Below are 248755 nucleotides of genomic sequence, written 5' to 3'. Positions count from 1 at the left end.
GCTGCTCTTCCAGAGGACCCAGGTTCAATTCCCAGAACTCACATGGCAGCTCACAACTGTTTGTAGCTCCAGCTCCAGGGGATCTGACACCTTACATAGACATACATGCAGGCCAAACACCCAATACACACAAAATAAAAGTTAAAATAAATTATTTTAAAATTTTAAAAATGAAAAAAAGATATAACAAATAATATGTGTAAGAGAGAGAGAAAGGCAGAGAGCACCTTTAATCCCAGCACTCAGGAGGCAGAGCCAGTCAGATCTCTGTGAATTCAAGGCCAGCCTGGTCTACAGAGCGAGTTCCAGAAAAGGCACAAAGCTACACAGAGCTTGTCTTGAAAACAAAAAGAAAAAGAAGAAAGGCAGAGATACAGAGAGGGTTTCTTATATCCCAGGCTGGCCTCAAATTGCTTGCTATGTAGAATGGCTCTAAACTTTTTTTTTTTTTTTTTTTTTTTGAGAGCCAGAATCTCTCATCAAAGGATGAGATGGCATTGAACTCTCTCTGTAGTTGACCTTGAACTTCTGAACTTTCCGACTCCACCTCCAGATACAGGCTTGTACAAACACCCTGTTTCATGTGGTGCTAGGAATGAATATGGGGCTTTCCCCTGGTAGGCAAGCACTCTCCAGATGAAGCCATGTTCTCAGCCCAAGAAAAAAACTTTGTTTTGTTTTGTTTTTCTGAGACAGGGTCTCTCTACAAGGTCCTGGCTGTCTTGGAACCCCAGAATTTTTTTTTTTAAATAAAAAATGAATAACTGGGCTGGAGAGGTGACTCAGTGGTTAAGAGCACTGGCTGCTCTTCCAAAGGACCCAGGTTCAATTCCCAGCACCCACAAGGCAGCTCACAACCATCTATAACTCCAGTTCCAGGGGATCTGACACCCATGGTAAAACTTCAAAATGCACATAAAATAAAAATAAATTTTAAGGGCTGGAGAGATGGCTCAGAGGTTAAGAGCATTGACTGCTCTTCCAGAGGTCCTGAGTTCAATTCCCAGCAACTACATGGTGGCTCACAACCATCTGTAATGAGATCTGGCGCCCTCTTCTGTATACATAATAAATAAAATCTTTAAAAAAAATGTTTAAAAATAAATAAATAAGTAAATTTTTAAAAATTAATTATTTTTTTAAAGTATTAGGAAAAGATTTATTTTAGAATGTATCAAATACAGCACTATTGTGACTTGGAGTTGCCAGGTTTAATTCAGAAGGTTGAGTTGGAGGTTCACCAGTTCCGGGCCAGTCTGTGATACATAGCAAAACATTGCTTCAGAGCCAGACAAAACAAAACAGGACAATAAGAGTAACAAAAACAATTCAGCAATGAAAGTGCTTTTCCATATATTATTCAAATGAACTATTAAAGTGTTAGCATAAATCCATATAAGCATATTCTTTTTTAATTCTGATCTTACGTGAAGGAGGGGCTGTTCAGCAGAAATCTTGACAAACTCCAAACCCTATGAAGTTTCTCAATTTGGAAATAATCTCACTTTCATTTCTAGGATGTAGGACGAGCAGATAATATGAAAGAAGCCATGGTCAGTGCTCATTGTGAATCTAGAATGCAGAGTCACATCTTGAAAAAAAAAAATAATTATTAAGACCTAGAACTGAGGCTGGTCATGGTGTCACACACCTTTAATCCCTGCCCTCTGGAGGCAGAGGCAAGTGTATCTCTGGGTGTTTGAGGCCAGCCTGGTCTACAGAGTCCCAGGACATCCAGGATTACACAGAAAAAATCTGTCTCAGGAATACATACACACACACACACACACACACACACACACACACACACACACACGACCTAGAACTAAGGTTTTGTTTTGTGTTCGGAGGTGTTTTGTTTTCCCTGGCTGGTCTGGAACTCACTACATAGAACAGGGTGGCCACAAACTCAAAAAGATCCACCACCTGCCTCTGCCTCCCCAGTGGATTAAAACCAGGTACCACCAGTCTGGCAAATAATGCTGACTTAAATTAATTTGAAATTTTCCAGGCATGGTGGTGCATACCTTGGTTCCAGAACTCTAGAGGCAGAGACAGGAAGATCTCTATGACTTTGAGTCTACCCTGGTCTCGAAACCCCCTCCCACAAAAAAAAAAGCTGTATCACAGTAGGCAGAGGCAGGTGGGCCTCTGTGAACTTGTGATCACCTGATCTACAGGCAGTTTCAGAGCAACCAGGCATATATAGTGATATTGGCTCAAAAAAAATTTTTTTCTCTTTTAATTGGAGAGGTGTCTCAATAGGTAGAAGTGCCCGCTGTCAAGCCGATGACCCAAGTTCAATCTCCAGGCCCCACCTGTGGAAGCTAAAAACTAATTCCCACAAATTGTCCTCTGACCTCCACACATGAGCCATGATGTGTCTACATGACCAAACAAAATAAATAAAATATAGAAAAAAATTTAAATTCAAAAAACCCTGCTAAGGAAGCTGGAGAGATGGCTCCATGGTTAAGAGCACTGGCTGCTCTTCCAGAGGACCTGGGTTTGGTTCCCAGCACCCACATGGCAGCTCACAATCACCTATAATTCTAGTTCTAGGAGACTGGACACTCCTTATCGCCTCTGTGGGCACCCACGTGGTGCACATACACACAGGCAGGCAAAACACTCATGTACATAAAAGTTTTTAAAAAGCCCAATTAGCGGCTGGCAAGATGACTCAGCAAGTGAGGGTGTTTGTCACTAGTGACGTCCACAGAACAAAATGGAGTCCTCGAAGCTGTCCCCTGACCTCCACAAGCATGCTGTGAGAAGGGCATGGCCACACACATACATACAAAAATAGCCCAGGGTGCTGGCACTGCCTTTAATCACAACACTCGGAGGGCAGAGGCAGGGGGATCTCTGAGTTTGAGCCAGTGTGGTCTACAGAGCGAGCTCCAGGACAGCCAGAGCTATGCAGAGAAACCCTGTTTTGAAAAAAAAAATCAAAAAATAAAAATGTCCTATTAAGCATGGTAGATCTTTTCTGTAATTCTAAAATTTGTGAGGCAGAGAAAGAAGTTTTGGAAGTTCTGAGCCAGCCTGAGACACACCAAGACTATAAACTAATGAAATAAATAGAAGAAACCATAGCCCTAGCAGAGGACAGACCATCTAAACGTCATGTATTTTTTATTATTATTCTGTGGGTATGTGTGTGCATGATGTACATGTGTAGGGGGACAACTTTGTGGCATCTAGGGCATAGAGTGAAACTGGGGCCAGTTTGGGCAACTTAATTAGACCCTCACTCAAAACTAAAAGAAGTCTAAGTATCCATTTCAGTTGTCACACACCTGCCTTGGCAGATGTAAGACCCTAGGTTCAATCCCTACTACTGAAAAAAAAAAAAGACAAATATTATGTATTTTCTTTCACATTTGGAATCTATATAAAAAATATCTAGTCAGGCGGTGGTGGCGCAAGCCTTTAATCCCAGCACTCAGAGGCAGAGCCAGGCGGATCTCTGTGAGTTCGAGGCCAGCCTGGTCTACAGAGTGAGATCCAGAACAGGCACCAAAACTACACAGAGAAACCCTGTCTCGGGAAAAAAAAAAAAAATCTATGTATACACGTAAAGGGGAAACATGGATTCTAAAGGGAGGAGCAAAGAGGTAATAGATGAAACAATGTGGCATTTTTTTTTTCTCATAGAATCTAGATTCAACATCTAGATATAAAATAAAGAACAATCAGACCGTAACCCATAGAACCATGGAGGCTATATATATAGCATGGAGGTCCCTAGGACGACTGTGGCTTATAATAAATTTCGGTTTTACTCAATTATTGAAAAAAAATAGCCAAACGAATGGAAAAACATGAACTATGAACCAAAGGCTGAGGGGCCCCCAGCTGGATCAGGCCCTCTGAATAGGTGAGACAGTTGATTGGCTTGATCAGTTTGGGAGGCAACTAGGCAGTGGGACCAAGTCCTGTGCTCATTGCATGAGTTGGCTGTTTGAAACCTGGAGCTTATGCAGGGACACTTGGCTCAGTCTGGGAGGAAGGGACTGGACCTCCCTGGACTGAGTCTACCAGGTTGATCGCAGTCCTCGGGGGAGGATTTGCCCTGGAGGAGGTGGGAATGGGGGGTGGGCTGGGGTAAGGGGAGGAGGTGGGAGGGGGGAGAATAGGGGAACCCGTGGCTGATATGTAGAACTGAATGGTATTGTAAAATAAAATAAAATAAAAAGAATCTAGATTCAACAGTATATATACATATAATTGACATGAAAGCAAAAGAGAGATTCTTTGAGGAGAGCAGTGTCAGAGCAGGGGAGAAATGAGAGAAGGCAGTGGGCAGACATATTATGAGCTAGGTACAAAGACATATGTATTTGATATTCTGATTAAAGCAAAAGGAAAACTCCATGACAGGCTTGAGAACTTCCGGAAAGCTGAATATGGGAAGGTTCCCGGATGGTGGCCCACCTGGACAGGGCAAGGGTGCCCCAACCCTGTACTCCAATTCCTCACCCTAGACATTTCTTCATCTGTATCCTTTGTAGTAACACTCTTAACAATAAACTGTAAACATATTTGCTAATTCTGTGGGCTGTCCTAGCAAATTTATTGGACCCAAGGAGAGGCTGTGGGAACCTGATTTCTAACCAGTTGGTCAGAAACATTGCTAAAACAACCAGGGACTTGACTTTGGCCCCTGAAGTGAGAAACAGGCAAATTGTGGGGACTGAGCCCACAACCTGTGGGGTCTGCGCCCTCTCTAGGCAGACGACGTAAAAGGATGGAGTTAAAGGACTTCCCCCTTAGTATTAGCTTTACTCAGTCTTGTGTGCATATAGGTCTATGTTTGTGTATTCATGGACTTTCGGTACGGAGTGGGTATGGAGGCCAGAGTCAATGCCAAAGGTCTTCTCCATCAATTTCCACTTGTCTTTTTTTTCCTTTTTTTTTTTTTTTTTAAGTTTTCTTACATTTATTTCTTGGGAGCAGGCATACCATTGTTCAACTATCAGGGTCCTGGAGATCCAACTTAGACCTTCAGACTGAGTCATCTCATCAGTATCTCTACCTTTTTTTGTTATTGATTTGGGGGTTGTCTGGGGGTGGGGTTGTTTGTTTCTCGAGACAGGGTTTCTCTGTGTAGCCCTGGCTGTCCTGGAGCTTGCTCTGTAGACCAGGCTGGTCTGGAACTCACAGAGATCTGCAAGTGCTGGGATTAAAGCTGTATGCCACCACTGCCCCTTGGGCATGTTGTTGTTTCTATGTTACAGAATCTGCTATATCTCAGGCTGGCTTGAAACTTGGAGCCTCCTGCCTCAGGACCTAGGACTTCAGGTATGCATCATCATGTTCTTTGAAGTTTGAAGCAGGGCCTCATATAGCCCAACACTACATAATCAAAGCTGGCCTTGAATGCCTGAGATTCTTTTTTTTTTTTTGTGGGGGGGGGGTTTCGAGACGGGGTTTCTCTGTGTAGTTTTGGTTCCTGTCCTGGATCCCACTCTGTAGACCAGGCTGGCCTCGAACTCACAGAGATCCGCCTGGCTCTGCCTCCCCAGTGCTGGGATTAGAGGTGAGCGACACTGTTGCCCAGCAACGCCTGAGATTCTTACTTTCATCTCCCCAGTGCTGTGGTTATAGATGTGCCCCTGGGTCGGCCTTGGTTTGGAGGTTTTGTTTTGTCTCAAATTATCTTACGCATGTGAATGTTTTGCCTGCATATACCTATGTGCAGCACATGTATGTCTGGTGCCCTTCGGAGGTCAGGATCACCTGGAATCATTTAGGTACTGGTAACCAAACCTTGGTCTTCTGCAAGAGCAATAAGCGTTCTTAACAAGCTGAACCTCTCTCTAGGCCCTTGGTTTTGGTTTAGTAAGACAAAGTTGCATCTGTAGCTCAGACTCACCTAGAACTTGCTGTGGAGACCAGGTTGGCCTCTAACTCATGGCAATCCTCCTACCTCATCTTTCTGAGTTCTGGAATTGCAGGTATGAGCCACCATGTCTGACTTGAGGTTGGTTGTGGGATTTCTATTGTTTAAATGATTTTTAATTTATACATTTAACTTCATGCATATTTTGCCTGAACATATGTATATGCACCATCTGTGTGCCTTGTGCCCAGGTAGACGAGAAATAAATGGAGGATCCCCAGGAACTGGAGCTATAGATGCCTGTAAAGGCCCATGTGGGTCCTGGGAACTAAAACCTGATCCTCCAGAAAAACATAAACTATGTTTAGCTGCTAAGCCATCTTCTGCTCCCTTTAGATTGCTCTTTGTTGCTGTTGTTGTTCTCATTTTATTGGGGTACTGGAAATCAAACCCAGATCTTCCCAAAGCTAGGCAGGTGCTCTACCTAGCCCCAGCTAGATTTCCACCCCCCACCCCCCACCCCAAGAGACAGGGTTTCTCTGTGTAGCTTTGCGGCTTTCCTGGAACTCACTCTGTAGCCCCGGCTAGTCTTGAACTCACAGAAATCCGCTTGGCTCTGCCTCCCAAGTGCTGGGATTAAAAGTGTGTGCCACCACCACCCGGCAATTTTTTTTTTTTTGGTTTTTCGAGACAGGGTTTCTCTGTGTAGCTTTGCGCCTTTCCTGGAGCTCACTTGGTAGCCCAGGATTTTTTTTTTTTTTTAAACCCAGAGCTTTGCACATTTTAAGCAAGTACTCCAGCACTGAACTACAGCTATAGCCCATTTAAAAAAAATTTTATTTGTTTGTTTGTTGTTGTTTTTTAATACAGTGTTTCTCTTGTGTATCCCTGGCTGTTCTGGAACTTGCTCTGTAGAACAGGCTGGCCTCCAACTCAGAGATCTATAGTTGGAGTTTCTTTGCACCGCCAGCTCCCAAATAATGACATGGAGACTTTTTATTAATTATAAAAGCTTGGTCTTAATTTAGGCTTGTACCCAACTAGCTCTTTTTTTTTTTTAAATGTAATTTTGCTTTAAAAAAAAAAAAAGAAGAAGAAGAAGAGGGCTGGAGAGATGCCTCAATGATTAAGAACATTGGATGCTCTTCCTGAGTTCAATTCCCAGCAACCACATGGTGGCTCACAACCATCTGTAATGTGATGTGATGCCCTCTGGTGACATGTAGGCATACATGCAGATAGAGCACTCATACCTTAAATAAATAAATTAATTAATAAATTAATTAATTTAATTAAAAGAAAAGAAAAGATTTATCTAGGTCAGGCAGCAGTGTCACACGCCTTTAATCCCAGCACTCAGCACCCAGCCAGGTGGATCTCTGTGAGTTCGAGGCCAGCCTGGTCTACAGAGTGAGATCCAGAACTGGCATCAAAACTACACAGAGAAACCATGTCTCCAGAAAACAAAAATAATTAATTAATTTATTTAAAAAGATTTATCTATTATGTATACAGTGTTCTGCCTGCATGTATGCCTGCAGGCCAGAAGAGGGCACCAGATCTCATTACAGATGGTTGTGAGCCACCATGTGGTTGCTGGGAATTGAACTCGGGACTACTGAAACAGCAGGCGGTGTTCTTCACCTCCGAGCCATCTCTCCAGCCCCCCAACTAGCTCTTAAAACTTAAATTAACTCATTTATATTAATCTACATTCTGCCATGTGGCTTGTTACTGTTGTCGAATATTAATTTAAGATGTGTTACATCTGTTTATGCTGTGGGACATTTGTTTAATGATGCAAAGATGTGCTACATTCTATATGTTGCATTTGTTTAACTCTGTGAACCTGTGTTACTGTGTCTGTCTAAAACACCTGACTGGTCTAATAAAGAGCTGAACGGCCAATACCAAGGCAGGAAAAAGGATAGGTGGGCCTGGCAGGCAGAGAGAATAGATAAGAGGAGAAATCTGGGGAGAGAGATCTAGGAGTGAAAGAAAGAGGAGGACTCCAGGGGCCAGCCACCCAGCTACACAGCCAGCCATGGAGAAAAAAGTAAAAAAAGGCATATAGGCCAGGAAAGGCACAAAGCTACACAGAGAAACCCTGTCTCGAAAAACAAAAAACAACAACAACAACAAAAAAAAAGGCATATAGGCTAAAGATAAAAGCCCAGAGGCAGAAGGTAGACAGGATAATTTAAGAAAAGCTGGCTAGAAGTAAGCCAAGCTAAGGCCAGGCATTTATAAGTAAGAATAAGCCTCCCTGTGATTTATTTGGGAGCTAGGTGGCAGGACCCCCCCCCAAAAAAAAAAGAGTAAAAAAAAAACTAACACTTTACCTCTGACTTCCCCCTAGTCTAGCTGGCAAATCTAGAGTGCCTCAGATTCTTCCCAGAGTTCCTTTCTCTATCTGGAAGTCCTGCCCATCCTCCCCTGCCTACCTATTGGCCATTCAGCCCTTTATTAAACCAATCCATAGATACCTTAAGCAGATGGGGTAAAAAAGGGCACATCTTCACACAGTGTGATCAAATATCCTGCAGTGGGGGATCCGCCTGCCCGGGCCTCCCGAATGCTGGGAACAGAGGTCTGTGGTGGCTCCGCCACGTCTTTTCCCTTTCCTCCCTGCCCCCCCCCCTTGGTTTTTCAAGATAGGGTTTCTCCGTGTAACCTGTTGAGGCAGGATCTTCCCAAATCTTGAAGAATTCTCAAATCTTCTGCCTCAGCCTTCTGAGTATCTGGGATTATAGACCTGCATTATCAGGCTCAATTCCAGATGAGTTTTTTTTTTTTTTAAATTTATTTTTAAACTTATTTATTATGTGTATGGGCGTTTTGCTTGTATGTCTGTGCGCCATGTATAGTCAGTGCCCATGGACTACTAGAGTGAGCCATGGCACCCTTATGCCCCTATACACAAATAAATAAATTAATGTAAAAGATAAAATAAATGGGCGTGGTTATCCCAGCACTCTAGTAGTACAGGCTGAGGATCAGAGATTCAAGGTCATTCTTGGCTACAGAGGGAGTTGGAGGCCAGCCTGGGCTAGAGACTATCTCAAAACAACAAAACAAAAAAATGACACACTTTTAATCACAGCACTCTCGAGGTAGAGGCAGTGAATCTCCGTAAGTTCTAGGCCAGTCTGGTGGTCTGCACAGTGAGTTCCAGGCCAGCCAGAGCTACATAGTGTAGACCCTGTCTAAAAAGAAGAAAAGCCCAGCAGTGATGGTGCACACCTTGAATCCCAGCACTCAGGAGGCACAGGCAGGATCTCTATGAGTTTGAAGCCACCATGGTCAACAGAGGGAGTTCCAGGACAGCCAGGGATACACACAGAGAGAACCTGTCTGGAAAAAATAAAAACAAACAAGCAAACAAAAACATGAGAGATAGCTGGGCGCTGGTGGCGCATGCCTGTAATCCCAGCACTCGGGAGGCAAAGGCAGGTGGATCTCTGTGAGTTCAAAGCCAGCCTGGGCTACAGAGCAAGATCCAGGACAGGCACCAAAACAACACACAGAAACCCTGTCTCGGAGGGGAAAAAAAAAAAAACCATGAGAAAAAAATAGCCTGTTTCCTTTATTGTTCCCTGAGTTTTAAAGATTTGCTTTGGTTTTGTTTAATTTTACTTTAGTGTCAAACTAGTAATAAAAAGATTTTTTTAAATTTGATTTTTGATGAGACAGATCTCACTTTTCTAGGTGGGCCCTGAAGGAATTTTCCTGTTTCAGCCTCCCTAGTACCATGCCGTCATACCTACCCAGCTGAGGTTGATTAGTTAAGGTGAGGCAATTGCTTCCTCCCAGTGCCCCTTGAAATGCTGACAGCAACAGGCAGTCTGTAGTCTACCGTACATCGGTCCTAAAAGAACTTTGAGTTCCAAAGATGATTGACAGGCTTGATATGCCATTCCTATACCTCTTGTTCTTCTTTTTTTTTTTTAATGTATGTGCACTAGTGTTTGGCCTGCATGTATGTCTGTGTGAGGGTGTTGGGTCCCCTGGAACTGGAGTTACAGACAGTTGTGAGCTGCCATGTGGGTGCTGGGAATTGAACCCCGGTCCTCTGGAGAGCAGCCAGTGCTTTTAACCGCTGATCTACCTCTCTAGCCCCTTGTTCTCTTTTTAAAATCACAGGCAAGAGGTAAGGCTAGGGTCTCCTGAGTCCTTGGGGCCTGAGTGCTCCTGGCTCTCTGGCTCTCCCACCCCATCAGAGCAGTATTCTCCACCTGAAAACAAAAGAAGGGGTTCGGAGTGGCTGCGCCCCGTCCTTTCATCAATTCCTCTGCCCAACACCACACCAGGGAAGCCACGTATTTTATTTGTCATTCTCAACAAGACTGGTCCCGTGCTTCCACTCTTCCTGCGCCCCAGGAGGCCTTTGGGGTAGTGTTTGTCTGGGTCCCGGTCTGTGAATACAGTCTTAGGGAAACCTGCTATGGTGATCCCAAAGAGTCGGCAGGAGAGAGAACTCCCCGGGGCCGACGTCAGCATCCTGCCATCTCCTTCATTGCCTCTTCTTCAAATCGAAAGGAGCGCCAGCCTTCTGCCTCAGTCAGATCTTGAGCTCCCAGAGACTTGTACAAGTCCATGGCCTTCTTGTTCCAGTCCAGAACTGCCAGGCGGACCTGGGAGCACCCCTCCTGCAGGGCAACCTGTGGGAGAAGACACTGCTGACTGCCCTGGGCTCCAAAAAGAAGAATGGACGGGTGGTGGTGGTGGCCGTGGCGGCGGCGGCGGCGGCGGCGGCGGTGGCGGTGGTGTACACCTTTAATCTCAGCACATGGGAGGCAGAGGCAGGCAGATCTGTGAGTTCAAGGACAGCCTGGTCTAAGAGCAAGTTCCAGGACAGCAGGGCCACACAGAGAATCCTGTCTCGAAACACCAAAAGAAAAAGAAGAAGAAAAAGAAAGAAAGAAAGAAAGAAAGAAAGAAAGAAAGAAAGAAAGAAAGAAAGAAAGAAAGAAAGAAAGAAAGAAAGAAAGAAAGAGAAAGAGAAGAAGAAGAAGAAGAAGAAGAAGAAGAAGAAGCAGAAGCAGAAGCAGAAGAAGAAGAAGAAGAAGAAGAAGAAGAAGAAGAAGAAGAAGAAGAAGAAGAAGAAGAATCTTTCTCATCTCCTCATTCAACCTCAGCAACCCCAAACATTCTGGGGGGGGATCTGTTTGTCTGGCCAATTGGCTGGTTTTGGTTTTTGTTTTCTGGGGCGCGCGCGCACGGGGGGTGGGGTAGGGTGGGGGACGGGGACGGGACAGGGACGGGGGGGGGGACTAGTTTCTAACCCCCACCCCTTTGCTCACCTCAGCCACCTTTTTGATTATTTTGGTACCAATCCCTTGACCTGTAGTGGAAAAAGGGGGAGTTGAAGGGGTATCATAGGAAACCATAGACTGATATTAGGGGGCAGGGAAGGGGGTGGGTCTGAGGATTGCCCAGTGGGCCTGTGGGTACTTCGTGGCCACCCTTAGCCTCTGCCAGCAGTACCCCGATATTGCGGCATCACATAGATGTCTTCCAGATAAATGTTTCGTCCCTTCCATGTGCTGTAGCTGAAGTAGTACAGCCCGTAGCCCACCACGCGGGGCCCTGAAAATGAGAGGGAAGGTTAAGGCCTCTGGGAGGAAAAACTGAGGGTGCCTGGAGGGTCCCTTACCTTGGAGCTCCCCAGACGCTGGAACAACCTCTGCCACCAAACAGCGAAAGAAAGGGTTCTCTCCAAAGCCATCTGCTCTCAGGGCTGTAGAGATTGGGGGCGTGACGAGGGCAGAGACAGCGGGAGGAGGGGGAGGGACGGAGGGGGGCCGGATTAATGTCCAGTCCGGTAGTTACTGTCTTTTCTCCCCTCACCCCCGACTCTCAGGACCCAGCTGCAAAGTCCCACCTTCTTCGCTGATCTTCACCTGATGGGACAGTTGCTCAAACTCAGCCAGTTCCTACAACAGGAGAACCAAGAACGACATCGTTAGGGTAGGAAGGCCCTGCCACTCGGGGAGCAGGGTCCAAAGGTACACCCCCCTGTCTACCGCCCCCGCTCCGACCACGCCGCTCCCAGCCCCACGGCACTCGGTGTTCCAGCCCGCAGGCTTCACCCGTATCATCCTCAGAATGTCTGCACAATCTCCCTCCCTGGCCTCTCGGATCCGCGTGGAAGCCATCCAGATCGTCAATGTCAAAAATCAAAGATCCAAGAGTCTCCACTTCCGTTCTTCGGGACCACAGAAAGAGCCTACAGCTCAGGTCTCAAAGAGCTGGAAATGAGGGGCAGAAGAAATGCGAGGAGCTCCCAGACAGGGTTCGGGCACCAGCGGATCTCAGCCAGGAGTGTGGATCGGCTCGATGGTCTCTTCTGCCAGGAGCGGCCTTAAAGTCTGCACCCCGCCCTCCAGCCAATCAGCTTCTGGTTAAGACCATTTTCCTCACCCCACCCCCGGCCCCGCCTCGCCCCGCGGGTCCCGTGGCAAGGCTAGGAGCAAGTGGTAAAGCTTGCACTTTCTGTCGTGTATACCCTAGGCTTCAAAGTCCTCTTCTGCGCTGCTTTAATTAAAGTATGCTCCGGTTAGCGGCTTTAGTTGTCACTCTTGGTCGTCTAGCCCCGGGGGTATCCCAGACTCAGCGCGAGACCCTCAGCGGTCTCCTGGAGCTGTCTTTGATAGTGGAAGCCCTGTGCTCTGCCTCTTCCAGCTTTCCTTCCCTCTCTCCCTGCATCCTTCACTCCCCCCTCCCCCCTCCCTTCCTCTTCCCTTTGGTTCTGGGCATTAAACCCAGGACCTGTGGACACGCTGAGCAAACCCTATCCTTGCTTCCTATGACTGTTGGGTGGCTCATAGGGTTTTTACTTTTCTACATTAGGTCCTATAATAAATCCCTGTAATTAAGAGTAATAGCAGGTTCCTTATTCTTTTTTTTTCTCCTTTACTTCTGATAGGGTCTTCAGGGAGTGGGAGTTTTTCCTGGGTATGTAGCGCAGGCTAGCCTCAGATTCACTGTGTAGCCAAGAATGACCTAGAACTTCTGATTTTCCTGCCTCTACCTCCCAGGTGATGGGATTACATGTCACTATATCTGATTTTGCCTCAAACCCTTGATGCTTTGGGCTCAGTATCCCTTGTTCCCCAGTAGCAGCTGGGACTACAGTCTTCGGCCCCCATCTCCACCTTTATGTTCCATTTTGACACCGTCTCACTCTGACACACTCAGGCTGGCCTGAGACTTGTTAGCAGCCCTCTTGCCTCAACCTCCCGAGTGTTTGGATTCTAGGTGTGAGCCAGCACATGCAGCTTAGCCTTGAACTTTTTATTTTCTATCTGGTGAGTGTGCTATATGTGCACATGTGCAGGCGTGTGAGTGTGCAGAGCGAGGAGTCAATGTTTTGTCTTCTTCAACTGCTCTTCACCTTAATTTTGAGACGGGGTCCTTTCAGTGAACCGGGAGCTTCTGCTAGACTGGCTGGCCAGTGAGCTCCAGGGAGCCACCTCTTTGCAACTCTGCCATCTCATCTGCCCCGGCCCTGGGGTCACAGGTGTGTACCTCTTTGTCCAGGTATCGTGTGAGCGGAGGGCAGTCCAAGCTCCCGTCTCCGTGTGTGTTCACAAAGCACTGGACCTCTTGAATCCTTTCCCCAGCCCAGTGTTAAACTTTGGATCTCAGCCAGAGTTTCCGATTTTCTCCTCGCTGCATCTGTTTTTTGTTTTGTTTGTGTTTATGCGTGTGAGTATTGAGTGTTTCCCCTGCCTGTGCATATGCCTCTGGTGCCCTCAGAAGTTAGAGGAAGATGTTGGACTCCCTAGAATCACAGTTGTGGATGGCTGTGAGCTGCCTTGTGGGTGCTGGGAATCGAACCCAGGTCCTCTGCAAGAGCCTCAGTGCTCTTAACTGCTGAGCCATCTCTCCAACTGCCTTTTTAAAAGTGATTTCAGTTATTTGTTTCTTATTGTATATGCATGGGTGTTTTGCTTGTATGCATGTCTCTGTGAAGGTGTTAGATCCTCGGAAGTGGAGTCAGTTGTGAGCTGCCATGTGGGTGCTGAGAACTCAGTGTGAGTCCTCTGGAAGAGCAGCCAGCACTCTTAACTGCTGAGCCATCTCTCCAGCCCCATGTTCTTTTTTTAAAAAATGTGTTTCTTTTCTGGGCTGGAGAGATGGCTCAGCAGTTAAGAGAGAGCAAACTCACAGAGATCCACCTGTGTAGCTGGAGTTTTCTCCAGTCCTGCCTGGCCCACAATCAGGACAAATCTCTCTCACTCGCCAGTCCCACAGCCACTCAGATCCAACCAAGTAAACACACAGTGACTTACATTACTTAACAACTATATGGCCGTGGCAGGCTTCTTGCTAACTGTCCTTATATCTTAAATTAACCCATTTCTATTAATCTATAAGTTGCCATGTGGCTCATGGCTTACCGGTATCTTAACATCTGCTTCTCACTGGGGTTGCTGGCAGCATCTCTCTGTCTCAGCCTTCCTCCTCCCAGAATTCTCCTCTCTCTTTGTCCCGCCTATACTTCCTGCCTGGCTACTGGCCAATCAGCACTTTATTTATTGACCAATCAGAGCAACACATCCACAGCATAGAGAACATCCCACAACACTTCCCCTTTTCTCTTCTTTTTTAAAAAAGATTTTATTTATTTATTATGTACAGTGTTCTGTCTGCATGTATACCTGCATGCCAGAAGAGGGCACCAGATCTCATTTACATGTAGTTGTGAGCCACTATGTGGTTGCTGGGAATTGAACTCAGGACCTCTGGAAGAGCAGCCAGTGCTCTTAACCTTTGAGCCATCTCTCCAGCATACCCTTTTCTTTTCTTTTTTTTTTTTTCCAAAAGGAAGGGTTGAACTTTCACATAGTAAAATTACATATAACAAAACAATTATCAAGCAAGAATTACAGTTACGAGCTGGGTGTTAGTGGGGCACGCCTTTAATCCCAGCACTCGGGAGGCAGAGCCAGGCGGATCTCTGTGAGTTCAAGGCCAGCCTGGGCTACCAAGTGAGCTCCAGGAAAGGCACAAAGCTACACAGAGAAACCCTGTCTCAAAAAACCGAAAAAAAAAAAAATTACAGTTACAATATTTAGTCTATTTATGATATCTAGTCTATTTGTATTTGGCAAAATTAAAGAAGATATCCTATCTACCTTATATTTGTGAGTCTAATGTTTCATATCTAACTTATCTTTTATCGTAACTAAAGAAAATTATAACTATCTAGTCTTCAAATACTTCAAAGACCTACAGAATATGGCATTTAAAATGTTTTAAAAAATTTAGACTTTTCTGGACAATGAGACATGTCTGCTCCTGGCAGCACCGATTTACCTCAGAGAGGAGGATGGGCATCAAAGACACTCTATATGGAGTTTATCTTCTTCTTGACAAAAATAGCCATTTGGGCAAGAAACTGTTCTTGCCTGGACTGTTTGATCGACTGGACATGCAGGACCCATAGGAAGGTGACCACTGAACTTTGCTTGGCAAAATGGACCTTCAGGTTCCTGCTTCTCAGAGGAAACTGCCAGACATTCTACAGGACACAGAGAAAAATGACTGAGAGACTCTAGGCCTGTGGACTGAAGACAGATGTCCAACTTTACAGAGGAACTTTGGATGACTGTCCAGGCTGCCAGCTGTCTCTGTCTACTCTTGCAAGACTCCCAAAAGCTGCTTGAGTGCATCTCCCTTTTCTCAGGTAATAGTATATTTTTCCTTCTGGGGTCTTTGATGTACTTGAAGACTAGATAGTTATAATTTTCTTTGTTATGATAAAAGATAAGTTAGATATGAAACCTTAGACTCACAAATATAAAAGAGATAGAATATCTTCTTTAATTTTGCCAAATACAAATAGACTAGATATTATAAATAGACTGAATATTGTAACTGTAGTTCTTGCTTGATAATTGTTTTGTTATATGTAATTTTACTATGTGAAAGTTAAAAACCTTCTTTTTTGAAAAAAAGAAAAGAAAATGGGAAGTGTTGTGGGATGTTCTCTATGCTGTGGATGTGTTGCTCTGATTGGTCAATAAATAAAGTGCTGATTGGCCAGTAGCCAGGCAGGAAGTATAGGCGGGACAAAGAGAGAGGAGAATTCTGGGAGGAGGAAGGCTGAGACAGAGAGATGCTGCCAGCAGCCCCAGTGAGAAGCAGATGTAAGATACCGGTAAGCCATGAGCCACATTGCAACTTATAGATTAATAGAAATGGGTTAATTTAAGAGATAAGAACAGTTAGCAAGAAGCCTGCCACGGCCATACAGTTGTTAAGTAATGTAAGTCTCTGTGTGTTTACTTGGTTGAGACTGAGTGGCTCTGGGATTGGCAGGTGAGAGAGATTTGTCCTGACTGTGGGCCAGGCAGGACCAGGAAAACTCCAGCTACACCCCTGTCTCTGCCTCCAGGGTGCTGGGATTAAAGGCGTGCGCCACCATGCCCAGCATAACTTTCTTTTTAATCTATAGTTGTTAATTTTTAAATTTATTTTATGTGTATGGGTATTTACCTGCATGGATATCTGTGAATCACCTACATGCCTGGTACCTACAGAGGCCAAAAGAATGTGTTGGATCCCTGGGTCCTAGAGTTACAGATGGTTGTGAGCGACCATATGAGTGATGGGAATGGAAACCAGGGCCTCTGGAAAAGCAGCCAATGCTCTCAACCACTGAGTCATCTCTCTACTGCTGCCCACACCCCCCACTTTTTTCTTTTCTTTTTTTCTTTTTTGAGACAGTACTATGTAGCCTTGGCTGGCCTAGAACTTGCAATGTAGAGCAGGCTGACTTCAAACTCACAGAGATCCACCTGCCTCTGCCTGCCAAGTGATGAGATTAAATGAATGTCCAACTATGTCCAGCTACAAATATTTATTGCTTTTTTTCACTATTTTCCTCCTTCCTTCTTTCAAACATTTGGTGTGTGTGTGTGTGTATGTGTGTGTGTGTGTGTGTGTGTGTGTGTATAACAAGTGCCTGTGCACACGTGTGCATATGTGCGTATGTGGAGGCCAGAAGACAACTTTCGGGAGTCAGTTTTCTCCTTCCATCCTGTGGGTCCTGTGGCATAAACTCAAGTCCTCAGGCTGGCAGCAGATGCTCTTACCCACTGAGCCGTCTGTACCCCCACTGTTGAGAAGAGTCTTTCTGTGTAGCCCAGACTAGCTTTGAACTCCTGATCCTGCTGTCTCAGTCTCGCCCGTGCTCAGGTTATTGGCGGATTTCTTCTTAGTAGCCATTAAAACACAGAGAGAGACAATACCTCCTTGTGAGAGCAGCATCGTAAGATGTGGGAAAGCTAAGGGAGGCGTTCATATCAGTCACTGGGCATTCTGCCTGTGCCGTCCCAGTCTCCATGCCCAGCAGCTCCATGAAAGAAGCGTTATGTTCCCCCTTTGACAGACAAAGTCACTGGAGCACAAAGGTGAAGTGTGTCTCCCAAGGTCAGTCAGCAAGATATCTGGATTCCACACCTCAGCTTTAGCCCTGGTAGAAGATGCTGCTTGAGCGAGCAAGGAGAACTGTTTCCAGAGCTCAGGTTGGCCTAGGCAGCCTCCCCCTTTGGGAGGAATGCTTGGAGGAGCCACACTGGCCGACAGGGGAGGAGGAGAGGTGAGATGCTCTCTCACAGATTTGGGGGGGGGTAGTCATGTTGCGTAGGGACTCTGTCCTCCACCTCATTTGACTTCAGAGGGGCCGCACGGTCAGCGGCCCCATCTCCTGCCCCCCTTCTTCCCCCGGAGCAACCTTTAACCCTCCGCCACCCCGGGCAAGGCTGCCTACCCCCACCCGTTCTCCTCAGATCGTCTGAGCCACGGAGTGTTCAGCTGCCGACTATGGAGAACCGAGACTCTGTGGCCTGCCTGCACCGATGGCTCCTTCAGCTGCTGCTGCTGCTGTCCCCACCTCACACCCGCCAGGGACAGGCCCTGGGACTCATTGTCCTCGCCGAGGTACGGAACGGGAACGGGACGGGGTTCTCACCCCTGTGTGTTGAAATGAGCTGCATTTCGGTTGTCTTTCCCCCTTCTCTCCTCCTCCGACCGTGTAGCTGTGCCTGTCTCTGAAATGTCTTGGGTCAGCTTATTTTCTTTTTCTGACAGAGTGCCCAGGACCCTCCAGCTAGGTACCTCAGCAATGGCCCAGGACAGGAGCCCGTCTCTGTGATGACCATTGACCTCACCAAAATCAGCAAGTATGAGTCACTTGGCCTCTTTTTTTAAAACTTATTTCTATTTTTGTGTGCATTGATGTTTGGCCTGCATGTATATCTGTGGAAGGGAGTCAGGTCCCCTGGAACTGGAGTTACAGACAGTTGTGAGCTGCCATGTGGGTGCTAGGAATTGAACCCTGGTCCTCTGGAAGAGCAGCCAGTGCTCTTAACTGCTGAGCCATCTCTCCAGGCCCTGAACTTGGCCTCTTGACCCAGCCTTCTGACCTCCTCTTCCCTGCTGTGTTATCTCCCTAAGTTCCTTTCCCCCTCCACCCCTCAACCCCCACACCCCATATACAGTCTCCCCTGTGTCCTTCCAGACCCCATTCCTCCTTTGAGTTCCGAACCTTGGATCCAGAGGGAGTGATTTTTTGTGGGGACACCAACACCGAAGATGATTGGTTCATGCTGGGACTTCGAGATGGCCAGCTTGAAATCCAGCTGTACAACCTCTGGGCTCGGCTCACAGTAGGCTTTGGCCCTCAGCTGAATGATGGGAGATGGCACCAGGTAAGAGGACTCTGCCTCTGTGGGGAGAGGTCACCTTGATCTGATGAGGAAGGAGAACAGGAGCATCCCTTCGCCATGGTCCTCACTTCTTAGCAAGACACAGTCCCGGTGACGGAGCTATTCTTGTCTCTGTTTCATCAGATGGAAATCCCAAGGCTGAGTCAGTATGTAAGTGGCACAGTCTGAGTGAGCCAAGGATGTGCCTACAAGGGCATCTTCTTTCAGCTGGACTCTGAAGAAAGCGGAGGCGGCAGGCTCAGGGCCCTCTGCTTCAGCTTTCTTCTGCTTCTGACCATCTCCTGCAGGTGGAGCTGAAGATGAATGGGGATTCACTGCTGCTGTGGGTGGATGGGAAGGACATCTTGTGCCTGAGACAGGTCTCTAGATCCCTGGCTGACAGTTCCCGGACCACCATGAGGATCGCTCTAGGGGGACTCCTCCTCCCTGCCTCCAGTCTTCGGCTCCCGGTAGGTAACGACATCCTAGGGCCAAGCTATGGAAACCTACATTCAGATTCTAGGGAGCGGGAGGTGGAGTAGCGCTACATGGAGAAAGCTAAGCCTTCACGTTTCTGAGGGAATGTGCTTGGGGTCAGGATTCAGATACCCTGGTTCCACCGTCCCAACGTTTCCCTCCGCTCCACTCCCACTCACTTCAGCTGGCACCTGCCCTGGATGGCTGTATACGTCGAGATACTTGGCTGGGCCACCAGGCCCAGCTCTCACCCTCTGCCCCTACTAGCCTCGGAAACTGTGATGTTGTGGACTTGCAACCTGGACTGTTTTTCCCTGCAGGGACCCATGCAGAATTCAGTCTCCAAGGTAGACTTTTGAAAATCTCTTTCCCCTCCATGTCCAGTTCTGCCTCTCTTTGTCTCTCTTTAACACTGTACCCATCTCTCCATAAAATCTAAGGCCTCAGGAGACTCATTTCTCCCCCTAGACATTCCCCAGCCTCACACAGACCCCTGGAGCTTTTCCCTGGAGCTGGGATTAAAGCTGGCGGAAGGCTCAGGATGCCTCCTTGCTCTTGGGACAGGAACAAATTCTTCTTGGCTTACCCTTCACCTCCAAGATCAAGTAAAGGAAGAGGGTGGGATGCTGGCTATAGTTAGTGGATTCTGGGACAAATGAGGCAAAGGGGGCTTTTAATAGTAGAAAGGCTTAAATGGTGGAGAGTCAGAGACATCACAGAACGCAAACAGCTTTTACCTAGACTGCTTGTTTATTTGGGGCTGGGGCTGGTTTCATAGAAAATCAAAGCGTGAAATCGCATGGACGTATAGCGCAGAGGCTGAATTAAAACAGATAAGAGAGCAACAGAGTGTAGCTGGGCCTCCTTCTTTGCTCTCTCAATGCCTGTCTCTGCCCCGTCCACTGCAGAAGGTGGTGCTGTCTTCTGGAGTGGAGCCAAACTTAGCTTTACCCTTGGACATGGGGCTCCCTCTTCAGCTGAAGCTGGATGTTTTCAAAGTGGTCCTGAGCCAAGGGCCAACGATGGAGGTCCTTGCTGTGTCCCTGTCGGGACTGGACTCCCTCCGGAGACTCTGGTCCCACCCTCAGGGCCATCTCTCTCTTGGGGCTTTACCAGGTAAGAGGATGCTGTTTAAGTATATTAGCTCCAGGGCGAGCAAACATATTCTGAGGGAAGGAGACCTCAGCGAGAGAAGAAAGGGGTGACTGGGGGGCGTTGCTCAGGCATGGAGTGCAAACCTAACATGCACCCGGGCCCTGGTTTTATAACTAGAAAGTAAAACTGGAATAAAAATGGGGAGTTAGGCACGGGATAGATATATGTACAGTCAACACTGGGGAGGGTCAGGCAGGAAGAGCGCACGTTCTAAGAAGCCTGGGCTTCATAGCAAGACTTGGTCCTAAAAAAAAAAAAAAGTCTTTAAAAAGGGAGAGGAAATGGTTGTGGAAATTCAGGTAGTGGAGCAAGAGCTACTCGGTCTGAGCCACCCTGATGCTCTGATGCCACCTCTCTGCCCCCTTCCTCCAGGAGACAATTCTTCTGCTTTCTTTTGCTTGAGTGGTCTTTGGATACAAGGACAGAGACTAGACATAGACCGGGCCCTGAACAGAAGCCAGAACATCTGGACTCACAGCTGCCCTCGGAGCCCAAGCAATGTCACTCACACTTCCCACTAAACCCCCTTTGTGAAGGAGGCATGGTGGTACATGCCTGTAAACCCAGGACAGGTGGAGTTGGGAGAATCAGGACCTCCATGTCATCCCTGGCTACATAACATGTTTGAGACCAGCCTGGGCTATGGGCAACCCTGTTGTTAAAAATAAAGAGGAACTTTGAATGCAACTCACTCATTTATTCAGCAAATATTTACTGTGCTCTGGCAGTGGACCAGGCAGTGTGGCAAGCGAGCATTGAGATGTATTGAAGGACAAAAACAACCATGCTTCCTTTCGATGCTCATGGGCCCTTAGGAGAGGCGGGTCTGCTTTGAATGTCAGCAAACAGAAGGACAGTTGGAAATTCTGTGTCCTGCAGGAGTGCACATAGAGAGTGCAGAGACTGAGGCTTTAACATAGTCTGAAAGGCAGAAAGAGAGCGCTTTCCCAAGGATGTGGTGACTTAGGCTGAGCCCCAGCAACAGGAACCATGGACACACACACACACACACACACACACACACACACACACACACACACACACACACACACACACACACACACACACACACACACACACCACTTTCTGGAAGCCCGGAGCCTGACCTCTTTCCCAACATCCACATTCTGAGACTCCAGCTTCCCTTCGTCTCTCATGTCAGCCTGGGTCATCCTGATCTTTGGCATGGCCACTGCTGTTCAGGGAAGGGGCAGCAGGGGGCGCAGGAGTGCTGCAGAGAGAAGGGGCAGACGTTCTGGGAAAGCCAGGGAAGAGCTTGGAGAGGAAAGCTTTCCTTGCCCCGGGAGGCCCTGGGTTCTGTCCCCAACACTGTGGAAAAAGGAGAGGAAAAGAAGAGGCCGAGGGGCCAAGCACCCACTCTCCCAGCCTGGTCTTTGCTGCTGCCCCAGAGCAGTCAGTCTGTTGCCATTAAACAAAGACTAGTTTGTCCTGGTTCCAACTGGAAAGAGAAGGCAGATTCAGGAAAATTTCTGACATCAAAGCATTTAGCGAGGGACAGGGATGCCATTCCCTTGGTGGAATGCTTGCCTGGCACGCAGGAACCCCGGGGTGGGATGTGCAGCCTTGTGCACAGTGGTGGTGCCTGTGATCCCACCGCTCAGGAGGCGGGCAGGACCTCCAGAGGTTCCCGTTACTTCTCTATCTGATGAGGTGGAGGCCAGCCTGGACTAGGAGACCTGCCAGGTCTGTTTGATTTTGTGGTGCTAGGGATGGAATCAGGGTCTGTGCATGCTAGGCAAACACTCTACCGCTAAAATACATCTCCAGTCTGAGAGCCTGTCTAGAAATAAAAACAGTATATTTATGGAGCCTCTGGAGAACACTGGTGACCCTCACTCTCTGTGGGGACCCTTCATGCCCAAGCCGCCAGATCCATGTTTCAACTCTTTTCAAAATCCTTGCATCCTAGCTGTCAAGGAGTCCTCAGGAGGCTCCAGCCCTCAGGTCTGTCTGTCAGTCTCACTGTGCAGCCCTGGCTGGCCTGGAACTTACTGTGTAGACCATGCTGACTTCACTCAAACTCACAGAGATTCTTCTGACTCAGACACTCTGTTGTGTGTGTACCACCATGTCCTGCTTTACTCAAGAATTTTTTAAAGATTTATTTATTTATGTATATGAGTGCTCTATCTGCATGTATGACTTTTGTTTGTTTGTTTTTTGTTTTGTTTTGTTTTTCGAGACAGAGTTTCTCTGTGTAGCTTTGCACCTTTCCTGGATCTCGCTCTGTAGACCAGGCTGGCCTGGAACTCACAGAGATCCACCTGCCTCTGCCTCCCGAGTGCTGGGATTAAAGGCGTGCGCCGCCAGCACTGCCCGGCTGCATGTATGACTTCACGCCAGAAGAGGGCATCAGATTCTACTACAGATGGTTGTGAGCCAACATGTGGTTGCTGGGAATTGAACTCAGGATGTCTGGAAGAGCAGCCAGTGCTCTTAACCTCTGAGCCACTCAAGAACTTTTTTTTTTTTTTTTTTTGGTTTTTCGAGACAGGGTTTCTTTGTGTAGTTCTGGAGCCTGTAAACCAGGCTGGCCTTGAACTCACAGAGATCCTCCTGCCTCTGCCTCCTGAGTGCTGGGATTAAAGGCGAGCACCGCCACCTGGCCCACCCAAGAACTTTGAAACCATCCCTAGTGAGAATCCCAAGTTTCCAGTCTCCCAACTTATTTCTTCTCTTCTCTTTTTTAATAAGGAGAAAAGAAATAGTTATTTACTTATTTATTTTTGTTTTTTGAAACAGGGTCTCATTAAGTAGGTAGCTCTGGATGGTCTGGAACTCAACTACGTAGAGTGAGCTGGCCTCAGACTCACAGAGATCCTCCTGTCTCTGCTTCCCAAGTGTTGGGACTAATAACGTGTGCCACATGTCCAGCTTAGAGACAGTCTACTGAAAAAAGAGAAGAAAGTCTCCCAGGAGTGAGAGTGGGCTAGGGAATGAGTTCGGTAGGACTGATACTCAAAAGCCTCTTTTTTTTCCCCTTAAAAATATATATATTTTTTAAGGGCAAGTGTGGTGGCACACGCCTTTAGGTACTTAGGAAGCAGAGGCAGGGGAATCTCTGTGAGTTTGAGGCTAGCCTGGTCTACATAGTGAATTCCAGGATAGCCAGGGCTATGTAGAACAATCCTGTCGCAAAAAAAAAAAAAAAAAAAAAAAAATTGAAATGTTATGTGTATGTGTGTGTGCTTAAGTGTGTGTATGTACACCGCATGCATGCAGGTGCCTGAGGAAGCCAGAAGAGAGAGAGGGTGTGATATTCTCTGCAGCTACAAGTACTACAAGAATAGACAGTTGAGAGACAGCTGGCAAGGGTGCTGAGACCCAAACCCGGGTGCTCCTCAAGGGCAGCCAGTGCTCTCTCTCACTGAGCCATCTCTCCAGACCCTGTTTTTGCTTCCCTCTTTCTTTCTTTCTCTCCCTTCCTTCCTTTTTTTTTTTTTTTTTTTTTTTTTTTTTAGGAAGGATCTCGAGTATTCCAGACTGGCTTCAAACTTGATATGTAGTCAAGGAAGACCTCGAACTCTGCTCCTCCTGTCTCTACCTCTTGAGTGCTGTAACTGAAACAAGTGTGGGTTACTAGGCTAGTTTTATGGGGTACTGGAGAGGAATCCAGGGTTTCATGCATAGTAGAGAAACACTCGACCAATCACAGGCTATGTCCTCAGCCCCAGCCACCCAGTAACCCAAGCAGTAGGATCTCACTCCTGGACCTCCTTGATGACTCCAGAGCAAGGGGTCTCAGGGAAGCCTCTGCGGTGGAAGGCACAAACCACAAATCCAGCCTTGTATCCTTCCCATTCTGTTCCTGTAGATTGTCTTCCATCCAGCCAGCAGTGTTTACAGAAGAATCTTCCGCATGCCAGGGAGTCCAAATTCAATTCTGATCCCTGGTGTATGTTCAAGGTCAACTTTGACCCCCTGGGCATGTTCATTCAACTATTATACACTGTGTGTCTACCTCTGTTCTGGACTCTGAGGCAACGTCGGTGGAAAGGACACACTCAGTCCCTGCTGCTGTGGATGTCACAGCGTGGTGGGAGGGGAACAGTTAACCCATTACGCGAACAAATAATGTCAGGCAACAGTGAGTGGCTCATCCCTGTGATCTCAGTACTTGGGAGGTTCAGGTAAGAGGATTAAGGTAAGGACAGACAGCCTGGGCTACAGAGACCCTACCTAAAAACTCAAAACAAAAGACAGGTCGGCAGCTCAATCTGTGATCCCAGTACTTGGGGGTGGGTGGGAACAGAAGGAAAAAGGACTTCACGGGTCATCCTTAGTTATACAGACCGAAGGCTAACCTGGTTTATCTGAAACCCTATCTCAAAAGAAGTTAAGAGTATTTGCTGTTCTTCCAGAGGATTGGGATCCATTTAACACCCACATGATGGCTCACAACTGTCTGTAACTCCAGTTCCAAAGGATCCAACACCCTCTTCTGGCCTCTTTGGGCACTGCACACACTTGGTGCACAGACAGGTGCAGGCAAAACACCCATATACAAATAAAAAAAAAAAAAAAAATCAGGCCCAGTGTGCTGCGCTCGCCTTTAACCCCAGCACTCGGGAGGCAGAGGCAAGAGGCTCTCTGTGAGTTCAAGGACAGCCTGGGCTTCATAGTGAGTTCCAAGCTAGCCTGGGCTTCATAAGTGAGACCCTGTCTCAAACAAAACAAAAACTAATAAAATAGCTCTCCAGACAGCGTCATTTGAATGGTAGCTATAAAGGGAGTAAAGACCAAGACAGAGCAGGGGAAGAAGAAAGGACGTTGTGGCGTGGGTCGTCAGGTGGTCAGGAAAGGCCTCTGGGGCAATGTCACTGGAATAAAGAGAAGTCACCCAGTGGAGGCCTCAGGTGTGAGCCGGCAGGGAGTTGATTGAAGAGTCTGTGTACATGTGGGCATCCATCAAGGAGGGCTGTGTTCTGGGTGGTAACTTCCTGACTTTATGTGCTCAGAATGTCTCAGGGGCTAGTTTTTCTCCTCTGCCTCCACCCTGTCCTCTCCAGGACACTATGCCCCCAACCTTTCTTCTCCAGCCTGCCCTAGATTCCAGGATTCCTGATCGCCGTCCAAAGCTGTCTACACTCTTTCATTAAGACTGACTTTGCTTTGACACAGACTTTGCCAAGCCCCCACCAAGGGCATCTACTGTGCCTGCTCACCATCCCTTGCCTTCTCCAACACCCACCCCACTCCAGAAAAAAGGAACTTTCCAGATTTGGCAGCACACCCTGAAGCCTCAAGGCCTGGCCTACCCCACTCACCACCCTGTCCCCTGCTTCTCTTTCCTTTCCTCCCTCCCTCCCTCCCTCCCTCCCTCCCCCCCCTTGCCTGCCCCTGTCCTCTCTCTCTCTTTCTTCCACCTAACATTTACTGGCTGATGACAGGATGCCAAGCACTGGGTTAGGTCATGGACAGGAATTCTAAGGATGGAGAAGGCTTGATAATGTCCCCGGAACCCTGGGTGTTGAGAGGTACATATGTAAAATGTTACTGAAAACAAACAAAACTACAACTTATTTTTGAGACTGTGTTTCTCATCGCCCAAGCTGCCTTCAAACTCTGTAGCTGATCTATGTAGCTGATCCGCAGATGTTCTACACTCTTCATGGACTGTGCAGCAGCACCAAGCCACTGAAGTCTAACAAACGCTAGATGGCCACCCGAAGGCTACTGGCTCACCACCCTGCCCATGTTCTTTTCCTTTCTCAACCTCCCTCCTTACCCTTACACTTGCCATGCCCGCTGTCCTCTCTCATTTCTGTTCTTTCACTACTTTATGCTCATACCTTGCCACACTGGGTAGTCTCGCTTCTGGGAGATGATAATTCCCAGTTTATGTTGCTACCTACCATGAGACTGCATCGAATCTTCATCTTGCTATGTGATGTCTTGAGTGCTCGGATGCCGGCACAACCAATTCACCTTCGGCACAGCATACTCTACCAACTGAATTACATTGCCAGGCTGTCATATGCTTCATTTATGTTTTTACTTTTTTCCCTTCCAGGGAGGGTTTCGCCATGTAGTTCTGTCTGGCCTGGACTCACCATATAGACCACCATACCCCACTTTTATCTGGGACAATGGATATGCTGAGAGAATATTCTAACATTGAGCTACATTCCCAGCTCCTAGTAGGGATATCTAAAAGGAAAAAACAAACAAACAAACCAAGCACCAGGTATGATGGGCAGCCAGGTCTACAGATCGAGTTCCAGGACTGCCAGGGCTACACCTAGAAACCCTGTCTGGAAAAACCCAAATAAATAAATAAATAAATAAATAAATAAATAAATAAATAAATAAATAAATAAATGGAGAAAAACAAAATCCCAAAATCGTTGTCAGCTATGAGGTACCAGGGAATCTAGATATTAATTTCATCAGGGAATATCAAAGGGATGATCTATTAGATGTATGAAGTTGAATAAATGATATTAACTCTTAGTCCTCACCAATATTTTTTTAGACGAGATTTGACTCTGTAACTCTGGCTGGCCTAGAACTCACTAGGTAGACCCGGCCGATCTCTAACTCACAGAAGTCTGCTTCACTCTGTCTCTAGGAGTGCTCCAAAGATTTGATAGAATCATGTAGGTAAAAATATCTACTACAGTGCTTGGCATATGAAAAGTGCTCAAAATGTGTGTTATATATATATATATATATATATATATATATATATATATATATTTTTTTTTTTTTTTTTGTTGTTGTTGTTGTTGTTAACGTCACATTTAGTTTTTTGGTGAGTAAATCTGAGGCTGCTGAATCTAGAGAACCGGGAAGGGCATGTTGCGCGGTTGAGCCTTGGGCAGGAAAGAAGGTAGGTTGTGGAGGCTCCTTGGGTCATGTGATGAAAGGCCCAGTGTGTCCTGCTGAGAGTCTGGGCTCCATCTGGTCAGTGCAGGAACATTTGTGTTTTATCTTACTGTTTTGTTTTGTTTTAACTGTGATAAAATACAAGCAACATAAAAATCACCACCCTAACCATTGTCAAGGTTCATTTCAGTAGCATAAAGGACATTTACATGCTGCACAAACATCACCACTATCCATCCACAGAATTTTTTTTTTTTTTTTTTTTTTTTTTTTTTTTTTTTTTGAGTTTTAAGGACAGATCTTAGTACCTCACGTGTGCAAGGTAAGTGCTCTCTACCACGGGCTGTACTGGAGGATTGCTTTCAGCTTGCAAAAACTGAGCTTTCCCAGTCTCGGTCTTTGCAAAGAGTCACCTTGTTTAACTCATTCATCTAAGTCCTGGAATTAGGGCTGGATGGCTCAGCGGGTACCAAGCATGACTACTGAGTTTCATTCTTAGAGCTTACATAAAAAATGGGTGGAGAGAACTGACTCCCACAAGTTGTACTCTGGCTTCTACACACACACAGACAGACACACACACACACACACACACACACACCACACACACACACACACACACACACACACACACACACGCAGACACACACACACACACACCACACACACACACACACGCAGACACACACACACACACACCACACACACACACACACACGCAGACACACACACACACAGACACACACGTAAATAATAGGAAAAAAGGTTAGCTCCTGACTTACGCGCATATGAAGGGGTCTAGGCCTTTGTGGACTGGCTCTGGCTCTGGGCCAGTGAGGAGCAGCCGCCGCCCAGGCCCCTAACCCCGCCTTCCTTTCTGGAGATCCTGGATGGAAGCAGGTTCCAGAAGAGGACCTTTCCCTCCTCTGGTTCCTCCTTCGCTTGGGCTCGAACCCAGGGCTCTGTACATAGAGGCAAGCGCAGCACCACTGAGCTATAGGCCCAGTCTTAAGGTTAAAGGGTTGCTAATGTCCCCCAGGTCCACCCCGGACTTTTCTGGATCTTCCCTTTCTCAGCTTGTCTCCCTTTGTGTACCGTCAGGTATTTGGTACAGACCTCGCCCCTCCCCCATCTACCCACGCCTTACCTCCAGAAGACTAAGAAAGGGAGGACAGGCATCTCACTCAGACCTATCTCTAGTGCCCAGAAGGCATTCACTCTTTCTTTTCTAAGAAAGTGAGCCTGGTGCTCAGGGTCGAGACTCAGTCGAGGAGCTGGAGGCCACCACACGCTGTATTTGCCATGTTGTGTGTGTGTGTGTCCCTGTCCGATTTAATGCTTTCTCCTAGTGGCGAGGAGAACAAGCTGCTGTCCTGGGTTTCTTGCAGAAGAAGCCATTGCATATTTAAGCTGAATTCAGCAGCCAGCATTATCTTGCTAAGACAAAGGCCTACTCTCAAAAAGTGTAGAGTCCAGGGTTGGGGAGCTGGTTAGCTCAGTGGTAGAGTATTTGCCTACTCTGTTTGGGGCCAGGGTTTCAATCCTCAGCACTGGGGTGGGGGGAGGGGACGTTTACAATGTAGTTGCATAGACAGAGCACACAAGCAAGTTCATGATCGTTTGCTCAGGAGGGAGTTTCGGGTGCCGCCCGGGCTCCTTGCCTTCTCCCCACTGTGTGCTCTTCCTCTCTCTCTGTCTGTCTGTCCGTCTGTCTGTCTCTCTCTCTCTCTCTCTCTCTCTCTCTCTCTCTCTCTCTCTCGTTTCCGTCTTCCTTGAGAGCCTTGTTCAAGTCAGTCACCACTCTCCCCTGGAATACTATGCTGTCTTCTAGCTGGCCTTGCACACACACATACACACACACACACACACACACACACACACACGCACAATTGTGGATGCGAGGGTAATATATATAATAGAATATTTTATTTATTCTTTGAGAACTTTTCCACATATACTATGTATTTTAATAACAGCTACTCACACCTTCTCCTCCAGCTCTCCCAGGATGACCCCCCCACACACACATACACATTGACTGTGTTTTTGAGACAAGGTTTCTCTCTGCAGCCCAGGTTGGCCTCAGACGTTATCTTTGTGCCTTGGGTTTGGATTACCAGGATGGACTAGCATAGTTGGCTCTTTTTTCTGAGTTAGGGTCTAGTTGTGTTGTCCCAACTGACCTTGAGCTCCTGGCCCCAATCAATCCGTTTACCCCAGTTTCCCAATAGCTGAATCCAGGTTGTCACCATGCCTGATAGGTTTATTGAATTTAGTCATGTCATTCCACAGTTTAAAATGCTAGAATTACTTCCATGATACTTGGATTAAACTTGAAATTACAGTCCGACACAGTCACACACACACCTGTAATTTCAGCATGCAGAAGGCAGAGAAAGGAGGATCAGGAGTTCAAGGCTAACCTGAGCTGGATATGATCGTGTACACCTGCAATCCCAGTATTCAGGAGGCGAAGCAAGAGGCGAGGAAGGAGTTCAAATTTATCTTGGCTATTCCAGACCAGCCTGGGGAAAACGAGACTCTGTCTCAAGATCAAAACAAAACCAAAACCATCACCACCAACAGCACTAACAAATCATAGTGACTTTTTCTTTGTTTGTTTGTTTGGTTTTTGAGACAGGGTTTCTCTGTGTAGTCCTGGAACTCACTTTGTAGACCAGGCTGGCTTCGAACTCAGAGATTCACCTGCCTCTACCTCCTGAGTGCTGGGATTAAAGGCTTGCATCACCACCACCGCCGTCTTGGCAGGGCCTATTTTTATAAATTTGGGGAGGCACAGGCAGGAGGATCTCTTCAAGACCAGCCCAATGTACAGAGCCAGTTGAAGAAAAGAATCAACCCTGCAAGTTATCCTCTGACCTCCGCGAGTGGGCTGTGGCATTCCTGCCACAGAAAGAAGTGCAGATAATGGAATTTAAGTATAAGCTGCAACTTCAGTCTAAGTGACTTGACTTGTTCGGCTTCCGTAATGATTTGCCCAAATAGGCAAATGTGGAGGGGAGATCAGACCAGGGTGGGATGCTGGGGGGACTAATAGCTGCAGAGCTAAGTCGTAGGGTAGTTCTGGAGGCTCAGGACAGGGTGAGGCTCAGGCTCAGAGCATGCTGTGGTGGCTTCTATCCCTCCCCGTGTGTTCTAGTTTCTCGGCCCTTCCTTGGTGTCTGGCGCTCTTCTTTATTCCTCTCACATTCTGTCCTCTGTTCCGGAGGCTTTCGAAGTAACTCTATCTTAGTCTCCTTTAAAATTCCCTGCCCGGTGCCCCCACTTTTGAGTACGTATCAGCTTGTCTTTCTGTTTGAGCCTCTGAGTGTGATCTTTTCCTCTATTCCACCCAGACACCCCCTCTGTCCTCTTGTCCCACCTTGTTTCGGGACAGTCCCTGGGGTCAGGGGTAAGAAAGACCCCTCTGGGACCAAAAGACGCCTCAGGGGGCGGGTCCAATCCCTCTCTTATTTACATATGTATGAGGTCTCCCGGGCGAGCATCGAAGAGGCGGGGTTCCTGGGGAGTGGGTGGGAAGGGGGCGGACACCCTCAGAGTCACAGAGTATAAAGACCGTGCGCAGGGACCGCGCTCCCCGCACTGCTGAGGAGCGGAGCCTCCGCCTGGGGCTCCTCGTTTTTTGCCTGTTTCCCCGCAACTACCCGTCCCCACCCCAGCTCCCATTGGCTGGGCCAACTGTGGTGTGGCTGTCGCCGTTCGTCGGAGGAGCCTTAATCGGCCACCTGCCGCGTTCCACAGCTTCCTTGCATCTCGGATTTCGGGGCGGCATCTTTTCCCTCCCCCATCTTTCCCTGCTTCTTTGCACCCCGCTTTTTCTGCGTTCCGCCAGGGTTTTGTAGCTGTCTGTGTTTTTGCACCCCTTTTTTTTTTTGCTTTGCTTCTAGGCGGTGTGTAGGGTGAAGCTGTCTTGGCATCCCTTTCCCCTGGTTATCTTTCCCTGTTTAGATAGCCCCCCTTTCTATCGCAGTCGGGGGGGCCTAGCCGCGGCGCACCTCCGCTACGCTGCCAGCAGACCACAGCGAGTGGCTGTGCACCCCGGAATTTGCAGCAGCTGCAATATCTGAGCGGAGTCTCCCTCGCCTCGCTCCCCGCGCATTTGGGTGCGTGGAGGGCTTCAGCGTGCGACGCCCCCGCTTCTCCGCAGCCCCCCGCAGCGCGCCGGGACTCGCCCCGTGCCGCCAAGATGGTCATCCAGAAAGAGAAGAAGAGCTGCGGGCAGGTGGTTGAGGAGTGGAAGGAGTTCGTGTGGAACCCGCGGACGCACCAGTTCATGGGGCGCACCGGGACCAGCTGGGGTACGCGGGGCTGGCGCGGGAAAGGTGGTGGCTGACGGCCCGGCGACGCCTTTGGGGCGCAGGGTCCCGCGGGCGTCGCCCCAGCTCCCCTGCCGGGTCCCTGGCGTCCAGCCCCCACGGCCGGGCTTTGGACCGGGAGGGGCCCGAGTCAGCGGTCTAATCTCTCTGGCTGGCCGCTGCGGAGGCGGAGAAAGTAGGTCACTGCCGCCTGCCCGCCCCCCGCGGAGCCCCCTCGGGCGGGGGGTCGCGGGTTCTGCGCGCGTGTCCGCGCTGCGGCGCTCCCGCTCCGGCTCAGGCCCTGCCGGTTGCACACGGTCTTCGGCCCCCCTCCCCGAAGAGTGCCCTAACTCTCTCCCTCTGGCTTTCACTAGCTAGCCAACCGCGTCTATTTTTAGCTCTCACCCACCCCCTTGGACCCTGGGAACATTCATGAGGGGGCGGATCTGGCAGGAGGGTCTGGGGAGGGGGGGGCGTTCTTAACAGCGGAAGTTGTTTGTCTATATTCCACCATTGGGCGTTTGGAGCCTTCCGTGGCTGCTTTGTGGGTCGGGGGCTGCCAGGAGGGATGACACTCTTTCTGGCTAGATGTTTTCAGATGTCAGAGGCGGAAGGAGAAATGGTCAACGGTGCAGAGATGGATCCATCCTCAGACTGGGTGTTTCCATGGGACTCTGATGCCTTGGGGGAGCTGTCTACCCTTACCTTAGGGGTGTGCAAGGACTTTTATGTAGCTAGGGTCTGCTGATGGGCACGGGTGAGGTGAGGGTGATGCTCTTGCCAAAGACAGTGCCGAGCTGGATAATTAAAGCACAAGGGATCCTGTGTGACATAATGTACAATAGATCCACATTGATTGGACACAATTTCATCAGACCACCCACCTAGGACTTAGGGGGCTGTGAAAGGAGATCAATGCAGCCCTTTTCCGCAAGGAACCAGAGACCCTCTGGGATGTCAAGGATCAATGAATCAATGCTTGGGACAATCAGAAGACTCCACAGAGGAACTGTGTCTTCTGAGGTGGAAAGACTGATAGCTCAGGGTGCTTGGAACAGCATGTCCTTCTCACACGAGGCCTAGGAGAGGAGTCATTGAGATAAGATGTCCAGGGAAGGCTTCTAGTCTTCTCCTTCCAGGGAAGGAGTCTGTCTTCTCCTTGACTCTGACCAGGATGAGTCTTTGTAGCTGGGCCAGTGTTAGCCCCATTTCAGGAGCTGCTTCCACAGGGTGTGTGTGTGTGTGTGTGTGTGTGATCTTGCTATTTGAGTCCTAGGAGCCTGGTCTGAGGTGGTAAGAACTTGGCTGAGAACAGTGGCCTCACCAGCTCCCAGTACTAACATAGCTCTAAGCATGAGTCCCAGGTTCCCGCAGGAACAGCTGTGCCTTTCCAGGACCGTGAGCAGGTTGAGAAGTTGGGAATGTAATTAGGGGCAGAACGACAGTGGCCTATTCTTGGAATTGTCACAACAGCTACAGTTTAGGTCTCTTGTGGCCTCCAAAAGGTCGGACTTGACTGCGCCCCAGGAGGAGGCTGGGAGTCAGGGCTGGAACTGGGCTCTGCCTGTTTGCTGCTTGTTTCCTTTGGCTCCCAGGGGAAGGCCCTAAGATAGCCTGTCGCTCCTTGGCTATCCCAGGCACAGCTTGAGAGGAAAGAAGGATGGGTGGGGGTGGTGGGCTAGGTGAGGTCCTAAAGGGGGCGTGGGACCTGCTGACTCTCGTTCCTCCATCCTAGCCTTCATCCTCCTCTTCTACCTCGTCTTCTATGGCTTCCTCACGGCCATGTTCACCCTCACCATGTGGGTGATGCTGCAGACTGTCTCTGAACACACTCCCAAGTACCAGGATCGACTGGCCACACCAGGTGAGCGGAGAGGTTCCCCTACCGGCCACGCGAACGACTGTGTCTTCGAGCCCTCCTGAGGGAACATAGTTCTTCCCAGGAGTTTGACGGGAAGTTCTTGAACCCGGCCTTCCTTCCCATGCTCTGCCCCCGGGGGCAGTTGTGTGACCTGGAGGACTGGCAAATGCCACAGGAGATTGCCCTCCCAGGAAGGCAGTCTCACATCCTTACCCCATGCCTCACCCTGGTGTTCTTCACGTCGGTTTTCTTTCCTTGATGTGTTCCTCGTATATGAACCCCCCCACCTTTGTTCATGCTGACTCCAGGCTTGATGATTCGCCCCAAGACTGAGAACCTCGACGTCATTGTCAACATCAGTGATGCCGAGAGCTGGGAGCAGCATGTCCAGAAGCTCAACAAGTTCTTAGAGCGTGAGTGTGGGGGCTAGTCTAGGACCTAGAGGAGGGGCTGGGGACCCTAAAAGTGGAACATCAGGCCCCTGACTCTCTCTTTCTCCCTCCCACCTCCTAGCTTACAACGACTCCATCCAAGCTCAAAAGAACGACGTCTGCCGCCCTGGTCGATATTATGAGCAGCCAGATAATGGGGTTCTCAACTATCCAAAGCGTGCCTGCCAGTTCAACCGGACTCAGCTGGGCAATTGCTCTGGCATTGGGGACCCTACCCACTATGGTTACAGCACTGGACAGCCCTGTGTCTTCATCAAAATGAACCGGGTACCCATGACCTTGGCCGCTAGGGAGAATGAACGAGGGAGCTGGGGCCACCATCTGTTAACTAATGTGTCCTTTCACTGGGGTTAATGGGCATTAAAGAGATTTTTGGTTGTTCGTCCAGAGTAAGAGGTGGGGCTGCTGGAAGCTGAGTTCAGGCGCTGGAAGGCTGGGGACCGAGATAGGGCAACGTCTAACCCCACCCTCCTTCCTTTCTTCAGGTCATCAACTTTTATGCAGGGGCAAATCAGAGTATGAACGTGACCTGTGTTGGGAAGGTGAGTGTGTGGGCCTCCCGGCCTGCTGACCTGTTTGTGCTTCATGGTTTCTGAGTGCCTCACCCAGACCTCACCATCTGTTTTGCTTTCAGAGACCCCAACACTATAGGGACAAGGGGGTAAGAGCGGGCTTACGCAGCTGTAGTTCTAAGGGACTCTTAGCCCTGTTGCTTCTCTCTAGGATACAGAAGCCTGCTCTCCTGGAGACAGACCCACCCCCCTCCTGCACCAAAGCCCTGGCCTCTGGCTCCTTCCCTATCTACCTTCTCTTTTATCTCAGCCGTCTGTGTTCCTGCCATCTTGCCTTGTTTCCCAGTTCCCCTTAGATGTCTGGTAGCTGCTGATCACTTAGCATCATTTGCTACAGCTAAGTTGTCCTTGGAACCCTGTACCCGTTCCTGTCCTCTCTAGAAATTTGCTGCCCCCCCCCCCCTTCTTCCTACTGAGTCCTTACTGTTTATCTGTTCTTTCTTGGCTCTGCTCCAGAGACCGATTCCCAAGGATGGGGTAAGAACTCGGGGTTGACAGCGGAGTTGAAGCCTCCACTGTGTTAGCGCCCTTAGGCAATCCCGTCTGATCGGAGACAGGCCGCCCCTTCCTGTAGACACGCAGATAAGAACATGGGTGCACAAACACACCACACACACACACACACACACACACACACACACACACACACACACCTGCAGAGCAGATGCACAGCTCAAGGAAAACAAATTTGAGAGGAATAATTTGGGGTGAAGGAGGTGCAAGGGAAGTCTTGTGAGCTCTTCCAGGTGCCTGCTGATCCTGACATCCTCTCTCCTTAACCTTCCTGCACCCCCACAGAGAGATGAAGATGCCGAGAATCTTGGCCACTTCGTCATGTTCCCCGCCAATGGCAACATTGACCTCATGTACTTTCCCTACTATGGCAAAAAATTCCATGTAAGTCCCAGGGATGGCGGCTCCTGAAGGGAAAAACGGGGGTCTTGGGAAAGAGGCCACGGCACCAGAGGCTTAAGTCCTCGTCTTCTTCTGACCTAGGTGAACTATACACAGCCCTTGGTGGCTGTGAAGTTCCTGAATGTGACCCCCAACGTGGAGGTGAACGTAGAATGCCGCATTAACGCTGCCAACATCGCCACAGATGATGAGAGAGACAAGTTCGCTGGCCGCGTGGCCTTCAAACTTCGAATCAACAAAACCTGAGGCTCCCCCTCCCCCCACTTTCCTGTGGATGCTTCTGGAATGTCCTTGACCCTGCCTGATCCCTCCCTCACCCACCCCAAAGGTATTTTTTATAACAGAGCTATGACTTGTCTGCGCCTCACATCCCTGTAAAGCTTCAACTTCTCAACCCAGCCTGATGTCCACACCATTTCCAACATCTTCCAACCTTAGCTTAGCCAGAGACAGATAGATGGGCTATCAGGATGGCCGCAGAGGACTGAGGAGTTTTCTAGTCGGGAGCTGGAGCTGTTACTCAGTGATAGAGGACGTGCCTGGCATGCCCAAGGGCCTCAGCTCTGCTGGACTCTTTCTAGTTTGAGTTTATGAGTGAGATGTCCCCAGCTCCTGCCTCAGTTTCTACTCCCATCCCCTGAGAGCTATAGAAAATGGCCATGAATCCACCCACCTATATTCTCACCCCTTCCCCTCCCCTCCACATACCTCTCCCCCTCCCCTCCACAGACCCCTCTCCCTCACCTCCACAGGCCCCCCCTACCCTCCACATACCCCTCTCCCTCACCTCCACAGAGCCCTCTCCCTCACCTCCACAGGCCCCCCCTCCCCTCACAGGCCCCTCCTCCTCACCTCCACAGACCCCTCTCCCTCACCTCCACAGGCCCCCCCTCCCCTCCACATACCCCTCTCCCTCACCTCACAGGCCCCTCCTCCTCCCCTCCACAGACCCCTCTCCCTCACCTCACAGACCCCTCCCCTGGCCACGGTCAGCCCTTTGCTTCCCAGAGATGAATGTTCTTCCACCGTTACTGGGCTCCTCTCTTCCTTTTATCTCTTCACACTTCTGTCACTGTAGCCAGTATCTTGGTGGCTTTGACCTCTGCTTCCTCCAGCAGGTCTCTCTCCTCTCCCCTCCCCGTCCCCTCTGAGAAGAGCCATTTGTAACTGAGTACTGAGTAGGTTCTGTGGCCTTTTCTTTCCTTCCTGGTACACCCTACTTCTCCCCCAATTAGGAGTCCATGTTCTGGGGAAGGGGGACTGGAAGAGAAGGCTCTAATTCTTCTAGAAAATTCTCTAGTAGGCCTGGACTTGAACTTCATCCTGGTCCCTCCTGTCATCCAAACAGCTCCTACACAGTCGGGCTTGACCTGGGCTGACTATCCACTTTGTTTTTAACTGTTGACTCCCTTCCCCCACTGGCCTTCCCAGAATATCTTTCAAGTTCTACTTCCCAGGGAGCTCTGGGGGAGGGGCTGCTGTCTTGGCTCTATCCCCAGTGGCCACCTTGGAAACGTCAGCTGCCTGGGGGGACTCCCTGAGCCCAGATCTACCCACCCCCATGCTCTCTCTGGCTTCTCCTCGCAAGTTAGTAACCGATCACTCACTCGCTTCTCCCTTTCTGCTTTCTGCACGCCAGCCTGAAAGCCTCGGACACCCCCCTCTGGCCCAGCTCCGAGTTTCTGGGCTCCATCTCCTTCAGACTCTTTTGCCTTTAAAAAACAAACAAACAAACAACTCCCATAACTCCCCTAGAATGTTAAGTAAGAGTCTCCTGCTCTGAGTTTTCTTCCGTTGGAGAGGCATTTTCCTCCGGTTCCTCTGCTTGTCTTTATCCTTCCTAACCTCGCCTTCTTCGTTAACACTGCGGCCCCTGCATCCCACCCTCAAATGGATCCTTTCCTCTTCCCTCCCACTGGATCTGTGTCTTCCTCCCTCGTGTGCCCGGGTTCTCCCGCCCCTTCATCTTCCCAGTGGTCCCCCCGCAGTTATTTAATGCCTGTGTCAGATCTACTGTAAAAAGGATGAAGTACAATAAAATGAGAGTGATTATATATATAAATATATATCATACACAGAGCCCCGTGTGCTTGTCCTTTCCTGAGAATTTGGGATGATCCTGAGAAACGACTGGAGGATGGATTTAGGAGATGCTGGGGTTGCCAGGCCTTGAGCACGGACTCCCATTTTGACCTTTGCCTTCCGGCGGCGAAGCATCAGGTCCCTTCTCTTATGTCCTCACGTTCACGCACACTGGGTTAGCTCTCTGAAGCCTCTGTGTGGACGTTAGGCACCTTGAGTAGAGTACACACTTATGCCGAGGGCAGCGCCCTTGGCCCCGGTTTAATAGACACATAAGAAGCACATGAGAAACTGTCGTACAAGACAGACTGGTGCTTCCGGGAAGGAGAGTGGTCTGTTGTCGGGCTCCACAGGCAAGTTCTCTTAGAGACAAGAGCATTCATAAACGATTTGAGACAGATTAGTTGACAAGGGAACTAGGAACTGTAGGATTCCAATTTTTTTCTTTTTTCTTTGAAATTTATGGCAATTTTCCGGCTTTAGCCTTCCAAGTGCTGGTCTGCATGACCATATTGACCTAGGATCTCAATTTTGTGTGAAAATATACAGAAACATACGAAAAAAGGATAGGTGTATATATACATTCATTGTGGTATATAGGGAAGGAAATGTATTGATAACTAATCATTTTCTTCTTAGGTTGTGGATTTTGTTTTGGCTTTTTTGGGACAGGGTTTCTCTGTGTAGCTTTTGGAGCCTGTCCTGGAACTCACTCTGTAGACCAGGCTGGCCTCGAACTCACAGAGATCTGCCTGGCTCTGCCTCCCGAGTGCTGGGATTAAAGGCGTGTGCCACCACCGCTTGCTAGGTTTCGGATTTTACCTTTTGTTTTGGCATTCATAATGCTGTGCATGCACATGTACAAGTTATTTTTCTATGCAAATATTAAGCCCAATTTAATGTGAAGACAGGTTGGCCTTGAACTCCTGATAGGCTCACCTGTACTTCCAGAATACTGCGATTGCAAGTGTGTGCTAGCTCCTAACTTTAATTTTTATTTAAAAAATTTTAATTATGTATTTGCATGTGTGTCTGAGTATGGGTCTGTGCACATGGGTGCGATGCCTTGATAGTAATGCTATACTGTACAGCTACGTGCCCAGTCCTCACTCTTTGTTTTAAAGCACTATTGGCTATGCCTATAAATTTGTGATAATTTCGGTTGGAAGTGCAGCTGGGTGGTAGAGAACATAGCCTGAGAACCGATGCCTGCTGCTTCTCCCATCCCCAAAGTAGAAGCCTGGCATACACGAGGCCCCCTAGTTTAATTTCCACTGAGTAAGACTGGTAGTATTCGTGAGCACACCTTTTAATCTAGCACACAGGAGGCAGGTGAATCTCTGTGAGTTCAAGGCCAGCCTGGTCTACAGAACGAGTTCCAGGATAGCCAAGGCTATACAGAGAAACCCTGTCTCAAAAAACCAAAACCAAAAAAGCAGAAAACAACAAACCTGGTAGTACTCAGAGACGGAGGCCAGCGGCTAAAAGGTTCCAGGTCATCACCCCTTCCACGGGAACTTGAAATCAGCCTGAGCTACAGACTGGTCTAAAAATATAAAAGCCTCCCACCCCCGCTTTCTGAAATGAGGGTGCATGTAGCCAAGGCTAGCCTCCAATTTGCTTCAGTCTTCCTGTACTACCCCCCCCCCCCAGGCACTGGGATGGCAGGCATGGGCTTTTCTTTGAGAGAGAATCAATCTCAATTTCAGTCTAAGATTTATTTTTTCATGTGTATGAATGTTTCACATGTACATCTGTGCATCACATTCGTGCCTGGTGCCCAAGGAGGCCAGAAGAGGGCATCGGATGGCCTGGAACTGGAGTTACAGATGGTTAGGAGCCGCCATGTGGTGCTAGGAATCGAACCCCAGTCCCCTGAAAGAGCAGCCAGGCCTCTTAAGGGCTGTGTCATCGCTCTGGCCTCTTTTTGGCCTTCTCCAGTGCATTAAAACCAAAGTTAGCGGACAGCCCTGTACAGCTCTCACTCCAGCTGAAAATGGTCTTAACCCTTACCTATTTGTAGGATTGATCTGTTGGCCATACAGCTCAGTAGCTTGTATAGTCTGTGCAAGGCCCTCAGTTCAACTTTGAGTATTTAAAAAAAACAAAAAAACAAAAACAAAAAAAACTCATGGGTATTCTATTACCAGTCTATTCTGTTTTAATTAAAAAAGTATCTTTTAAGGCATGGCAGTTGCAATGTAATCAAATATGTTTCAGCACCTGTTGATATGATCATATAATTTTTCCTTTATTTTGTTACAATTATGAATTGTTGACAGATTCTATGCTAAAATGAACCCTGACTCTGGACTAAACTGGTTAGAGCATAATATTTTTCAAATTCAGCGATGTATTCTGATAATATTTGGGTCAGGGATACCTGACTTGTTTGGCGATGAGTATTAAACCCAGAGCTTCATGCGTATTAGGCAAATGCTCCACCAACCGAGTGACATCCGCGCTGTCTTTCTTTCTTTCTTTCTTTCACTCTGGATGGAGAGAAGGGTCTCTAGCATGGTAGGCACACACTCCGCAGAGCTACAGTCTTAACCCTTAGTGTAATGTTGTTGTTGTTGTTGTTATTATTTGAGACAAGGTCTCACTATATAGCCCTAGCGGGCCTGGAGCTTGCTATGATCAGGCTGGCCTCGAACTCACATAGATCCACCTGCCTCTGCCTCCTGAGTGAGTGCTGCGACTGAAGGTGTGTGACAGTATGTCAGACCCGTAGCATAATTTTGAACAGATTCAGAGACGTTGACTCTTTTCCTATGTCCCAGAATAAACAGTGGGCCATTTGATTTTATATTTTTCCTTCCAGACTAGCTCAATTTTGTTTGTTTTGAGAAAGGATCTCCTGATGTTGGCCAAGCTACCTGGCATTCTTGCGCTCCTGCCTCAGCTTTCCTCAGAGGAGGTTTTTGTTTGCTTGTTTACTTACCTGTTTGAGACACAGTCTCGCTATGAAGCACTGGCTGGCCTAGAATGGCTTTGTAGACTAGCCTGGCCTTGAACTCACGGAGACCTTCCCGCCTCTGCTTCCCTCTGCCACCACACTCAGATACTTGACTTTTTTTTTTTTTTTTTTTTTGGTTTTTCGAGACAGGGTTTCTCTTGTGTAGCTTTGCGCCTCTCCTGGAACTCACTTGGTAGACCAGGCTGGCCTCGAACTCACAGAGATCCGCCTGCCTCTGCCTCCCGAGTGCTGGGATTAAAGGCGTGCGCCACCACCGCCCGGCGATACTTGACTTTTTGATGTGGGGAATCAAAGCTAAGGTCTTCAGGATGGGCACGTGCTCTAACATGGAGTTACACCTCCAGCCCCTCGGTGTCCTCCCTCTCCTCTTCCTTCTTTCAAGGTAGTGTCTTACTGTCTTGCCTAAACTGACCTCCAATCTCTGAGCCCAAATGATCCTTCCCCAGGTCTTCCTTTTCCTTCCCTTTCCTCGTCCCTCCCCTTTCCCCTTCCCCCGCCTCCCTTTCTCTTTTGGTGACAGCACTGGGGATGGACCCAGGGCTTTGCACATCTTGAGTCTCTGCCAAGCTATGGCTGCAGCCTTTTAACTTTTCATTGTAAACATACATTTTAAAGTTCCTGCTTCGGATTTATCCTTTCAATCAGATGTCAGTAATTTATAGCTTCAATTTTAGGATGAGTACTAGGTCCCTTTCTTTTCTTTAAGACTTAGTCACTTGTTTTATTTGTGCATGTGTGTGTGTGTGAGTGTGTGTATGTGTACCATGTGTGTGCAGGTACCTTTGGAGAAGAAGTTGAATCTCCTAGAGATTTGTGAACCCCCTGACGGGTGCTGGGAAGAGAACCCTGGTCCTCCGGAAGAGCAGGATGTGTTTCCAGACATGGAGCCTCTCCTCCAACCCCCAAGTTCCTTCATTTTTCTCTCTTAAATAATGAAAGCACTCAGGGCTATGTATTTCCCAGAATACCTGGAACTCACTATGTGGACCAGGTTGTCCTGGAATTCACTAGGTAGATAAACCAGGCTGGCCTCGAACTCAGAGATCTGCCTGGCTTTGCCTCCCGAGTGCTGGGACTAAAGGCGTGCGCCGCCGCCGCCTGGCCCTATGTTTTTTTGTTTGTTTGTTTGTTTATTCAAGACGTTTCTCTGTGTAGTCCTGGCTATCTTGGAACTTTCAGTGTACACCAGGCTGGTCTCAAATCCAGAGATCCAATATGTTTCCTAAATTTCTAAACACACACACACACACACACACACACACACACACAATGGGAGGGGTGACATGTTTATAATCACAGCATTCTGGAGGTAGAGGCAAGAGTCCAGTGCATTCTATATTACACAGCAGCCTGGAAGCGAGCTGTGTTACATGAGACCCTACCACCTCAAAAACTAACAAAACAAAACAAAACAGCAACAACAATAACAAAACCCCTGAAACCAAACAAAATCAAGCCAGGATAGGGGTTGGGGGTTTGGCTCATGGTATAATTCATGCTTAGCATGTCTAAATCCCAGGTCCAGTACCTCACCATTTCTTCAAAAAACAAAAAAATATATTGACCTAAAATGTTGTAAAGTAGGTTAGAGTTACAAGGAGATTGGATTTTAGACCTCAGTGGAATAAGTTCTGAGGTATTTACCTCCTGGCAGGGGTCAAATGCCACAGGGTCCCTGTGAATATCAACTAATAGATGATGGATGCAATCAAAGAAAATAGCCAGTGAGTGGAGCCAGAGAGGTTAGTAATTCACGCCAGGTTACACAGCTCACAGAAGAGCTGGCCAGAAACCGGAAACCTCAGTATTCTCCATCAACTGATACCAGCTCCTCAAAAAGGGGATTAGAGGACCAATATGGATCTTTCTGAAGACCTGGGGGAGCAGGACAGAATTAAAGACAAAATATAGGGAAATGTGAGCGTGAGGGAGTGTTAGGTTCTGGTCTGGCTGAGTGTGATGATCCATGGCTCTAATCCTTGCACTTGGAAGTAAAGAGATCAGTGTTGAGGCCAGCCTGGGCTACTTAGTTAGCAAGATATTGTCTGAAAATAAAAAATGAAGGAATGGGAGCTGAGTGGTAATGGCACACACCTTTAGTCCCAGCACTCGGGAGGCAGAGCCTGGTGGATCTTTGAGTCCGAGGCCAGCCTGGTCTACGGAGTGAGATCCAGGACAGGCACCAAAACTACACAGAGAAACCCTGTCTCGAAAAACCAAAACAAACAAACAAACAAACCAAAACCAAAACCAAAACCAAACCAAAAAAACCAAAACCAAACCAAACAAAGGAATGGGGTGGTAGTGCTGCATTTTTTCTGTTTAGTAGAATTCTGCCAGAAGAGTCTATCGTAACTGTTACCTGCCCCCCACACAAACGGTAACTGTAAAGAAAACGCCTAATTTGGCTATCATCTACTTTTTTTTTTTTTTTTTTTAAGATAAGGGGCTCATGTTTGTGACCCTTGAACACAGTTCTTTGGATTTATTCATATCTCAGTAAAGCTATGGAACAAAAAGAGGGGATAAGGGGGAGTGGGTGGGAAGCCCTTTTCTGTGTCCTGTGTATAAGAGGGAGAAGGACTGAGTTAAAAGAAAGAACTCCAGGGGCTGGAGAGATGGCTCAGAGGTTAAGAGCACTGGCTGCTCTTCCAGAGGTCCCGAGTTCAATTCCCAGCAACCACATGGTGGCTCACAACCATCTGTAATGAGATCTGGTGCCCTCTTCTGGTCTGAAGGGATATGTGCAAGCAGAAGCAGAACATTGTATACATAATAAATAAATCTTTTTAAAAAAAGAAAAAGAGAAAAGAACTCCAGCTTGCTTGGTAGCTGGAGCCAATGGCCACATGAAAGGTCTGTGGATAAAGACAGTAACTAGCATGTAAGACAGTTTTGGGAGCCGGGTGGTGGCGGCACAGGCCTTTAATCCCAGCACTTGGGAGGCAGAGGCAGGTGGATCTTTGAGTTCAAGGCCAGCCTGGTTTACAGAGCAAGTTCCAAGGCAGCCAAGGATGCACAGAGAAACCATGTCTCAAGAAAAAACTAAAAGCAAATTAACCCCCCCCCCCAAAAAAAAGTAATAAACCAACCCCCACATCAAAAAAGTTTTGGGTTTGATTGGTATCACACACACATAGAACTAAAAGTGAAAAGTGGGTCCTAGTTTGCTGTGAGAACATCTGGTAGCCACTTGAGGTAGGAGGCTGGTCCCTTCAAGCTGTACAGGACCCTTAGGCAGGCAAAGGACACCACTGGCACTTCAAGCCTGGTTGACAGGCAGAGGACGGTGGCCCTAAAGTCCCTCTGGACCTCAGTACCAGTACCCCTTTCTCCATTACCAAGAGACAAGGCCAAGCCACGTGCTCACCGACTGGCTCTCCCCGTTGGCACTGGCTCAGGCCACAGCAGGCGATGGGGGGAGCTTGGCCTAGCCCCCCTCCCTGGGAGCCAGCAGCACTGAGAAGGGTGGGTGGGAGGGTGTCGGGCTGCCCAGCTCTGACTCTCCTCCCTATCCCAAGAAGCCCTTTCAAAGGATTTCCTGGCAAAGTGCAAGGCTTCAATTCATTCAATTGCCTGGCCCGGGGCCCAGGATGTGGGGATGCTGGGAAGGCCCCACACCTCACCTTAACTGCCCCCGGTTTCCTGGGACCCCAGCTGGCAGGCCTCCCACTGGCCTCTCCACCCAGCAGCAGCCACCCCGTTCCCTGTGGACCCAGGCACCCCGAATCCTTTCCTGTGGAGCAGATGGCCGCTCCAGAGGCTCAGGCTTGCTAAATCAGACATTTAAATCCCGTAATCCTCGGTGAGAGGCTGCCCAGAGGACAGCAGCAGCCGCCTGAGCCTAGAAGTAGGGGTGGGTGAGGACTGTGTGCCAGCCCTGGCAGGGGGGAGGAGGGACAGTCGGTTCCCCGGTTATGAATGGAGCGACCGCTCTCCCTTGTTGTCATGCAGCCCACAGACTGACCCAGTCCCTAGCTTTGTTCCTCTTCTGGAACCCCAGAACTCCACCCCTGACTCCAACACTGTCTGGACTCAGGAGGCTGCCCCTCAAATTCATCCCCGTAACCTGGGGGTCCAGGCAGCCTAGGCTGCTATCAACCCCTCAAAAACCATACCAGTGATAACAAAATTTTATTGTAAAATGAGAGATTGATATATAAAAGAGGGTATAAAAAGGGAGGGGGTGGTGAAGGCAGAAAGGGTAGGCAGAGCTCGAAGACACTGATCCTGAGCAGAGCGGGGAATGAAAATGGGTCTTGGTGGACATGGGACCCTGAGAGCCCAAGATAGAATCTTACAGGGCGTAGGGTGGGGTGAAATTTCATTTTAGGTGCCAGGGTCCAACAAGTGGCTGGATAGGATTTCGCTGGGCCAGCAGAGACCTGGCAACTACCAACCCATCCCCCAACAGGGGCCAGGAACCAGCGCTCACAGAGGGGGCCGCGTCCTAGCCGCAAGGTATAAAAGCCTCACCACTGCATAGAGCCAATTGGAAACTTCCACCCCACCTACAGGAATTTTCTTCCTCTCTTCAGGACTCTCCTCAGGGTCAGAATCCTAAAAGCTGCGTTGGTGCATCCCACCACCCAAGTCACAACGGCGGAAAGGACAGGGGACTGGAGGTTGCTGACTGGGGCAGAGGATGTCAGTCTGAATCAGGCCCCTCTCTCTTGATCATTAGTTTTTTATGACGGGAGGTAGACTGTTCCTTCTTGGACTTCAGGTAGCTGGAGGAAGACAGGAGAGATGGTGTGATAGGAGGTAGCAGTTTGGGCTTTTCTCCTTGATCAAGTCTGGAAGGCTCTAGGTTGGAGGCTGGAAAAACTGGACCTTTTTTTTTTTTTGGGTTTTTTTTTTTTTTTTTTTAAAGGATTTATTTACTTATTTTGTATAGAGCATATACACCTGCAGGCCAGAAGAGGGCACCAGATCTCATTACAGATGGTTGTGAGCCACCATATGGTTGCTGGGAATTGAACTCAGGACCTCTGGAAGAGCAGCCAGTGCTCTTAACCTCTGAGCCATCTCTCCAGCCCCCCCCCCCCTTTTTTTTTTTGGTTTTTCAAGACAGGGTTTCTCTGTGTTGTTTTGGTGCTTGTTCTAGATCTCGCTCTATAGCCCAGGCTGGCCTTGAACTCACAGAGATCCGCCTGGTTCTGCCTCCCGAGTGCTGGGATTAAAAGTGCCGCTCGGTGGAAAAAGGTGGGGATTTAAGAATTTAAAATGGTCTCGCAGAAAAGGTTGAAGCACTTGTGGGAATCAGTTTATCTCTCCTTTCACACCAGCACCAGCAAACCCCCCCCTCCCCCCGGGTCTTGCTATGTAGCCCTAGCTGGCCTGGAACTTGATACACACACACATTTATGAAGACTGCAAACTTCCAATAATGGCCTGACCTCTGCCTCCCTTACTGCTGAGGTTACAGGATCTCACGTGACACCATCCCTTCTCCCTCATTCCACGTTATGAGGAAACTGAGCCTGAGATGGGGGGGTGGTAAGCAGGCCTTCCAGGGCCCATTAGCACTTGGCAGGGTAGAATAACCCCAGACCCCCAAAGAACCACCCCACCCAGCAGAATGAGTCTGCTGTCTTTTACCAGAAAGTGTAAGGTCGGGTGGGGTCACCGCAGCTGGGAGCCGCCTCGCCTCTCTCACCTGGAGTGGGCCCTGCTGTCTCCCGACCCCTTTGCAGTGTGAGCATCCTTGAACTCCAAGGCCTCATTCAGCTTCCGGAACATCTCGAAGCGTTCCCGACCATGGATCTGCGACAAGGGAGGAGGGGATGGGTGTCGGGCAAAGCCACGGAACCGCTTCCATGCCTCTGACAACTTCCTTTCTGAAAGTTGGTCCCCAACTTAAGATGGTATGACTTACAGTTTTGGGGGGTACTTTATGATGGTGTGAAAGCAACGGGCATTCAGGAGAAAGTGTGCATCAAATTTGGGCCCTTTCCAGTGAACGATAACATAGCGGGATGCCCTGTTGATGCTGGCGGCAGACAGACAGACAGACAGACAGACAGCCCCAGCTCTCAACAGCACGATCACAGGGGGAAATTCAATCTGGGAAATGCGCTGTGCTGCTGGTCTGTGGAGTCCTGGAGGTTAGGTGGATCAAATGCACCGTGTGCCACCAGGAATCTAGGGCCTGGTGCATGCTAGGTAAGTATCCTGAAACTGAGCTGTGTCCTTAAACCCAAATGTCCTTTTTTGATTATCTTTTTTTTTTTTGCAAGCTTCAGATTTGCAGCCACTGTCCCCAGTTCTGAGATTACAGGTACGTGTCAACCATGCCTGGCTCTAAATGCATTTTTTACAGATGGCATTTTCCTCTGACGATGAGTTTGCCAGGACACGTTCCTATCTTAAGCAGAGGAGCACCTGTATTATGGTCTAAGTCGGTGTTCTCAAGTTAGGTACAAAGGAGAGCCGCAGTCTCGGAGGCATCACTGCCCACTGAGCATGCGCTCTGAGGCTAATGCCGCCGTAGCTAGAGACAAAGCAGCTGAAAGAGAAATAGTATTTCGTGTACTAGACTCAGAACTTGAACCTGGCAGTAATTCTAGCTTGATACCTGCGAGAGGCATCGACAAAGGCAGTAACAGACACATCTTGGCATGCGACCCCCCCAGTCTTGGTACCTTAAGGGTGAAATATTCTCCGTCGAGTGTCTTTTTCTTTGGCTGGGGAGAGGAGCTGGTGCTGGTGGGCAGCGCTGTGAAAAAGGAAAGCGGAGACAAGAGGATGAGTTTGGGGTGACGCTGAACCCCGTCCTCCACCTTCTCGGCCCTGCCCGCCTACCTCGTTTAGCACTCCCTGGGGGCAGTTCTGGGCAAGGTTCTCCCTTTTTCCGGAAATTTTCTTCCTCCGTGCGACGGTCTCTCCCAGGACAGGCACAAATACGAACCTCAAAGCTGTTCCGTCCCAGCAGGTTCCCACTGCCCGGGGTGAGAAGAGGGGAAACTCAAGACTGTAAGAAAGCTGGTCCTATTCTGAGTATCAGTAAACAACCGGCCCCCCAGCCCAAGGGACACCCAGAAGCCACAGATAGGTGAAGTCCCCGAGCCAGAGAGGGAACGGAGGAGGAGACTTCATTATACAAACAGGGCAAGAGCTAAAGAGGGCTAGCTAGGCATGTGGTAGCCGGTGGGAGCCACGGCACAGGGACAGGCTGGGGAGGAGCTCGGCGTAGCGTGCGGCTGCCTACCTGGGGTCTTCCAGTGTGATGATGGTGAGGATGGGCCGGCGGTTCATGCCGCCCATGCAGGAGCTATTACACATGTAGTTGTAGTGGATAGTGGTACAGTCAGAGCCAACCTGGGGGAGGACACAGCATAGCACACACACAGGACCCAGGCCAGGTCACTCCCCATCCCACCACAGGGAACCTGCAGCAACCAGGCCTACAGCCTCTAGAAAGCCTCAGTTTCAGTTGCTGAGCGGGGCCATCCTACCCACTCTGCACAGCTCCTGGGGAAGAGGGTGCGAGATGAGAAGCCAGCGGGCTGGAGGTGGATACAACACTTGTTTAGCGTGTGTGAGGCTGGGGTGTATCCCAAGCACGGTGATGGTGAGGGGGCAGGACTCAGCCTCTCTGTCTCCCACCTGAGTGGCTACCCACAACCCCTTCCAGCTCTCTTCTCCCAGAGACCCTCTTGTTAGAGTAAACCTCAGGCTGGGCGTGGCAGTTCACACCTACAAGCCTACCACTCGGGAGTCTGCGGCGGGAGGGTTCCCAGAAGGTCAACATCAATCAGTCTGGGCTAGAGCAAATCAAACCCCATCTTCAAACCAAACCAAAAGAACAAACCTCAGGCGGCTCGTACGGCACCACCACACTGTGCCGAAAAGTCTGCCTGTCATCCAGATACTCGGCACGCAAGTTTCCTTCCACCCGGATAAGATGCTGAGGAGGAGCCAAGCCTAAGAGCAATCAAGAACGTCAGAGGCTGGGAGACCCCAGGCAACCAGTTCGAACCCCGCCACCAGCCCGGGGAGCTCACCGTCGCCATCGGAGCAGCGCTCGTGGTGGGGGCAGCGTCTCACAACTTCTGTCATGTGCTGTGACTTCTTGTAGATGGCCATGGCACGGACACGGGTCCCAGGCGGCGGGGTGGAGCTGACCCACAGCTGCACAGGGCACGTCTTTGCCAGCTGGCAGAACAGCTTATTGAGGGGAGGGGAGTACTGTAAGAGAGGAGAAAGAATCGAAGGTCAGGGGACAAGCCAGCTTAGGGACAAGGTTGGAACGGGGATCTGAGGAACAACACTGCCCAGCAGCTACCGGATGCGGGGTATCGCGGTGGAGGGCAGCCGGCAACGACGGGATTGGTACACACCAGCAGCTCTCATTTCCTTCTCTCTCTGTCTTGGGGTTTTCGAGACAGGGTTTCTCTGTGTAGCCCTGGCTGTCCTGGGACTCACTCTGTAGCCCAGGCTGGCCTCGAACTCACAGAGATCCGCCTGACTCTGCCTCCTGAGTGCTGGGATTAAATGTCTGCGCTGGCCTCTCTCTCTTTTTTCCTGAGAAGGGAACCTTACTATGTAGCCAAGGATGGCCCTGAACTTTTGTTCCCCCTCTCTTAGTCTCCCCAGTGCTGAGGTTATAGGTGTGTGTCACCCCGCTGGGACCTGTTTTTGTAAGAAGGAGTCTTGCTATACTGCTCAGGCTGGCCTTCAGCAATCCTGCCTCAACCTCCCAAACTGCTGGGGCTCCACTGTATGCCACCGTGCTGGCTTCAGAAGAGCATTTTCAAAAGCCAAGAAAGGAATTCAAGGAAAGAAAGTTCCATGGCCCCCTGGAGAGATGCAGAGAACCGGAGAAGAAGGATAAAAGGCCAAGGTCCAGGGGGAAATTAAACCCCGAGACATACATCAAAGTCCACCCCCAAAACCTAGACAGAAAAAAACAGGCATGGAAAGGTCACATGAAAGTCACCGCCCGAGGGCCACTGACCGTGCACGTGACAGATTTGGCCGTCCCTGAGTGCAGGAAGCCCAGACGGAAACCATATTTGCCCTGGTAGGTTTTCTGGGATGGGACAGAAGACGAAAGGGGCCAAGGAGTGGCTGGTGCCGGGGCCACCGGCAGGGGAGCCTCTGGTACAGGGTCCTCGGCGGCAGAGGTCGCTGCTGACACTTGGAGGGTCTCATCTGGGCCTTCTAACCAGTTTGCAACATCCTGGGACAGGAACAGATCCTCCATGGAATTAGAGGACAGCGAGGTGGACTGTGGATGGGCCAAAGGAGAACTTCAGTTCTGTGCTCTCAGTCCACCACCCGCCCAGCCCACCCAGCCCTCCAGTCCCGTTCTGCCCTGATCCTTACCAGAACGTTGTTTTGAGGAAGTCTGTAAGACAAGAGCAGAGAGTTAGCACTTCTGACCGCCTTTTTTTTGTAGACAGAATCTCACTTATCCCAGGCTGGCCTTGAACTTGCTGTGTAGTTGAGGATGACCTCAAACTTTGGATCCCCCTGCCTCCACCTCCCAAACGCAGGGATTACAGGCACCCAAGCCCATATCATGTTTCAGCACTGTTTTTGTTTATCATAGGCCTCTGCTGGCAGACAGGGTGCTTGGGGTGGGGGAGGGATGGTGTACCTTAGGGGCCCCATGAGATCTACTCACAGTTTCCATAAGTCTGAAAATGTCTCCTGACTGAGAGGGGGCTCAACGCTGAGGTCTGACTGTGGCTCCTCCATGGCAGTATCCAACAAGTCAGCCAGGCTTCTGTGAGAAGAAAGGGAAGGGCCGGGTCTGAGACAGTCTGTGAGGGGACACCACTTCCCGAGCAGCAGGGAGTGGGCAGCTCTTCTGTCTCTTCCCAGGTTGCCCTAGCCTTGGCCTGGCCTCTGACCAGATTCGCATTAGGCACTTCCCACCTCAGGAGCTCTCCTCCACCCACAGCCTACAACTCTCCTCCTCCTTCCCTTTGGGGAAGCACACCCCCCCCCCCGACCCCCGTTATCACTCATCTCTCTCTCTCTCTCTCTCTCTCACACACACACACACACACACACACACACACACACACACACACACACGATCCCACTGCTCACACCCTCTTTAGGGCAAATCTCCAAGAATGACCACCAGTGAGTGTCGTCCTTCCTGTCCCCTTGGGACGGCTCCCCAACCCCTTACAAATCCCTGAAGAATCAGCAATGTCCCTACATTCCAATGTCCCTCTCTTTGGGCCCTAGCCAGCTTCCCCGGCTCAGTGGGTGGTGATTCCTTCTACAAGAGCAAGGTTCCTGTTGCTCTTCTCCCTGTGGCTATGAGGTAGGCTCTTCCTTATCTTGTATGCCATAGCTCCTCAGGAATGCTCAATCGCAGCCAGCCAAGCTCCATCAGGCCACACCATTATATTCTTCACAGCACTTAAGCTGTATGGTACTTTCTCTTGCTCGTTATTATTATTAGCCATGTGGCTATGATCTCACTTTCTCCCAGGCTGGCTTTCAAGCGGCCGCACTAGGCTATCCTTAAAACAAGAATTACTTCCTTATTTAAACATTTACTTATTTGTTGTAAGTGTACTTGTGTGTGTGCCAAGTCGAGTGTGGAGATCGGACTGCAGGATTTGGTCCCCCCCCCCTTCTACAAGGTGGGTTCTGGGGACTAAATTCAGGTGTCAGGATTAACTACCAGGGCCCTGTGGCCAGCGCCCCGGGACATCACACATTTCCTTTCTCTCTAACAATACCGACAAACATTCCAGGGCGATTGCTGCTAATGCTGATTATAATCTTAACGTCTACTTCCACTTTTCTGTAGCTTGAGCCCGGTTCATTGACTTAGGAGTTGGAGAAATCTCTTCACATGGGCTACCCTATCTGTCTGACAGTCACACCTGCCACCTGACCTGCAGAGGACACACAGAAGGCAAAGGAACGAGCGTTTGTTAAAGATGGCCTCCCAACGATCCTGTCCACCACAGGCTCTTGTCAAGGCAGGTCTTAGCTGATGAAAACAAACGGAAGGACACTGTAGCCCTTCACTCTGGGTACTGAGGAGGCTCTGGAAAGGGGTGGGGGAGGCCCAGAGCCTCTTCAGATTAATAATTAAAACCACAGACATTTATGAGAGGACGTTCAGAAGCCAAAGGTCCCCAGTCAGACATTTCACTCTTACATTTACCGTAAAATCCTGCCTATCTGAAAGGGCTACCTTTTGGCCTTTTCATTTCCTTGAGATCTGACCTTGGGGGAGCTCGGTGGTGGACTAGTTCCTTAGCTTGTGAAGCCCCAGGTTCAGCGCCCCTCACCCTTCACACACACACACACACACACACACACACACACGTAAACGGAGACAAGTGCCTGGCGTATTAAGGGCTCAGCAATGTTAATGTGATGGCCTCGTTTGCTCTATGCGCTAGTGGGGCCCCTGTGGTACCAACTGCTCCCCATTAATCCAGTTCACCTCGTCAGGGAACTGTGCTGTGTGTGCTGGGACGGCTGTCCAATGTCTCCGTCTTCCTTCGAGGGTGCCTCATAAGACACAGGAGGTCTCCTTGCTCTATCACCAGGTCGTTAGGAGTAATTATGTTTTCAGGGTTTCCTTACAAAGAGCAGTTGCCAATATAGACCCCTTTGATTCGGAACTTATCAGGAGGCTGCGATATTAGGATTTTATCAAGCCAATGGTCATGAAGGCTGGATGTTTAAGAAAAGTGCCAGGTGGGAAGGTAATAAAGCCGGAAGAGGCCCGCTACTTTCAGGGACTCGCTCATTTGATCCCGAGAAAGCTAAGCAGGAGCTATTAACAGACGGAGGAGAGCTAAGGGAATGAAATCATGTATCCAGGATCTTCAAGCTGAGGCAGGATGGCTGGAAGCGTTCAAGGCTTGTCTATGGCAACCTTCCAACCCGCCAAACCAAAGCAAACAAACGCCATTGGCATGGCCGCCGCCACCACCACTGCCACCAAAGGAAGGGAACCCGGAAGCCACACCCTACTCCGAACAAAATTATTCTCCTAATGTTTCAGAGTTTAGTATAAAAATCTTCTGGAGCTGGCTGTGTAGCTTGGTGGCAGAGTTCTTGCCTATGATGTCCAAGGCCCTGGGTTCAACTCCCAGCGCTGGAAAAAAAAAAGTCAGGGACACACTGCTGGTTCTAAAAAGTAACAAGGCAGTGTCTGGGGCGGCTGAAAGCAGGCTTCTCCCTACTCAGCAAAACCACTTCTCAGGTACACTTCCTAGAAAAGCTGACATGACCAGCAGGAGGCTGGCACCAAAAAGCGCTCCTCTCAGCGCTCCTCTGGATGCGGAGCTAGAGAAATCACACCTGAAAAATGCTTCGGAAACCTATTGGGTGAAAAATATAATCTGCAGGAAAACTCAAAATAGTTAATGAAAATCAGAAAATATATGGGTTCGTGACTGGAAAAGGTACTGGCTACCAAGCCTGCTTACCCCAAAACTCATGTGTACACACACACACACACACATCCCAGCTAAATAAATAAAAGCAGACCATTATTTTTTATGTACTTTTATTTTCTATTTTGAGTCTCTGTAGACTGGCTACACGGCAATTCTCCTGTCGCAGTTTCCTAAGTGTTGAGACTACAGGTGTGAGCCACTGCATCTAGTTTAGAACTCTTTTCTTTCCTTCTTTTTGGTTTTTCAAGACAAGAGTTTCTCTGTACAGCCCTGGCTGTCTTAGAACTCGCTCTGTAGACCAGGCTGGCCTCGAACTCACAGAGATCCACCTGGCTCTGCCTTCCAAGTGCTGGGATTAAAGGTGTGCGCCACCACTGTCCAACAAGACTACTTATTTTTATAAACATGTATGAAAATGTGTGGAAGTCAGGGCGAGCAAAAATTCACAAACCTGTGAAAACCTGTGAAAGTCTCAGGAAGAGAGTTCATGGGACCCTGGCTGACCACCAGAGAAGGCTTTAGTTTTATTAAACAAGAGGGTAGAGGGAGAGGGAGAGGGAGAGGGAGAGGGAGAGGGAGAGAGGGAGAGAGAGAGAGAGGGAGAGAGGGAGAGAGGGAGAGAGAGAGAGAGAGAGAGAGAGAGAGCAAGAGAGAGCAGGCGCATACACTGTTTATGTAACTAAAATGTGGAAACAAGAGAAAATATTCAATGTTTGCTTGGTAAATTTTCAAATAGCCTCGTAACCAACCCTCTCCTACACCAAGACAAAGACACTTGGCCCATTCCATCAGCTAAAGACAGAAAAATAAGCAACAAACCAAACCAAACCCAACAAGATGTTACTTTCCCCTAAAAGTTTACCAGTTTTATGTGTAGGTCTTGAATCCCACCAAGTTAACACTAAGGAGTCAAAGTTACTTTTGTCCCTTCCAAGGTGAGTTTCTCTAATGAGTCAACACTTGAGCACCTTGGATACATCACTTTTGGAATTTATTCCGTGCCCGTGCCCCTGTCCCTTTCTTGAGACAGCCTCACAGTGCAGGCCGGCCTTGTTCGTTCCTGGACTGCCTTAACAACTGCGGTAGCGCTGGATTCTAGGCACTCAGATTGTTCCACATCACAAATGTAACGGAAATAAAGGGATGGAAAAGGCCGAGGTCCAGTCAACCGCCATTTCTCTCTTGTTGAAGCATTCACAGGACTTTCGTGTGAATTACAGAGATTTGTTTGATACACAGCAATCCATGGTCAAATCACATTTGGTCAAGATGGATTGACTCATCCTTTGTTTTCGTGGTTCTGGGGTTTAAACCCAGGCTTCAGGCATGCTAGGTGAAATACTCTACCACGTATATCTCCCAACTGTTTGGTTTTTCTGAGACAAGGTTTTGCCATGCAGCCCAGGATGGTTTCCAACTCAAGGCAAATTCTCTTGTCTCAGCATCCTCGGAGTCCTGGCACTGCAGACTCGCACACTGACCCTTCCTTCCAGTAGAAACAAACGCCTCCTAGGCTTGATTTGCTAACACATGTTAATTTTTGTACTTCTTTTTTTTAAAAAAAATTAACTCATTCATTTTAGGTGCACTGGTGTTTTGCCTGCATGCATGTCTGTGTGAGGGTGTTGGGCCCCCTGGAACTGTGAGCTGCCACGTGGGTGCTGGGAATTGAACCCGGGTCCTCTGGAAGAGCAGCCAGTGCTCTTAACTGCTGAGCCATCTCTCTGGCCCCTGAACTTCTTTTTGAGACACTGTCTAATTCATCCCAAGTTGGTCTAGAACTACAGAGCCATGGATGACCTTGAACTTCAGTTCCTTCTGTGTCTACTTCTGTGTGTGTGTGTGTGTGTGTGTGTGTGTGTGTGTGTGTGTGTTTAAAGACAGGGTCTCACTGTATTGCTCAGGCTGATCTTGAACTCCCTGTATGTATCAGACGCTGGTTTGGAACTTGAGACCCTCCTACTTCTGGCTTTCTAAGGCTGCTAAAGCACCACTGTGTAATGCAGGCCCACGTCTGCGCTGAACATTAACACATTCAGCTTTTTGAGATAGTGTCTCACTGCATAGCCGGACTGTCTGGAACTCTCTCTATTGAGACCAGGCTGGCCCCAAACTCACAAGATACCTGCCTCTGCCTCCCTAGCGCTGGGATTAAAGGTTAGCAGCACCCTGTCTAGCCTGGCTCCAACACTATAACATTATTTGAATAGCATTTACATTACATGGTCTTAAGTAAGCTACAGATGATTTAAGCATAGATTACAGGCGTATACTACCCATCCTGGATCTCAACTCCCCTGCACTAAAACTGAAGACCTTTGTAAATAAAGGCTAGCTCTCGAAGTTGTTGTTGCAAAAAAAAGTAAACAAAATTTACATATTTCTACATTTGTAAACCGGGGAGGGGCTCAGGGGCACTCCCTTTTTAGCTTTGGATTGGAGTCTTTTCACATTCAGAGTCCAGTCAAGGGATCACAAGAGCTGGGAGGCTATCTGCATAACAAAATAGCGACCCCCCCCCACCCCCCGGGATGGTCTGGTCTAACCTTCACTAACTCGGTTCCCTTCCCGGCTAAAACTTCAAGGGTAGTCATTTGTATACTTCTCTATAAATTTGAATTTCTAGTCTGCCACTGAGTTTTATGCCTGCAGCCACGAAAAAACATTTTTTTTTTCCGGTCTATCCATCGTTCACTTATTTTGTCCCTTCAGAGGGACTAAAAGAAATTTATTCCCCTTCACAAGTGCTGTGTGGAGATACTACTTAAGAATAAGAAAAAAGGCGCACAATGTCTAGTGCGCGGCAAGAAATTCTAATAAAATGACCTGCTCTATAGATGGACGATGCAGGGCCAGGGGATAGTCTATCCTGGAAGAGTCCTGCACAGGGCGACTGCACTTAGGATCTCAGGGCGCCCGTGGCCTAGGCACGCCCCTTCCGCTTTCAGGACGTGTGGAATGCGTTCAGCAAGGGAATGGCTCACCCCAAAACCGGATACTAAGTAATTTGTTTTTCCGGCACCAAAAAACGACCTATCCTCGCACTCTTTTAAATAAACACCTCCTCCTTTGCAAAAGCAAGCAAGTAGTCCAGGAAAACGCGATGATCGAGGATAGCAGTTTTCCTCAAGCAACCGCACCAGTCTAGAATACATGTCCCCCCCTTTTTGCTCCCCTCTCGTCGAGTGAGCAGTGAGCTGCTCCGGAAAAAAAAAAAAAAAGGTTAAGAAAAGAAACCGGAAATGCTCCCGCAAGCGGCAGAAATGCAGATGTGGAGCCAAACAATAACAGGGTCGGCGGGCCTTTCAGACCAAGAGATCTCGGTCGGTCCCGAGGACAAACACTTCTTATTGTCAAGACTAACAGTTTTTTCTTTTGGATTTTCTTCGACTAGCAGGGTTGGGGTGCGGCTGGAAAAAAAAAAAAAATCACTCTAGGGACAAAGGTCCGGAAGTTGCGGGACCGTAGCAGCTAGGGCTTCCCGAGTCACCCAGATTTAATTAAGGAATGGAGCCCGAGGTTCCAGTAGGATGCTGTGGGCTGTAAAGTCTTAAGCTGTGGACCTCGAATCACGGTGCTTTGTGCATGTTATTTCCGGGGCTTCCACCGCCCAGCAGCGACTAGATAGGTGTGCATCTGGGGTGGCAGAGAGAAAAGCCCTTAGTTCGTCTCAGCTGCCCCCAAGCCCCCTATCTACTTTTCAGGTGTTCGGCTGGTTGGTCCTAGGAGCCCCATCATCTACATCATCTCCAACATTGCATTCCTGTTCATCCCGCCAGCCAAACTCTCATTGCCCCCACCTCGCCCAAGCCGGCGGAGTCCCCCCCACTTCCCCACCCCCAAACCCCACGATTCTCTCTAGCCTCAGATGATGCGAACCGAGAGCCGGTGACTCAGAGAGCACTCATCAGGCTCAGTCGGTAACTTACCGGGTCTCCAGGGGAGCGTGTCACGCTGCTGGAAAGGAGGTTCCGGACCCGGATGCCGGGTGCTCACAGACCCCGGTGCTACCTGCAGCCAGCTGCAGCCAGGCCGGTGGCACTGGACTCAAGCACAAAACTTTTAGTATGAGCACATGGGAGGGGAAAGTCCCTATCCCAGCAAACCCCGCGAGACTGCTGGCAAAAAGCTGGATAGTCGCCATGACAAGTAAGGGCAAGTCATTCTGTGGGTGGAGGGTAAGAAACGGAAGGGGGGCAGCGGCGGAGTCAGGATTCTCCCTGCGTTGTTGCTGTCCATAGGAACGCGTTGTGAAAAGTACGCTAAGACAGAGTTGCGAGGACAAAATCGGTGGAAACCGTTTCGGAAGAGCGCGGAACACTGCTCTTTCCTATCTAGCTGGGTAGATCGTAATCGTCTTCGTTTTGGCTTTTTGAAATAGGTTCTTTGTAGCCAGAGCTGGCCACGAACTCGCGGCAATCCAACTGCTTTAGCCTTCCAAGTACAGGGATGAGCCAACGCCGGCAGCTAAGTTGTTGTTGTTGTTTTCTTTCAGCTAAAATGTCACTTTTAGAAAGGCTTTTCTTAATATCTCAATCGAATGTGTTCTCCAAGAACTTCATATCACACCATCTTGTTTAATTTCCTGTACAGTCCTTATCAGTATCAGTAAAGATTGTTTTCACAGCCTTCAATTGCACAGCCACGAAAATTTTAGGGGGATAGAGAACTTGCAAACTAAGAAGGGAGGGAAGGTGAAGGGAGGTAGAGGGGATGGAGAGAAAGGGAGAATGAAGGGAGGGAGATGGGGAGAAGAGGGAGAAAGGAAACCTTATTTTGAGGTTGCCTGACTCAAAACAAGAGTCAAGGGGGCCAAAAACTGTAGACATTAAGCTCCCTCTGCAGGTCCGGGAGGGTAGGTACCTTAAGAATGACCCCAGCGGACGGTAGGGGGCGCGCGTGTACTTTTCGCCACGGCCGAAAGTGAAGACTACAACTCCCAGAAGCCTCTAGGAATTCTCTAGTACTTGAGGGCTGGGCCAACTCGTTCCTTCCCGCCACACCGCTCAGAACTTAACCGGGATGCAAAGAGCCAATGGGAAGGTGGCCCGACTCCCGCGAGAGCAAGGAGCACCAGCGGCGCGTAGCGACCCCGGGGGCTTTGCTTTCAGCATTGGTTTCCCGGTGATTGCCCACGGTTGCGGGGCTCGGCTTACTCTTCCCGGAAGAGGAAGGCAGGCGCGGTGGGTCTGTGCGGGTCTGCGCCCGGATCCCTGGGAGTTTTAATGCAGCCTGGCCTCAGCAGCTGGTAGCCGGTGCAACGAGGCTTGCCCGGCCCCTGTCCGTCCTGCTTGCTCTACAGAATGAAGACGTCGGAGGAGCGACTCTTAGCTCCGGACAGCCTCCCTTCTGATCAGGCCCCAGCTCCAGTGCCCCAAGGTTCCCCTGTGGATAAAAATACAGACTCTGAACTGGTGCCACCGCCATGCGGTGGAGATGACCAATCCCAGATAGCCACAGATTCTGTGGCCGGCTCGGTTCCGTCCCAGGAGCCGCAACAAGGGGACCCAGTTCCTCTCTCCGCTCCCCCGGAGGAAGAGTTTAATACTCCCGGTGAGTTGAGCCCTCGAATCGAGGAGCAAGAACTTTCCGAAAGTGCGAGCCTTACGGTAGAAGAAACGAATCAGCCTGAATTGGAGTCAGGAGAAGCCGTGGAAGGTGTGTCTGATGAACCCGGTCCTGTGGACGAGGGAGACACGTAAGTGACTCTGGCATCTGAGGAGCCCGGACGTGTGACCACCACGACAGCCACCTCTCCTCAGCCCCGTTCCAGGCCTGTTTTGCTCTGACGACCCGTTTATTGTTTCTCCATCTCCCTTCCAGCTTTTGGAACTACAGCTTCTCGCAGGTACCCCGATACCTCAGTGGTTCCTGGTCCGAGTTCAGCACTCGCTCCGAGAACTTCCTGAAAGGTTGTAAGTGGTGAGTACGGCGGGCAGGGAGATGGCCACCTCCAGGATTTCATCTGAACACTCACCTATAGCTGGCCCGTCGTGGTGGGACAGTCCTGTAATCTCAACATCTGGGAAACAGAGGGAGGACTGTGAGTTCGAGTCTCGCCTTGTCCAAAGAGCGAGACCCTGTCTTAAAGTAAAAACAAAAACTAGGCTGGACGGTGGTGGCGCACCGCTTTTAATCCCAGCACTTGGGAGGCAGAGGCAGGAGGGTCTCTTGAGTTCAGTGGGCAGCCTGGTCTACAGAGTAAGATCCAGGACAGCCAGGGCTACACGGAGAAACACTATCTCAAGGTAAAACAACAACAAAAACCCAGCCCCCAAAAGCCCAGACAAAAAAAGTCCCAAACTTACCTGGAGGTGGTTAAGGAGTAATAGAACACTGGTGAGTGTTTTCCTTCCTTTTGCTCTCTCGATTTTTCCTTCCATTTCTAGTACTGTGGATATAGCCTCGGGTGGCCAGCATGCTAGCCTGGACCTCACCACTGAGCTACATCCTAGCTTTTTTTTTTTTTTTTTTGAGATAGGGCCTTGCCAAGTGGAACTTGAGATCCTCTGCCTCAGCCTCTCAAGTAGCCGGGGTTGTGGATGTGTGCCACCACTGTCTGCATGAGCTCAAGGTTTACCTAGGACTGGTTGGTGTCTTCTCAAGGGCATATGTTCTAGATAGCCCTAGCCCTACACTTGGAAATGACAGGTCTGTCCAGTTTTCTAATTTTCCTATATTTTTAGGGCCCCTGACGGTTCCTGTATCTTGACCAATAGTGCTGATAACGTCCTACGGATTTACAACCTGCCCCCAGAACTGTACAGTGAAGGAGAGCCGGTGGAATATGCAGAAATGGTAAGGGAAGGCCTGACTCCATCCCTTTGCCAGCCCTATACATTAGGAGGGCCCTTCCTGCAAATGAAGACAGTGTGTTCATGGGTTACCTGTTTATAGACACGACATTCCTTCACCATGGATGTCCACATGTATCGTTTTCTGCCTTGAATTCTGAAGTCATTTAAAGAGAAGTCCGTCCCTTTTTTAGACAGGAGCCTGTTTTCTGTGGTCAAGTAATGGACTTCTGTGACAGTGTGTGTGTCTAGGTGTTTATTAGATGGTTTTTAACATGGGCTGGGGAGGCGGCTCAGTTGATACACGCTTGCCTAGCATCGCGCACAGAGCCCATGTTCAAGCTCCCACACTTCATAAACTGGGTGTGTTGGCTTACCCTCGTAATCTCAGCACTCTGGAGGTGGGGGCAGGAGGATAAGTTCGAGGTCCTCTCAACTGCATAGAAAGTTCTAGGCCACTGTGTTTGGTCTGGGCTCTTAAAGAAGTGAAAGATTGAAGAGTTGGTTGTGTTTTTTGTGTAGTGTGCAAATGGGTATCAGTGAACAAGATCATTGCACATTAAAACAAGTGCTCTAAAAGCCCTGTGCAGGAGATGACTACAGCCTGGGAGCCTCAGTGCAGCCTGGGCAGCATCGTGAGACTCCATATCTGCTTGTTTGCTTTCTCATTCTTTCTCTCCTTTTAAGATTTATTTTAATTTTTGTTTCTGTTTCTTTTCTTTAAAAATAATTTATTTTATGTGCATTGATGTGAAGGTATCAGATACCCTGGAACTGGAGTCACAGACAGTTGTGAGCTGCCATGTGGGTGCTGCGAATTGAACCTGGGTCCTCTGGAAGAGCAGCCAGTGCTCTTAGCCATCTCTCCAGCCCGTTTCTTGAGACAGGATTTCCTGTGTAGTTCTGGAACTTGATTTGTATCCAGGCTAGCCTCGAACTCACAGAAATCCACCTGCCTCTGCCTCCTGAGTGCTGAGATTAAAGGTGTGTGCCACCACTCCTCAGCCTTATTTTTAATTTCTGTGTGTGTGTGTGTGTGTGTGTGTGTGTGTGTGTGTGTGTGTGCGTGTGCGCTGGTGCCTTCGGAGCTGAGGAGTGGGGAAAGAAGGTGAATCTTGAAGAAGTGAGAATGGAAGGTTCAGATTGACATCCATCAGCTTGGATCAGGATGTCGGGGAGTCTGATCTCAGGCAGTATTCCCAACAAATTTAAACACAGTATGACTTGGGACAAGTTTCCTGGTGTAATACAATCCCTGGGGCACAAGTCAGCATAATTCGAACTTGACTCAGGGTACATGTCATTTCTTCCTAGAAGGTGACTTCTTGAGATAGGCTACCTGTACTAGCTTGAGGGCCTAAGCATGGGTCTGGCCTTATCTTGATCGTACAGAGAGCACAGAGGTCATTTGGGCTGTTAGCCATCTCTGGTCCTTGTAGAAGCTTGGGGCAGCCCCTGGCTATACAGTTAATGAATGTAAGGGTCATTTAAACTGTCAGGTATCTCTGGTTCTTGTGGGAGGTTAGGGAGCCCCTGGCTGTTAGGGGTCAGTTAGACTATTAGGTATCTCCAGTTCTGGTTGTAGGAACTTGATATGGCCTGGCCCAACAGATACACAGATGGCAGATCACTGGACGACTAATCGCCTCCATCTCTGGCTTTCTGGATAGAGGAACATCCTGTGTGCTTAACATCCCTGGCTTCTCTGGAGATGTGTGGGAGCAAGGACCTTCGTGCTCCCTACACGGAGCCAAGCTGGAGTTACAGGTGGATGTGAGCCAGCTGACATTGGTGCTGGGAACCGAACCTAGGTCCTCTCGACCTCTGAGCCATCTTTCCAGCTACCTCTCTGTGTTCTGAGACAGGTCTCATTCTGGTTTCTAACTCATTCGTAGCTGAGGCTAGCCTTGAACTCCTGGACTTCCTCCCTCCTCTTAACCTTTCTATTGTTGGAACTGCAGGCGCGTCTTGTCAAACACAGGGGAAACTTTTTTTTTTTTTTTTTTTTTTTGAGATTCAAAAATTTTATTTAATGTGTGTGAGTGTTTTGCCTGAATGTATTTCTGTGTTTCATATGCATGCAGTGCCTGCGGAAGCCAGAAGAGGGCGTTAGATCCCCTGGGACTAGAGTTACAGACAGTTGTTAGTTGTCATGTGGGTTCTGGGAATTGAACCCCAGCTCCTCTGAAAGAGCAGCCAGTGCTCGTAACTGCTGAGCGGCTCCACCTCCCACCCCACCCCCTTTGAGACAAGATCTTATGTAGAGAAGGCTGGCCTCAAACTCAAAGTCGCTATATAGCCAAGGATGGCCCCGAATCCCTCATCTGCTGCTCTGCCTGTAAGTGCTGGGGTTGCAGGAATATATCACCATGTTTTGCCCGAGGCCTGTCTCTTTAAGAAATAGGAAAATAAATAAGTGGTTTGAAGGTGAAAAACAGGAAAAGGAGAGAGTAACCAGGAGATAGTGCTTCCGGCTGGGGGTATACCTCTGCTCTCTTGTGTTTACCTAGAATTCGAGGGGCCCTTGGTTCACTTCCCAACACTGCAGAAAACAACAAAACCCTACAGCAGAGTCTGAAGAGTCTCTTGTGAGTGTGAGGCCAGCCTGATCTACAAAGCGTGTTCCAGGCTAGCCAGAGCCACCTAGTAAGACCCTGTCTCAAAACACAAACCCACACAACCTTGCAGAAGCTAGCACTTTAGAAGTATAAGTCAGGGAGGGGTGGATAGAAAAGGAGCAGTTTTTTGTGAGACCTGGAGAGTGATAATGCTAAATGATGTGAACAGACTTCCAGGAAGGGCGACAGAAGCACAGAGACCCCGAGCTGGGGAAGCTTTGTGTTCTCAGGAATAGAGGAAATGAGGTGTGGGGTGATGGGAAGGCGATGGGCAGCCGTATGATGCGGGGTCCTGTGGGAAGGCCTCTTGGGGTCTCTTTGAGAGTTTCAAAACAGTGATGAGTGGACTCTGGGTGAGCGAAAGTGCAAGGGTGACACTGACGGGGTGTGCGTGTGCGTGTGCGTGTGTGTGTGTGTGTGTGTGTGTGTGTGTGTGTGTGTGTGTGTATTTGGAGGCAGGATCTTTTCTTAAAGATTTATTTTAGATTTGTATGTGTATGTGTGTCTATAACGTGTGTTGACTACCCTTGGAGGTTAGAAGGGGGAGCTGGAGTCACGGTCAGCTCAAACTTCTGTCCTCTGGTGGCACACACCTTTAATCCCAGTCCTCAGGAGTTTGAGGCCAGCCTGGTCTACATAGTGAGTCCTAGGACAGCTAGGGCTACAAAGTGAGACCCTGTCTCTAAAAACAAATCCAACAACAACCACCGCCCACCTCCCCCCAAAAAAAGGGTCCTCTGGAAGAGCAGTACCTACCTGCTCCTTTTGTTTTGGTTTGGTTTGAGACAGGCTTTCTCTGTGTAGCTCTGGCTACCCTGGGAATCGCTCTGTAGCCCAGGCTGGTCTCGAACTCACAGAGATCCGTCTGGCTCTGCCTTCCGAGTGCTGGAATTAAAGGCCGAGCCAGCACCGCCCGGCCACCTACCTGCTCTTCACTGCTGAGACTTCTCTCCAGCCCCCGAGAGAGGCGGCACCAGTACACAGAAGGAAGAGTCCTGACTAATGGTGCTGAGAGATGGAGCTAGGTGGCTTAGGGGGTGACCACAAAGAACACGAGTGACCCAGACAAAAGTGCCTTCGGAGGAGAGGTGGGGGCAGAAGTTGGGTAAAACGTGTAAAGGAAAAAGAATGGGCAGTTCTTTGGACTTGTGCTGTGAAAAGGGAGCCAAGAAATGGACCAGTGATAAGAGGGAATGTGGGCCAAGGAGGGACTTGTTAGGTAGTGGTGTGTCGGGTGACCCAGCAGAGAGGGAGGGATAACGGAGACTGTGTCATTCATAAGGACAGGATTTAGCCTGACATGCTGGTCCATGGTTTGTGATCCCAGCACCCGGGAGCCTGCCTAGTCTAGTCACATAGTGAGTTCTGGGATGTCTTCCGTTAATAACTAACACCCTGCCCCCCACAACTGACAGGAGAAGATTTCTTTCTGGGCATTGTGTGCACCTGCAATCCCAACACTTGGGAGGCTGAGGGAGGAGATTGGGAGTTCAGGGAGACAGGTTATATGCCAAGACCCTGTCTCAAACCAAGGGCTCTGTGGTCTAGCTTGCCAGCCTGAGTGCTGGCCTGTGCACACAGGCCCTGGGTTTGACTCCCAGCACTGTCAGGCAGACAGTGCCTTCTCTTCTCACAGTTTCAGAGGCCGGGAAGTCTAAGATGAGGCATCACGTAGCAGGACTGTGGAAACAGTCTCTCCCACCACCATGCCCCTGTCGAACCCTACCACTAAGCTAAACTGCCAGCCTCTTCCTTGTACTGTATATAGCCACAGTCTTATCAGGGGACCCCAAACTCATGACCTTATTTAATCCTATTTCTTTCTTTCTTTTTTTTTTTTTTTTTTGAGACGGGGTCTTACTATGTGGCCTTTGCTGACGTGAAACTCTATGTAGACCATGTAATGTGTATGGATGTTTTGCCTGTATGTGTCTATATACCATGTGTGCCTGGTGCCTGTGTGCACCAGAAGAGGGCATTGGAACTGGTTACAGATGGTTGTGATCTGCCATGTGGGTACTGGAAATCCAACCTAGGCCCTCTAGAAGAGCAGACAGTGCTCTTGATCAACAAGCCATCTCTGTAGCTCCTTTTTATGTTTTTGAGATAGGGTCTTACTATGGAACCCTGGCTGGAACTCACTATGTAGACCAAACTGGCCTCGGACTCACAGAGATGGTCCTGTGTCTGCTACCGATTGTCACCTTCCCCCGCCTCATCCCCCACGTAAGGTCATATCCCTAGACTGTCCTTGAACTTCATAAATAGCTGAGGATGACCTTGAACTCCTGATCCTGATTGTAAATGTGGGTTTAAAAAACAAAATGAAACCAAACCAAAAAAAAAAAAAACATTTGTGGGAGCTGGAGAGATGGCTCATCAGTTAAGAGCACTGGCTGCTCTTCCAGAGAACCCGGGTGTAGCATGAATCTTAAGGAGTCTTATTAATAAAATCAAACCTGAAGCCAGGTTTTGGGGTGAATGCTGGAAGATCAGAGAAGCAGAACAAGCCACAGCCACCTCACCTTGCCAATTCCTCAGCTGAACTGCTGTTAAAAACCTAAAAGCTTAACCAGCCTAGTTCCTGGTTTTCATGCCTTACATACCTTTCTGCTTTCTGCCATCACTTCCTGGGATTAAAGGAATGAGTCACCATGCCTGACTGTTTCCAGTGTGGCTTTGAACTCATAGAGATCCGGATGGATCTCTGCCTCCAGAAGGCTAGGATTAAAGGCGTGTGTGCCACCATTTTCTGGCCTCTATGTCTGTCTAGTGGCTGTTCTGTTCTCTGACCCCAGATAAATTTATTAGGGTGCACGATATGTTGGGGAACACAATATCACCACACCTGGGTTCAGTTCCCAGCACCCACATGGCAGCTCACAACTGTTAACTCTAGTTCCAGGGGATATGGCATCCTCACACAGACATACATGCAAGCAAAACACCAATGCACATTAAAAAAAAAAAGAAAAACCTTTGTGTGTATATATGGTGTGTGTGGGTGTGAGAGAGAGAGAGATGTGTGTATGTGTGCATTTTGGGGCATGCAGAGGTCAGAAAACAACCCAGGCATTGGTCTTTGCTTTCTACGTGTTTGAGGCGTGGTCCCCTGTTCACTGTTCCATGTAGCCTGCAGGCTTCTGGGGATTGTCTTGTTTCTACTTTGTATCCTGTCCTAGTACTTCTGAGATTTCAGGCAGGAGCTACTGCATCTGACGTAAGTGGGTTTTGGGAGTTTGATCTAAGGTCTTTACCCTTATGCAGCAAGACCTTTGCCCCCAGACCATCTCCCTACCCTATAAACATGTTCTTGATGAAACCGAGTAATGGGAGAAATGGGATAAGCGAACTTGGTGGTTAGCGATGGTGATGCCAGTTTGGAGATGACACAGTCCACCCTTGGCCGTGGGAGTGAGTGGCAGATGTAAACTGAGGACATAAGCATGGCATGGACGGCCCCATGGGGGGTGAATCCATCGCTTCTTTTCAGCCTGTTTGTCCAGTGCTTTTGGTTCCTCAGGTTTGTTTGTCTGGAATGTGTCAGGTGGGCACTTAACTCTAGAGCTGAAGCCCTGGTCCTCGTCTTCATGGCTTTTGTTGTGGTTGTTGTTTTTGTTTTTCAGTTTTAGAGACATTGGAATTACATCACGTTAGCCCCGTGGTGGGGAGAGGCGCTTCAGAGAGCGACAGGGCTCAGGGGACCTTTCACAAGAAGGGTCTGGTCAGTATCTGAAGACAGCGAGGAAGAAAAGGGGAGTCACATCGTTGTGAGTCCTGACTCAGGCTGGACAGGGCCTGTGATGGCTCACGGAGGTCTGGGCTGGGCTTCTCTCCTGTGGTCTCACTACATTGCTCAGGCTGGCCTCAAAACTGGACTCAGAGCAGGGGCGCTGGCAAATGCCTTTAATCCCAGCACAGAAGGCAGAGGCAGGTGGAGCTCTGTGAGTTCAAGGCCAGCCTGGGCTACACCGTGAGGCTCTGGTTTTTTTTTTTTTTTTTTTTTTTTTAAAAAAAAGGGCAGTAAAAAGAATAAAAAGAGTATTTGAGCGAGACCTCGCTGTGAGGTGGCTCTGAAGCAGACCTGAAAGAATACAGGCATGAGCAGCAGTGACACCTGGAAGAAGACAGAGGACAGTGAATTGATTCATAGTTCCTGTGGAAATGGAAGTTCAGGAGTGAGCGTAGGGAGGGCTGGAGAGATGGCTCAGCAGTTAAGAGCCCTGGCTGCTCTTCCAGAGGCCCCGGGCCCAATTCCCCAAACTCAAACGGCAGCTCATACTAGTCTATACACTCCAGTTTGAGGGGATTGGATGCCCTTTTCTGGCCTTCCTTTGTGGGTACCAGGCACACATGTACACAAAGATATACATGTAGCCAAAAAGCTCATGTACTTTTTTTCTTGGATTTTTGAGACAGGGTTGCTCTGTGTAGCCCCGGCTGTCCTGGAACTCTGTAGACCAGGCTGGCCTTGAACTCACAGAGATCCACCTGGCTCTGCCTCCTGAGTGCTGGGATTAAAGGCATGCACCACCACTCTCTGACCCTTTTTCTTTTTTTGAATTAAAAATAACATCTTGGGGCTGGAGAGATGGCTCAGTGGTTAAGAGCACTGACTGCTCTTCTAGAAGACCTGAGTTCAAGTCCCAGCAAGCACATGGCGGCTCACAACTGTCTGTAACTCAGATCTGGCGCCCCTTTCTGGCCTGCAGGCATGCAGGCAGAACACTGTATACATAATAAATAAATAAATCTTTAAAAAAAAAAAAAACAGTAATAATGAAGATAACGGAAGGATCTGTAGGAAGCAAGATGGAGAACCAGGCGGGTAAAGTTTCAGGGAATAAGAAAGAGAAAAGGAAGCCAGACATGGTGGCATGCACCTTTAATCCCAGCACTTGGGAGGCAGAAGCAGGTGAGTTTAAAGCCAGCCTGGTCTATATATAGCAAGTTCCAGGTCAGCCAGGGCTGCACAGTGAGACTCGCCTCCAAAATGTCGGGGAGAAGGAGTAGCTAGATTGATATCAAGAGTTGCAGGGTACGAAGAGGGCCGGGATTTATCCAGTCGGTGGTGTTTACCTGGCACACAAAGCCCTGGGTTTGATCCCTAGTATTTCTTTATATATATATATATATATATATATATATATATATATATATATATATATATATTTATTTACTTATTTTTTAACGATTTATTTATTATGTATACAGTGTTCTGTTTGCATGTGTCCCTGCAGGCCAGAAGAGGGCACCAGATCTCATTACAGATGGTTGTGAGCCACCATGTGGTTGCTGGGAATTGAACTCAGCACCTCTGGATGAACAGCCAGTGTTCTTAACCTCTGAGCCATCTCTCCAGCCCGATCCCTAGTATTTCATAAAATGGATGTGGTGGGCCATACCTGGAACCCAGCATTAGGGAGATGGAGGCAGGGCGATAAGAAGTTCAAGTTCACCCTTGTCTAAGTAGTGAGTTTGAGGCCAACCTCTGGTTCAAAAATAAAAATTCCAGGAAGGCTGAGTATGTGACGAAAAGGGGCACGTAAGGACTCCTGGGGCCCAGAGAAGTCAAAGACAAGGTGACATCACCCTGCACACATTGGCCTTGAAGTATATACGGAGGAGGGGAGTGTGAGCCGGAAATCCATCTTGGCTCGAGGGCACAGGAAGCCAGGACTAGGCAAGTTCTGGAGGGTGAAGGGGTTCCAAGAAGATAAGAGTAGGGGTGACTTTAGATCCTAGAGTATAAATATTGGGAGGCCTGGGGCTGGAGAGATGGCTCAGAGGTTGGGAGCGTTGGCTGCTCTTCCCGAGGTCCTGAGTTCAATTCCCAGCAACCATGTGGTGACTCACAGCTGTCTATAATTTGATCTGGTGCCCTCTTCTGGCCTGCAGGCAGAACACTATATACATAATAAATAAATTTTAAAAAATCGGAAGTCCTTAGCTAAGTAAGGATTTGGGGGAGCTGACAGGCCTTAATGTAAGGCAGATTGGGGTATGTGGAATAGTGTGTGTGTGTGTTGAGGTAATGCTAGGTAAGCCAGAAGGCTGAGGCTTCTCTGGTGCCTGAGGCCAATGGATATGTTTGTGCTTGTTACTGTGTTGTTGTTTTTGTTACTGTTTTGTTGTTGTTGTTGTTTTGTATGTTTGTTTTTCAAGACAGGGTTTCTCTGTGTAGCCATCCATGGCTGTCCTGGATCTCGCTCTGTAGCCCAGGCTGGCCTTGAACTCACAGAGATCCACCTGGCTCTGCCTCCCAAGTGCTGGGATTAAAGGTTTACACCACCACACATGGCTTATTTATTTATTTATTAATTTATTTTTTTGTTGACATTATGTGTATCTCTGCCTCTGTCTGCGCATGTGAGTGCAGGTGCCCACAGAGGCCAGGAGAGGGTGTTGGATCCCTGGGGGCTGGACTTACAGGGAGTTGTGAGCTGCCTGACAGGGGAACAGGACCGGAGCTCAGGTCTTCTGCAAGAGAGCAGTACATGCTCTTAACTACTCAACCATCCACCTGCCCCGTGGGGTTTTTGTTTGTTTGTTCTGAGGGCAGTCTCTGTATCTCTGGCTGGCCTGGAACTTACTATGTACCAGACCAGGCAGAGGTGTCAGTCAGGTGGTGATCCTGTTTGGCCTCATGTGTGCTGAGATTGCAATGCATGCGGCATCTTGACAGGCTAATGTCTCTGTGAGTCTTGATGGATTCCAGAAAGAAGGGTGGCCTGGTGCTCAGAGGCTGCAGATCTGTGAGTTCTGGAAGACGGTAAAAAGCCCTGGTTCCCAGACAGACACTGAGGTGTCTCAAGACCAGGGGCTACGGTGTATTAGAGAGGTTGCCTGTGGTGGGGATGGTTAGAAGACACTGGGACTGTAGGGGCTCCGTTATGGAGAAACAAGGAAGGATGCTGAGGTGTGGTTATTTTTTTCATTGCTGTGACAGTGTCTTACAGAGCATCTGAAGGAAGAGTTACTTTTGGTCCCAGTTTGAGGGTACAGCCCATCATTGCAGGGAGGTCATGGTCGTAGTTCCCTGTCCTCAGTCAGGAAGTAGAGCGGTGTAGAAAGCTGGTCCTCCCTCCACTTTTGTCCTTTTTATTCAGCCCAGGAGGACCCAAGCCCATAGAGTGGGGCCTCTCACATTTAGGGTGGGTCCTGCCACATCAGGTAATCCAGTCCAGAAGTTCCCTCACAGATGTGACAGGTTTATCTCATAGGTTGTTCTAGGTCTTGGTAGGTTATAATGATCAGCATTCACCATCACAGTAGAGACCCGTGATGTGCCGGCCTGGTGACCTGAGTTGGACCCCTAGAATTCACATAAAGATGGAAGGAGCGAACCAGCCCCATAAATTTGTCCCCTGACTGCCATGTGTGCATGTGACATGTGCCTGCACTCTCACACACGATAATAAATTGAAAAATATTAGCCGTCACAACTCACTGGGAACGTAGCTCCACGGCAGAGTGCTTGTCTAGCATGCTTGAGACCTTACGTACACACATACAGAGACGGGAAGGAGGGAGAATATGAGAGAAGAAGATCCTAGTGTGGTAGCTCAGATCTCAGTACTTGGGAGGCTGGGGTAGAAGGATCAGTGTGAGTTCGAGGCCAGCCTGGGCTATGTAGTTAGCTTTAGGCCATTCTGAGCTGTACAACCAGACCTTGCCTCAAAACAAACAAAGAGAAAACCATCATTGCCTGCCACTAGACAAAAATCAGCACCTGAAACTTTCTTCCATTGTTTCTGAAAGCCGTGTTCAAGTGTGGGAGTTGTTTATGTGTTTGTAACCCTGAAGTCCATGGTTTTGTTTCCTGCTTTCTCCTTTTCAGCAATTATATGCTAAATGTTTTTCACAGTGGTCCAGGCTTCCTAGTTCCTGTGTCTAATGGTGCGTGTTGAGTGCTTTTGATAGGTTTTGTTTAAAAAAACAAAACAAAAATCTTTTCTTCCCGTTGGACATTTGCGTTTCTAGGATTTTAGTAGCATGTATTATTCTTCTGATAGCCAGTTGGGTGTGGTGGCCGATGCCTGTGCAGTCTAAGCATTCAGGAAGGCTGAGGCAGGAGGATTGAGAGGTCAGAGTGCCCTGGCCTGCACAGCAGCTATTTCCAAATAAACAGTTGAGTGGACATCTGCACATGCTTTAAGTAAGTGGGTCTTTTCCCTTCCATTTCAGGAAAGCCCCCCTGCTTTCCTCCTCTCTTCCCCGTCTCTGTTTGTTTTCTGTGGGTGTTTGTTTTGTTTTTGAGACAGGATCTCACTTTGTAACACTGGCTGGCCTAGAACTCAAAGACGGGCCTGCCTCTACCTGCTTAGAGTTGGGATTGGAGACAAGATCTGTCACACCCAGCCGAGAAGCAGAGTCGGGTTTTTACAGGAAATTGTATGCGTAAGAAATACCTCAGCTCCAACAGTCTGTGCGTGCGGACTTACGTCTCTATAGATATTTCTCTATATATTAATGGTTTGTGATACAGGGAATTGTTTTCAAAAATTTCTTATGCCATTTTTTTTTCTTGCTTTTAGCCGTAGGTGGGTGAACATGTTCTATCGCAACCACACTCCTTAAGTATTCTCTCTGGCTTCTTCCCCCACTCCGGTTTTGGGGTTCACACCCCTGGTTTCACATGTGTGTTAGGGCAGAGCTATATCTTCACCTCTTCCCCCCTTTTTTTCAGACTGAGTCTTAGTATCCCAAACTGACCTTGAACTTGTGACCTTCCTGCCTCAGCCTCCCAAGTGTGGAGTTACAGATGTGTGCCGTTAGTTCTAGCTAAGTGTTCTCACTTTTCCTGTCTGAGAGCTCAGTGTTTGAAAACGGATGAAATCCATGGAACTAGGATGTAGCATGCTTGCCTAGTGTATGAAGACAGTTGTGGATGTAGTCGGTCTTCTGTCCATGCTTCTGGCATCTGTACAACTGCAGGTCCAAAATATTTGATAAAAACAGAGAGTCCGGCCAGCCTGGTCTACAGAGGGAGATCCAGGACAGGCACCAAAACTATACGGAGAAACCCTGTCTCAAAAAAACCACCACCATCACCACTAACAACAAAAAACCAGGGAGTCTGGTTGGGGTTTGGGGGAGTCAGCGGCCAGGATGTAAAATAAATAGATGAGTTAAAAACCAAACAAACAAACCAACCAACCAGGGAGTCTGTACTGGCGTGTTTGGGGTTTTTCTTCCCTTGTTATTACATTTCCTGGACCATACAGTATAGCAACTCTCATGTGACATTTACATTAATTAGTAATTAAAAGTAACCTAGAGATTGAAGCATCTGAGAGGGTATATATAAGTCCTCTGCAGATACCACAGCCCCTTATATAATCTGTGAGACTGACCATCAACAGATGTTGGTATGTTGTGGGAGAGAGTCCTGGAATCGAGGCTTCTTGAGAACTGAGAGATGACTGCATTCCTCCTCCCTATGTGGTCTCCCTCTTACCTTCTCCACCTCTTCAGAACTTTCTAGAACTGGCTCCCCAGCCTGTTTCCTGACCTGTGTCCCTGTTGTCATACTGTGTGGTTCTTGGTACCACTCTGGCCCTCTCTGGGGACTTTGCATCTTTCACACCCTTCTCGGATTGGGGGTGGGGGTGTCCTCACCCCCAGTGCCAGAGCTAGGCTATTGCTCCTTTATCCTCGCAGTCTTTTTTGATGACTTCTGTGGAGGTTGACGCCTCATAGCCTGGCTGTGTCTCCTCAGTCCTCCTCATCTTTGTGGCCTCAGCTCTCCAAGCCAGAAGCCTGGGTCTCATCCTGTGACCTTCCTGACTCCCCACATCACTGAAAACAGCCCTCATGAAGCCTGTCTGACCTCTAGTCACCCACTTTACACCTTTGACTTTAACTCCGGGTCTGATTATTTTGGGGTCTGCAACAGTGTGCTGTCTGGAGAGGTTGCCAGGCGCTTAAGAGCACTTGTTGATCTGGCAGAGGACCTAGGTTCGGGACTCAGCACCCACACAGTGGCTCCTAACCCCTGTAACTCCAGTCCCAGGGGATCTGACACCCTCTCCTTACCTCTGAGGGCACTAGGCACACATGTGCACACACATACACGCAGGCAAAACACTCATACATGTAAAATGACGGGAAACAGACGAGTAAATCCTTTGCCTGTGATCTTGCCCTGGATGTTGAGAGGTCAGAGGTGAGCAGGGAGACCCACTCTGCCGCTGTTAGAAACAGTGAGGCTGGGCAGTGGTGGCGCATGCCTTTAATCCCAGCACTCAGGAGGCAGAGGCAGGCGGATCTCTGTGAGTTCGAGGCCAGCCTGGTCTACAAAGCGAGTCCCAGGAAAGACGCAAAGCTACACAGAGAAACCCTGTCTCGAAAAACCAAAAAAAAAAAAAAAAGAGAGAGAGAGAGAGAGAGAAAAAGAAACAGTGAGGAGCATCTACGGCTTGGGGACGTGGAGGGTGCAGGGGTAAAGACAGCTTCTCAGAGGAGGGAGCACCTGGGACCTGGGGTGATATAGGTTCTGCCGGGGCCGGGGGTACAGGGGAGAGGAAGAGATAATATTCCAAACAGAGACTAGTTCTGGAAAGCCTATGGCTGAGAATGTATGGAGTTGCTATGGGGCCTGAGAATCCAAGTGGTGGACATTGTGATTTTTAAGGAAGTGGGTAGAGGTGAGCCTTGAAGGTTGAGTTGCAGGTAAGGACAGTTAATGGAAATCTTCATAAGGAAAAAGGCTACATGGAGCCTCTAAAATATTTTAGCAGGAGAATGAGACTGTAGAATCCCAGCTTGCTAAGGTCTGGGGTCCAGGGTGGAGCATGGGTGGGTGGGTGTGAGCAGTGGAGTGGGGAGGTCTGGAGGGCACTCGGGATGTCGCAGAGGTGCTGGCAAGGAGGCAGTGTCTTGTGATGCACTGCCAGGAGGAGGGGGAGTGGAGGAGACAGATTCCAGGGTTGGGCCGGACCAGGAGTAGAAAGGATGACGGCTGAGGATGGGGTTTTGGCCTGGTTTGCTTTTCTGCTGCTGATTAGAGGCCGAAGAGCAACACTGCCTACGTCCTGGCTGTTCCCAGGCTCGTGGTCAGCCATCTTGTACAGTCTAGGCTCACCTGCCGAGGGATGGCGCCACCGCCAGTCGGCTGGACCCTCCCACATCACCCAGCATCCGGAGAATGCCCCCCTGACAGTCTGACTCATGTAATCCCTCGACTGAGGGTCCTCTCCCTCGGGACCTCCAGATTTCTGTCAGGTGGACAGCTGGAGCTCCCGTGACTCACTCCTGCACAGACTAGACTTCCAAACCGGCGTGGGGCCCGGGGGCAGCAAGCAGGCGCTGGTCCCGTGCGGATCAGAGTCTGAGGTGCCTGTGGGATCTCAATGAGCTACCCCCCAGTAGTCAGCTGTGGGATTCAGGCTGATGGGGTAGAAAATGAAGTCAGGGTTGGGTGGTGTCAACACATAGCTTACAAAGGGTTGGTGTCCAAACTGTTTAAATGTTCTACACATTGTGAAGAAGAGGACAACTCAGTAGGAAAAAAAGGCAGAATTTAGGAAACGATGTGCCTACATACAGAGAGACTTAAGCCACATGTGGTGGTGCGTGTCTGTAAATCCAGACTTTGGGAAAGAGAGACACAGTAGTTCAGGGCCAACCTTGAGAGCTGCGGGGTGAGTCTGAGGCCAGCCTGGACTAAATGAAACCCTGTGTCAAGTAAAAACTCAAAAACAACAGAGCAGACGGTCTTACCTTCACTTCACAACTCGACAGTGTGGTTGGAAATACCGAGTTAGGCCATAACAAGCCCCATTTCACAGCCAGCAAACAGAAACATTTCGGGCAGGCCCGGGTGATACCTGCCTGTGATCCCACCACTTCAGAGGCTGAGGCGAACGACGCCCAGCCTCCAGCTTGCCAGACGTCAGTGTTTTCCACGCACTCAGCCCTGCTTACTCTTGGCAGCAGCATCCGAAAGTGCCTGGCGTTCTTTTACCTTCCTGGCATGGACCGTTTTCTTTTTGTTTTCGGAGTGGTGAGGATCCAAGCCAGGGCTTTGAGCCACACTCCAGCACGCTGTCAGAATTACTTTGTTTTTTATTGCTGTTGTTTCATTAGCTTGGCGTGAGCGTAGGTGTGGGTGCAGGTGGCTATGACCTCTCGGAAATCAGGTGACAGATCTGTGTTCTCCTCTTCCGTCTTTACCTGGGGTCCAGAGATCCAACCACGGTTCCCAGGTTCACACAGCACACACCTGACCATTCAACCCCTCACCCTGTTTCCTTTGTTTCTTTGCTTGCTTTTGGGAGACAGGTTTTCGAGTAGCCCTGGCGGGCCTTGAACTCCTCATCCTCCTGGTCTGTGCCTCTGCAGTGCTGACATTCCAGGATCCCAGCCCAGGGTTTTGTGAGTGCTCGGCAAACCCTACCAGTCAGCCATGACCCTTTTGTGTTTCAGTTTAAGTATTGCAGGTTGGCCTTGAACTCACAGCCACTCCTGTCTCAGTTCAAGTGCTGGGATTACAGGCAAGAGACACCACACTCGACTTTATTTTCTTCAACTGGATAGAAAGTCTGTAGGCGTTTGCTTGTTTGTGTTAGTAAAGATTGAACCCGGGGCTCACGCCTGCCAGGCTAGTGTTCTCCCACTGACGTACGTCCACAGCCCTTATTCCGCTGTTTAAGTGTGTGTACGTTTGGCTGGGAATGCACTTGCAGAGAGCACTTGTATCTCATGCATTCAGCCCTGGGTTCCTTCCCCAGCAGGACATGAGCAGGGTGTGATGGCCTCCCCCCCTGGAGGTGGGAACAGGAAGATCAGAAGTTCAAGGCCAATCTGGGATCTATGAAACTGTCTGGGGGGCAAACACCTGAGGTGACTGTGCTGGTAGAGATCTGAGTTAGATTTCTAGGACCCCGGTGTGGGAAAGAGAGAACCTGTTCACTTCCCGTTGTCCTCTGACTCACACGTGTGCAGTGTGATAGGTGAGCATACACAGAGACAGTGTTTTAAGAAGTCTCTGCAGATTGGGACTTTGTTTTTGCATTGCTGGGGATCAGACTCAGGGCCTTGCAGATGGTAGGCAATCAACGTTGCCACTGAGCTCAGTCCCTAAGGCCTGGCAATCTTTTTAAAGGGTAGAGGAGCATAGAACCAGGTTGGTTCTTTGTCTCGAGATTAGGGTATTACTTGTGTCTTCTGTAAGTGTTTAAAAAAATTTATGGCCCGGAGGTGGTGGCGCACGCCTCTAATCCTAGCAAGCACTTGGGAGGCAGGTAGGTAGATCTCTGAGTTCGAGGCCAGCCTGGTCTACAGGGAGAGTTCTAGGACAGCCAGGGCTACACAAAAAAAGTCTTGTCTTGAAAAACAAAGATTATGAATCTCCACTGCATTCGGTGGCCCGAGTCTGACATCGGAGCCGGGGTGAAATGCTTGAACAGTAAAGACTGTTCTTTATGCCCGTCTGCTTCCTTCTCTCTGGTTAGTGTCCCAACACCCGCTGGGGGGAAGGGGGGGCACATGTTTTTTTTTTGTTTTTTTTTTTTTTTGCCTGTTTTCCCCTGCCAGTAACCCCAGCATTCCCACATCTGTGTCCAGGTTCCTGTCCTTCGAATGGTGGAGGGTGACACCATCTATGATTACTGCTGGTATTCCCTGATGTCCTCCAGCCAGCCAGACACCTCCTAGTAAGTGATAAGTGACGACCTTCGCCGTGCCCTTCAGCACGTGTTCCCCATCATCTCCTCCCCCAGCCCACACACCCAGTTTCAAGGAGGCCGCTTCTTAGCCTGCCAGGGCTCCTGGGAGGGTGTGAGAGGGTGCTCAGTGTGCCCCTCTGATGGAAGCGGGGAGGGCCGGGCACTTGGCTTCATCCCCTTCCTCTGGCAGTTAGTTAGTGCCAGGCCTCAGCCTCTCCGTGTTTCTCTCAGTGTGGCCAGCAGCAGCCGGGAGAACCCAATTCACATCTGGGATGCATTCACTGGAGAACTCCGGGCTTCCTTTCGCGCGTACAACCACCTGGTACTGACTTCCCAGTCCGGCCCCTGTGCTCACTGGGGCCTGGCCCTCCCCTTTGGAAGACAGACGAAGCTTTGCAGGCCTGTCTCCAGCCCTCTCCTGCCCCTAGGACGAGCTGACAGCCGCCCACTCGCTCTGCTTCTCCCCGGATGGTTCCCAGCTCTTCTGTGGCTTCAACCGGACCGTGCGTGTCTTCTCCACATCCAGGCCTGGTAGAGACTGCGAGGTGCGAACCACATTTGGTAAGCCTCCAAGGGGCGGGAGATGAAAGCGTAGCACCCATGGACGGGGCCGTGAGTGAGCTGGGGCCACCTCTGGGCTCTCTCCCCAGGTCAAGCAGTCGATGAGAAAGCTGGGTTAACTCCTGACCCGTTCATGCTGGTCAGATGTACTTTGTGGTCTATCAAAACCTTTCAGTGCCTGGGACTGAACCCAGGGTCTTGTGTTAGCAAGCCCTGTACCACCGAACTTACAAAATGGAAGGTGAAGGGGAATTCGTTTCCTGTAGGGCTGTACCTCTCCGTCCCTTCCAGGAAAAACTGGGCTATGATTGGGAGAGGGAGACTAGGTTCTTTAGGGGAACTGAATGAGCTGGGAAGCATCAGAGAACTTCAAATTGCTTGAGATAAACAGGGTGGGGACTGAGTCCCTGCATGTCAGTCCTGGGCAGGGTACAGAGGTCCGAGGCTGGTTACTGTGCTAATTGTCCTCTTGTTTCCTCTCCAGCAAAAAAGCAGGGCCAGAGTGGCATTATCTCCTGTATAGCCTTTAGTCCGGCCCAGGCCCTTTACGCCTGTGGCTCCTATGGCCGTACCCTAGGCCTGTATGCCTGGGATGACGGTTCTCCTCTCGCCTTGCTGGGAGGCCACCAAGGGGGTGTCACCCACCTTTGCTTTCATCCCGATGGCAACCTCTTCTTCTCAGGAGCCCGAAAGGTACCGGTCGGAGCCTAAAGCTTGTGTGTAGGCAGGGGTGGGGGTGTCCTTTGTAATGTGTTGAGACCAGGTTTGAGGGGGCTGAGGTGGAGGCAGGCAGGGGAGAGGGAGGGAGAAGGAGGGGGGGTGGGGACACTTCAGACCCCCGTTCTTGTCTTCAGGATGCTGAGCTTCTGTGCTGGGATCTCCGGCAGCCTGGCCACCTCCTGTGGTCTTTGAGTCGGGAAGTGACCACCAATCAGCGCATCTACTTTGATCTGGACCCGTAAGTGGCTGCGGCCCCTTCCAGGTTGCAGACCTCAGAGTCTGGCTGCATCCTAGGCCCCTGGGTAGGAATGGCCTCTACCCCCAGAGTGACGCTGCCGGTCTGCCCACAAGTTTCCCTTCATTGCCAGGAGCGGGCAGTTCCTGGTGAGTGGCAACACCAATGGAGTCGTCTCCGTGTGGGACATCCGTGGAGCTTTCACCGACAGCACGCTGGAACCTGTGGTGACGTTTCTGCCCCAGAAAGACTGCACCAATGGAGTGAGGTCACTAAAGGAAGGGGCTTGGAGCTGGGCTTGGGGAGGAAGGTGGACCTCCCACATACCGTCCTGACCCGGGTGCTGACGGACTGCCCTCTCCTCCAGCCTCCACCCTAGCTTGCCTCTACTGGCTACGGCTTCCGGCCAGCGTGTGTTTCCAGAGCCCACCAATAGTGGGGATGAAGGCGAGCCGGAGCTGGATCTTCCCCTGCTCTCCCTGTGCCACGCCCATCCCGAATGGCGGCTTCAGCTCTGGTGGTGTGGAGGGGGACCGGACCCCAGTAGCCCTGATGACCACCAAGATGAGAAGGGACAAGGAAGGACAGAGGGCTGTGGGGATGAGTGAATATAAAGATTTTGTATGATGCTGGAGTCATCGTGTGTGTCTGGGGTGGCAGGTGGCTGGTGGGAGTGTGGTGGGGGCGTTCGTGGGTTCCTTTGTCCAGCATCTGTGGGGTCTGGCGTATTGTTCCCAAAACCAGGGGTTGAGAGGTGGGACCAGGCAGGAGCCAATGAAGTGCTGAGCATGGTGTGAAGTCAAGCAGGTGGGGGTGGGGCCTCTTGCCATTGACTAGATGGTTGCTAGGCAACTTGGTAAACTGAGGAGCAAACCTGTTTGAAATCTCACTCCTGAGGTGGCTGCATCAGGGGTCAGGGGGAGCTGACCTGAGCCTGGGTGGCAGGAGCTCGGTGGCAGACTGTTGAGTGTGACTGTGTGAGACTAAGCAGACAGTGACAGACAAGCCCGCGCCATGGCTGCACAGCGCTCTGTTTACCATCATCCAGCTGTGGAGGGGAAGGGTGCAAGAACACGGTGCCCACTGCACCCAGGCAGGCAGAGTCAAGGACACACCGGAAGGAGGAAATGGAGAAACAGTTGCTTCACATGAGTCTCTAGAATGCAGCGCCAGGGCAAGGGGCTGGCTCCTTCAGCAGGCGCGCGAGTCCTGCTTCTCCATCTGTCCACGCTCCCCCTCCTCACACACCTTGTCAGACACCCAGAATGGGAGTCTTTGAAGAGCTGCTGTCAACGGGGCCGGGGCCGCGGTGGGGACCTCAGTCAAAGGGAAGGGAGCAGCCTGTCGGAGGATTGGGCAGGAAGGAGAGGAATGCGGCCCCTGCCGGGAGGTGCTGAAAGCCTCGCTTCTTACACCCAAGAAGGCAGCGCCTCCCTTCCCCCAGGATAATTGGAAACAGCCCTTCCTGTGGAGTGCAGCTTTGGGGGGTTTATAGGTACCCCCTTTCCTTTCCCAGCCCCACTTCTCTCCACGATCATCTAAGGAGGGTCAAAATTCACTCCCTGGTCTCCACCTAATCCACAGAAAACAGCCAAGGGTCGGGAAGCTCTGACAAAGGGAACCCCAGGAAAAGGGAGCTGGGCAGCCTAGGTTGTATTTTCATTTCTTCCTGAACTCCCCGTGTGACCTTGGGCAAGTCACGGGGTCCTCTCGCAGCCCGGGGTAGCTCTGTCCCCTCCCGCGTCACACAGGTAGACCCTCAACTTGGCCATCCTCGGTGAAAGTGCCCGGCCTCCAAGGTTATCATTACCCTGGCCAGGCCGCCCGGAAGCAGCCGCGGTGTTGTTTGGGGGTGGAAGGGGAGCCGGCTGCGGGAGCCGAGGGGGAAGGTTTTTCGGGGCGGATAGGGCAGGAGCCTTGCTAGATGCTAGCGAGGAAGGTTCCAACCGCTCGGGCGATCGGAGGGCAGGAAGGAAGGAAGAAAGGCAAGCAGAAACTCAGCCAGAGACGGACACTGCGAGGGACAAAGGGGGCGTGAGAGACCGCGCCGGGCAGCGAGGCGGGGTGGCGGACGGGAGGTGCGCGAGGTGAGGGAGGTGTGGGGGGCGTGGGCCGCGGGATGCGACGCCCGCTCCGACTGAGCTCCAGCTCCGGTTTTTCCCTCCACCATGCTCTCCCCCTCCCCGCCTCTCCTTTAACTCCCCCCTCCTGGGCTCGGGACTGGTTTCCTCCCTTAGCCTGCTGCCTTCAATCCCGGCGAGGCTGGGGCTCCGGCTCGGTGTCCCCTTCCTCGCTGCCTTGTCCGGCACCCCATGCCGCCGCCCCCGCCCGGTCCTCGGCTCCCCATGCCCCCCACGTAGCCGGGCGCACAAATCCCGAGGTGCTGGCGCGTGGGCCGGGGGCGCGTAGGGCGCCTGCAGACGGCCCCTGCAAGGGTTCTTGTGGAGCTGAGCGCTCTGGAGCCGGGGCGCAGGCACAGCAGAAAAGAGGGTCCTTGTGGGAGCTGGGGGTGATTAGCCACCCACCAGGGTGACTGGGGCTCCACAGCGTGGTAGCCACCCCTGGGGGGTGAGAGACTTTGGGGGAGTTGGTGCCCCGCCCCCAGGCCTTGGTAGGGTCATGGGGGCCCCCCATTTTGGGCCAGGGGGTGTGCAAGTCGGGGCCCTACTGCTGCTGGGTTTTGCGGGGCTGGTGTCTGGACTCAGCCTGGAGCCTGTCTACTGGAACTCGGCGAATAAGAGGTGAGTAGCCTGGGACTGGGGAGAGTGGCCTGGGACTGGGGAGACTCCAGTCCCGTGGGTAAGGGATATGGAAGCTTGGAGACTTCAGGGTTTGGGTTGCCAGCTGGGAGGAGGCTGGCGAAAGGGTGCTGTAGCACTGAGGTGAGGTGACAGGTTCCAAGACAGCAATGATCTTAGGACCCAGACTCTGAGTCTCACAGAGCTGGATGTGGGTGGTGATGCCATGTGTCAGGAGTTTGGAGACATTAAAGGGGCAAAGATAAAAAGTTCACGGGCGGCGAGAGGGCAGTGGAGCGACTATCTGGATCTGTAGGAGACCTGTGTCGTCTGGGTTGAAGGGAGCCTGGTTAATGTCAGCTCTCAGGAGAGAGGTGCTGACCAGGTTGGCTGAGGCACCCCGGGATGCCTGGCTCCCAGGAGGCACTCGGTGTTGAGATGAGAGCAAGTGGGTTGGTTCAGTGTGGGGCTTAGGAACAGCTCACCATCCCAACTTGTGTTCCCAGACCCAGGACTAGGGAACCTGTGGCCGCACAACTTGTCAGCTAGAATATCTTCCCGTCTCCCTGGCTTGGCGGCTTCTTTCTAGCGTGAGCCCCAAGCCCCTCCAGCCTCTCCCTTCTTCTTCTTGCCTCTGGAGTCCTGCGGATACCATTGCCCTCTTCTCCTCTCTTGGCCGCAAACTCTCCCATCAGGGACTCTTCCCTGGCATGCTGGCTTTGGGCTGAAAAGAAGCCAAGGGTCAGTCACACAGGGCAGATGGCACCTATGGGAGGTCATCTAAGTGATTCGCCTCCATGGCATTTTCTGTTACCACCAGCCCAAGAGTTCTGTGTTTCAGAGACTTGCTACTTCCCTGGGGAGGCTGTGAGAGGTTGTGGGAGGCAGGGGACCCCAGTTCACCAGGTACTCGGTCTTAATGCTAGCTCTGCCGTGTGTCGCTGTGTAGCCTTAGGCACGTCACTTAACCTCTCTGAGTTTGTGTCTTCAGTCCTGACAGCTGTTATGAGGATTGGAGGCAAGGTATTTGGACGTATTGTATGCTCATGAAGGGAGAGGTAGGATTGTTTTTGTTTTTTGCTTTCTGGCCTCCCTGTCCTGTCCCAGTCCTGGTACCCTCTCTCTCCAGTCTCTCTGTAGGGATAATCTCAGGCTCCCCCACCTGCCAGCAACTCCTGGCTGCAGGTTTGAGTAGCAGGTGTAGCTTGAGGCTATACATTGGGCTATCCTGATAGGGTTGAGAAAAGGCATTAGGGTGTTCTGAGACTCTTTCGGATGTTGGGTGGGAGCTGGTCATTTGGAGTCTGGAAAGATGCTGAGCAACAGTCCCCTGAGGCTCAGTTCCTCCTATGGATGCATGCACGGGCAGGGCTTGCAGTAGCAGGCAAGTTGCGGCTGTGCTGGGCCCATGGGTCCCCTGGCTTCCTGGCCAAGGATGCATCCTGGGCTCTGTCATCTGTGGCTGCAGAAGTCAACTACTTCAACTCAAAGCAGGAGAGCACTTTCCTCAGAAAGTTTAAGCCCCAAGGCGGGACGCAGGAAGGAGAGTGATCTGGGTGGTCTGGTCGGCCCCTGTGCATTGGTTCGCATCAGCACCCCCCACCCCCCGTTTTGATCAGAACCAAACTAGCACTTTATGTCTCATTAACTGGCTAACCTGGGAAACTGGTCCAGATCCCCTCCCAACCCCACAACCTCTACCTCGCCCCCCCCCGGCCCCCCATTGCCCTGAAATTCAGTGGTGGCCTGGAGGAGGGGGAGGTTCTACCCCCATGGTTGACTGCCATGGAATAGTGAAATCACCTGGGAGGGGTGGGCTGTGTGGTTCCAGAGAGGCCAGCTCCTTGGTAACTGGCATCCCGTTGCCATGGCAACGGCACCAGTGATGGAGCGGGAGATGGCAGTGTGCATGTGGTGAGGGCGGGCTGAAGAGTGCATTTGGGCACACCAAGGGGCAGGAGACCTCTGAGCCTGGCCTCCTGCTGCTTCTGATGTGGGCTAGTGCAGCCCTTGGTGCCCGCGCTTCCTGAACGCGGGACTCAGACAAAGGCAATGGGTGGGGGCTGAGAATTGCTGTCCTGGAGGGTTGGGAGCGAGCGAGTGAGGGGAAGCTCTGGGCACCACACCCCTGACATTTCTCCCTCGTCTACTTTGTCTTCCCTGTAGGTTCCAGGCAGAGGGTGGTTACGTTCTTTACCCTCAGATCGGGGACCGGCTAGATCTACTCTGCCCCCGGGCCCGGCCTCCTGGCCCCCACTCCTCTCCCAGTTATGAATTCTACAAGCTGTACCTGGTAGGAGGTGCCCAGGGTCGGCGCTGTGAGGCACCCCCTGCTCCAAACCTGCTTCTCACATGCGACCGGCCAGACCTGGACCTCCGCTTCACCATCAAGTTCCAAGAATACAGCCCTAACCTCTGGGGCCACGAGTTCCGGTCCCACCACGACTACTACATAATTGGTACTGCCAGGCAGGGGGCAGGGGCAGGGGAGAGTCCCTGGGATGGAGGAGGGCGAGGAAGGGGGGACCATTGGACTCCACCTCTGTGCCTTCAGTAGTGTTCCCCCAGGGCACGGGGACAGGAAGGGCTAGACCTGGAGTGCTGACTTGTTCCGCGTCCTTGTTTCCAGCCACGTCCGATGGCACCCGGGAAGGCCTGGAGAGCTTGCAGGGAGGCGTGTGCTTAACCAGAGGCATGAGGGTGCTTCTACGAGTGGGCCAAAGTGAGTGGGGCCGGGGGACTCCTGCTAGGAGCTGAGGGAGATTGAGGTCGTACCTGCAGGCCAGGGGCCGTGGTCTCAGCCCCTCTCTTTTGTGTCTCCCCTGCCTTCAGGTCCCCGAGGAGGAGCTGTACCCCGAAAACCTGTGTCTGAAATGCCCATGGAGAGAGACCGAGGGGCAGCTCACAGCCTGGAGCCGGGGAAGGACAGCCTACCAGGTAGGGACCAGGGGCCTCCTGCCTCCTCTCCTCTCAGACCCCAGCTGCCCCGCTGTCACCCCCCTTCCGCCCTCCCTCTCCCGTTTTGGGGGCGGCGATACAGGAAAGAGGAGAGAGGATGGGAGGGTGGGAGGGAAGTGGAAGCCAAATGAGGAAAAGACTCAATTAGAACTAATTAGCCAAGTCAGTGCTTCAATCAGCGCTGTCAGAGAAGTGGGGGGGGGGACTATATGGCAGCAGCGAGCTGTAGGCTGGACACCTGGATCTTGATCTGGGCCCTGGGGGGGGAGGGTATGTGGGATACGCTAAAGGGCTTGGGCACCGCTGGGGAAGCCCATCGTGGGGGACGCCCCCAGGGCTGGGTGCATCCAAATATCCAGATGGTTCCTTCAGCCCCTCCCCCTCTTTCCTCCCTCACCCCTTCCCTGCCAGGTGACCCCAACAGCAATGCAACCTCCCGGGGTGCTGAAGGCCCCCTGCCCCCTCCCAGCATGCCCGCGGTGGCTGGGGCAGCAGGGGGGCTGGCGCTGCTCTTGCTGGGCGTGGCAGGGGCTGGGGGCGCCATGTGTTGGCGGAGACGGCGGGCCAAGCCTTCGGAGAGTCGCCACCCTGGTCCTGGCTCCTTTGGGCGGGGAGGAGGGTCTCTGGGCCTGGGTGGTGGAGGGGGGATGGGGCCTCGGGAGGCTGAGCCTGGGGAGCTAGGGATAGCCCTGCGGGGTGGTGGGGCCGCAGATCCCCCCTTCTGCCCCCACTATGAGAAGGTGAGCGGTGACTATGGGCACCCTGTGTACATTGTGCAGGACGGCCCTCCTCAGAGCCCTCCCAACATCTACTACAAGGTATGAGGGCTCCCCGCTCCTGGCTCTCCTCGATCCAGCCCTCCGTGGGGTGCTCCTCCAGTTTAATTCACGGGATGAGGGGCACCTGCGCCATGACCTTGGCCCCCTTTGCCCCACCAGCTCCTTGGCTCCTGGCTATAGCCCTCGTCTGCAGTTTTAGGATCCCTTAAGACTTGACTCCACCTCTTCCTGCCCCCTCCCCCCCCCTTGTATGGCTGTGGGCACCCCTCTGATCTCTGCCTCTTGGGGAAGGGGGCTCAGGCTCAGCCTCCTTTAACCACGACACAGGTGTCCTGTTCCCTCGCCCACCCAGAGTAGGGGTGGGGACAGTCTGTCTTTTGGTTGGCACCTCTTTCTGCCTCTCACAGTTTTTCTCTTTCTCTATCTCTCATTCTCTCTCTCCTGTCTCTAGGTCTGTTCTCTCCCTCTTCCCTACATCCTCCTCCTTACATCTCCATCTCCTTTACCCCTCTTGGCTTCTTGTCCTGTGCTTCTCACACGTGGTGTCCTGGGTTGGGGCATCAAAGCGTCTCTCCCCTCGGCTCTTGGCCCTTCCCAACTTTTCATATATCAACTGCTCCCCTCGGTCCGCCCAAAACGGGGGCTTTTGGGGGAAGATTCTGGCTCCGGGCACAGGGCCTCGTTCCCTACCCTCCTGTGTACTTACTCCAGCCATTTGGGGTGGTTGGGTGACAACCACTACCATGAGAAGAAGTGTCCCTGTTGTGTCCAGTGGCTGATAGCAAGATGCGAACCAGTGGGGACTTGATGGACTTGATCTGACGCCCGGTGGGCATCAGATGGGAAGTGACTCGCTCCAGACAAGAAGTGACCAGGCCTGGACAGAAATGGCCTGGAAGGTGGCAGAGGAGTGCAGCAGGAACTGGAAGTGCCTTCGTCCAGGACAGGAAGTCGCACTCCTGAAATAGGAAGTGGTCTGGCTGGAATTCCAAGTGGCTTAGTCTGGGGAGGTTGTGGGGGTGGGCGTGGGGGCATGGGAAGTGGATGGTTCTTACCCTGTGGAGAAAAGGGCAGGAGGAACTTCCTGTTTCGGGAGGAAGCTGGAACTTACCACTGTGAGAGGACAGATGTGGACTGAGGATTTTCTGAGTATTCAGTGGCGCTTCCCAGGACCTGCCCTCCCTTGTGCTCTGTGCGGTTTTTAGGACAGCTAAGATGACTGCCACCGGCCGTGGCAGGCCCAGTTTGTCGTGTTCTCCCCTTCCTGTATCCCAGTATAATCTCTGTTGATCAACAGGACCACCCCAAGAACCCACATGTTCTCCCCAGTGACCGGACGGCTGTCTCGTTCCTGCCTCCCTCCCTTCAAACCCAAGACAGCACCCATCTTAGTGACCAAGAGGTGGTCTGCTGGCTGGTCTAGCTGATGGCAGTTATTAGCACTGGTTGCTGTTTCCATAGTGACAAGCCTATAATACCTCTTCCCGCTCTTTAGTGCACAATGGGCTTCTGCCTCAGTTTCCTCCCAGCTCAGTTTTATTAGATCAAAGCTGCCCTTAGGCACCAAGTCGGCCACCTCAGTCACCAACCAAAATGGTTGCTTTGTCCGCCAGAGGTCAATGCGTCTCTCTGGCGCTGTAGTTCCCAGCTCCTTCCAGGGAACAGGAAGTTGATATTGCCATGGGGGAGGTGGCGGGGTATGGCCGTCACCTCAATAGTTTTACTGTAAAAGGGAAATTTGAACAACAGAAAACAGGAAAAAAAATAATAAAAAACTTTAAAAGTTGATGAGAAGGCTGGAGAGTGATTGGACATGAGTCTGGGAGTCAGAATGGCTTTCAAGCTTTCGGTCAGCAGAGGGTTGGTCACTTGGAACCGAGGGGCCTGGGGAACGAACACTGGTTGGAGTGGTGAAGCGGACTGGAGAGGGAATCATGGCTTCAGAAGGCTGAGGGAGGCAACCACCTGGAGAGAGGCCATGCTGGCACACTCACTGATGGGTGCCCATACTGTTCACACGTGGGGGGGCGTGAGCATCACGCTAAAGCCGAGCACCTGGGAGAGAGCACAAGTCACCGTTGGCGTCAGTCACTGTGGTAAAAATGGTCCTGTGAAGATCTGTTTCCTGCACCCCTCCCCAAGGTACCTCTGACTTGGGGTGTTTTTCGGTTGGGGATTAATGTGGCAGAAGGGATAACGCTGAGGAGAAAATTGCAGGAAGACCCCGGGCACCCAGGCATCAAGTGTGACTGCTCCTGTACCCGTACCCTGGGCTCTTCTCCCCGAAAAGCCCAGGTGCCCATCCCCCTAGACTCAACCCCATCCTCCAGCCACAAAGGCCGCTGTCAGGAGCATCACTGAAGCGAGTCAGCGGGGGTCACAACCTCTGCCCCGGCGGCCCTCCCCTGACTTAAGGTTCCCTCCCACCGTCTCCCATCTGCCTGGAGGTCAAGGGGTCCCCCCTTCCTCTCTGTTCACAGAGACCCCTATCCCTCCCAGCAAGATGCCTCTGAGGTATATAGGTACTGAAGGAGGGGAGCTGAAAACCGGGAGACCAGGTACTGGGCTGTGTGGAATTTTGCCTTCTGGAGCCCACACTGGAGCTGCCCAAAGTGGGGAGGCTCGAGGGGGTTGGAAGGGTTGGTCCCTGGCCCTTAGTGGGGGTTGGTTGTCTTGGAAACATCCCCTTCTCTACACAATGGGAAGCCCCCCTCAGCCTCCCGCGTGGATGGAGCCGACAGCCCCATGGCTGGCTATCAGCCTCAGGGACTTGGCAACCGTCACTATGGCAACACAGAGCCCAGCAACAGGGCCCACTGAGAAAGGGAGGGGTCCGAGACTGGGGCAGGGCTGTGAGTGTGAGGGGACAAGGGCTTCGAGAGCTCCCTTGACACATCCAGAGATACAGGTGGATACGAGAGGGGAGAGACGTGGAGATAAATGTCTCTGTGACAAACACCTCGCCAAAGCAGCCAAGACATCATAACACGCGGAGAGACAGGAAGACACCTGGGGACAGACGCACAGCTGGGGAGAGAAACTGCACACACTGCACAGTGCCCTGGGACACACCCCCTCTGAGCCCTGGCATCCACAGACCCCCTGCCAACTGCCTGACATTCACAACACCTACCGCCTCTCACATGCACGGAGACTCACTCCTAAGCTATTTGAAATTGCTGGTGACTTCCACATAGAACCGCACATGCCATCTGTTGGCTTTCTGGATACAAGTACACAAACACACTCCCAGGGTAACAACTCTGACAAGAATAGACGGGCAGGAAGACACTCCTGGGTCCGTTTGTCCAGTCAGCCGCTCCACGCCCTGTCTACTGGGTTCCGGGAGCCGCTTCAGCACTGTGTGCTAAGGCAGAGTCCCTGTCTTCTTCTCATGAAGTCACATTTTTTTTTTGTTTATTTAATGCTCTTATGTTCCCCCTGAATAGTGCTAGCGTCAAACCCAGGCCCTTGAATATGCTTGACAAGTACTCTACATGGCGCCACACCCCCAGCCCTGAAGTCCACTTTTTTGTTTAAAATTTATTTAATTTGAGTATTTTTGCGTGCATGTATGCATGTGCATCCTGTCCATGTCTCATGCCCGAGGAGGTCGTGACGGCACCAGATCCCCTATAACTGGAGTTACAGACAGCTGTTGAGCCTTGTGTAGGTGCTGGGAGCCAAACCTGGGTCCTCTGCGTCACCTGTGCTCTTAATCACTGAGACCTCTCTCCAGCCTCCCTTCCGCCTTTATTTGAGATAGTGTCTCACTCTAGCCCAAGCTGGCCTGAAACTATGTTTTTTGTCTAATTTTAAGACAAGGTCTTAGCTGGGTGATGGTGGCACATGCCATTAATCCCAGCATTTGAGAGGGAGAGGCAAATGGATCTCTGTGGGTTCGAGGCCAGACTGGTCTATGGAGTGTGTTCCAGGACATCTAGGGCCACACAGAGAAGCCCTGTCTTGAAAAAACCTTAAAAACAAAACACCACACCACACCACCCCCAATCACACACACACACAACAACAACAGGGTTCTATTATACAGATCAGGACGGCCTGGAACTCAGAGATCCACCTGTCTTTGCTTCCTGAGTGCTGGGATTAAAAAGGGTGCAACCTCATGCCTGGCCTGTGTTTAGCTTTTGAAGTCTTTGTTTGGTTTGTTTTTCGAGACAAGATTTCTCTGTGTAACAGAGCCCTGGCTGTCCTGGAACTCACTTTGTAAACTAGACTGGCCTCGAACTTCCAGAGATCCACCAGCCTCTCTGCCTGGGATTAAAGGCTTGTACTACCTACCACACCTAGCTTGAAGTCCACATTTTGATAGAGAACAGCATATTGCAATTTCAGTTCATGAAAACAGATATTGAGTCTGAGATGGGAAGAGTTAGAAGCCAGCCTGGACTGAGACCCCATGGCAAACAAAACAAGACCAAACAATCAAAACCCAGAGTAACAGGATCAACCTTTGAGATTCGGAGGGCCCTGTGAGGCAGCCAGGCACTGCAATGGGAAAGGTCTGCGGGCAGAGGGAAGAACAGGTACAGAGGGAGAGAGAATGTTGATGTGTTTGGTAATAACAAGGACATCAGTCGGGTGGTGGTGGTGGTGGCGGCGGTGGTGGCGCACGCCTTTAATCCCAGCACTCGGGAGGCAGAGGCAGGCGGATCTCTGTGAGTTCAAGGCCAGCCTGGTCTACAGAGTGAGATCCAGGACAGGCTCCAAAACTACACAGAGAAACCCTGTCTTGAAAAACCAAAAATAAACAAAAAACAAAAAACCAAGGACATCTTCCTCATTTTCCTTCCAGATATTCCGTCTCTCCCTAGCTTCAGTCGGAGGGAGAGAAAGCCACATCAAGGAGCTGGTCTAGTTAGGACTGGTGGCCCACACCTTTAATCCCAGCACTCAGGAGGCAGAGGCAGGCAGATCTCTGAGTTCGAGGCCAGCCTGGGCTACAGAGTGAGTTCCAGGACAGCCAGGGCTACACAGTGAGAACCTGTGTGAATCAAGCAGACAGCGGCCAACTAGCTCGGTCCTCCATCTTCTCCCTGTTGTTTGCTGTGTGTGAGGACCAGTTCTCCTCAAGGACTTTCTAAACCCTGGGAGGACAGGATGATGCTTTGAGCTTTTGGGAGCCCGAGACACAACATCCTGAGCAGGAAGCTGAATACGGTGACGAGCGTTTATAATCCCAGCACTTGGCAGGTGGAGGAGCAGGAGGCTTGTGAGTTTGAGGCCAGTGTGACCTATGAAGTGAAACCCTGTCTCAAATAAGCAACAAAACAAAATAAAGGCGAAATGAAAAGAGCCACGTCTCGAGTGGGCAAGCGGAGCAGAACTGAAGGAAGCCAGGAGAAGCTGCCCTCCCCAACAGCACAAGATGAAGGGCATCCTGGAGGCAGAGCGCAGAGGCAGAGGCGCAGGCTTTACCATCCTTTGCAGCTTACGGGATGCGACTTCCACCCACGTGGAGTGCGGTTTGCTTTGGGGAGTGCTAACAATATGGAAATGGGGTGGAGTTGCAATCGAAATTTCTTTTTTAAAATGTGTGTTCCTGGGTGTGTGTGATGGGGAGCATGCAGGCTACGGTGTGTGTGTGTGTGTGTGTGTGTGTGTGTGTGTGTGTAGGCCAAGCTGCAGGAGCTGGGTCTTTCCTCCTGTCATGTGGGTCCCCAGGATGGAACTCTAGGCCTTTGCAGCGGGTGCCTTTCTTTATCCTGGCGAGCTGGCTGCAATAGAAATACCAGGTGGGGGAATGCTTGATGTCACAACTGAGATTTAAGTTAGAATGAAAAAAAAAGGGGGGTCTTCCTAAAGAGAAAATGGGCACCCACAGACTTGGGGTTCTCCCTTCCTAGGGAGAGGTTCAAGGTCTGCAGGCAGGTTGGGAAAGGGGCTGCAAGGCGCTGGCTTGCCTGAGCTCACAGTGTAGGTAGGGGCTGGAAAAAAGCCACAGAATGAATGGCCACAACTGGGTAGCAAGAGTGTGTGGCTGTGCAGGTGGGGTGTGTCGGGAGTTCAAGGCCACCAGGTTCCAGGTACCCATGATTCTCATGAGGGAATTAAAGCAGCTGATTTCCTGGTTCTCCCTCTTCCCAGTCACCATCAGGAACTTAGGCATCAGCTCCCCCAATGGCACTGACTGGTGGGGTGGGGGCCCCCACGAGCAGCCTCAGGGGGCAGCAGCTGGTGAGTCTGGAAGAATCTGTGTGCTCAGCAAACAGCAGCCTTAGTGCCCAAGGGCTGCCTCCTCCCTCATCAATCAGCCTCAGCCAAATGTCCCTGCATTCCCACCACCCCAAGGGGACTGGGGCTGGGCCAGGGTCCCCAGGGGAGTGAGAAGGGATGGGTGTGGGGAGCCGGGGTGGGGCTTGGGTCTCCATCCGTTGGCTTGCATTCTCTTTGGAAGTCCTCAGTTCTTCATGTCACGGAATGACTCTTTCCTGGCTCCTGCCACTGTGGGGGCATCAGCTACAAATCACCTGTGGGGGGGGGAGAGGGAGAGGGATGAGTCGGGGTTAGAGAAGAACCCGCTCTGGTTCTCACGGGACTGGTCCAGGGATGAGCGGCAGGGAGGTTGCTGGCACAGAGGCCCTGTCTCCCAGACTGGCCCCTCTCTCCTGATGGATGCGCTGGTCAGCCAGTGGAGACCCTGACCCCGTGAACATCTGTCTTCCCACCTTCTCCCAGCACCCAAGCTTCATGCCCTGCTTCCCACCAAGATCTCGAGGTATGGCACCCCACCTCACCCAAAATTTGCTATTACCCACCGTGGCCTGTGGCTTCTGGATCTTAGCCTCTGGCTCCCTCTCTCACTCAGCCCTCACTCCCCTCAGGGACCCAGGCGTCCTGCCCACTCCCTTCACCATAGCAACCATTCTTCTTGGGGTTGCTTAAGACTTTAATATCATTTCATTAAGTCCGGAAGTTCAGAGAAGGTTGGGAGCACAAAGGGCCTAGAAGTGAGCCAAAGAGGACCAAGGTAGGGGGGAAGAAGGGAAGAGGCCCCTCTTCTCCGTGGAGATGGCTCTGAGAAATCAAATATTGACAGTGAGGGAACAGACCTTATTAAATCTGGGACAGGGGTGTGTGGGGGGAGCTGTGGGAATGGCCGGATGCCTGGGTTCTGAGGGTCATGAGGAGGGAGAGAAAAAAGCCTATGGCTGGCAGGATGCACCCCGGCTAAGTGAATACTCCAAGGTACAACTGGTCAGTCCCCACCCTTTGGGATGCGCTTAGGCTTACCACTCTGGCTGTTTCTCAGCTGTCCCCCAGAGCCCCTAGGGACAAGCCCCACATCCCAGCTGTGGCTGGCCCCCCATCCTTCTCTCTCTACCTCTGCTGATGAGCTTCAGCAGCGTTTAATCGGATTGAGCAGTAATTAGCAAAGCAAGATGTTTGATTACCTATTTAGCATAATGTGGGGGCTGGGATCCCTAGGCACAGCCACAGTTGAGGGGAGTCAGAAGAGAAAAGGGGTCTATGCAAAGTTCCTTTCCCCCGAGGGATTGGTGAACCTGCCCGTGAGGCTCCCCATCCTAAGACTCCCCACACATTTTCAGCCCTTTGGGACTCTCCCCTTGGGATTCTGACCAGCCGCATCACCCCTCCCTGCCATCTGGTTGGAAGACTACCTACGTGTTCCAGCTCAGCCCCCCTGTGCGGTGCAGCTGGTTTTAGGGTGTGGCAAGGACTCTTCCCTTCATCTCTACTCTCAGCAACAGGAGTCTGGGCTGGGCCGGAAGACCACATAAATCAGAGCCCAGAAACTCATCTTCGGGATAATTGTGGTAGCCAGATGTGGTGGCACACCCCTGTAATTCCAGCACCCAGGAGGCAGAGGCAGGGCTAAAAGTTTGAGAGTTTGAGCTACATGGGGAATGGTGAAGGTGTGGTGGTGGTGTGCGGGTAAGGGAGGAATTGTCAGCTGTGGAAGGATGGTGGGTTGGGTCAGGGTGCGGATAACTACATTGGCCTTCAGGAGTACCTGGGACTGCCACTTCCGAGAGGACCAGACTGGCAAAATGAGACCTGTCAGGTGTGAAAATGGGAGGATTGAGGTGCCAGCTTCTCTTCCCATCCAGCACAGAAAATGTCATCAATTTAGCTCCTCATGGAAATGTAATCAGTGGGCTCGCTGCTGGCTTTGTCTTAATTAGGCACTATTGATGGAAGCAGGGAGGGCGCCTCCCTATTCCCAGGATTCTGCTTCCTCGCGGCATTTCCCACGTCTCCCTGAAGCGTCTCGCGACCCCGGGTACAGCTGTTTTCTCACGCCTTCCAGCCACCAGGCCGCGTGGCGCCCCCTAGCACCGGCTCAGGTCTGCCCCTCCAGCGCTCGGCAGGCTGCTCTGGGACGCAGCCTTTGTTCCTATGGAGAGCAAAGCTCCTCCCCGGCCGGCCGGGTCACCTTCCCCGGGGAGTCCCCGCCTCTCGTTCGCCCCCCAAACCAGCCACGCTTTTAAAAGCCAATCCTCAGATTCAAAAAAAAAAAAAAAAGAAAGAAAAAAAATTCCAGTTCCAGTCTTCACCCGTTTCCCCCGCCCCGTGCCTCCCAGCAATCCTAGACCCCAATCCGGGCTAAGAAGCGGGAGCAGCGGGAGGGCAGGGGTGCTCCAGCCCCGGTTTTTCCCCTGGACCCAGCTGCAGCCGCGGCTGCCTGGAAATCCTGGAGAGCTTTCTAGAAGGCGAACGAGCCTCGCAGGCGAGACCCCGAGCGCCACCTGCTGGACCCGTGCAGGCCGGAGCCCGTACACCTGGGGGCCGGGGTCGGGCGTTCGGGTCCCCGGTCTTTCCCACGTCCTGCGGGACGGTGTGTCGTATTGTTGTCACTCCCAGCCCCTTCCAGCCCAGTCCTCAAGTCCAGCCCGGAGCCGTGCCCCGCGCCTTCGGCCCCCAGACTTAGTAGCTGTCGAAAACCTTAGCCACCCCCGCCCCTCCCGCTTGCCCTCTAGGCTCAGGTCCACGCGGGAAAGACTCGAGCGGGGTGGGGCCGCAGAGCATGTGCGCCTGCGCAGTGTCCGCGGGTTCCCGCAGACCCCGCCGCTCGCTCTCCCGGCCCCGGGTTGCCATGGCGACGCGTGCCTGCCGGCGCGGGCTCGGGAGGGCCACGCGGGGCAGCTTTCTTGGTTGGTGTGACCCAACCGTCGGTCTAGGGAGGAGAGGGTCGGCGTGGTGAGGTGTGTGGCGGGGCAGAGGGGAGGAAAGAACGCGGGGGAGAAGGGGCAGCCCCAGGGGAGGAGCTGGGACGGAGAGGCGGTGGGAAGGGACAGCTGGGGAGGGGGGGCGCAAGAGGAAGAGAGAGGGCCCGTGAAGATGGGACAGTTGCGCGGGGAAGAAATTGTGAGGGAGTTTCTGCCCGCTGGTGACCAGTTTTTCCAGCAACCCCAGTGAGTGCCGGGCTGGGACAGCTCCGCCCCGTGCCGACAGTGTGGCCTCCACTGGGATTGTCTCCCGGGGCTTCACTATGAGGCTCCTCAGAGCTAGGTGCTCCCTCGAGGCTGATGAGGGAAGCCGCATTCTTGTAGTTGGTTTTATTGATTTGTTGGTCTAACAGACCGTTTTTCCTTGGAGCAAAGTACAAATCCTTCAAGTTTGAAATTCATAACCCATGATCAATGCCTGTAGCAGCCTGTGGGGAGGAGGAGAGGAAGCCACAGGTGGCTGCCAGCCTCTCGCTGAAGGAAGAGGGAGTGCCCAGCATTCTAACGTGTGTTCCTGGAGGTTCTGTGTCCCTGCCACGGTTGCTTTCTACCTCTCCCCCCCCAGGACCCTCTGGGTCTTCCTCGTGCCCTCCAGGTCTTTGTCGCCATTGCACAATTGGAAGTTCATTATTGGATGGCTTTTGTCCTTCTTGGTTCCAGGTTGTTCTCAAGGACATTTGGAATCTAGTGACCCCGGTGTTCTATGCTGGATGTAGACTTAGCTAGCAGGACTAAGAAACCTCAGTACCCACAAAACAGGATCCCTACCCCTTGGGAATTAAACACTAAAGTGACTTGTGCACACGTTCTTTGTTTGAGGCTGTTGGGATTCTAGGGTGGGTAGGAGGAGCATTTTTTTTCTATGTAAATAAGGAGGGAAGGAGGTCCACTGGAAAATCATCTGGGTCTGAGGCAGTGGCTTGTCACAGTGGCAATGACAATCGGTGGGAATTGTAGGGACTGTACCCCCCTCCCAGAGCCTCCTCTCATTCAGGATCCTGCAGGGTGGCGTGGCTGGAGGGTTGGTGAACATACCTCAGCTGTGTTCCCGTTGACTGTACATTTCCCATGCTCCTCATTAGTGGGGAACATTTCTGCTATCCTAAAAAAAAAAAAAAAAGATTTATTTTAGTTTATGTGTACACATATGCATGCAAAGTTGCGTGTGGGTCCCCAGGGATTGAACTCAGTCGTCAGACTTGTTGGCAAAAGTCTTTACTCAGTGAGCCATCTTACCTGCCCCAGGCTTTTTGACTTTTAATCTGATTCTATGAAGAATTTGGGTTATCCCGGGGTGGTGGTGGTGGTGGTGGTGGTGGTGGTGGTGGTGGTGGTGGTGACTCCGCAATCCCTCTCCCTTTTTTAATTCAGCACTTGGAGTCTAACCCAGGCCTTGCACATTCTAGGCAAGCGCTTTGCTATTGAGCTCTAACCCCCAGCTCCAAAGTTCTATCGGGTCCAGGCCCTGGGGGGTGGGGGTGGGGTATCGGTACCACCAGAAAAGATGATCGCCTTGGGAGTCTCACCCGGTTTCTGAATCCAAAAGCGACCACGTGTGTTGGGAGGCTGGGTTAGTGTGGTGGTGGACTTCTGGCATCCATGTACCTGCAGATTTTGCCTTTAAGATGTCTACCAAAACTGAGAAGAAGCGAAAAGTAGGTGGCCGGGGCGGTGCCCGGGCAGGCCGGGCAGGCCGGGCTGCTGCTTCTGCTGTGGCCCCAGGAGCTGCCGAAGCCTCCCTGCTCTCTGCTGATCAGGAGCCAGAGCCCGAGTCCACCAAGGATGAGTCTGGTGAGTACTTGCTGGAACAGAAGGTGCTTAGAAATGGAGGACAGGCAAGATGGGAGAAGCTTCTCAAGTGGAGTGTTTTGTTTTGTTTTTTTTTTGAGACAAGGTGTCTCTGTGTAGCTCTGGGTGGTCTCAGACTGGCCATGTAGACCAGGCTGGCCCGAAACTCAACAGGGATTAAAGGTGAGCAACCACCATGCCCAACTCAGGAGTGTCTTGGGGCTGGGGAGCCCGACCAAGAAGCAGGATCAATATGACATTGCATTTGTAAGACTTCAGCAGAACCTCTGCCCTACTCATTTTTGGTTTTTTGTCTTTGTCTTTGTTTTTTTTCTTTTTTCTTTTTATATGTGCACATGTCTTCCTCCTGGCCAGCCTCCTATTTATTCTGTTTTAAAATTTCCCATCAATGTGCCAGGAGTTCACCAGCCAATGCTTTTCTCTAGCCTCTTCCTCATTTCAAGTGTTCCTGGTTGTTCCCACCCCACTGTAGAGGGTTTGATCTCTTCCTTTTTCCCATTTTCACCCTGGGTGGCAAAACAAATAGTGTTTTTCTTCCATTAAGCCCGTCACCATGGAGACCCAGCCTGCGTTGCCACCCTTTGAGTCCTAAGCCCGGCTGATGCTTTTGCACCATCTGTTGAAAGCTCCTGTGTTTTCTTCCTCCTCTTGGCAGAGACTTGGTGGATTGTGAAGGTTCAGGTTCAGGGTGACAGGAAAAGAAGCCCTACATGGTGGGAACAAAGAGCGTAAATCGGCTGCCTCTTGTGGATTTGATCCTGGAGCCGGCGTGGGTGGAGGGCTGAGGGGGGTCCCGGTTGCTGCCAATTGTCTTCCCTTTAGATCGCTGTCCAATGCCTGAGACAGAGAGCCAGGTGCAGCCCTCACCTCTGAGATGGGGCTCGCTGGTGGTGCTAACGTCCTTTAAAGACGAAGAGACATAGAATCTTCTGCTTTTTTTTTACATTTATTTATTTAATAATAATAAGCATCACTATTAATTATTATTATTTTATTATATGTATGGGTGTCTTGTTTGCATGTTTGTCTGAGTACTACATGCGTGTCTGGTGCCTGAGAAGGCCAGGGCATTGGATCCCCCGGAACTGGAATACAGATTATGAGCCCCCATGATGCTGCTGAAATTAACCCCAAGTTCTCTGGAAGAGTAGCCAGTGCTCTTCACCACTTGAGTATCTCTTCAGCCCCTCTTTAATTACTTACTTACGTATCGAGTGTGTTGTGTAAGTCATGTCATGGTGCGTATGGAGAGGCCAGAGGACGGCTTGTGAGAGTTGACTCTGTCCTTCCACAACGTGGGTTCTCGGGATCAGACCCTTCTCTACTGACCCGCTCCTCACCTCCTCTTTCCTTCAGTGTTAAGGGCTGAACCCAAGGCCTTGCATGTTAGGCAAGTGCTCTACCTCTGAGCTATGTCCCCAGCTAGAATCCTCCTGTACTGGGAATAGACTTAGGGCTGTGGGCATGCTACACACACACACACACACACACACACACACACTGAAATGGGTTTTTTTTCTTATGTCTCCCAGCAGCCTTGATCTTTCTTCTTCAGTCTCCCAAATCCTGGGACTATAGACCTGATCCTTACTAATATTAATATCCATGGCTAAGGGGTCAAGTGCAGGTCTAGGGAAAGGTCCGTGAAACTACTCTAGGATCTAGTATTATAGACAGGCACGGCGTTCTCTTCTCTGGTGTTTCCTGTGCTCAGTTAAAATTGACTGGCTCCAAGGAGCCTGGTGCCAGGGGAGCGAGGGGAGCCAGCAGGGAAGGTCTGGTTTGGAGAAATCTGAGAAACAGAGAGAGTGCTTCAGAATGGATGTGTCAGCCTCCAAATACCATGGAAAACTTGTCTCTCTTTTAAAAGAACATTTTCCCTTTCTTTTTAATGTTTGTTTTGAAACAGGATCTCTTTATGTACTCCTGCCTGTCCTGAAGCTTGCTGTGTAGACCAGGCTGGCCTTGAACACACAGAGATCTGCCTGCTGGGATTAAAGGCATGCACCATCATACCTGGCCCTTAAAAGCTCTTACCTGTTAAAAAATTATTTATTTTTTAAAGGCTTTTAATTGTGTGTGTGTGCGTGTGTGCGTGTGCGTGTGCGTGTGCGTGTGTGTGTGTGTGTGTGTGTGTGTGTGTGTGTGTTTGTGTATGTGGGTGTGGAGGCCAGAGGTTGACAACATTGGATGCCATGCTCAATCACTCTCATTATTATTATTATTATTTTGGATAAGGTCTCTCAGTGAACCAAGAGCATGCTGATTGGCTAGACTGGCTGTCTATCAAGCCCTATGGATCCTTTCATCTCTGCTTTCTCAGCAATGGGATTATAAGTGCACACCCAGCTTTTTACATGGATGCTGGGGATTCGAACACAGATTTGCACAGCAAACACTGACTGACCCAGCTCCCAGCTCCCAGACAGCCTTTTTACATTTGGGGTGAGGGGCAGGGCTGGAGAGATGGCCCAGAGGTTAAGAGCATGTACTGATCTTGCAGAGGACCCCGGTTCAGTTCCTTGTACTTAAATCAGGTGAAACTCTGGCTTCAGGACATCATATGCCCTCTTCTGGACTCCAAGGGTACCTACACTCTTATGCACATTACACACAGACATATACATACATACGTACATACATATATTTATACAATTAAAGCATAATAAAAATAAATCTTAGAAAATAAATTTCCTGGGGCTGGAGAGATAACTTGGCAGTTAAGAGCACTGACTGCTCTTGCAGAGGACCTGGGTTTTATTCCCAGCACCCACATGATGGCTCACAACTGTCTGTAACTCCAGTTCAAGGGGGTCTGATGCCTTCTTCTGTCTTCCATAGGCACCAGGCACACATGTGGTACACAGACATACATGTTGGCAAGACATCCACACACATAAAATAATAATAAATAAGTAAAATTTAAAAAATGAATTTCTCTTCTTCATGCTCCTCGGAGTTGAACCCAGGGCCGTGAACGTGCTTTCTGCCTTTGATCCACACACTGAGCCCTCACGTCCTCCTCCTTAAGTTTTCTTCAGTTATCACCATTAATAGAAAAACTCTAGCCAGGTATTTCTCAGAAGCTCGAACAGGGGGTGGGGAGGACGGCTAAGAGGTTAAAGGTCGTCGCCCCCCAGCCCAACGACCTGAGCTCCATGTTTGGGACGCACACGGTGGAAGGCAAGAACCGACTCCTCCAAGTTGTCCTCCGACTGCCATATGCACACTGTGGCGCCTTGTGCCTGCCCCCACCCCTACACAAAGAAATGATGTATTAAAAAGATCTTCAGATCTCTAACTTGCAAATCCCAACCCTGTGAAGTCTGGCATCCAAACTTATTTGGTGGTAAAGCCTAACCCAGACTGACACAAAGGTATTTATGATCTGTTTAAGCCACTTAGTATAAAGACTCGTATATTTTACTGGAGAACTACAGAAATAAAAGTTTGGTTGTTAACTATTGTTCTAGAGCTCTCTGGAATGGGAGTTGGGGGCTTCATACCAAACCATGTTACGTTACTTTTCTTTGTTTTTTTTGAGACAGGATCTCCCGTGGGCCAACTTGGCCTTCAACCTCCTTGTGTAGATAAAGTTGATCTTCAACTTCTGATTCCCCTGCCTCCACCCTCTGAGTGTTGGGGTTATAGGCATGTGCCCCCTGGAGATTAAACCCAGGGCTTTATGCATGCCAGACAGACAGTTTACCAACGTAGCTGCATCCCCGGGCCCTAGGTTACATACTTCGTTACAATTTTAAATCTGTGTAACAGTCCTTTCTGTCCTGGAACTCACTATGTAAACCAGGCTGTCCTTGAACTCACAGAGACGCACCTGCCTCTGTGTCTCAAGTGCTGGGATTAAAGGTGTGCGCCACCACCGCCCAGCAACATTGTTGTTGTTGTTATTTATTTGTATGTGTGTGTGTCATGGCACCTGTGTCCAGGGCTGTTCTCTCCATCCAGTGTGGGCTCCTGGGATTGAACTTGGGTTTTTAGGCTCCATGGGCGCGTGCTTTTAGCTGCGGGGTTATCTTGCCAGCACCAGCTTTTTTTTTTTTTTTTTTAAAGATTTATTTTATTTTCAATGGCTTATATGTATATGTGTGTGTGTGTCTCTGTATGGGTATTGTTCATGTGTGTTCATATGCTGGAGGAGACCAGAGGCATAGAGAGACCCTGAAGCTGGGGTTGTAGACGGCTGTGAGCTGTCTGACGTGGGTGCTGGACGTCAAACTCTGTAAGAGCAGTGTGTGTTCATATATATGTGTGTGTGTGTGTGTGTGTGTGTGTGTGTATAGTCAGGGTCTCACTATGTGGAACTCACTATGTAGACCAGGCTAGCCAGGAACCCACAGAGACTCACCTGTCCCTGCATCCTAAGTGCTATTTTTAAGATGATCTCATGTAGCTCAAGCTGGCCTTGAACTGACTTTCCTACTCTGCTCTCCCCACTGGGAACACGTAAATATGTGCACCACTAATCCTGGATTTCAAACGGCAATTTTAAAAATCAAACACGTTCATACAACACAACCCAATGATACACTAATTTGATACTTACATGCTGAGGATCGGTGCCAGGAAAATATTAAAGTCTTTGTTTTTCATAATTAAACCATTATGTTATTACAAGAACAGAAAACTTGTGTGTATAGTAAAAACCCTGCAATTCATAACATACAATAGTCTCCAATCTGAGCTGAGGTGTTTCATGCAGTGTTTGTTGGCAATGCATTGGTGGTACGTGCAGTGTTGTGTGATGTGTGTGTGTTTTGTGTGCAGGATCAAGGCTGCAGTGAACTTGAAGGACGCAGTAGATGACCACTGCCAGACACACCTTGGGTTCATTATGTGTTTGACTTTTTAAATTTTTTAAAAAAAAGAATTTATTATATTTTATTTTTACTTATTTATTCTCTTTGTGTGCATGTGGCGTGCATGTGCTTAAGTGAGGTCAGAGGACCACTTGTTGGAGTCAGTTCTCGCCTCCCACCATGTGGAGCCCAGGGATCACACTGAGAGCACCAGGCTGGTGACGTGCCTGTTCCCACAGAGCCCTCTTGTTGGCCCTTCAAATTGATTTTGATCAAAAACCTCTCATTGTTGCTCCGTGTTCTGTTATGCATCCCCATGGGGTTGCCACCCTCGGTCAAGAAGCTGGACCCTACAGCATACAACCAGCCAACCATCAATATTATCCAACTTTAGAACATTTCATCCTCCAAAGAAGCCACTTTACACACCTTGACAAACTGGTGCCAGATGACTTCTGAGTCTTTACTTTTTTCTTCTTCTGTGAGTGTATGTGTGTGTTTGTGCACATGCATGTGTATGTATATTAAACGTATGTGTGTATGTATATGTATGCATTTATGTGTATATATGCCTATATGTATGTGTCTTGGTTTGACTTTTTTTTTTTTTTTTTTTTTTTTTGAGACAGGGTTTCTCTGTGTAGTTTTGGTGGCTGTCCTGGATCTCGCTCTGTAGACCAGGCTGGCCTCAAACTCACAGAGATCCTCCTGCCTCTGCCTCCCCAGTGCTGGGATCTAAAGGTGTGCGCCATCACCGCCCGGCTTCTTCTTTTTTTTTTTAAAATTTCTGTGCACTGGTGTTTTGCCAGCATGTATATCTGTGTGAAGGCGTCGGATCCCTGGAACTGGAGTTACAGACAGTTGTGAGCCTCCATGTGGGTGCTGGGACTTGAACCTGGGTCCTCTGCAAGAGCAGCCGGTGCTCTTAACCACTGAGCCATCTCTCTGGCCCCTGATTAATTATTTTTTGAGACAAGGTCTCACCCAGTGCTTAAGTTCATGTCATTCTCCTGACTCTGTCTTCTGGGTGTTGGATTACAAGCATGGCTCACTGTGCCCTGCTGTTAGTTTGTTTATTTTGAGACAGGGATTTACTTTGTAGTCCAGATTCCCTTGGAACTCAGGGCAGTCCTCCTGTCTAAATCTCCCGAGTGCTTGGATTACCAGCGTGAGCCACCACATCTGGTTTAAACGACAAATTAATGGGTTCATTCTTTTGTGGTTGCCGGAGATGAAACCCAGAGCCTTGTCCACGCTAGGAAGGAACTTGACCCTGCACTCAGAAGCTTGATTTTAGCAGCTTCCTCTCAGACCCTGAATATCACTAATCTATATTCTCTTTATAGATTTTTTTTTTTGCTGGACATTTCATATAAATGGAATCACACAATGATGTGCTTTGATGACCTAGCATAAAGTTTTCGAGGTTCAACTATGTTGTAGCATGAATCTCACCTTCATGTTTTTGTAGTGACTAATATTCCGCTCTAGATGTATACCATATCTTGTTTATCTGGCTGTAGCTTTAGTGGACACTTGGGCTGTTCCCTCCTCCACTTCTCCTACCAGCTTCTTCCTTAGCCCTGGGGATGGAACCCAGGCCCTCCTGAAACTAGACAACTGAAGGACTACTGAGCTATAGCCTCTGCCTGTTTCTAACCTCTCCCCCATCGTGAACAAGGCTGCTATAGACATTAACAAGCTCCCCAGGTTCTGCTCTGAAGCCTTTTGGGGACTACCTAAACTGGGACTTCTGGGTAAAATGGTTCCTATGTTTGAATTCACTCTCATATCTTCATTCTCCCCAGAGCTAGTACTAGAGGAACCTGACCAACGCAAGGACTTGGATACTTCGACGGATGTGGTAGGTTTGCATCTTCCCCAGGAGATAAGTGAGGACTCGAAGCCTCAGGGGTGGGATCTTGTATGAGGAATTCTTTCTAGTTAGTCACTTCCTCCCGCTTCTTTCACTAGATGATCTGAGTCCCCTTCCTCAGGACAAGGCCTCTCGGGAGGAACTGGTCTCTTAGCTGACCTCTCTTGTTCCCCCACCTTGGGTCAACCCCCATCAGTCTTCGGTTAGACATCTGAAGGACTTGAACAAGCGGGTAGAGATTGCCCTGCGTGGCTCGTAATGGCTAAGGCGTTCTCTTCCCTTCGCTTTGCAGTTCTCTTCTGACTGAGGAGTCTAGAGTCTGCCCCAGTCACCCTGAGAAACGGGCATTAAATGGTGTCTTTGCTTCCAAGCACAGCGTAGTCTTACCTGTAGTTACGTAGGAGATGAACAGAGTGGTGACCTTGCGTTCTTTTAAAAGGGGGAAAGAGACTAATAACTGCCCACTAAAAAGACTGATGCCGAGGCACACGTTTGTAATCCCTGCTCTTGGGAAGCTGAAGCAGGAGGATTGTATGGATAAACGCAGCCTGGGCTACGCATCAAGATTCTGTTTCAAACAACCAAAAAACACAAGAAAAGCAAGATAAAGAGAAAGTAAAACCGCATAAACGCACAAACCCAGCCAATGCTAACATCTCCTTCCCCACCCAGACCCAGGCTCGACACCAGCACTGTACCTCGCCTTGAGAGGTCTTTGATTGTTTGTTTGAGATAGCCGGGAGCCTAGGCTAGCCTCAGACTCACTGTAGCGTTCTGGCTGGTCTCACACTTGCTGTCTTCTTGCCTGATTCCCAAATGCCAGGGTGAGAAACGTGCCCCACACCCAAGGCCTTGTAGTTCTCGTTTTCTGAGACAGGGTCCCACGACATAGCTTAGTCGGCTTTAATTTTCAGTCCTCTGGCTCCAGTCTCCCAATACCATTTTTAGTAGCCACGTGGTTTTCTGTTAGACGCACGCACCTTAGTTAAGCTGTTATTCTTGGTCATTTTGTTGTTTGCAGTCTTTGTTCTCATAGTAACCCTGTGATGAATACCACCAAATCCCACTTGAACTACTCAGTGTTTCCTCCAGCTGGATAGAGCTCTGTACCTGGAGTTACCAGACATTGATAAGAACAAGTAAGAATACTAAGAATACTGTGTGGTGGTGGCACATGCCTTTAATCCCAGCACTCGGGAGGCACCGGCAGGTGGATCTCTGTGAGTTGGAGGCCAGCCTGGACTACAGAGTGAGTTCCAGGAAATGTGTCTTGAAAAACAAACAAACAAACAAAGAATACTAGGGGGGCTGGAGAGATGGCTCAGCGGTTAAGAACACTGATTGTTCTTCCAGAGGTACTGAGTTCAAATCCCAGCCACCACATGGTGGCTCACAACCATCTGTATTGAGATCTGGCACCCTCTTCTGGCTTGCAGGCAGAACACTGTATACACAGTAAATCATAAAAAAAAAAAAAGAATACTAAGAGTGAGACTGGAGAGATGCTCAGTGGTTAAGAGCACTGGCTGCACTTCCGGAGGACCTGGGTTTGATTCCCAGTATCCACATGGCAGCTCACAACATCTGTAACTCCATTTTGATGGGATCTGATGCCATCTTCTGACCTCCTTGGATACCAGGCACATAAATGGTGCACAGACATACAGGCAGGCAAAACACTTATACACATAAAATAAAAATGAGAAATTAAATAAGAAAAGATGCTGATTAAAGACAACTGCTCATATTTCTAAAACATAAGACAAAGTTTTCCTAGCCAGATTGTAATATGCCCCTACATTAGCAACAAAGCTATTTCCAGACCAAGAATTGTCAATTTAGTATTAACAAAAATAAACAATAAACTATGTCTTTGCTATTTTTATTTATATTCTTTGATTTCAAGTAAAACAGAACATTTTTCATGATTGAGTTTTTTTTTAAATAATGTGGCCTGTCTGTCTCTTGATCTATTTATTTATTGGGCTCTTGGTGTTTTCTCATTGATTCGCCCATATCCTGTGCAGGAAAGCATTCAGAAAATTGTCTACTATTTGCTTTTCTTTGGACCTTTGGGATTCCTCCTCATCTTCCCTGGACACTGGAGTCCACAGAGCTGTATCTTCATGTCGTCCCGTTTCTTTTACTTAGAGCTCTACAGATTTCCTGTTTGCTCTCCACAGTTATAATTTATTTTCCATTTCATCATTTGTTCCTTAGTGTTTTTCAGTTTTTCTTTTCTCACTGCTGTGCCAGTTGACCGTTAGCTGGTATCTCACAGTGCAGCATCCAGAAGGGGCAGCTTCGTAAGGAAACTGCCACGGACCTCATCCTTCTCCCACCCCGTCATCTCCTCGCTCCTGATTCCTTGATCCAGGCTGATATCCTCCTTGTTCCCATCGGGGTTGAGCATGCTAGAGAACGCATCTTCAGAGCCACAGGCAGAAGTGAAATATTTGGGGAAGATAATAGCCCATCGTTTTCCTCCGTGACACATTCTGTTTTCATTCGCGGAGGCAGGGGAGTCTATTGTCTCTTTCCTTCAGTAGCTTGAAACCTACCATTCAGTCATCCTCAGCTTCCTGGCATCTCCTCTCATCTCCCAGGTCAGGTGTGCAATTGTGGGTGGGAGAATGGTTCCTCCTCACAGCTCTGATGGCGTGTGTCTCTCTGCTCCTCACAGCTCTGATGGCGTGTGTCTCTCTGCTCCTCACAGCTCTGATGGCGTGTGTCTCTCTGCTCTCTGCAGAAGCCCCAGTTCCTGTCACGAGCTACATTGACCGGACTGGCAGACGCAGTGTGGACAGAGGAGCATGATACCATTCTGGAACGCTTTGTCCAGGATCCCATGGAATCCACCCTCACCATCTTCATTGACCCCATCTCTGGGTTGAAACTGGAGCTGGGCATGCCTGTGCAGGTGGGTACCCCACTTTCCATGTGATCCTCCAGGGAGCTGAAGGTGCTGCGTGTCCTTATAATCCTGAGTCATGTTTTCTCTGCAGCCCATTGAACCCCACCGTGTGTGGGATGCTGTACCGGAAAGCAGACGTGTAGAAAATGATGATGAAAAGAGGCGGGGTAGACCTGGGTGGGAAGTGGCCAATGGAGGCAGTGTGGCAAGATGTCAGTAGTGGGATCCAGGTGGTGGCTGTCACTCCTGTACAATTCTTTAAATTAAAAACTCCCCTTTATGTTGTGTGTGTGTGTGTGTGTGTGTGTGTGTGTGTGTGTGTGTGTGTGGTGCACAAACATGTGCATGTCTTGGCATGTTTGTGGAGGTCAGAGGACAACTCAGGCAGCTTGTAGGGGTCATTTCTCTCCATGCACCACATGGGTTTTCAGGACAGACCATGGGTCTCTGGGCTTGATGGCCAGCACCTTTAACTACTGAGCCATCTCACTGGCTCCGATTCTTTTATTTCCTTCTGTATATTGGAAACATTTAAAAATAAAATGTTAGGAAAAGTCCATTGTTTCGCTCTTGTAGGATTATGTATATGAAAGTAGAAAGGGGATATTTAGCATCCCGTATTGAACCAAGACAAAGGAAGCTTTTATCTGTGGATCGATGCTGTTCAGACCCACAACATGATGAAAAAGGGTTGCTTTCAAAAGAAAAAATATGGGCTGGGCAATGGTGGCGCTCGCCTTTAATCCCAGCGCTTGGGAGGCAGAGGCAGGCGGGTCTCTGAGTTCCAGGACAGCCAGAGCTACACAGAGAAACTTGTCTCGAAAAACAAAAAACAAACAAACAAAAAACCGACTCTCCACAGGGCTGGAGATACAGCTTAGTCTTTTTGGCCTGCGTGAGGCCCTACGTTCTATCTGAAGCACAGAAGGGAAAAAGAGATTCATTTCTCTCTGCGTCCTAACTTTGGACATCATGTGACTGTCTTGTGCTCCCTCAACACCTGTGTCCCTGCTGTGACGAGCTGTGTCCTCTCACTCCATTGGCCAAGATAAACTCTTCTCCGCCTCCCCCCCCCCAAATCCATCACCTAATATCTGATAAAAGGAGCAAAAAGCAAAACCTGCACACAGGAGAACAAAGCCCCGTATGAGCTACAAAATCCAGAAAAAAGGCACGGTCAAATCTAGTGGACTAGAGGCCAACGTTAAATGGGTGACCGATGGAAGGGAAAACGGTCCCGTCCTGCCCATGCCTGGATGGAGGGATCCCTGAAGTATTCCCAAAATCTCCTCAAGAGGTTTTGTGTTTTAACAAAGATTTGCCATTGCCTTAAATTAGCCTTAACTACTCACCCTCCTCGCACAGGTCTCTCAGGCTACAAAAAAAAAAAAAAGAAAAAAAAAAGTGAATAAAATATAAAACACCTAATCCTTTCACTTTAACTTCAAGAGGCAAAATAAACTGGTCTCTCACAGCGGGACACCAAGAAGTCGCCCACAGTGTGCTAGAACCAAAAGAGTGAGCTGACAGAGCTGCTCAGGCATGAGCAGAATGGGGCGAAATTGCATGGCAACGGCGGGCACAGGATATCAAGGACAAAGGGAAAAAAAAGAACAAAGCGTGTACAGGAGGAGGAGAAGGAGACTCCTCCACAGCGTCGTACGGCAGTGCAACTTGATATGAACACGGATGCAGTCTTCTAAAAAAAGAGACGAAATGATAAAAGGTGAGAAAGAGATGAAAGGGAGAGTATGGATTTTAGGAAATGAATAAAGCAGCATGTTACAAAACCGGAAGATGAAAATGGCGAGGAAATGAATAGCTGTAGTTGAAAATCTGTCACCGACAGAGGAGAAGGCTCAGGCGTCCGCCGCCGCTGCCGCGGTTCATGTGAAAGAAAAGGCCGAAGACATTAACGCAATTAGAGAGAAGCAAATAGACTTGCAGGGTGGCCACAGCCCGACTGGAGGGTGGACGGCAATGCAGTGTGGATTTAGGGAGAACAGACAAAGAGTTGTCCAGAAATGCAACCGGATCCGCATCTGAGCGTCTAAAGGGCTCTGATACTGTTTACCGTTTGTTACTCACATTAATGCCAGCAGGTGTTTTAGGTAGAGCCAAGAGGGAAGGATGCCAATTCTTTGGGGACATTAACTAAAGGTTTTCTACATAGAACAGTTAACTTCAACCTAATAAGCAATCAGATAAATCCAAATTAAGGGATATTTTGGAAAGTGTCTGGCTTGATTCTCATAGTGATTGATAGTACGACATGAAAAGAAAGAAGAAGCTGGACTTGATGGCACATGCTTGTAATCCATCACTTGAGAGGCTCAAACAGGAGCACTGAGAATTAAGTAAGACTGCCTCAGCGCGCGCGCGCGCGCGCACACACACACACACACACACACACACACACACACACGATAGCAAAGGATGGGGCATTGCTGAAATGAAAGGAGGGTGTGGTAGACAAAGACAGGAGAATCAGGAGTTCCAGGCCAGCCTTGGCCACAGAGAGAATTCTAGGCCATCCTGAGGATGAAACTTTGTCTCAAAAAATGCAAAGAAAAAACAAAACCCACCCCAAACGTGCACAAATGGTGCGCGCACGCACACGCACGCAAGCATGCACGCGCACACAGAGTGCTAGATATGGTAGCACATACCTTTAGTCTCAGCACTTGGGAGGCAGAGGCAGGGGGATCCCTGTGAGTTGAGGCCATTCTAGTTTATGTAGCAATGTATTCCAGGCCAGCCAGGGCTACACAATGAGACTCTGTTTCAAGACAGAAACAAAAGCAAATAGTAGCAACAAAATAAGACATGGATAGACATGACCATGTATGACCCTGGATTGGATATGGATGGACATGACCATGTATGACCCTGGATTGGATATGGGTAGACATGACCATGTATGACCCTGGATTGGATATGGATGGGAAGCAATCTAGCTAGAAAGGACGTCATTTGGACTCCTGGAGAAAGTAGCTTATGGGCACATATTATGTTGTGTTAAATTTTTCTAGTGCAGTAATTACAGTGTTAGGCATTTTTAGAAGATACAGGCCAAGTATTAAGGGCGTGGTGTCTGGATGCCTCAGCTAACAAAGGCTCAGGTGTGCAGAGAGGCAATCACGCAGAGTGGTGGCATTGAATCTAGGCAAAAGGATAGTTTGTTAATTTTATTTGTCTTGAATTTTTCCTGTGAATTGGAGTATTTTGGAATTAAACATTGAGAAGGCTGGGAGTGGTGGGCCATGTCTGCAGCCCTGCCAGCTGGAGAGCAGGAGCAGAATTCCTGCAAGCTGGAGGCCAGTGTGGGCTCCATAGCGAGTGCTAGGTCATGGCCTCACAGTCGAGACCTGGTCTCAAAAAACAAAACAAAACAAAAAACCAAACACTCACATGTGCATGTGTGCGCACACGCACACATAACTGAGGGCCAGGGAGGTGGTTCAGCAAAAATGGTATTTTCCACACAGACCTGATGGCTGGAATCTGATCCCATGAATCAACGTAGAAGAAAAGAACTGACTCCCCAAAGTTGTCCTCGCACCTCCGTATGTGTGTTGTGACAAAATGTGTGTGCATGTGTTTGTGCTCGCTCTCTCTTGCACACACACATATACACACAGTAATAATATAAATAGGAAAAATTGGGTAGGAATGTAGTTTAATAGGAGAGCACATAAGTAGTATGTGTGAGGTCCAGTAATCAGGTCCCAGCACTAGAAAAATAAAGGATCATTTTGAGATGTCTCTGGGCAAAGAGACATTTATTTGAAGCTTAACAATCCTTGTATCAACTTCAGTTTCTTTGTAGTCTACTAAATTCAAACAAAATTAGATATAATCCTTTAAAAATAGCAGGGTTCTACTTAATCTCTATGTGTGTGTTGGTCAAACTTTTTCATCTCTGTGAACAAAAATGGAGCAGAACCTTTTTTTTAGGGGGTTTTGTTTTACAACTAAGAAAAGCTACATACTTCTGAATGTAGGCCACAGCAGGACCTCACCACAGGTAAAACTGCATGCCAAAGGAAAAACTGGGAAAAGAATATGCAAACCAGAGCCTGGTGTGGAGCATACACCTATAATCTCTGCACCCAAGAGGTGTGTGGAGGCAAGTGGATCGCAGTTCAAGGTTGCGCTCAGCCGAATAGTAAGTTCCAGGCCAACCTGAGACCCTGGGGGAAAAAAGCAACTGAAACGAGAAATCCCAGATTTTTTTTTTTTTTTTCCCCCGAGAGGTTTCTCTGTGTAGCCCTGGCTGTCTCAGAACTCACTCTGTAGACCAGGCTGGCCTCGAACTCAGAGATCCTCCTGCCTCTGTCTCCTGAATGCTGGGATTAAAGGCGTGCATCACCGCTGTCTGATAATTATTTCTTACTTGCAGTTTTCCTCCTTGATCTCTTTTATTTCTCCCTACTTTTACCATGGCTGAAAAAAAATTCTGTCCTGTCCATCTACCCACTCACCCAATAAACATTTCTTGATCATCTACTACATGCTAGACTGGTGTGTTCAAGGCATGTTTTATTCATTCCCTCCACACATCTTTGAGTGTGGGATCACATCCCTGGGAAGAACAGGAGGTACTTGGTGCCATGGGTAGGGACATTGAGCAGGGGACCCTCAAATTCCTTTGGCCATCGTGGGTCCTGGAGACTGAATCCTGCTCTGCTCTTTCCCGCAGACCCAGAACCAGATTGCGTACTTTATTCGGCGGGAACCAGTTCCCATCACCCCGGAGAACTTCGAGCAGACAGTGCAGTTCGGGACGGTGCGGGGTGCCTACATTCCAGCGTTACTGCGCCTGCTCAGTGGTGTCTACGTCCCTCAGATTTTCATGAATACCACTTGGCCTGAGAGCATCCGAAATCATTTTGTTTCACATCTGCACAGGTTTTTGGCCTGCCTGACAGGTAAGTAAGAGGCAGGAGCAGCTGGCTTCTCCATGGTGAGGTTATGAGGCAGCTGGGGGATTCATCTCGTTAGTTCTAGCCTTTTAATTTGTTTTTGGTGGTGGAGCTAAGGATTCCACTCAGCCGCACATGTGCTAGTCATACACTCTACCATCCATCCACACCACCAACCCTGTTATTAATACTCATATTCAAATAAATATCAAAAGAATGGCCTTTCAGCACTGAGGACCAAACCCAGGGCTTCATGTATACTGGCTGAGTGCCTGCTGTAGCACGAAGTTGTATCCCCAGCCTTTAACAGACTCTTTGAAATGAAATCTTACTGGACAGACCATCCACATGCATGTGGCACCCAAGTGCTTAAATGTGTGCGCACACAAAAGCACAAGCACACCGCTTCCACAGATCCTGACTCGGGCTGGGAATGTAGCTCAGTTGGTAGAGCTTGTCTAGCATTCACAAAACCCTGGGTTTGATCCCCACATTCTGTAACCCGAAGGTGGTGCACACACTTATAATCCCAGCACTCGGGAGGTAGAGGCAGGAGGATCAGAAATTCAAATCGTTGTTTGCTACATAGTGAATTTGAGACTAGCTTATGATACATGAGACCAGAGACCAGTACCCGAGAGTGGAACCAGGCATGGTGGCGCCTGTCTGTAATCCCAGCACTCAGGAAACAGAGGTAGAAGGATCAGAAATTCAAGGTGATCTTAGATCACATGAGAGCGTCTCTCAAAACAAAAACAAATCTGACTTCAAGACTAAAAGGTTTGCCGGGGGTGGTGGTGACGCACGCCTTTGAATCCCAGCCCTTGGGAGGCAGAGCCAGGCAGATCTCTGTGAGTTCGAGGCCAGGTCTATTCATTTGCTTGGGGTATCATATAAAATACCGGCTCAGGTTCCCTTTTATATAAGTGTCATAATGTAAAGCATTTCCTATTAATAAGATCTTATCAGAGGCCGGGGGTGGTGGCACAGGCCTTTATTCCTAGCTCTCTCTCTTCCTGTGAGTTTCAGGCCAGGCTCAAACAAAACAGAACAATAAAAACCAAAACAACAATGAAGAGAAGAACATTTTGAGTATCCCCGAATAATAAAGACTAGTTGCAAAGTGGAGGCTCTCAGAGATACAGCCTTTGCTTGACATGTCTGAGGTCTTTGTTTGATCCTCGGCTCTGCTAAACAAAGCCGTGGTCAATGCCGAATACAGTATTGTTGCAAAAATCGCCTTCTAATTTAGATACAGTTTTCTAATATAGAGCGTGTTCAGACCTGCTCAGTCTAGAGCTGGAGATTGCTCTGAGCACACGAAGCGCCCTGAGCACACATAAGGAGAAGTGTGGGGGGGGGGGCGGGGGAGCTGGGGACTTGTGTGTATTGTGGAGGATATGGTGCAGATAGTGAAATGATTTTATGGTAATTTCTTAACAGACCTCCTGGAACCTCGCCACTTGGCTTCTCTCGCTTCTGCTCTCTATACCAGAGAAGTCTGAGTCATAGTTACTCCTGTCTGTTCTAAAATGCATATGCTGTCTCTGGTGTCTGTAGGGGATTAGTTTTAGATACTCCATGCTGTGGCTGTTCAAGCCCCTTAGAAAATGGTGCAGTGATTGTATGTAACCTCCATAAATCGTCCCATACTTAAATAAATAATCTCTAGAGCAGTCACAGCACCTAATACAATGTAAACAAGTGTTGTATTGTTTAGGGGTTGACGACAAAAGAGCACATTCAATACAGATGTCGTCTGTAAAGAATTTGGGGGGGCAGGTGAGAAGACTCAGTGGGTAAAGGTATTTGCCGCTAAGTCTGGCAACCCGAGTTCCAGCCTCAGACCCCCACGGGTGAAGGGGAGAACCAGCTCCTGCAGGTTGGCCTGATTTCCACCCCGTGGCATGCCTTAGGTAGGATCCACGCGACCCTCTAACAACCTCGGAAACAGTGGAGCTCTTTTTGAATTGTGGACGTGAGGCCGTGAAGCCTATGGATACATAGAGTTGGCTGTACTTCCTGTTCCCCATCCCCCCATGATCATCAATCATGGTTTATACAGAGGCAGCGAAGCTCACCCTTGAACTTTCCGGGTCCTTTTTTAGATACTCGGTACAAACTGGAGGGCCACACGGTCCTGTACATCCCTGCAGAGGCCGTGAACATGAGCCCCGAGGTGGTGGTAAAAGACAAGGAGCTGGTCCAGCGCCTGGAGAGTGAGTGGCCGGCCTCGCCAGCGTCTGGGGTGAGGGCGGGGTGGGGGTGGGGGTGGGGAAGGCATCTGCCGACAGAGGAGCTGGTGAGGAGGGCTGTACAGCATGGAGGGCACAACTCAGGAGTAGAAAACGTTCCCCCGCCTCCCTCACAGCCTCCATGATTCACTGGACCCGGCAGATCAAGGAGGTGCTGAGTGCGCAGGAGTCTGTGGAGACGGGAGAAAATCTGGGTCCCCTGGAAGAGATCGAGTTCTGGCACAACCGCTGCATGGACCTGTCTGGCATCAGCAAGCAGCTCGTGAAACAGGGAGTGAAGCACATCGAGGCCATCCTGCTCCTCTCCAAGTCCTCCTACTTGGCGCCCTTTATGAAGCTGGCCCAGCAGATCCAGGTGGAGGGGACCAGAGACTGGGGGCTTATCGAAACGTGGGCAGTGGCTGGATGATCTGGAGGGGGGGGAGAAGCGGAGGCAGGCAGCTAACCACAGCACAGACTGACCTAGCGCTGTGGACTTGTACAAGACACGAGCGGCGTGTAAAGGTTTCTGGGGACTGTTTCCGAGGTTGTTAGACAGGGTCGCGTGGATCCTAAGGCATGCCACGGGGTGGAAATCAGGCCAACCTGCAGGAGCTGGGTCTCCCCTTCACCCGTGGGGGTCTGAGGCTGGAACTCGGGTTGCCAGACTTAGCGGCAAATACCTTTACCCACTGAGTCATCTCACCTGCCCCCCCCCCACTTTTTACAGACTCTGTCCTGAATGTGCTCTTTTGTCGTCACCCTAAACAACACTTGTTTAGGTAGGAAGACATCCAACTGGTCAGCAAGGGAATGGCGATCCCCCTCAGTGAGCCCAGCCCTCCAGGGCAGCTGAGAAAACAGGACTTACATAAAAGAGGACTTAGAGAGAGCGTGGAACCAAGGATAAGCCCGGGTAGCTCAGGCAGGGGAGTGTCCAAACAAACATGTAAAAACTACATTTCCTATGACTAGCCGATGGTGTTGGTGCTGGGTCTCCCGGGAGGTGAGTGATGGGTGAAGACGACCTTTCTTCCCAGGTGAAAATTGCAGGCAGATATTGAGGGAATTGAGCTGTAATGAGCAGGAGACGTTTAAGACCCTCACTGAGAACAGGACAGTCAGGAGACTGGGTGACCTTAGTGGATGTGGGAGGGGAGCGATGCTCGGGCAGTTCACTAACAGCTCTGAACATCCACTTTGGATGGAGCTTTTTGGTTTTTTTTTTTTTTTCAAGACAGAGTTTCTCTGTGGGAGCTTGTCCTGGAACTTGCTCTGTGGACCAGGCTGGCCTCAAACTCACAGAGATCCACCTACCTCTACCTCCTGATTGCTGGGATTAAAGGTGTGCGCCACCACTGCCTGGCTTGTACAGAGTACTTAATTCAGTTGGAACAGACACCAGCCCTGGGCTTGGAATTCCCAGTCTGAAGCTTTCATAGGAAATAGTGCACGAGGGACTGGGGACGTGGCTCAGGTGGCAGCGTGCTGGCCTAGCGTGCATGGAATCCTGGGCTCGATTGCCAGCACCGAATAACTAGACATGACGGTTTACATCTATAATCCTAGCTGTCCCTGTTAGGGTTTCTATTGCCGTGAAGAGACACCATGACCATGGCGATTTTTATAAAGGGAAACATTTAATTGGGGGAGGGGGACTTACAGTTTTAGAGGTTTAGTCCATTGTCTTCATGGTGGGATATGGCATGCAGGCAGACATGGTGCTGGAGAAGGAGCTGAGAGTTCTATATCTTGATCCACAGGCAACAGGAAGTGAATTGTGGCACTGGGTGTAGCTTGAGAGACCTCAAAGCCCTCCCCTACAGTGACGCACTTCCTCCAACAAGGCCACAGCTCCTCATAGAGACACTTCCTGCTCCCACAGTGACGCACTTCCTCCAACAAGGCCACAGCTCCTCATAGAGCCACTTCCCTTGGGGGCCATTTTCTTCTAAACTACCACACCTAGCACTTGGAGGTAGAGGCAAGGAGGATCAGAAATTCAAAGTCATCCTTGGCTTTGTAATAAGTTTGAAGCCAGCCTGGGCTATGTGAAACCCTGTCTCAAACAACAACAACAACAAAAACCATAACAACCAAACAAAAAAAAACAAGTAAGGGCTGGAGAGATGGCTCAGAGGTTAAGAGCACTGACTGCTCTTCCAGAGGACCTGAGTTCAATTCCCAGCAACCACATGGTGGCTCACAACCATCTGTAATGAGATCTGGCGCCCTCTTCCTTGTACATAATAAATATAAATAAATCTTTTTTTTTTTTTTTTTTTTTTTTTTTTTTTAAAGAATGTTAGATACTCTTGCAGAGGACCTGGGTTCAGTTCCCAGCACTCATATGGCTGCTCACAACCATCTGTAAGTCCAGTTCCAGGGGATCCAACACCCTCTTCTAGCCTCCAAAGGCACTGAGCATGCGTACTGTACACAGGCATACATGCGGACAAAGCACCCATACACAGAAAAATAATAATTTAAAAAAGCAAGTGAATGTGAAAACGATGGTCTTGAATGATAACTCCTGGAGAGAGCTCACTGGGAGGGGTGTCTAGAGGATGGTGCTCAAGATGGATGGAAAATCTGAATCTGTTTCTGTGTGTGTGTGTGTGTGTGTGTGTGTGTACACTATACACTTGTTCATGTGGGTGTGTGCACACATGCGTGTGCATGTGGAGGCCAGAGGGGTTCACTGTCTATCACCATCAATTGTTCTTCTCTGCATTTTTAAAAACTTTATTTTATTTTATGTGCGTAGATGTTTTGCCTGCATGTCTGTCTGCTATGTGCATGCAGTACCCCAAGAAGCCAGAAGAGGGCACTGGACCCTCTGGAATTGGAGTTACAGATGGTGTTAGCTGTCATTGTAGGTGCTGGGAACAGAACCTGGACGTCCTCTGCAAGAGCAGCAAGTGCTCCTAACTGCTGAGCCGTCTCTCTAGCCCCATGTTATTTTTTAGACAGGTCTCTCACTGACATGGAGCTCTCCAGTTGGCTAGCTGGCCAGCAAGCTCCAGGGGCCCGCCTGTCTTTCCCTGCCAGTGCGGGGATGGCAGGCCACTGTGCCCAGCTTTCACATGGAACCGGGGAATCTGAACTCAGGCATAGTTTGCACAGCAGTGCACACTTTACTGAGCCAGCCCTAAATCTGTTTTCCCCGTGTGGATAAGAGTACTCCTGCTTTCTCTATTGCTAGGACGGCTCTCACCAAGCTCAGTCAAACCTGACTTTCTTGTCAATCCTGAGGGAACCCTACCAGGAGCTGGCCTTCATGAAGCCTAAGGACATCTCTGACAAGCTCCCTAACCTGATCAGTCTCATCCGCATCATCTGGGTCAACTCCCCCCACTACAACACCAGGGAAAGATTGACCTCTCTGTTCCGGAAGGTGTGTGGATGCAAAGCGCAGGGGTGAGGTGGGGTGGGGGGCGGCTGTGCTGGCAGAGCTGGTTCCCTGGCAGATGTGGGCTGGAAAGACACCCTACTGCCCTGCAGCCCAGACTGATACTGAGTCTTTAGAGATGCCGGGAGATGGGCCTGGCTTCTGCTGCTCACTGAAGTGGCTCAGGCAGGATGACGGCCTTTGGGAGGAGCTGCAGTGAGCCTAGGAAAAGAGGCAAGAAGGAGACTCGGGGCTGGGTCGTGCAGAGGGAAGAGCTCGTGGGGCATGGGATGGTTGACTCAGGAAGGAACTCGGTTCCTGAGCAGGAATGATCACGACAGACTTTTTAGCGGGAGACAAAGGCTGGAAGAGGGGTTGCTGAAGCCAGATGGTCAGAGCGGTGTAACTGCAGAGCTGGGCCGAGGGCAGAGCAAAGATCACCAGGCGTGAGACGGAGTGTGCAGGGGGCGGGGGGTAAGAGGGGCCTCAGGAGCCCAAGGCCCGAGGCCCAGTTCTGGAGGCCCAGGAAAGGGAGTGGGGGGAAGAAGGCTGAGAGCTGATGCCGTGGGGCTCCCTCTGCAGATGAGCAACGAGATCATCCGCTTGTGCTGTCACTCCATCTCCCTGGACCGAATCTTTGAGGGCTACGTCATTTCCAGCAAAGAGGACCTGCAGGGCTGCATTTCTTGTTGTCATGCCTGGAAAGACCACTACCTGCGTGCCGTGCAGATGCACACCCAGTACGATGGGTCCCCCTGACATGCGTGTCGAACATTCCCCCAGAGGAATGGCTCCGGCACTTTCCGTGCCCTTCTTTCTCGTGGATTGTATGTTTTAAGACCTGGGAGTCTCTACTCCCCAGTTAAGGTTCTGTTTGGGCACAGATGTTCTGGCCCTGGGCCCTGAGGTCTCCTTATAGCCCCTTGCAATAGCCTCAAGTGGCCGCTCCCTCCTCCCATGATCACACAGCCACCTTCTAGAACTTGAGACAGTGTCTCCTCTATGGTTCTGCTCACCTTGGGTCTCTTCTCTCAGGGTTCAGGGAAACTGCTTCTCAGGGTCTCCTTTCGGAACCCAGGCTCACACAGTCCAGTTTTGCACGGACAGACTGCTCCCGATTTAGCTCATCCTCTCCCTCCCACAGGTTCTCCAGTCGGGGCTGGGTTCTAGACCAGACCAGCATATTTGCTCAAGTAGACGCCTTTGTGCAGCGCTGTAAGGACCTTATTGAGGTAGGGAGAGCTCCGGGGTGGAGACCGTCAAAAGCCCACAGCAGACCCTCGACCCCCCCCCCCTGCAAGGAGCCAAGCCGGTGGGGCCAAGGGCTCCACTTGAGTCTATCCCTGGAGCTTGGCCTGCGGGCTCTTCCTGCAGCGTTGCGTGACCTCCTCCCACCCCTTCTTTCTTCTTGGCTTTTGCCTGTACCACTGCCTAAGCATCCCGTAGTTCATCCTTCAGCCAGAATTCACCCCATCCTCCTTCTGGATGGTACTCTCTAGTTCACAGACATCTGAAGGCAAACCAAAGAACCCCGGAGGCCTGGGTTCCGAACAGGAAGAAGTCACGCGCATCTCTTTTTAGGTCTGCGAATGTCAGTACCACTTCGCACGGTGGGAAGATGGCAAGCAGGGCCCCCTTCCCTGCTTCTTTGGTGCCCAGGGGCCACAGATCACACGGAACTTGCTAGAAATCGAGGACATCTTCCATAAAAACCTGCAGATGCTGCGAGCCGTTCGCGGAGGCATCCTGGATGTTAAGAACACCTCTTGGCATGAAGACTACAACAAGTGAGGGAGGGACTCAGGCCGAGGCCAGGGCCGAGCAGGGAGGCGGGGAACAAGAGTGGGAAGAGAGGCACGGTGTGCCAAAGAGACCATGGGAATCCCAGGACCTGGGTGGCAGAGGCAGGAAGATTGTCAGTTGAAGGTGGTGGGAAGAGCGTAAGGATGGGAAGGCAAGAGGAGAGAGAGGTAGTTGGTCGGTCGGGTTCTAGGTTCGACGATACCTTTCAGAACACTGAGCAAATGTCTGAGAATCCACACCGGCAGATGCCTGTGCCTCCTAATGCATAAATAAGGCCAAGGACTCGTCTCCTAGCATTGTCTAGAGTGAAACAGCTTCCTGGAACAAAGCACGCAGTCATGTGCCCGGCATGCGGGCTGGTGGACAGCACACTTGGGATGTGGATGGGAGCAGGCAGGGGTACTCACACTGCTCTGTGCCTCTCTGACCTTGCAGATTCCGTGCCGGGGTCAAGGATCTGGAGGTGATGACCCAGAACTTGATCACCTCAGCCTTTGAGTTAGTCCGGGACGTGGAGCACGGAGTACTGCTTTTGGACACCTTCCACAGGCTGGCTACCCGGGAGGTGCGTGCGCATGCGCGCGCGCCAACCCCACCGAAGGCCTGCCCCTTGCCCTTAGTTCTTTGGCTTCCGGACTCTGTCCTGCCTGCCTGTACATGTGTCCTTGCCCCATGTTCAGTTGCTGAGTTTTCTTCTGTCCCGTCTTTCCGCTTCCGTGGCCTCCACATCTCTGAAGAGGGCGGTGGCTGCCGTGTGTGGCTGTCAGGAAACATTCTTCTGGGGTAGGAGGCTAAGGGAGCCACCTCCATGGAGCATGTCATCTTGTTCCTTAGGCCATCATGCGGACCTACGAGAAGAAGGCTGTTGATCTCTATATGCTGTTCAATAGCGAATTAGCCCTGGTGAACCGTGAGCTGAACAAGAAATGGCCGTACCTGGAGCCATACATGGCTCAGTATTCCGGACAGGCCCACTGGGTGCGGATCCTGCGGCGACGCATCGACAGAGTCATGAATGTTAGTGTCTGGCCTCTTCTAGACTGTCTGCAGGGAGACAGCGAGGGTGCGGCTGTGTCCAGCCTGGAGGGGAGGGGTGGTCCCGACAGGGTCCTTAGAGGGTACTTACAACCAGAGACTTGGTGGGGGAGGGGAGGGACAGACTCAGTTATCTTGGGAAGCCGTGGTTTGGTTTGCAGAGGTGGCAGGTGTGGCTCGTGGAACCAAGGTCATTTTAGTACGAGATGGGGAGGGACATAAGGCCAGCATCTGGGAAGTTAGAGTACCAGAACAGGGACATACCTGGTGACCCCGAGACCTGGGCAGCAAGGACCAGGGACAAAGGAACAGGGAGCAGGGAACAAACAGTTTTTGTGCTAGGCACGGTGGAATATGCTTGTAATCCTTGCCCTTGGGAAGCTGAGGCAGGAGGTCTGTGAGCCCAGGCCAGCCGGGGCTATGCAGTGAGAATCTGCACCCTTCTATTTTTTAATATTTATTTATTTTTATGTGCACAGGTGTGCACCTGTGTGAGGGTGTTGGGTCCCCTGGAACTGAGTTACAGACAGTTGTGAGCTGCCATGTGGGGGCTGGGAATTGAACCCGGGGTCCTCTGGAAGAGCTGCCAGTGTTCTTAACCGCTGAGCCATCTCTCCAGCCCCATTCACCCTTCAATTTAGAAACAAACTTTTGGGGGTGTCTTAGACAGGGAGGGTTTCTACTGATGCACCTGATTGGTTCTGAGAGAGAGTTAGGGAGCCTGCAGATGACTGGGCTGGGCCTGGAATGCACTGAAGAACAAGCCCTCCGGTCCCTCTCTGTCTAGTTTGCCCTTTGCTGCCCCCCTTCTTTGGGACTGTGGTCAGTGTGCTTTACTTCCTGTCTGTCTGGTCCCGTTCTCCTAGCCCCCCAGCCTCAGTTTCCCTCCAGGGGCTGAGGGGTGTGTAGCAGGTCTGGGTAAACAGGCTTCCCATCTGTTCCTCCCCAGTGCCTTTCGGGCGCCCATTTCCTGCCCCACATTGGGACTGGAGAGGAGAGTGTACACACCTATCAGCAGATGGTCCAAGCCATTGATGAGCTCGTTCGAAAAACCTTCCAAGAGTGGACAGCAACGCTGGACAAGGACTGCATTCGACGGCTGGACACGCCACTCTTACGAATTAGCCTAGAGAAAGCGGGCATGCTGGACGTCAACTTTGACAAGTACAGGACCCACCCTAGCACCCCCTCCCCCCATCCTTGGTGCCGGTCTCCTCCCACTCTCCCAAGAACTTAACTCCTGTCTCGGGTCCCCTCTCTCCTCCGTATCTTTTCTGCTCTCTGATTTTATTGAGACTAGATTTCGCTGTGTAGTTCAGTCTGGCTTTGAACTTGTGATCCTTGGCTTCAGTATGGTGCTGGGATTACAGCTGTGCTCCGCCACACTCAGCTGCTATCACTCCCTTTCCCACCCCTCAGACAGGGTTTCTCTGTGTAACAGCTCTGGCTGTCCTGGAACTCGCTCTGTAGACCAGACTGGCTTTGAACTCCGAGACCTGCCTGCTTCTGCCTCCCAAGTGCTGGGAGTAAAGGCTTGCTATCACTTCTTAATTTTAGTTTTACCTAGGTTGGAACTGAGGTCTTAGATTCAACCCTCAGTACTGAAAAAAAAAAAAAAGCTTTACAGCAGCTTTACTTAAAGAAAGAAGCAAACAGACACTAACCAACCAACCAGTCAACTAGCCATGATTTTAACCAGTCACTAGTGTACTGAACTAGTGATGCCGCTGTTCTGCCACTAGATGGCAGCCCAGTTAAGGCATCTGAACCCTGGTCCCTAGCCTGGCTCTTCCAAGGTCGTCCTCTTCCCAACAGCTTTAAAACACCACCACCTGCATTCTGTCATTTAAAAAAGAAAGGTGACTAGTTCGTTAATTATTAAGACTATAAACCACCAGGTGTGGTGGTTCAATCCCCAAACAGGAAACTAAGGCAGGAGAGTCTCGAGTTGAAGGCCAACCTGGGCTGCACTCAAAAACCAAAACCAAACCCCAGAAGATCCCCAAATCAGACAAACTGAGCTCTGTGTACGTGCTAGGAACTGAGGCAGGCACAGGGGGTGTAAAGTGGCGAGAGTCCCTGTTCCCAAGGTCATTCTCTCAGTCGACAGTTCTACCCAAGAGCAGAAAAAGAGCAGGGGCCGTGAGGCGTGTCTTCAGGGAAGTGAACCTGGTGACAGTGTTTTTCCTAATCAGCAGACAGATTTCGATTTGACTGGTTGGGCTTTCTCTTACCTCTTTTCACCTGTGTCCCGTGGTGGGCGCCAATTCCCGAGCTCCTAGGCTGTCCTTCTGGTGTTGGCTTTAGCTCAAAACACCCATATTTGTTGGACGAAAATGCAGAAGGGAGATGGAGGTCCAGGGACCAGCAGGACCGTGTCTCTCCTGGACAGCTGAAGGGGCCTGACCAGGGAGGTGACACCCAGAAAGGAAGTGAGAGGATCAAGTTGGAGAGAGAGACAGCATGAGGCGGGAGGTTGGGGGAATGGGGGCACTAGAAACCACACAGATGAGGAGCGGTTAGGGAGCATGGTGTGAGGAAGAAGACAGGTTTGGGATAGGAGTTTGACCCATGATAGGTGCTGGACCTCTGCTCTGGTTCTCAGTCTTGTAGCTTTGGCACACAACTGAGCCATAAAAAATGCCTCATGGCTGGAGCAATGGCTCAACAGAGGAACCGGGTTCGATTCCCAGCACCCACATGGCAGCTCCCAACTGTCTGTAACTCCAGTTCCAGGCACAGGACACCCTCTTCTGACCTGTGTTGGTACAAGGCACTCACGTGATGTGCATACATACATGCAGGCAAAACGCTCACACCCATTAAATAAATAAACCTTGCCTGGCATGGTGATGCACGCCTCTAATCCCAGCACCTGGGAGGTAGGAGTGGGCATGTCTCTATGAGTTCCAGGTCAGCGTGGTCTACACGGGGAGTTCCAGGCCAGGCAAGTCACAAAGCAAGATCCTGTCTCAAAACAATACTGCCCCCCACCCCCCAAAAAACTTAAAAGTTTTACATTGCCTCTTATGTTGACTTGAGATTCTGAAGAGAAGGAACATTAGGTCAGGGTTATAACTGGTTATCTACATACTATATAAATTGATTTATAACTAGTTACATATTTATATAGACAGTTATAAATGGTTATAACATTTGCAGGCACATAATGGGGCTGAATCTCAAGATGTAGTCTCTGTGAGGCTGGACGTGCCCAAAGGTGCTATGCCGGAGAGTCTCCCTAATGGACAGCTATGGGCTGATATGGTGTGAGCACACTTGGCCAGTATTTGTCATTTCTCCAGTGAGGTGGCCCCGAAGCTAAAGGTACTTGCTGCCAGGCTGGTGACCGGAAGCTCTATCTCTTGAACCGGACTGGTGGACAGAGAGGACCGACTCCCACAAGTGTCCTCTGACCTCTCCACACACACGCACACACACACACACACACATACACGCACGCACGCACACGCACACGCACGAAATAAATAAATCTATAAATAAGAAAAATTACATTCATGATGTCACCAAAACTTAAAAAAAATAAGGGACTATATTCCAGTCACAAAGTTTTTCTGTCTTAAGTTGCTCATGTCAGAGATGTCGTCAAGTCCCTTCTCCCCCGTGATAGGCTTTCTAGAAGATGGAAGGAATGGGATGTCCGTGTGGTCAGGAGAGATGCCTGCTGTAATTGTCTGCTGAGAACAGTTGTTTCCCCCTGCATTTTATTTATTTGTTTGTTTGTATGTGGAGCATCTGTGGAGGTCCAAGGACAGCTTGTGGGAGTCGATGCTCTCCTCTATCCCGTGAGTCCCAGGATTCGAACTCTGTGGTCAGGCTTGGTGGCAGGGACCTTAACAGCTGAGCCATCTCCCTGACCCCTCCTGAAATGCCTTTTGCATTCTCCTTATATTAGTGTTACACACACACACACACACACACACACACACACACACACACACACACACACACGGACATTATTTATGACCTAGATGTATCTGAGACAGACAACAGCTAAGCGTTTCTTCCAAATGGAAGTCTGTTTCTCTCCTCTGACGGTTGTTCTCTAGAGAACTATAAGGAACCTTATATTACGTTTTGTGATTTTAGGATAAAATTGCCTCAACTCAGTAAATAATAGATAAGAAAGAAAAGAAAAGTCTGAGCTGATTAAACCCATAAAGAAATCGGAGACAGTTTCAGCTCCGACACCTCTTAGCACCCCCAGGAGTGCAGATAACTTTTATCGGGCTTATCCTTCGTGTTAAGGTCTGGTTTCAACCTTGATAAGCATACTTTCGAAATGTCCCTGCCGGTCCTCAGAATTACCTAACTGTAAGTCCTGGGAGCCTTCCAGTCCCTAATAGCATTTATGTGACCCTTTAAGGCCCTTTCCCACCTTATATCCCAAATATTTGAACTCTGAAACCCAAATGGGCTTTTACCACATTTTATGGCCAGACGAGCTTCACGGATTGCACTTAATGCAAACGTGTTCCAGATGTCCTGGGTGCCCTGATTGAAAGAGCTGTGTTATCACCCGAGGATAGGAGGGCGGGACTTCCCCAGACCTGCCCGGACAGGGTGCCTGCCCACGCTTTTGTTCCCAGTCTCACGGTCTGTTCATTCTGGGCTATCAGCACTGCCCTGGCGGCCCTCACTTTGTCTATCACACGTTTGGGAATACGTTATAGAATAGCTCTTAAAAAAGTCATCCCCCAAACGGATTTTGAAAGAAGTTATGTTTGCCAATAAAATAAAATTTGTGCTCTTGAAATGTCTTGACAAAATTCTGTCAAGGCTGAACATCATCCTGAAAAAGGTTTCTTTTTTGTTGTTTTTTGTTTTTAAATAGGCTCATTAGAGCAGTCTCAGGAATTACTGTCCATTTTCATCCTGCTGACTGACAAAATTTGATAATTTACCTTCAAGTTAATTTTTAAAATCCTGTCAAGATGAGGTAAATGAAGAGCTATTTTGGTGTGTTATTTGCCAGTATACTTGCTCCAGTGAGCTTAACCACTCAGTTTGAAAACATAGGAGAATATATTCGGACTACCAGAAATGTCCTGTACCCATTCAAGCCCTCCGCCCTCCCTCACGGCTGTAACGCAGTTTGGGGCAGTTGATTTTCAGCACTGAGACTGTATCGCTGGCTGCTAAGCCATGTCGTTTCGTGTTAATACAGTAACTCCTCCTCAACTGTAGTCAGAAATATTCCTATTTGTTTTGACTCTTTCAAAAGAGAAAGAATCTACTCTTAGCTTTTACGACAGTGTATTGTTGTAATTATTCTGTTCATCTCTTACTGTGTTTAATTCCTTTTTTTTTCCCTTTTGAAACATCTTCTCACTCTGTAGCCTAGGCTGGCCTAGAACTTGGTGGCAATCCTCCTGCCTCAGCCTCCTTAGTGTTGGGATTGCAGTCATGTGCCTCCAAGCCTGGCTGCACCTAATTCTTTTTTTTTTTTTTTTCTTTTTTTGGTTTTTCGAGACAGGGTTTCTCTGTGTAGCTTTGCGCCTTTCCTGGGACTCACTTGGTAGCCCAGGCTGGCCTCGAACTCACAGAGATCCGCCTGGCTCTGCCTCCCGAGTGCTGGGATTAAAGGCGTGCGCCACCACCGCCCGGCTGATTCTTAATTGAACTTCTATAGGTATAAGAAAAAAATACCACCCATGGTTTGATACCATCCAAGGTTTTTGGGCATCCACCAGAGGCTTTGAAACTCTTGCATCTGGATGAGGTGCCTGAGGTAGCTCTTTCTTCGCTTGAATGATATTTTGCCATTTTGGAATTAATAATTAATATTTATTTTTGTGAACACACTGTTCATTGCCTTGAATTCCTACATATCAACTAATAAAATGCCTTCAAATAATATTTTCCCCACCCTCTAATGTGCCCTAATGCCAAGGGCCTCAGTTTCTCAAAGCGGCTTCATCAATGCCTTGTCTCAAGGTCTGTTTCAGAACAGTCCTGTGGAACTTCTGTGAGTCTCCTTTTGGTTTCTCTGAATTTTTGATCTCTTCTTCAACGTTGAGGATTAAACCCAGGACCTTGTGCCTGGGAGACAAGTTCTCTCCCACTGAACCACTACCTCAGCCCTCTTGGTTTTTTCTTGTCTGTTCATTTCCTCTGACTTCCTCTTGGTTGGTTCATGCCTTTGTTTTGGTAACATGCGTCCTTTGGTAGTTTTTCAAGAAATGACTCGTGGGAGTTAAGGTTGGAGTTCTTGCCTGACCGGCAGGTGGCAAAGGTTTCTGCCTCCATACCTGTGCATTTGCCTAAGGTTATAGTTCTGTAGAGAATTGAAAACAATTTTCCCGGATTTCGGCCTTTATCGCCTACTTCAAAGACAGTCGTTAAATGCCTGGTGACCCTCTGTTTATTTGTAATTTTAATGAGGCTTATTCATTTTGAAGGAATTTTAACAGCTTCATAAATAATACCTATGGTAGTGGAGATTTTCCATGTTTAAAAAACAAAAACAGCCGGGTGGTGGTGGCGCACATCTTTAATCCCAGCACTCAGGACACAGAGACAAGTGGATCTCTGTGAGTTCGAGGCCAGCCTGGGCTACATAGTGAGTTCCAGGATAGGCTCCAAAGCTACACAGAGAAACTCTGTCTCGAAAAACCAAACAAAAACAAAAACAGAAACAAAATAGGATTTCGACTTCCATAGTCTTTTAAAACATGTATCACAAATAAATGAGCATTTGAAAATAATTTTGTTCTTTTTTTTTTTTTTTTGAGACAGGGTTTCTCTGTGTAGCTTTGGAGCCTGTCCTGGGACTCGCTCTGTAGACCAGGCTGGTCTTGAACTCACAGAGATCTGCCTGCCTCTGCTTCCCGAGTGCTGGGATTAAAGGCATCTGCTGCCACCACTCAGCAATTTTATTCTTTTTTTTTTTTTTTTTTTTTTTTTTGATTTTTCGAGACAGGGTTTCTCTGTGTAGCTTTGCGCCTTTCCTGGGACTCACTTGGTAGCCCAGGCTGGCCTCAAACTCACAGAGATCCGCCTGGCTCTGCCTCCCGAGTGCTGGGATTAAAGGCGTGAGCCACCACCGCCCGGCGGCGGCGGCAATTTTATTCTTTAAATTATTCTTCTTTTAAGGTGAAAATAGAATTCCTTGGAAAGTTTAAGATGTGATATTGTCTTTTGTATCATTCCTTGACTGTAGAACAGACAAAAAAAAGTATGTGTGTGTGTGTGTGTGTGTGTGTGTGTGTGTGTGTGTGTATAAGTTTTGAGACAGCACCCGCTGTGCCCAGGATGGCCTTGAATTTACTATGAGGATGACCTTGATGTCTTGATTTTCCTGCCTCTACCACATAAGTGCTGGAATGAGAAGCACCCACCATCAGATTGCTTGATTTTGTCCTTTACATTTAGGCCTTGAATCCATTTGAAACTTACTGTGGTGTAGGGAAAATGTTACAGATTCAACTTGTGTTTTATATATTTTTAAATAGATTGTAAGCAAGTTGACCTAATCTTATTAATTTATTTATTTTTCTACACTGCTGGAGGTTAAACCAGAGCTGGGTACAGGCTAGACAAGCATGCTCCTGCTAGCCAAACCCCAGATGTTTATGGAGTTGCTACCTTTATAATAAGAAAAAAAAATCTCCCAGCCAATCTCTGTTTTGGACTCACTCTTCCGACTTATCACGTGTAAGAACCAAATTGTCTTAATTATTGTCCTCTTCTTCTTTTTTTTTTTTTTTTTTTTTTTTGGTTTTTCGAGACAGGGTTTCTCTGCGTAGCTTTGCACCTTTCCTGGAACTCACTTGGTAGCCCAGGCTGGCCTCAAACTCACAGAGATCCGCCTGGCTCTGCCTCCCGAGTGCTGGGATTAAAGGCGTGCGCCACCGTCGCCCGGCCTATTGTCCTCTTCTTAAATTATAATTATCACTCTCTTTTTAAAATTCCCAGCTATTTTTGATGTGTATTTTTCATAAGAATTTTGTTAACTTTTTTTTAGTTCCTAAAATAGTCACATTACTATTTTTATTAGAATATGTATTGGGTTAAACTTATAGGTTAGGTTTAGAAGAATGAAATCTTTATGATTTTGAGTATTTCTGTCCAAAATTATCACCCTCTCTTCAAATTACATCTTGCTTTTTGCTCACAAGTAATTTTTCAGTATATTTATTTATATATGTAAATAATCTCTAATATCTTGTTTTGCTTTAATTATCATTGCTCTTTTCCTCCATGACAATGTCTATCTGATTACAATTTTTACACTAGAAAACTGTTTTTTCCCCAAAAAATGTAAATGGATGACAGATTACCTCATAGCTAGCATCATCTAAAAATATGTCTTCAACTATTACAGTCTTTATTAATTTCAGTATATAAGAGCCAGACATCCCAGAGGAAAGTGTATACTAATTATTTTATTTCTATTAAAAACTGGTTTTCAGCTAGGGGTGGTAGGGCATACCAGCAATCCTAGCTCTTAGGAGGATCAGGAGTTCAAAGTCATCTTTGGCTATATAGTGAGTTCAAGGCTAGCTGGGGCTTCATGAGACCCCGCTTAAAAACAAATCACAAAACACAAAACAAAAGCACTGTTTTTCAACAAAATTCATGCCATCGACCCTGCACAAGCTATATGACTTCCTGGAGGCAGAGCGCCCCAAGGATTTCTGTGGGTCTCAGCCAGAGCTTCTCGAGGTTAAGAACAGTTGGCTTTGAAAGAGGAGCGTACTAGGCTGGAGAGATGGCTCAGAGGTTAAGGGCACTGGCGAGCTTCCAGAGGTCTTGAGTTCAATTCCCAGCAACCACATGGTGGCTCACAACCATGTATAATATAATCTGGTGCCCCCTCTTGGCATTCAGGTGTATATGCAGGCAAAACACTGTATACATAATAAATAAATAAATCTTAAAAAAGAAAGAAAAAGGAGAGTACCCTTTGAGATAACCTCTCTGGATGCCAATCAGGAGCAAGTATGTCAAATGGTGTGCACGCACTGTGTGTGTGTGTGTGTAGTTTATCTAGATGCACACATGAATCTCAGCCAAAGGGCAGCCCAGTCCAGCTCAGTCCCAGAAATAATTCATCAGCTTTATATAGCTCACTGCGGTTCTGGCCATTTGAGCTGACTGACTCTGGATCTACTTTTATAAATATCTTATTGTTTAAAATAGTTTTCCTTTTCTTTTATTAGAACATTAATTTTTGTTTGTTTGTTTGTTTGCTTTGTTTTGTTTTTTTGAGACAGGGTTTCTCTGTTGTAGTTTTGGTGCCTGTCCTGGATCTCGCTCTGTAGCCCAGGCTGGCCTCGAACTCACAGAGATCTGCCTGGCTCTGCCTCTCAATTGCTGGGATTAGAGGTGCGCACCACCGCCTGGCTGAACATTGCTTTTTTAAATTATTATTTTATGTGTATAAGTGTTCATATGTATGTGTCTGAGGTCAGAAGAAAGTATTGGGTCCCCTGAAACTGGAGCTGTAGAGGGTTGCTACCTGCCATGTGGGTGCTGGGAATTGAACTGAGTCCTCTGGAAGAGCATCCGGTGCTCTTAACCACTGAGCCATCTCTCCTGCCCTAAGAACAGTTTTTATTATAAAATATATCACACACACACAGACATACTTAAAAATCGTGTGTTCAGTTTAACGAATAGCTATATAAAGCGCACACCCCTGGCTGCTACTATTTCAGTGGAGGAGAGACCAACGCTAGCAGTCTAGAAGTCACCACCTTAGTTTATTCAGTAGGAGTTGGTGATGGTGTAAACAGTGTAGGTGTTTGTAGAAGAACTGACTTTCTGAGTGGGTATGGAAGTGCACGCCTTTAATCCCAGCACTTGGGAGGCAGAGGCAGGAGGATCTCTGTGAGTTCGAGGCCAGCCTGGTCTACAAGTGAGTTCCAGGGCAACTAGAGCTGCTACATAGTAAGACGCTGTCTTTTTTGTTTGTTTGTTTGTTTGTTTGTTTTAAAGATTTATTTATTTATTATGTATTCAGTGTTCTGTCTGCATACACACCTGCAGGCCAGAAGAGGGCACCAGATCCATTATGGATGGTTGTGAGCCACCATGTGGGTGTTGGGAATTGAACCTGGGTCCTCTGGAAGAACAGCCAGTGCTCAGAACCACTGAGCCATCTCTCCAGCCTGACCCTGTCTTTTAAAAAAAAGGAAAAAAAAAAAAAGAATTGACTCTGCTGGTCTGTCTTGAAGTCAGAAAATGTAGCCATATGAGGTCCATATTCCTATATGGTGACAATTGTGACTCCAGCCCTTTAGATGGAGTATGTCTTCTAGTTTAAGATATAAATAATGCCATTTATCATGGCATTGGAGTCATACATTCCTTGGGGAGAACTGAATTTCTGAGTTTTGCTTTATAATGAGTTAGTAATGGGTAGGACATTGGAAAGTGAGGCCGTGGGAAGGCATGCACGCAGTCCTTGGTCTGTGGGTAGGTGTGGTAGTGCTTTTCCTGGGTGGTCCTCTTGTGTGCCGTCCTCCTGTGTGCCGTCTTCCTGTGTCCTCCTGTGTGCTGTTCTTCCTGGGGTGGTCCTCTTCCTGGGGTGTCCTCTTCCTGGGGTGGTCCTTTTCCTAGGGTGTCCTTTTCCTGGGGTGTCCTCTTCCTGGGGTGGTCCTCTTCCTGGGGTGGTCCTTTTCCTGGGGTGGTCCTCTTCCTGGGGTGTCCTCTTCCTGGGGTGTCCTTTTCCTGGGGTGTCCTCTTCCTGGGGTGGTCCTTTTCCTGGGGTGGTCCTCTTCCTGGGTGTCCTCTTCCTGGGGTGTCCTTTTCCTGGGGTGGTCCTCTTCCTGGGTGTCCTCTTCCTGGGGTGTCCTCTTCCTGGGGTGTCCTCTTCCTGGGGTGTCCTCTTCCTGGGGTGTCCTCTTCCTGGGGTGTCCTCTTCCTGGGGTGTCCTCTTCCTGGGTGGTCCTCTTCCTGGGGTGTCCTCTTCCTGGGGTGTCCTCTTCCTGGGGTGTCCTCTTCCTGGGTGGTCCTCTTCCTGGGGTGTCCTCTTCCTGGGGTGTCCTCTTCCTGGGGTGTCCTCTTCCTGGGGTGTCCTCTTCCTGGGTGTCCTCTTCCTGGGGTGTCCTCTTCCTGGGGTGTCCTCTTCCTGGGTGTCTCTTCCTGGGTGTCCTCTTCCTGGGGTGTCCTCTTCCTGGGGTGTCCTCTTCCTGGGGTGTCCTCTTCCTGGGGTGGTCCTCTTCCTGGGGTGTCCTCTTCCTGGGGTGTCCTCTTTCCTGGGGTGTCCTCTTCCTGGGGTGGTCCTCTTCCTGGGGTGTCCTCTTCCTGGGGTGTCCTCTTCCTGGGGTGTCCTCTTCCTGGGGTGGTCCTCTTCCTGGGGTGTCCTCTTCCTGGGGTGTCCTCTTCCTGGGGTGTCCTCTTCCTGGGGTGTCCTCTTCCTGGGGTATCCTCTTCCTGGGGTGATCTGTCCTCAGACAGGAGCTCCAAGTCTTGCGATGACTCCTCTGTCTGTGGACACATTGGGTTTGAGGCACCTGGGGGACAAGTGGGGAGAGATGTCTTTGGGCAGCTGGACACAGAGCTCAGCTGGGTAGATTGGGGAACTGATCAGCTTTCAGAGGCAACTGAAGCCGTGAGAGTGGCTTAGTTCAACCTGGAGGAATTACCGGAGATGAAGAACCTTCCGGTTCCCCATTTAAGGGGACTAGAGAGGTAGCAGATTCCTTACTGTGCCCCAGTGAAATGAGCCTCAAGACTGTAGAGGACAATTGTAAGTGAAGAGATCACAGGGAGAGCGGGGGGGAGGGGGGGAAGAGTGTGTCTGAGGAAAGGGGCGTATTCAGAAAGTGGGGCTTCACCATTGTATTAAAACCAGCAGAGAGGGGCTGGAGAAATGGCTGAGTGGTAAATGGCTGCTTTCCCAGAGAAACCGGGGTTCAGTTCCCAGCACCCACATGGAGTCTCACAACCATCTGTAACTATAGTTCCAGGGGATCCGGTGCTCCCTTCTGGCTTTCCAGAGGTGGTACGTAGGTGTACATGTGGGCAAAACAGCCGTATACACAAAATAAGATAAAAGTATATCTCTAAAAGTCTACCCAAAGGTTGGGGACGATAAGACCAAGAAGCTATGTCTCCTTTGGTGTAGCTGTGGGAATTCTTGGTGAGTTCTCTAAGAGGTGCGGGTGGGGTGGAGAGGAAGGGCTGGGAGTGGGGTGCCTACCCTTGGGATGAGAATGATGGAGAAGGGGCGGTGGTGCACGCCTTTAATCCCAGCACTCGGGACACAGAGCCAGGCGGATCTCTGTGAGTTCGAGGCCAGCCTGGGCTACAGAGCGAGATCTAGGACAGGCTTCAAAGCTACACAGAGAAACTCTGTTTCAGAAAGAAAAAAAAAAGTGGACAGAGGACAGTACCTGGAGGACAGCAGGAATCCAGGGCGGGTTGTTTTTAGTATATTCTCTTTTGAAAGGACAGAGTTTGGTCATATTCCAGTGGTGGGAAGGAAGTAGTATGTTGAGGGAGCTGTAGGCACAGCAGAGTGTCGCTCCTGAGGGAGGAGAGAGCCCCAGGGAGCTTCAGTACGAAGGAGAAGGAATTCTACAGTCATAAATGTGCAGGGAGGCTCATCGTGGGACAGGTCAGTTCACACATTCTGCTGCAGGAAGCAGATGGAGTTCTCACCTGATGGCTTTCCCCTGGGAGAGACCAGCTTGGGGAAGAGTGTGATTTCAGATAGTGCCTTGAAGACAGATGATTGTTAAAGATTTCTCCCCAATCTGTAGGCTGCAGCTTTGCTCAAACGATGGTGTCTTTTTCTGTATGGAAACTGTATCTTCATAAGGTCCCAGTTATTCATTGTTGATCTCAATGCCTTTGCTGTTAGCATACTGTTCAGAAAGGCCTTTCTTGACCTCAAGCCTATGCCCCTGTTCTGCCAGATTCAGGGCATCTGATCTTATGGTGAGGTCTGTGATCCATTTGGAGTTGAGTTTTGTGCAAGGATGGTAGACACGGATCTGTTTTCATTCTTCTCCATTCAGCTGTCCAGTTTAACCAGCACCATTTGTTGAAGATGCTTTCTTTTCTCCAGTGTGCATTTTTTTTTTTCTTTTTAAAAATCAGCTAACATCGCCGGGCGGTGGTGGCGCATGGCTTTAATCCCAGCACTCGGGAGGCAGAGGCAGGCGGATCTCTGTGAGTTCGAGGCCAGCCTGGTCTATCAAGTGAGTTCCAGGAAAGGCGCAAAGCTACACAGAGAAACCCTGTCTCGGAAAACCAAAAAAAAAAAAAAAAAAAAAATCAGCTAACAGGCTGGAGAGATGGCTCAGGGGTTAAGAGCACTGACTCTTCTTTTCCAGGGGACCTGAGTTCAATTCCCAGCACCCACATGGCAGCTCACACCTGTCTGTAACTCCAGTTTCAGGGGACCCTGACACCCATGGCAAAAATCAGCTATCAGCCAGGCATGGTGGCAACACTCCTTTAGTCCCAGCACCTAGGAGGCAGAGGCTGGTGGATCTATGAGTTCGAGGCCAGCCTGATCTACATAATGAGTTCCAGGACAGCCAGGGCTACACAGAAACCCTGTCTCAAAAAACAAACAAATGAACAAATAAGCCGTCTGTAGGTGTCTGGAGTGATGTCCAGGTCTTCAGTTTTGTTCCGTTGATCGAAATGTCTGTTTCCATGCCCACACCGCAGTGTTTTTGTTACTATCCTTTGTAACACAACTTGAAATCTGGATGAAGATAGTCAGCGAGCACACTGGGAAAGACACAGGCTGTGGCCTGGGGAGCCCTGGCAGGCCTCAGGGGAGAATTCACAGGCTGGACTCACCTGCGGTTTTCATCAGTGTTGCTCGGCTGCGTTCACATGACTGAGCCTGCAGGATAATAGATTTCAACCCCCACCCCCCACCCCTGCCTGGAACTTGAAATGTCTATAGGCCAGGCTAGTCTCAAACTTGCAGTCAATACGCCTGCCTTTGCCTCCCGAGTGCTGGGCTTAAAGGCGTGCGCTAACATGGCTGGCTTGTGTTGGAGTTTTTGTGAGATATTAGACTACTTAGAGATATTAGACTGTTAGAGATATTGCTAATAGAGTGGCTGAGATGAGGGGCTGGGCCTGAGGGCTGTTAGCTCGCTGGAGTTAGCATGGACCAGGCCCTGGAAAGTGCCTTCCATTTCCAGCGTAGGGAACAAATCAAAAACACAAAGAAAGGTCAGCAGGGTCAGTGGAGGGAGTGAACAGGAAGGAAGTAAAATCACGACCTGAAGGTTTTCGTGAGGTCAGGGAGCCAGTGGTTTGAATAAACTTGAAACAAGCGCTGGTGAGGCAGAGAGGAAGCTGGACGCAGCCTCCAGAGGAGCTGTGAAGGATCCCTGGGTGTGGCAGAGGAATGGCCGACTGAATGGAAAAGGGATCTCGGTAGACTGGAGGCAAAGGACACTCGGGACTCTTATGCTTTGGGATGTCATTAATAAGTGAAATTAATTTTTATATTCAACACAGCATTCCCTCTAACACAACATAAAATTATAAATAGGGTATTTTCTATTTTTCCTCTAGAATTTTTTTCTCTAGAGAAGGTCTTTCTCTAACCAGTACCCTGTGCCCTCTTTTTCCTGTTTTCTGTTCATTTTACTTTTTCCTTGTTTGGATTTTTGAGTTCTTTTGCCATCATTTTGAACTTTGTGAGTACCAAGGGTGAAAACCTTAACAAGCCAGAAGCCAGAAGAGAGCCAAAGGTCTGCTTGGCATACACATGAAAAATAACAGAACTGTCATGCAATGAAAGAGAACTCATAAGAGAGAACAGGACACGAGAGTCACTGGCACCTGGACATGATGGTGTGTGCCCCTAATCCCAGCACTTGGGAGATGGAGGCAGGAATATCAGGAGTTCAAGGTCATCCTCAGTGAGTTCAAGGCCAGCCTGGGTAGCAAAATACCAAAGCAAGCGAACAAGAGTCCTTGCAAATTAGAAAGAATAGGAAAGCGTGGGTGCATTGTATTCACATTGTAGGAAAGGAACTGGAAACTGATTGGAAGCTCTGGGGGGTGGGTGGGGTGGGTGGGGTGGGTGGGGTGGGTGGGGTGGGTGGGGTGGCTGGGGTGGGGGGGGTGGGGTGGGTGGGGTGGCTGGGGTGGCTGGGGTGGCTGGGGTGGCTGGGGTGGCTGGGGTGGCTGGGGTGGCTGGGGTTCGTCAACAGTGACTGTTGCTGGGATCCACAGGGCAGCTCTTGAGAAGCGTCCCCAAAGTCATCGGTAGACATTTCCTCCCACGCTAGTCAGAAACCTCAGAAAAATCTCCCAAACGGGGTCCTTTCTTGGTGTACCTCATGTCCTCAAATACATCTCGACCCTTGGGACCTCCGGTCTACTGGCCATAGTGTGGATTTCTCAGGAAGCGAGAAGGCTAGGGTCTTAGTTCTGAGCTTGTGGATGGCTGTGTATACCCCGCTCACTCTCAGGCTACTCCTGCTCTTGACTGGAGTCCCCAGTCAAGGTCGTCTTCTGCTTGTCCCTGTACCTCAAGAGACAGGTTGAGGCCCCTGTTCTGCAGAGCCAGGGAAGGACACAGGGAAGCTTCTTCTTGAATTTAATACTGGCCTTCCTGTTTGAGCCTCACTTTCAAAGCCCCTTCTAGAAGTTTCCTTGAAGCCACAGTCCCTGGGGTTTTAGAGAGCTGGGTAGTTTCCAGCTGTTGCTATGGCCCACTTAGAATTCCCCTTCTGCTCCAAACCCAGGTCACCTCCTGTTCATCTTCCAGGACTACTCGTTGTCACCCTGCGCCTGTGTGGGCGTTTGCCCCAGACGCCCAGAAATCCCTGAGGCCGCTGTTCTCATGGTTTGGGGGAGCAGCGACAGTTGTGCCCTGTCTGCCTGTCACCTGGAAGGCCTGCTTGGTTTCTGTCAGACGGTCCCTCTGTGCTCCCACACCCCTCCCGGGGCCCTCAGCTGCTCTGCCTTCCCCCCCAGGATGCTCCTGGTTCTCTTCGTGGAGATTGACTACTGGGAGCGCCTGCTGTTTGAGACGCCACACTATGTGATGAACGTGGCTGAACGCGCCGAGGACCTGCGCATTCTCCGGGAGAACCTGCTCCTTGTGGCTCGAGACTACAATAGGTGGGCTGCCGTCCTCATCACAGCCTTGTGTTTACCGTAGCTGGCTGAGGACGTGGTCTGTGCTGCGAGGTTCCCACCCATCGTCTTTCTTCCTTCCGTCCTGAAACACACTTTCCCATTTCCCACTCTTTTCAGCCCTGCCCTTAGTTCTATCCCTTAACGGGAGAGCGCCAAAGTAACCAGCCCAGGGCACTCAAAACGGGGTGACATTAGGATCGTGGGCATGGAATAGCATCAGAGTCACTGAAGCAGGGCCATGCGTCCCCCATCTAGTCCTGTCCCCCAGCCTTTGACCTGCTGGAACCCATCTCTGTGCAAGTATCATGGATTGGATGGCTTAGAAATAACCAAACTCATTGCCCACAGTTCTGGAAGCTTGGGAGGTTCACGGTCAAGGGAGGGGCAGGGCCAGCGTCAGGTGAGGTCCTCCAGCTCCTGGTCTCTAAATGGCCACCTGACAGTCTTCGGTGTAGAACGAGATGGGAGCTCTTTTAGGTCTCCTCCTCAAGACACCAATCCCATCCACGTTCTAACCAGCCCCCAAGGCCTAGTATACCACAGCAGAAGGGAAGGTTTTAACAGACGGATTTCGGGAAGACAGTCTTACAGACCTTTCTCACCTCAGTGAAAGTCCAAAGGGGATGGAACATTTGTTCTCTTTGACCGTCTAGAAAGGATACATTCAATGTGGTGACTGTTAGCTGCATGTAGCTACTTCCATTTAAATTACTTAATTAAAAAATTGCCCCTGGCATAGGCCACATTTCAAGCTACATACAGCTAGTGTTGGGTAGCACATCTTACATTTAATTTATTTATTTAGTGTGTGTGGGTGTTTTCTCTGTGCTCCACATACAGGCCTGGTACCTGAGGAGGCCAGAAGAGGGTGTCAGATCCCCTAGGACTTGAGTTACAAATGGTTGCAAAACATCATGTAGGGGCAGGGAATTGAACCAGAGTCCTAAGTAAAAGCAAGTGCTCCTAACTGCTGAGCCCTCTCTCCAGCCTTGGTGTGCATGTAGAGATCAGAAGTCAACCTGTGGGAATCAGTTCTCTACTTCCACTATGTGGGTCCCACGAATTGAATTCAGATCTTCAGATTCAGTGGCAAGTGTCTCTAACCACTGAGCCATCTCACCAGCCCCTGGCCAGCACACTGTGTGTAACATTTGCATGATCACAGCTTCTTCCGGGAGCCCTAGGCTAGAATGCAAGTTTCAGAGACTGCCAAGTTTCCTGGCAGGAGAAGAGGCCCTCACAGTTTTCTCTACCAGCTACCGATCTTCTCTCATGCACAGGATTATTGCCATGCTGTCCCCAGATGAGCAGGCCTTGTTCAAAGAGCGGATCCGATTCCTGGATAAGAAGATCCACCCAGGACTGAAGAAGCTGCACTGGGCTCTTAAAGGGGCCAGTGCCTTCTTCATCACGGAGTGCCGCATACATGCCAGCAAGGTAGGCCACCACCACCAGACTCTGAAGGTCGGAAAGGCTGATGGAAGGCGCTATAAAATAAAATAAATATAAATAAATTAAATATGCTGGGATAAGGACTCCCTCCCCCTTAAAATTTGGTGCTGAGAATTGATGCCGAGGTCTTATGCATGGTTAGGCAAGTATTTCCCCGCTGAAGGGAAGGATTTTTTTTTTTTTTAATGTCAGAAATTCTGTCAGGAGGCTAAGTGGGAGAGTAGAATCAGATCCAGAGGGCCCCAACCCAACCTTCACGGGAAGGAATATACAAGGTGTCTGCACAGTTGGAGGGAATGTGTGTCATGGGAGGTGCCACCTGTGACTGTTCGTGGGTCTGACTGATTCCAGGTGCAGACGATTGTCAACGACTTCAAGGCGTCCACTCTGACCATCGGCTGGAAGGCCCAGGAGATGTCGGAGATGCTGCTGGTGCGCATCACAGGCAAACGGGTGTACAGAGACCTGGAGTTCGAGGAGGCCCAGCGAGAGCACCGGATGACTGTACAGCAGAAGCTGGTGAACCTGCACCAGGATGTGGTGAACATCATGACCAACTCCTACGAAGTGTTCAAGAATGATGGCCCTGATGTAGGCACCCTGCGACGGGGGTTGTGGTAGGGAAGCCCACATACCCTCCTACCTCACTACTACCCTCCTGGCCCGTTCGCCAATGTGTGTTTCTCAAATGTCCTCCCCTGGTCCCAAATGCAGCCCGCCTTCAGTGTTTGAAGTCTCTCTCCTCTTGCGGCATTCAGGATCTTGCCTCTGTTCCTTTAAAGATTTGTTTTTCTATTTGTGAGTGTTTTTGCCCGCATGAATGTGCACCACGTGTGTACCCTGCTGCACTTGGTGGCCAGAGGAGGGTGTCAGGTCATGAGCTGCCATGTGGGTGGTGGGAACTGAACCCCAGTCCTCTGTAAGAGCGGCCAGAGCTCTTAACAGCAGAGCTGCCCGCCCACCCCAGGGCCCTGCGTTTCTGTGGTCATCTTGCTTGTCTCCCATCAGCTGGTGCCCACGTTCCCAGGTCCTGAGCTGGTCTCTCTAGAAGGACCCCCACCCCCACCCCCACCCCCCACAGATTCAGCAGCAGTGGCTGCTCTACACAATACGCTTGGATCACATGATGGAGGACGCCCTGCGCATGAATGTGAAGTGGTCACTGCTGGAACTTTCCAAGGCCATCAGTGGGGACGGGAAGACGACTCCAAACCCACTCTTCCGGGTCCTTGTCATTTTACAGAATGAAGGGCAGGGGGGCGTGGCACAGGTAAGGGGCCACCGAGCGCCATCACCTCAAAACCACCCCACCTGCGTCCTCAGCTTCTTCCCGTTCTTCTTGAAAATTTAAAAACTGAAAACATTAAAATATAATCACATCATTTCCCCACTTCTCTTCCCTCCTACACCTTCCATGTCCCCCGACCTTGCTCCCTCTCAAATTCATGACCCCCTTTTCTTCACATATACGTATAACCTGCCGATTCTGGTTAGTGTTGCTTATGTGTGTCTTATTTCAGGGGTGAGCACGTGGTGTTGGGCAACCAAGCAGGGGCCCCTTCTTGGGGGAGACTGGTCCCCCACCCTCAGCATTGGTCGGCTGCAGTTAGAGTTTGTTCTCTAGGGTTAGACCCCGTGAGATTTCACTCTTCCGACTTAGCGTGGCTGTTGGTGGTGTCCTTGTCCAGGTCTTGCTTAGGCAGCCATATTGCTGAGGAATCATGGGTGAAGGAAGCTTCCCTGCCATTTCTAGGAGACAGTCTCCCAGCGGACTTCCTGGTCCTTGGGGCCCTTACAGTCTCTCCCCACAACCTGTCTTCTGTGATGTTCCCTAACTCCCAGGTGTGGGAGTTGGGTGGCAGATGTTTCCTTCCAGGCTTGGCACCCCACAGCCAATTGTTATTTTCTCCCAATTCTTTTTTTTTTTTTTAATGTGTGGGTGTTTTGCCTGCATGTATATCTGTGCACCACATGTGTGCCTGGTGTCTGCAGAAGCCAGAAGAGGGTGATGAATCCCTTAGAATTGGAGTTACAGACCATTGTGAGCCACCATGTGGGTGCTGGGTATTTATTGAACCAGGGACCTCTGGAAGAGCAGCCAGTGCTCTTACCCCCTGAACCATCTCTCCAGCCCCTCTCTCTGCTCGTAAATGTCATCCTGGGCCTTGACTGTCTTCTGGGCCTCCAGGCCCAGCTCTGAGGTGGTCAGCCTTAGAGGCTTCGGGGCCTGTGTCTCTCCACGAGTGCCCTAAGCTCCTCCGCGCTTCCCGGCAGGTGGAGTTCTCCCCCACTCTGCAGACTCTGGCAAGTGTGGTCAACGACATTGCCAGTCACCTCTTTGCCACCATCTCCATCTTCCGCCGCCTCCCCGACATCCTCATCAAACGCAAGATAAATCGAGAACCCATCCATGTGATTGTGGGTGAGCGGGCTGTGGGGAGGGCATACAGCGGGCACTTAGACCGGGCAGAGTTAGGAGGAGAGATGAGGGCATTTCATCCCACACGGGCCAGTCATCCCTGTGGCTGATGGGAAACCAGGCCAAAGAGCCAAACTGGGGGAGGAGCTTGCGACTAGGTGACTGATTGCTGAGGGTTTGAAAACAGGGCTGGAAGAGGAGCAAGGATAAGTTTGAGACTCGTGTTGGACTGGAAGAGGCCTTGATTCCCACGGGGGGGGGGCGGGGGGAGGGAGGGAGGGAGAGGGGGGGGAGAGGATGCAGGGCAAGATCGGCTCTCCTGCATCCTCTTTCCTCTTCTCTTTGAAGATTCGTTCACTTTTCTTTCATGTGTATGGGCATTTTGCTTGAATGTAGGTCTGTGCCTACCAAGTCCAGAAAGAAGGCCTTGGATCCCTGGAACTGAAGTTATAGATGGTTGTGAGCCTCACGTGTGTGCTGGGAATAGAACCTGGCTCCTCTAAACCACTGAGCTCTATCTAGCTCCCCTCTGTTTCTTTTTAAGATTTATTTATGTCTACGAGTGCTCCATCCTCATGTACACCAGAAGAGGGCGCCAGATCTTTTTACAGATGCGTGTGAGCCACCTTGTGGGTGCTGGGAATTGAACTCAGGACCTCTGGAAGAGCAGCCAGTGCTCTTAACCTCTGAGCCACCTCCCAGCCCCTCCCCTCTGTTTTGTTTGTTTGTTTGTTTTGTGGTTTTTCGAGATCTCCTCTGTTTTCTAATGCTTATGTTTGAGTACATTTTAGTGGGGAACTGACAGAGTGGAGAGCCCAGGGCAGTGCCGGGGCCAGCCTGGAGCTGGGACTGGGGTGCATATCAGTGAGAAGCCTCTTTCTCCACCCTTTGAAGAGCGAGATGAGGACATCAAGAAGATCCAGTCCCAGATCAGCAGTGGGATGACTAACAACGCAAGCCTGCTGCAGAATTACCTCAAGACCTGGGACATGTATCGGGAGATCTGGGAGATCAACAAGGACTCCTTTATTCGCCGCTACCAGCGCCTCAACCCCCCTGTCTCTTCCTTTGATGCTGACATTGCCCGGTGAGTGGGCTTGGGTACGGTAGGACGCTGTGTCTGGACGCTGTGTGCCCTGAGCTGCAGAAGAGGAGCCCTGGACCTTCCCTTCCTGAGGGCAGAGATCCAGAGAGAGGCTGGGCAAGGTCTAGGGAAAGGCAGGTGTCTGGAGGAGCACAGCAGGGTTGTGGGGAGGAGGGAGGCTAGCGACGGAAAAGGTAGAGGAGCTGGTGTCCTGGCTCGTTCCGTAATCCCAGCCCGTGGGAGCTGCAACAGGAGCAGCGTAGTGTGCGGCTTGAGATGCACAGCAAGACCATGCCTTAAAAAAAGGGGAAACGGGGGGGGGGGGGGGCCGTAGTGTGCGGCTTGAGATGCACAGCAAGACCATGCCTTAAAAAAAGGGAAACGGGGGGGGGAGGGAGGCAGGAGGCAGGAGTGGGGGGCAGAGAGGGGAGACCTTCCACTCTGACAACCCTAAGGTGACGGGCTGGAGCTAAACGAAAGAGGATTCTTAAGTTCTGACTGTGAAGTGACTGCCATCTTTTCATGGTCCCCTGGCCATGGCCATTCATTTATTCAGTACAAATCTCCTATGGGCCATGAAGACTTTTTAAAAGAAAGAAGAGAAATCCACAGGTCTTTCTCCTCAGGGGCAATAACGTAGTGAGGAAGACAAATGCGTGGCCGTGAGGGTGGGTGCCTTGGCATGCTAGGAAGGCCTGGGCCCAGCCCCAACACTGCCTGGCTATGTACTCTCGGGCAGGGTTTCGGATTCCCCAGGCCTCAGTTTCCTGTGCGATAGATATTATGTAACCTATAGTAGGATGCTGTGAGGTTATTCAGTGTACATGTGTATGAGTATACGTACATACGTACGTATGAACTCTGGAAGCTTGTAAGGCACCGGCTGTGACTGTACCAGCTCAGCTGCAGGGGGGGGGGGGGAGCAGTTCGGTCGGTGTCTATTACTATAAAAATACTTGAGGAAAACCAACCTATTCAGAAAGGAGTTTTGTTTTGGTTCACAGTTGGGGGAAATTTTAGACCTTGACCAGTGGACACCACTGCTTTGGGCTTGTAGATGTACACTGTAGTGGATGCAAGGCCATAAACCTCACGGCATAGAATAAAGGAGAGACAGAGCTGGGGGGTGTGGGACCCTCCAAGGCGTAACCCCAGTGATGGGAAGACTCTCTCCTTGGTTCACCGATTTCCACCAACTCATGGTAGTGCCAGGCTACAGACTGGAACTTAGCACACAGACCTCTGGGGAATTTTGAAATCACAGTAAAGCGGAAAGAGAGGATTTCTGGCCAGAGGTACCAGGAAAGGTTTCGTGAAGACGGTACCTGAGAGGCTGTGTGTCCTAAGAGGGGTAGGCTTTCATCAGGCAGAGATGGGGCGCGGGAGGAAAGAGCAGGGACTGAGTACAGATGGGAGCCCTTTAGTGTGTCCCCACAAAGCGGACAGGCCAAGGCATGGACACAGGACCGGAGGCAGACAGAGGGCCTTCCATGCGGCAGCCTGTCCCCTGATGCTGTCCTGTGGCCACCACTACGTTATGGACGAGGAAACAAAGGCTCAGGATAGTCCCAGTCCCAGAAGAAAAGCATGCAGGGTCGGTCCATCGGTAGTTCCAACTACAGGAAGCTGAGGCAGGAACACCACTTGTGTTCAGGAGTTTGAGGCCAGCCTGGTAAAATGCAAAAACTCTATCTCCTTAACCAAACTGCTAGAGGCGACTGAGCTAGAAGCCATGTGGTGTGAGCCCAGCTCCAGCCTGGGCTACTCCAAGGCTGTGGGACCCCAGGAAAGGTTGTGACTGCTGATTGGTGCTGTCCAGTACTTGGGAAGGTGATGTGACCACCCACAGCAGTCTGTCAGGATGGGTTGGCCTGGGTGACACCTGGCAATAGAACTGTCTAGAAGTGTAGGTTTGGGTGGAAGGAATTGAGAGAGTAAGGGTTGGGGAGGTGGTGTTGGGGTCACCTGTGAAGGAGTAAAACCCTCTGAGCAGACCCGGGGCTCTTGCAGCTACACGGAGGTGGCCAACAATGTGCAGAAGGAGGAGACGGTGCTCAACATTCAGTTCGTTCTGCTGGACTGCTCACACCTCAAGTTCTCACTGGTGCAGCATTGTAATGAGTGGCAGAATAAGTTCACCACCCTGCTCAAGGAGATGGCCGCCGGGCGCCTGATGGATCTGCACACCTATCTGAAGGACAACGCCGAGAAGTAAGGCTTGGCTTGGGCATGTGTGCACGTGTTTGTGCACGTGTGCGTGCGTGTGTGCGAGTGTGAGTGTGTGCGCACATGTGTGTATGTGTGTACATCTGAGTGTGTGCACACATGTGCATGCGTGCATGTTTGTGCGTGTGTGTACACGTGAGTGCGCACACGTGTGTGTACATGTGAGTGTGCGCTGCGTGTTTGTGCGTGTGTGCATGTGAGTGTGCGCACACGTGTGTGCACGTGTGTGTATGTGTGTACATGTGAGTGTGTCTAGGGATGTGCTCTCCACCACCAATACTCTCTTGCTGCTTTTTAGAATCAGCCGCCCTCCCCAAACACTGGAGGAACTGGGGGCCAGTTTACAGCTCATGGACACCCTGCAGCATGACTTACCCAACCTGGAGACTCAGATCCCTCCCATCCACGAGCAGTTCACCATTCTGGAGAAGTATGAGGTGCCGGTTCCAGACAGTGTAAGTTCCCACAGTGTTTGGTCTACCCAAGTCAAGCGCATGGCAGTGGCAACATGGAGGACCTTGGGCCATCAGGGGCCATGCAGAGAAGTGAGGGAGATTCAGAACTCCTGAGGACCAAGGCCAACTCAAACAATAGTTCCCTTCAGTTTATGGACTTCTTTTAGACTGGTTTCTTCAGGATCAGTCACACACACACACACACACACACACACACACGCACGCACGCACGCACGCACGCACGCACGCACACACACACGCACGCACAGGCTCTGTTTAGGAACTCTGGTCTGGAGGGGCAGAAGGAGGCTGCTAACTGATGGAGAGCTGGGTAGTGGCTCACTGGAAGAGTGTTGTCTACATAGATGGACGCCTCCTGCCTGTGGGTCATTCTGTCCTCCGTCCTTCCCAGGTCCTGGAGATGCTAGAGAGTCTCAATGGAGAGTGGGTCTCCTTCCAACAAATACTGCTGGACAGTGAGCAGATGCTGAAGAGACACAAGGAGAAATTCAAGACCGGCCTCATCCACTCGGCTGATGACTTTAAGAAGAAGGCACACAACCTTCTGGAAGACTTTGAGGTCAAAGGTATTCCTTACCCACCTCTCTTCCTCCTTTAGTCTTGGTTTTGTGACTTCAGCGTTCCTGTCCTGGGGAGGTGAAAATAGATGGGGTGTGTGTGTGGCACCGGGAGATTTGGGGCGAGGAGAAGAGGGTGGACAGCTCAGGAAAAGGAACGAACTTTGAGGGGACGGAATGAGCTCACCTGGGGCCACGGGTTTCCCGTTGGAAGGCCCGGGCCAGCAACCTCTCCTGTGTCCTTACACTGACTTCCTGTCCTTCAGCCCTGTCAATGCCAAAGTGGAGTCTGGTGATTTTTGCTAAGACAACCCGTCATTCTCCCCGTTCTCCTTCCCTTTGCTCTCTCATGGGGGCAGCAGTGGGATCTGCCCACTCCGCTGAGAGAGCCACAGTCTGGCCTTTCAAGAGGCCATGGACCCGAGAGCCTGCCTTGACTTCCCACAGGGCCGTTCACCAGCGCGGTGGGCCACACGGCTGCTCTGGATCAGATCGCACAGGTGCGCGCCATGCTGATGGCCATGCGGGAAGAGGAGAACAACCTCCGCTCCAACCTGGGCATCTTCAAGATCGAGCAGCCCGTCTCCAAGGACCTCCAGAACCTGGAGAAGGTGCTGTGTTGAGCTGGGCCCCGTGGAAACCGGGGAAAAGTGGCAGGGTCAGGACAGGGTTCTGAGGGCCTGGGAATGGCTGGGGCCAGGCAGAGGAGTTCGTGAGCAGCTTTGTGGGGTTTTTTGTTTGTTTGTTTGTTTGTTCGCTTTTTTTTTTAAAACTGAGGTAAAAATTCACACATTAGACCGCCATTTAAAACAATGTGGTGGCATTTAGGTTATTCCTGGTGCTGCATAAGCTGTCGCCTTGGTCTCCATTTCAAAACATTCCCACAGGGTCACTGAGATGGCTCAGAGGGCACAGAGCTTGCCTCCTAATCCTAAGTGTAAAGGTGGAGGGCAAGAATGACTTCCTACAGCTGTGGTCTGACCTCCGCTTGTGCCCAGTGGCTCTCTCTCTCTCTGTCTCTCTGTCTCTGTCTCTCTCTGTCTCTGTCTGTCTGTCTCTGTCTCTCTGTCTCTGTCTCTCTCTCTCTCTCTCTCTCTCACTCACACACACACACACACACACACACACACACACACACACACACATCAGGAGACATGGCTCCGTGGTTGAGAGTTCCATTGCTGTGAAGAGGTACAATGACCAGGGCAACTCTTAGAAAAGAAAGCATTTGACCGAGGGCTGGCTTACAGTTTCAGGGGGTCAGTCATGGTGGGGACCATGGGGACATGCAGGCACACATGGTGCTGGAGAAGTAGCTGAGAGATCTACATCCGCATTCACAGATGTCAGGAAAGAGGAAGCCACTGGGCCTGGCTTGGGCTTTGGAAATGTCAAAGCCCACCCCACTGACACACTTCCTCCAGCAAGGCCACACCTCCTGATCCTTCCCAAACAGTTCCACTCCCTGATGACTAGACATTCAAATACACGAGCCTGTGGGGGCCTTTCTTATTCAGCCACCTCAGCGGCTCTTCCAGAGGGCCTGGGTTTGGTTCCCAGTACCCACTTGGAGGCTCACATAGCCTGTAATCCCAGTTCCAGGGATTCCAATGTCCTCTTCTGGACCCTATGACACTACATGCACACGGTGCATGGACATACATGCAGGCAAGACATCTATACTCACAACATAAAAAATAAATCTTTAGAAAAAAGATATTCTAAGAATGATTTAAAAACCCCAAACAAATTGACTTCATTACCACAAGAGGAATTCGTGTTCCTATCAGCAGACACCCTCCATCCGCTCTCCTCTAGCCCATGCCAACTATTACCCTATTGTCTATGTGTATACATCTGCCCGTCCTGGATAGTACCTGCCAGTGGGACCGTGGGGTCCTTTGTCTCTGATTTCTTTCATTCACATAGTGTTTCCACAGCTCATGCATGTTACAGCGTGTATCAGTATTCCATACCTTTTTTTTTTTTTTTTTTTTTTTTTTTTTTGGTTTTTCGAGACAGGGTTTCTCTGTGTAGTTTTGGTGCCTGTCCTGGAACTCACTTTGTAGACCAGGCTGGCCTCAAACTCACAGAGATCAGTCTGGCTCTGCCTCCCGAGGGCTGGGATTAAAGGCGTGCGCCACCATCACCCGGCTCCATTCCTTTTTATGGCTCACTAATATTCCATTGTTCGTTCACCCACCCACCAGCTGATAGGTATGTGAGGTCATTTCTGCTCTTTCCCCATAGTGAGTAGGGTTTCTACGCACGTGCGTGTACTTGAGTTTGTTCGGACACCTGTTCCTAATTGTTGTGGGTGTAAGCCTAGCAACAAAATCACTAGATGCTATGACAATGCTCTAAGTTTTTGAGGCACAGCCAAGCAGTTTTCCACAGCAGCCATGCCGTTTCGCGTTCCCACTAGCAAATGGATGAGCATTCCTATGTTTTCTGGGTATCCTTGCCAACACGCGTTTCCCTTTACGGTGTTGCTGTTCTAGCCACAGCGGGTGTGAAGTGGGATCACACTGGGGTTCTCATTTGCATTTTCCTAAGACTCAGTGTTGAGGAGCTTCTCACACGCTTAGCATTTGACAAGCCCTCGAGGCAAAGAGAGTGGAGGGAAAATGTGAACCCAGAGGCAGCACCATCCTCAGATGGACAAGTGAAGGAAGGGCCCGAGTGGGCTGTCAGGAGGGCTGCCGTGCCGACGGAGGGCTCTCCGTCTGTCTGCCTGCTCCCGACAGGAGCTGGATGCACTCCAGCAAGTGTGGGAGATCACGCGGGACTGGGAGGAGAGCTGGAACCAGTGGAAGACAGGCTGCTTCCTGACGCTGCAGACCGAGGCCATGGAGTCCATGGCCCATGGGCTGTATCGCCGTCTCACAAGACTAGCCAAAGAGTATAAGGTACGTGGGACAGGATGGGAGGCAAGATGGCCCTGCCCCAGCTGAGGAAGTGGGCGGGCTCCAGTGCCGTGGGTCTTCTGATGTTTCCATTTAAAAAAAAAAAGAAAAGAAAAAGATTTATTTATTTATTTATTTATTGTGTATACAGTGTTCTGTCTGCATGTATGCCTGCAGGTCAGAAGAGGGCACCAGATCATGTGATAAATGGTTGTGAGCCACATGTGGTTGCTGGGAATTGAACTCAGGACCAGTGCTCTTAACCTCAGAGCCATCTCTCCAGCCCTATTTTTTTATTCATTTGATGTTTCCCATTTTTGCTCAGGACCGAAACTGGGATATTATTGAAACCACTCGCTCCAAAATAGAGCAGTTCAAGAGGACCATGCCCCTCATTTCAGACCTGCGAAACCCAGCCCTCCGAGAGAGGTGAGGCTGCCCCTGCCCAGCTCTGCCCTCTCTGGTCTCTACCCTCTCCTGGACCTTTCAGTTTGCCCAAGGAATTCATTTTTCCTCATTTTTTTCTTTCCTGCATGTGTATGCATGTGTGTAGCGTGTGTGCTTCCTTACCTGGGCATGCATACCCATGTGTTGAAGTTATTTTATGTCCTTTTCGATCACTTTTCACAACTGCCCTACCTGCCCAGCCTGTTCTTGGGCTCTGTGGATCCGAACCCTGGTCCTCACTCTTGGGCATCAAGCACGTTCATCCACGGCGTCATCTCCCTAGGGAGTGACCCCGGGGCTTGGGAATGTTGGCACTGTACTGCTAAGCCATAGCACTAGCCCAAATTGACCTAAAACTAATTAATTACACTTATTTATTATTTATCGTGTGTGTGTGTGTGTGTGTGTGTGTGTGTGTGTGTGTGTATGTGTGTGTGTGTGTGTGTGTGTGTGTGTGTGTGTGGTGCACCACAGCTCCAGTGTAGAGGTCAGAGGACAACTTGTGGAAGTTGGTTCTCTCTCCGCTATATGGGCCCTGCCTGGGGATCAAGCTCAGACTTTCCCTGCTGACCCATCTCGCTGGCTCCAAATTTGTTTTTTTATTTGACAAAAAGGCATGTCTTTATAATGTACAGAATGATGTCTTGAAGGCTATATACGCTGTGGGAGAACTACAGACGTGATTAGCATATGTAACCCCTCACACACTTGCTTCTTTTACTTTTGTGGAAAGAATATTGGAGATTTACTTTGGGGGGGCTATGTGTTCATCTGTGGGTGGAGGGGTGCGTGTGTCTGTGTATATGTGTGTGAAGGCGTCTCCCTCATTCCCCACTACTGGAGTTACAGGCACACTTGGTCATGGCTAGCCTTTTATAGCCATGCTGGGATCTGAACTCAGGGCCTCATGCTTGAGCAGAATTGCTTTTACCCAGGGAGCTACCTCACCAAACCTTAAAATTTATTCTTAGGCTGAGTGTGGAGGTGCAACCCAGCTCCAACATGTCCCCTTTATATTTAGGAACAGTTATAGATGTAAGAACCTACCTAGGTCAGAGGCTGGAGAGATGTCTCAGCAATTAAGAGCACTTGGACCCTGGTTCAATTCCCAGCACCTACATGGCAGTTCAGAACCATTTGTAATTACAGTTCCAGAGGACCCAGTACCCTCTTCTGACCCCCTCGGTCACCAAACATTGGCAAAACACTCACACATAAAATAAAATGAATAAATCTATTAAAAGAAAAAAGGGCCGGGTGGTGGTAGCACACACCTTTAATCCCAGCACTTGGGAGGCAGAGCCAGGCAAATCTCTGTGAGTTCGAGGCCAGCCTGGGCTACCAAGTGAGTTCCAGGAAAGGCGCAAAGCTACACAGAGAAACCCTGTCTTGAAGAAAAAAAAAAAACAACCCAACCAACCAACCAAACAAAAACCCAAAAACAAACAAACAAAAAGAAAGAATGAAAAGAAAATTCCTGCTGGAGAGATGTCACCAGTGGTGAAGCACAGCTCTTCCTGAGGACCCGGGTTCCATTCCCAGCCTCCACGTCAGGCGCTCACAACTCCATGTAATTCCAGCTCCAGGGGGGTCCAGCACCTTGGGCTCTGAGGGCACCTACTTTCATGTGCCCATACCACCCCTACCTAATTTTAAAATACTGTTAAAGGTTTACCTAGTTCTTTTCATAGCTGTGATACATTGTTGCAGTATAATGGATCTCATGAACTTGCTCCTTCTGTCTAGCTGAGGCTCCTAGCCTTTGACGTCTCTCCCTGGAACTACCGTGCTCTCCCCTGCCTGTATGAATGTGGCTGTTTTCGATTGTGTATCTAAATAAGGTCATGCAGGATTCACCTTCCTGTGCTGGCTTGCTTCACTTAACATGAAGTCCTTCACATTCATCTAAGCTGTTGAAAATGGTAGGGATTTCCTCCTCTTTCGCCTCTTCCCTTTTCTTCCTCTTTCTTCTTTTTTTTAGACAAGAACTATGTAGCCCTGGCTGATCTAGAACTGGCTTTGTAGATAGACTAGGCTGGCCTTGAACTCACAGACATCTGCCTGCCTCTGCTGGGATTAAAGGCGTGTGCTACCACATCCTATGTTTCTTCTTTTTTAAAAGCTGGATGGTTTTCCAGCACGTGCAGATACCACGTCTTCTTTTCCATTCGGCAGTTGACCATAGTTGACGCGCACTCGGGTTGACTCCGCCCACACCTCGGCTGTCGCTGCAGTCAGCGTGAGGCTCCTGTGTCCAGTCTACCCTGTCTCCTGTGTGCTGTCCTGGGCGGTCAGACACTGAGTGTGTGTCCTCTGCCTCTGTCCTCACGTCCCCTCTGCCTCCTCCTGCTTTACGTTACCTATTATAACTAAGACTTATTTCATTTTTTCTTTCTTTCTTTTTTTTTTTTTAAATTTTTTGAGACAGGGTTTCTCTGTGTAGCTTTGGTGCCTGTCCTGGATCTCACTCTGTAGCTCAGGCTGGTCTCAAACTCACAGAGATCTCCCTGGCTCTGCCTCCTGAGTGCTGAGATTAAAGGCGTGCACCACCACTGCCCGGCTAAGACTTATTTCTTTTTAATCCAAAAAAGTTTTATTTTGTTGTAGCCAAAATGTTTTGCCTTTGAGCCTAGTTTAAGAAAGCGTGGCCTGTTTCAAAATCACAAGCACATTTGTTATTCGTCTTCTGACAACAAGTTTCCCAAGTTCAATCCTTTAGTGGACCAAGACTATATTAGATGAGGAGGGATTACAGTGAGCGTTCGGGGCAGAATAAATGGTTGGTAAGTCATCTTTAGGTCAGTGTACATTTAGGAGGAAACTTTTGGTGTTTGTGAACCTCCAGGACAGTCTTTCGGGCAATGTTTTACCTGAGTGTTATGTGGGTGAGCCTAACCTAACCCCTCAATTGATGCGTTATTAAGCTCTCTAATCTCAAGTTTCCTCATCTGTAAATGGGATAATGGCAGTTCCCGTGTGGAGTGGTTGGAAGAGTTACAGACAGAGGTGCATGTGAAGCACCTAGCCCAGCACGTGACCTGTCACAGACCTGCCCTGAGGCAGTGAGTGTTCGTGCGCACACCTGCCTTCACTCCATCTCCAGAGAATTAACTCCTGGAGAACTAACACATCAATCTCTGTATTCCCCATGGTGTCTAAGATTGCACCTTAGAGCCTATTTAGCAAGATCTGTTGAATCATGAATTAACAAATAGCCAGAATTATAAAGTTCCAGTGGGAAGAAAGAGGAACGATTTTTTTTTTGTTTTGTTAAGCGGTGCTTGGGTGTGGAATACTGAGGCTCACACAGGCTAAGCAAGATCTTGACTGAGTCACATTAACAACCCCAGGGATTGACTGACACTTGCTAGTAGGCCCTCAAGCTGGCCTCCAGCTCAGACTTCCTGTTCTGGGCTGCAGGCACTGGGACCAGGTCAAAGACGAAATCCAGCGCGAGTTTGATCAGGAATCGGAAAGCTTCACCTTGGAACAGATTGTGCAGCTTGGCATGGATCAGCATGTGGAGAAAATAGGGGAGATCTCTGCCTCTGCAACCAAAGAGCTGGCCATAGAAGTGGTATGATGCCATCCATACCTCCCCAGCCTCCTGGGTGCCAACTTCCAACCCTGCCACAGTTGAGGGCCCCTCCCAGGCTCCTCTCACTTTTGTGCACTAGATACATGGTTACTCCGTCCTCCAATTTCTCTTCACAGGGATTACAAAACATTGCCAAAACCTGGGACGTGATTCAGCTCGACATAGTACCCTACAAGGACAAGGGCCATCACCGGCTCAGGTAGAGGGGCTCCAGATGAGGTTGGCTCCTGTGGCCTGAGCTGCAGAGTGAGGCTAATGTACTGACAGGTGGGTGTGGAAAATGACTTGTAGCCTTTGTGCCGCAGGGGCACCGAAGAAGTATTCCAGGCACTGGAGGATAACCAGGTGGCCCTGTCAACCATGAAGGCCTCGCGATTCGTGAAGGCCTTCGAGAAGGACGTGGACCACTGGGAGCGCTGCCTCTCCCTCATCCTGGAAGTGATCGAGATGGTGCTCACGGTGCAGCGCCAGTGGATGTACCTGGAGGTCAGAACCCACAGGGCCTGGGCTCTCCCCACCCTGTGTCAGCTCCTCTGTGTGTGGGAGCCTAGAAACCGGTCTGGTGTGAGTGTCGTTCCCCCACCTCTGAGACTCGGCCTTTGGACTCTTGTCTGTGTCTCTCACATTCCCACCCAGGCAAGCCTCCATTCTTACAGATTTCCATTTTCCTCTTGGGCTCTGTCTTGAATTCCCGATCCCAACGTGGCTTCTGGCGCTTGGGCATCTTGCCAGGGTTTCTAATAGTCCAGCTAGTCTATGCAGTGGTCTGGGAACAGGGGGCAGAGTGTGGAGGGTGTGTGAGAAACGGTCTCTCGTCCCACTGCCATGTCCCTCAGAATATCTTCATCGGAGAAGACATCCGAAAGCAGCTGCCCAATGAGTCCGCCCTGTTTGACCAGGTCAATAACAACTGGAAAGCCATCATGGACCGGATGAGCAAAGACAGCAATGCCCTCCGGAGCACCCACTACCCAGGTGAGAGCTCCATGGGCAATTGCTCCGACAGCTGTCCCTGGGTCTGTGCCCTTGTGAGGTCACGGCCTCATGCTTCATCACTGAAAACGATTCCGTCGTCACTATCATTAGCAGTTATGTTTATACCATTGCTACTGTGAGCAATTTGCTAATATTAGTCATCGATGTTATTACTAATTATTATCATTTTTGCAGTACATCAAGATAAACTAATACTTAAGTGGAATATCATATACTGCTTTGGAGCATGGGCTACAGAATTAGCTTTGGGTTCAAAACCCAACACAGGCTTTATTGGTCCCGTGCACTTGGCAGCTTGCTCCCGGCACACTGCAGTTTCTTCATCTGTCGGGGGAGTTTTGGGAAGGACTGTGAAGGAGCAGGGACCCTCTCAGTGCAGCAGGGGGTGCTGGGTTACCAGCACTGGTCCCAGCAGCCCTCACTGAAAACTGCTCTTCTCAAGCTGAGTCTCAGTGACTGCTTGCAGTCAAGTGAGCTAGGTAAATGGACTAACTCACAAAGCCACACAAACTATGATCCCATTGTTGGATATATGCAACAAGCATCTGGACCATGGTTTCCAAGTCTTGCTGTGACCTCCAGGGGTCACCTGGGGTTATCCAAAGATTCCAGTAGCCTGCAGATACTCTATCTGCTTGAAGGTTCACACTCACAATCATTGGTGCTTTCTTTCAAAGGACAGAATGTGGGAAGACATGGGGAAAACTCCAAGAGGTAGGGAGGTGGACTGGGAGGAAGCTAAGATTTCTGGGAGTTTACAGACATGAACACACCTTGTTGAAAATCTCAACTTGGCTTTTGTGGTAGAACTTTTTTCTTTTCTTTTTAAGATAGTTTACTTCAAGAACACAATCTTGAGTTTGGACCCTGCACTTTCTGTGAGTGTATGGGTGTGTGGATTTGTGTAGTATTTGTGGGTTTTGTGTACACATGTGGGTGTGTGCATGTGTGTGCCAGAGGTCAGGAGTCCAGCGGTTGACTTTGGATGTCTTCCTCTATCACTTTACCTTATTTATTTTATCTTTTTATTCTTGACATTGTAATTTAGTTGGGACATTTCTCCTTTCCTTTTTCTCCCTCCAAGCCCCCACCCCACCTACTCCTCCTGCTCTCCCTCATATTCATGACCTCTTTGTTCACTAATTCTTATAGCATGTGTATATGTATATACACATATATGTTCCTCATTATAACCTGTTCCATCCATATCATGTTACTTGTATGTACGTTTTCAGGGCTGACCATTTGGCTCTGGACAACTGATTGTGCTCCTCCCTGGGAGAGGCCTCCTCCCTGGGAAAGGACACCTCTCCCGCTCCCAGTTTTCCTCAGTTGCCTGTAGGTCTTTATGTAGGGTTGAAGCCTCAAGGGCTTTTCTCCAACCAGTTTGGTATGTTCATTGGTATCAACCTTTTTTCAGATCACATTTGGGCAGTCATGTTGGTGAGACTTTCTGAGTGTAGCTTGTGCTGTTACTAGGACACACAATCTCACAGCACACTCCCTGATCCTCTTACAGTCTTTCCACCCCCTCTTCTGCAACGTTCCCTAAGCCCTAGATGGGAGAGTGTTTTATAGATGTGTCCCCTGGGACTGGGCTCCACAGCTCTGCATTCTAACTGGTTGTCGTTTTCTGTAATGGTCTCCATCTGTTGCAAAGAGAAGTTTCCTTGATGAGGGATGAGGTTATAAGGACACATGTTTGTAGATTGTTGTTAGGGATTATGGTGGGTTAGTAAATTAGTGGTTGTCGACTGTCCTCCAATAACCACAACTTCATTGACAACAGGTACTAGTTAGCTAGGTTTCCAGAACCAGGCATGGTTTCTCTTTTGTTGAGTGGGTCGTAAGTCTAATTAGAGAGCTGTTGGTTACTGCCAAGGTACGGTGCCCCGACTGCACTCTTGGGGCTGTCACGCCATGTGACTTGATGTGGTTCATAGGTGTCGTAGCTGGGTAGGACTATTGGTTACCTTCCTCCTTTGGAAGCTTGCGTGGTGCCTCCTGCAACTATGAAAGCCAGTCCTCAGGGGTTGTTTAGGTCAGTTCCAGCTCAGGGGTTTCTGTGTCCTGTTTCTGAAGTACACAGTGTTTTCAACAACTCACCTTCCACCTCTGGAAGATAACCCAGGGCAACAGCAGTAGGCTGCATGTTTTGGGAGTCTCTTGACTAGCCCTGGGTTTGTGTTGGCTCTTACAGCTATTTCACAGGCAAAGAGATCAAAATTCAATGATGTTAATGAAAGTGCTAGTGAGGTAAAGACCATCACCGTCACCGTGGTGGCCGTGGCCTCCTAGTTGAGTGGCCTCTGCTCTGTGTCACGATTGCTTTCGTTGTGGGCCTGCGATGTCTTTGACGACTGGGCTTGCTGGATCGTGTCAACTGCAGAGTCATTTTTAATTTTCAGAAACTCTTGAGCTGAACAGTGAAGCTCCAAGTTCTTAGGTGTAATAGGACTGTTGTTCTAAAGACTGGTGAGAAATGGAGTCACCTCATAGGACGCCTAGTTACTAATGTGTGAGCTCTCCATATGTAGTCATGAAGAGAGTGGGATAAGTATGCATAGGGATTGGGGATCTCTCTGTCTCCAAAAGCCCTTATGGCAATCTGTACCTCAGACTCAAGAGCTGTGAGCAGAGCTGGGCACTCCAGATCTCCTCAGGGCAGCAGGGGAGGCCGTCAAATGTTACTCATCACCTTCTCCTCAGACCTCCTGGAAACACTGATAGAAATGAACTCGATCCTGGAAGACATCCAGAAGTCTCTGGACATGTACTTAGAGACCAAGCGCCACGCGTTTCCTCGCTTCTATTTCCTGTCCAATGATGACCTGCTGGAGATTCTGGGCCAGTCCCGGAACCCGGAGGCTGTGCAGCCACACCTCAAAAAATGCTTTGACAACATCAAGCTGCTGAGAATCCAAAAGGTCGGCAGAGGTGGCCACGATGGGAGTGAGGGCTGGGGAGGAACAGCGAGGTCAAGGCATTCCAGGCTTTGGAAGGGACCACACTCTCCTAGCAGGACGGTGGCATTACTTAATGATTGTAGATCCTCACATAGAAGTTTCCAGAACTGGTAATATTGAGAGGAGTAAAGAGAAGGAATTACCTTTAAAGGGCGCAAATGCTTGTAGAACAGTCGTTCTCAACCTGTGGGTCTCAACCCCCTTGGGGGTTGAATACCAGGTACTTACATTACAATTCATAACAGTATCAAAATTACGGTATGAAGTAGCAACAGAAATAGTTTTATGGTGGGGGTCACCACAACGTGAGGAGCTGTATTAAAGGATCGCAGCCTTAGGAAGACTGAGAACCACTGCTATAGAAGTTTGCCAAGAGTGAGGCCCGGAGACGGACGACTTCTCTCTTCTCCAGGTTGGGGGCTCCAGCAGCAAATGGGAAGCCGTGGGAATGTTTTCAGGTGATGGCGAGTACATTGATTTCCTCCACCCAGTACTTCTAGAAGGACCTGTGGAGGTGAGTGGTGGCAAAGGTCTTAGAAGCAAACTGTCTTTTGATTAGAAAGTTTGCTTGACCACACCTTTAATCCCAGCGCTCGGGAGGCAGAGGCAGGCGGATCTCTGAGTTTGAGGCCAGCCTGAGCTACAAAGCCAGTTAAGGACAGCCAGGGCTACCCAGAGAAACCCCTGTCTCAAAAAAATCAAAGAAAGAGAGTAAGTTCGGCTCCATGAGGAGAGTCCATTTCCACGAAGGGAGATGAGCTTGCTTTGTGGTTGCTGTTTCTTCAGTCAGGCATGGACTTGACATTTTCACCCCTCCTTAAACTTAAGTTTCCATCAGTGCTCCAGCCCTCGGCCTCCTGCCTTCATGTCCTTTGGAGACCTGTGCCCGATATTGCCTGCCCCCCCCCCCACTCCCCGCAGTCTTATTTCCCCTGCGCCTTCTCGTGGGGAACCTCAGCCACCGGCCCTTCAACAGAGCCCTTGTGTTAGTTACTTCCTTCTCCCTAGGCCTGGCTTGGTGATGTGGAACGGGCCATGAGGACGACCCTGAGGGATTTGCTTCGGAACTGCCGATTGGCCCTCAAGAAGTTTCTCAACAAGAGGGACAAATGGGTCAAAGATTGGGCTGGCCAGGTGAGCTGGGGCCACACCAGTGGGGGACGGTGGAGCTAACAGAGCAGCACGTGGACAGACAGACTCCAGGGCTTCCTGCTCCTCCCTCCAGGCTTGGCTCTCGCACTCTATGTAATGGAACCGGGGCTCTCGACCCAAGATGCATGTGCTGTCCTTCAGGGCAGACTGGGCATAGTAACACTGGGTTCTGGAAGAAGATGGAACTCAAGAAGGGGCTGTGTAGGTGGCTAAAGGCAGGGCCTGGGAATCATCTTCTGTACCCACCTCAGATGGTGATTGCAGCTAGTCAGATCCAGTGGACAGCTGATGTCACCAAGTGCCTGATGACCGCTAAGGAGCGCTCAGACAAGAAAATTCTCAAGGTCATGAAGAAGAAGCAGGTGGGGAGCTCTTCAAGTGTGGGACAGACCTGGAGTTGGAACTGGGGTGTAGGTAGTGACTAGAGCCAGAGCTGGACATGAGCTGGTCGGAATGAGCCAGAACAAGGGTGCTCTGGGACAGAAACGCTGGGGACCGTACAGTGTGCACAGAGGCAGGCTCTCCTGAGAAGATGCTGGGCATAGGAATTGTAGGGATTGGCGCGGAGCCGGAGGTGACGTCAGGTCAGGATGTGGTGTCATCCAGCTTTGGCTACACTGCTCAATCTGTTCTTGCCTGTTGCCCACTCCACAGGTGTCAATACTAAATAAGTATTCGGAAGCCATCAGGGGGAACTTGACCAAGATCATGAGGCTTAAAATCGTGGCTCTGGTGACGATAGAAATCCACGCTCGGGACGTGCTGGAGAAGCTGTACAAGAGCGGCCTCATGGACGTCAATGCGTTTGACTGGCTGAGCCAGCTTCGCTTCTACTGGGAGAAGGTGTCAGATGGGTCGACGCGCCGCTCTCTCATCCCCAACTGACCCATGATGCTTTTCACTCATGGCTGTGTGCTATAGCCTTTTTTTTTTTTTTCTTATCCTTTGGTTTTTCGAGACCGAGTTTCTCTGTGTAGCTTTAGGTGCCTGTCCTGGATCTTGCTCTGTAGCCCAGGCTGGCCTTGAACTCACAGGGATCTGCCTGGCTCTGCCTCCCAAGTGCTGGGATTAAAGGTGTGCGCCACCACCGCCCGGCTGTGTGCTGTATTCTAACCCAGCCCTCTATTCTTTCACAGCTTCTTCCTTACAAGTTTCCTCTCTGTCTCACCCCCAATTCAGGAGTGGCAAATAGCTATTCCAGGCACTCTTCCTAACGGTGCCACTTGGCAGTGACTCAGAGCCCAGGCAGCTGTTTCTATGGACTGGGTGGGGGGACATGCAGTCAGGAACCCATTTTCTGTCTTGGCCCTAGACCATCCCTCCTTTTAACTCCAAAACAGAATCCCTAATCTCCCTGCAGCCCCCCTGACCTCTCTGAGCCCTACAGGGAGCCGTTTCTGTCTCTGCTCTTCCCCCCAAACCCATCCCTGTCTCTTCCTGTCCTGTTTTCCCAGGATGTTGACGACTGTGTAATCCGCCAGACCAACACACAGTTCCAATACGGTTATGAGTACCTGGGGAACTCTGGCCGGCTGGTCATCACCCCCCTGACAGACAGGTCTGCCGTGGGCACGAACGGGTGTCTGGGGGAGGGACCGCAGAGACAGCAGTCTTCCAGGGGTCGGACCCGAGCCGTGTCCCAAATTCTCAGATGTTACATGACGCTGACCACGGCCCTGCACCTTCACCGAGGAGGCTCACCCAAAGGCCCAGCAGGCACTGGGAAGACGGAAACGGTCAAGGACTTGGGCAAAGCGCTGGGGATATACGTCATTGTGGTCAACTGCTCCGAGGGCCTGGACTATAAGTCCATGGGCAGAATGTACTCAGGACTAGCCCAGGTCAGTACCCTGCCTCCCCATCCTAAAGGTCCTTTGCACATCTTTTAGTACCTGAAAATCAACCGAAACTCAAATCTGGTTTATACCTTTGCAGCTTGCAAGACAGCTTGCCTGGGGTAGTTCTTACAATCACAGTAAAGAAGTGAAACTCCTTCCACTCCCTGAGTTTTTCACAGTGCATGCTTGAGTATGTACAGAAGCTCCGGCACCCAGGAGCTGCTCAGTGCACACAGGTCCCAACCACAGCTTTGGCTGCTGTCTGATGTAGAGCTCCGGCCAGAAGCTATGGCACTGTTACTCTGGTCCCCCTGAACCCCTATTTTGAGGCCACCTTTCCTACCAAAGCACTTTCAGGAAGAGTGTGTTAATCTTTATGTTAATCTGTGGTCTAGCTCCTCAGGGCACCTCTCTTTGTGTTCATCTGTGGTCTAGGATCTCAGGACACCTCTCTTTGTGTTCATCTGTGGTCTAGCCCCTCAGGGCACCTCTCTTTGTGTTCATCTGTGGTCTAGGATCTCAGGACACCTCTCTTTGTGTTCATCTGTGGTCTAGCCCTCAGGGCACCTCTCTTTGTGTTCATCTGTGGTCTAGGATCTCAGGACACCTCTCTTTGTGTTCATCTGTGGTCTAGCCCCTCAGGGCACCTCTCTTTGTGTTCATCTGTGGTCTAGCCCCTCAGGACACCTCTCCTGCTTCAGTGACCCTGAATCTCTCTCCCACCACAGACTGGAGCCTGGGGCTGCTTTGATGAATTTAACCGCATCAATATTGAGGTGTTGTCCGTGGTGGCCCAGCAGATCCTGTCCATCCTATCTGCCTTGACTGCCAACCTCACCCGTTTCCATTTTGAGGGCTTTGAAATAAATCTGGTGTGGTCTTGTGGGATCTTCATCACCATGAATCCTGGTAGGTGGCAGGAACTGATGGCATGGGGGTGCAGGGGGGTGAGAACTGGGTGTCTGGGATAAGTGTTGTGTCCTTCCCTCTCCCTCCCTCTGTGTCAAAGTGCTTAGTCAGCTAAGAGCTACTTGACTAAAGAGACCTGCCTTAGTCAGCTTTCCACGGCTGTGACAAAATCCCCGAGGACGATTTAGCTTAAGGCAGAAAGGTTGGTTTTGGTTTCACCATCTCGGCCCGTGGACCTTCATTTTTGAGCCCTTGGTAGGGTGAGGCAGGATGTCATGAAGGAGGTGTGTGGTGGGACAGGACTGCTCATTTCACGGTGACCAGGGAGAAGGGGGGGGGGAGGCAGGGAGAGAGAGGAGAGGAAGATTCATTGGTTCATAGGTATACTCTTTACTTCTTTCATGTAGATCACACTTTCTAAAGCTTCCTTCCATTAATAGACGTAGATCAGTGAGGAACAGCCCATTGATGAGGTCAGGACCCTGTGATCTGGTCTAATCGATTCTAGAAGGCTCCACCTCTGAATCTGTTGTGTCAGGAACAAAGCCCTTAGGGGACATTTCAGATCCAAATTCCAGCAGCGGAAGAGAAGCAGGAACTACAAGGAGAAGAGAAAGTCTTTTCTCTTCCTGTTCCCCCTGAAGGGCTCCAGAACCACTATGTGTCTCAGTGGAGCCCTAGTCTTCCCAGTGGGCTAGCTCCGTGCTCTGCCTTCCTTCCCGTTTGGAAAATGAAAGACTCCCTAATGTATCGAGTTCCCTCGCCTCATTGAGGGAACAGCTCTGGGGAAGGGTATAAGAGAGCATAAAACCTCAGATCGGAGCCGCGGCTGTGAGCTCTGTAGGGCCGGTGTGGCCTCCATATAGAACTCAGCAGCTCTGTGGTTTCAGCTGGAAGGAAACAGGGCCACGTGGACAGTAAGGAGCACTTATGAGGAAAGAAGATGGGAGGAGGGAGAGCCAAGGCAGAGATGAGGCGGGATTCTGGCTTGGAGCTGGAGCCAGGGAGAATGTTAGGGATAGAGTAAAGGCTGGGTGGAGTGGGATGTTTGGGAGATCAAGTGAGGACAGGGAAACGTGGTTCAAAACAAAGGACTTGGTCCCCAGGCTATGCTGGCCGCACGGAGCTTCCAGAAAACCTCAAGTCCATGTTCCGCCCGATCGCCATGGTGGTGCCGGATTCTACGCTTATCGCGGAAATCATTCTCTTTGGGGAGGGCTTTGGCAACTGCAAGGTATTCTGCGATCTCTTCCTTCCAATTATTTTATTTCCTTTGCATAATTATTCCCTGGACAGAGGAGCCCCGGAAGGACTCACAATCTGTTTATCCTAACAGGAACTTAGAGTTCTGTCAGTAGGTTGTGAAGCCAGAGGAGTCCAGAGGGCGCGGGGTCTCCCTTCCACGACACCACTGACCGATAAGAGCGCAATCCACAGCTCTCCTAGCATGGTCCAGAGCACCTTCTAGATGCTTCAAGTCCCTGACCTAGATCCTTATGTCTGTAACTGTTCCCAAATAAAAAGGGGACTCGTGGGAGCTGAGCTATTGTCTTCTCTGCACGGTCCCCAGATCCTGGCCAAGAAGGTGTACACACTGTACTCCCTGGCTGTGCAGCAGCTCTCCCGACAGGACCATTACGACTTTGGCCTGCGTGCCCTCACCTCCCTTCTACGCTACGCTGGCAAGAAGCGCCGCCTACAGCCGGATCTGTCTGATGAGGAGGTAGGCCAGACACATGGCCCCGGCACCTCTGTCTCCATTGGCACTGGTCTGATGGTGTCTTCACGACAGTTTTCCAGGCTCTTTCTCTTCCTTCTCCAGATAGAGATATTCCACCCACACCCGCCCACCCGACCTGACCCGCCGCTGCCGCCGCCTCATGCTTTGTCCCCATCGTGTTTCTGAGGACCCGCTCTGGCATAGCCATTGTTCTTAGGTCTCCCCTTTCCCCACACAGGTTCTGCTGCTCTCCATGAGGGACATGAACATCGCCAAGCTCACATCTGTGGACGTTCCATTGTTCAATGCCATTGTGCAGGACCTTTTCCCTAACATTGAGCTGCCAGTCATAGACTACGGCAAGGTATTTGCTGGTGTGTGTGTGTGTGTGTGTGTGTGTGTGTGTGACAGAGGACAACTTACAGGAGTCAGGTTCTCTTCTCCCGCCAGGTGGGTCCTGGGACGAGACTCAGATCGACAGGTTTGGAGCACACTGAACCGCCTCACTGGCCCAGTGTTTATTCTTTAATAAGCTCCTGGACCTCAGGTGTGACTGTGCATCTGGGAATAGGAAGTGTGATGTCATCCACTAGGTGTGACTGAATGACAGGTGGCTCCTCCTTGGACCCACATAAAGAGTTTCCTCTCTGACTCACATCCTACAGGCTCACCTGCTCACATTACTTTATTTATTTAGAGACAGGGTGCTACTGTGTAGCCCTGGCTGACCTGATACTCCATATCTAGACCAGGCTGACCTATATTCTCGGAGACTGACCTCCCTCTGTCTCCCCGTGGGTCACTACATCAGACTCCAGTTACTTCTGCTCAGCAGATCCTTGAATTCACTGAAACCTCAGCTCTATTGGCTATAATATCCATTAGCCCTCTCCCACTTCTCCCGTCCTCACGGTGGGAACTTTGAGGAGAGTCCCTGGGAGCCGGTTGGTATGGGAGAACAGAGGAGTAGAGACCGTATAGAAACTACAAGAACTTTCCTTTCTGTGTTCTGTCAGTCCATGTGCTCTGAGCTCTTTTCAGTTGAAACTGCTAAAATGCTGGATTGAAACATTAAAAAACAAACAAACAACAACACCACCATCCTTTTTAGTGCATTGCTAAAACGGCGGGAATTCCAGGAGCCTTGGTGCAGGGACAGTGAATGAAGAGACTTTGAGAGGCAAGCGGCTTCCAACACTGGTTTGTTTGTTTTTTCCCATGAAAATCTTGTCACTCTAAGGTGGCAGGGACAGGAAGCACAGCAGCCCACGTCTGGAGGTGGACGGAAAATCCCGAGCTATGGAAGCCTGCAGGGGCACACCCCCAGTCAACAGGAAACTGTCTGAGCCCTGGTGATGGGAGATTTCTCCAGCTCAGCCTCACACTGTTTATGGTTATCCGTTATCTTACTGTGAAACTTAAAACCTCAAGCTTAACGTCCTGGGCGGTTTGTAGATTGTCAGTGCCCCCGGGTGACTGGCAGAAGCCAAGGGGAGTGGTTTCTGGAGGAGCGAAGCCTCGGCTCAGGTCCAGAAGAATGAATACCAAGCAAATGGTCACCAAAGCCCAGAGGGCAGTGCACACCATTCGTATAATCTGCAGCTAATGGAACTCTAAGAGGAAACTTTGCAGATAGCTGTCCTTAATGTTTTCTCAAGGAACCGAGAGAGGAGCTGTGAGCCAGGAACAAGAGAGTGTGTGCAGAGTGTGCTGGAAAGGGAGTGAGTGGAATCTGCAGAACCGTCCAGGCATGCTTGTGCGTGGTGCCATCTCAGCACTCTCTGGAGGCGATGGCAGGCAGACAGTGGGCGCCAGACCAGGTCTGCACAGTGTTTAAAAAATGTGCATTGTTTTGCCGGGCGGTGGTGGCGCATGCCTTTAATCCCAGCACTCGGGAGGCAGAGCCAGTCGGATCTCTGTGAGTTCAAGGCCAGCCTGGGCTACCAAGTGAGTCCCAGGAAAGGCTCAAAGCTACACAGAGAAACCCTGTCTTGAAAAACCAAAAAACAAACAAACAAAAAAAAGTGCAATTTAAGGGCTGGAGAGACGGCACTCGCTATCCTTGCAGAGGATCCAGCTTCGGTTCTCAGCACCCACATGGCGGTTCACAACTGTCTGTAACTAAGTTCCAGAGGATCCTGTGCCCTCTTACAGTCTTCTGCATACATATGGGGTACATAAACTCATGTAGACACATGCATGCATATCAAAACAATAAATAAATCTTTATTTAAAATGTAAAAATAAAACCGTCAGTGGAGAGACAGAGGACATCTAGCTAAGGAAAGTCAGTTGTATTGTATGGCGACTGTGCTGAAGACTGACTTCTCCTTTTTTTTTTTTTTTGGTTTTGTTTTTCAAGACAGGGTTTCTCTGTGTAGTTTTGGTGCCTGTCCTGGATCTCATTCTGTAGACCAGGCTGGCCTTGAACTCACAGAGATCCGCCTGCCTCTGCCTCCCAAGTGCTGGGATTAAAGGCGTGCGCCACCACCGCCTGGCCCTGAAGACTGACTTCTCAGGTGTGCATCTCACATCCAGAGGGCAAAGGAAGATGAGGAGGGAGATGGCTGACAGGAGGCCCTTAGCCACTTCTGAAAGGTCTGGAAGAGGAGCAGGCAGGGCGGAGGTTGCATTGGACATCTGTGGCATCAGTTCCGAGTCAGCAGGGCCGTGGAGTAAGGAGGCCTTTAGGGGCAGACTGTTTGACTAGTTAGATCGCAGCCAGATGTGGGGGTCCACACCTGCAGTCCCAGCATCAGAAGGCAGAGGCAGGAGGATCACTGCAGTTTGACTTTAGCCTGGTCTACATTGTAGGTTTGAAGCCAGCCAGAGCTGTGTAACAAGACTGTCTCAGGGAAAAAAAAGAAAAGAAAAAGCCGTCGTATCTCTGTGATCTGGTGTCTTAATGACCCTGGTGACTGCCTCCCTTCTGGGTGGAGGCCTAGGAGATGAAAGGGCGTGAGTCAGGCCTGGGGAACATCCTGGGTGTGAGGGGGAGTGAGTTCCCGCGTTGACTCAGGGAACATTTGCAGATTGGGTGCTCAGGCCTTCTGCTTCCTTTCATCTCAGCATAAACAACAGTGGCATCCAGACCGGAGAGTGGAAGAATTCCCGAATTCTCTCTGGGGAATTCTTCCGACCCAAGAGGAATGACTAAAACGTGGGAGAAGGCCCCCATGCGTTAGCTGCAGGGCTGCTCTGCCCAGTCTGGGAGCCCCTGACTCACATCAGCTGCCGTCTTTTCATCTTCCACAGTCATATAAACGAACTTGGGAGTAGAGGGGGGAGAATCAGGAATTCAAGGCCAGCCTTGGCTATATAAGGAATCTGAGGCTAGCCCGGCTGTAATGATTATTATTACACACAGAGACACGAGCAGAAAACCAAAGCTCCCTGAACACCCGAGCGGAGGCTCTAGGATGAAGCCGTTGGGCGTTAGCAGTGGGAGGGGGAGGTAAGAGAGAAAGAATGGGGACATTTGAGTCAAATTCCTCCGGCAAGAGATTTATTTGTTTTAAACGCAGAACAGACCCGATGGTAAGGGTTCTGAAGCAAAGGATCAGCCCTGAGAGAAGAAGCAAGTGTCTACTTTTTACGTCTATGAAAAAAGGGTGGGTCGTACATCACAAGGAAGCAGGCTCAGTCAATATGTGACCCATGGTCCCATGGCACAGTGGCAGGAGTGGTTCTCTGGATAGAAGATTGGGGCTTAGTTAATGTGTGACTCAGAAAAAGTGATTATAGTCAGACTGATCCCCGTCCCCCACAACACACAGCAAAAACAGTGGGGGGCTGGGTGTGTCCTTGTCTGGCTTGCAGCCCTATCTCCTTAGGACTTGGTTACCTGGGGGGCCTGAGTTCCCTAACAGAAGAAGCCCATATAAACAGGAATGAGCCAATGGGAGAGAACAGATAGCCCGGGGAGGGGGAGAGCAAACCCAGAAACAAAAACAATCACTGGCTGTCTCTGCTGAGGAGTGGCGGCCACACCTGTAGACACCGGAACTCTGGAGGCTGAGAGAGGATGGTTATTTGTGTGTATGCATGTAGGTCAGCCGGGGCTGCCAAGACCCCTCCCAGACTAAAACAAATGAACAACTATCAGGATTATCAGAGAATGAAATTCTAATGAAATGCCCTTAAGAAAGGACTATGGCAGAGAGAAATCAGACAAAGAGGTGAAGAGATAAGACTCAAAGGAAAATCTAGGCAAGATAGCATTCCAAAGATCTCCAAAGCAGAAACAGAGAAAATGGAGGGAGTGGGGTCCCCACAGCTAAAGGAGAATTCACATACACGAGGCCAATCCTTATGATGGCCACCATTGTGAAACTGGAAAACACTGAACAAGGAGACTATTTCACAAGTTTCCAAAGAGGAAAAGAAAAGGAGGCAGGAAGCAAAAGTCTAAAAACAACAGCAGCAACAAAAGCCATGGTGTTCTGTGCTGTCTCGATGATATTCAGTATGTTACTAATGGAGCAGCCTTCAAAATTCCAGGGGTAAACATTTCTGACATCAAATTCTATACCAGCCAACCTATCATGTAGAAGGCTCACTCAGCTGCATTTTCAGTTCCGCTGATTCAGAAACCAAGGAACACAAAGCCCCTCTAATGTGTCCAAAAGCTGTCAGAGTGTGTGGCCGTCGCTAAAGCTCAGGCGCACACTGTGGAAGGTTGGCGGGGAGTCAGACGCGGGAAACATGATTAGTGAATGCAAGGGAAGCTTAACTGATGCTTGGGATGATGCTGAGGAGGGCGCGCAAGATGACGGTCACGGGATGAACCAAGGGAGCAGGCAATCCAGATCAAACCAAGCCTATCCAGCCACTACAGAAAATGAACCCCTCTATTAAAAAAAAATTCTGAAGCCTTCAGGAGGACTGCTTATAAGAAAGAAATTGATGACTGATGTGACAGTCATTTACAATTAACTAGCGAGTTTGGAGTTAGGTTAGTGATAAGCATTTTTTTTTTTTCCGAGACAGGGTTTCTCTGTGTAGCTTTGCGCCTTTCTTGGAACTCACTTGGTAGCCCAGGTTGTCCTTGAACTCACAGGGATCTGCATGCCTCTGCCTCCCGAGTGCTGGGATTAAAGGCGTGCGCCACCACCGCCCGGCCAGTGATCAGCATCTTGAAGAAACAGGAGCAAAAGCCACAGTAACTGTTAGAGCCCTTAGGGAAAACAAAAGAGTCTGGAAGGAAAGTCCACATCCTTCTGCTAATACTTGGTAGTGTTTATCGGAGACACACCTGAAACTTAAAGAGCTGAGAACCAAAGAGATCTGCCCGCTAACTACATCCGGAGAAAGCTAGGGAACCATGACAGACAGCTTAGCTTTTAAGGCAAAAAGCTCTACTGGAAATAGAGGGTCACTTCCTGATAATTAATAAAACATTTGATTCACCAGAAGATAAAACAGATCTAACTTGGATGTACTTAATGAAGACTCAAAAGAACTAAAGCTAAATTGGCTGAATTATAAGGAGAAATAGACAATCACATGACAGTCTCAACCTCTTCCTAAGTAGATCTGGCTGACTGCAAATCACTGTTACGGGAGATTTCAACAACACAATGGACAACTTTGAATTGATTCATGTCTAAAGAAATTTCACTCACGAATCAAAGAACGGTCATTTCTTTTTTGTTTGTTTGTTTGTTTGTTTGTTTTTCGAGACAGAGTTTCTCTGTGTTGTTTTGGTGCCTGTTCTGGATCTCGCTCTGTAGCCCAGGCTGGCCTCGAACTCACAGGGATCCGCCTGGCTCTGCCTCCCGAGTGCTGGGATTAAAGGTGTGTGCCAACATCGCCCAGTGAACAGCCATTTCTTTGGCACACACATAGAACATATAGGAACTCTAACCGTCTAAAGACCATGTATCTGCCTCAAGCATTCTGAAGGGACTTACTCACCTTCAGTATTCTGACTAAATGATAACTCTTGGTGTCAGACAAAGCAAGCTTTACATTTTTATTTTATTATCTTTATGTGTGTGTGTGCATGTGTGTGTGTGTGTGTGTGTGATGTATGTGATGGGTGTGTGTGTGCGTGTGTGATGGGTGTGTGTGTGCGTGTGTGTGTGTGTGTGTGTGTGATGGGTGTGTGTGTGTGTGTGTGATGTATGTGATGGGCGTGTGTGTGTGTGTGTGTGTGTGATGGGTGTGTGTGTGATGGGTGTGTGTGTGTGTGATGTATGTGATGGGCGTGTGTGTGTGTGTGTGTGTGATGGGTGTGTGTGTGTGTGTGTGTGATGTATGTGATGGGCGTGTGTGTGTGTGTGTGTGATGGGTGTGTGTGTGTGTGTGTGTGATGTATGTGATGGGCGTGTGTGTGTGTGTGTGTGTGTGTGATGTATGTGATGGGTGTGCATGTGTGTGTGTATGTGTGTGTGTGTGTGTGTGATGTATGTGATGCATGTGCGTGTGTGTGTGTGTGTGTGTGTGTGTGTGATGTATGTGATGGGTGTGTGTGTGTGTGTGATGTATGTGATGGGCGTGCCACAGCACATGTGTGGGGGCCAGAGGACAACTTTGTGGAGTTGGTTCTTTCCTTCCACACTTAGATGAGTTTTGGGGATCAAAAACTCAGGTCGCCATGCTGGCGTAGCAAATGTCTTTAGCCTCTACATTGGTGATCTTGCCATCCCTAAAGCAAACAAAGCTGTAGAAAGAAACAATATTAAAAAGTAAAGGAGAAGCCAGGCGGTGGTGGCGCTCGCCTTTAATCCCAGCACTCAGGAGGCAGAAGCAGGCGGATCTCTGTGATTTCAAGGCCAACCTGATCTACAGAGTGAGTTCCAGGACAGCCAGAGCTGTTACACAGAGAAACCCTGTCTTGAAAAACAAAATAAAAAAACAAACAAGCCGGGCGGTGGTGGCCCACGCCTTTAATCCCAGCACTCGGGAGGCAGAGGCAGGCGGATCTCTGTGAGTTCGAGGCCAGCCTGGTCTCCAAAGCAAGTTCCAGGAAAGGCACAAAGCTACACAGAGAAACCCTGTCTCGGAAAAACAAAACCAAAATCCTTTCTTTCTGGGCTGGAGAGATGGCTCAGAGGTTAAGAGCACTGGCTGCTCTTCCAGAGGTCCTGAGTTCAATTCCCAGCAACCACATGGTGGCTCAACCATCTGTAGTGGGATCTGATGCCCTCTTCTGGAATAAAGTCAATAGAGCTCTCATATACTTGAAATAAATAAATAAATCTTTAAAAAAAAAAAAAAAGTAAAGGAGAACATTGCATAATGATAAAATGACCAATGTATGGAAAAATATAACAAACAAATGTGGGTTTAAGCTTGTAATCTCAGTACTCAGGAGGCTGAGGCCTGAGACTCACCATGACTTTGAAGTCAGTCTGAGCTACATAATCTAGCTTGGGCTATAGATTAAGACTGTATCTTCAAAAACAAACAATCAAACAAACAGATAAAGCAATCAAAAAGATTCCTGGGTGTAGATTTTATGTTGCTTCCCTGATGAGCTAAGTTACATGGATGTTAGCATTAGAATAATCTAGTTAAGGAGATACATAAACTTCATGTGTCTTACAACTTTCTATAGTCTAAAAGTACTTTGTGTGATTCTTTTATTAATTAATTTATCTTTATGCACATGGGTGTTTTGTTTGCATGTATGTCTGTGCACCAGTACATGCCTGTCACAAAGACCAGAAGAAAATGCAGAATCCCCCAGAACTGGAATTATAGATGGTTGTGAGCTGCCATGTGGGTGCTGGGAACTGGGCCCTCTGGAGGGAGGAGCAGCCAGTGCTCTTAACCACTGAGCCATCTCTCCAGCCCAGAACAGTGAGGTCTTCCAGCATGGTAAATTATTTTGTTCCCAACTGTATCTCTAGGACTTAGCACAATGCCATAGAGATTCGATAAATATTTGTTGAATAATGCTAAAAAATGTGTAGATCTACACTGAACATTGTATCTATGAGTTTCTGAAGAAAAAATTACTCAAAATCACAAAGCTTAAAGCTAGGAAACCAGGCTGGCTGGCTTTAGAGCCCGATGTCTTTTGCTGTCCGTGTGAGTGTGTGTGTGTATGCATGCATGTGTGTGTGTGTGTGTGTAGTGTATGTGCATGGGTATACACACACAGCAGTCATAAGAGGACACAGGCTGGCCTGATCTGTCACTCTGCTTTATTCCTTGGAGACAGGGTCTCTCACTGACCCTTGAGCATGGCTGGTCACCAGAAAGCCCCCATGATCCTCTTGTCTCCAAACAACCATAGCACCAGGGTTTCAGGTCCATGTGTAGCCATGCCCAGATTTTTATGTGGGTGCTATAAGTCTAAACTTAGGGCCCCATGCTTGAACAACGCATTCTCTTACTCACTGAGCTCACACCCCAGCTCTAATGTGCCCAGCTTGCCTGCCTGCCTGCCTTCCTTCCTTCCTTTCTTCCTCCCTCCCTCCCTCCCTTCCTTCCTTCCATCTCTCTCTCTCCTTCCCTCCCTCCCTCCTTCCTTCCTTCCTTGATACTGAGGATCAAACCCAGGGCCTTGCATATTCTAGACAAGCAGCCTACCACTGAGCTATATCTTTAGTCCTGGTATCTTACCTCCGCACTAGCCAGTTCTCAGTGAATTAATGCGTTTGAGTGCAAAGGACCTTAGTGTCAGTGGTACCGGTTCGGATGTGTCTTCGCAGGCACTGAAGGGAGTGTGAAAGTCCCTTGGAGGACTCATCGATTTTCTTCCGCTTCTCTCAGATACAGGACACCATCGAGCAGGAGATCCGAGAGATGGGTCTGCAGATCACACCATTTACCCTCACCAAGGTTCTCCAGTTGTATGAAACCAAGAACTCTCGACACTCCACCATGATTGTGGGCGGCACCGGCAGCAGCAAGACCACCTCCTGGAAGATTCTACAGGCCTCCCTAACTTCCCTGTGCCGTGCTGGCGAACCCAACTTCAACATCGTTAGAGTATGCGGTGGGGCCCCCCGCATGGCCAGCAGGTGCTGGGAGGGGCCAGACCAGGATCCATGGAGGCCTGAGGGAGATGAGCAAGGAGGGGCTGGTGCAGAAGCCCAAGAGAGAGGGGCAGGGCCAGAGGTAGTGGGAGTCTGGGCTGCCAGAACCTCAGAAGTCTCTTGTGGTGTCCTTTCCAGGAGTTCCCTTTGAACCCAAAGGCACTGTCCTTAGGGGAGCTGTATGGAGAATATGACCTCAGCACCAATGAATGGACAGATGGCATCTTATCTAGTGTCATGCGGGCCGCATGTGCAGGTATCCTGTGGGTCAGGTGGGTGAGCAGAGATGTCAGCAGCTCCCCAGAGAGTGGGGACCCTGGGAACAAGAATCACCAATGGGGGTGAAAGGTGCCTGGGAAATGCCTTAATGCGTGGTGAGGGACACAAGGCAGTCTCTTGGTTTCCTTATCACCCGACTGCCATTAAGATGAGAAGCCAGATGAGAAATGGATCCTTTTTGACGGCCCCGTGGACACACTGTGGATCGAGAGCATGAACTCTGTCATGGATGACAACAAAGTGCTGACCCTCATCAACGGGGAACGCATCTCAATGCCGGAGCAGGTGCTGATGACGCTGTAAGGGGGGGGGGGAGCCGAAGTGGAGGCTGGCATCCTGAGAGCGTGGGAGAGAGCTGGGAGGAAGACGTGGATTCAGGGAAATCTACAACTGAAGCCAATGCTTTTCTAGGCTCAGGTGGGTTCAGTGGGAGAGCTCACCTGGCCTTTGCCTCTGGGTTCCATTTCCAGCACGGGAGACAGGGGGACCATTGCTACCATGGAACAATTGTACAGAAAAGAACTTTGTGTCTAGAAATCACGGTATAGACTCAGGCTATCCTCGGCTTCATTTCCACTGGTCTGTGAGGTGTGATCTCATGGGACGTCACACCTACCTTTTCCCTTTCTTTTCTCCTCTCTCTCTCCTGCCCTCTCTTTCCTCTCCCTTCTCTCTTTCTTGCATTTTAGATGGCATCTCATGTAGCCCGGGCTGGCCCTGAGTTTGCTAGGTAGCTAAGGATAACCTTGACTCCTGATCCTCCTACCTCTGCCTCCCAGATGCCATATTACAGGCATATGCCCCTACTGTTTGCTTCCATGCAAGCTAGAGAGTGATTTTTCCTAAGGAGAATTTTGAATAAGCTCTAATTTCTTTTAGCAAGCATCTGAATCACTGTTCTATTGCTGTGAAGAGACACCAGGAACTGGGAACTATTATAAGAAAAAGCATTTCATTGGGGGCTGGCTCACAGGTTCAGCGCTTTAGTCCGTCTTCCCCGTGGTGGAGCATGGTGGCACACAGGCGGGCACTGGGGCTGGGGCTGAGAATGCTACGTCGTGATCCAAAGGCAGAGGGGCAGAGAGACTGGGTCTGGGTGGGCTCTTGAAACCTCAAAGCCCATTCCCAGTGACACACGGCCTTCCGTGAGACCACACCTCCCAGTCCTTCTCAAACAGTGCCAGTCTCTGGTGACTCAGCATTCAAATATGTGAACCTATGCGGAACATTCTTATTCAAGCTACCATAGAAAGTGGCCATTTATAAACCTCGGGCCGTTTTTCCTCTTGCCTCATTTTCCTTGGCCCAAGCACACCTTAAGGCATAAATTCTGGGTGTTTTTATCCTAGGGATATGGTGCAGATGATAAGGTTCTGACAAAAGTCTATCCTTAGGTGTCTCTCTTGTTTGAAGTGGAGAACCTGGCTGTGGCCTCTCCAGCCACGGTGTCTCGCTGTGGGATGGTCTACACTGACTATGTTGACCTGGGCTGGAAGCCCTACGTTCAGTCATGGCTGGAAAGGAGGCCAAAGGTAAAAAGGGAACCGAGGAGAAGTGACTGGGGTGGCCTGTGGCAAACAGCAGTGGACGAAGCGTCTCTTCTTGCTCATGTCCAGACCGAAGTAGAACCCCTTCAACGCATGTTTGAAAAGCTCATCAACAAGATCCTGAACTTCAAAAAGGATAACTGCCACGAGCTGGTGCCCGTCCCCGAGTACAGCGGCATCATCTCCCTCTGTAAGCTCTACTCGGTCCTGGCCACACCAGAGAATGGGGTAAGGAGAGGAGCCAGCCCGGGGCAGGGGCAGAAGGGAGGGCCCACCACCCCACCTGTACACCTTCAGTTTGAACAAGGGCTTGAAATGGGGACTTAAAGGAAAGGCTGAAGCCTGACCATGGGATGGGTGTGTGTGTGTGTGTGTGTGTGTGTGTGTGTGTGTATGGGAGAGCCTTCAGTCTGACCATGGTGTGTGTGTGTGTGTGTGTGTGTGTGTAAATGAATGACTAGAAACACACGCTTGAATGTGTACTGAGCTGAAAGTCCAGACTAGGAATTCAGAATTAAATGTAGCAAGGGCTGGTAGTATAGCTCAGAGGGAAAGGACCTGCCTCATATGCACAAGGCAGACAGAGAAGGAAGGAAGGGAGGGAGGGAGGGAGGGAGGGAGGAAGGAAGAATGAGTAAACAGCCCAAGAGGGGGGTCTTCCTATAATTTCCTACCCATAGTCCATTCCTTGTTTTTTTGTACTTTGAAAACACAGCTAATATTCCTTGCTATACCATTTCTGATGAGAAGTTCTAGAACGTTCCAGATGAATTGATATTTCAGAAAAAATTTGTTCCATTTAGAATTGGGGAGGAAAGATTAAAAAAAAATTGTTGTTGTTGTTGAGATTAAATCGTTGCCTTAGAAATATTTTGCATTATTTTTAATGGTGTTACCAGGTAACAAAACTATTAATATATAACGAACAGCAGTTAAGGTTTCTGGCAGTGTGAGTTATTCATCATGGCCAGGAACAGGGGCACACACCTGTAATCACAGCACTTAAGAGCCCCGAGCAGGCAGATCCTGAGTTCTAGGCCAGCCTGGTTTGTAATTTGAGTTCAAGAACAGCTCAAGCTACACAATTAGGCTCTGCCTCCAAACCAAAGAACAAAAACCACTTACCAAAGAAAAACGAGCCTGCTGTGAGGACACACGCCTTTAATCTCAGAAAGGCTGGCAGGTGGATCTCTGTGAAGTCAAGGCTAGCCTGGTCTACACTGGTCTACACTGTGAATTCCAGGATAGCCAGGGCTATGTAGACAGACCCTGTCTTAAGAAAAAGAAAAAGATGTGGTTGACCTTTTTTTCAGTGTTATGCTTGTCCGAGGCCTGACTGGCACACTCCACTATGTCCTATGGCATGGCTCTTCTAACATGTCTGCAAACATTTTTATCACCGTCTTCCAGTCACATGTGGTTGTGGTGGAGCAGGGACGGACTGACTGCTGCCGCTCCTGAGAGAGTGCTGTCCTCTCATCCTGTGGAGGAGAACCCATCACTCTAGAATCCCTGGCTCATCTCACAGGCCAGAGGGTCTCCACCTACTTTCCTCTGTGTGTGTGTGTGTGTGTGTGTGTGTGTGTGTGTGTGTGTGTGTGTGTGTTTGGTTTTTGAGACAGGGTTCCTCTGTGTAGCTTTGGTGCCTGTCCTGGAACTCGCTCTGTAGACCAGGCTGGCCTCGAACTCACAGAGATCCGCCTGGCTCTGCTTCCCAAGTGCTGGGATTAAAGGCGTGTGCTACCACTGCCTGGCCTCCTGTCTATATTTTGATGATTGAACATTGATATAGGGCCAAGCTTATCATTCCGCATTGGACAGAATCCTATGATCCTGTCTTTATATTATATTCTCTGTATAGTCCTGGCTAGCTATGAACTCATGACAGACCTCCTACCTCTGCCTCCCAAGAGCTGTGATTATGAGCATTGTGCCATCTGCTGACATGTATCTGTGGTCATGAGCATCTTTATCCAGAATCTGTGAGAGCTCCTCAACTCTGCCTGTGGCTGTGCCCTGTGGCATGTCAAAGATGATGGGAGGATGCTGAGTTGGTGAGCTGAGCTGCTTCTCAGTGAAGTACGTGGAGGGAGGCAGCTCTCTGGGCTCCATGCATACTTCCAGAACAACAGCACCTGCCACGTACCCCTCAGGCAGGGAAGAGAGAACACGAGCTCTGAGTATGATGTGTCCACTATCGAGCTGGAATACTTTAAACTTAATTTTGTTTTGAGACAGGGTCTCGTCACGTATCGCTGGCTGGCTTGGACCCTTCTGACAAAGGTGTTTGCCATCATGCCTGGCTAAACTTAGTCTTTACTTAATCATTTTATTTGGCCTTTGTACATGTTCATGAGTATGTATGGGGACCAGAAGTCAACATCAGGTGTCGTCCTTAGTTATTCTCCGACTTGTTTTTATTTTCTGAGGCAGGATCTCACTGAACCTGGAGCTAGGCTAGACTGGTTAGCCAGATATCCGGGATCCTCCTGACTCTGCCCCCCCCCGCCCCCCCACTCCCATCCCCCCCCCATCTCCAGTGCATTGACTGCTGATGTCAGAAGCTGCAGCTGCCTATTTTGGGTGGTTTTTTGTTTTTTACTTTTCAAGACAGGGTTTCTCTGTGTAGCCCCAGCTGTCCTGGAACTAGCTCTGTAGACCAGGCTGGCCTCAAACATAGAGATATACCTGCCTCTGCCTCCCGAGTGCTGGGATCAAAGGCGTCACCACCACCACCGCCCAGATGCAGCTGGCTGTTTTTAATGTGCGTCCGGAGATTGAACTCGGTACATCACAGCTGTGTGATGTGTCTGTGTATGTGTTTTCACAAATGTGCTCACACACATAGGTGGGTGCAGTATGTATAGAGGCCAGAGGTTAATGTCAAGTGTCTTCCTGATCACTCTCCCCTTTTAAAATTGATTGAAGTAAGTGAGGTCTTTTGATTCAGCTCGTCTAGCTAGCCGGTTTGCCTGGGAGAGCTCCTAAGCACTAGGATTACCGGTGGGCTGCTGTGCCCACCTGGCATTTACATGGGCGCTGGGGAGCCAAGCTGAGGTTCTCATGTTTGTGAAGCAAGGGCTTACCACTGAGCCACCCTCCCTAGCCCCAAAGCTAAATTTTAAATGTATAAGTAATCATTGAGTTTAGTTTTCTTTTTTAAAATTAGATACTTCTTTTCCTTTTTTAAGACAGGATCTGGCCGTGTAGCCTTGAACTTGTGATCATTTTGCCTCCTCAGTGCCGGCCGGCCGGCGGGGATCACAGGCCTGAGCCATCCCACTGGGCTTCTCAAGCCCCCGTTGTCCATGCCCCCTTCCTGATCTCCTTTTCTTTCCTCCTCCACAGAAATAACTACTGAAGTAAGTTTGAGTCATTCTAGGTGCGCTAAAAGTGCTCAGCCAAAGCTAGGCTGTGGCGGTGCTCGCCTTTAATCCCGGCACTCAGGAAGCAGAGGCAGGTGGAGCTCTGTGAGTTCAAAGCCAGCTGGATCCACGTAGGGAGTTTAAGGCCAGCCTGGGCTATACAGTGAGACCTTGTCTCAAAAACAAACAGCAAATCAAACAGACAAAATTGCTTGTTGACCTAAAACCCCAAGCTATCCATAGATATTATCCTGTTTAGGAAGTAGACTATGGTGTGGCATGATGGTGCATGCCTTACATCTCAGCTTTTAGGAGGCAGACACAGGTGAACCTCTGTACATTTGAGACCAGCCTGTTCTACATAGAGAGTCCCAGGACAGCCAGGGCTCAAAAACAAAACAAACAAACAAAAAATGGTTTATGGTACATGTAATTGCATGCTTGTCAGACCCAAACTGTGACGCTGAGTGTCTGTCTACTGTGATGTGCAGGTGAGCTTGGCTGCTTTAGCGGTGTGTGCTGTTCCGTGGTAAATCCCTGCACTTACTTACTCTCCATTCCTCTATTGGTAGATGTTTAGGTCATTTCCAGGTTTTTTTTTTATTTTTTTTGCAATTACACACAGGTCACCACGTGCCTGTCCCCTTGAACACCCATGAGTGCTCCTCCAGGGCAGGCCTGATATGGCCAGAGGACACTTCCGTTCTGTAGAAGCATTTCTGAGCAATTGCAGTGATGGATTTGTCTAAAATCCGTGAGTAGGTTGTAGACGAACACAACATTTGGAAAACAGCCACGTGGTTTCAGGGAAAGAACCAGGGGAGAAGGTGGGTTCTCTGCCTTCGTGATAATCTGCTAAACTCGACCCGCCCGTTTCTCACAGGTGTGGCTCCTGTATCTTGAGTAATGAAGGTTATTCTAAGGCAAGTTCAGCACTCTGGACTCCTGAACCCCTTCTTCTCTCTACCCAGGTGAACCCAGCCGATACGGATAACTATTCCGTTATGGTAGAGATGACGTTTGTGTTCAGCATGATCTGGTCTGTATGTGCCTCTGTGGATGAGGATGGACGTAAGAAGATTGACAGTTACCTTCGAGAGATCGAGGGCTCGTTCCCCAATAAGGTCAGGGCTCCTAAAGCTAGCTGCCCCGTATGTCCCGTTTTCCCATGACTTGCGGGCACTCTGGTCTTCAGCCGCTGCCTGACTGCGCACCTTGCTGCCATTCAGTCTGGAAGCCCTGCCGCTGCCTGGCAAGACCTGAAGGAAGGTCTAGTAACGTGACTCACATACTTTTCTTAGGACACCGTGTATGAATACTACGTGAACCCCAAGATGCGGACTTGGACGTCGTTTGAGGAGAAGCTCCCTAAGAGTTGGCGTTACCCTCCCAAGTGAGAGCAGAGTCTGGGGTTTGTCTGGGGCTCGGTTCTGTAGTCGGTGGCAGATATGGCAAGAGCGATGGGTGATCTGTGAAAGGAGAAAGCCAGTTCCAGGGAAGAGGTGACTGGGTTTGGGAAGTAAGGTCTAGAGGGCAGGGCTGTTGATTAGACCATGGTAACACCAGAAGATGATGAACCCTAGGAGGAGAGAGGCCATGAGAGCTGAACTGGAGAGGGCCAATGCCCCTGAGACCCCTTTCCTTTCTCCCCTAGCGCCCCTTTCTATAAGATCATGGTCCCCACTGTTGATACTGTCCGATACAACTACCTGGTGAGCACCTTGGTGGCCAACCAGAACCCTGTCTTACTGGTGGGTCCTGTGGGGACTGGAAAGACCTCCATAGCCCAGAGCGTTCTCCAGTCCTTACCCTCCGGCCAGTGGTCCGTGCTCATCGTCAACATGTCTGCACAGGTATGGGGGCTCGGGCTGTCAGCTCCTCACCATCTGCTCTCTCCCGGAACCCAAGTGCCCAGCTGACACTCCTTCATGGCCCCATGTTTCTCTTGGGAACGCTTACATCCGCGTCTCTTCTGTGCTCTTCCACCAGACCACATCCAACAACGTACAGAGCATCATTGAGAGCCGGGTGGAGAAGCGGACCAAGGGTGTGTACGTGCCCTTTGGGGGCAAGAGCATGATCACCTTCATGGATGACCTGAACATGCCTGCTAAGGACATGTTTGGGTCCCAGCCACCCCTGGAGCTGATCCGCCTCTGGATTGACTACGGCTTCTGGTATGACCGTATGAAGCAGAGCATCAAGCACATTCGAGTAAGCATCCCGAGACTTTGTTCTCAGGTATCCGTTCTCTCCTGTGCTGGGTGGGCTCAGTCCCTGCTCCCCTGGGCCCCAGGGCCACAGTCTTACAATCCTATCTTCCTCCCTACACAGGACTGCACTGTTCCTTTCTGGGGACCCATATATCTAGCTTACTGACCCCCATTGTTAACTCTCCTCACTGAGCCTGTCCTGTATGTACTTAGTGACCTGAGAATCTTGTTCTTCACGTCACCTAGCTTCCCGGCTCCTCCGCTCACTCACACCACACGTTAGCAACATCCTCAGAGCCAGGTCCTAACTCCACACTCACAGACTCCTCTTCTTTTCCTGCAGTTGCCGTAAATCCATCTGTCTGTCTGTTCTCTTCTCCACCCACAGTCCAGACAGCTCCCTTCTGTCTTCAGTCTCCTCCCATGGATCATAGACTGGATTTTCTCTTTTTCCTTTTTCTTTTCTTTTTTAAATTGGTTTTTGGGTTTGGTTTTTGTTTTGCTTTGTCTTTTTGAGACAAGGTTTCTCTGTGTAGCCTTGACTGTCCTGGAACTCACTCTGTAGACCAGGCTGGCCTCGAACTCACAGAGATCCACCTGCCTCTGCCTCTCGAGTGCTGGGATTAAAGGCATACATCACCATCATCCGGCAAGACACAGTCTTTGTATGTTGTAGTTCTGGCTGTCCTGGAACTTGCTGTGTAGACCAGGCTGGTCTCTTGAACTCACAAAGATTCTCCTGTCTCTGCCTCCTGAGTTCAGGGATTCAAGCTGTGTGTCACCGTGCTCAGCCAGCATGCTGTTTTAATACATGCAGTATGATGTGTAACAGTCAGATCAGGGTGACTAAGGTACCTGCCCCTCAGATGTGCACTATTTCCGTTAGAAACATTCAGGGGCCTCTGTCTTAGCTATCAGGAAGCAGCATCAGCATCTGTCTCTCATCACCCCACCTGTCTCTCCCCTATCTTTCTTTGTCTTTGCTCTCTAGGACATGTTCCTGATGGCTGCCATGGGCCCTCCAGGGGGTGGACGGACTGTTATCTCCCCGAGGCTACAGAGTCGCTTCAACATTATCAACATGACCTTCCCCACTGTGAGGCCATTGGGGGTTGAGGGTGGGGATTTACTGGGCAAAACCATCCCAGGCCCAGAGAATGAGGAGCCGATGGCGCCAGGCGGCTAGGCCTTGGGCAGAGTTGCTTTCAGGGAGCTGTGACACCTAGAGGGGGCCCTCTGTTGAAGCCCTTGGTCTCTCCTGAGCCAGGTAGCTGCAGAGTCTTTGAGTTTGGTCTGCTGGCTCTGGAATGTGGAGCCCGTGGTGTCCACGGACAGAGGATGCCCGGGGCTGAAGCCACCTCAGGGGGATGGGCTTTGCAAAACTAAGAGCCAAAAACAGTGCCAGGCTTATGGAGGTGAATAAAATTCACGGGGACTGAGAACCAAAGCCAAATAAAACGCCATCAGGAGAAATACTCCTTTTTTAGTTTTTGAGACAATGTCTCACTAAGTGTGGTCTAAGGTGTCTTTAAAACTCATACCCTTTCTACCTCAGCCTCCCAAGTGCCAGGTGTACAGGTGTGTATCACTATACCTGGCTCTTTTTTTTTGGAGCTGAGGATCGAACCCAGGGCCTTGTGCTCTACCACTGAGCTAAATCCCCAACCCAACACCTGGCTCTTAATTGAATATTTTCTTTAAATTAACATTAAGTCAGGAAGGTAAAGATGCCTGTTGCCAAGGCTTACAACCTGAGCCTGATCCCTGGGACCTGTGTGGTGGTCGGAGAGAGCTGTCTCCCACAGATTGTCCCCCTATACACATGCCCACATACAGATCCATAAAATTAATTTTAAAAATAAAATTACTGTAAAAAAAATTCTCCACGAACAAGATACCAAAATTCCAGATGTAAAATGGGTTCAGTGCATCACTCAGCCACAGTGAAGCCTGAGATGAAGGTCTATTCAGCGGCACCGGCCCATCTTTATTTAGAATGTTTGGGTTTATTATGGATATTTTTCATAATTGTTTTTTTTCTTTATTTTTTTTAATTTTTCCAGAGCTGAGGACCAAACCCAGGGCCTTGTGCTTGCTAGGCAAGCGTTCTACCACTGAGCTAAATCCCCAACCCCATAATTTTTTTTATTTAAAGGATTATAGAAAAATTATTTATCCGTGTTTTTTTTTCTTTCTTTTGTATGTGTGTTTTTTTTAATGCTTCTTCAATTCTGCTTATGAGGTGGGCTCTGCATTAGCCTCACACTGGTCCTGGCTCTGGCTACAGGCCCAGGAACCTTGGAAAGTGAGTCTGAATTTTTTTCCAGGAATCTCAGATCATCCGAATATTTGGCACCATGATCAACCAGAAGCTTCAGGATTTTGAAGAGGAGGTAAAGCCCATTGGGAACGTGGTGACAGAGGCCACCTTGGATGTGTACAACACAGTGGTGCAGCGCTTCCTGCCTACCCCTGCTAAGATCCATTACCTTTTCAACCTCCGAGACATCTCCAAGGTAAGCTTTGGTCTGACCTTTGCACTTTGACCTCGCTCAGCCTCCTCAGCCTCCTCAGCAGCAGCAGCTTCCTCCTCCTCCTTCTTTGAGACAGGGTTTCTCTGTGTAGCCCCCTGGCTGTCCTAGAACTCACTCTGTAGCCCAGACTGGTCTTGAACTCACAGAGATCTGCCTGACTCTGCCTCCTGAGTGCTGGGATTAAAGGCATGTGCCACCACCGCCCAGTGCACTTTCAGTCCTTTCAGTTTTGGTCCCCGGCTCCCACATTGAGTGGCTCACGACCACCAGTAACTCCAGCTCTGGAGAGTTCAGTGTCTTTTTCTGACCCCTGTGGACTCCTGCACATATATCACACACACACACACAAACACACACACACACACACACACACACACACACACACACACACACACACATAATTATTTTTTAATCTTTGAAAAATAAAAATAGAATTCCACAGCGGAGCACATGCCTTCGGTCCCCCCATCCTAAAATGCCGTGCAGCCATGGCCTCTGCTCCCAACCCCAGATCTGCAGAGGCTCTCTTTCCTCCCCTTACTACAATCAGGGCTTCAACTTTCCAGGTTTTCCAGGGCATGCTTAGAGCCAACAAGGACTTCCATGACACCAAGGCCAGCATCACCAGACTCTGGATCCATGAGTGTTTCAGGTGACGTGTCTGTGTGTTCTGGCCAGATCAGCTTCCCCAGCCTCTGTCCCAAGCCCAGCCTTCACCTCTGGCTTGGCTTCCCCTCCCTGGGACTGTTCTCCTCTGTAGCCCTGACCCTCCCCCACTGTTTCCAACAGGGTCTTCTCAGACAGGCTGGTCGATGCAACAGACATGGAAGCCTTTATGGGCATCTTGAGCGACAAACTGGGCACTTTCTTTGACCTCACTTTTCATAATCTCTGCCCCAACAAACGTCCTCCTATCTTTGGTGAGCCAGGGTCTGGGGCCTTGGGGCCTTGGGAGGTTGGTTAGAAGGTCGGGGCATGGATTCCTGATGCTAACGGCCCTAAGGGACCTCTGAGAGCACCAGGCCTTGGGGACTCTAATGCCCTTCTCCCATGGCCTAGGGGACTTCATGAAGGAGCCCAAGGTCTACGAAGATCTGGTAGATCTGACGGTGTTGAAGACGGCCATGGAGACAGCCCTAAATGAGTACAACCTGTCTCCTTCTGTGGTGCCCATGCAGCTGGTGCTCTTCCGGGAGGCCATCGAGCACAGTGAGTGCCCTCCTCCGGCCCTCCCCGCCCTCCCTTCTCCCGCCCTCCCTCCTCCGGCCCTCCCCTCCCTCCCTTCTCCCCACCCTCCCAAGGCCACTCCCAAATCAAGTTCTAGAGGTGGTTTTCCTTTCTGGTCCAACATATTCTTGTGCCAGTGGGGTTTATTTATTTATTCTTTGTTTGTTTGTTTGTTTTGTTTTTCGAGACAGGGTTTCTCTGTGTAGATTTGGTGCCTGTTCTGGAACTCACTCTGTAGTCCAGGCTGGCCTCGAACTCACAGAGATCCTCCTGGCTCTGCCTCCCGAGTGCTGGGATTAAAGGCGTGCGCCACTGCGACCCGGCTTCATTTGTTTTGAGACAGGGTCTTACTGTGTCACCCTAGCTGGCTTGGAAACGAGTAAGCTGGTCTTAAACTTGTGGTGACCTCCTGTCTGCCTCTCCCTGGTGTTCCAGGCCTGCTCTACCACACCTACCCACAGGAGTGTCCAGTGGGCGGGTGAAGGTCAAAGGATGAACGGGCATCAGAGCCTTGGGCACCAACTTCTTCCCTCTGACTTGACTCCTCTGCTTCAGCCTCACAGGCCCTGACCTCTAGCTCAGGGCCTGGAGCGGGCTGGAATTGCTTACCCAGTGCGTTACCCTCACCCCACTCCCCAGTCACACGGATCGTGCGGGTGATCGGACAGCCTCGCGGCAACATGCTCTTGGTGGGCATTGGCGGCAGTGGACGCCAGAGTCTGGCCCGCTTGGCCTCCTCCATCTGCGAGTACAACACGTTCCAGATTGAGGTCACCAAACACTATCGGAAACAAGAATTCCGAGATGGTATGGCCGGGTTCCTGAGCTGGAAGAGGGCAGAGGTTTTAGAATGAAAGATGAGCTGCTTGAGTGAGTTTCTACCGTGCCAGGGGCTGAGCTGCGCCTGGCGTTTGTGGGCCAGGCGTGGGATGGTGGTGGGGGTCCTGTAGGTGCTCACGGGCTGAGGGAGGGTCCTGAAGCCTGGAGGACTAGGATGGGGAGTCTGAAGGAAGTCTTTCCCTTTGACCTTCATTATTTGGCCAGATATCAAGCGTCTGTATCGCCAGGCAGGGGTGGAGCTCAAGACCACGTCCTTCCTTTTCGTGGACACCCAGATCGCTGATGATTCCTTCCTAGAAGACATCAACAACATCCTCAGCTCAGGCGAAGTCCCCAATCTCTACAAAGCAGATGAGTTTGAAGAGGTACTGTTCCTTCAGTGCTAACTTGGTTCTTTGGCTCTCCTAACAACCACGGAAATCCACAGATTTTGCATCTGTTTCTGTAGCATTCCCAACCATCCAGATGAGGCCCTGTGAGGCTGAAGGGCTGTCTCTCTTCAGTCATCTCCCAGAGACCTCACAGGGGCGGGTGGAGGGGTGGGAGTGGGGCAGAGTTGCTTTAAATCCACTCCAGTCCGCCAGCCTAACCTGCTCTCTGGCTCATGATGCTGTGAGAACTTCCGTCCAATGACTCAGGGTGGCTTTTGTCCAGATCCAGAGCCAGATCATAGAACAGGCCCGGGCAGAACAGGTGTCAGAATCCTCGGACAGCCTCTTCGCATACCTCATTGAGCGCGTGCGGAACAACCTGCACATTGTGCTGTGCCTCAGTCCGGTGGGAGACCCCTTCAGGTGATGCCTGCCTGTGTGTCCTTGTCCCCGGGCCTCCCCTCTCTTTTGGCCTTCTGTGTCCTTTGGAAGTCAGGGGCTTCCATGTGACTCCCTCAGCAGTTCAGGGGTGTTAAGGACCCACGTTGTTCTGCAACAAACCACTGGAGCTTTTCATTTTCTCAGACTCAAAAGTCTTTCCCTAGCAGGGAATAACTCCCCAGCTTCCGGAAGCTGCCTTTCTACTTCCCAGCTTCTGTGAATTTGACGACTTTTGATGAGCTCATACAAGTAGAATGGTGCAGTATTTGTCCTTTTGTGACTTATTTATTTCACTCAGTGATGTTCTCAAGTTTCGTCCATATTGTACCATATGACACGATTTTCTTCTTTTTGATTAAAGGGTGACTAGAATTACACAGTATGCATACATAACAATTTTATTTTATCCATTCTTGTATGGCTAGATATTTCAGAACAATCAACACTAGAAGGAGGAGGTTGGGTGTGGCAGTGCACACATGTAATCTCAGAACTTGGAAGGCCGAGGCAAGAAGATTGCTGCAAATTTGAGACCAACCTGGGCTACATAGCAAGGACCGGGGTAGCCAGGGCTACATGGGAGACCCTCTCTTTAAAAATAAATAATTAGGGCCTGGAGAGATGGCTCAGTGGTTAAGAGCACTGACTGCTCTTCCAAAGGGCCCGAGTTCAATTCCCAGCACCCACATGGCAGCTTTCTGCTGTCTGTAATCCCAGTTCCAGGGGACCCAACACCCTCACCCAGACATACATGCAGGCAAAACACTAATGCTCATAAAATAAAAATAAATAAAATTATAAAACAAACAAACAAATGGGGCTGGAGAGTACTGGCTGCTCTTCCAGAGGACCCAGGTTCAATTCCCAGCACCCACATGGCAGCTTCCTGCTGTCTGTAAACTCCAGTTCCAGGAGACTCGACACCCTCACACAGACATACACGCAGGCAAAACACCAATGCACATAACATAAATACAAAAATTTTTAGAAATCAAACCAAAATAAACTTAGGAAGAGGGTGAGGCAAACTGGGTCACTGTATTGCTTATGTTTTTAATTTATGGTGCATGGTGTATTTACCACGGGGGGGCCATGCTAAGCGTTCTTCTTGGGTTACCTCACCGAATTCCCAACGACCTTAGTGTGTACTGTTATCTAGAGATGAGGGAACTGATGTTTGAGTATGTCAGATACTTGCTCAAGGTCAGCTTCTAGGAAAGGTGGATCTGGGCCTTTTTGACTGAGACCATTTCTCAGGGTCGTGCTGAGCTGTCTGTGAGGAGGTCCATATGCTGGAGCAGATGGGGGGGGGAGGATGGGGCCCTAGGATTCTGCAAAGCAGGTGGGCGTGTACTAGAAGGCTAAGGGCACCTGTGAGTAGACCCGATGCCCTCACCTTCCCTCTAGGAACTGGATTCGCCAGTACCCAGCCTTGGTGAACTGCACAACCATCAACTGGTTCTCAGAGTGGCCCCGGGAGGCCTTGCTAGAGGTGGCTGAGAAGTACCTCATAGGAGTGGACTTGGGGACACAGGAGAATGTGAGCCCTTCCCTTCTGACCCTTCAGCCCCACCCCCACCTCCCCTCCATTCCCTGGTCCACACCCTGTATCTTCCATTCTGTGTTGTTGGCTTCAGATCCACAGGAAAGTAGCCCAGATCTTTGTCACTATGCACTGGTCCGTGGCTCAGTACTCCCAGAAGATGATGTTGGAACTGCGGAGACACAACTATGTCACCCCCACAAACTACCTGGAGCTCGTGTCTGGATATAAAAAGTACGGAAACCGGGAGACACGGAGGGTCAGGGTGTTGTTTAGTGAAATGATATCCTGGAAAATACCCAAGATCTGGCCAGGGGGACAGGCTGGAGGGTGGGCACTAAGGTGGGATGGGTGGGGGGGTCACAGAGGGTCTCAGTTGCTGGAAGTTAATGAGAGGAGGGACTCCTGCTGGGAAGGCCTCTTCTAGAGTCCCCAGTCATGTCCCCTAGGCTCCGGTGCCTACTTAAACCCTGTCTGTCCTTATTTACTGGGATGACGTTTCTCTGTATTTTTTAGACCACAAGTCACCTGGAGTTTACCATAAAGTTGTGACCCTTTCCTGTCTCCCTTGGTGTCTCTTAGACTGGCCATTTGTATGAAATAGCCAGGTGTAGTGACACACGCATATAAATTCTCCACACTAGAAAGGCTGATGCAGGGGGATTATGAATTCATACGAGGACCCTGTCTCAAAAATACACGAGGTTGGCAGTGGTGGTGGCACACACCTTTATACCCAGCTTTCAGGAGGCAGAGGCAGGTGGATCTCTATGAGTTCAAGGCCAGTCTGGTCTACAGAGTGAATTCCAGGACAGCCAGGGCTACATAGTGAGTCCCTGATTCAAAAAATAAATTAAATCCGTGTGTCCTTAGCATACACAAAATGCTAGCTTTGATTCCCGACCACAGCACAAACCCTACAATGGTGGCATACGGTTGTAATCTCAGGACTTGGGAAGTGGAAGCAGGAGGATCAGGAGTTCAACCCCCTTCCCCCTCCCCGGGAGCTCTAGTTCCAGCTAAGGCCGGCCAGCCTGGACTACATGGATCTTACCGCAAATCAAACACAGCCAAAAATGAAAAAATTCAAGCAAAGCAGACAAAACCCGGAAAACTGAAGCGTTTCCTACTCTCACATCTAACCCAGCACTTCCCTTTGAACTTCAGATGTGTGGGCAGGTTCCCCCCCCCCCAACACACACAGTGACTGAGTAGCCTACCATCTTACACTGTCTGCTTAGAATCAGATCCTACAGGCAGGGCGGCCTCAGGCCCCCCCTTCAGATGTACAGACTGAGCCCCGTTTCCCTTGGGTATCTACAGCTCCTCAGCTTAGCTAAGTGGTTTGTCGAAGTCAGGCAAACACTACTGTAAAGGACATTTTATCTTGTTGGGCGGTGGTGGCACACACCTTTGATCCCAGCACTGGGGAGGCAGAGCCAGGCGGATCTCTGTGAGTTCGAGGCCAGCCTGGTCTACAGAGTGAGATCCAGGACAGGCACCAAAACTACACAGAGAAAACCTGTCTTGAAAAACCAAAAGAAAAAAAGGGGGGGGGGGGAAGAGAGTATTTTATCTTATTTGACTTTTCTTGAGACAGTGTCTCACATATGTAGCCCAGTCTGAGTTTGAACTCACTATGTAGCTGAGAATAACCTCAAATTCATAGCAGTTCTGCCTCAACCTCCCTAGTGCTGGAATTACAAGTATGACCCACTACACTTTCCCGGACTGGGTATTTTGATCAAAGTTAGAAAAAAAAAAAAAGCAATTTGTAAGAATGATAGTAACATCAATTCACCTATTTACCATGTATTTTTAAAGTACCTACTATGTGCTAGGCACTATTTTAGAGGAATATACTGGTGAGCCCTATCTTTCTGTACATACCAGGCTTTTTTCTATTTGCCAGTCATTTTTAAAAAATGCATTTTATGTGCATTGGTGTGAAGGTGTCAAGTCCCCTGGAACTGGAGTTACAGATAGTTATGAGCTGCCATGTGGGTGCTGGGAATTGAACCTGGGTCCTGTGGAAGAGCAGCCAGTGCTCTTAACCGCTGAGCCATGGCTCCAGCCCCACCACTCATTTTGATAAACCCTTTAGTCCAGGAAATACCCACATATTTTTTTAAATCCGTATTTCTAGCTTCTCTTTAAACAGAAATGTAAGAAGACTGGTGTGGTGGTATTGTGTCCACCAAAATATTGTGTACTCTAATAAAAATATCTGGGGTCAGAGAACAGACAGCCACTAGATACAAAGGCTAGAAAATGGTGGCACTCACACCTTTAATCCTAGCATTCCAGAGATAGAAATCCCTCTGGATCTCTGTGAGTTCAAGGCCACATTGGAAACAGCCAAGCATGGTGACACGCCTTTAATCCCAGAAAGCCAGCCTTTAATCCCAGGGAGTGGTGGTAGAAGGCAGAAAGATATATAAGGCGTGAGAACGAGAAATTAGAAGGTTTTGGCTGGTTAGGCATTTGGCTGGTTAAGCATGTGGCTGGTTAAGCTTCAGGCTTTCGAGCAGCAATTCAGCTGAAAGCCATTGGGATGAGGACTCAGAAGCCTCCAGTCTGAGGAGACAAGACCAGCTGAGGATCCGGTGAGGTGAGATAGCTGTGGCTTGTCCTGTCTCTCTGATCTACCAGCATGGACCCCAATAACTCGGCTTGGGTTTGATTTTATTAATAAGAACTTTTAAGATTCCTGCTACAGACTGGGTTCCCATTAACTCCCACCGAGAGGGAGGCTGGAGTGGGGCTCGCTTGCCCCCTTTGGGTGGGTTCATGTTTTCTAGACCACTGTGGTCGAGCTGTCTGCTGCAGGTGGGGGCCATGGGAAATCCACAGGTAGAGGAAGTGATGTGTCAGAATGGTATTTAACAAGCTGATTCTGATCATGGTGTAGGGAGTAAAACGAGAGGGACAAGAAGACCTGTGGAGAGTTTGTTGGAAATGATAAAGACTTGACCAGGTTCCATAAAGGCAGAAAGCAGACTGCATGTCTGTATGTGAGAGCAGGAAGTGGCCAGAGAGAGAGACTGGGACATGCGAGGAAGGGACATTATGTAGGACACCTCCTTCCTCGGAGCCTCTCCCCACATGCAACTCACCACACGCTTCTCTGCAGGCTTCTGGGAGAAAAGCGGCAGGAGCTGCTGGACCAAGCCAACAAGCTACGGACCGGATTGTTTAAGATTGATGAAACCAGGGAAAAAGTAGAGGTGATGTCCTTGGAGCTGGAGGACGCCAAGAAGAAGGTGGCTGAGTTCCAGAAGCAGTGTGAAGAGTACCTGGTCATCATTGTCCAGCAGAAGCGGGAAGCGGACGAACAGCAGAAGGTCCGTGGTCCTGCCCCCGCCCCATCCGCCAGGGTCCCCTCTTCCTTGGTTTTCTATTTTTCCTTCCCACCAGCCCTGGCGCCCCACCTTTGCTCAAGACAAAGCCAGACCCTCTCTCTTCTCTTCACCTCCAGGCAGTCACGGCCAACAGTGAGAAGATCGCTATTGAGGAAGTCAAGTGTCAGGCCCTGGCGGACAACGCCCAGAAGGATCTAGAGGAGGCATTGCCCGCCCTTGAAGAAGCCATGCGGGTACCAGCAGCTGGCACTGGATGGTGCCAGGCTTGGGAATGGGAGCAGCCTTCTTTGCCCTCGGAGTCTCTGGGGAAGCGGGGGTGGGGTGGGGTGGGGTGGTGGTGGTACCTCAGTTGGCCCCGTGTCCAGGAAGGACCCAGCTTGCTGTCTGAGTTGACTCTGGCCCAGTTCTCTCAGTTAATCCCGTTCCCCAGGCCCTGGAGTCTCTGAATAAGAAGGACATAGGTGAGATCAAGTCCTATGGACGGCCTCCTGCCCAGGTGGAGATGGTGATGCAGGCAGTCATGATTCTCCGAGGCAATGAGCCCACGTGGGCGGAGGCAAAGCGGCAGCTAGGTGAGCAGAGGACACTGGGAAGAGGCTTCATTGGTCTGGTGTTTGTTGATCAAGTGAATACAGTTTATCAGGCCTCGTGCACAGGCTGCCTGGGGTACCGTGGAGACACACCCCAGCACCCCAGCCCCAGGAGCACAGAGGACTAAACATCCTTTAGGTTCTTTAGGAGTATGGAGTAGAAACTGGCTCTTCTTACCACAACCAAGAGAAAATTGCTCTGAGGCAGTCAGAATGCATGGCAAGAGCCGGGGACAGGAAACCTCCGTGCCACACGGGGACAAGACTAGGAAATGAGAAACGACTCTTCTTCTCTGTCTCTCTCTGTCTTTGTCTCACTTCCTCATTCTTTCTTTGTGTATGACAGTTAGTATGTTCATGGAGGGGGAGGTATGTGGCACCGTGTGGTGCGTGTGCGTGTGTGTGTGTGTGTGTGTGTGTGTGTGTGTGTGTGTGTGTGCCTATGAAGGCCGAAAGTCAGTCTTGGGTATTGTTCCTCAGGAACCATTCACCTGTTTTGTTTTTGAGACAGGGTATCTGCACCGCTGATACCCTGTGCGTCCACTTATATCTAGTTACCACTAGGACTGACACTGACACCCAGCGAGCACTTTCACGGAAATACCTACCTAGCCCTACTAAAGCCTCCCCAGCTGATAGGGATATAATAGGCACTTAAACTACCATATTAAACATTTATGGCCCTACCATTTTTATTTAAGTTTTGGCACGCGTTATAAACTCGGGTACATTATTTTCATAAGCACGGTTTTAAGCCCACTCTTTATTACCCTGCGCGATCTGCAAAGCCGCTACTGATCTAGCTTCGGCGAACGATATTTTATAATCCAACTCTGTGCGGGCTTTTATCTCTAGCCTATAGAGGTCTCCCACTCAAAAGCAGGAGGCTATAAGCTTTCTAGGTTTGGCAGCTTTGTGTCACACAAAGGGAAGTACCAAATGCACATAAGAACGTTATGGAATGCTAAGCCTGGGTCGATTAAAACTGAAAGTTTGTAGCAAGCGGCAAAAAAGCGGCGGAGGATGAGGCAGAATGCAGCAGGCTGCGTCCGGGCAGCCACCGAAGCACGGCCCTACAGGGGGTAATAGACATGAGCCGGATAGCCAGCCGACAATGGAGCAGGTTCAGAGGGATCACCGTAACTAAACCATTATATGACGCCTGGGAAATAACTGTTGAAATAATTAATAAGCAGTTGCGGAGCAATAGTCCCCGCACGAATAAGACTAGGCGCAAAGGAAGAAAAGGCATCTTCTGGCTCCTCTGGACTGAAGCCTCAAAAATGTCATAATTAGCCACAGACGGCGGTCAGCGAGGCAGCCAGCAAAACTTTCTATCAAGTCGCCTTGATCAAACTTGATAAAAGACAATAATCTACAGATCATATATAGCGTGCTTGTGAAAGATAAGCCATCGCGCGGCCTACTATGTTGCCCAGTACCTATGACCTTTCCAGTCCTGCACATTAACTTCGCAGGTCTCGCCTCGGGGACTGCCCCAAAATCCCTACTGGGCATTTTTTTTAATGCATGACGCGTGCGCACGCGCCATGGAGGGCTAAGCGTTACGGTGGCCGGACAGCAGATCGTGGCGCTTCGTGACGAGGCAAGGCTCCGCCGGACCGACTAAAGCTCCAGGCTGGTGGGCAGGTGGGACGAAGAAGGAAGCCGCTCTGGGGTGAGTGGCGGTTGGTGGTTAGGTGGGGGGTCCCCAAATGGCCTGTAGCTGCTATTCTAACCCCACTAAGGCTGCTCATAGAGGACGCGTTCTATATTTTACGCACAGACCTGGTAGAGGACCTCAAGAGGCGATTTCGGTGTTGCTCATAGGATGCCGCCCTGGCCAGCTTTCAGGAAAACACTAGCATGCCTTATGCTGACTGGCCCACGGCAGATAGCCTGCGAGGAAGCGTAAAGCTTCCGCCCTTCTGCCTCTTTCTAGAACCGCTGTTTCCGCGCTCTCCGTCAGCAGGCTCTATCCCACCATGGCTTCCCACTTTAAATTCTGGCCCAACTCCTTGCTATCTTGCCAGTTATGAAACTGTCCTCCTAGCTTCCATATGTTCCTCGCTTTAGTCTTGTCTGAAGCTTAAGGAGAACTGCGGCAAGAGGGTGCATTAAAAGGGGCTCCAAAGCTCTGGTCGTCTTTGTGGGAGTTCCACAGGGCCACTGTTACCAGAAGTCCTTCCAGGAGGACGGATAGATGGAGGTTTACCTTCTGACCCCACCAGCCTTGGCAAAATAGGCGCCTTTGGATATTTGCACCGCATGTGGGTTAGTGCGAGGTCAGGTATGTCTTCTAGCGTGAGTACAGATTTGGAACTGTTGCGTCTGGAACAGCAGCGGTGTGCTCTGTACTCGGTGGTGGTGGGGGTATTGGTTACTACGGGCAGAGGAACAGATAGACAACTTCCCCATATGGCGCCCATCATGTGCTGACCAGTTGACCATTCTTAAAAAACCAATATGGGAAGTGAATGGTTTCAAAAAGATTCAGAATTCGGGGCTGGGCGATTTTTAGCTCTAAGTGTTTAAAAGTAGCTTGCCTATGGTAAGCCTGCAAGCCCCTGGGTATCAGCTTCTCAGCTCTTGCAAAAAAAAAAAAAGAAATTTCAAAAAATCTCTTCCCTGGTCTGTCGATTTTGATTTTATTTTCTTTTTAAAAATCATTTTAGGTTTAATAAGGTCTAATATGCTATGGTGATGGGCACATGTAATTAATTGCAACCTATCTCAGATGAAAAGCAGTTAGCATCTTGTGAGTTAGAGCGCCAGCCTGCTTCTACATTAGTGATGTTCAGCGACAAACCATTGGCCTATTAAGGAAAAAACCCACAACAACTCATAAAAAGGATATATAGCTAAACATTACATCCCTAGACTTAGCTAAACTTTCCATTTGAAATTAATTTTGGGAATTCAATTAGGTGGTACTAAAATAAATATTACAATAAAAGTCTCCACCTTCGGCTCTTGTACGCACCCAACTTTCCCTCATTTGAAACAGCCAGCAAGATACAAAAAATTTCAATCCATCTACCTTCCCAAAGATGATCTGTTACTTTCAGTGCATGTGGCGCATTATACAACCCACACAGGAAATACCACACACCACAACACACCCCCTCCACCACACACAATCACCAACCAAACAAAAACATTAACCTTTGTTAGCGATCTTTGGAACTTAAAGCATCGACCCCATTAATTACTATAATCATACTATCTTGGCAGGAAGTCTTTCTGGCCCACCAGGCGAGCTCAGCGACAAAAACTCATTGAGGGAAAAGGGCAAATAGAAGGATATCAGGCATGGACGTTTATAGACTTCAGCCTTGGCCGGAGGAAAGTTGTTCGTCACCTAGCGGGAGAAACATGGGCTCTTTGTTGAGGGCTTTCCAAAAAGCCCATGCTAGGCAAGTCAGGGTCTCTCTTCTCTGCTCTCTCTTTGCCTCTCCTTTCTCTGTCCCTCCTTCTCTCCGCCTCTCTCTCTGTCTTCTTCTTGCCCAACCCCCCCCCCCCTTGCTGGCCTGCAGAATCAGGATGTACAGCTTCTCAGTGTACTGCCTCCAGCCCACCCGTGCCTGTCTGGCTTCTTTACCCATGATGATCACGTGTAAACGTGTTGAGGGGAATCGCCCCACTAAATGCTTTTCTTCTCTAAAAGCTACCGTGCAACCCATCGTTGTCTCTTCACAGCAAATTAGAACCAGTAAAACTGAGGACCCAAACACACACAACAACATACATATTTTTTAATACAATTACTAGATGCTTTCTGCGTGGCCATTTTCTTCATTTTACCTAGTGTCGCTAATTTTTACCAAACCAAAAGCTGGGGCCAGGCTCACCACCATTGTATGGGACTGATGGGACTTAAAGCCATCTGGCTGACGTACTGTCTTTTCCCATCACAGTCATTTTTATCAGGGCAGAGCCACAGATGTCCCTTCCAGGGGCCCTTTTTCGGTTCGGCCTGCCTGTGCAGAGGACTCATCAGCTGGGCTGGGTGAATGCGGGCATCCTGGCAGCACACATACTCCATCTTTTGCTGCCGTCATTAACCACCCTCCTAACACTCTCACCACAAAGCCGCCTACTCTCTATCTGTCTCTATTCCACGTCCAGGTCATAAGCCCACAGGCTTGAGCCCAACCCACTTGCAAAGCGGTCTCTCAACCGGTATGAGACAGTCCATAACCTTGCGAGCCCTGGAGCCATTAAAAGCATATGTTCCTTTAGATTATTACAAACTAATAGAGCCTCGAGCCGCCAGATCTGGCTGCCCAATCGCCGAGTCATTTTCACCCCTCCTAATATATTGGCAAACCAAAGGGGTCCCCAACGAGTTTCACACCTAGCTGATGCATCAGAGGCCAACCTTTCTCTAGGTGGATTTCAGCCTTACCAACGTACTCAGGAGGGAAGAGCAGCTTGATTTCAACAAGCTGGAGGCAGAACAGGAGCAGCCATGTCAGCCAATAAGCAAATTAACTTGTCCATAGAAACAGGTGGCCGGTTCGTCTTTGGGGTCCCAGACGTACTCAAAAGCTCTGACAGCGCCATTGGTGTAATCATAGCCGGCCTCAGTCATCAAAGGGCCACATATAATCAAGAAAAAAAAATAACTAGGATCGGAGGACCCAAACAATTTTCCTTAATGCCTTAAGATTCATAAATCAAGCGCTATTAGAAATAAAAAAACTATAGAGCCAAGTTTCATTCTTTGCTGCTAGTCTTTGGTTTTATTGAGGCCAAGAGTCTCCTCTCTTTGCGGGCCAGGCTGCGCCATAAGCGAAAACTATGATGTATTACCTAGCAAGGATGCAAACCTTTGGGCGAACATCCTTAAGCATTTCCCTAGGCTTCCCACCTCCCCTAAAATATGCCTAGCTAGGTAATTATATAAAGGTGTGCTATGCCATCTGACGTATTGCCTGACCTGCTATTACTTGTTGTGCTATATTGGGATATCCAAAAAACCAAGGCCTATGCCGTGTGTCGCTAGGGGACAAGGAGCACCCCATACCAAAATGAGCTATCGTTTCTCCGGACCCTTTTATTTAAGGCCGCCCCTAGTACAATGTTTGTATTTTGCAATTCAAGGTTTTTCTACCATTTACAATACTCCGGCACAGGCTATAGCGCCTTCTTATATAACACTCCGCTCTTGCATGCCCCAGGTTCTATTACCTAACATTATTATTCCGATCCCTCCCATTAAGTTAAATTTTATCATGACGGAGCCTACGGGGCACGCAGCGCTTCCCTCAACAAAAAACAAAAATACTCTGGGTGTTCATGTGCTGTTGAGAGGAGGTGTATGGTGTACCCTACGGCGTGAGAACAATGCCCCCAAGCTTTGCCAGCAGGCACAGAGCTATTCTCAGAATTACTTTCTGCAGGCCAGTTCACCGGATGGCTATAAAGCCCGTTGCGCAGCTGGGCCCTATCGGCCTGTGCAGCGTTATAGCTAGGCGGCGGAAAATTCAGTTTGAAGGTTACTCTTGCAAAGAGAACAGAAATGTAGTGCTAAACTGCTTGAAGCGACTTTCTTCCAGAGCTCCCTTTTCTTCTTTTATACAGTTGTGGTCGCTTGTGTGATCTGCCTGTGATAGTGGTTTGTGTGTGTAATTGTGGTGTGTGTAGATAGTTAACATGTTAAGCCGAGTGGGCAGGAGGGGGGACAAACTCACATGGCAAGCCTAATCTATGGGTTTCCTTTCCCCCTTTCCCATACCTGTGAGAGGTTGACGGGGTGGGACTAGAAAAAACTGTCGATCGTTGTTACAAGCTTTGGCACCCCAAGGGGCTTTATCACTTACTGGCAGGCCATACATTGCTAAGGACCTCAGCGCCGTGCCAGGCAAGCCTTACTTTGCTGTCGCCAACTCGCCTTTATTTTCTTCTTTTCTCCTACCCCCACTCCTCCCTTTCCCTCTTCCATCCCTTAGTTTTTCTGTTTGAAGCGTTAGGCTCATTTACTTACATACCTAGCGACAAGCCCAACGGTCTAAGCCTTGTAGCCCTCTCTAAGGTTAAATGAATTAAGGCGAGGCTGCGCCTTGAAAAATCTTTGTTGTGAGTATTTCTTTTTTCCTATGACCACTGACATTCTTAAGCTTTCCAGTAAGTCAGCACGTTTTACAAAATGCTTATGCCTCAAGGGCCACCGCTTCATGACAAAGGAGATCTCTTTTTATTAGCGATAGTTTTTCAAGCTCTCATTAATGGTCTGAGGGCACTTTCATAAACACTTCTATTCCACGATCTAAATCCCACTATCCCAATAGCACCCCAAACAGCTCATTGCCGACACAGTTAAATTATAAACTAAGGGGCCATAATGGGCCTCGGTCAAAGTTTCTAAAATAAAAAAATAGGATTAGTTTTTCCTTAACTTACAGCCGCGCTAGGGTGGATCCTCTCTCAGAAAACAAGGGGATATAGTTTTAATGCCTTTACATGACCTAAAAGGGCACCCACACTATTGAAATCCCCAGCCACTCGGGCAGGGAACGCCATAAGAGCAAGGCGCGAATCTCATAGTACGCCAAATGTTCGCAGGGCCAAAAAACCTAGTGCTAACATAAGATTGTGGAGATTCCCCAGGGGCAAGCGACTAACATAAAAAGTCTACACAAAGGCAGGGAAAAACCCTGTGTTCGGGAAAAACGGCAAGAAATCAAAAAAATAAAAAAAAAAAATAGAGACCTTAAAAAACGGCTTTAGTTTGCGCGGTTATCAGTACGCTTATAGCACCCACCCTTTAAATCCCCAGCGCCTTATTCCAGGGACAGCAGGCGAGCCCAGAAGACAGGATCTTCTGTGCAAGTTCCGGGACTTAGCCTGGTTTTACTTTTTCTTTACAAAGCATGAATTTAAACAGGAACAGGGTGTTACCAAAAAAAAAACTTACCAACAGGAAAGGAAAGAAAGAGAACCCCTTGTCTCAGAAAAAATAAAAAAAAAAAAAAAAACAAAAAAAAAAAAAAAAGTGAAAAAAAAGATTATAATCAAGTTATTCTTTTTAAAAAAAAGTTTTTTTTAAAGATTCTTTCAAAAAAATTTGTTGTGTGTAAGTTGTTTTTCTTATGGCTTTGGGGCATTTATGTTCGTGTGGTACAAAAACATATGGGTGTTCTGATGCCCATCAGAAGGGGGGCCAAGAAGGGATTGGCACAGATTTGGCCCCTGGAAACTGGAGTATAAGCTATTGTGGGCTGCCATTGTGGGTGCTGGGCGAATCGAATTCTGGGTTTCCTCTGCAAAGATTAAACAAGTGCTTCTTTAAATTTGTGAGCCATCTTTCTCCAGCCCCTCTTACAGTTGGTCCTTAAAATGATAAATTCGCAGTTATGTTCACCATTCCCCACCTTTGGTGTCTGGTAGATTATTATTTTATACTTGAGGGGAAGCAGAGCCTCCAGAAACCTCAAATTGTATGTGATGTTAACGGAAGCCGGGGCATTGGGGCATCCACAGCGCTGTCTGGGAGGCCATAGGGAAACAGCTCCAGAGGTCCAGGCCTCCTTTCTGGGCCTTAGTGGAGGCAGTGGCTTAGCGCTTCACGCGGTGACTTTCTCCCCTTTCATAGCTTCCATTCTATCCTTTAGTGCCTTAAGCCGAGCATCCAGAAGATTGATAATTTTTTATTGCACCTTTCCCACCTTTATATCCGGTGTTGTAGGTGTGTTGCTGGCTAGCCACATAGACCGCCGCGTTGTGTGCCTGTGGCATGCCGCGCTGCATTGTATTGGCGGTAGCTATATCGCATTGACATCTTTGAAACTGCATTAACTCAATGCCAGTCAAACATTCTCTATGCCCTCAAAAGACTAGCAATGCACGGTCCAGCGGTGCAGCTTTTCATAGGGAGTGCGCAAAATGATTAGCCGGCGGTTAACTGACCATTAAGAATCCAATATTCTCAGCCTTAGCCTTTTGTGACTCTGTCCCATACCCCCACGACGACCCTCAAGTTGACCTTAAACGCCCGATCATTACCCTTAAACGGTGCGCGATGCAAAACTTGCGGCCTGTGGCAACATTGCTGAAGAAAGCAGTATGACGAAAGAGCTGGCGCAGGAAGGAGGAACTTCGGGAAGAAATCCGGGAGATTGGAGATGAAGCTGGAAACGGGGCAGGGCATGCTGGTTTTTCCGCGCGCTTCGCCGGTGGGGAAAAAAGCTCGCTAGCGGAAAGAAAAGACGGTTACAGGATTGAGGTGGGCCGCAAACAGTGGCAGTCTTTTCTTCCGAGCACACGCCTCTCTTTGCATTCCAGCCAAAGCTCCATACCCACTGGTCCAGAGACTGAATGGCGGGCAATGGCCTCAGCGGGAAACAAAGTTAAGGCTTGGATCCTTAAAAAATTCCCAAGAAGCAAGCATTAGTGGGAGTCTTTTCCGCGTCGCTCCTATCAACATATTTACGTGACGGACCGTAATTGCGCAGCGGATAATGCACACTTCCATGCTCCACTTAGCTGGTTGGTTTCGCAGCGAAGCTGGGGCTTGGGCGAATGATACGCTCACTAGAAACCTCTTAGCGATACCACTTTATTCTTTCCTAGCAGAGCTGGACCAGACAGGGCGGGCCCCATCTTCCTTCATTCATACTCCTGCCGCTCCTAGTGGAAAGGTTATGATTATACTTTATGGTAGGCTAACCGATTAGGGGGGGAACCTCCCTATGAATGTGCGGGCCAGGCTTCATTGGCATAAGCGAGGGAACAGGAACTAGACTTTTAGATTCTACGAGGCACTCACGAAACTCAGCAGGATGATTATTTCCTAACCCAAAGCATTTCCAGCTCATTTCTCCAGAAGTTTACTTGGGTTTGCATGGCACTCACAGGACTCCACCCTTATTACGCCCTCGTCCCAAAGGGGCTGCGAGGGAGCGCGCATCTAGACCCGGCATACCATAGGCCGCTGTAGGACTCTGCCTTATCTGATCGCAGCCGGCCCTTTTCTTGTCCTACATGGGACCTTCCTGAGCAAACTTACCGGCATGAGATTTGTCAAATTTCAGACTTCTGAGACTTCCATATCGCGCGATAAGCCCGTGAGCAAGCGCCAGACCTTCTCAGAGTAGATATACGGACGCCAGCACTAGGGGCGCGGCGATTACTACTGTGACTGTGCTGCTAGTCCCGAGCGCCTGAGACTGTGTGTTGACTAGTTGATATTCGTCGTCTGGCTCGGGCGCCCGCCGCGTAGCGTGGCTCTGGAAAGAGTTGGCAGGGCAAGAGGCGAAGCTGCTGCCGGCATGCCAGCTAGAATTCTAGGGGTCTTTCTTCTCCCCCCCCAAAGAATTCGACGAGCCTCTTCTGCCACGGGAGTTCCCCCTTGGCCCTATTCCTACCTCAGCTTTTGCCATCGATAGGCTTTCCTGTTGCCAAATCCTAACCCCAAAGCTTTTTCGGGGACTTTGGAAACATTCCAGGGGTTGCCCTTCAGACGGCCCTTCTCCAACTTTGAGAACGCATTCATCCGTCACAGGGGCAACAGTATAGAGGACAGTTTCGCGCGTACGAGCAGCGAAGCGGGGCAGAGGAGGAGCAGAGAGAGCACCAGGCCTGTCTTTCTGACTCCAGGCTTTCCTCTTTCCAGGTGGGCCCCTCATGATGAATCCTCAGCCCAAGCCCTTCAAAGTTGGATTTAAAGGAATTATGAAGGGAAACCCAGTACTGGTGGGCGGTTGTCTGGGGCTTGCCCCAGGAGGAGTCTTCCCACGTCCAAGGGCTTCTCCTCAAGTCCTGTTCTTAGCACTTGGGGGCTTCTCCAAAGGCTGGCTTTCCATCCATTTCCCCTTGCTCTCTCTAGGGGCCTTAAGGATAATAACATCGACCTTGCAGGTCATGGCACGCATTATACCATTTCGAGTTTCTAGAAAAATACGCACATTCACGTTTGGGCATTTCGAGCCTGCTTAAGCTTCAGCGGAATAGTGCTAGATATATTTTACTTGGACCCCACAACTCAACCCAGTGTCTCACAAATCATGACCTTTTAGCATCGGCATAAATGGTCCAGCCAAGCAACCTTACGCGGCTATTGTTATACTCGGGCAGCGCCCTAGACCCGACTACAGCCGAAAGCTAGGGAACCCCAAAAACTACGGGTGGGAAAGGGCGAGCCTTATTTCTTGGTCTTAGTCGTCCCCATAGAATTAAGTGCCTCAGCGAATGATAAAAATGGCTCCCAACTATAGCAACCTTCAAAGGTTGTCAGATGGCAGTGAAGTGACAGGTCAAGCCCTTACCCTTGCGATCTATATTAACAATCTTCCTTTGCCCTTGCACCCGTTTTTCCATGGCGCAGCTAGTCAAACATTATAGACGAGGTCGGCTGTCTTGCATGAACGCCAATACGGCTTGACAACAGGCCATCGCGTTGGAATAACCCGATCCTCCAACACATTTTAACCCGCGTCTTCTACACTTACCACTAAATGCTCTTTCTTCCATAATTCCCCTAATCTAAACACGTACCCCAGGCAGACCTCAGCTAAGGACCACCCTGTTCAAACTCGCTGTTAAGGGAAACCAGCGTAAGTAAGCTTTTGGTTGCTGAGGATGAAGGCAAGGACCAATTGGCGCTGCAGTTATCTGAAAAAGGGAAAACATGGCCAGGACAAAAAGCCCCACGCTTGCAACAACGCTAGACGCCAATGGTTATCAGGAAGCCGCGACGAGCCCGGATGGTTGTAACTTTAATGAGTGGCCCAGTCTAAAATACAAGCGGCTGGTGGGGCAGTGGCATAACGAGGCCTATTTTCACGCCGCCATAGGCTACCTTCTGCATTTTCTCATGGCGCGAAGTCACTTGCAGGACCTTCCTCTAGGCTTGTGGAAGCCCAGCTGCCTAGTGGCATACGTTAGTGTTCGCGAAGCGAAGACGTACTCACCGAAGCTTCGATGGGAAGCAGAAATGCGCGATCTCGCTGTGTTTTTATCCAACAAACATACGCCCGCTGCACGGCAAAGAGGGAAATGCTTCAATACTCAAGGAAAAACTTAGGAGCAGGCATGGAAGCAATAACCTCTCTGCGCTCGAAGAAACGATTCCTAGGCCTCTAATGGAGCCCAAAAAACCATTCCACCAACCCACCCGTGTCTGCATAATCCCCACCCAAGGCAACAAACTAGCACCCCCACGTTCATGGCCTAACCGCAGCCGCTTTCACTCCCTATCGTCGATCTATGAAAACACCTTCTTTACGCATACCCTTGTGTCCTCTTTGCAACTCTACTTCTAAAGTTTGGTTTGAACGAGCAGCGCCACAGCGCTCATACTGCCTAAGATATTCAATGCCCACTGTTAGCAAGCTGTACTGAAAACACCCCTTCAATCAGGAACGGTTCCAAGATTATAACAGCCACCGAGGTGACCGAGCAGCTCGAGACCAGTGAGACCACAGAGATCAACATTGACTTGGCCAGAGAGGTGAACGTCTGTACCCTCCGTGCAGTCCCTGACCAGCCACCAAGCAGCAACGTAGAGCATGTTGACTTGAGAGCCCCTTCCTCCCAGAGTCCTTGTTTGTGCCTGTCCCTCTGTGGCCCTGACTCCCTCCGATTGACCCCCACAGGCTTACCGCCCCTGTGCCCAGCGGGCTTCAGTGCTGTTCTTCGTGCTCAATGACATGGGCCGCATTGACCCCATGTACCAGTTCTCTCTGGATGCCTACATCAGCCTCTTTATCCTCAGCATTGACAAGAGCCATCGCAGCAATAAGCTGGAGGATCGCATCGAGTATCTCAACGACTACCATACCTACGCTGTCTACAGGTCTGGTGACCGTGCACAAGGCAGGGGATCAGGTGGCTGGCTGAAACTTCTCTGGCTACATAGAGTGACAGTGCCACTCTGGTGGGCTGTTAAAATACAAATTTGGGGGTGGGTGGGAAACAGCTCTGTGGGTCAATTGCTTTCTGTGCAAGCATGGAGGCTTGGATTCAGGTCCCAGGCACCCTTATCAAAAGTTGGGTACAGTGGCGTGGGCCTGTAATCCCAGCACTATGGAGGTAAGACAAGACCCTGAAACTTTGCAGGCAGCAGGTTTAGCTGAAGTGGTGAGCTCTAGGTTCAGTGAGAGATCCTGCCTCAAAAAATAAAGTGGAGCCAGGCGGTGGTGGCACACGCCTTTAATCCCAGCACTCGGGAGGCAGAGGCAGGTGGATCTCTGTGAGTTCGAGGCCAGCCTGGGCTACAGAGCGAGATCCAGGATAGGTACCAAAGCTACACAGAGAAACCCTGTCTCGAAAAACAAAACAAACAAACAAACAAAAGTGGAGCGCAATTGAAGAGAGTCACTCACCCTCTGTTGTTGGTTGTTTCTGCTCTTTTTTTGGGGGGGGGCGGGGGCCGCCACCCAGCTCCCAAATAAATCACACACAGAGGCTTATTCTTAATTATAAATGCTCAGCCTTAGCTTGGTTTGTTTCTTGTCAGCCTTCCCTAACTTATTACTTCTACCTTTTGCTTTTCCCATTCCCTTCCTTCTGTAAAACTTACTCTTACTGTGTAGCTTGTTCTGTAGCTGGGTGGCTGGTCACTGCTGTCCTCCTCCTTCTCTGGCTACCTCTTCCTCCTCCCAGATTTCTCCTGCCTGCCAGCCCCGCCTTTCCTTTCTCCTGCCTCGCCATTGGCCGTTCAGCTCTTTATTAGACCATCAGGTGTTTTAGACAGGCACAGTAACACAGCTTCACAGAGTTAAACTAATGCAACATGAACAAAAGTAACACACCTTGAAATAATATTCTACAGCAACCCTGTTTCTCCACATGCTTTGTGCATACATGTCATCCATTCACTCACACATGAACAGACACACAGATACATGCACAGATTCGGACCCAGGTCTGGGGGAGAGTTTGTGATTCTATTCCTCTAATAAGCTTCCAGGGAGGTGTTGGTCCTGATCTGTGAAATATCTTTTCTTTTCTTTTTTTTTAATTTACACTCATTTATTACTTTGTAGTGGGTGGCACACATATGCTTTGGCACATGTGTGCCATGGCAAGCTTGTGAGGATCAGAGGACAAATTACAAGAGTCCATTCTCTCCTTCCAGCTTATGGGCTTCAGGGGTCAAATTTGCCTGCCAGGCTTGGCTGCCAGCTCCTTTACCTACTGAGCATCAGGCCAAGCTTGTTTCAGATCAAACTTGTGATCTGCCCTCTTCTCCTGGGGTCCTCATCCCTCAGGGGCACGCCCGCCAAGCCAGTCACTCATGTCAGTGACTTGGAGTTACTCTTTGTTCTCCCAGCTCCAGTCAGTTGCTGGGTTCTGCTCATGTGTATTTCTGATCCCTTCTCCCTCCCTCCCTCCCCGTTCTCTCCTGTGCACCAGGGCTGGGCCTTGGTGCGTGTTTCCATGTGGATTACACAGCATCCCCTTGCAGGGATTCATGCCAGCTACCTGGGCAGCACTGTTTTTGTTGTTGGTGTTGGTGTTGTTTTGTGTTTTGTTTTGTTTTTGTTTTTTGTTTTTTCGAGAAAGGGTTTCTCTGTGTAGTTTTGATGCCTGTCCTGGAACTCACTCTGTAGACCAGGCTGGCCTCGAACTCACAGAGATCCACCTGCCTCTGCCTCCCGAGTGCTGGGATTAAGGCGTGCGCCACCACCGCCCGGCCTGGCCAGCACTGTTGACTTCACCCCATGCCCTTTCCCCCTGGCATTCCTGATGCTGTGCTTTGTCTCTGGAACACTCAGTTCCTCCTCCCCCCATGCCTTTGGATAGTCCCCACACACCTCAAGGCACTTGCTCCCAGGCTCTTTCTAAGCACATCAGGCACAGCTGGAGAGCGCACCTTACAGCCTTACATCCCCTTGACGTCACTCCCACCCCTGTGCAGGACGCCAGGGCTTATGCTGAGCACATGTCCTTCCTGGGAGACCGTGACTTCCTCAAGGACAGAGACTACGGCTTATCTGTGTCTTCAGGACTACAGAGTGCCCAGCAAGATAGCCAGGGAATAATTGGTGTTTTGTTTTTTAATGGAGCAGAATGCCTAGTTACGGGTGAACTCCAGGAAAACCGTGTCAGCCTCTCAAGGTCCCCGAGTCCTTGATGGTTTCCAAGAGGTGCGGGTCAGCTGCTGCCTAGTCTTTGTGTGTGAGGCTCTGTGCATGACCTTTACACGATGCGCGTCCGTGTGGGCGTCTCGCCCGTATTGCACTGCCTCCAGCTTCCCTGTCCTCCCCTAGGTATACCTGCCGTACCCTTTTTGAGCGCCACAAGCTCCTGTTCAGTTTTCACATGTGTGCCAAAATCCTGGAGACTTCCGGCAAGCTCAACATGGACGAGTACAACTTCTTTCTGCGTGGGGGTGTGGTGAGTCGGCCAGAGGGCACGGAGCAGCGTGGCAGTCACGGGGTGGAAGCAGGTGGGATGAGGACGCCAGACTCGGGGCACTGAGTCTCAGGCTCTGCTGAGTGATCGGAGGAAAAAGCATGGTAGGAAGAGGTGTACAATTAGCACCCTGGGGGTGTGGTGCTGACTCACTGTGCGATTCCTGGTACTCAGTACAGGCTGGTCATCGGAACACCTCTCACCTGTGACTCAGGTATACTTGGCTCTCTCACCAAAAAAAATTTAAAAAAAAAGAAAGAAAAAGAAAAGAAAAGAGCCGGGCGGTGGTGGCGCACGCCTTTAATCCCAGCACTCGGGAGGCAGAGCCAGGCGGATCTCTGTGAGTTCGAGGCCAGCCTGGGCTACCAAGTGAGCTCCAGGAAAGGCGCAAAGCTACACAGAGAAACCCTGTCTTGAAAAACCAAAAAAAAAAAAAAAAAAAAAAAAAAAAAAAAGAAAAGAAAAGAAAAGAAAGAAAAATTAAATAAATAAAGGTCAGGTGAGAGCTGGATAATGGTGGTGCATACCCTTAATCTCAACATTTAGGATGCAGAAGCAGGTGGATCTCTGTGAGTTCGAAGCTAGCCTGGTCTAGGACAGCCAAGGCTACATAAAGAAACCCTGTCTCGGGGGTGGGGGTGGGGGTGGGGGTGGGGTGGGGGGGGTGGGGAAGAGTCCAGTGAGGTTACATGTACTTGTAACCCCAGCATGGGGGTGAATGGTGGATGGGGTCCTGGGAGCCCACCACCCAGCCAGCCTAGCCTAACTGGCAAACTTCCCATTCAGTGAGAGAGCCTATCTCAAGTGGGTAAAAAGGAAACACCAGAGGGAGACACCCAACATCATTCTCTGGCCGCCACATGCTTGCACACTCATATGCATGCACCACAGACACATAAACCACACACGAGTGTGCACACACAGCAAAGACAAAAGCTCCAAATTTTCATTTAAAAGAATGAGTATGTGAAAGGAACGGACCAGTTTGAGGGTCTACCAACAGTAGGGTTGGCACTATTTCTGCCAGTAAACCACCAGAGGGCACCAGCTCCCTAAACTTCAACAGTAATACACCACCCCCACCCCATCAATTCCTCAGTAAAGGTGGCTTCGCATCCATCTTGGATTTCTGTATTCATCTCTTCATTCAGCATTCACTCTTCCATACAAGACCAACACTGGAGATACACACACACACACACACACACACACACACACACACACACGCACGCACGCACGCACGCACACATGCACACGCAGGTGGGGGGAGGAGATAACTTAAAATATCATGTTTTATTTTTAATTAAAATATAGCAATTATATAGTTTAATACGGTATAGTGTGATTTAAATGTTTTTAATCTAAAAAAGTTAAGGCTCTTTTTATAGCTCAGGCTAGCCTAGAACTCACTCGATAGCTCCAGCTGGCCTCGAATTCCTGGTCGTTCTCTTGCCTTAGCCTGGGTGCTTCGGTGATAGTCACCACGCCTGGCTTACTATGAGGCATTTTAGTACATACATACATGTGTGTATATATAAGGATAAAATCAGGCCGGTCGACATATCCAGTACAACAAACACTTGCCAGTTTGTTGTGGTTTTGGGAATGTTTAGAATCAATAACACTTTTTGTTTTGTTTTTTGAGACAGGATTTCTCCGTGTAACAGCCCTGGCTGTTCTGGAACTCTCTTTGTAGACCCGGCTGTCCTCGAACTCACAGAGATCCACCTGCCTCTGTCTCCCGAGTGCTGGAATTGAAGGCGTGCGCTACCACTGCCCGGCCCTGTAACTCTTCTTTTGGGGATTCCAGGCATCTCTCTTCTCTCTCCTTTCCCCAAGGTTCTGGATCGGGAAGGCCAGATGGACAACCCATGCACTAGCTGGCTAGCCGATGCCTACTGGGACAACATCACAGAGCTGGACAAGCTGACCAACTTCCACGGACTCATGAACTCCTTTGAACAGTACCCTCGGGACTGGCACCTGTGGTATACCAACGCTTCCCCTGAGAAGGCCATGCTGCCAGGTGCCCGGCCTCCACCTCTGCCCTTCCCTTTACACCCCCGCCCCAGCTCCCCTGTGCAGACGTGGCCCCTGAAAGTTTCCCTTGGCTCAGGTTTCCTCCACTCACTCTCGGGGCGGGTCTCCTCTCGCCTCCAGGTGAGTGGGAAAATGCGTGCAACGAGATGCAGCGGATGCTGATCGTCCGCTCCCTGCGCCAGGACCGGGTGTCGTTCTGCGTCACTTCCTTCATCGTGTCCAACCTCGGCTCTCGGTTCATTGAGCCGCCGGTCCTAAACATGAAATTGGTCAGTGGCTCGGCCTTCTTGCCCACACAGCCCCGACACCCTGCTGCCGCGTCTCTCTTGGTTCTGAGACCATTCCTGTGCTTCCAGGTGATGGAGGACTCTTCGCCACGATCCCCACTGGTGTTCATTCTGTCTCCCGGTGTGGACCCCACCAGCGCTCTGCTTCAACTGGCCGAGCACACAGGCATGGCCCAGCGCTTCCACGCCCTGTCCCTGGGCCAGGGGCAGGCCCCCATTGCTGCGCGTCTCCTACGAGATGGTGTGGTGCAGGGTTAGTAACGCTCTTAGGCTTCCAATTGATGTGCTAAAATACTGTGACCAAAAACAACTTGGGGAGGAAAGGGTTTATGTCACTCATGGTTCCATATCACAGTTCATCATCAAAAGCAGTGAGGGCAGGAACTCACACAGGGCAGGAACCTGGAGGCAGGAACTGAAGCAGAGGCCGTCTGGGGTGCTGCTGACTGGCTTGCTCTCGCTGGCTTACTCAGTCTGCTTTCTTACACCCAGGACCATCTGCCCAAGGATGGCCTCCCCTGCAATGGGCTGGGCCTTCCCACATCCATCACTGAATAAGAAAATTCCCTACAGGCTTGCCTGCAGCCTGATCTTATGTCCTCACCTGAGGCTCCCCCCTCTTTGATGACTCTAGCTCGTGTCAAGGTGACTAAAGGTGGCCAGCACAGTATCCATCTCCTTTCATGCCCACTCCTCAGCCCCATCCTCTTCCTCAGAAGCTCCAGCCTCAGCCCCTCTACTGCGTGTGCGGTTCCAACTCTTCCAGAAGTAACACTGGACATTTGACACCCACCCCGCCCAGTGCCAAGTGTGTGGGTCAGAAAGCTTGAGGAACTGTTCCCGTTGACCTTGGCACCTCCTTGCAGGACACTGGGTGTTCCTGGCGAACTGCCACCTGTCGCTGTCGTGGATGCCGAACCTGGACAAGCTGGTGGAGCAGCTGCAGGTGGAGGACCCGCACCCAGCCTTCCGTCTGTGGCTCAGCTCCAGTCCTCACCCCGACTTCCCAATCTCCATCCTGCAGGCCAGCATCAAGATGACCACGGAGCCCCCAAAGGTACGGTGGCCGCAGAGAGCCAGCGTCACCCGTGGGGTCGGCTCAGCTTGCCTTTCTTCTCACCTGCGCCAAAGACAGGCCCCCGCCTTAACAGCGACGTTGGCACCTCCTTTGGCTGTTTTCTAAAAACCTCCGCCTCTCTTCTGCACGGCCGACTTCCAGGACGCAGTCACAGTAACATTTCGTGAGCGATTATTCCACGTCATGCTCCAGCCTAACCCTTCACATTTACCGACTCATTCCACACTCTCACCACATCTTGAGAACTTTATCTCTAATTTCACAAGCTCGCCGCCGAATCCAGTCATCTTGACTACAACACTGGCCCCTTTAAAATCTGTTCTTGTCACAACATTCCCACACCCACAGACCCCCTACGTAAGTCATTTGGAAGGGTGTGTTGTTTGTTGTGGCCTGTGATAGAAGTCAGGGCCTTGCTGTGCTGTTGAGCTGCTGAGAGACATGCATACATACCCAGCTGCTGGTTGGCCGAGGCTGGGTTTCGCTGTGTAGTCCAGGCTGGCCTCAGACTCCTAGGTGCTGGGATTACAGGCGCACAGGTAAAGCTACTGCCATGCTTGGCTTGCTGATTTTGGCAGCTTTTGATTGCTCTTAGTTGAAATCAAAATCCTTTTTTTTTTTTTTTGTCAATTTATAAAAAGCATGGAGACAGGCTGAAGAGATGGCTCAGTGGTTAAGACCGCTGGCTCTTCATTCCCAGCACTCACAGGGTGGCTCCCAACCAGTCCTCCCTCACAACACCCTCTCCTGGCTTCCACAGCCACTGCATGCATGTGGTTCACAGACATGCATACAGGCAAACATACACATAAAATAAAAATAAGGGTTGTTAACAAATTTAAAACAAAAAATCCACACACAGAGACCACTCTTTAGTAGGTACTCAGCAATAAGTCCCATGTTTTTCTCATCCCATCCATCCTGACCATCCTGGGCCAGCTTCCTGGACCACTCTCCCCTTCCTGGCTTTCCAGACACAGCCTTCCCTTATTCTCCCTCTTCATCTGATGCATCCTTTATATATATATATATATTTTGGTTTTTCGAGACAGGGTTTCTCTGTGTAGCTTTGCACCTTTCCTGGAACTCACTTGGTAGCCCAGGCTGGCCTCGAACTCACAGAGATCCGCCTGCCTCTGCCTCCCGAGTGCTGGGATTAAAGGCGTGCGCCACCACCGCCCGGCTGCATCCTTTATATATTTAAAAAAAATTTTTTTTTGGTTTTTCTGAGACAGGGGTTTCTCTGTGTAGTCTTGGCTGTCCTGGAACTTGCTCTGTAGCCCAGGCTGGCCTCCAACTCGTGGAGCTCTGCCTGCCTCTGCCTCCTGAGTGCTGGGATTAAAGACATGCGCCATCACCACCCGGCTGACACATCCTTTATTAATTCTGTTTCTTTCTGCTCTTTATACCTCAAGATTTAGTGCTTGATCCAACTTTCCTCATTCTACATTGTTTCTTCATTCACACTTTATAGAGAAATTGTCCTTTTCATGATTTCACCTCCAGCCCCCATCCCTGGCTACAATAGCAAGCTCAGCTCTGGGCTTGAATTGTCACGTGGTGATGAAGCATTTCTTCCTGGTGCATCAGCATCATGGATCCTGCATCCCTAGAACAAGGTGCTGGCTTCTTCATCATCGTTAGAGTCTCAGCCCACCTTTGCCTCCGGCAAATCTATAAAAGTTACCTAGCACTCAGGAGGCGTTGGATTCCACCCCTAGCCCAGGGAAGAAATATAAAGTTGGCTTTTTGTTTTAAAATGAGACAGGGTCAGCCAGGTGGTGGTGGCGGTGGCAGAGGCGCACACCTTAAATCCTAGCACGTGGGAGGCAGAAACAAGTAGATCTTGGTAGGTTCGAGGCCAGCCTGGTCTACAAAGTAAGTTCCAGGACAGCCAGGCCTACAAAGAGAAACCCTGTCTCAAGAAACAAAAATCAAAACAAGACAGGAGAGAGAGTCTCATGTGGTTCAGGCTGGCCTTGAACTCACTACATAACCAAAGATAGCCATGAATTCCGGATCTTCCTGCCTCTATCTCCCAAATGTGCTACCCTAGGCATATGCCATGGCTGTTTAGGCTTATTTTTTCTGCCATCAAAAGTATTCTGTATGGATTGGTATGTATATATGGTTGGGGTTTTTTTTGGTTTTGGTTTTTGGAGACAGAGTTTCTTTGTGTATCCTTGGCTGTCCTGGAACTTACTCTATAGACCAAGCTGGCCTCGAACTCACAGAGATCCGCCTACTTCTGCCTCCCAAATGCTGGGATTAAAGGTGTGTGCCACCACTGCCAGGCCTCTGTACATATTTTTAAAATGTCAAATATTCCATAAATCTGTCACCAATGTAACAAAAATCCTGCCTCCGCCCTTTTTGAACAAGGCAGGAATTGAACTCAGAACCAGAACATGCTAGATGCACACTCACCGCTGACTTATCCACTTCAGTATCTTTTATTTATTTTTACACACTTATTTATTTTGTTTGTGTGTGCTCAAGAGAGAGAGGAGAAGAGAGATGGAGGGGGGGCGGATTGCTTATGCTGTGGCGTGAATTTTGATGTCGTAAGATGATGGCAGTGCCAGAGAGTCCATCTTTAACTCCCACCATGTGAGATCCAACAGTGAATTCAGGTCCTCAGCAGCACACTTGGTGCCGAGCCCCTTTATCCACTGAACCATCTCTGCAGACCTTTTTCTTTGAAAAATCACTCTGGGCCAGCATCAGTGGCTCAGCCTATGAAAGGTTTCCAAGAAAGCCTCCTTGCTGCAGATATGGGTCCTCCCCACCATCTGCTAAACCTAGTGAGAATAGTTCAAGGTTTCTTTGTTAGAGCTGGGTTTCTTGACATGTGAGATGGCTCAGTGGGAAAAGGCATTTGCTGCCAAACCTGGCAACCGAAGTTTAATCCCCTGGACCAACTTGGTGATGGAGAAAACCAACTCCCATAAATTGCCCTGTGACATCCACACCTCAGACACCCGAGTCTCTGAGAACGACCTTGAATCCCTGCTTTTCCTGCCTCCACCTACTGAGTGCTGGGGTTACAGGAGTGTGCTACCAACACCTCCCGGTTTATGGGTTTATTAGGTGCTGGGGAATACCTGTAAAGGATTTCTGTGATGGGAGAATTCCCACTGAGCTATACACTTGGTCTGGCTTCAGTGTTAGCACCTATCCTGAATTTACCTTTGGTTTCTCATTGCCCTCTATGTGAATCTTGCCTGAGAGTTTCCTAAGGGTACAAAGCCTCTGCAAAACTTGGTTGGGAAAAATCCAGCACACTGTGATATTCCTTAATTGAGAATCCGCATTTGGCATTGTTCCTTTGGAAGCTTAGTCAGGAGGTATGAGATATGGAAGTCAACTTGCTAAATTTGGAGAACAATAAAAACGCCCTTGGCTAAGGGGGAGTGTCTCGGTCAAGAGAGGCTGAGTCCCCCTGTAGCTGGAAAGTGTGCTGTGTCTTCTTCCCATTGACCCGAGCGAACCCACACCCGTTCAACAATGCCAGCCTGTGTTACAGAAGACTCTGTCTTAGCTGGGCAGTGGTGGTACAGTACACACCTTTGATTCCAGGACTGGGGAGGCAGAGGCAGATGGATCTCTGAGTTTGAGGCCAGCCTGGTCTACATAGAGAGTTCCAGAAAGAACTACATAGAGAAACCCTGTCTTGAAAAACCAACCCCCCTCCCAAAAAAGAGGGCTGTCTTAAAAAACAAAAATAAAAAATAAATAAATAAAACAAGAAGGGAAACTAGGGGACCTGGAGAGATGGCTCGGCAGTTAAGATCTAACACCTCGCCAACCTCCACGGGCACCAGGCATGCACGTGATGCACACATATACATGCAGACAAAACATTCTCATAAAATAAATCTTTCAAAAGAGACTCTGCTTTTAAAAATTATACAAATGTACGCGAGTGCACGCACACACACGGAGAGAGAGACAGAGAGAACAGAATATTAAGCTTTTATGGAAACTTTTTTTGAGACAGGGTTTCTCTGTGTAGCTTTGGAGCCTGTCCTGGAACTCACTCTGTGAAATGGCCTTGAACTCACATAGATCCACCTGCTTCTGCCTCCTGAGTGCTGGGATTAAAGGCATGCGCCACCACGGCCCAGCTCTGGAAACATTTCTTTAAAGTGTCTTTTCTCAATCTTGTTACCTTCTCTCCAGAACCAGAAGCCATTATTTGAATATTGTTTGTAATTTTCATGACAATTCTGTGTCATAAATACAACCATACTGTATGATTTCTCTTCCCACTTAATGCTGTATACTTGACATCCATTCCATCTTTCATACAGTCCAGATGCTAATCTTTGCTGTGACATGTTTTTTGTTTGTCTTTTTTCCTTTTCTCTTTTTGCCAAGTAGCCCAGGCTGGCTTTGAACTTATGATCCTCCTACTTTGGTTTCCCAGGTGAACCCCCAAGCTTGCAGTTCCATACATTTCAAAAAAATTCTCAGTTGCAGTGGACTGACAGTGTAGTTCAATGGTAGACTATTTTCCTGGCTTGAACAAGGCTTTGAGGTTTAATCCCTAGCACTGAAACAAAACAAAACAAATACCAATGAAAAACTAATTGTAGGTATACACTTCTGTTCATGTTTTCTGGCCCTGGCAAATTGAATTGGCTCATCATGATTGAGAGAATCAAGCTAGGGGAGGGCTGGGTGCTGTGGCACACATCTGTAATTCTAGCACAATAAAGCACTCTAAAGGAGAAGGCAGGACGATGTCTATGAGTTCCACATCTACCTAATCTACATAGGAATTCCAGGTCAGTCAGAGCTACACCATGAGAACTTGTCTTCAAAAATGGGGAGGGAATGGCTGGGGATATAGCCCAGTGGTGATTGAGTCACGTGTTAAAACCCAAGGTTCGCCGGGCGGTGGTGGCGCACGCCTTTAATCCCAGCACTCGGGAGGTAGAGGCAGGCGGATCTCTGTGAGTTTGAGGCCAGCCTGGGCTACCAAGTGAGTTCCAGGACAGGCTCCAAAGCTACAGACAAACCCTGTCTCGAAAACAAACAAACAAACAAACAAACAAACAAACAAAAAAACCCAAGGTTCAATGTCCAGTACTACTCCCCCCAAATAAGTAATCAGTGGCACGGGCCCTAGATATAGAAAGGTACACCCACCCCTGGGAACGAGTGTCTTGGCCTGCAGACCAGAGGCCAATATTCATCTTCCATTCACTCCTTCAGCCAGGGTCTTTGTGCAGGGTCTCCTCCACAGCTGCCCATGATGCCGCTCGGAGCAGATCGGACAGGACAAACACCCTCCTGTACCGCTCTGTCCTCAGGGTCTGAAGGCCAACATGACACGTCTGTACCAGCTCATGACGGAGCCACAGTTCACACGCTGCTCCAAACCTGCCAAGTATAAGAAGCTGCTGTTCGCGCTCTGCTTCTTCCACTCCATATTACTTGAGCGCAAGAAGTTTTTACAGCTGGGCTGGAATATCATTTATGGCTTCAATGACTCCGACTTCGAGGTTTGTGCTGACCAGGGGTCTCCCAGGGCAGCCCTTTCTTCTAGTCCCACGGCTCTTTTGTGGGACTATGGGCTGCCAGAAAGTCGACGTTTAGCCCCATTGGGAGAGTTCTTGCCATAACTATATGGGGCTGGGGGCTTGGGTTGGGACCACACACAGGTGTCAGAGAACCTGCTGAGCCTCTATCTGGACGAGTATGAGGAGACGCCCTGGGATGCACTCAAATACCTCATTGCCGGTGTCAACTATGGGGGACATGTCACAGATGACTGGGATCGGCGCCTGCTCACCACCTACATCAATGATTATTTCTGTGAACAGGCTCTAACGACTCCCTCCTACCGGTGAGGGGAGGGAGCCCTGAGGAAGGGGTAAAAGGATATAAACAGACCAGGGGTCAGGATTGAGCGTGTGTGTGTGTGTGTGTGTGTGTGTGTGAAGAGAGAGAGAGAGGAGAGAGAGAGAGAGGAGAGAGAGAGAGAGAGAGAGAGAGAGAGAGAGAGAGAGAGAGACTAGGAGGTTGGGAGAAAATGGAAACTGTGGAATTGGGAGGCAGAACAAGAGCCATGAGTTAGAAAATGAGGAAGCATTGAGACTGGGGTCTGGGCTTGGCTTGGCTGCCCTTCAAGCCCTCCATTGTGGTGATACTCTGTTGTGGCTGCCCAGGTTGTCTGTACTGGACACTTACTTCATCCCCAAGGATGGGAGTTTGGCCTCTTACAAAGAATACATCAGCTTGCTGCCCAGCATGGACCCCCCTGAGGCCTTTGGCCAACACCCCAATGCTGACGTGGCCTCCCAGATCACGGAGGCCCGGACCCTCTTTGAGACTCTGCTTTCTCTGCAACCCCAAATCACACCCACCAGGATTGGTGGCCAGAGCCGAGAAGAGAAGGTAGAGAAACCGAGGTTGCCCCGTGGGAGGGAACATGTTGAGGAAAGGCTGGCCAGCACCAAGCTCCTGCCTCCCTAGGTCCTCGAGTTAGCTGCTGATGTGAAGCAGAAGATTCCCGAGATGATCGACTATGAGGGGACCCGGAAGTTACTGGCTCTTGACCCCTCCCCACTCAATGTGGTCCTCCTGCAGGAGATCCAGAGATACAACAACCTGATGAGGACCATCTTGTAAGTGGAAGGAGAGAGGCCTCCGCCCATGGTGGGGAGGGTCTCCCAGACCAGCACCTCTTTTAATACTCCACCCACTTCCTTCCGCCCAGGCTGTCACTGACAGACTTAGAGAAGGGCATCCAGGGCCTCATCGTAATGTCAACCAGCCTGGAAGAGATTTTCAATTGCATCTTCGATGCCCATGTCCCTCCACTCTGGGGAAAGGCAAGACCCCACCACTGTCAACCCTAACCCTGAACCTCTTTCTTCACTTCATTCTCAGGAGGCATAGAGCAGACTTCAGGAAACCCGGGGTTCCAGTCTAGACAGGTTCAAGGTGTTGATATCTGATGCCAGGCACTAACTGACTTCAGAACTTACTAACTTACAGATGTATTCACATTAACTTCTATTTCAAAGACCTCCCCCCAGTACTGTACGTGGTACTAAACAAGTACCTGGTTATTGCAGAACAAGCATTCCTAACCCAAAAAAATCTGAAATCTGAAACGTGGCAAGCATGAGGTTCAAAAGGTTTCAGTGATCAATTTTTGGATTAGGAATCCTTAACCAGTAGTCTGTGCAAATATTCCACACACACCCCAAAAACCAGTGAGAAATCTGAAACACTCCTGGCCCTGTGCATTTTGGGTAAAGGATTATCTGTAGTGATATCATTGTTATTAATGAGTAGTTGCTATTGTACGCTTTTTCCCCGGGAGTTAACTTTTGGTATCAGCAGAGGCTGACACCACACAGCCGTCTCATAGCTGTCCCAGGTGTTCCTAGTGAGGATGGGAAAGCATCGTGGGATGAGCAAACCCATGCACTGCCTCCTCTTTCAGGCGTATCCCTCACAAAAGCCTTTGGCGTCATGGACCCGGGACCTGGCTGTGCGTGTGGAACAGTTTGAGCTGTGGGCCAGCCGAGCGCGCCCTCCTGTGATCTTCTGGCTGTCTGGCTTCACGTTCCCCACCGGTTTCCTCACGGCTGTCCTGCAGTTTTCAGCTCGCCAGAACAATGTGAGCAATGCGTGTGGTGGGATCCGGGAAGGAGGCTGGGGGCGGAGGCTGGGGGTGGAGGCTGGGGGCGGAGGCTGGGGGCGGAGGCTGGGGGTGGAGGCTGGGGGCGGGATCTGTTCTTTGGGGGCAGAGGCTGGGGGCGGAGGCTGGGGACGGGATCTGTTCTTTGGGGGCTGCCTTCATTGCCACCTTCCGCCCACAGATTTCGGTGGACTGCCTCTCTTGGGAGTTTATAGTTTCCACTGTGGATGACAGCAACCTGGTGTATCCACCCAAGGTGGGAGTTAGATGAGCTTGGGCTTCTGAGCAAAGGGTCAGGTGGAGAAGGACTGTGGGAAGAGAAGGGAGGCTAGAGGAGTTAGGTCAAAAGTACTGACAACTTAGGGTCTAGATTTCCCCCCAAATCTGTCTCCATCTCTCCCCAGGATGGTGTCTGGGTTCGGGGCCTCTACCTGGAGGGTGCTGGCTGGGACCGAAAGAACTCTTGTTTAGTGGAGGCAGAGCCCATGCAGCTGGTCTGCCTCATGCCCACGATCCACTTCCGACCAGCAGAGAGTCGCAAGAAAAGTGCCAAGGGTGGGAAACTGCCCCCTCCCCATCCTTTGTCCAGCCCTCAAATGCACCCGCCTTGATCTTCCAGGTTCCAGAGCCTGACTCTCCGTCTTTTCCTTCCCCCTAGGCATGTACTCCTGTCCATGCTATTACTATCCCAACCGGGCAGGCAGCACAGATCGGACCTCCTTTGTCATAGGCATCGATCTCCGATCTGGAGCCATGACATCTGATCACTGGATTAAGAGGGGAACTGCCCTACTGATGAGCCTGGACAGCTGATCAGCGCCCCCCACGCCCCGCTTCTTTCCTGCTGGAGAGGGTCGGGAGCCCTAAGACTTTGACCTAAAGCTGGATCTCCGGCTTTGATCTTAGCTGAATCCAGCATATAATGGTGCCCCGGAGGTACCTAGTGGCGCTCAGCACAGTAAAACACATGCCAACCCAAGCTCCCAGTCTCTGAATGGTGGTGATTTAGTGTGTGCTGGGGTGGAGGAAACCGGAGGAGGGAAGCTGGCACTTACTCGTGGGAAGGAGTAAGAACTAAGAGTGAAGTGGGGTGGCCTCTAGCGAGAGGGAGGCGTGGCCTTGAACTACTCGCCCGCATAGCCTAAAGGGGATGTGACTAAATCTCGGGGGGAGGGCTTGAGCGCGCGGGGCGGAGCTTGCTTTGGAAGGGCGCGGGATCCAAACGGAATAGAGGTTTTTCAGGTGAGGGTCCAGGATAGGCTCTGCACACTGCACCCTAAGCATTGCAATCCTGACTCGGAACCCTTGCCTGACCCCACAGCTGAGGCGAGCCGGACTGGAGGCGGGGCGGAGCAGGAGAGGGACCGCAGCGCAAAGGGGCGGGGCCACGACTCAGGGGCGGGGCTGGGGAATGGGGGGCGGGTGCGAGTGTTTGCGTTGGAAAATCAAACTGCGCCACGGGGTAGAGCGGCCCCCCCAGGCCCTGTCTGGGAGAGGGGGGGCCCGCTCGACCCCCAGGAGGCCTTGCGGACCCCGAATATCTGGGACCCCCAGAACCAGGTAATGGGGAGCCGCAGGGACTTTTGGAAAGAGGGAAGCCATCTCCGTGCAAAGGGGCGGGACGTCAGACTCTGCAGGGGTCTGGCTAGGGATGGGCATTTGTGTCTTGGAAAAAGCAATGGCAAAGTTGGGGCGCAGGACATCCAGGTCCCCCAGAAGTGAACAAGGCAAAGGTCGCGGAAAAACTGGTCATGGTTGCAAAGGTCAAGAGGGCCCGAAAGTACTCCCAGTCCCCGCTGGGATGGGGACTTAGCCTAGGGCGGGGCTCAGCGATCCTGAGGAACAAGACTCCAGGGCAGCTTGCCGTAAGGTCTAGGGCTGGGCGATCAGGCATAGTGAGCCTCCCGTTACGGGGCTACTTGAAGGCTCCTTCCAGCTCTTTCCCCTGGGGGTGTGTATTTTTCAACCTTCACCATCCCGCCAGGAGCGGTAGCTTTGCCCAGCTCACCACACTCCACCACATAGCTTCTGCTCTCGTCCTCCCCGGTGCTGTCCCCACTTTCTTGTCGCTGGGCTCTGGCCCTTTCTCCATGCTGAACCTTTCCCACGTAGCCGCGAGATGGCGAAGATGAGACGCCCACCAGGCGCTTGCGGGTTGGGGGATCTAGCTATGACCTAGCCCGTGAGAAAGGTGCGCTGAGGTTCTTCTTTGATTTCCTGTCATCCGTCTGGCACCCACCCCCACCTCCACTGTTCCAGGAAATTGTAAGCATATGGGTAAAGGGCATAAGCCGGAGACAGGGCTAGATTCTCAGTCTATGCGTTTGTGGCCTGGAATCAACAGTGGTGAAAGGCAATGCGGGTTGGTCCCTAAGCTGCAGATTCGTTCCGACCTGTCGTGGCCGTGACTGTCTTAGGGTAGGGGCTGGAGTGTGGGAAGGTCGAAGGCGGAACACCTAGTTCCGGGTGATGAGAACCCCGAGAGAAAGACAGAGAAGCAACGAGCTGAGATGCTATGGAAGTGATGCCGTTGTCGTTCCGAGTAAGGCAGGACCCAGAAGCTAGCTCCGGTCGGATCTCGGTCGCTTGCCTGGGTTGTTTGCTCAGTTGCCAGAGTAACAGGGCAACGAGCGTCCCCCGCCAGATTCCCAAACTCTCCCTCTCCTGTCCAATCCGCTGTAGAGAACGTCGCCGACGTCAGGGCTGTAGTGACCAATGGGGAGCTGGCATTATAGAGAGCCTGAAGCAGGGAGAGGGGGGGACGGGAGAGGAGGGGGAGGCGGTGGCTCCCCGGGATCTGCACGTGCACTCCCACACGCATCGCTCCCAGTACACCCTCTTCCACTGCACGCGCCCAGGCCGCCTCTTGCGCCTGCGCGGCGAGTCGTCTGCCCCCCTCCCAACCCTTGCCTTAGGTCTTCAGTCTGTGTTTGCAAACTAGTCCAGGGCTGCGATCCTCAACCCCTGCGGGCCCAGACGTCTGGGTGGGTTTGCGCTCTTTAGCCGGGTGTCGACTGTTGATGTCAGTCTCTTGTGGGAAGGCCGGCTACCTGGGTTCCCAACTGCCACCTCCAGCTGGCGCCCCAAAGCTCCCAGGTGGGCTGGGCGGAGCTGTGGTTTCCGGGCCCCCTAGGCTCCGTCGCGGCTTTCCCGAGCTCTAGCTTAGGTTGTTTCCACAAAAGAAAGGCTGTGGGTACAAGCCCCCATTCCCGAGGCCTCACCCGCCCAGGCCTAGCTGCAGTTAGTGACCCGGCAGGACACTGTGAGGAGCCCCTAGTGGTCCAGGTGGCTTTCCTGGCCAGAGGGTCGTCATGCCCTTATTTTCCCTTGTGAATTCCTGCTGTTTGATATGCAAAGCAAACCTTTCCCTCCCCTTCCCCTAACATTTCCTTCTAGCTCTCTCTAGGGTTTCTTGCATCTCCCTTGGCTGCTCTCGGGCAGTCTGTCCCCGTCTCCACTCGTCCTTCTCTGCTTCTCCAGAGGGTTATATAACTCTTCCTCTCGGCGTGTCCTGATTTCAACTCCACAGACTCCGCCCTGGAACAGCACGGGAGGGGCGGGAGAGTTGGGGACCCAGACAGATTCCGGCTGGCGGCCAGCTGGGGCACAGGGGATCCCGCAGATAGCAGACGGAGTCCCTCGGGACCGAGTGCCCTGTCCCCAGACTCCCGCCCCTAACCAGGGATCAAGCCCAGAAGAAAGAAGGCACAGTATCTCTAAGGGGCGTGTCGGGACAGTCAGAAATGTGGGTTGGGAGGTCAAGGCTGGAGGCTGAGAGGAGGAGGCAGGCGAATGACCGGATTCCCTAGGATTAGCCCTGCTGGGGTTAATACAGTTAAAGCCAGGACGCCTGGGTTCCCTCCTTCCCCTCCTTTTTGGGTTTCCAGAATTCCTATAGCTATTTCCCAGGAAACTTAGCCAGCGGCTCCTTCGCCCTGGTAGGAGTCAAAGGTCTGTGTTAGAGGTGGCCTGGGATGATGTCACCAGTGCACGTGCCCCGGGACGGTTGCCAGGCAATGCGATCTCCTCCCCTTTCCATTCCCTCCCACCCTGCCCGGAGTCCCGTTCCATTCCCGTGCCGTCTCTTTCCCCCTTCCTTTCCCTTGGCATTGGCATCCTGCAGGTGGGAAACCCTGGCCTGGAGTTTTGTGAGGGGGAGGGGCGCGGGTGTGGTGTGGCTTAAAAGACTTTGCTCCTTTGCTGAGTTGAGAGAATTCTGGGTCATTTTTTTTTCTAGATTGCCACAGAAAAACTTCCTCTTCGATCTCCTTTCCCTCCCCACCCCCACCCGCACCCTTGGAAGCGTCTCCCACCTGCTGCACGGCCCAGTGGCATGCCGCCCCTTTCCCATCTTGAGTTGAAGTGTGGGTAGTTCAAGACAGCTGCCCCGAAGAGAAAGATCTGTACGTGGGGTACACACACCAACTCATCCCTGACACCAGCTTCACCTCCTCTCACCAAACAGAAAACAGTGTCAGGCTGAAAAGTCAAGGTCTTTATCTTTGTAGGTAGGTGGATCAGCTTCTGGCATTGCCCACTTTGGAGAGAGGAATTCAGTGGTCTCTCTGGCTGCCCTTCTTGGAGTTGGTGATGGATGGTATTGGTGTCTCCGGTCGTATATGCCTTGGAACTTGGACTGTCAGCTCAAACCAGGATTCTAATCCCAGCTCGGCCAACAAAGGGGACTTGGACGGGTCAACACCTCTCAGAGCTTCCAGTCCTTAATCTGGGACATTTAAATATCAATACCTACCTTTTAGCTGATGGGAGGGGTAGGAGTGAAATAATTTATGCAAAGCACTTAGCACAGTGGTTGGCATAAAATTAATAGTGAATGAGTGTCATGAAATTCGTATTATTAAATGGTGTTAGTTATATAGTGGGTGGTGGACCAGTTCTAAAGTAACTATCACTAGGGCTTGGGTAGAGAAGAGTGGAGTTTTACTAACTGGTGTGTGTGTGTGTGTGTGTGTGTGTGTGTGTGTGTGTGTGTGTGTGTGGTGTGCGTGGTGTATGGGGGTGTTAGGAATTAGCATCGACTACTTTATGTACCTTATTTGACGTGGGCTTTAGTCAGATTTGTATTGCTTTCTTTAGGTTTATTTTCCCCTCCTTAAAAATAGCTAAGACTATTCCTTTGGCTGTTAAAATCATTACGCTGTGGCTTATGATTTTGAAGCGATACTCTGGTGCCCTCCCATGTCGCTCTCCGGAGCCTTTCATTTTGCAAAGGGACTCCGCAGTTTCCCTAGCGGGGACATGGCTAGGCTAAAGGGGTGTGTAAAAGGTTGGGGTGGGTGGTGGAGAGAGACTAGTGGGGGGGAGGTTGGGGGAGCGGTAGTTAAAGGGAGAGACCGGAAGGGAGGAGGAGGGAGCCTGCTGGTGGGGAGGGAGGGGAGGAGGAGGAGGTGGAGGAGGAGGAGGAGGACGAGGAGGAGGAGGAGGGAGGGAGGGGGTTGGGGAGAGCCTGCTACAGTTCTTTGTTTGACTCCGGGACTCAGGGACGGGGAGGAGGAGGGAGGGAGGCCGAGGCTGCAAGCGCTGGGGCAGGCCCAGGAGGCAGAGGAGGGACCGTCTCCCCCGCCCCCCAGCCCCCACTCCCCCCCTGCTGCTTCCCCTCCCTACCCGGACTCTGGGGGCACCGCCGGGGGACAGACACCCAGCAGGTAACCCCAGCCTGGCTCTCCCTCCCCCTGTCTTATTTTCTTCTACACCCTCCCGGACGACCCCTCTCCGTCGCCCCGATCCCCCGGCCTTGCCTTTCCCCAGCCCTCCTTGTTCCATTTCCCCCGAGTTGGGCTTGTCGCCTGCTGGCTCCGTCACCCTCTGTCTCGTGCAGCCCGACTCCCTTCCCCCCACCCCACAGTGTGTGCTCCCCTGTTCTGCCCGAGGCACCTTTTGGGGTTCTGTCTCGCTGTTTCTCGGGCTGGCTTCTTCCGACCTGTCTCCAGGGGCTCTAAGGGAGGAGGGAGTCCTTACCCTTTAATGGCTCCCCCCCCCCGCCTTGCCCCCTTCTCCTTGTAGCAGTCTCTAGGGGTGAGGGAAAACCGGAATTTGGGGGGCCCTCTGGAGAGGCAGGGAGCTATGTGCTGCTGGAGACAGGGTCTGTGAGTGTGTGAGGAGGGGTAGGGATTTGTTAGAGACCAGGCTGCCTCTCTGATGTCCCTTTAAATGGCCCTTAACATTTCTGGGGACTGGGGGGGTGGGGTGGGGAGGTGGCAAGCTGCTGCCTGGGGGGCAGGGCCCTTGGTTTGTCCACACCGTCAGGGGTGGTAATGATTTAAAGGGACAGCCTTGGTGTGGCCACTGCCACCCCGTGCTGGCAGGAGGGGGAGCTGGCAGGCAGTGTCTGCAGAGGCTTGGCTGGGTGAGCGGGGCATTTGAGGCTGTCTGGTACTGGGCCTGCAAGTCTGCCGTACAGTGGCTCTGCTTGGATAGGTGGGAGCAGGGGTTGACAGCCTGCCCCGAGGGTGCTGAGGATGGGCTTTCTCCAGAACCCCATCTTTGAGTCCTTGGACTCCGTGACCAAGAATCTTTGAGTCTGAACCACAGACTCTGGGGGCCACCAGCTGGGGGCCACCGGCAAATCTGCAGGCCAGCGGGGTGACCTGAGCACTTGGGAGCTGGCCCTTCAGCTTCCCCTTTTGTTGTCTGGTTATCTGCACAAGAAGGCCCCAGCCCCTCCTCCTCCTCCACATGCCCCCCCACCCCCACCCCAGCTGTTGGACAGATGAATTACAGCCTCCTGCTTGGGGCCAAGGCTGGTGAGGGATTAAAGTTCTGAGGTTGGCCCTCCCCCACTCTGGTGTCCAGACACCCCTTCACGCACCCTTCTGACCCCCTTGGCTGCCCCTCACTCCTCTCGGTCGGCCTGAGGCCTCCCTGCTCCCCACTAGGCTAGACCCTTTCTGGCATACCCCACCTCCACACATGCTGTCAACTGCTGGGTAAGCGCCTTAGTCCTGAATTTGCCTCCCTGTCCTGAAGGGTTGCGGCATTTTTCTCCCGCAGAAGGGCCTTACCACTCTGGGTTTCTCAGCCTGCAGCTGACCACTGCCCCGTGAGGGCCTTGCTTAGGTCAGAAATAACCCCTCCCCGGAGACGTGTCATCAGCAGCTAGAAAAGCTTGCAGCACATTGCATCATGGAGGCTGGGGGCCAGAGGCCTAGGTCTCTGGGGCAGGGGGAAAGATGGGGGCTGGAAAGCCAGGAAATGGAGAGGCCAGGCAGAGAGCCCAAGTGTCCGGGTCCTGGGGGCAGGAGAATGGGAAACATAGGTCCCTGAGGAGTGGGTCTGAGGTGAGGGCTGACTGAGGCCGGACCCCTGTATCAACCCCTGATTCTTGGCCCTAGACTTGTGTTAATAGTCCTACTTCTTTGTACCTAAGGATTGGGGGGGAAGGGAGTGGCCCCCGTCACCTCCTTGGGCCACACAGAGGAAGGAGGTGATGGGGAAACAGGATATGGCCTTGGAGGTGACATGGAGGGAGCCTGCTGCAGAGGCTACTTCCCGGCTCAGGCCCAGCCACAGTTGTTGCAAAGAAGGCGCCTCCCTGTTGGGCCCGTTCATCTTGTCTGGCCACCTGTGCCACTTGCCAGGACCTGCCTGTGCCAGCCTCAGGGAACGGGAAGGGTCGGAGTCCAAAGGGTGGGGTTGACTATCTGGTGTCTCGTCAAGGTTGGGGAGGAACTCCTGGGCTGGAGGAGCCAGAACTGAAGCCTAGGGTCCGCATGCCCTGGGGGCAGAACGAAGGCTGACTTGGCTGTAGGTATCAGCTGTCACTGAGCCTGCTCTGGGTCCAGTCAGAAGAGGGATCATGGATTGGTGTCCACTGTGGACTTACTCAGGTGCCACAGCATGGCCCCCTTACCACCTGAACCAGGCTGCCTCTTGAGGGGAAGGTTGGAGGATGGCTTTTTTCCAGGTTGCCATGGAAACTGATTCTCTCATCTCATCTGACCTCTAGAGCCAGGTTTCTCTTCAGTGAGGGGGCAAGGAACACAAGGGAACTCCTCCATTGTGGGAGACCCCACCTCTAACTGAAATCTTCTCTTTCAGGTTCCCCCAGGCGCCATGCCAGCCCCGTAGCACTGCCCACACCACGGCTTCTGCTGCACCCCATTGCTGGGGTGATTGTTCCAATGAGACTGAACACTTCAAACTCCATCTGGTAAGCTTGGCTGCTGAGTGTCACCCCTTCCCCCAAGTCCAACTCTTCACCGCGTGTTTGAAAATCTTTGCTGTGATCTGGTTCATGCCCACTCATCAGAATGGTCCAGTCCAACCCTAGCCTCCCCCAACATGCCATGCTTGAATGGTTCAGCCCTCCGGGTTGGAGCTCCCCTCTATCTCCTATGAATGGTTTTTCCCTGCACTTCACCAGCCTCTCTACTACCTGGAAACCTCTTACCCACACCCCCAGAGCCACAACTCATTCCTAACTGAAGAAAGCTAGGGTTTGCAGACTGGAAGTAGATGTGAGATACCCCAGTGGGATGTCTTGTTGTGAAGGGGAAGGAAGGCTCTTCTCCCACAGGAGGGAATCCTCATGCTCATGAAAAGTGCTTGGGACTTGATGTGGGAACATGTTGGGGATCACTGCCGTACAGCGAGCTCGTGCTTGTCATGGCCGTCTTCGAATCTCACCTCTCTGGTCTTCTTCGGTCCATCCTCACCACGATGCACGGCAGATGTGCTTTGCACACCTAACTCTTAACTCTTGTGCGTTCTCAGTCCTTCTCCTCCGGCCAGCTCTCTTCCCGAGGCCCTTCTTCACCTCCCTTTCCTCCCGAGTAGAAGGGAATTCTCCCTCTGCTGGGAACATGAGTTCTCTGATTCTTTGTTGCTTGTCCCCCATCACTCATTGAGTTCCTGGAGTAGGACTACTTTCTCCTCTCTGTCCTGTTTAGTATGATGGTTTGCACATTGCCTTTGTAGATTTGTGTTGAATGAATGTTTTCACTGAATGTACTGTTTCACTGCCAAGAAACCTACGGCAGAGATCTGCTGTGGAACCTCCTGCCCACACCTTCTCTAGAGCTTATGAGACATTTGGGATAGTAATGCAGTGGAAGGCTGATCTAGGCGGTAGCCTGCAAGGATAAAATGGAGGGAGAACAGGTCAGGGGCAGTCTAGAAAACATAGCTCTGGAAAGAAGCCCAGCCTGTCCACTCAGTTGCACTAGGATCTTGCTTGAGTTAGTCACCTGCCTTCCCAAGTCTGTTTCCTCATTTACAATGTGGGGTAATCACGTAGCTCCTATGGCAGGTTTTGGGGGGGAAGAGTTAAAAGATGCATGTAACACAGTGTTACAGTAAAGGTTAACGCAGTGCCTACCATTTAATAAATGCTAGCAGTTCCCATTGTGGTTGCTGCGGGCAGCTGTGGGGACTAAATGAGGATGCCGAGGAATGGGACCGAACTTGACTGAAGGTAGACAGAGCCCCAAATAATTGACTCAACGGAAGGACCAAGGACCCAGTGGGAAGTCAGGATCCAGGGGAGTCGAGAGAGCCCCTCAGGCCTGCCTCCGATAGTTCCCTGGCTCTCTTCGAGAACGTGGAGACAAACAGAGCCGGGCATGTGCACAGACACACGTGATCACCACAGTGATGCAGAGGCAGACCCAGACAAAAGAGTGAGACAGGAGCCAACCAGACACACAGACAAGAGACAGCCTCGAGGAGTCATGTAAGACAGGGATAATGACAGGAACGCGCCAGACCCAGGCACCGAGGGCGACAAGATAAGCTGATAGGCAGGTGCACACAGACACCCAGCCCCACACACAGCCGACCCTGTTAGACCGACGGACGGGCGAACACAGCGCCCAGTCAGAGGCAGACACAACGCCCGCAGTGACACATAGCGGGCCAGCGCGCCGTCCGCCCGCCCGCCCGCCCGCCGCCGGGGCCGGCACTGTCACTTCTCCATGGGGGCGGGGAGGGGCCGGCGGCGGGGGAAGGCTGGGGAAGGGAATCCCGGGCGGGCGGCCTGCCCGGGTGGCTGAGTCACCGCGGAGCCCCAGCCCGCGGCCCTCCCTCTCCCTCCGGCTCTCCCAGGTGAGCAGCGAGCCGGGAACGTCCTAGCTCCCGCCATGCCGAAAGAAGACAGCCAAGGGACGGGGCCCGCGGGGGTCGGCCCTGGGTCCGCCCCACCTCCGAGCCGGTGCGTGCCGGCCCAGTGTGCATGCTCGGGAGAAACCGGTCCGCGGGGGCGGCGGGGGGGTCTGGTGTCTCGGGCCGTCCGTCCGTCCGTCCAGCGTCTGCTTGCGGACCGCAGGCCTCGTGCCAGGCGTCCCTCTTAGACCCCTGCGCTCCGGGAGCCGCGCGGAGCGGGGCGCTCCTGCCCCCCGAGCCCGGAGAGAGTTAAGTGGGTGTGATTGATGGAGCGGCTCTCTCTCCGGGGACTCACGGGGAAAGGGGGGGGGGGGTCGGTTAAAGTCCTACGAGTCCAGATCCCGGATGCAGGAGGCGGGGCTTGGCCGTGCCGGGAGTGCCCGGATGGAGAGGGCGTGGCTTTCGGCCCAAGTGGCATTAACCCTTTCTGGGCGGCCGGCTTTTGGGGCCGTCGGTCGGGTTGCGGGGCGCGGGGGTTGGGTGGGGGGGGCGGGCGGGCGGGAAGGCTGGATCGTCAGCCTCGGGAGTGTGTCGGGCTCCCAGCCCGGTCGTGGACGTGCGCGCGCCTGCCTGCCGCCTGCCTTCGAGGAGCCTGGGGGTGTCTTGTCTTTGTGCGTGTCCCCGGTGGCCCCCTCCTCCCCTTGGTTAGTGGGGAGCCCTGGGAGCCCGGGGAGGGCCGCTCCTGCCTCCAAGCAAGAGTGGAGGTGAGAGTGGACGGCGAGCCGGCCCGCGGCGGCGGCGGAACAGGTGTGCGTGCGGCGGCTGGGGCTGCCCGGCGCGGGTGGGGCCGTCTGGAGGGAGACGGAGGGGAAATTCCGCGGGACCGGGGGTGAGCCGTGTGTGTGTGTGGGCTGAGGAGTTGTGTCTGCCTCTGACTGTGTGTCTGTGCGAGCCGAGGGAGGCGGGGGCTGAGTCAGTGGGAACCGGGGATGGTTTTCGGCGTGACTCACTCCCCCGCCCCCCCCACCCCGAGCCTGATTCAGACCCCGAGAAAGGCTTTGTTCGTGGGGCGGATGGGAAGTCAGGCGCCTGCGTCCCTGGTCGTGGGGGGGGACGGGGACACGGACGGGACACAGGTCGGTGGTGGTGGTGGTTGGCGAGATCACGCTTAGGGTACAGGAAGTTTTGTTCTGGGGCGCTCCGCCGTCGTCGTCCGTGGTGTCGTCGTGGGAGGGGGTGGATAGAGGCTGAAGATCAAGAAGAGGGCTGGAGGGGGACGGAACTCGCCAGTTTGGGGAAAGCTGAGTCAGTTCCCCGTGGGAAAGGGGAAGTGGCCGAGGGGAAGTGTCATCATCGCAGAAGGGGAAGCTGCATTTCCTGGTAACTAGCAGCGTTCTGGGCACCACTTCCTTAGCAGGGTGCCTGCTTCTCTGACACCTGGTACCCCGCGCCGCCGCCGTTGGTGCACGACTGGTCCCTTGTCCCCCCCCTCGCAGGGCTGGTCTGGGGGGGGGCAGCCGGTTTGGGCTGCACTTGACCACCTTGGCGTTGTCCGTGTCCCGGGGGGCTTGGTCACTGACGGACTGCAGCAGCCTCGGGAAGAGTCCCGACCCTCGCAGCCCGCGGGGCGCGAGCTCCCACCGGGGCCGGGGGACCGGGCAGCCTGCGGGAACCCGTCGGGTCCGAACACTTGTCACGCACAGATGACCTTGCCCCGGCGGGAGGGGAAAGACTTGTTTTCGCCCGAACCCCTTGTGCCTTTGTGGGCTGGGTGGAAATTTCCCCGCAGTGCAGACTTCTCGGCCAAGGCGAACTTTCCAGCCGCCCCCAACCCCTCGCCGCGCGCTCTCTCCCCCGGCTTCCTGCCCGGCGCTTTCTCCAGCTGGAGCGCTGGCCCCGCCCCCGCGGCTTTGTACTCGACACTCGCCTCTCGCCGCTCTTTGTACTCTAGACTCTCAATGGACCGATCCCGGGAGCGGAGCCGGCTCCCTACCTGCTGGGACCTGGGGTAGGCGCAGGCAAGCAGCTGCCGGGCTCCGACCGTCGAGGAGGGAGAGCTGGGGCTAAAGGGAGCGTGCCTAGGAGCGAGGAGCGCCGTGTCCGTTGTGGGTCCCGTCGGCTTCGACGGGAAGGAGTGAGTGGGGGGGGGGGATTGGCGAGAAGGAGGAAGTGAAACGGGTTCTGGGTTCTTTAAGGGAGTAGGCGGTGAGAGTGGGACAGGGGTGATGTCACTGCCTGCTGGGCCCCGCCCTCCACTCTCTCTCTCTCTCCCGAAGGACCCCCCCTTTACACACATCGCTTCCGCTGCGCAAGTGGCCACGTCACGGGCAACCCCCGAAATCCCCCCTCCCCTGGGGGGGGGTGGGGGCCACGTGGGCCGTGGGGGAACCGCGTGGCCCCGGCAGGGAAAGGGCATAGAGGATACAGGAGCCACGCGAGAGGGACCCCTCCACGGTGCTCAGCTTCCCCGAAGTTGGAGGGCTGAGTTGGGGGGGACCTGGCTGAGGGGGCCGGCCGGTGTGGACGACTCCGAGCCGGGGAGAGTGGAGGAGCTGGAGGAGGAACTTGGTATGAGACTGGGGACTTGACCGTGATTCCGGACCGGGGTCCGGCGCTGGAGGCGGAGCGTTCCGACGGAGGCGCCGGCCGGCCTGGTGGCGGGGTCGGCTGTGATGGCCAGACCTAAGCGGTTCCACCGGCGTGGTCGAGCGCAGAGTCTGTCGGGGGGACCCTGGGGAGCGAGGAGGGGGATAGCGCTGCCCCCGTCGGCGACGTGCGTGCGTGGGTCTGCGGTCCGTCCTTGGGGTGGCGAGGCAGAGGACGACTCCACCAGTCCGGCGGGGACCAGGGCCAGTTGGGTGGACGTGTGAGGCTTGTTCTCAGGTCCAACCGCGCGTGATTTCCCCGTCCTCACCCGCGTGGGTCTTCTTAGCCAGCTGGAGGTGACTGCCCCGCCGGCCACCGGTTTCCGATCCCAGATGGGGACCCTCGGTGGGAGCCTCGGGGTCACACCGGGGTCACCCTAGGGCGAGCCAGTCTGACCGGCCCTGCCGCTCCTCCTCCGGAGGCCGCTGAGTGCTCGGCTCACCTCGCTCCTATTGGTTCCTGCCAGGCTGTTACCGAGGCGGAGACAAGGGTGATGATTGGCTTTCTGGGGAGAGAGACGTCTTGTGATTGGCTAAACCTCTGGAGCTTTTGAAGCTGCGAGAGGACGCTCCCACGGAGGCTGGGTAAGCAGCCGCGCGGTAGGTCGCCCTAGTAGCTCGGGATTGGAAGGAAGCCTGTCCGACTGTACAGCGGCTGCGTTGTGTACCTATTGTTGACTCTCTCCCCGCCGCTTGTCCCACATTCCTGTCACTCCACTAGGGGCCTCTAGGGGCTCCTTATGCCGGTGTCTGCCCCGGCTTCTGGCCCTCAGTCTCCCGTCGGGCCCTGACGGTGCTGGCAAGTTCAGCGTCCTTTTCTTCCCGCTGTAGAATTGGTCGTGGGAGGCCGGTGGCTGCCACCTGGAAAGAGTGGGCACTCTTGTTGAGAGCAGTCGGAGCTGGACCATCGCGCCAGAGAGCTGGGGCAGGGGGGCGTGCCCCATCTCCAGGGCTCCTGGGGCCACTGCTGACCTGGTAAGGGAAGGGCCGGGGCCGGTTCAGCTGAATGTACAGATGAAATGTTTTGTCCCCTGTTAGAGCGTGCTCTCTTGTCCCTGACCCAGGCTGGATGCATCGGGCAGTGGACCCTCCAGGGGCCCGCTCTGCACGGGAAGCCTTTGCCCTTGGGGGCCTGAACTGTGCTGGGGCCTGGAGCGCCTGCCCACCCCATCCTCCTCCTCGAAGCTCATGGCTGCCTGGAGGCAGGTGAGGATTGGGCCTGCCCTATCTCCAGGCATTTCTCCTCTCTGCCCATTTCTGTCATTCTCCACGCGTTTCTGTTATGTTGTGGCCCGGACACCAGCCTCACCTGCTCTTCCTCTCTCCGGCTCCTCCTTTCTAGGGAGCAGGATTACTTCTGGCAATCCATAACAGACCTTTCCTCTTTGCAGATGCTCTGCCAGCATCGGGCAGCCCCCTCTCCCTGCCCCTCTCCCACCTTCCCATGGCAGTAGCTCCGGGCACCCAAACAAACCCTATTATGCTCCTGGGTAAGTGGGGGACTCGAAAGTTCTGGGGTTGGAGGTAAGACTGAGGCCTTGAAATGTTCCCTTAAGCCTGATCACTCCCAACGCCCACTCCGTAGCACACCCGCCCCAAGACCCCTCCACGGGAAGCTGGAGTCCCTGCATGGCTGTGTCCAGGCATTGCTGCGGGAGCCAGCCCAGCCAGGGCTCTGGGAACAGCTTGGACAGTTGTACGAGTCAGAACATGACAGCGAGGAGGCCGTCTGCTGCTACCACAGGGCCCTTCGATACGGAGGAAGCTTCACCGAGCTGGGGCCCCGAATTGGCCGGCTGCAGCAGGTGAGACCAGGCCGGACACAGGTGGCCGAGATTGGCCGTTTAGCTCAGTGTTCCGGTTCATCTTACATCTGCCCTTTCCCCTCCGCCCAGGCCCAGCTCTGGAACTTTCATGCTGGCTCCTGTCAGCACCGAGCCAAGGTCCTGCCCCCCCTGGAGCAAGTATGGAATTTGCTGCACCTTGAGGTGAGACTGAAGCCCAGTGAATCAGGAAAGGGAGCTGTGGTCGGCCGGGCCCGGGCCATCATCTCTCTGCTTGTTTTTAGCACAAACGGAACTATGGGGCTAAGCGAGGGGGTCCCCCAGTGAAGAGATCTGCGGAACCCCCCGTGGTACAGCCAATGCCTCCGGCAGCACTCTCGGGCCCCTCAGGAGAGGAGGGCCTGAGCCCCGGGGGCAAGCGCAGGAGAGGCTGTAGCTCTGAACAGGTATGACTGGGGGTGGGTCAGGGATGACGGGGGTGGGTCAGCGGGCAGGGATGGACAGGGATGACTGGGGGTGGGTCAGCAGGCAGGGAGGAGGCGGGGATGGACAGGGATGACTGGGGGTAGGTCAGGAGGCAGGGATGGACAGGTATGACGGGGGTGGGTCAGCGGGCAGGGAGGAGGCGGGGATGGACAGGATGACAGGGGGTGGGTCAGGGGGCAGGGATGGACAGGGATGACTGGGGGTGGGTCAGGAGGCAGGGAGGAGGCGGGGATGGACAGGATGACAGGGGGTGGGTCAGGAGGCAGGGATGGACAGGGATGACTAGGGATGGACAGGGATGACTGGGGATGGACAGGGATGACTCGGGGTGGGTCAGCAGGCAGAGGGTTTTCACGCTCTCTTCTGTTCTAGGCTGGCCTTCCCCCAGGTCTGCCGCTCCCTCCACCACCATTACCACCACCACCACCACCACCTCCACCCCCACCCCCACCCCCACTGCCCAGCCTGGCTATTAGTCCTCCATTTCAGCTGACTAAGCCAGGGCTGTGGAATACCCTGCATGGAGATGCTTGGGGCCCCGAGCGCAAGGGTTCAGCACCCCCAGAGCGCCAGGTAAGCCCCTCCCTAATACTTGCGATTCCTCACCTCCTGAAAGTTGGCTGTTCCATCCCTCACTTTGTGCCCCATTTTTCTCCCCCAGGAGCAGCGGCACTCGCTGCCTCACTCATATCCATACCCAGCTCCTGCTTACACTGCTCACCCGCCCAGCCACCAGCGGCTGGTCCCAGCCACACCCCTTGGTCCAGGTCCCCGACCCCCAGGAGCAGAGAGCCATGGCTGCCTGCCTGCCACCCGTCCCCCCGGAAGTGACCTTAGAGAGAGCAGAGTTCAGAGGTCGCGGATGGACTCCAGCGTTTCACCAGCAGCATCTACCGCCTGCGTGCCTTACGCCCCTTCCCGGCCCCCTGGCCTCCCCGGCACCAGCAGCAGCAGCAGCAGCAGCAGTAACAACACTGGTCTTCGGGGTGTGGAGCCGAGCCCAGGCCTTGTACGCGATGACCTCGGCTTGAAGGTGGGTGGGGGTGTCCGTGGGGGCCTAGAACAGCACCCTGATCTCCTCGCTCTGTCCTTGCAGCCTGGCGCTGACCATTACCAAACTCCTGCGCTGGAGATCTCCCCTCACCAGGCCCGCCTGGGGTCCTCGGCACACAGCAGTCGGAAACCGTTTTTGACAGCCCCTGCTGCCCCTCCCCACTTGTCCCTACCACCCGGGACCCCATCATCCCCTCCCCCCGCCTGTCCTCGCCTCTTACGCCCTCCACCACCCCCTGCTTGGATGAAGGGCTCAGCCTGCCGCTCAGCCCGAGAGGATGGAGAGATCTTAGGGGAGCTCCTCTTTGGTGCTGAGGGTCCTCCCCGTCCTCCCCCGCCCCTTCCCCACCGTGATGGCTTCTTGGGGCCTCCAAACCCCCGCTTTTCTGTGGGCACTCAGGATTCACATACCCCTCCCACCCCCCCAGCCACCACCACCAGCAGCAGCAGCGGCAGCAACAGCAACAGCAGCAGCAGCAGCAGCAGCCACAGCAGTAGTAGTCCTACTGGGCCTGTGCCCTTCCCTCCGCCCCCCTACCTGGCCAGAAGTATAGACCCCCTTCCCAGGCCATCTAGCCCAACACTGAGCTCCCAGGACCCACCTCTTCCACCACTGACTCTTGCCCTGCCTCCAGCCCCTCCCTCCTCCTGCCACCAAAATACCTCAGGAAGCTTCAGGCGCTCGGAGAGCCCCCGGCCCAGGGTCTCCTTCCCAAAGACCCCCGAGGTGGGGCAGGGGCCACCCCCAGGCTCTCTGAGTAAAGCCCCCCAGCCTGTGCCACCTGGGGCTGGCGAGCTGCCTGCCCGAGGCCCGAGGCTCTTTGATTTCCCACCAACTCCGCTGGAGGACCAGTTTGAAGAGCCGGCTGAATTCAAGATCCTACCTGACGGGCTGGCTAACATCATGAAGATGCTGGATGAATCCATTCGGAAGGAGGAGGAGCAGCAGCAGCAGGAGGAGGCAGGCGTGGCCCCCCCGCCCCCACTCAGAGAACCCTTCGCTTCTCTCCAGCCTCCATTTCCCAGTGACACAGCCCCAACCACCACTGCTGCTGCCCCCGCTGCCTCCACGGCCACCACCACCACCACCGCCGCCGCCACCACCACCCCCCAAGAAGAGGAGAAGAAGCCACCACCAGCCCTGCCGCCGCCACCGCCTCTAGCCAAGTTTCCTCCACCTCCCCAGTCCCAGCCCCCACCACCTCCACCAGCCAGCCCAGCCAGCCTGCTCAAATCATTGGCCTCTGTTCTCGAGGGACAAAAGTACTGTTACCGGGGGACTGGAGCGGCTGTTCCAGCCAGGCCCGGGTCCTTGCCCACCACTCAGTATTCCTCTAGTCCTGCATCAGGTGCTACCGCCCCACCACCCACTTCATTGGCCCCCAGCGCCCAGGGCTCCCCCAAGCCCTCGGTTTCCTCGTCATCTCAGTTCTCTACCTCAGGCGGGCCTTGGGCCCGGGAGCGCAGGGCAGGTGAAGAGCCAGCACCAGGCCCCGTGACCCCTGCCCAGCTGCCCCCACCCCTGCCGCTGCCCCCTGCTCGTTCTGAGTCTGAGGTGCTAGAAGAGATCAGCCGGGCTTGTGAGACCCTTGTAGAGCGGGTGGGCCGGAGTGCCACCCACCCGGCAGACCCGGTGGACACAGCCGATCCGGTGGACAATGGGACAGAACCGCTGCTGCCTCCCGTCCAGGCCAAGGAGGAGGGTGGGGCGGCGGCGGCGGCGGCAGCGGCAGCCCCAGGTAGTGGCAAGCGTCGGCAGAAGGAGCATCGGAGGCACCGACGGGCCTGTAGGGACAGTGTGGGTCGTCGGCCCCGGGAGGGGAGGGCCAAGGCCAAGGCCAAGGCCCCCAAAGAAAAGAGTCGAAGGGTGCTGGGGAACCTGGACTTGCAGAGTGAAGAAATCCAGGGCCGGGAAAAGGCCCGGCCTGATCTAGGTGGGGCCTCCAAAGTCAAGACACCCACCGCTCCGACGCCCCCACCTGCTCCTGCACCCTCTGCTCAGCCACCCCCATCCGCCCCCGTCCCCGGGAAGAAGACCCGAGAGGAAGCTCCAGGGCCCCCGGGCGTGAGCCGTGCGGATATGCTGAAGCTCCGGTCACTGAGTGAGGGCCCTCCCAAGGAGCTGAAGATCAGGCTCATCAAGGTGGAGAGCGGCGACAAGGAGACCTTCATTGCGTCTGAGGTGGAAGAGCGGCGGCTTCGCATGGCGGACCTCACCATCAGCCACTGTGCTGCAGACGTCATGCGTGCCAGCAAGTGAGTCGGGGGCCGTGGTACCCGAGGCTGCCTACCTGTCCTGGGGACGGGCTCCTGCTCATTACCTCACGCTTCTGACCCTGTTCTGTGGTCTCCCCACAGGAATGCCAAGGTGAAAGGGAAATTTCGAGAGTCCTACCTTTCCCCTGCCCAGTCTGTGAAGCCGAAGATCAACACTGAGGAGAAGCTGCCCCGGGAAAAACTCAACCCCCCTACACCCAGCATCTATGTATGTGTGCCGTCTGCCCCGGAACCGCCCTTCCCAGAGGGTTGGGTTGGGGTCCTTGGAGCCCGGGCAGAGGCTCTGACCCCGTGTCTCCTGGTTGTCTTAGTTGGAGAGCAAGCGAGACGCTTTCTCGCCAGTTCTGCTACAGTTCTGCACGGACCCTCGGAACCCCATCACCGTCATCAGGGGCCTGGCCGGCTCGCTGCGGCTCAGTGAGTTTGGGGGGGCTGTAAGGACTGTGGTATGTGGAACCCTTGGAGAACCACCCCATGCTTTCAGACTTGCCCCCCCCCCTACTCAGTCAGGCACAGGCAATGAGGAGTGCTGAGCCGTGTGCCAGCCAGCCTTGAGACGTCCTCATCTGCCATTTCTGTCCCCAGAAGTGGACACGTGGGAAGGGGGATCTCAGGAGTGGTTAGAGTCGCTTCTGGTTGTCTCAGTGTTTCTATGAAAAGAATGAGCCAGGCGGTGAAGGCCTGTCATCTCAGCACTCGGGAGGCAGAGGCAGGAGGATCTCTGTGAGGCCAGCCTGGTCTACAGAGTGAGTTCCAGGACAGGAACCCTGTCTCCAAAAACCAAACAAATGTAAAGAATGGATCGTAGACTACTTCTGATCCATAGTTTGGTTTTTCTCTTTTTTGATCTTTTATTGTGCAAAAGTGTAAACAGTATAAAACTAGAGGAAACTATATAGAAATGTAAAGGCCAGTCTTGTTTCCTTTCTCTCCTCCCACTGAGTAATTGGAGGGACATTTCAAGCTTGACTACATCTTTGACTTGTTCCAGGGGCCACTTGCCATTCATTGATGGCCTACTGTGTGGCCATATGCATGTCTGAGAATTCTAGTTGAGAGACTGAGGCCTGAAGTTGCAGAAAGGGACTGGGGAGGGAGGGCCCAAAGAAGGCAGGCAGCCTTGCCAGCTTCCCGGGGCTGGGATTCCTGTCAGTTCCTGGGTGCTGAGTTCTGCCCGGTCTGTTTCACCTTCATCCGAGGCCCGGCCAGTCGGTTGGAAGGGCAAGGGTGAGTGGGGCCTCCTGCCCTGGGTGACATCCTGTTGGCGCTCCCTCACAGACTTAGGCCTCTTCTCCACCAAGACACTGGTGGAGGCCAGCGGCGAGCACACCGTGGAGGTGCGCACCCAGGTGCAGCAGCCCTCAGATGAGAACTGGGACCTGACAGGCACAAGGCAGATCTGGCCCTGCGAGAGCTCCCGCTCACACACCACCATCGCCAAGTACGCCCAGTACCAGGCTTCGTCCTTTCAGGAGTCCCTGCAGGTGAGGCGCATGCGCGCGTGGCAGCAGGGGTGCCGGGGTGGGACAGGACTGGGTGGCCTTCAGGGCGGCGCTGACCCAGACCCGCCTCCCCACCCGACCGAGCAGGAGGAGAAGGAGAGCGAGGACGAGGAGTCGGAGGAACCCGACAGCACCACAGGAACCCCCCCCAGGTAAAGTGTGATTCTGTCCCCCGGGCCGGGCGCTCTGGCTCCCTTGGTCCGCCCACAACCTGCCTGCTTCTTCCTGCAGCAGCGCGCCGGACCCCAAGAACCACCACATCATCAAGTTCGGCACCAACATCGACCTGTCCGATGCCAAGAGGTCAGTGGGGCTAGACCGCTGAGGCCGGCCGACACGCTGCCCGGTGCTCGTCTGGATGCCCTTGACCTCGTTGGCATTCCTGTGTTCCAGGTGGAAGCCCCAGCTCCAGGAGCTGCTCAAGCTGCCCGCCTTCATGCGGGTAACGTCCACGGGCAACATGCTCAGCCACGTGGGCCACACCATCCTGGGCATGAACACCGTGCAGCTGTACATGAAGGTCCCTGGCAGCCGGACGCCAGGTGTGCTGCTCGCCCCGCGCGTCCTCGCCCCGGGCGTGCTCGCCCTGCCCTGCGCGTCCTCGCCCCGCGCGTCCTCGGCCCGCCCTGCGCGTCCTCGCCCTGCCCTGCGTGTCCTCACCGTGCGCATCCTCGCCCTGCCCCGCGCGTCCTCGCCCTGCCCTGTGCATCCTCGCCCCGCGTCCTCACTGTGCGCGTCCTCGCCCTGCTCTGCGCGTCCTCTCCCCGCGCGTCCTCGCCTCCCACGGTGCGGGAAGCGCGCACTCGGTGCTTGGCCCGCTGGCCGGCCAATGAGGGCACAGGGCGGGGCCGTGGCGGCGCAGCCTGGCCGCGGACCATCGCCGACGCTCTATCTCCCTCTGCAGGCCACCAGGAGAATAACAATTTCTGCTCTGTCAATATCAACATTGGCCCCGGGGACTGTGAGTGGTTCGCGGTGCACGAGCACTATTGGGAGACCATCAGCGCCTTCTGCGATCGGTGCGCACCACCCCTTGCTAGCCCCCCCCGCCACACCGGGCCCTTGGGTCTCTCACCTGACCCTGTGGCTGCCCACTCCACAGGCACGGTGTGGACTACCTGACGGGTTCCTGGTGGCCAATCTTGGATGACCTCTATGCGTCCAATATCCCTGTTTACCGCTTCGTGCAGCGCCCCGGGGACCTTGTGTGGATCAACGCAGGGACTGTGCACTGGGTGCAGGCCACTGGCTGGTGCAACAACATTGCCTGGAACGTGGGGCCCCTCACCGGTGAGAGGCGGGGGTCGGGTCGCCGTGGTACAGTGAGGGGTGAGAGGAGTGAGGCCCGTCGGGGAGGGGTGGGTCTGAGGGAAGAGCGGGCTGGGGCCATCTGAGAGTCTCAGGGACGCCCTCCGGCCCGCCCGCAGCCTATCAGTACCAGCTGGCCCTGGAGCGGTACGAGTGGAACGAGGTGAAGAACGTCAAGTCCATCGTGCCCATGATTCACGTGTCCTGGAACGTAGCTCGGACGGTGAAAATCAGCGACCCCGACTTGTTCAAGATGATCAAGTGAGGCCCCGTGTGGTTAGCAGCCCCCCCCCACCCGACGGGTTCCTCCCACCCTTGTTCTCCATGTCTTCATCCACGTCTGCGACACCTTCACACAAGTCCCTGTGCCTTGGAGGAGGCTGACAAGACCCCGTTCTCATCCCACAGCCATTGTTTCCTGTGACACACACACACGCACACACACACACACATACACACACACACACATGCACACACGCACACACACTCACCCTCACCCTCCATCACCCTCGAAATGTCAACCGTGACGTACTCCAGACAGGAAATACAACTCAAAAGGGGGCCTGGGAAGTTCACGGGCTGAGGTCCCGGGTCCCGCCCCCGCCCGCCCGCCCTGGCACACCTCCCCGTGTGCCGTCCCGTCTCAGTACCACCTTCGGCCCTTGCCAGGTTCTGCCTCCTGCAGTCGATGAAGCACTGCCAGGTGCAGCGGGAGAGCCTGGTGCGGGCGGGGAAGAAGATCGCTTACCAAGGCCGCGTCAAGGACGAGCCTGCCTACTACTGCAACGAATGCGACGTGAGTGACGCGCGCGCGCACGCGGGTGCTGCCCCGTGCCCAGGGTGCCCGCGGGGCGCCGCCTACCGCCTGACCGCCCGGCCCCCTTCCTCCCGGCCAGGTGGAGGTGTTCAACATCCTGTTCGTCACGAGCGAGAACGGCAGTCGAAACACGTACCTGGTGCACTGCGAGGGCTGCGCGCGCCGTCGGAGCGCGGGCCTGCAGGGCGTGGTGGTGCTGGAGCAGTACCGGACGGAGGAGCTGGCGCAGGCCTACGATGCCTTCACGCTGGTGAGCGCGGCGGCGGGGCTGCCCGAGGGGGCGGGCGGGCGGCGGGGCGGCGGGGCTGCCCGAGGGGGCGGGCGGCGGGGCGGTGGGGCTGCCCGAGGGGGCGGGCGGGCGGCGGGGCGGCGGGCTGCCCGAGGGGGCGGCCGGGCCGCGCGCCCCACGCTGAAGCCCCGCTCTGTCCCTCCAGGCTCCCGCCAGCACGTCGCGATGAGGCCGGACGCCCCGCTCGCCCGCCCCCGCAGGGCGCGGCGGGGCCACCAGCACACGCCTGGGCTGGACCTAGGTCCCGCCTCTGGCCGGGAAGGGGGTCGGGCCCAGCCCTTCCACCCTTATTGGCAGCTCCCCACTTAATTTATTAAGAAAAAAACCATTTTTTTAACAAATACGAGGAAAAAAAAAGGAAAAAAAATGGGAGACGGGGAGGGGGCCGCAGCCCCTCGCCCAGCAGCGCCTCCCTCACCGACTTTGGCCTTTCTAGCAACAGACACAAGGACCAGGCTCCGGCGGCGGCGGCGGCGGGGGTCACATACGGGTTCCCTCAAGCCTGCCCGCCGCCCGCCGCCCGCCGCCGGCGCAGACGCTCGCGGCTCGTGTACATAGACGTTCGGCAGCCGAGGTTTTTAATGAGATTCTTTCTATGGGCTTTACCCTCCCCAGGACCTCCTTTTTTTACTTCAACGCTAGCTGTGACCCCTGTCCATGTCTCTGTTTATTCACTTGGTTATGATTTGTATTTTTGTTCCTCTTTTTGTTTTTGGTTTTTAATTTATAACAGTCCCACTCACCTCTATTTATTCATTTTTTCTTTTACTTTTTTTTTTTTTTTTTGGGAAAACCCGACCTCCTGCACCCCAAGCCATCCCTCCTGCCTCTCGGGGAGGCCCGCTCCTGGGCTCCCCTTGCGCCCCAGTGTATGTCCGGGCTTGGCCCGTCCGTCTCCGCCCGCCCGCGGCTCCAGCCGGGCTCTCATGGTGCTCAAACCCGCTCCCCTCCCCTACGTCCTGCACTTTCTTGGACCAGTACCCCACTCCCGACCCGACCCCAACCCCACCTGAGGGTGAGCGACTCCTGTACTGTAGGGGAAGAAGTGGGAACTTAAATGGTATTTTGTAAAAAAAAATAAAATAAATAAATAAATAAAATAAAAAATAAAAGTTTTAAAGAAAGAACTATGAGGAAAAGGAACCCTGACCTCCCCAGCCTCGGCCAATTTAAAAAACATTGGACACCTCCACCTCCACCATCCCCCCCCCTTTTTTTTAAAGGCGTGAAACAGCCCAGGGCAGGGCCTCACTGGGGCAGGCACACCCTGGGGTGAGTTTCTCTGGGGCTTTATTTTCATTTTCTTGGTTCGTTTTCTCCCGCTGGGGCTGCGGAGGGGTGGGGGGTTTACAGTCCCGCCCCCTCACACTGCACTGTCCCTCTGCCCCAGGGGCAGGGGGGTCTTCCCAACCCGACCCTATTTTCGGTGATTTTTGTGTGAGAATATTAATATTAAAAATAAAAGCAGGAAAAAAAAAGAGAGCCTTGTGTTTTGATGGTGGCCGTCGAGTATCAGTTGAAGGGCTGGGAATTGATGGCTCCATATGGGGGGGGGGCGGAGGGAGACCCCGGCGGCGGCGAGCCCCTCCCCGGGGGCGCCTGTGGAATGTCCAGAGCCACGGTCTGCTCCTTGGGATGAGGATGCCTAATCCTGGAGCTGCATTCCAGGATAAGGTGGTTGGGGGTGGGGAGAGGCTGCCCCGGGGGAGGGGCAGGAAAGGGCTATAAGGGCCGCAGCCTTGCGGGGCGGGAACCAGCCAGGCCATGGCGGAGGTCCCGGGAGCCCAACGCTCGGTTCTCGCTGGCAGCCCAGAGCCCCGGGATCCCCTGGATTGCTGGGCCTGTGCGGTGCTCGTGACGGCCCAGAACCTGCTGGTGGCGGTCTTCAATCTTCTCCTGCTGGCACTGGTCCTGGGGACCATCTTGCTTCCCGCTGTCACCATGTTGGGCTTCGGCTTTCTCTGCCACTCCCAGGTAAGCATGGGGCCCGAGGGGTGGAGATGTTGGGGTGTCTTTGAGCCACAACCTCCGGACCTGGGCTGTTTCCCTCTGGGGCAGAGAGTGGTCCAGGGAGCTCGAGTCTGATGTCTCTTATCTGCACAGTTCCTGCGCTCCCAGGCACCCCCTTGCACCGCCCATCTGCGGGACCCAGGCTTCACCGCCCTGCTGGTCACTGGATTCCTGCTGCTGGTGCCGCTGCTGGTGCTTGCCCTGGCCACCTACCGCCGTCTCTGCCTGCGCCTGCGCCTGGCCGACTGCCTAGTACCCTACAGCCGAGCCCTCTACAGGCGCCGGCGCATCCCACAGCCGAAGCAAATCCCGGCCTCACCGGGGTCCCGGGCTGTTCCCACACCGGGAAAGGTCTGGGTTTGAGGTGCGTTGAGTCAAGAATTCTGTCCATTGTCCTCCTGGTCACGAAGGGACTTGAAGCAAGCCCAGGGCTATTCTGCCCTGTCCTGCTCCTTACCACTGCCCGAGTCAGGTCCTAGCATCCCTTGGACGGCACAGCATCACCTGTGGACTCAATGCTGGCGAAAATCCCCATGCCCCAGAAAATCTCATGGAATCCTGAACCTCTGGGCTGGACCCTGCACGTTTTCCTTCCCTCTCCTAGCGTAAATAGGAGATCTGGACCTTGTGACTTCCTTTGCTGGTGCAGCTCTAATATTTGCGAGACTGAGGGACAGGGCTAGAGAAGAAACCATCACAAATAATAAAGAATTTATGAAATGGATGTGCTCTGTGAGTACCGCGGCGGCGTATACACACACAGTCGTCCCTGCCCAGGGCTCAGGAGTGGGAAACACATCCCTCAGACTCCAAACCGGCAGACAGAGCATCCTTCAGCATCCTGCCTTTGCCTTATCGCATCGGCCCGTTCTTCCTGGTTAGACCCCAGAGTTCTGACCCTGACCCCAAAGTCACTTCTCCATTAATAGCTCAGAGGGGGCCTCGCTTCGGCTGCCTACCCAGCTCCCCTTGGGGACCCGAGCCCGTTCTCTGACCCCAGCTTAAAGGAACTAAGTGTTGCCAGGCCGGGGTGGGGAAACAATGGGTCTTCCGGAGCAGGATGACACCCCCTCCCGCTACAATCTGCAGCAGCGGCGTGGGAGGGAAGATGGAGGGGCCCACCCTAGAGCCTGTTGCTTTAAAACTCATAACACGAGGGAGGCTCTGGTACTCCTGGGCATCAGGCAGAAGGGGCGGGTTGAGAAAGCTCCTGAACTCAGATAAACCTCCTCTCGAGGGTGGGGTGTGCTATCCCGGCCCCGGCCCCGGCCCTCCACACAGACACCGGCCACTTTGATCATAGGCTTTAATGGTCTCGAAGAGAAGTACGATTGTGGTCAGAGATACGGGGCCCCCGCCAGGCTCTCCCTTTGGACTTCAATAGAAACGATGTGGTGTCCTGGAACCATGGCCAGACCCAGCACACGGGGTTCCCCCGCAGAAAATGAATCTGGAGAAAAAAAAAAAAAAAAAAAGTCAAAGCATCAGAACGGCAGGCAAGCATCGGTCTCGCCCCCCGGAAAATGAGGGGTGCAGTGAGGCCCGCAAGAGGAAATGCCTCGCGTTAGGTTTACGCCGCATTCCCGAGGTGACACTGACCGGACGGCTTGAGGAACTCCTGCGCAGAGCCCAGGATGACATTACAGTCGCGGTCGGTGCACAGGAAGCAGCCGACTAGCGTCCTCCCATCGGTCATACGAATACGCATGGTCTTGTTGAGCAGCGCTTCCAGCTGCTGCCGGGCACGCGCAGCCGGCGAGTCCTCCTGTTCGCCGTCAGAGTCCTGCTAGGGGCAGGACACGAACTCAGGCGCGCGCGGAGCACGCCCGCAGGACCACAGCTCCCAGCAGCCCGCGCGGCACCGCCTGGAGCCCGGGGGCTGCTGGGAACTGTAGTTCTCTTTTCTGCCCTCGCCACCCCCTTCCCCTCTCCGCCCGCTGTCGTGCCCAGGCTGCTCCTCCAGAACCCGAGCCCACGCTAACCCCGGCGCTGGAGCTGCTCTGACGCCGACTGCAGCAGCCGTTCTCCTCGCGTAGCAGCATGGTTGGCCCAGCTCCGGCCATTGGCCCCGGGACCGCCTTTGGGCCTTAAACTTCCTGAGAGCGTTTTTTGGGTCGGGGTATTCAGATCTCGCGAGTGCTCCCAAGCGCTTCCCTTCCGTGAGATCCCAACTCCTCCGCGTCTTCGGTTCCGCCACTCCAGAGATCTCGCGAGACTTTATTTCAGCCCGGGCTCACGGATGCCGACTCGGCTGTTATAAGAATATCGCGAGAACTTTACCTGGAATTTGAAAATGTTTTCTGTTCTGGTCCTCCCCACCGTCCTTCCCTGTTACTCCTAAGTAACTCATGTAGTCTAGACTCCGTTATCACCCGGGGCGCCTTCATCTTCTCTAAGGACCGATTCAACAACGTGCGCGGCGCCGGAATCAAGGATATGCTTCCGGTGGACAGCTCAGGCCCCGCCCCGCCGACGCGGTGTTTAGCTTCGGCGGACGGTGGCCGGAGGAGGACAATGGTTTCCATGTTAGCGACACACGCACTCCGGGTGGCTCTGGAACCTGGTAGTTTGTTAAGAGAGTGCCGAGGAGCGAGGAAGCAGCCGAGGGAGCCGGTGCGCCTTCGAGAACGGGGGCCATGCCGCGCCGGGGCCTCGTGGCGGGGCCGGACTTTGAGTATTTTCACCGTCGGTATTTCACGCCGTCCGAAGTAGCGGAACACAACCAGCCCGAAGACCTTTGGGTGTCTTACCTGGGCTATGTGTACAATCTGACGCCCCTGGCGCAGGCGTTTAAAGGTAAGGGCATGGCCGGGGAGCTGGCTTCGGCTCCTGGGTGGCCGGCCTTTGACGGCCTCCGCTCCTTCTCAGGGGACCTGCTGCTGAAGCCCATCCTAGAAGTTGCAGGCCAGGACATTAGCCACTGGTTTGATCCAAAGACGAGAGATGTGAGTTCTGTTGGAATGTGGGCTTGGTGGAAGTGACGCCGGAGAGCGGGGATAGGGGAGGGGGGACGGCGGGTTAAGAACCAGAACCCGACCAAGTGATGGCTCCTGTCATCCTCTCTCAACCCCTGCTTTTCAAGATTCGCAAGCACATAGATCCGATGACTGGTTGCTTGAGATACCGCACCCCGCGGGGCCGCTTCGTGCACGTCCCACCTCCTCTGCCTCGCTCAGACTGGGCCAATGATTTCGGGAAGCCCTGGTGGAAGGGGTCGACTTACCAGGTGGGGCGGCTGTCTGCCAAGACCCGGAATATCCGTATTATTAACACTCTTACGTCGCAGGAGCACACACTGCAGGTGAGATGTGGTGCCTGGGGACAGGCTAGTGGGAACCAGAAATCATTTCTGGGAGCTATGTTTTCTTCCTGTCACATTGTTATGAACAGGAAAGCAAATGACCCGGGTTCCCAGGGTTGGAAATTTTAGAAGTATGTTTGGATTACAGCTACCAGCCTCCTTCATAGGTCCAGGCCAGCATCTTAGTGATAGAGGTCCATGGGAAGGCGCCTGTGCTGTTATAGACAGCAATTGAACTCTTAGTCTACTCAACGGCAGGTGGGAGGCACTGGCTCTGTGGAGCCATTTGTTAGAAGTGATAGGACTCTGGTGTCTTTATTGTATGCTGGAGCCTCAGCTTTACTTCTCTGGGACCATGGGGTGCCTGAAGGTTGCTATCTGCTCATGGAGACACTCTGATCCAAGCTCTGTCGTTTTGGGGTACTGATTCACTTCTGGTATTCTCCCCAGTTTCCTTAGAGCAAATCCTAAAGGATCTAGACACAAGGGGCCTTCTCCTGGCCTTTGGGGAGTGTGTGTGTTATGTTCCACACAGAATTCTAGAGGTGACTACTTTTGTGTTCTTTAGGTGGGGGCTCTGGAATCAATGTGGGAAATCCTACACCGCTATCTCCCGTATAATGCACATGCTGCCAGCTACACATGGAAATATGATGGGAAGAATCTGAACATGGATCATACCCTGGAAGAAAACGGGATCCGGGATGAAGAAGAAGAGTTTGATGCTCTTAATATGGATGCTACACTTCACACCCCTGCAGTACTGCTCTACTTCAATGATGACCTCACAGAGTTGTAGGAAAGGAGATGTATGTGCATGTGGACTCAAGTTATATTTGAGTTTGCCTTTCTATGCTTTGAGGAAAAGAGGTGTGGGTCTGTGGGGCTGGGCCTAGACACCTGTTGCCCTCTGGGAACTGGCCTATGGTTCTTGTGCCTTTCTGAAATGTAAAGGCTCTTATCCCTAGCTCCTCTATGATTTGCTCAGAGCATATGAGTGGGGATACTAGAAGAGAATTAATCCCTAGAATTGATAGGAAGAGACCTAGGGTCTTTCAGTTTGGAGTGTGTAGAGGAGGTCGAGTCCAGGCAGAACTCTTTGATAGTAAGAGAAAGACACAGGGATGAAGGGATGGAAGAGATTTTTTGGTAAAAGTGAGAATGAGAAGTTTGCAGGAAGATGGGATTTACAAAGACAGGATCTGGAAATTCCTATCACCAGCTATGTTTGGTTGGTTGGTTGGTTGGTTGCCTTTCTAAAGGTGTTTAGCAGTTGACACCCCAGGAAAAGTGAATGACTGTTAGTCAGTTCAGGATAGAAATTATGCTAAGAGTTTTATGCTTTTTAATACAGCTATCCTATAAGGTGACTACTGGTAATGCTATTTCACAGACAGTTCCTTAGGAGTTTGGAAAGCACATTAGTTAGTAACCTAAGAGCACCACAGTGCAAACCCAAGCCTGCCCAACTTGGAAAGCCAGGCTCTTTTCAGTGTGAAGGCTCATTCTCAGTGGCTTCACCTAACACTTTTTTAGAATATTTTTTAAAGATTTACTTTATGTATATGGTGCTCTTCCTGCGTGTACATTGCATCTATACCTGCAGGCCAGAAGAGGGCACCAGATCTCATTATAGATGGCTGCGAGGCACCATGTGGTTGCTAGGAATTGAACTCAGGTCCTCTGGAAGAGCAGTCAGTGCTCTTAACGCCTGAGCCATCTCTGCCCCCTCACCTAACAGTTCTGATGGCTGCTATCAAACCATGTGTTTGGAATGTGAGCTTGTCCTGGGCTTGTTGGGGGGGGGGGAATGTAACCTATTGTGTAGTCGACATGCACTGTTTGAAGGGAGTTCACTAGCAGAGCACTCTAGGGACAGAGGCTGCTGCTTTATTAATATTATAGCAAGATTTCTGACTGACTCCAGGAAAAACCAGAATGGAGAAAGGGCCTGTAGATCAGACGTCGTAGTGAGGGACCTGGAGGGCCACTTTCTTCTTCCTTTGACATTTACAGAAGGCAAGGGAGACAGGGTTGACTTTCTAAGCTGGTGACTCTGAAAGACAGCCGCTAAGGGAGGTAGAAACTCTCCTGGTGATTGGCTAATTTAGTTCCCTGTATCCCTAGCAGGGGAGGGGAATTAAGAAAAACTGATAAATTGAGCCAGGCATGGTGGCTTTAATCCCAGCACTGGGGAGACAGAGGCAGGCAGAAATCTATGAGTTTGAGGCTAGCCTGGTCTACAAAGTTAGTTCTAGGACAGCCAGAGCTGTTACACAGAAGACCTCTGTCTTGAAAAAACAAAAACGAAAAGAATGAGATTAGCAGACTTCCCCGTGGCATCAGGCAAAAATAAATCAAGGACAGTGCCTCTTCCCAGCCTCAGCCTGAGGTTCCAGTGGAGGGTAATGTGACCTCCATGAGACATGGGGTGGGCTGCATTGTTTTCTGAGAGGGTGACTATGGGAAGCATGAACAAAGGTGGGAGCAACCCCCTTGGTTTCGGTGGTTTCTGATTTCAGGAATAATGACCTCACGTAGCCCCATGCAGTCTGAAAATCCATACGTTGTTTGGATCCATCCATCAGATGTTTAGTCAGCTCTGAACTGATCTTACGTGTATTCTTGTTTGTTTTCCTAAGCCCTAAACTATTTGAGAACCAAAGCCATGTTGTTCCTCCCATGGCATCCTCAGGGCATGCACTTCTGGGATGAGCTCATTTTGCCCAAACTTGTCTCTCTTCCAGAGCATCCTATTCGTACTTTTACCTGGGATGGGCTCTCACTCTATAGCCCTGGCTGGCCAGGAACTCAGCTCCCCACCACACGCCTCTACTTTCCACCTCGATTATCCTAAATATTCCTTTGATTTTCCTTTCTTTTTTAATCCCACCCTCCCGAGTTAAGTTTTCTTAGCACTGTGCATTTTCCAGTGTTCTGATTATCACTAGAAAACAATGGAGAGCCAGGCGGTGGTGGCACATGCCTTTAATCCCAGCACTTGGGAGGCAGAGCCAGGCGGATCTCTCTGAGTTTGAGGCCAGCCTGGGCTACCAAGTGAGTTCCAGGAAAGGCGTAAAGCTACACAGAGAAACCCTGTCTCAAGGAAAAAAAAAAAAGAAAAGAAAGGAAAGAAAACAATGGAGAATGGATGAAAATGACTGGCTGGCCGCTAGATTGTAAGCTCATAAGGGCAGAAATCTCATTCACTGCTGTATTCTCATTACCGAGCACATAGCAATAAATAAATGATGAATATGATGAATGAACTCAGATGTCAAGGAATTCATCTGGAACAACTATTAGGTGTGACATAGTGTCCTGAAGGCAAAGCGGGACTAAGAGATGGTAGGATGCCTGGCCTATGCCCCGGTCTCCACCCGAACAGGTTTTTGTTGTTGCTTTGAGCCAAGACTCAAAATGACTCTGCAGACTCTGGCACCAGACACAGTTGGGGGTAATCCACCTGTGATTCCCCCTGTGGCCACCAGGTGGCTCTAATGACTAAAGAGTCAGGGAGAGAGGCGATGCAAAACCCAACTTCAAAGAAATTAGAAAGGAACCCCAGCAGTGGTAATGGACACATGTTAGGCATTACATGTCTGTAATCCTAGCACCTGGGAGGCAGCGGCAGGAGGATCTCTGTGAGTTCGAGACCAGCCTGGGCTACAGAGTGAATTCCAGGAAAGGCGCAAAACTACACAGAGAAACCCTGTCTCAAAAAGCAAAACAAACAAACAGAATTGAAAGGGTATGAGGGATTGATAGTGGGGAAGTCAGGGGAGGGTCGTGGGAAGGACAGCCAAGGCTACACGGAGAAACCCTGTCTCATAAATAAATAATAAGGAAGTCACTGATGGGGCTGGAGAGCTGGCTCCGTGGTTAAGAGCACTGAGTGCTCTTGTAGAGGACCAGGATTCCATTCTTAGCACCCACACGGTGACCGACAACCATCTGTAAGTCTAGTTCTAGGGATCCCACACCAGTCTCCAGCACTGCACGCGCAGGCAAAGCATTTGTGCGCGCACACACACACGCACATGCACACCTCAAAGTTCATTTATGGGATGAGATGAGTGGGGGTGTGTAGAGCTCAGGATGGAGTTCAGTGGTAGAGCATCTGTCAGGGGTGGGTGTGTATGGGGTGAGGTTTAGCGTTTAGGAATGAGGAAACTTCACATCTTGTTTTGTGATGTGGCTAGATTTAGTCCCTGTAGCTAGAGTTTCCCTGCCTGGCCCACTGTCAGGACAAATCTCTGTCACCCGCCAGTCCCACAGCCACTCAGACCCAACCAAGTAAACACAGAGACTTATTTTGCTTACAAACTGTATGGCCGTGGCAGGCTGCTTGCTAACTGTTCTTATAGCTTAAATTAATCCACTTCCACAAATCTATACCTTGCCACACAGCTTGTGGCTTACCGGCATCTTTTCACGCTTCTTGTCAGGGTGGCGGCTGGCAGTGACTCCTTTTGCCTTCCTGTTCTTTCTTTTCTCCTCTCTGTTAGTCCTGCCTATACTTCCTGCCTAGCCACGGTCAATCAGGTTTTATTTATTGGCCAATCAGAGCAACTTGCCATACAGACCATCCCCCAGCACAGCCAAGTGCAGACCATCTCAGACACCTGCACTCAGGCCCATGGTCCTAATCATCCTCTATGCGGACCTGCTGGGTAAAGCCACGAGGAACCTGAGAACGGGCTCCCACAGGACATACAGAACATCCCACAGCAGGTTCCCTTTAACCCTCACAGGGGAGGGGAATAAACCTTGTGTGATAAGCAGACTTCCCTGTGGCAACAGGCAAAAATGAATCAAGGAGTGTATCTTCCCAGCTGCCGCCTCGGGCTCCAGCGTAGGGTAATGTGACCTCCATGAGACACTGGGTGGGCTGAAGTACTGAGTGTGCAGTTTTGGAGATGGTCTCACTATGCAGTCCAGGCTGGCGTCAAACTCCCAATCCTCCTGTCTCAGCTTCCTGAGTGCTGGCATTGCAGGAGTGTGCCACTATGCCCAGTGACCTAGGTCTCTACTGCTGTGACAGACACCGTGACCAAAGGCAACCCGGGAGGAAAGGGTTTCTTTCAGCCTACAGTTGTTGTCCATCATGAAGGGAAGCAGGGCAGGAACTCAAGGCTAGAGCCTGGAGGTGGGAGCTAAAGCAGAGGCCGTGGAGAGCGGGGCTTACTGACTTGCTTCTCGAGTTTTGTTAAGCCTGCTTGTTTTTTGTTCGTTCGTTCGTTTGTTTGTTTGTTTTGTTTTTCCAAGACAAGGTTTCTCTGTGTAGCCCTGGTTGTCCTGGAACTCATTCTGTAGCCCAGCCTGGCCTCAAATTCACAGAGATCCACCTGCCTCTGCCTCCTGAGTGCTGGGATTAAAGGCGTGCGCCACCATCACCCAGAAGCCTGCTTTTTTATACAACTCAGGACCACTGGTCCAGGGTGGCACGTCCAATGGACTGGGGCTTCCAACATCATTCATTTTAGATGCCCCATAGACTTGCCTATTGGCATTTTCTTTTTTTTCTTATGAATATTTTTATTTTATAATTAATTTAATTTCACATATCAGCCACGGATTCCCCTGTCCTCCTTCTTCTCACCCCCAACCTTCCCCACCAATCCACCCCCCATTCCCACCTCCTCCAAGGCAAGGTCTCCCCTGGGGAGTCAGCCCAGCCTGGTGGATTCAGTTGAGGCAGGTCCAGTCCCCTCCTCCCTGCACCAAGGCTGAGCAAAGTGTCTCAGCATAGGCCCTAGGTTTTCTAAACTCGGGCTCCTTTTCCTTGATAATTCCAGCTTGTGTCAAGATGGCAAAACCACTACGACACCAGCAAGTCCTCACCATCCCAGAAGTGCACAGGACGCTGATGTGAGAAGTGAGGGGACCCTTAAAGTGGTGACAGGGATAATGTAGACAGTCAAGTTTTAGTCATTTATTAATGTTTGTTACTTGTTTTGTTAGAGGCTTCCCAGTAGCTGCCATCTTGTCCTAAGACTAGATATTTGACATGAGGCCTATGTGACAAATCTTCAAGCTGAGGTCTAGAAAGCAAACAGAACATGGTGTAGGGTACAAGTCCTTCTGCGTGAGTGATTGTGTGTGCTGGAAGGAGATGGGGTGGAGGACACAGTTTTAGAATGGCTGACCTCAGTACCACAGCGGCATCACAGGACTCAGATGGCATCTTCTACAGACCGGCTCCCATACACCTCACTGGGGACAAGAAGCTTATGTTCCTTGAGGTAAAATACCAATTGTTGTATAGAAAAGATTTCTACCTCATGGCAAGTCACCTGGACATCTTGAAACTTTCTAAATGTGTGTGTGTGTGTGTGTGTGTGTGTGCAATTTCCACCAGATTCCCCAAAGAGCCCAAACCCCTGCCTACATAGTTACACTCATGTAAAAAGAACAAAACTTTAAAAACCTCAAACGTAACGAACAGGCAGCCTGGCACCAGTAATGCTCTATGTCAACCCATATCACATTCCTTCTGTTCCCATGGCAGAAATTTCAAAGTGTTACTCTCTGGAGTTAATGACTGGTCTGAAGTATTTCACTGCTATCCTAGAGTATTTGGCCTGGCTGTGTCTTACAGCTGAAGAGTGTGTCTAGCTCTTTTATGCTGGAGACTATATAGCCCCAGCCACGACATCTGGGTAAGAGTGCACACAGTTGTGTTGTTATTAGGAGGAAAGACACTTTATGATAGGTCAGCAAGAGGGCAGGGTGAGTGCAAGAAAGCAGTGTCTGAAACAAATGATCCAATGGTCCTTGTCTTGGAGATGAGAACTTCAGTGTTCAAAATACAAACAGATATGGAAAACATTGGATATGGATATTTTAGGCACATGGGAAACACTCTAAAATAAAGCTGGTGTGTGGGTAAGTGAGGGGAGGCCATTAAAGGGGACAGGGATAAAGCAGACAGATGAGGAACAAGATGTTAGTCCGCTAGAATCATGTCTCTTCCTTGCCTGGCGTAGCGCCATCTAGTGGCCTCTGAGAGCACAGCAGTCCCCAATCATTCCTGTATCACCAGTAACCATATAATGCCTGACATGGGATTTAACAAATAAATGCTTATTTCAAGAGTGAACAGTGAACGGGGATGAAGAGATGGCTCATCAGTTTAGAGAAATTGTTGCTCTTGCAGAGGACCCCGGTTCAATTCCCAGTATCTGCACGGTAGTTCACAACCATCTATAATTCCAGCTCCAGGGTACTTGATGCCCTCTTCAGGCCTCTGAGGGTGCCAGGCACACAGGTGGTGTACGCACACACATGCAGACAAAACACTCATACACATAAAGTAAATCAAAGCGTTAAAAAAAAGAATGAAGTTACACACAACTCCCACTTTTAAGTCCGTGTGAACCCAAGTCAAGGGTCCCTTTCTAGCTAATCTCCACCTCTGAGATCTGGACGGTGATGTGCTCCAGTGACTGTCCCGAACCTTTCACCGAGCCGCAGGGAAGACGACATGCTTGGACTTGCCAGGCTAAAGGGGTAAACTTCCATCCTAACACACCACAGGGTTTGGCCGCACGTGACAGAGCTGTCTGTTCCAGTTAGTGACAGAGGCTTCATTTTATCCACATAACCAGAGGTCTGCAGTTAGCGAGGCCCTGATCCCACTGGACCAGCAGCGTCCGAGTCCTCTCCCCTCTAATCCTCATGCTCGTCGACTTTCTGGCTGCTCGGGCAGCGGGGACAGCAGAAAGGACAGTACCTGCTTCAAGAAGGCACAACATGTCAACATTTTTACCGGACCTTTGGTTTGGAGTTTTGTTGTTTTGTTTGTTTATTTGTTTTTCTTCTTTGTTTTTGAGACAGGGTCTCACTGTGTAGCCCTGGCTGGCCTGGAGCTCTCTACGTAGACCAGGCTGGCCTTGGACTCAGAGACCCTCTCAACTATGCTTCCAGCTCGGCCATTAGACTAGGTTGTATTTATGGGAAATGAATGACATTGCGCAGGGACAAAGGATTCTGGGACAGTACCTATGACACCCCAAACCAAAGAACAGACACTGGATAGGAACCAATGAAATCTTCCATTCACCAACAGTGTAAAATGTGCTATGTATCCATTTGTTAACACAGTTAACTGCACTCTGTGTCTAGTTCCAGGTATTCAAGGTTATAACAATGAATGAGAAAACATTCCCACTTTATTTGGGTTTACACTCTAGTGGTGTGAATAAGTAGAAAGGATCGTTTGTCTTTTTTAAAATTGTATTACACTTTTATTTATCTGTGTAATAATCTGTGCCTCGGCACAGCTGTGGGTTTGCACACGTAACATCACACACGTGCAGGAGGGGGGCACCTGCATGTGGGTCCCGGGGATCGCGGCAGGTCCTCGGACTCGGCAGCATGTGCCTTAACTGGTAAGCCATCTCACCAGTCCACAAAAGATCACCGGAGAGTTTTGTCTTGCTTTTTTGAGATAGAGTCTTACGTAGCCCAGCCTGGCCCTGAACTTATTATGAGACTGAAGCAGGGCTTGAACCCCCGATCCTTTGGCCTCCCCCTCTCCCACAGCTCAGGGCTAGATTATAGGTGTGAGCCATAATCATCGAGACAGAACTAAAGTTATATTATATATGCATACATGTACACACGCATGAGAACAATTTACTTGCACATTTATCTCTGCATTTAATAACATTATGCTCTCAATAAACAAGAGGTAGGTACAACTTTTTTCATTTGTTTTTTTGAGACAGGGTCTCACTGTGTAGCCCTGGCTGGCTTGGAATTCTCTGTGGTAAAGTCTGGTAAAGGTGTGTGCTATCACACCTTCCAATATTTAATTTATACAATGAAAAGGCATTGAGGCACTGAGATGTAAGTAACTTTTCAAAGGCCATACAACTAACCGGCTGCCAGAGCTGGGCTTGGAACCAAAACAGTTGTGCTCCATCCCTAGACCTCTGGGAGTGGTACCACCCACTGCATGGCAAACACAGGATGCTGTCCACTTAGCTGCTGCTTCTAACAAACCATCCCTAGATGGGGTACCTTATCAACCTCCATTACTCACTTTGCTAAGAGGTCTGCAATTCGGCAGAATTAGGCAGGATAGCACATTTCTATATCCAGATATATGAACTAGGTGGATGTCTGGAAGCTGGAGGATCCATTTTCTTAATTTTGTATTCAGTGCTGTGGCATTGAATACAGGACCTCCAAAATTCTAGGTGAATCCTCTTCCACTGAGCTACATCCCAACCCTGGAAGGACAACCTTTCTTCCTCATGTGCTTCTACAAAGGGAAGCCTGGGCTTCCTCACTGCGTCATAGCTGGGTTCCAAGAGAGTGAGCCTCCAAAGAAGCAGAGTGAAGATGGATCCTACTTCTTCAAATTCAAATTCAAGGGGAGGGAAGAGGGCCTTATCTGCGGTGCAGAGAGCATCTTTATGACATTGTAAGAATATGTAAACTGGGGCCAGAGAGATGGCTCAGAGGTTAAGAGCACTGACTGCTCTTCCAGAGGTCCTGAGTTCAATTCCCAGCAACCACATGGTGGCTCACAACCATCTTTAATGAGATCTGGTGCCCTCTTCTGACCTGCAGTCATACATGCTGTATACATAAAAAATAAAAATTAAAAAATATGTGGCCTGGGCATGATGTGCAGATGTGCAGACCTGCTACCCCAGAACTCAGGAAGTGGAGTCAGGATGATAAGGTGTCAAGGCTAAGCACAGCTAGTGTGTACAAAGTCAGCCTGAGCTGTATGAGACCATGTGTCAAAAAACACAACCAACCAACAGCAGAACATGTGGGTAGGAGATATTACTGTCTTAGAGTTTCTACTGATGTGAAGAGACACCATGACCACGGCAACTCTTTTTCTTTTCTTTGTTTAAATTTTATTTTATGTGCATTGGTATGAGGGTCAGATCCCCCAGAACTGGAGTTATGACAGTTGTGAGC

At 51.0% G+C, this 248755-nt stretch overlaps 11 protein-coding genes and 1 long non-coding RNA gene across 24 annotated transcripts; 8 read left to right on the top strand and 4 right to left on the bottom strand.

Annotated features, from left to right (window-relative positions):
• Positions 1-10154: 10154 nt before the first annotated feature.
• Positions 10155-12231, bottom strand: Sat2 (spermidine/spermine N1-acetyltransferase family member 2). 2 transcript variants are annotated; one of them, XM_028869454.2, is made up of 6 exons: positions 11941-12229; positions 11733-11784; positions 11505-11588; positions 11336-11437; positions 11152-11192; positions 10155-10509 (listed from the first exon to the last, which is right to left on the bottom strand). In XM_028869454.2, the coding sequence occupies exons 1-6, from the start codon at positions 12004-12006 to the stop codon at positions 10342-10344; spliced, it is 513 nt and encodes a 170-aa protein (XP_028725287.1). In that variant the 5' UTR covers positions 12007-12229; the 3' UTR covers positions 10155-10341. The 2 variants fall into 2 exon arrangements, with proteins under 2 accessions (XP_028725287.1, XP_028725289.1); XM_028869456.2 differs by lacking the exon at positions 11336-11437 and having other exon boundaries at positions 11941-12231.
• Positions 12232-15976: 3745 nt separating this feature from the next.
• On the top strand, positions 15977-20885 carry Shbg (sex hormone binding globulin). Of its 3 annotated transcripts, XM_037201209.1 has the most exons (11): positions 15977-16016; positions 17250-17459; positions 17650-17800; positions 17951-18042; positions 18381-18570; positions 18664-18738; positions 18876-19037; positions 19229-19391; positions 19513-19649; positions 19953-20160; positions 20572-20885. In XM_037201209.1, the coding sequence occupies exons 2-11, from the start codon at positions 17344-17346 to the stop codon at positions 20718-20720; spliced, it is 1443 nt and encodes a 480-aa protein (XP_037057104.1). In that variant the 5' UTR covers positions 15977-16016; positions 17250-17343; the 3' UTR covers positions 20721-20885. The 3 variants fall into 3 exon arrangements, with proteins under 3 accessions (XP_037057104.1, XP_028725392.1, XP_028725391.1); XM_028869559.2 differs by lacking the exon at positions 18664-18738; XM_028869558.2 differs by lacking the exon at positions 15977-16016 and having other exon boundaries at positions 17079-17459.
• Positions 20886-31028: 10143 nt separating this feature from the next.
• On the top strand, positions 31029-35908 carry Atp1b2 (ATPase Na+/K+ transporting subunit beta 2). Its single transcript, XM_028869450.2, has 7 exons — positions 31029-31367; positions 33100-33228; positions 33534-33638; positions 33739-33944; positions 34163-34219; positions 35048-35146; positions 35246-35908. Exons 1-7 carry the CDS (start codon positions 31256-31258, stop codon positions 35408-35410), a joined length of 873 nt encoding a protein of 290 aa, XP_028725283.1. The 5' UTR covers positions 31029-31255; the 3' UTR covers positions 35411-35908.
• Positions 35909-44341: 8433 nt separating this feature from the next.
• On the bottom strand, positions 44342-56676 carry Tp53 (tumor protein p53). The gene is made up of 11 exons (XM_028869449.2): positions 56548-56676; positions 49858-49959; positions 49557-49578; positions 49186-49458; positions 48233-48416; positions 48040-48152; positions 47437-47546; positions 47031-47167; positions 46871-46944; positions 45886-45992; positions 44342-44956 (listed from the first exon to the last, which is right to left on the bottom strand). The coding sequence occupies exons 2-11, from the start codon at positions 49929-49931 to the stop codon at positions 44875-44877; spliced, it is 1176 nt and encodes a 391-aa protein (XP_028725282.1). The 5' UTR covers positions 49932-49959; positions 56548-56676; the 3' UTR covers positions 44342-44874.
• Positions 56677-56782: 106 nt separating this feature from the next.
• Wrap53 (WD repeat containing antisense to TP53) lies at positions 56783-77850 on the top strand. The gene is made up of 10 exons (XM_028869448.2): positions 56783-58316; positions 58442-58540; positions 59305-59416; positions 75600-75688; positions 75932-76022; positions 76129-76261; positions 76746-76954; positions 77116-77219; positions 77350-77484; positions 77584-77850. The coding sequence occupies exons 1-10, from the start codon at positions 57922-57924 to the stop codon at positions 77822-77824; spliced, it is 1608 nt and encodes a 535-aa protein (XP_028725281.1). The 5' UTR covers positions 56783-57921; the 3' UTR covers positions 77825-77850.
• Positions 77851-79312: 1462 nt separating this feature from the next.
• On the top strand, positions 79313-85479 carry Efnb3 (ephrin B3). 3 transcript variants are annotated; one of them, XM_028869445.2, is made up of 5 exons: positions 79313-79957; positions 82121-82413; positions 82584-82676; positions 82787-82891; positions 83324-85479. In XM_028869445.2, the coding sequence occupies exons 1-5, from the start codon at positions 79836-79838 to the stop codon at positions 83734-83736; spliced, it is 1026 nt and encodes a 341-aa protein (XP_028725278.1). In that variant the 5' UTR covers positions 79313-79835; the 3' UTR covers positions 83737-85479. The 3 variants fall into 3 exon arrangements, with proteins under 3 accessions (XP_028725278.1, XP_028725279.1, XP_037056654.1); XM_028869446.2 differs by having other exon boundaries at positions 79316-79957; positions 84143-84642; XM_037200759.1 differs by having other exon boundaries at positions 79316-79957; positions 83692-84237.
• A 7281-nt stretch (positions 85480-92760) lies between these two features.
• Dnah2 (dynein axonemal heavy chain 2) lies at positions 92761-212258 on the top strand. The gene is made up of 82 exons (XM_028869326.2): positions 92761-92879; positions 94515-94694; positions 101338-101393; positions 104155-104325; positions 109022-109250; positions 111353-111463; positions 111616-111854; positions 114684-114875; positions 115452-115609; positions 116014-116101; positions 116451-116656; positions 117108-117237; positions 117507-117689; positions 118657-118871; positions 133641-133787; positions 135086-135242; positions 135609-135848; positions 136339-136527; positions 137532-137679; positions 138571-138763; positions 140771-140971; positions 141285-141441; positions 141854-142028; positions 142467-142630; positions 144767-144928; positions 145251-145354; positions 148793-148949; positions 149087-149169; positions 149276-149456; positions 149807-149945; positions 152676-152893; positions 153345-153446; positions 153941-154066; positions 154336-154446; positions 154739-154927; positions 155539-155642; positions 155736-155925; positions 156651-156831; positions 157938-158065; positions 158402-158554; positions 158790-158915; positions 167276-167494; positions 167680-167797; positions 167969-168105; positions 169215-169352; positions 169437-169595; positions 173704-173856; positions 174034-174125; positions 174387-174585; positions 174722-174946; positions 175937-176041; positions 177273-177461; positions 178046-178131; positions 178269-178399; positions 178539-178688; positions 179346-179513; positions 179751-179911; positions 180201-180340; positions 181766-181898; positions 181996-182135; positions 185035-185245; positions 185380-185496; positions 185694-185888; positions 195243-195387; positions 195470-195549; positions 196541-196839; positions 197215-197305; positions 197451-197650; positions 200070-200196; positions 202054-202240; positions 202375-202523; positions 202611-202794; positions 203408-203598; positions 208938-209129; positions 209289-209473; positions 209796-210024; positions 210103-210254; positions 210347-210461; positions 211082-211258; positions 211461-211535; positions 211684-211834; positions 211938-212258. Exons 2-82 carry the CDS (start codon positions 94529-94531, stop codon positions 212090-212092), a joined length of 12819 nt encoding a protein of 4272 aa, XP_028725159.1. The 5' UTR covers positions 92761-92879; positions 94515-94528; the 3' UTR covers positions 212093-212258.
• Positions 212259-212700: 442 nt separating this feature from the next.
• Positions 212701-234982, top strand: Kdm6b (lysine demethylase 6B). 8 transcript variants are annotated; one of them, XM_028869436.2, is made up of 25 exons: positions 212701-212839; positions 215517-215787; positions 219338-219449; positions 224451-224568; positions 224815-224958; positions 225048-225189; positions 225375-225473; positions 225569-225788; positions 225879-225971; positions 226052-226213; positions 226626-226826; positions 226915-227262; positions 227350-229562; positions 229665-229791; positions 229895-230000; positions 230862-231067; positions 231173-231237; positions 231317-231388; positions 231479-231627; positions 231990-232104; positions 232188-232375; positions 232513-232654; positions 233063-233189; positions 233290-233460; positions 233645-234982. In XM_028869436.2, the coding sequence occupies exons 6-25, from the start codon at positions 225053-225055 to the stop codon at positions 233666-233668; spliced, it is 4965 nt and encodes a 1654-aa protein (XP_028725269.1). In that variant the 5' UTR covers positions 212701-212839; positions 215517-215787; positions 219338-219449; positions 224451-224568; positions 224815-224958; positions 225048-225052; the 3' UTR covers positions 233669-234982. The 8 variants fall into 8 exon arrangements, with proteins under 8 accessions (XP_028725269.1, XP_028725270.1, XP_028725271.1 ...); XM_028869437.2 differs by lacking the exon at positions 215517-215787; XM_028869438.2 differs by lacking the exons at positions 212701-212839; positions 215517-215787 and adding an exon at positions 216855-216945.
• On the bottom strand, positions 215760-217982 carry LOC119087022. Its single transcript, XR_005090441.1, has 2 exons — positions 217175-217982; positions 215760-216005 (listed from the first exon to the last, which is right to left on the bottom strand). It is a non-coding gene; the product is annotated as an uncharacterized LOC119087022 (long non-coding RNA).
• A 210-nt stretch (positions 234983-235192) lies between the features above and the next one.
• Positions 235193-236233, top strand: Tmem88 (transmembrane protein 88). Its single transcript, XM_028869443.2, has 2 exons — positions 235193-235473; positions 235603-236233. The coding sequence occupies exons 1-2, from the start codon at positions 235264-235266 to the stop codon at positions 235870-235872; spliced, it is 480 nt and encodes a 159-aa protein (XP_028725276.1). The 5' UTR covers positions 235193-235263; the 3' UTR covers positions 235873-236233.
• A 565-nt stretch (positions 236234-236798) lies between these two features.
• Positions 236799-237923, bottom strand: Naa38 (N-alpha-acetyltransferase 38, NatC auxiliary subunit). The gene is made up of 3 exons (XM_028869444.2): positions 237492-237923; positions 237109-237292; positions 236799-236959 (listed from the first exon to the last, which is right to left on the bottom strand). The coding sequence occupies exons 1-3, from the start codon at positions 237570-237572 to the stop codon at positions 236847-236849; spliced, it is 378 nt and encodes a 125-aa protein (XP_028725277.1). The 5' UTR covers positions 237573-237923; the 3' UTR covers positions 236799-236846.
• Positions 237924-238002: 79 nt separating this feature from the next.
• Positions 238003-239639, top strand: LOC114693165 (cytochrome b5 domain-containing protein 1). Its single transcript, XM_028869442.2, has 4 exons — positions 238003-238305; positions 238378-238454; positions 238592-238810; positions 239379-239639. The coding sequence occupies exons 1-4, from the start codon at positions 238146-238148 to the stop codon at positions 239607-239609; spliced, it is 687 nt and encodes a 228-aa protein (XP_028725275.1). The 5' UTR covers positions 238003-238145; the 3' UTR covers positions 239610-239639.
• The last annotated feature ends 9116 nt before the right edge of the window (positions 239640-248755 follow it).

Source organism: Peromyscus leucopus, chromosome 8b, assembly GCF_004664715.2.
Source record: "Peromyscus leucopus breed LL Stock chromosome 8b, UCI_PerLeu_2.1, whole genome shotgun sequence".
NCBI lineage: Eukaryota > Metazoa > Chordata > Mammalia > Rodentia > Cricetidae > Peromyscus > Peromyscus leucopus.
This window is presented reverse-complemented; position numbering and strand designations above follow the sequence as displayed.

Coding starts and splice junctions, on each gene's coding strand:
- Wrap53 (XM_028869448.2), top strand. CDS start 57,922: ATGAAGACGTCGGAGGAGCGACTCTTAGCTCCGGACAGCCTCCCTTCT. Junction 58,317..58,441: donor CCTGTGGACGAGGGAGACAC/GTAAGTGACTCT, acceptor TCTCCCTTCCAG/CTTTTGGAACTACAGCTTCT. Junction 77,485..77,583: donor GACTGCACCAATGGAGTGAG/GTCACTAAAGGA, acceptor CCTCTCCTCCAG/CCTCCACCCTAGCTTGCCTC.
- Kdm6b (XM_028869437.2), top strand. CDS start 225,053: ATGCATCGGGCAGTGGACCCTCCAGGGGCCCGCTCTGCACGGGAAGCC. Junction 229,563..229,664: donor GACGTCATGCGTGCCAGCAA/GTGAGTCGGGGG, acceptor GTCTCCCCACAG/GAATGCCAAGGTGAAAGGGA. Junction 232,655..233,062: donor GACTTGTTCAAGATGATCAA/GTGAGGCCCCGT, acceptor GGCCCTTGCCAG/GTTCTGCCTCCTGCAGTCGA.
- Tmem88 (XM_028869443.2), top strand. CDS start 235,264: ATGGCGGAGGTCCCGGGAGCCCAACGCTCGGTTCTCGCTGGCAGCCCA. Junction 235,474..235,602: donor GCTTTCTCTGCCACTCCCAG/GTAAGCATGGGG, acceptor TTATCTGCACAG/TTCCTGCGCTCCCAGGCACC.
- Efnb3 (XM_028869445.2), top strand. CDS start 79,836: ATGGGGGCCCCCCATTTTGGGCCAGGGGGTGTGCAAGTCGGGGCCCTA. Junction 79,958..82,120: donor TGGAACTCGGCGAATAAGAG/GTGAGTAGCCTG, acceptor TCTTCCCTGTAG/GTTCCAGGCAGAGGGTGGTT. Junction 82,892..83,323: donor GGGGAAGGACAGCCTACCAG/GTAGGGACCAGG, acceptor CTTCCCTGCCAG/GTGACCCCAACAGCAATGCA.
- Sat2 (XM_028869454.2), bottom strand. CDS start 12,006: ATGGCTTCCACGCGGATCCGAGAGGCCAGGGAGGGAGATTGTGCAGAC. Junction 11,785..11,940: donor ACATTCTGAGGATGATACGG/GTGAAGCCTGCG, acceptor CTCCTGTTGTAG/GAACTGGCTGAGTTTGAGCA. Junction 11,193..11,335: donor TGTGATGCCGCAATATCGGG/GTACTGCTGGCA, acceptor TTTCCACTACAG/GTCAAGGGATTGGTACCAAA.
- Tp53 (XM_028869449.2), bottom strand. CDS start 49,931: ATGGAGGAGCCACAGTCAGACCTCAGCGTTGAGCCCCCTCTCAGTCAG. Junction 45,993..46,870: donor GAGAATATTTCACCCTTAAG/GTACCAAGACTG, acceptor CCCTTGTCGCAG/ATCCATGGTCGGGAACGCTT. Junction 44,957..45,885: donor GACAGCAGGGCCCACTCCAG/GTGAGAGAGGCG, acceptor GTCTTCCTCCAG/CTACCTGAAGTCCAAGAAGG.
- Dnah2 (XM_028869326.2), top strand. CDS start 94,529: ATGTCTACCAAAACTGAGAAGAAGCGAAAAGTAGGTGGCCGGGGCGGT. Junction 117,690..118,656: donor GCATCGACAGAGTCATGAAT/GTTAGTGTCTGG, acceptor GTTCCTCCCCAG/TGCCTTTCGGGCGCCCATTT. Junction 211,835..211,937: donor TCGCAAGAAAAGTGCCAAGG/GTGGGAAACTGC, acceptor CCTTCCCCCTAG/GCATGTACTCCTGTCCATGC.
- Shbg (XM_037201209.1), top strand. CDS start 17,344: ATGCTGCTTGAGCGAGCAAGGAGAACTGTTTCCAGAGCTCAGGTTGGC. Junction 18,043..18,380: donor GACCTCACCAAAATCAGCAA/GTATGAGTCACT, acceptor GTGTCCTTCCAG/ACCCCATTCCTCCTTTGAGT. Junction 20,161..20,571: donor CTCTCTTGGGGCTTTACCAG/GTAAGAGGATGC, acceptor CCCTTCCTCCAG/GAGACAATTCTTCTGCTTTC.
- Naa38 (XM_028869444.2), bottom strand. CDS start 237,572: ATGGCCGGAGCTGGGCCAACCATGCTGCTACGCGAGGAGAACGGCTGC. Junction 237,293..237,491: donor AGAGCAGCTCCAGCGCCGGG/GTTAGCGTGGGC, acceptor TGCCCCTAGCAG/GACTCTGACGGCGAACAGGA. Junction 236,960..237,108: donor GGAGTTCCTCAAGCCGTCCG/GTCAGTGTCACC, acceptor TTTTTTCTCCAG/ATTCATTTTCTGCGGGGGAA.
- LOC114693165 (XM_028869442.2), top strand. CDS start 238,146: ATGCCGCGCCGGGGCCTCGTGGCGGGGCCGGACTTTGAGTATTTTCAC. Junction 238,455..238,591: donor TTGATCCAAAGACGAGAGAT/GTGAGTTCTGTT, acceptor CTGCTTTTCAAG/ATTCGCAAGCACATAGATCC. Junction 238,811..239,378: donor CGCAGGAGCACACACTGCAG/GTGAGATGTGGT, acceptor TGTGTTCTTTAG/GTGGGGGCTCTGGAATCAAT.
- Atp1b2 (XM_028869450.2), top strand. CDS start 31,256: ATGGTCATCCAGAAAGAGAAGAAGAGCTGCGGGCAGGTGGTTGAGGAG. Junction 33,945..34,162: donor TCTTCATCAAAATGAACCGG/GTACCCATGACC, acceptor TCCTTTCTTCAG/GTCATCAACTTTTATGCAGG. Junction 35,147..35,245: donor ACTATGGCAAAAAATTCCAT/GTAAGTCCCAGG, acceptor CTTCTGACCTAG/GTGAACTATACACAGCCCTT.